Here is a 288,358-nt window from a genome sequence, read left to right as displayed (position 1 = left end):
CAGATGAAATATCTCTGCTACAACTTGAAGGCATGGAGCACACACGTTTTTACTCATCAACAAATTTAAAAAAAAGAACATTATTAATGTATGTGCCTGTGTCCCCTTCTCAGATGCCAGCCCCTTTCCATCCCCCTCAGAAGTAACTGTCATCTTGAATTTTGTATTTCATATTTCCTTGTTTTTCTTTAGATTTTACCACATATTGTATCTTTAAATGACATAGTATTCAGTTATGCATTTTTTGAACTTCATATAAATGGATGCATGAACTTTGTGACATTCCTTTTTTGCTCAACAAGATTTATTCATTTTTCTGCACAGCTGGAGTTCAATCATTTTTCACTGTTTTATAGATTTCCACTGAAAGGAACAAATTACCCATAATACTGCTGAATGGACATTTGGATTTTCTCCAGTCTGGGATATTGCAGATGATGCTACTGTACACATCCTTGTGAATGTCTCCAGATAGACATGGGCAAAAATTTCTCTAAAAAAATGTACCTAAGATGGAATGTCTGAGAGATAAGTAGGAATGATGAGCATAGAAGTTGGTAATTATATAAACCTAAAAAAACTTAATTATATAAAACAATATAATTATGTCTTATGGGTTAGGAAAAAAACAAGGATAAATAGGCCAAAACCATAACAATTGTCTGGCAAGGATTAATTGAAAGTAAAATATTCTAAGGTCCTTGTAATTCTTGAGATGGTAGTAAATATATTGTTTAATTTTTTTACTTTGACAAGTTAACCATGCATGATGCTTTTCCAGGATAACCAGTAAAAGAAGAGAAATTAAATGAACATGAAAAATATGAGGGAAAAAATACTCAAATCAAAAAGGCAAGAAGAAAGAAAAGGTAAGACACATAGAAAACACAAAATAAGGTTGTAAAAACAAATAGTTATAATAAATACAGATAGATTTGATCTATTTAAAGACAAATATTGAGGAGTCAGCTCTACCCACCACCAGTCCCTCCCATCAGGAAACTTACACAAGGTTCTTAGATAGCATCATCCACCAGAGGGCAGACAGCAGAAGCAAGAAGAAATACAATCCTGCAGCCTGTGGAACAAAAACCACATTCACAGAAAGATAGACAAGATGAAAAGGCAGAGGGCTATGTACCAGATGAAGGAACAAGATACAACCCCAGAAAAACAATTAAATGAAGTGGAGATAGGCAACTTTCCAGAAAAAGAATTCAGAATAATGACAGTGAAGATGATCCAGGACCTCGGAGAAAGAATGGAGGCAAAGATTGAGAAGATGCAAGAAATGTTTAACAAAGACCTAGAAGAATTAAATAACAAACAAACAGAGATGAACAATACAATAACTGAAATGGAAACTACACTAGAAGGAATCAATAGTAGAATAACTGAGGCAGAAGAATGGATAAGTGACCTGGAAGACAGAATGGTGGAATTCACTGCTGTGGAACGGAATAAAAAAAAAGAATGAAAAGAAATGAAGACAGCCTAAGATATCTCTGGGACAACATTAAATGCAACAACATTCACATTATAGGGGTCCCAGAAGGAGAACAGAGAGAGAAACAACCAGAGAAAATATTTGAAGAGATTTTAGTCGAAAACTTCCCTAACGTGGGAAAGGAAATAGCCACTCAAGTCCAGGAAGCACAGCAAGTCCCATACAGGATAAACCCAAGGAGAAACACACCGAGACACATAGTAATCAAATTGGCAAAAATCAAAGACAAAGAAAAATTATTGAAAGCAGCAAGGGAAAAATGACAAATAACATACAAGTGAACTCCCATAAGGTTAACAGCTGATTTCTCAGCAGAAACTCTACAAGCCAGAAGGGAGTGGCATGATATACTTAAAGTGATGAAAGGGAAGGACCTACAACAAAGATTACTCTACCCGGCAAGGATCTCATTCAGATTAGCTGGAGAAATCAAAAGCTTTACAGACAAGCAAAAGCTAAGAGAATTCAGCACCACCAAACCAGCTCTACAACAAATGCTAAAGGAACTTCTCTAAGTGGGAAACACAAGAGAAGAAAAGGACCTACAAAAACAAACCCAAAACAATTAAGAAAATGGTCATAGGAACATACATATCGATAATTACCTTAAAAGTGAATGGATTAAATGCTCTAACCAAAAGACACAGGCTTGCTGAATGGAAACAAAAACAAGACCCATATATATGCTGTCTACAAGAGACCCACTTCAGACCTAGGGATGCATACAGACTGAAAATGAGGGGATGGAAAAAGATAATCCACGCAAATGGAAATCAATACAAAGCCTGAGTAGCAATACTCATATCAGATAAAATAGACTTTAAAATAAAGAAGGTTACAAGAGAAAAGGAAGGACACTACATAATGATCAATCCAAGAAGAAGATACAACAATTATAAATATATAGGCACCCAACATAGGAGCACCTCAATACATAAGGCAACTGCTAACAGCTATAAAAGAGGAAATCGACAGTAACACAATAATAGTGGGGGACTTTAACACCTCACTTACACCAATGGACAGATCATCCAAAGTGAAAATAAATAAGGAAACAGAAGCTTTAAATGACAAAATCGACCAGATAGATTTGATTGATATTTATAGGACATTCCATCCAAAAACAGCAGATTACACTTTCTTCTCAAGTGTGCACAGAACTTTCTCCAGGATAGATCACATGTTGGGTCACAAATCAAGCCTCAGTAAATTTAAGAAAATTGAAATCATATCAAGCATCTTTTCTGACCACTACACTATGAGATTAGAAATGAATTACAGGAAAAAAACGTAAAAAACACAAACACATGGAGGCTAAACAGTACGTTACTAAATAACCAAGAGATCACTGAAGAAATCAAAGAGGAAATCAAAAAATACCTAGAGACAAATGACAATGAAAACACAACGATCCAATACTTATGGGGTGCAGCAAAAGCAGTTCTAAGAGGGAAGTTTATAGCTATACAAGCCTACCTCAAGAAACAAGAAAAATCTCAAATAAACAATCTAACCATACACTTAAAGGAACTAGAGAAAGAAGAACAAACAAAACCCAAAGTTAGCAGAAGGAAAGAAATCATAAACATCAAAGCAGAAATAAATGAAATAGAAACAAAGAAAACAATAGCAAAGATCAATAAAGCTAAAAGCTGGTTCTTTGAGAAGATAAACAAACTTGATAAACCATTAGCCAGACTCATCAAGAAAAAGAGGGAGAGGACGCAAATCAATAAAATTGGAAATGAAAAAGGAGAAGTTACAACAGACACGACAGAAATACAAAGCATCCTAAGAGACTACTACAAGCAACTCTATGCCAAAAAAATGGACAACCTAGAAGAAATGGACAAATTCTTAGAAAGGTATAACCTTCTAAGACTGAACCAGGCATAAATAGAAAATATGAACAGACCAATCACAAGTAATGAAATTGAAACTGTGATTAAAAATCTTCCAACAAACAAAAGTTCAGGACCAGATGGCTTCACAGGTGAATTCCATCAAACATTTAGAGAAGAGCTAACACCCATCCTTCTCAAACTCTTCCAAAAAATTGCAGAGGAAGGAACACTCCCAAACTCATTCTATGAGGCCACCATCACCCTGATACCAAAACCAGACAAACATACTACAAAAAAAGAAAATTACAGACCAGTATCACTGATGAATATAGATGCAAAAATCCTCAAAAAAATACTAGCAAACAGAATCCAACAACACATTAAAAAGATCATACACCATGATGAAGTGGGATTTATCCCAGGGATGCAAGGATTCTTCAGTATATGCAAATCAATCAATGTGATACAACATATTAACAAATTGAAGAATAAAAACCATATGATCATCACAATAGATGCAGAAAAAGCTTTTGACAAAATTCAACACCCATTTATGATAAAAACTCTCCAGAAAGTGGGCACAGAAAGAAACTACCTCAACATAATAAAGGCCATATATGACAAACCCACAGCAAACATCATTCTCAATGGTGAAAAACTGAAAGCATTTCCTCTAAGATCAGGAACAAGATAAGGAGATCCATTCTCACCACTATTATTCAACATAGTATTGGAAGTCCTAGCCACGGCAATCAGAGAAGAAAAAGAAATAAAAGGAATACAGATTGGAAAAGAAGAAGTAAAACTGTCACTGTTTGCAGATGACATGATGCTATATATAGAGAATCCTAAAAATGCCACCAGAAAACTACTAGAGCTAATCAGTGAATTTGGTAAAGTTGCAGGATACAAAATTAATGCACAGAAAACTCTTCCATTCCTATGCACTAATGATGAAAAATCTGAAAGGGAAATTAAGGAAACACTCCCATTTACCATTGCAACAAAAAGAATAAAATACCTAGGAAGAAACCTACCTAGGGAGACAAAAGACCTGTATGCAGAAAACTATAAGACACTGATGAAAGAAATTAAAGGCAATACAAACAGATACAGAGATATACCATGTTCTTGAATTGGAAGAATCAATATTGTGTAAATGACTCTACTACCCAAAGCAATCTACAGATTCAATGCAATCCCTATCAAATTACCAATGGCAGTTTTTACTGAACTAGAACAAAATACCTTAAAATTTGTATGGAGACACAAAAGACCCCAAATAGCCAAAGCAGTCTTGAGGGAAAAAAATGAAGTTGGAGGAATCAGACTCCCTGACTTCAGACTATACTACAAAGCTACAGTAATCAAGACAGTATGGTACTGGCACAAAAACAGAAATATAGATCAATGGAACAGGATAGAAAGCCCAGAGATAAACCCACGCACCTATGGTCAACTAATCTATGACAAAGGAGGCAAGGATACACGATGGAGAAAAGACAGTCTCTTCAATAAGTGGTGCTGGAAAAACTGGACAGCTACGTGTAAAAGAATGAAAGTAGAACACTCCCTAACACCATACAGAAAAATAAACTCAAAATGGAAACGAGACCTAAATGTAAGACTGGACACTATAAAACTCTTAGAAGAAAACACAGGAAGAACACTCTTTGACATAAATCACAGCAAGATCTTTTTTGACCCACCTCCTAGAGTAATGGAAATAAAAACAAAAATAAACAAATGGGACCTAATGAAACTTAAAAGCTTTTGCACAGCAAAGGAAACCATAAACAAGACGAAAAGACAGCCCTCAGAATGGGAGAAAATATTTGCAAATGAATGGATGGACAAACGATTAATCTCCAAAGTATATAAACAGCTCATGCAGTTCAATATTAAAGAAACAAACAACCCAATCCAAAAATAGGCAGAAGACCTAAATAGACATTTCTCTGAAGAAGACATACAGATGGCCGAGAAGCACATGAAAAGCTGCTCAACATCACTAATATTAGAGAAATGCAAATCAAAACTACAATGAGGTATCACCTCACACCAGTTAGAATGGGTATCATCAGAAAATCTAAAAGCAACAAATGCTGGAGAGGGTGTGGAGAATAGGGAACCCTCTTGCACTGTTGGTGGGAATGTAAACTGATACAGCCACTATGGAGAATAGTATGGAGGTTCCTTAAAAAACTAAAAATAGAATTACCATATAATCCAGCAATCCCACTACTGGGCATATAGCCAGAGAAGGCCATAATTCCAAAAGACACATGCACCCCAATGTTCATTGCAGCACTATTTACAATAGCCAGGTCATGGAAGCCACCTAAATGCCCATTGACAGATGAATGGCTAAAGAAGTTGTGGTACATATATAGAATGGAATATTACTCAGCCATAAAAAGGAACAAAATTGAGTTATTTATTGAGATGTGGATGGATCTAGAGACTGTCATACAGAGTGAAGTAAGTCAGAAAGAGAAAAACAAATATCGTATATTATCGCATGTATGTGGAACCTAGAAAAATGGTACAGATGAACCGGTTTGCAGGGCAGAATTTGAGACACAGATGTAGAGAAGAAACGTATGGACACCAAGGGGGGAAAGCCGCAGTGGGGATGGGGATGGTGGTCTGCTGAATTGGGCAATTGGGATTGACATGTATACACTGAAATGTATAAAATGGATGACTACTAAGAACCTGGTGTATAAAAAAGTAAATAAAATATAATTTTTTTTTAAAAAAGACAAATATTGTCAGACTGATTTTTTTAAAAAAAAGAAAACAGTCATCTCTGACCAGGAGGTACCTCCAACAGTAGAACAGATCTCCACACAACTCCCTCTGGACCTGAGGTATGACCCCACCACATGGGATATCTACCCTCAGGCTGTGGGTTCAAGGCTTCCAGGACAGAATTTGTGTTAATGCTATACTAATTTCTTGAAATAAATTGCAAGCCTTCCATGTTTGTCCCTGGACTGGAATTGTTTCAGTACCATTGTCCTTTCTTTTTCTTTAAATGTTAGTTCCAACTCAGCTCTCAATTTTAGATACAATTTATAAAGTTTTCTCATGGGATGTAGTAAAGAAAAAACATGTCCAAAAGAACTAATACAGATGTTTAAATGGAAGTTGGAGATAAGCTGATGTGCTATTGAACTCAATATGAGTTGTGAGAGAAAGGCAGGATCAGGTACCCATCAAAGAAGTCTTTCAGCCAGAGCACCTGAAAGGATGACTTGTCACCATCTGAGATGAAGGTGGCTGCAGGAGCACAGGAAAATCCCCTCTTGGACACAGTAAAGCATCCAGGCCACCTGATATAAAGATTTTCAGCTCATGAAGTACATTTATATACAAATATTTAGTGAATAATTTCAGAATAATGAAGAAGTTAGCATTATGAAAATCCAAAAGATCATCCCTCTTGAAGAAGACTTAGTTTGATTAACTATACCAAAGAACCATGGTGATTTGCAAAATTTCATACATACAGATAGTCAACAGTTTGGCCCTGGAGAATTTGAGGAGAACCTGGCCCAAGGATGCAGTGTTGGATAACCCCCCGGGGCACCATTTAACTCTGCTACAATATGAACAGTACCCCCTGGGAATTGTGCCATCCAGTGGCCATAGCTTGACCCATCTAATTCTACTAGGAAGAGCTGTGGAGAGAGAAAGGATAAGGAACCTATAATGCCTACAGGAGGCACATATAATGAAAAGCTTCCTTGGTGAAAAGTGAACTGTCATGGACTGAAACTTGCCATGGAATGAAGTCTGGGGTCAGCTTAATAGCTAACCTGATCATCAATGTAGACAAGTTGCTTTCGTATTTCTGGAAAACCACCAATCTTAGCTATATGGGCAAAACTTTGACTCCCATGGAGCTAAACAATGAAGACTTTTTGGGGGTCATTTTGAGGACTCTCTGAGTGCAGGGGAGAACTGTGGCTGTGCTTTGCAGACCCTGTAAATCTCAGTTCTTAGGTTGACGGGTCTTGTAAGATCCTGAGGCTTTGTTGACCATGCTGTACACAGCAGCATGATGTGACTGGGCTCAGCTCGTGCCATATCCACACTGATCGAATTATTGTCATTAGTATCATTAACATGCATGCCGTCTCCTTGTTGGTCTCTGGATCTGTTTTGAGTTTTTAAAGGAGCAGAACTACTGGTGAGGCCTCAAACTGATGACCATGTCCATTTTTCTTTTTAAAACAAAAGGCAACCATGCTTGCGACCAAAATGAAGGGGGGAAAAGACATATTAAAATGATGTGGTTCCGGGCAAAATGAATTTGAGTTTTTATGTGCAGTTTGGGTTAATGATATTCTTTATCTCACTTGTTGCAATCTCTTGTTTTAGTATTGTGATAAAGCTGATTATAATGACATGTCTAAACAATGAAGACTTAAACAAAAGAAACAGACAAGAAGATGTCATGTGGGATGCTGTTCAAAAGACGACCTATTTTAACCATTGCAAACCATCTTCTTTTCACAGTAGGGTCTTCATTCACCAACTGCTATTAAAGAAATTTCCATGAAAGTCTTTGAAGAAAAAGAAACAAAATCCAAAAGACACCAAGAATTCCAATTGGCTATGGGTGGAGAAAAGAAGGACTATATCACAGCTGAGGAAGAAAAAAAGGCCTCCACAGAATGGAGAAGGTGAAAACATTACACTGTAAGTGCCTAAAGATAGTCAAGAGACCTTGGCCATTTGGTTACAGATTAGAAAAATAGGCATCAGTGCCTCAAATGAAGGCTCAGAACATGTAGAAAAAGCCATGAAGTCTTATACTTGTGGGTAATTGAATATTTAATAGGTTACTTTAATATGTAATAGGCAAAGATTTAATCAAAGTACCCATTCCAAAAGAATAACTGAGTATTCTGAATGAGCACCTGGAAGGGAAAAAGTATTACAGTACTGATAGAATAATAACTGCTAATGAAATATCCATACCTTTGAAGACAAAATTGTTGACATACTGAGTAGAGTATCATTGTTTCACAAGCAGTGACTACTGGTTAATTAGGATATTTTATCACAAGGAATTCAGATTCAAATGAATGCAGAAATGTAAAAACTGCAGATTACCCTGTAGTTCTCGATGAATAACAGATGTTACATTTTCTGTATCAATTTGAATTTAGTAATGTATGTATTTAGAGTAATTTTTAATTTCAAACATCATTTTTTTCCAAGAAACTAAAGCTATAAGAAAAACTGCAACAGTGTATATGCTGTCTGTAAAATCATATACATTTTGCCTTCCATGACCACTGTTCAGAAGAGTTAGGCTGAGGTTATAGGACTGTTCTAAAAATGCTGTGACAGAGTGACTGAAATATCACATAGATAGAGCCTGAACAATCAGGTAACTAGTCAATCATGAAATCTTTCTATTCTAACCTTACTTGAAAAATTATATGAAGCAGTTGGAAGAGTAGATCGGATGTTACAAATGGGACTTCTGGAATATATGGAGAAAAACATACCTCTCTTCTGAGACTCTTCCTCTCCATGGTGAACAGTATTCAGACTGGCCATTTGCTGTGTGTGCTGGAGCATCCCATTGCTCACTAATCTCGGATACAACTTTAAAAGTGCACTCATACCAACAGGATGTGAATATTGAGATAACCTGTAATCAAACATGGGATTTTATAGAGTCTGCAATAGCAACAAAGGTATATGGGGTAAAAATAGGCCTTTTTCCTAGCCCCTGGTTCCACCCATTTAAGAAAAGTTCTACTTGTCCTTCTTAACTCACTCTCTGTAAAACTTGGTGTTTCATTCCTCACAGATGAGGGAAATCACCAGGAAGTCTCTGTTTATTAAATATATGTAACAATAGGGGAGAGCTTCAAGATGGCGGAAGAGTAAGATGCGGAGATCACCTTCCTCCCCACAAATACATCAGAAATACAACTACATGTGGAACAACTCCTACAGAACACCTACTGAACGCTGGCAGAAAACCTCAGACCTCCCAAAAGGCAAAAATCTCCCCACGTACCTGGATAGGGCAAAAGAAAAAATAAAAACAGAGACAAAAGAATAGGGACGGGACCTGCACCTCTGGGAGGGAGCTGTGAAGGAGGAAAGGTTTCCACACACTAGAAGCCCCTTCGTGGGCGGAGACTGTGGGGGGCAGAGCGGGGGAGCTTCGGAGCCACGGAGGAGAACACAGCAACAGGGGTGCAGAGGGCAAAGCGGAGAGATTCCCGCACAGAGGATCGGTGCCGACCGGCACTCACCAGCCCGAGAGGCTTTCCTGCTCACCTGCCGTGACGGGAGGGGGCTGGGAGCTGAGGATCGGGCTTCGGAGGTCGGAGCGCAGGGAGAGGACTGGGGTTGGCGGTGTGAACACAGCCTGAAAGAGTTAGTGCACCACGGCTAGCCGGGAGGGAGTCTGAGGAAAAGTCTGGAGCTGCCGAAGAGGCAAGAGACTTTTTCTTCCCTCTTTGTTTCCTGGTGCGCGAGGAGAGGGGATTAAGAGCACTGCTTAAAGGAGCTCCAGAGACGGGCACGAGCCGCGGCTAAAAGCGCGGACCCCAGAGACGGGCGTGGGACGCTAAGGCTGCTGCCGCCGCCACCAAGAAACCTGTGTGTGTAAGCACAGGTCACTATCCACACCTCCCATCCCGGAAGCCTGTGCAGCCCGCCACAGCCAGGGACCCGTGAGCCAGGGACAACTTCCCCGGGAGAACGCACGGCGCGCCTCAGGCTGGTGCAACGTCACGCAGGCCTCTGCCGCTGCAGGATCGCCACGCACTCTGTGCCCCTCCCTCCCCCCAGCCTGAGTGAGCCAGAGCCCCTGAATCAGCTGCTCCTTTAACCCTGTCCTTTCTGAGCGAAAAACAGACACCCTCAGGCGACCTACATTCAGAGGCAGGTCCAAATCCAAAGCTGAACCCCGGGAGCTGTGTGAACAAAGAAGAGAAAGGGAAAGCTCTCCCAGCAGCCTCAGGAGCAGCGGATTAAATCTCCACAACCAACTTGATGTGCCCTGCATCTGTGGAATACCTGAATAGACAACAAATCATCCCAAATTGAGGAGGTGGACTTTGGGAGCAATGATATATATATATATATTTTCCCCCCTTTTTCTCTTTTTGTGAGTGTGTATGTGTATACTTCTCTGTGTGATTTTGTCTCTATAGCTTTGCTTTTCCCATTTGTCCTAGGGTTCTGCCTGTCCGTTCTTTGATTCTTTTTGTTTTTATTACTTAAAAATTTTTTTCTTAATAATTATTTTTTATTTTACTAACTTTATTTTATTTTATCTTCTTCTTTTTTTCTTTCTTTTTTCCCCCCTTTTATTCTGAGCTGTGTGGAGGACAGGCTCTTGGTGCTCCAGCCAGGCGTCAGGGCTGTGCCACTAAGGTGGGAGAGCCAAGTTCAGGACACTGGTCCACAAGAGAACTCCCAGCTCCATGTAATGTCAAACGGTGAAAAATCTACCAGAGATCTCCTTCTCAATGCCAAGACCCAGCTCCAATCAACGACCAGCAAGCTACAGTGCTGGACACCCTATGCCACACATCTAGCAAGACAGGAACAAAACCCCATCCATTAGCACAAAGGCTGTCTAAAATCATAATAAGGCCACAGACACCCCAAAACACACCACCAGACGTGGACCTGCACAACAGAAAAACAAGATCCAGCCTCATCCACCAGAACACAGGCACTAGTCCCCTCCACCAGGAAGCCTACAGAACACACTGAACCAACCTTAGCCACTGGGGACAGACACCAAAAACAATGAGAACTACAACCTGCAGCCTTCAAAAAGGAGACCCCAGACACAGTAATTTAAGCAAAATGAGAAGCCAGAGAAAGACACAGCAGATGAAGGAGCAAGGCAAAAACCCACCAGAGCTAACAAATGAAGAGGAAATAGGCAGTCTACCTGAAAAAGAATTCAGAATAATGATAGTAAAGATGATCCAAAATCTTGGAAATAGAGAAAATACAAGAAACGTTTAACAAGGACCTAGAAGAACTAAAGAGCAAACAAACAGTGATGAGCAACACAATAAATGAAATTAAAAATTCTCTAGAAGGAATCAATAGCAGAATAACTGAGACAGAAGAACGGATAAGTGACCTGGAAGATAAAATAGTGGAAATAACTACTGCAGAGCAGAATAAAGAAAAAAGAATGAAAAGAATTGAGGACAGTCTCAGAGACCTCTGGGACAACATTAAATGCAGCAACATTCGAATTATAGGGGTAACAGAAGAAGAAGAGATAAAGAAAGGGACTGAGAAAATATTTGAAGAGATTATAGTTGAAAACTTCCCTAATATGGGAAAGGAAATAGTTAATCAAGTCCAGGAAGCACAGAGAATCCCATATAGGATATATCCAAGGAGAAGCATGCCAAGACACATATTAATCAAACTATCAAAAATTAAATAAATTAAATACAAAGAAAACATATTAAAAGCAGCAAGGGAAAAACAACAAATAACACAAAAGGGAATCCCCATAAGGTTAACAGCTGATCTTTCAGCAGAAACTCTGTAAGCCAGAAGGGAGTGCCAGGACATATTTAAAGTGTTGAAGGAGAAAAACCTACAAACAAGATTCCTCTACCCAGCAAGGATCTCATTCAGATTTGATGGAGAAATTAAAACCTTTACAGACAAGCAAAAGCTAAGAGAATTCAGCACCACCAAACCAGCTTTACAACAAATGCTAAAGGAACTTCCCTAGGCAGGAAACACAAGAGAAGGAAAAGACTATAAGAATAAACCCAAAACAATTAAGAAAATGGAAATAGGAAAATACATATTGATAATTGCCTTAAATGTAAATGTAATGGTAATGTAAATGGTTTAAATGCTCCAACTAAAAGACATAGATTGGCTGAATGGATACCAAAACAAGACCCATATATATGCTGTCTACAAGAGACCCACTTCAGACCTAGGGACACATACAGACTGAAAGTGAGGGGATGGAAAAAGATATTCCATGCAAATGGAAATCAAAAGAAAGCTGGAGTAGCAATTCTCATATCAGATAAAATAGACTTTAAAACAAAGACTATTCCAAGAGACAAAGAACACTGCATAATGATCAAGGGATCAATCCAAGAAGAAGATATAACAATTGTAAATATTTATGCACCCAACATAGGAGCACCTCAATATATAAGGCAAACACTAACAGCCATAAGAGGGGAAATTGACAGTAACACAATCATAGTAGGGGACTTTAACACCCCACTTTCACCAATGGACAGATCATCCCAAAGGAAAATAAATAAGGAAACACAAGCTTTAAATAACACATTAAACAAGATGGACTTTATTGATATTTATAGGATATTCCATCCAAAAACAACAGAATACACTTTCTTCTCAAGTGCTCATGGAACATTCTGCAGGATAGATCATATCTTGGGTCACAAATCAAGCCTTGGTAAATTTAAGAAAATTGAAATCATATCAAGTATCTTTTCTGACCACAACGCTATGAGACTAGATATCAATTATAGGAAAAAATGTGTAAGAAATACAAACACATGGAGGCTAAACAACACACTACTTAATAACCAAAATATCACTGAAGAAATCAAAGAGGAAATCAAAAAATACCATGAAACAGATGACAATGAAAACATGACGACCCAAAATCTATGGGATGCAGCAAAAGCAGTTCTAAGACGGAAGTATATAGCAATACAATCCTACCTTAAGAAACAAGAAACATCTCAAATAAACAACCTAACCTGACACCTAAAGCAATTAGAGAAACAAGAACAAAAAAACCCCAAAGTTAGCAGAAGGAAAGAAATCATAAAGATCAGATCAGAAATAAATGAAAAAGAAATGAAGGAAATGATAGCAAAGATCAATAAAACTAAAAGCTGGTTCTTTGAGAAGATAAACAAAATTGATAAACCATTAACCAGACTTGTCAAGAAAAAAAGGGAGAAGACTCAAATCAATAGAATTAGAAATAAAAAAGGAGAAATAACAACTGACACTGCAGAAATACAAAGGATCATGAGAGATTACTACAAGCAACTCTATGCCAATAAAATGGACAACCTGGAAGAAATGGACAAATTCTTAGAAATGCACAACTTCCGAGACTGAAGCAGGAAGAAATAGAACATATAAACAGACCAATCACAAGCAGTGAAATTGAAACTGTGATTAGAACTCTTCCAACAAACAAAAGCCCAGGACCAGATGGCTTCACAGGCGAATTCTATCAAACATTTAGAGAAGAACTAACACCTATCCTTCTCAAACTCTTCCAAAATATAACAGAGGGAGGAACACTCCCAAACTCATTTTACGAGGCCACCATCACTCTGATACCAAAAGCAGATAAAGATGTCAGAAAGAAAGAAAACTACAGGCCAATATCACTGGTGAACATAGATGCAAAAATCCTCAACAAAATACTAGCAAACAGAATCCAAAAACACATTAAAAGGATCATACACTATGATCAAGTGGGGTTTATTCCAGGAATGCAAGGATTCTTCAATATACGCAAGTCAATCAACTTGATACACCATATTAACAAATTGAAGGAGAAAATCCATATGATCATCTCAATAGATGCAGAGAAAGCTTTCAACAAAATTCAACACGCATTTGTGATAAAAACCCTCTGGAAAGTAGGCATAGAGGGAACTTTCCTCAACATATTAAAGGTCATATATGACAAACCCACAGGCAAATTCGTCCTCAATGGTGAAAAACTGAAGCCATTTCCACTAAGATCAGGAACAAGACAAAGTTGCCCACTCTCACCACCATTATTCAACATAGTTTTGGAACTTTTAGCCACAGCAATCAGAGAAGAAAAAGAAATAAAAGGAATACAAATTGGAAAAGAAGAAGAAAAGCTGTCATTGTTTGCAGATGACATGATACTATGCATAGAGAACCCTAAAGATGCTACCAGAAAACTACTAGAGCTAATCAATGAATTTGGTAAAGTAGAAGGATACAAAAGTAATGCACAGAAATCTCTTGTATTCCTATACACTAATGATGAAACATTTGAAAGTGAAATTAAGAAAACACTCCCATTTACCATTGCAACAAAAAAGCATAAAATATCTAGGAATAAACCTACCTAAGGAGATAAAAGACCTGTATGCAGAAAATTATAAGACACTGATGAAAGAAATTAAAGATGATACAAATAGATGGAGAGATATACCATGTTCTTGGATTGGAAGAATCAACATTGTGAAAATGACTCTACTACCCAAAGCAATCTACAGATTCAATGCAATCCCTATCAAACTACCACTGGCATTTTTCACAGAACTAGATCAAACAATTTCACATTTTTTATGGAAACACAAAAGACCCCGAATAGCCAAAGCAATCTTGAGAAAGCAAAATGGAGCTGGAGGAATCAGGCTCCCTGACTTCAGACTATACTACAAAGGTACAGTAATTAAGACAGTGTGATACTGGCACAGAAACAGAAATATAGATCAATGGAACAAGATAGAAAGCCCAGAGATAAACTCACACACATATGGTCACCTTATCTTTGATGAAGGAGGCAAGAATATACAGTGGAGAAAAGACAGCCCCTTCAAAAAGTGGTGCTGGGAAAACTGGACAGCTACATGTAAAAGAAAGAAATTAGAACACTCCCTAACACCATACACAAAAATAACCTGAAAATGGATTAAAGACCTAAATGTAAGGCCAGACACCATCAAACTCTTAGAGGAAAACATAGGCAGAACACTCTATGACATAAATCACATCAAGATCCTTTTGGACCCACCTCCTAGAGAAATGGAAATAAAAACAAATTAAACAAATGGGACCTAATGAAACTTAAAAGCTTTTGCACAGCAAAGGAAACCATACACAAGATGAAAAGACAGCCCTCAGAATGGGAGAAAATATTTGCAAATGAAGCAATTGACAAAGGATTAATCTCCAAAATTTACAAGCAGCTCATGCAGCTCAACATTAAAAAAACAAACAACCCAATCCAAAAATGGGCAGAAGACCTAAATAGACAATTCTCCAAAGAGGATATACAGATTGCCAGAGACACATGAAAGAATGCTCAACATCATTAATCATTAGAGAAATGCAAATCAAAACTACAATGAGATATTATCTCTCACTGGTCAGAATGGCCATCATCAAAAAATCTACAAACAATAAATGCTGGAGAGGGTGTGGAGAAAAGGGAACACTCTTGCACTGCTGGTGGGAATGTGTATTGGTACAACCACTATGGAGAACAGTATGGAGGTTCCTTAAAAAACTAAAAATAGTACTACCATATAACCCAGCAATCCCACTACTGGACATATACCCTGAGAAAACCATAATTCAAAAAGAGTCATGTACCAAAATGTTCATTGCAGCTCTATTTACAATAGCCAGGACATGGAAGCAACCTAATTGTCCATCAACAGATGAATGGATAAAGAAGATGTGGCACATATATACAATTGAATATTACTCAGCCATAAAAAGAAATGAAATTGAGTTACTTGTAGTGAGGTGGATGGACCTAGAGTCTGTCATACAGAGTGAAGTAAGTCAGAAAGAGAAAAACAAATACGTATGCTAACACATATATATGGAATCTAAGAAAGAAAAAAAAAGGTCATGAAGAACCTAGGGGTAAGACGGGAATAAGGACGCAGACTTACTAGAGAATGGACTTGAGGATATGGGGAGGAGGAAGTGTAAGCTGTGACAAAGTGAGAGTGGCATGGATATATATACACGACCAAATGTAAAATAGATAACTAGTGGGAAGCAGCTGCATAGAACAGGGAGATCAGCTCGGTGGTTTGTGACCACCTACAGGGGTGGGATGGGGAAGGTGGGAGGGAGGGAGATGCAAGAGGGAAGAGATATGGGAACATATGTATATGTATAACTGATTCACTTTGTTGTAAAGCAGAAACTAACACACCATTGTAAAGCAATTATACTCCAATAAAGATGGTTTAAATAATAAATAAATAAATAAATAACCTTGAATTCCACAAAAAAACCCAATAAATGACCTGTAAATTTCTAACAGATTCCTATGAAGTCCAGTGCAGTTCCCAAGGCATCTGGAAAAGTGTCTGTTCTGATGTGTCCCTGATATTCAAGTCTTGAATAATGTGCAAAGTGGCTCTTTGAGATCACATTATGTCATCCATCCATTGAATTCCATCACTGACCAAATATGAACACAATAGTGACATGTTCCTTCAACCTGTAACTTAAAATGTGGGTCCAGAGCTGATCTGGAGAATGTGGGAAGTCTCTACTACTTCCTAAGGAACATCTGGAGTATATGAATCTACAGCTGCCTTTGCCTATCTCAGTGTTTCCTGGATGACTGTTATCCACCTTTCTTCTTTAGCATACTCCCTATGGATGAATGTGGTATCTTTCACTGAAGGTGATCTAACTCTGTAAGTTATTCTAAAATATGTGTGCCCAAGATCAAATGCTGGACAAAGGCTTTCGTTTATTCCAATGGGGCCTTAGAAAAACAATCTGTCTCTTATCTAGGTCCTATCTAGTCTTATCTGGGTATAGTCTTATTAATGAGAAATGGTCAATATTCCTCTTTATGGCACTTACCCTAGTGTATTACAAAATTCCATATCGTTGATTAAAAAAAAAAAGTGACGTCTCACTCTTCTATTCTTTTTTTTTTTTTTTTTTTGCAGTTCGTGGGCCTCTCACTGTTGTGGTCTCTCCTGTTGCGGAGCACAGGCTCCGGACGCGCAAGCTCAGTGGCTATGGCTCACGGGCCCAGCCGCTCCGTGGCATGTGGGATCTTCCCGGACCGGGACATGAACCCCTGTCCCCTGCATCGGCAGGTGGACTCCCAACCACTGCACCACCAGGGAAGCCCTCACTCTTCTATTCTTAATTGGAAAAGAAAATATTTCCAAGAGATGATCTAGACTCATTATGTGGATGTTCTGCTGGCCCTATGGAGATATCCAAACTACCTCATAAAACATCTTACTTTCATGTGAGCACTGATGATACTTCTTTGATGAACAGTTGGTAAAATGCTGCTTTTGGCCTTAGTTCAGTGTGATATTATATATGATAAAAGTGTGAGGCTCCTCTTTTATACTCTTAATAGTATAAATGTGCCCAGAAATGCTTGTATATAACCTTTAAAGTATCAGAGTGAGCCTTGAAGAACATCCAATGATGTTCCATCAAAGAACAGTAGTCCTGATACCTCTTTTATCCCTTCTTCTGTTGGTATTGGAGTATTCATCCCTTCACTAATGATGTAGAGATGTGTGACATTTCTCCTTTCCTGTGACTCAAAGGGGCATACCTTATATTCACCATGAGACTATGAATTGGACTCCACCTTTTTATAGACAGATAGCTTTTGAACCTACACAACAAATTGCTCTGCTCTTGGTGTCATTCTAGAAAGATCTTTATTTTAACCTATTTTATTCACTTCTCCAAAAATACAAATAATCTGCCTCTAAGGATAAAATTAACTCTTGGGTGGATTCTCACTTTTTCTCCACATCTAAGAAGCATTTTGAGACCTTACCTTTATATTCTGGTAAACACCTCCTGTTCCTGGAAATCATGTTAGAACTTGAACAAGTACGTGTCTGTGGTCTCAGGTCTGATGGACTTTGTTTGTGAGTCCCTGCACATAATTCTAGACTGAGAGAATCACAAGTCTCTTGGAAATTTTCATTTAGACAAAAGATATTATGCACTTCTAAATTTTAGATAAATTTTACTATGGTGACTGAAAGAAACAAATGTATTGCTATAATATAAGGAAACAGATAGATTAAAAGTTAAAGAAAAAAATAAAGAAAAACCATATATCTTACAAATACCCTACTAAAGGAGTAATAAGATTTTTTCAATGAAATATAAAATAAACATGAAATTAAGGGAATACGCAAAACCAAAAATTAGTTCTTTGAACATGCTAATAAAATTTATAAACTTCTGGCAAACTTGATTGATATAAAAAATAAAAGCTCAAAAATACTAGAAATGAAGCATAGGACATAATTTGAATTTGGTAGAATTTAAAAGATAGTAAGGATATATTCTGAAATTTTTATGCCAATAAGTATTTGAAATATGAATTATAAAACCCTTCAAAAATAGTGTACCAAGGGCCTCCCTGGTGGCGCAAGTGGTTGAGAGTCCGCCTGCCGATGCAGGGGATGCGGGTTCGTGCCCCGGTCTGGGAGGATCCCATATGCCGCGGAGCGGCTGGGCCCGTGAGCCATGGCCGCTGAGCCTGCGCGTCCGGAGCCTGCGCGTCCGGAGCCTGTGCTCCGCAACGGGGGAGGCCACAGCAGTGAGAGGCCCGCATACCACACACACAAAAAAAAAAATAGTGTACCAAAATTGACTCTAAAAAAAAGGTGAATAGTCCAATAATCCTTAAATAAAGTGAATTGGTGCTTTAAAAAAAAAATCTTCCCACTAAGATCTTACTGATTAGCTTTATTGATTAGTCAAAATATTCTTACCTTAAAAATTATTCCAGAAAGAAATTTATATAACTTCCATTGAATATAGCATGACCTTGATTTCAAAACTTTATATGGATAAAACAATAAAGAAATTTGGTGACAGAGACACTACAGAAAGTCTATTTGCATTCAAAGAACACATATAAAGATTTTATAATACACTCATTCCACCCAACTTATACATTACTGTTGACAGATATTTTAATTTAACTTTAGTTTCTTAATCCACAAAAAAATCTTACTATTGCTTTATAAAATGTTCACTAAAATGTACCCACACATTTGCCACTTTCTTTACTGTTCATCCTTCATCCCTCAGACCTTCCTTCTAGAATCACATTTATTGTGCTTAAAACACAGTCTTTAGAATTTCCTTTAGTGAGGGCTGTTTGATGACAAATTCTCATAGATATTGCTTATCTCCTTCTATTCTTAAAAAATATTTCCAGGTAGCTATTTTCTCTCAGTGCACAGTAGGAAGAATAATGCTCCCTCCCCCAAGGAGACCCACACCCTAATGCCTAGAACCTGTGACTATTTTACATCACACAGCAAAAGGGAGTTTGCAGATGCAATTAAGCTTATTCATCCTAGAAAAGGGAGGGGGGGTGGTAGCCTGAGATATCCAGGTGAGTCCAATCTAACCACATGAGCCTTTAAAAGCAGAGAACTTACTGGGCTGAAGTCAGAGGTATGCAGCAGAAGAGAAAAAGGAGATGTGGAAGAGAAGATGGAGAGATTCCAAGAACGAGGAGGATTTGAGACTCTGCTGCTGACTCTGAGATACAGGGACCCATCCACAAGGACCAGAGGGAGCCTCTAGGATCTAAGGGGCCAGCAAGGAAATAGGAGCTTCAATCCTACAGGTAAGGAACTAGCTTATATCAGCAACCTCAATGAGCTTGGAAATGGATTCTTCCCAGGGCTTCCCAATAAGAGGCCAGCTTGCTGACAGCATGATTTCAGCCTTATAAAACTCAGAGCAGAGAGACTGGAGGAGTCAACCTGGACTAGGGACCACAGAACCGTGAGATGATACATTGTGTTATTTTAAACTGCTAAATTAGTGGTCATTTGTTATGACAGCAATAGAAAACTAATACTCAGTATGTTGACAATCTCATTTCACCTATGGCTTTCATTTTTGCTGTTGAAAAACCAGCTGTTGTTCTAATTATCATTTCTTTTAAAGTATCTTTTTCTCTGACTACCTGTAAGATCTTTGATGTTCTGTGATTTCATTTTTATATATCTGCATGTGTATTCCTTTTTATTTGTCCTACTGGGAAATCATTATGATATCTTTTATCTGTGTTGGGAAATTGTGAGCCCTGACATCTTCAAATGCTTTCTTCCTCTTCTGGAATTCCAGTTTGGTATATATTGAAACTATTGACTCTATATTCAATTTTTTTTAGCTTCTCTTACATGTTGTCCATCAAAGACTCTCAGATGTACACTTTTTTCAGATATATCTTTCAGTTTATCGGTTCACTCTTCAGCAGCTTCTAATCTGCTTTTTTTCTTCCAGTTTTATTGAGATGTAATTGACATAAAGCACTATATATGTTTAAGGTGTATAGCACAATGATTGGATTTACATACATCATGAAGTGATTAGTGAAAATCCATCATCTCATATAGAACAAAAATTAAAGAAATAGAAGAAATTATTTTTTTCTTATGAGAACTCAGGATTTACTCGCTTAACAACTGTTATATAACACACAGCAGTGTTAATGATATTTATCATGTTGTACATTACATCCCAGTACTTATTTATCTTATAACTGGAAGTGTGTACCTTTCAACTGCCTTCATCCACTCCCCCCCCCCACCTCTGGTAACAAATCTGATCTTTTTCTATGAGTTTGTTTTTGAAGTATAATTGTCCTACAACACTTAGTTCCTGTTACACAACATAGTGATTGGTATTTCTATACATTTCAAAATGATCACCTTTTTAAAACCATCTATTGAATTCTTATTTCAATTATTTTATTTTTTATTCTTAGAAGTTTTATTTTTTCTGTTTTAAACCCATTTCATCATTTATAATAGTCTTGCTCTTTTCAAATATTGTGAATCCTCTATTTCTCTAAAAATTAAATATTCTCATTTATATAGTGTATTTGATGATTCGAATATCTACATTCAATATAGGTCTATTTCTTCTATTGTTTTCTTCTGGCCCTTTCTTACAGTGCTTAATTTCCTCTTGTTTTTTTGGGTTTGTGGCTTTTTTTTTTTTTTTTTACTGCGTTTATATATCTTGGAACCGTATCTGTAGAAATGCTTCAAGGCCTTTGAAATAGTTTCATCCAGAGAAAACTTTATTTTCATCTGATTAAAGGACAACTTTAATTAAAATCCTTGGCTTGGATTTTTTTTGACTCACCCAAATAATGTAAATTCAGGTTGCAAATTCATGTGAGAACCATCTTGTGGAATAAACTTCCCTCTGTATTGGTGCCAAGAATCAAGACAGGCAGTTTCCTTTCAGTCTCCTGGGTCAGACGTTTGGGCTTATTTATAGCTCACACTTATACTGAGGATGCAATCCTTTAAAGCCCCAACTTTTTGTTGGCAGGCTTCTCTTTAGATTCTGCACTTCAAGCAGGCTCTGGACTTGGTTTTAACTCAGCAATACCACACAAGGCTCTGAAAGCCATAGCTCCTTTTCATCTGGTTTAGCAAATACCCTCCTGGTAAAATACCCTGCCCCTGGGTTTCTACTTTCACTTGGTTCATAGCTTCTTATTCCCTTGCCAGCTTATTAGAACCTTTAATAAGGTGTTGTCTATAATGTATTTATTGTTTTCAGTTGTTTTCAGTGAGACCCATCAGGGTACCCTGTATCTGGCACATTGCTAGAGATGGAAGTTCCAGGTGCTCTTACTCTTCAAGTTAAATTCTCCAAGGGGAGGGCAAGCTACCACCTGCCTCTTTCCTCTCTCTCTTTGGTACCTTCTGAGACACTAGGACCCAGCAAGATGGGAACCCCATCCTACACTCCAATAATTAGGATAGGATTACTTGTCTGATTCACGCTGCTGTCCCCGCCACTGAAACCCAGTTCCACTGTTCCCACTATGTCTGATGCTCATGCCATCTGGAGTTCTGAATCTTCCTCACCAACCCCAAATCAGTCCAGCCTGATTCCCATACCTGGCACAGAAGTGGGTTACACCTGAGTGCACTTGATCTTTAATTGCCTGTTTCTTTTCTGGGAGGGCTGCCCTTTTCCTGCTAACGTTCCCATCTCTCACAATATTCCTTAGAGCAAACACTGCAGAGCCCTAACCTTGCTAGAACCAAGTGCTGACAACAGCAGGTTCCAGAATGTGGCATGCAGTAAGAAAGGAAGAATCACAAACTTTGGAACCAAAAATATCAAAGTTTACAGTTTACCTGTGGGTGAATTACCACTTAAATTCTCTAAGCCTCCTTTTTCTCATTTGTAAATAATTTTTGTCAGATTATTGAAAGTACCAGAGATGAGGTATAAAGTATCAAATGCAAAACAGGTATTTAATTAGGTACCAAATGGCAGAAGAATACAAAGCTGATGGGGTTTCTGTGGTTGAGACTGTGTTACCCTGTACTGCAAAAACTGAATTTGGGGAATTACAGAAAGAACAAGAAGTCTGCTGTTAGGTATCACTCTGATGTAGGAAAGTAGAATCAACTATCTGAGGCCAAAATGGAATGTGTACTAGTGTGGAGGTATAGAAAGACAACCAAAGAAACTAAAACCAAAACTGAGAATGTAGAAGATAAGAACTTAGATCAGAGGCAGGAAACAATGCCCTAGGAGCAAATGGTAAATCCTTGATATTTCTTACACTACTCTTCCCCCCCTCACCACTGGCAGGCATTACTAATTAATAATGATGAAAATAATAATAATAATAGCTATATATGTTACTGTTCTAAGCTCTTTACCAAATTCATTCATTTGTTCCTAAGAACAATTCCATGATGCAGGTATAGTTAGTATTTTACAGCTAAAGACACTAAAGCATGAAGAAGAAACTTGTCCAAGATTAAGCAAGCAACAGAGCAGCCAGAATGCAAGCCCTTAGCCACTTTGATATGTCGCCTCTCCAAGAGTATACCGTCGTGCTCTTATCAGAATTCCCACTGATATAGCCATGCAGGAAGCCACTATCAATTATCTGAGTTGTCTCCTAAACAGAAAAAAAAAAAAAACCTGAGAACTGACTTTCATCCAACAATAGAAAAAAATGAGTGAAATTTGCCTAAAAATCTAATTTGAACTCATCATACAACTCTTTCTTATATTGAGAGAGTATGGGGTAGAAGAGAGAAAAATTTAATTATTTATGTCACGATCAATAATTCCTTTTCAAGAGAAAATAAAGTAATTTCATGATTATCTACAGAAGCAGCTTTCAACATTTTTACCACAATGGAATTCTTTTCATTCGTTTGTAAAGATAATCCCACTTTTAAATAAAAATTCCCCTATCAAAGTGCAGTTATTAAGAAATAAGTGACTTTCTTGTCTTTATTAAGCAATAACAAAATCTAATGACTATTAGAGCTTTCAATCAGCATGTATACAGCAAGCCCCAAGTAAAGGAACCTGGTGTCTTAGTACTCTGAACTGCCTCTCCTCAGTTCATGATCTCCATTTACATCTTTACTGACTCACCAAGGGGTCCATAGAACCCAGTCAGATTGGATTTTGATTCTGGAGAGATATTCGGGAGGTGATCTAGAGCCCAGAGAACCAGAACCTGACAGGATTTCCTTTCCTGTTACACAAGGACAGAGCAATTGCTGAGTTGGGCCCAGAAAACAAGGACTTCATAGTGTATGGTTACCACATGGCCCCTTCATCTCTCTTTGGATTTTGACAAGCAAATTGGCATTTTTGTTGCTGAGACTGTCACAGAATAGTGATTGTTAATTATACCCTAGACGTCCTGCCTCATTCTGCCATGGATGTATTATGCTAAATGTGGGCAGTGAGCAAAAGATCTTAAATTTGATTTCAAGTTGCATATCTCAGCCTGCTGCCAGACCCGCCCAGGGCAGAAAACATCGAAAGCAAACTGTTGAGAGTTCTGCTCCAGAATTCCTAGTTCCTAGGCTGGGAAGTATTCAAAGGTTCAGCAAATGTCAGTATGAATTCTTTTTTTTTTTAATTTTTATTTTTTGGATTTTATTCTTTTATACAGCAGGTTCTTATTAGTTATCCATTTTATACACATCAGTGTATACATGTCAATCCCAATCTCCCAATTCATCCCCCCCCACCAGTTTACCCCCTTGGTGTCCCTATGTTTGTTCTCCACATCTGTGTCTCTATTTCTGCCCTGCAAACCAGTTCATCTGTACCTCTTTTCTAGGTTCCACATACATGTGTTAATATACGATATTTATTTTTCTCTTTCTGACTTACTTCACTCATATGACAGTCTCTAGATCCATCCATGTCTCTACAAATGACCCAATTTCATTCATTCCATTGTATATATGTACCACATCTTCTTTATCCATTCATCTGTTGATGGGCATTTAAGCTGTTTCCATGACCTGGCTATTGTAAATAGTGCTGCAATGAACATTGGGGTGCATGTGTCTTTTTGAATTATGGTTTTCTCTGGGTATATGACCAGGAGTGGGATTGCTGGGTCATATGGTAGTTCTATTGTTAGTTTTTTAAGGAACCTCCATACTGTTCTCCATAGTGGCTGTATCAATTTACATTCCCACCAACAGTACAAGAGGGTTCCCTTTGTTCCACACCCTCTCCAGCATTTGTTGTTTGGAGATTTTCTGATGATGCCCATTCTAACTGGTGTGGGGTGATACCTCATTATAGTTTTGATTTGCGTTTCTCTGATAATTAGTGATGTTGAGCAGCTTTTCATGTGCTTCTTGGCCATCTGTACATCTTCTTTAGAGAAATGTCTATTTAGGTCTTCTACCCATTTTTTGATTGAGTTGTTTGTTTTTTTAATATTGAGCTGCAGGAGCTGTTTATACATTTTGGAGATTAATCCTTTGTCCTTTGATCCATTTACAAATATTTTCTCCCATTCTGAGGGTTGTCTTTTCGTCTTGTTTGTAGTTTCCTTTGCTTTGCAAAAGCTTTTAAGTTTCATTAGGTTCCATTTGTCTATTTTTGTCATTATTTCCATTACTCTAGGAGGTGGATCAAAAAAGATCTTGCTGTGATTTATGTCAAAGAGTGTTCTGCCTATGTTTTCCTCTAAGAGTTTTATAGTGTCCAATCTTACATTTATGTCTCTAATCCATTTTGAGTTTTTTTTGTATATGGTGTTAGGGGGTGTTCTAATTTCATTCTTTTACATGTAGCTGTCCAGTTTTCCCAGCAGCACTTATTGAAGAGACTGTCTTTTCTCCATTGTATATTCTTGCCTCCTTTGTTATAGATTAATTGACCATAGGTGCGTGGGTTTATCTCTGGGTTTTCTATCCTGTTCCATTGATCTATGCTTTTGTTTTTGTGCCAGTACCATACTGTCTTGATTACTGTAGCTTTGTAGTATAGTCTGAAGGCAGGGAGTCTGATTCCTCCAGCTCCGTTTTTTTCCCTCAAGACTGCTTTGGCTATTCTGGGTCTTTTTTGTCTCCATGTAAATTTTAAGATTTTTTGTTCCAGTCCAGTAAAAAATGCCACTGGTAATTTGATAGAGATTGCATTGAATCTATAGATTGCTTTGTGTAGTATAGTCATTTTCACAATATTGTTTCTTCCAATCCAAGAACATGGTATATCTTTCCATCTGTTTGTGTCATCTTTGATTTCTTTCATCATTGTCTTATAGTTTTCTGAGTACAGGTCTTTTACCTACTTAGGTAAGTTTATTCCTAGGTATTTTATTCTTTTTGTTGCAATGGTGAATGGGACTGTTTCTTAATTTCTCTTTCTGATCTTTCATTCTTAGTGTATAGCGATGCAAGAGATTTCTGCACATTAATTTTGTATCCTGCTACTTTACCAAATTCATTGATTAGCTCTAGTAGTTTTCTGGTAGCATTTTTAGGATTCTCTATGTATAGTATCATGTCATCTGTGAACAGTGACAGTTTTACCTCTTCTTTTCCAATTTGTATTCCTTTTATTTCTTTTTCTTCTCTGATTAGCATGGCTAGGGCTTCCAAAACTATGCTGAATAATAGTGGCAAGAGTGGACATCCTTGTATTGTTCCTGATCTTAGAGGAAATGCTTTCAGTTTTTCACCATTGAGAATGATGTTTGCTGTGGTTTTGTCGTATATGGCCTTTATTATGTTGAGGTAGGTTCCCTCTATGCCCTCTTTCTGGAGAGCTTTTTATCATAAATCGGTGTTGGATTTTGTCAAAAGCTTTTTCTGCATCTACTGAGATGATCATATGGTTTTTATTCTTCAATTTGTTAATATTGTGTATCACATTGATTGATTTGCATATATTGAAGAATCCTTGCATCCTTGGGATAAATCCCACTTGGGATAAATCCCACTTGATCATGGTGTATGATCCTTTTAATGTGTGTTGGATTCTGTTTGCTAGTATTTTGTTGAGGATTTTTGCATCTATATTCATCAATGATATTGGTCTGTAATTTTCTTTTTTTGTAGTATCTTTGTCTGGTTTTGGTATCAGGGTGATGGTGGCCTCATAGAATGAGTTTGGGAAGTATGAATTCTTAAGTCTGTCCAGGTTGAGTATTAACACATCAAATTACATCAGCCACTTCTCTGGTGAGCTGTCTCTAGACAGGATATTGTATGAGAATTAGCTTCAGAGATATTTTCCATAAGGATCTACTCCTTTAATTGGAAAAATTCTGGCCTTATATCTCAACTCCAAAGCAGGATGAATGATGCATTCTCAATTATAAAGAAGCTTCAAGAGATGAACAGGTAAATAAAGTGGCTATTTCTAAAAATAAATAGTCTGTACCAGCTCTCTGCTTTCCTCTGCACAGCCCATCTGGATGGATCCTCAACATCTTCAGTCTCTTACCCAGCCACCTCGCCTTTTATTGCCAAAGATTGGGCAGGGCTTTGGGTTTATCAGAGCTTCAAAATTAGCAACTAGACAACATGCCATGCTTGTCCTAGGTGTGCTGATACACTCCTCTTAGTATCTTACTGATTCATTTTGGGCTACTCTACATATTAAGAAAAGTACAGAGAATAATATACAAGCACCCATATGTTCACTATCCAGATTTAGCAACTAGTAACATTTTACCATATATTCTACAAATCTTTTATTTTATTATTAATGAAATAAACATCTCATATATTAAGTCTTCAATCTCATTTCCTTCCCTCCCTCCCCAGAGATAAGCATTATCCTGAGGTTCATGTGTATCCTTCCCACCTGTATTAGTTTCCCAGGGAAGCCATAATAAAGTACCACAAATTGTAGCTTAAACAACAGAAATTTATTGTCTCACAGTTCTGGAGGCTACACATTAGAGATCAAAGTGCGAACAGGGCCTTGCTCCCTCTGAAAGCACTAGGGAAGGATCTATTCCAGGCCTCTCTCCTAACTTCTGGTAGTTCGTTGCCTTGTGGCAGCATAACTCCATCCTTATATTGTTATTTTCCCTGTGTGCATGTCTCTGTGTCCAAATTTCCCCTTTGATAAGGATATCAGTCATATTGGTTTATGGGCCTGCATGACTCCACTGTGACCTCATCTTAGCTATTTATATCCGCAATTACTATTTCCAAATATCATTCTGAGAACCTGGGTGCAGGGGGTGGAGGGGTTGTTAGGACTTCAACATATGAATTTGGGGAGGACAAAATTCAATCCATAACACCACCCATGTATTAATACTTTTACTATATATGATTTTTCCACCCACATACATAGTATTTTGTGTAGATAAACTTTTTAAAATTTTTACTTTATATTGGAGTATAGTTGATTTACAATATTGTGTTAGCTTCAGGTGTACAGCAAAGTGATTCAGTTATACATATACATATATCCTTTTTCAGATTCTTTTCCCATTTAGGTTATTACAGAATATTGAGTAGAGTTCCCTGTGTTATACAGTAGGTCCTTGTTGATTATCTATTTTATATATAGTAGTGTGTATATATTAATTACAAACTCCTAAATTATCCCTCCCCCTCACCTTTCCCCTTTGGTAACCATAAGTTTATTTTCTAAGTCTGTGACTCTCTTTCTCTTTTATAAATAAGTTCATTTGTACCATTTGTTTGATTCCACATATAAGTGATATCGTGTGATATTTTTCTTTCTCTGATTTACTTCACATAGTATGATAATCTCTAGGTCCATCCATGTTGCTGCAAATGACGTTTTTCATTCTTTTTATGGCTGAGTAATATTCCATTATATATATGTACCACATCTTCTTTATCAGTTCATCTGTCAATGAACATTTAGGTGCTTCCATGCCTTGACTATTGTAAATAGTGCTGCTATGAATATTAGGGTACATGTATCTTTTCAAATTATGGCTTTGTCCAAATATATGCCCAGGAATGGGATTGCTATATCATAAGGTAGCTCTTTTTTTAGCTTTTTAAGGAACCTCCGTACTGTTCTCCATAAAGTGGCTAAACAAATTACATTTCCACCAACAGTGTAATAAGGTTCCCTTTTCTCCACACCCTCTCCAACATTTATTGTTTGTAGACATTTTGATGATGGCCATTCTGACCAGTGTGAGGAAATATCTCATTGTAGCTTTGATTTGCACTTCTATAATAGTTAGCAGTATTGAGCATCTTTTCATGTGCTTCTTGGCCAGCTGTATGTCTTCTTTAGAAAAATGTCTATTTAGATCTTCTGCCCATTTTTGATTGGGTTGTTTGTTTTTCTGATATCGAACTGCATGAGCTGTTTGTATATTTTGGAGATTAATCCCATGTTGGTCACTTCATTTGCAAATATTTTCTCCCATTCTGTGGGCTATCTTTTCATTTTGTGTATGGTTTCCTTTGCTGTGCAAAAGCTTTTAGGTTTAATTAGGTCCCATTTTTTAATTTTTGTTTTTATTTTCCTTACTCTAGGAGGTGGATCCAAAAAGATATTGCTGTGATTTATGTCAAAGAGTGTTCTGCCTATGTTTTCCTCTAAAAGTTTTATAGTATCCAGTCTTACATTTAGGTCTTTAATCCACTTTGAATTTATTTTTGGGTATGGTAATACAGAATGTTCTAATTTCATTCTTTTATATGTGGCTATCCGGTTTCCCAGCACAACTTATTGAAGAGACTGTCTTTTCTCCATTGAATATTCTTGTCTCCTTTGTTTAATTAATTAATCTACAACAATTAATTAATTGCCCATAGGTGTGTGGGTTTATTTCTGGGCTTTCTATTCTGTTCCATTGATCTATATATCTGTTTTTGTGTCAGTGCCATATTGTTTTGATTACTGTAGGTTTATAGTATAGTCTGATGTCAGGGATCCTGATTCCTCCAGCTCTGTTTTTCTTTCTCAAAATTGCTTTGCCTATTTGGGATCTTCTGTGTTTCAATATAAATTAAAATTTTTTTTGTTCTCCTTCTGTGAAAAATGCCATTGGTAATTTGGTAGGGATTCCATTGAATCTGTAGATTGCTTTGGGTAGTATAGTCATTTTGACAATATTGATTCTTCCAATCCAAGAACATGGTATATCTTTCCACCTGTTTGTGTCATCTTCAATTTCTTTCATGAGCATCTTAGAGTTTTCGGAGTACAAGTCTTTTGCCTCTTTAGGTAGGTTTATTCCTAAGAAATTTATTCTTTTTTTTTTTTTTTTTTTTTTTTTTTGCTGTACGCGGGCCTCTCACTGCTGTGGCCTCTCCCGTTGCGGAGCACAGGCTCCGGACACACAGGCTCCGCGGCCATGGCTCGCGGGCCCAGCCGCTCCGCGGCATGTGGGATCTTCTGGAATCGGGGCACGAACCCGCGTCCCCTGCATCGGCAGGCGGACTCCCAACCACTGCGCCACCAGGGAAGCCCGAAATTTATTCTTTTTGATGCAATGGTAAATGAATCTTTTGTTGTTAGTGTATAAAAATGAAACAGATTTCTGTGTATTAATTCTGTATGCTGCAACTTTATCAAATAATTGATGAGCTTTAGTAGTTTTCTGGTAGCATCTTTAGGATTTTTTATGTATAGTATCATGTCATCTGCAAACAGTGACAGTGTTACTCTTTTTCCAATTTGGATTCCTTTTGTTTCTTTTTTTTTCCTCTGAGTGACATGGCTAGACTTCCAAAACTATGTTGAATAAAAGTGGCAAGAGTGGACATCCTTGTCTTGTTCCTGATCTTAGAGGAAATGCTTTCAGCTTTTCACTGTTGAGTATGATGTTAGCTATGGGTTTGTCATGTATGGCCTTTATTATGTTGAGGTAGGTTCCCTCTATGCCCACTTTCTGGAGAGTTTGTACCATAAAAGGTCATTGAATTTTGTCAAAAGGTTTTTCTGCATCTTTTGAGATTAATCATATGGTTTTTATTCTTCAATTTGTTAATGTGGTGTATCATACTGATTGATTTGAAAATATTGACAAATTCTTGCATCCCTGGGATAAATTCCACTTGATCATGGTATATGAACTTCTTAATGTATTGCTAGATTCAGTTTGCTAGTATTTTGTTGAGGATTTTTGCGTCTATGTTCAGCAGTGATATTGGCTTGTTATATTTTTTGTGAGTGTGGTGTCTTTGTCTGGTTTTGGTAACAGGGGTGATGGTGGCCTTATAGAATGAGTTTGGGAGTGCTCCTTCCTCTGCAATTTTTTGGAATAATTTCAGAAGGATAGGTGTTAACTCTTCTCAATGTTTGATAGAATTTGCCTGTGATGCCATCTGGTCCTGGACTTTTGTCTGTTGAGAGAATTTTAATCAAGTTTCAATTTCAGTACTTGTGATTGGTCTGTTCATATTTTCTATTTCTTCCTGGTTCAGTCTTGGAAGATTGAACCTTTCTAAGAATTTGTCCATTTCTTCTAGGTTGTCCATTTTATTGACATATAATTGCTTGTAGTAATGTCTTATGATCCTTTGTATTTCTGTGATGTCAGTTGTAAATTCTTTTTCATTTCTAATTTTATTGATTTGAGTCCTCTCCCTCTTTTTCTTGATGAGCCTGGCTAAAGGTTTATCAGTTTTGATTATCTTTTCAAACAACCAGTTTCACTGATTTTTGCTATTATTTCTATCTCTATTTCATTTATTCCTGCTCTGAGCTTTATGATTTCTTTCCTTCTACTAACTTTGGGTTTTGTTTGTTCTTCTTTCTCTAGTTACTTTAGGTGTAATGCTAGGTTGTTTATTTGAGATTTTTCTTGTTTCCTGAGGTACGATTGTATTGCTATAAAATTCCCTCTTAGAACTGCTTTTACTGCATCCCATAGATTTTGAATCATTGTGTTTTCATATTCATGTCTCTAGGTATTTTTTGATTTCCTCTTAGGTTTCTTCAGTGATCCATTAGTGTGCTTTTTGTTTTGTTTTGTAGCATATTATTAATCCTCTACATGGTTGTGTTTTTTGCAGTTTTTTTTCTTGTAGTTGATTTCTAATCTCATAGCACTGTGGTCAGAAAAGATGCTTGATACAATTTCAATTTTCTTAAATTTACTGAGGCTTTCTTTGTGGCTCAGCATGTGATCTATCTTGGAGAATGTTCCATGTGCACTTGAGAAGAATGTGTGTTCTGCTACTTTTAAATGGAATGTTCTATAAATATCAATTAAGTCCCTCTGATCTAATGTGTCATTTAAGGTCTGTGTTTCATTATTGATTTTCTGTCTGCATGATCTATCCATTGATGTAAGTGTGGTGTTAAAGTCCCCCGCTATTATTGTGTTACTGTCAATTTCTCATTTTATGGCTGTTAGCATTGGCCTCATACAATGAGGTGTGCCTATGTTGGGTGCATATATATTTACAATTGCTATATCTCCTTCATGGATTGATCCCTTGATCATTATGTAGTGTCCTTCTTTGTTGCTTGTAACAATCTTTATTTTAAAGTCTATTTTGTCTGATATGTGTACTGCTACTCCAGCTTTCTTTTGATTTCCATTTGTATGGAATACCTTTTCCATCTTTTCAGTTTCAGTCTGTATGTGTCCCAAGATCTGAAGTGGGTCTCTGGTGGACAGCATATATAGGGGTGTTGTTTTTCCATCCATTCAGCCAGTGAATGTCTTTCAGTTGGAACATTTAATCCATTTACATTTAAGATAATTATCGATATGTATGTTCTTAATGCCATTTTGTTAACTGTTTTGGATTTGTTTTTGTAGGTCTTTTTTTCCCCTTCCTCCTTTGTTCTTTTCTCTTGTGATTTGATGACTAATTTTAGTGGTGTGTTTGGATTCCTTTTCTTTTTTGTGTGTGTATGTATTACAGAGTTTTGGTTTGCAGTTATCATGAGGTTTTGATATAGCAGTCTGTATATATGCAAGATTCTTTTAAGTTGCTGGTCTTTTAATTTCAAATGCATTCCAATATCCTGAATTTGTATTCTCCTCACAATTGCTGCTTTTGATATCATATTTTTGTGTTGATAATTTGCTATTTTACTGTATGTTTGCCTTTACTGGTAAGATTTCTCATTCATAACTTTCTTATTTCTAGTTGTGGTCTTTTCTTTTCCACCTACAGAAGTTCCTTTAGCATTTGTTGTAAAGCTGATTTGGTGGCACTGAATTGCCTTAGCTTTTGATTGTCTGTAAAGCTTTTGATTTCTCCATCAAACATGAATTAGAGGCTTGCTGGGTAGAGCATTATTTGTTGTAGATTTTCCCCTTTCATCACTTTAAATATATCATGACATTTCCTTCTGACCTGAAGAGTTTCTGCTGAAAAATCAGCTGATAACCTTATGGGGATTCCCTTATGTTATTTGTTGTTTTCCCTTGTTGCTTTTAATATTTTCCCTTTGTCTTTAATTTTTGTCAGTTTGATTACTATGTGCCTCGGCACATTCCTCCTTGGGTTACTCCTGCCTCGGACTCTTTGTGCTTCCTGGACGTGGGTGACTATTTCCTTTTCCATATTAGGGAAGTTTTCAGCTATTATATCTTCAAATATTTTCTCAGGTCCTTTCTCTCTCTCTCTCTCTCTCTCTCTCTCTCTCTCTCTCTCTCTCTCTTCTCCTTCTGGGACCCCTATAATGTGAATGTTGGTGTGCTTAATGTTGTCCCAGAGATCCTTTATACTGTCATCATTTTTTTTCATTCCTTCTTCTTTATTCTGTTCTGCAGCAGTGATTTCCATCATTTTGTCTTCCAGCTCACTTATCTATTCTTCTGCCTCATTTTTTCTGCTATTGATTCCTTGTAGTGTATTTTTCATTTCAGTTATTGTATTGTTCATCTGTTTGTTTGTTCTTTATATCTTCTAGCTCTTTATTAAACATTTCTTGTACCTTCTCGGTCGGTGTCTCCATTCTTTTTCCAAAATCTTGGATCATCTTTACTATCATTACATTTAATTATTTTTTTGGTAGATTGCCTATCTCCACTTCACTTAGTTGTTCTTATGGGGTTTTATCTTGTTCCTTCATCTAGAACATATTCCTTTGTCATCTCATTTTGTCTAACTTTCTGTGATTGTGGTTTCCATTCCATAGGCTGCAGGGTTGTAGTTTCTCTTGCTTCTCATGTCTTCCCCCTGGTAAATGAGGCTGGTCTAAGAGGCTTGTGCAGGCTTCCTGATGGGAGGGACTTCTGCCAGCCCACTGGTGAGTGGAGCTGAGTCTTGTCCCTCTGGTGGGCAGGGCCATGTCAAGTGTTGTATTTAGAGATGGCTGTGGGCTCAGGAAAATTTGGGGCAGCCTGTCTGCTGATGGGTGGTGCTGTGTTCCCACCCTGTTGGTTGGCCTGAGGCATCCCAGCACTGGAGCCTACAGGCTGTTGGCTGGGGCCAGGTCTTGTGACAAAATGGTGGCCTCCAGGAGAGCTCACACCAGTGAGTGAGACCTTGTGTGCACCCTCCAAGAGTTCCTTTTCTGTTTCCCTCAGTCTTGTGGAGTTCGTATGATCAAGTTCCACTGACTTTCAAAGCCAAATGTTTTGGGGTCTCCTCCTCCCAATGCCAGACCTCCAGGCTGGCGAACTTGATGTGGGGCTCAGAATTCTCACTCCTGTGGGAGAACCTCTGGAATATAATTATATTCCAGTTTGTGGGTAGCCCACCAGTCAGGTATGGGATTTGATTTTATCACAAATGTGCCCTTCTTACCATCATGTTGTGACTTCTTCTTTGTCTTTGGATGTAGAATATCTTTTTTGGTATGTTCTGGTCTTTTTTGTTGATCTTTGTTCAGCAGTTAGTTGTGATTTTGGTGTTTTCATGAGAGGAGTTAAGCTCAAGTCCTTCTACTCTGCCGTCTTGTTTCCTAGTCTGTATAAACTTTTATATAAATGTTATTGAACTGTATGTGTGTTTCATAACTCTTTAGTCTAGTCCAAAATATGGATTGTTGTTTTGAAATGTATCAGCATGACAAATTTCCAGTACTTCATTTATAGTACTTCACTGTACAAATGTACCACTATCCTCTCTATACAAAAATTTAAAATATCTACAAGGTTCAAGATGTCATATGATCAGTAAATAATAACACGTACATGAGTCTTGGGCTTGGATTACATGAACTCTCTGATTCCAGTCTTTGAAAAGATTATGTGGATTTTTAATTGTATTTTGTGATCCTGCAATTTTATGATTTCAGGGCTTAGCTAGTTCCATTGTTAAGGAAGTTTCAGGCAGTAAGATGAGAGCCACTTAACTGTTAGGGAATATCACTAAACAACAAAGATGAGAGGAAAGATATTTTAATTGATGAATAAGTATTAAAAGTTCAAGTTTGGTTTGAGAGAACTCTAGGGAGTTCCCATCCCACTCCATGGGATGTGCCTGTAGAAGGAAGGAAAAGGTTGGAGATGAGGTATATGCCCTGCTCCCTGACTCTCCTGGACTTGTCTTTGGGGCAGGAAGTTGATCCCACTGTCCTTTGATCAGAAGTCACAGTGAGCAGCCAAACCTACAAAAGCAAGTTAAATAGTAACTTGAAAATTACAGAAAGGTTCCCAGATATTCTTGCAGTTGAACAGCCTGGAACCCCATCTGCTCTGTGATCTCCCCTGTCCAGGGTTTGAGCCATGGCTCACATGAGATTCAGCAAAGTGAAGGAAGTCTTGATCTTAAAGGCAGAATATACAGTACAGCTGAGGTGGGCTCACATGGTCAGCTGCAGGGAGGAGAAAGCCCACCAGCACATGCAATTACTCCACAAGGCCATTGAACACAGGTGCCAAGAGATAGACAAGGAGATGGACACCTTGGGCAAGTTCTTAGAGAAAGTGAAAACGTCTACTGGTCATTTGACTCAGAGCTGCCAGCATGAATGGAGTGATAGGAGCCTTCTTGAGGAGCAATCTCAGAGAAAGAGACATTATTGCCTTTGCCAAGGGCCACTTTCTTCCTGTTTGATGGTGTGACATCTGGCATCCATGAGCACCTTCTACTTTTGTGGTCCTCCATGTTTATTACTCTCTGAAGAACCTTATGGGAAAGCTCCAAATACCAGGCCCTTGAGGAAAATGCTGGAAAACCAGATGGGATTTGTTTTCTGGGGCTGGAAAATGAGATCGGATGTGAATTTTAAGGAAAGACCTCCACTTTCCTTGCCTGCTACATGGGCCTTTGAAATGTCTTGTTCAAAATTTGGAAATTCTCTGCATGGACATCCACAGGGAAAGTGCCAACTTGGTATGAGGCAGTGAATTTCCTCAGATGGTCATATCGTGCATTTCTCAAGACAAACCATCTAAACAGAACTTCCCAAATGAACTTTTAACTTGAGAGGCACTGTAGAAGTATAGGTAAGCTTATTATTAAATTTTAACATGTTTGAGATGTGAAGAATAAATTTTTCAAAGACCTCAAAAATTAGCATGCCCCTCTCCCCACCTTGCACTTCAAGGTACGCATGGGTCGAAGTGAAAGCATAGCACAACTGGAGCAGTGGCAGAAGTGGCCTGAAAAACAAAGCTGAAAAATACTCTGAAAGCTTCTCTTTCTCCTTCCTGGCCTTCCCTGAGGGCAGAAATCCAAGGAGCCTCACTCACATGCAGTGTCACTCCCATATCCTGGCTGTCATCCATAGTCACCATGGCCTGCACCAAAGTGAGAAATGTCTTGGTATGAAAGGCTGATATGCCTGAAGTGAGACCAATTTAGTCTCAGGGTGGAGGAGAGAGACCATGGACTTTAAAGAAAATGCCATGTAAATGATGTAAGTAAAATGACAAGGATCTCATTTTTATGTGTTGCCAAAATGTGAAAAATATGCAAATAGCCTGTTACGGGTTTCTATTTGGACTCCACGGTTTCCTTGGAGGGGCTCAAGTCTGAGACTCACAAACACACATATATAAGTATTCTCTAATTTTTGCTTTTATCAGTCATGGATAGCCCCAAACGATATAAAGAATCACAAATAAAAATCACAGGGAAGGAGACAGAAGATTGTGGACATAAATAGAATCTCTACAAAGGGACCATCAGAGATCTCTAACAAAAAAGGAATTTTAAAACAATTGTTCCCAAAAGCTGTCATGGCTTTAAAATTGGAACTGATAACATACAGCATCTACTTTGATTTGTCTTTGATGCTTTACTCTGAATCTAGGCTAAGGAGAAGCTATTTTAGAGATTTTCCTGGTATTGATCAGAAACTGCACAGGATTTCTACTTTGGTTATTTGTTATATTTCATTGTCTCATTCCCATTCACTTTCTTTCTGAAATAATCTTCATATCTATTACTGTAATTTTAACAAATGAATAACTAAAGTTTATCAGTGCTTAAAAATTATTTAAATAAAAATGCAAACTAACAATAAGGTACTACTGTAAAGCACAAAGAACTATATTCAATATCATGTGATATGCCATAATGGAAAAGAATATAAAAAATAATATATATAATGTATAACTGAGTCCCTTTGCTGTACAGCAGAAATTAAATACAACATTGTAAATCAACTATACTTCAACAAATTTTTTTTTTTTTTTTTTTTTTTTTTTTTTTTTTTTGTGGTACGCGGGCCTCTCACTGTTGTGGCCTCTCCCATTGCGGAGCACAGGCTCTGGATGTGCAGGCTCAGTGGCCATGACTCACAGGCCCAGCTGCTCCGCGGCATGTGGGATACTCCTGGACCGGGGCACGAACCTGCGTCCCCTGCATCGGCAGGCGGACTCTCAACCACTGCGCCACCTGGGAAGCCCTTCAACAAATTTTTTTTTAATTGCAAACTATTTTTCAAATAAAGAGAAAGCTCAGAATTTGACAAAGTGCTATACTCCTGTTTTTAAGATCGACCGTGGTGTTTGGGTTTATGTGTAAAACATTTGTGCGCCAAAGTAGAATGATGATGGGTTTAGTGTCAGACAGACTTTGCTCAAATCCTGTCTACCAGTTATGTGATATTAGGCACAACATAGAGTCTCTCTGAATCTCTGTTTACTTATTTGTAAGAAGGCACTAATAATAACTACTTAGCACAGTCATTTAAAAAATTTAGTAAAGTCGTGGACGTTACAGTGCCTGGCACAGAGCAGGTGCTCAAAAAATGGCAGCTGTGGTGATAGTAGTTGTAATTTTCTGGGACCCAAGTCCCAGCTCTTCCATTAATTTGCTGTGTAATTTTAGGCTAGCCTCTCTACTCCTAAGTATGGGATGTAGAGATGGGACTAGATAGTCCCTACATCCTTTTCAGGATAAAGTCTCTGTTTCTAACAAGCTATGGGTCTAATATTTGAGGCATTGTTAGAAGGGTCAGGGAACCTGCATAGATGCAAATGTGGGATTTGGTTAACTTTAACTGTAGCCACATTTACTGTGCACTTGTCATTAGGCACTAGTCTAAGCCTTTTCCATGTATGAACACATTTAATTCTCACAACTCCATGATTAAAGCACTGTCATTACCCTGTCTTACAGATGAGAAAACAGAAGCACAGAGAGGATATGTATCTTGCCCAAGGTCTCACAGATAGTAAGGAGCAGAGCCAGGATTCAAACTGAGGTGGGCTACAGAGCTCATATTTGTTTTAACCAGTATGCTTTACAGGCTTTCTAAGGAAATTGGTTTACTGACAACTAACCCACCACCCTCCAGTCTAAATTCACAGGTAATACCAACATTTATTCCTTTTTATTTTTCTTTCATGGGCCCAGAGAAGACCTTCATAATGTTTGGTAGAGGATGATGGTTCTACATAGATCCAGGGCCATGTATACCTTCTTGTAAGTATCTGGTGCTAACGTCCTGCTATCTTCTAATTAGCCTCTGAAGTCAGAGAAATGTGGTTTCATTCACCACATTAGTAATAACTATTTGAATTTAGCAACATATTTAACCTCATCAAGTCTCAGTTTCCCCATCTGTAATGGAGGGTATATATGGGAATCTTATATTTTTATTTATTTTTTATTGAAGTATAGTTGATTCACAGTGTTGTGTTAGTTTCAGGTGTACAGCAAAGTGATTCAGTTACAGATATACATATATATTCTTTTTCATATTATTTTCCCTTATAGGTTATTACAAGATATTTTTTTATTAGTTTCTGCTTTATAACAAAGTGAATCAGTCATACATATACATCTGTTCCCACATCCCTTCCCTCATGCATCTCCCTCCCTCCCACCCTCCCCATCCCACGCCTCCAGGCGGTCACAAAGCACCGAGCTGATCTCCCTGTGCTCTGCGGCTGCTTCCCACTATCTATCTACCTTACGTTTGGTAGTGTATATATGTCCATGCCTCTCTTTCACTTTGTCACAGCTTACCCTTCCCCCTCCCCATATCCTCAAGTCCATTCTCAAGTAGGTCTGTGTCTTTATTCCCGTTTTACCCCTAGGTTCTTCATGACATTTTTTTAAATTCCATCTATATGTGTTAGCATATGGTATTTGTCTTTCTCTTTCTGACTTACTTCACTCTGTATGACAGACTCTAGGTCCATCCACCTCATTACAAATAGCTCAGTTTCGTTTCTTTTTATGGCTAAGTAATATTCCATTGTATATATGTGCCACATCTTCTTTATCCATTCATCCGATGATGGACACTTAGGTTGTTTCCAGCTCCGGGCTATTGTGAATAGAGCTGCAATGAACATTTTGGTACATGTCTCTTTTTGAATTATGGTTTTCTCAGGGTATATGCCTAGTAGTGGGATTGCTGGATCATATGGTAGTTCTATTTGTAGTTTTTTAAGGAACCTCCATACTGTTCTCCATAGTGGCTGTACCAATTCACATTCCCACCAGCAGTGCAAGAGGGTTCCCTTTTCTCCACACCCTCTCCAGCATTTATTGTTTCTAGATTTCTTGATGATGGCCATTCTGACTGGTGTGAGATGATATCTCATTGTAGTTTTGATTTGCATTTCTCTAATGATTAATGATGTTGAGCATTCTTTCATGTGTTTGTTGGCAGTCTGTATATCTTCTTTGGAGAAATGCCTATTTAAGTCTTCTGCCCATTTTTGGATTGGGTTGTTTGTTTTTTTGCTATTGAGCTGCATGAGCTGTTTATAAATTTTGGAGATTAATCCTTTGTCAGTTGCTTCATTTGCAAATATTTTCTCCCATTCTGAGGGTTGTCTTTTGGTCTTCTTTATGGTTTTCTTTGCTGTGCAAAAGCTTTGAAGTTTCATTAAGTCCCATTTGTTTATCTTTGTTTTTATTTCCATTTCTCTAGGAGGTGGGTCCAAAAGGATCTTGCTGTGATTTATGTCATAGAGTGTTCTGCCTATGTTTTCCTCTAAGAGTTTGATAGTTTCTGGCCTTACATTTAGGTCTTTAATCCATTTTGAGCTTATTTTTGTGTATGGTGTTAGGGAATGATCTAATCTCATACTTTTACATGTCCCTGTCCAGTTTTCCCAGCACCACTTATTGAAGAGGCTGTCCTTTCTCCACTGTACATTCCTGCCTCCTTTATCAAAGATAAGTTGACCATATGTGCGTGGGTTTAACTCTGGGCTTTCTATCCTGTTCCATTGATCTATCTTTCTGTTTTTGTGCCAGTACCACACTGTCTTGATTACTGTAGCTTTGTAGTATAGTCTGAATTCAGGTAGCCTGATTCCTCCAGCTCCGTTTTTCGTTCTCAAGATTGCTTTGGCTATTCGGGGTCTTTTGTTTTTCCAAAAAAATTTTGAAATTTTTTGTTCTAGTTCTGTGAAAAATGCCACTGGTAGTTTGATAGGGATTGCATTGAATCTGTAGATTGCTATGGGTAGTAGAGTCATTTTCACAATATTGATTCTTCCAATCCAGGAACATGGTATATCTCTCCATCTATTTGTATCATCTTTAATTTCTTTCATCAGTGTCTTATAATTTTCTGCATACAGGTCTTTGGTCTCCTTAGGTAGGTTTATTCCTAGGTATTTTATTCTTTTTGTTGCAATGGTAAATGGGAGTGTTTTCTTGATTTCATTTTCAGATTTTTCATCATTAGTGTACAGGAATGCCAGAGATTTCTGTGCATTAATTTTGTATCCTGCTACTTTACCAAATTCATTGATTAGCTCTAGTAGTTTTCTGGTAGCATCTTTAGGATTCTGTATGTATAGTATCATGTCATCTGCAAACAGTGACAGCTTTACTTCTTCTTTTCCAATTTGGATTCCTTTTATTTCCTTTTCTTCTCTGATTGCTGTGGCTAAAACTTCCAAAACTAAGTTGAATAAGAGTGGTGAGAGTGGGCAGCCTTGTCTTGTTCCTGATCTTAGTGGAAATGGTTTCAGTTTTTCACCATTGAGGACAATGTTGGCTGTGGGTTTGTCATATATGGCCTTTATTATGTTGAGGAAAGTTCCCTCTATGCCTACTTTCTGCAGGGTTTTTATCATAAATGGGTGTTGAATTTTGTCGAAAGCTTTCTCTGCATCTATTGAGATGATCATATGGATTTTCTCCTTCAATTTGTTAATATGGTGTATCACATTGATTGATTTGCGTATATTGAAGAATCCTTGCATTCCTGGAATAAACCCCACTTGATCATGGTGTATGATCCTTTTAATGTGCTGTTGGATTCTGTTTGCTAGTATTTTGTTGAGGATTTTTGCATCTATGTTCATCAGTGATATTGGCCTGTAGTTTTCTTTCTTTGTGACATCCTTGCCTGGCTTTGGTATCAGGGTGATGGTGGCCTCATAGAATGAGTTTGGGAGTGTTCCTTCTTCTGAAATTGTTTGGAAGAGTTTGAGAAGGATGGGTGTTAGCTCCTCTCTAAATGTTTGATAGAATTCGCCTGTGAAGCCATCTGGTCCTGGGCTTTTGTTTGTTGGAAGATTTTTACTCACAGTTTCAATTTCAGTGCTTGTGATTGGTCTATTCATATTTTCTATTTCTTCCCGATTCAGTCTTGGCAGGTTGTGCATTTCTAAGAATTTGTCCATTTCTTCCGGGTTGTCCATTTTATTGGCATAGAGTTGCTTATAGTAATCTCTCATGATCTTTTGTATTTCTGCAGTGTCAGTTGTTACTTCTCCTTTTTCATTTCTAATTCTATTGATTTGAGTCTTCTCCCTTTTTTTCTTGATGAGTCTGGCTAATGGTTTGTCTATTTTGTTTATCTTCTCAAAGAACCAGCTTTTAGTTTTATTGATCTTTGCTATCGTTTCCTTCATTTCTTTTTCATTTATTTCTGATCTGATCTTTATGATTTCTTTCCTTCTGGGGGTTTTTTGTTCTTCTTTCTCTAATTGCTTTAGGTGCAGGGTCAGTTTGTTTGCTCGAGATGTTTCCTGTTTCTTAAGGTGGGATTGTATTGCTATAAACTTCCCCCTAGAACTGCTTTTGCGGCATCCCATAGGTTTTGGGTCATCGTGTCTCCATTGTCATTTGTTTCTAGGTATTTTTTAATTTCCTCTTTGACTTCTTCAGTGATCACTTCGTTATTAAGTAGTGTATTGTTTAGCCTCCATGTGTTTGTATTTTTTACAGATCTTTTCCTGTAATTGATGTCTAGTCTCATAGCATTGTGGTCGGAAAAGATACTTGATACAATTTCAATTTTCTTAAATTTACCAAGGCTTGATTTGTGACCCAAGATATGAACTATCCTGGAGAATGTTCCATGAGCACTTGAGAAAAATGTGTATTCTGTTGTTTTTGGATGGAATGTCCTAAAAATATCAAGTAAGTCCATCTTGTTTAATGTATCATTTAAAGCTTGTGTTTCCTTATTTATTTTCATTTGGATGATCTGTCCATTGGTGAAAATGGGGTGTTAAAGTCCCCTACTATGATTGTGTTACTGTCGATTTCCCCTTTTATGGCTGTTAGTATTTGCCTTATGTATTGAGGTGCTCCTATGTTGGGTGCATAAATATTTACAATTGTTATATCTTCTTCTTGGATCGATCCCTTTATCATTATGTAGTGTCCTTCTTTGTCTCTTCTAATAGTCTTTATTTTAAAGTCTATTTTGTCTGATATAAGAATTGCTACTCCAGCTTTCTTTTGATTTCCATTTGCATGGAATATCTTTTTCCATCCCCTTACTTTCAATCTGTATGTGTCTCTAGGTCTGAAGTGGGTCTCTTGTAGACAGCATATATATGGGTCTTGTTTTGGTATCCATTCAGCCACTCTGTGTCTTTTGGTGGGAGCATTTAGTCCATTTACATTTAAGGTAATTATTGATATGTATGTTCCTATTCCCATTTCCTTAATTGCTTTGGGTTCGTTATTATAGGTATATTCCTTCTGTTGTGTTTCTTGCCTAGAGAAGTTCCTTTAGCATTTGTTGTAAAGCTGGTTTGGTAGTGCTGAACTCTCTCAGCTTTCGCTTGTCTGTAAAGGTTTTAATTTCTCAATCAAATCTGAATGACATCCTTGCTGGGTAGAGTAATCTTGGTTGCAGGTTTCTCTCCTTCATCACTTTAATTATGTCCTGCCACTCCCTTCTGGCTTGTAGAGTTTCTGCTGAGAGATCAGCTGTTAACCTGATGGGGATTCCCTTGTGTGTTATTTGTTGTTTTTCCCTTGCTGCTTTTAATATGATTTCTTTGTGTTTAATTTTTGACAGTTTGATTAATATGTGTCTTGGTGTATTTCTCCTTGGATTTATTCTGCATGGGACTCTCTGTGCCTCCTGGACTTGATTAACTATTTCCTTTCCCATATTAGGGAAGTTTTCAACTATAATCTCTTCAAATATTTTCTCAGTCCCTTTCTTTTTCTCTTCTTCTTCTGGAACCCCTATAATTCGAATGTTGGTGTGTTTAATGTTGTCCCAGAGGTCTCTGAGACTGTCCTCTGTTCTTTTCATTCTTTTTTCTTTATTTTGCTCTGCATCAGTTATTTCCACTATTTTATCTTCCACCTCACTTATCCGTTCTTCTGCCTCAGTTATTCTGCTATTGATCCCATCTAGAGTATTTTTCATTTCATTTATTGTGTTTTTAATCGATGCTTGATTCATCTTTAGTTCTTCTAGGTCCTTGTTAACTGTTTCTTGCATTTTGTCTATTCTATTTCCAAGATTTTGGATCTTGGAAATAGAATCTTGGATCATCTTTACTATCATTATTCTGAATTCTTTTTCAGGTAGACTGCCTATTACCTCTTCATTTGTTAGGTCTGGTAGGTTTTTATCTTGCTCCTTCACCTGCTGTGTGTTTTTCTGTCTTCTCATTTTGCTTATGTTACTGTGTTTGGGGTCTCCTTTTTGCAGGCTGCAGATTCGTAGTTCCTGTTGTTTTTGGTGTCTGTCCCCAGTGGCTAAGGTTGTTTCAGTAGGTTGTGTAGTCTTCCTGGTGGGGGGGACTAGAGCCTGTGTTCTGGTGGTTGAAGCTCGATCTTGTCTTTCTGGTGGACAGGTCCACGTCTGGTGGTGTGTTTTGGGGTGCCTGTGGCCTTATTATGTTTTTAGGCAGCCTCTCTGTTAATGGGTGGGGTTGTGTTCCTGCCTTGCTAGTTGCTTGGCATAGGGTGACCAGCACTGTAGTTTGCTGGTCGTTGACTGAAGCTGGGTGCTGGTGTTGAGATGGAGATCTCTGGGAGATTTTCGCTGCTTGATATTATGTGGAGTTGGGAGGTGTCTTGTGGACCCGTGTCCTGAAGTTGGCTCTCCCACTTCAGAGGCACAGCACTGACTCCTGGCTGCAGCACCAAGAGCCTTTCATCTACCCAGCTCAGAATATAAGGGAGAAAAAGTAGAAAGAAAGAATTAGTAGAAGAAAGAAAGAGAGAAAGAAAGAAAGGAAGAAGGAAAGAAAGGAAGGAAGAAAGAAAGAAAGGAGGGAGGGAGGGAGGAATGATGGAAAGAAAGAAAGAAAGGAGGGAGAGAGGGAGGAATGAAAGAAAAAGGAATAGTGAATGGAAGAAGGGAGGGAGGGAGGAAGGAAAGAAAGAAAGACAGGAGGGAGGGAGGGAGGAAAGAAAAAGAAAGTGAAAGGAAGAGGGGTGGGAGGGAGGGAGGAAGGAAAGAAAAAGAAAGAGTGAAAGGAAGAAGGGAGGGAGGGAGGGAAGAAGGAAAGAGAGAGAGAAAGAAGGAAAGGAGGGGCGGAGGGAGGGAGGGAGGAAGGGAAGGTAGGAAAAAAAGAAAGAGCATGTAAAGTAAAATAGAATAAAGTATGCAATATAGTAGCGTTATTAAAATTAAAAAGTAATTATTGAAAAAAAGGACAGCTAGAACCCTGGGACATATGGTGGAAGCAAAGCTATACAGAGAGAATCTTACACAGAAGAATACACATACACATTCACAAAAAGAGAGCAGGGGGAAAAATAAAAAATCTTGCTCTCCAAGTCCACCTCCTCAATTTGGGATACTTCGTTGTAAAAAGAGGAAAAGGGCGAGAAGTCTGAAATCTTGCTAAGTCCACCTCCTTAATTTGGGATAATTCGTTGTAAAAAGAGGTAAAGGGCGAGAAGTCTGAAATCTTGCTAAGTCCACCTCCTTAATTTGGGATAATTTGTTGTAAAAAGAGGAAAAGCGGGGAAAGTCTTAAATCTTGTCCTCAAAGTCCACTTCCTCAATTTGGGATGATTCGCTGTCCATTCATGCACTCCACAGACGCAGGGCACATCAAGTGGACCGTGGAGCTTTAATCCGCTGCCTCCGAGGCTGCACAGAGAGATTTCCCTGTCTCTTCTCTGCTCTCACAGCTCCCGGGTCTCAGCCTTGGACCTGGCCCTGCCTCTGCGCGTAGGTCGCCGGAGGGCGTGCGTTCTTTGCTCAGACAGGACGGGTTTAAAGGAGCCACTGATGCGGGGGCTCTGGCTCACTCAGGCAGAGGGGAGGGAGGGGCGCGCAGTGTGGGGCGGGCCTGCGGCGGCAGAGGCCGGCATGACGTTGCACCAGACCGAGGCGCTCCGTGCGCTTTCCCGGGAAAGCCGTCCCCGGGTTCCGGGAGTGGCGGGGTGCACAGGCCCCCCGGAAGGCGGGGCGGACAGTGACCCGCGCTCGCACACAGGCCCCGCGGCGGCGGCAGCAGCAGCAGCCCCAGCGTCCCTCGCCCATCTCCGGGGTCCACACCTTTATCCGCGGCTCACGCCCGTCTGCGCCGCTTCCCAGAGCAGCCCTCTTAATGCCCTCTCCTCGCGCACCAGGAAACAAAAGGGAAGAAAAAGCCTCTTGCCTCTTTGGCAGCTCCAGACCCTTTCCCCGGACTCCCTCCGGGCTAGCCGTGGTGCACTAACCCCTTCAGGCTCTCTTCCTGCCGCCAGCCCCAGTACTCTCCCTGCGCTCCGACTGAGAGCCGATACCCGAGCCTCAGCTCCCAGCCCCGCCCGCCCCGGCGGCCGAGCAGACAAGCCTCTCGGGTTGGTGTGTGCCTGAGGGCACCGATCCTCTGTGCCGGAATCTCTCTGCTTTGCCCTCCACACCCCTGTTGCTGTGCTCTCCTCCGCTACTCTGAAGCTTTCCCCCTCCGCCACCTGCAGTCTCCGCCCGCGAAGGGGCTTGTAGTGTGTGGAAACCTTTCCTCCTTCACGGCTCCCTCCCACTGGTGCAGGTCCCATCCCTATCCTTTTGTCTCTGTTTATTCTTTTTTCTTTTGCCCTATCCAGGTATGTGGGGAGTTTCTTGCCTTTTGGGGGGTCTGAGGTCTTCTGTCAGCGTTCAGTAGGTGTTCTGTAGGAGTTGTTCCACGTGTAGATGAATTTCTGATGTATCTGTGGGGAGGAAGGTGATCTCCACGTCTTACTCTTCCGCCATCTTCCCAGGGTCCTCCTATTACGAGATATTGAGTATAGTTCCCTGTGCTATACAGTAGATCCTATTTTATACACAGTACTCTGTATATGTTAGTCTCAACCTCCTAATTTATCCCTCCCCCCTTTCCCCTTTGGTAACCATAAATTTGTTTTCTATGTCTGTGAGTCTCTTTCTGTTTTGTGAATGAGTTCACTTGTATCATATTTTTGATTCCACATACAAACAATATCACATGATATTTGTCTTTCTCTGTCTGACTTACTTCACGTAGTATGATAATTCCTAGGTCCATCCATGTTGCTGCACATGGCAATATTTCCATCTTTTTTATGGCTGAGTAATATTCCTTTGTGTATATATACCACATCTTCCTTATCCATTCATTTGTTGTTGGACATTTAGGTTGTTCCATGTCTTGCCTATTGTGAATAGTTCTGCTATGAACATAGGGGTACATGTATCTTTTCAAATTATAGTTTTGTCCAGATATATGCCCAGGAGTGGGATTGCTGGATCATAAGGTAACTCTATTTTTAAATTTTTAGGGAAACTCCATACAGCTCTCCAAAGTCACTGCACCAATTTAAATTCCCACCAACAGCGTAGCAGGGTTCCCTTTTCTCCACACCCTCTCCAGCATTTCTTATTTGTAGACTTTTTTTTGATGGCCATTCTGACTGGTGTGAGGTGATAACTCATTATAGTTTTGATTTGCATTTCTCTAATAATTAGCAATGTTGAGCATTTTTATGTGCCTATTAGCCATCTGTATGCATTCTTTGGATAAATGTCTATTTACGTATTCTGTCCATTTTTTGATTAGGTTGTTTGTTTTTTTGTTATTGAGCTGTATGAGTTGTTTGAGTATTTTGGAAATTAAGCCCTTGTTGGTCACATCATTTGCAAGTACTTTCTTCCAGTCCGTGGGTTGTCTTTTCATTTTGTTTATGGTTTCCTTTGCTGTGCAAAAGCTTGTAAGTTTGATTAGGTCCCATTTGTTTGTTTTTCTTTTATTTCTATTCCCTTGGGAGACTGACCTAAGAAAGCATTGGTACAGATGGAAATTGGTTCAAGATGGCAGAGTAGAAGGACGTGTGTTCACTCTCTCTTGTGAGAGCACCAGAATCACAACTAAATGCTGAACAATCATTGACAGGAAGACACTGGAACTCACCAAAAAAGATACCACACATCCAAAGACAAAGGAGAAGTCACAATGAGATGGTAAGAGGGGCAAAATCACAACAAAATCAAATCCCATAACCACTGGATGGGTGACTCACAAACTGGAGAACAGTTATACCACAGAAGTCCACACAATGGAGTGAAGGTTCTGAATCCCTTGTCAGGTTTCCAAACCTAGGGGTCTGGCAATGGGAGGAGGAGTTCCCAGAGAATCAGACTTTGAAGGCCAGTGGGATTTGATTGCAGGATTTTGATAGGACTGGAGGAAACAGAGACTCCACACTTGGAGGGCACACACAAACTAGTGTGCACATCAGGACCCAGGGGGAAGGAGCAGTGACCCCATAGGAGACTGAACCAGACCTACATGCTAGTGTTAGAGGGTCTACTGCAGAGTCAGGGGTGGTGGTGACTGTGGCTCACCATGGGGACAAGGACAGTGGCAGCAGAAGTTCTGGGAAATACTCCTTGGCATGAGCCCTCCCAGAGTCCACCATTAGCCCCACAAAAGAGCCTGTAGCCACCAGTGCTGGATTGCCTCAGGCCAAACAACCAACAGGGAGGGAACTCAGCCCCACCCATCAGCAGACAAGTGTATTAAAGTTTTACTGAGTTCTGCCCACCAGAGAAACACCCAGCTCTACACACCACCAGTCCCTTCCATAAGAAAGCTTGCAACAAACCTCTTAGATAACCTCATCCATCAGAGGGCAGACAGCAGGAGCAAGAAGAATTACAATCCTGCAGCCTGTAGAATGAAAAGCACATTCACAGACAGACAAAATGAAAAGGCAGACGGTTATGTACCACATAAAGGAACAAGATAAAACCCCAGGTAAAGAATTAAATGAAGTGGAGATAGGCAACCTTCCAGAAAAATCATTCAGACAAATGACAGTAGAGATGATCCAGGACCTTGGAAAAAGAATGGAGACAAAGATCGAGAAGATGCAAGAAATGTTTAACAAAGATTAGAAGAATTAAAGAACAAACAGAGGTGAACAATACAATAACTGAAATGAAAACTACACTAGAAGGAATCAATAGCAGAATAACTGAGGCAGAAGAACAGATAAATGACCTGGAAGACAGAATGGTAGAAATCACTGCTGCAGGACAGACTAAAGAAAAAAGAATGAAAAGAAATGAAGACAGCCTAAGAGATCTCTAGGACAACATTAAACTACCAACATTCACATTGTAGGGGTCCCCGGAGGAGAAGAGAGAGAAAAGGACCTGAGAAAATATTTGAAGAGATTATAGTCGAAAATTTCCCTAACACAGGAAACGAAATAGCTACCCAAGTCCAGGAAGCACAGAGAGTCCCAGGCAGGATAAACCCAAGGAGAAACATGCCGAGACACACAGTAATTGAACTGACAAAAATTAAAGACAAAGAAAAATTATTAAAAGCAGCAAGGGAAAAATGACAAATAATATACAAGGGAACTCCCATAAGGTTAACAGCTTATTTCTCAGCAGAAACTCTACAAGCCAGAAGGGAGTGGCACGATATAGTTAAAGTGATGAAAGGGAAGAACCTACAGCCAAGATTACTCTACCTGGCAAGGATCTCATGCAGATTTGATGGAGAAATCAAAAGCTTTACAGACAAGCAAAAGCAAAGAGAATTCAGCACCACCAATCCAGCTCTACAACAAGTGCTAAAGGAACTTCTCCAGGTGGGAAAAACAAGAGAAGAAAAGGACCTACAAAAACAAAAACAAAATAATTAAGAAAATGGTAATAGGAACATACATGTCAATAATCATCTTAAATGTGAATGGGTTAAATGCTCCAACCAAAAGACACAGGCTCGCTGGATGGATACAAAAACAAGACCCATATATATGCTGTCTACAAGAGACCCACTTCAGACCTAGGGACACATACAGACTGAAAGTGAGGGGATGGAAAAAGGTATTCCATGCAAATGGGAATCAAAAGAAAGCTGGACTAGCAATACTCATATCAGATAAAATAGACTTTACAATAAAGAATGTTACAAGAGACAAGCAAGAACACTACATAATGATCAAGGGATCAATCCAAGAAGATATAACAATTATAAATATATATGCACCCAACATAGGATCACCTCAATGCATAAAGCAAATGCTAACAGCTATAAAAGAGGAAATTGACAGGACACAATAATAGTGGGGGACTTTAACACCTCACTTACACCAATGGACAGATCATCAGACAGAAAATTAATAAGGAAACACAAGCTTTAAATGACACAATAGACCAGATACACTTAATTGATATTTATAGGACATTCCATCAAAAAAAAGCACATTACACTTTCTTCAAGTGCACATGGAACACTTTCCAGGATAGGTCACATCTTGGGTCACAAATTACAAGTAATGAAATGGAAACTGTGATTAAAAATCTTCCAACAAACAAAAGTCCAGGACCAGATGGCTTCATGGGTGATTTCTATCAAATATTGACAAAAGAGCTAACACCCATCCTTCTCAAACTCTTCCAAAAAATTGCAGAGGAAGGAACACTCCCAAACTCATTCTACAAGGCCACCATCACCCTGATACCAAAACCAAAGATACTACAAAAAAAGAAAATTACAGACCAATATCACTGATGAATATAGATGCAAAAATCCTCAGCAAAATACTAGCAAACAGAATCCAACAACACATTAAAAGGATCATACACCATAATCAAGTGTGATTTATCCCAGGGATGCAAGGATTCTTCACTATATGCAAGTCAATCAATGTGATACACCATATTAACAAATTGAAGAATAAAAACCATATGATCATCTCAATAGATGCAGAAAAAAACTTCTGACAAAATTCAACACCCATTTATGATAACTCTTCAGAAAGTGGGCATAGAAGGGACCTACCTCAAAGTAGTAAAGGCCATATATGACAAACCCACAGTAAACATCATTCTCAATGGTGAAAAACTGAAAGCATTTCTGCTAAGATCAGGAACAAGATGAGGTCAACTCTCACCACTATTATTCAGCATAGTTTTGGAAGTCCTAGCCATGACAATCAGAGAAGAAAAAGAAATACAAATTGGAAAGGAAGTAAAACTGTCACTGTTTGCAGATGACATGCTACTATACATAGAGAATCCTAAAAATGTCACCAGAAAACTACTAGAGCTAATCAATGAATTTGGTAAAGTTGCAGGATACAAAATTAATGCGCAGAAATCTCTTCCATTCCTATACACTAATGATGAAAAATCTGAAAGAGAAATTAAGGAAACACTCCCATTTACCATTGCAACAAAAAGAATAAAATACCTAGGAAGAAACCTACCTAGGGAGACAAAAGAGCTGTATACAGAAAACTATAAGACACCCATGAAAGAAATCAAAGATGATACCAACAGATGGAGAGATATACCATGTTCTTGGATTTGAAGAATCAATATTGTGAAAATGACTATACTACCCAAAGCAATCTACAGATTCAATGCAATCCCTACCAAATTACCAGTGGCATTTTTTACGTAACTAGAACAAAAAGTTTTAAAATTTGTATAGAGACAGAAAAGACCCCAAATAGCCAAAGCAGTCTTGAGATGGAAAAACAGAGCTTGAGGAATCAGACTCCCTGACTTCAGACTATACTACAAAGCTACAGTGATCAAGACAATATGGTACTGGCACAAAAACAGAAATATAGATCAGTGGAACAGGATAGAAAGCCCAGAGATAAACCTACACACCTATGGTCAGCTAATCTATGACAAAAGAGGCAAGGATATACAATGGAGAAAAGACAGTCTCTTCAATAAGTGGTGCTGGGAAAACTGGACAGGCACATGTAAAAGAATAAAATTAGAACACCCCCTAACACCATACAGAAAAATAAATTCAAAATGGATTAGAGACCTAAATGTAAGACTGGACACTGTAAAACTCTTAGAGGAAATATAGGAAGAACACTCTTTAATATAAATCACAGCAAGATCTTTTTTGACCTACCTCTTAGAGTAATGAAAATAAAAACAAAAATAAACAAATGGGACCTAATGAAACTTAAAAGCTTTTGCACAGCAAAGGAAACTATAAACAAGATGAAAAGAGAGCCCTCAGAATGGGAGAAAATATTTGCAAATGAATCAATAGACAAAGGATTAATCTCCAAAGTATATAAACAATACTAAAAAAACAAACAACCCAATAAAAAATGGGCAGAAGATCTAAATAGACATTTCTTCAAAGAAGACATACGGATGGCCAATAGGCACGTGAAAAGCTGCTCAACATCACTCATTATTAGAGAAATGCAAATCAAAACTACAATGAGGTATCACCTCACACTGGTTAGAATGGACATCATCAGAAAATCTACAAACAGCAAATGCCAAAGAGGGTGTGCAGAAAAGGGAACCCTCTTGGGGCTGGGAATGTAAATTGATACAACCACTATCGAGAACAGTATGGAGGTTCCTTAAAAAACTAACAATAGAACTACCATATGACCCAGCAATACCACTACTGGGCATATACCCAGAGAAAACCATAATTCAAAAAGACACATGCACCCCAGTGTTCACTGCAGCACTATTTACAATAGCCAGGTCATGGAAGCAACCTAAGTGCCAATGAACAGATGAATGGATAAAGAAGATGTGGTACATATATACAATGGAATGAATGAAATTGGGTCATTTGTAGAGATGTGGATGGATCTAGAGACTGTCATGCAGAGTGAAGTAAGTCAGAAAGAGAAAATCATATATCCTATATTAATACATATATGTGGAATCTAGAAAAATGGTATAGATGAACCAGTGTGCAAGGCAGAAATAGAGACAGATGTAGAGAACAAACGTATGGACACCAAGGGGGGAAAGCGGGGTGGGGGGGTATGAATTAGGAGGTTTGGATTGACATATATACACTAATATGTATAAAGTAGATAACTAATAAGAACCTGCTGTATAAAAGAATACAATTCAAAAAAAAATAAAATAATAGAAAAAGAAAGCATTGGTACAATTTATGTCAGAGAATATTTTGCCCATGTCCCCTTCTAGGAGTTTTGTGGTGTCATGTCTTATATTGTATTTAAGCCATTTTGAGTTTATTTTTGTGTGTGGTCTGAGGGTGTATTCTAACTTCATTGATTTTCATGCAGCAGTCCAACTTGCCCAGCACTACTTGCTGAAGTGACTGTCTCTTTCCTCCATTGTATATTCTTGCCCCCTTTGTCAAAGATTAACTGATTGCAGGTGTGTGGGTTTATTTCTGGGCTCTCTTTTCTGCTCCATTGACCTGTATGCCTGTTTTCGTGCCAGTACAACACTCTTTTGATTACCATGGCTTTGTAGTATTGTCTGAAGTCTGGGAGGGTTATGCCTCCAGCTTTATTCTTTTTCCCTTGGATTGCTTTGGCAATTCTGGGTCATTTATGGTTCCATATAAATTTTAGGATTTTTTGTTCTAGTTCTGTAAAAAAATGTCATGGGTAATTTGATAGGGATGATATTACATCTGTAGATTGCTTTAGGTAGTATGGCCATTTTAACAATATTAATTTTTCCAATCTATAGAGCATGGGATATCTTTCCATTTCTTTGAATTATTCTCAGTTTCTTTTATCAGTGTTTTATAGTTCTCAGCATATAAGTCTTTCTCCTCCTTGGTCAGGTTTATTCCTAAGTATTTTATTTTATTTTTTGATATGATTTTAAAAGGGATTGTTTTTTATTTTCCTTTTTGATATTTTATTGTTAGTGTAAAGAAATGCAAATGTTTTCTGTATGTCAATCTTGTGTCCTGCTACCTTGCTAAATTCATTTATCAATTCTAATAGGTTTTATGTGGCATCTTTAGGGTTTGCTATATATAGTATCATGTCATCTGCATATAATGACAATTTTACCTCTTCCTTTCCAATTTAGATACCTTTTATTTCTTTTTCTTGTCTGATTGCTGTGACTAGGACTTCCAATACTATGTTAAACAGAAGTGGTGAGAGTGAGCATCCTTGTCTTGTTCCTAATTTTAGTGGGAAGTTTTTCAGCTTTTCACTGTTGAGTGTTATGTTGACTGTAGGTTTGTCATAAATAGCCTTTATTATGTTGAGATATGTTCCCTCTATACCCACTTTGGTAAGAGTTTTTATCATGAAAGGATGTTGAATTTTATCAAATGCTTTCTTCTACAGCTATTGAGATGATCATGTGGTTTTTTTGTTTGTTTTTTTGTTTGTTTTTTTAATAAATTTATTTATTTTTGGCTGTGTTGGGTCTTCATTTCTGTGTGAGGGCTTTGTGGCCGACGGGAGCCACTCTTCATCACGGTGCATGGGCCACTCACTGTCATGGCCTCTCATTGCGGAGCACAGGCTCCAGACGTGCAGGCTCAGTAGTTGTGGCTCACGGGCCTAGTTGCTCCATGGCATGTGGGATCTTCCCAGACCAGGGCTCGAACCCGTGTCCCCTACATTGGCAGGCAGATTCTCAACCACTGTGCCACCAGGGAAGCCCAATCATGTGTTTTTTGTTTTTTCTTTTGTTGATGTGGTGTATCACATTGATTTATTTTGCATATGTTCAACCATCCTTGTGACCCTGGGATGAATCTAACTTCATCATGGTGTATGATCTTTTTTTATGTGCTGTTGATTCAGTTTGCTGATAGTTTGTTGAGAAACTTTGCATCTATATTCATCAAAGATATTGTCCTGTAATTTTCTTTTTTGATAGTGTCTTTATCTGGTTTTGATATCAGAGTGATGGCTTCATAGAACGTCTTTGGTAGTGTTCCCTCTTCTTCAGTCTTTTGGAAGAGTCTGAGAAGGATTGGTGTAAGTTCTTTGTATATCTGGTAGAATTCCCCAGTGAAACCATCTGGTCCTGGACTTTTGTTTGCAGGGATTTTTTTTTTAATTACAGTTTCTATTTCACTTCTAGTGATTGGTCTGTTTAAATTATCTATTTCTTCTTGATTCAATTTCAGTGGACTGTATGCTTCTAGAATGTTGTCCATTTCTTCTAGGTTGTCAAATTTGTTGGCATATACTTGTTCATAGTATTCTCTTGTGGTTTTTTTGTATATCTGTAGTATCAGTTGATATTTCTCCTTTTTCATTTCTTATTTTATTTGGGTTTTCTCTCTTTTCTTCTTAGTGAGACTGGCCAGAGGTTTGTCCATTTTGTTTACCTTTTCAAAGAACCAGCTCTTGGTTTTATTGATTTTTTTCTATTTTTAATCTTTACTTATTTCCTCTCTGATCTTTATTATTTCCTCCCTTCTGCTGACTTTAAGTTTTGTTTGTTCTTCTTTTTATACTTCTTTTAGGTGGTAGGCTGGGTTGTTTATTTGAGATTTTTCCTTGATTTTTGAGGAAGGCCTGTATCACTATGAACTCCCATTAAGAGCTGCTTTTGCTGCATCCCATAGATTTTGTATGGTTGTTTTAATTGTCATTTGTCTCAAGGTATTTTTAAATTTCCTCTTTGATTTCATCATTGACTCATTGCTTTTTTAGTAGGATGTGGTTTAGTCTCCATGTAATCCTTTTTTCTTGTTTCTTTTCCTGAGGTTGATTTCTAGTTTCATGCCTTTGTGGTCAGAAAAGATGCTTGAAATAATTTCTATACTCTTAAATTTGTTGAGGTCTGTTTTGTGCCCTAGTTTGTGGTCCTAGAGCATGTTCCATGTGCACTTGAAAGGAATGTATATTCTGGTTTTCTGGACACTATGTCCTGAACATATCAGTTAAGTCTTACTGTTCTATTATATCACTTAGGATCTCTGTTGACTTATTTTCTGTCTCTAAAATTGTTCCATTGATATGAGTGGTCTGTTAAAGTCTCCTACTATTATTGTATTCCCATCAATTTCTCCCTTTATGTCTGTTAATATTTCTTTTATGTATTTAAGTGCTCCTATATTAGGTGTATATATGTTAGCAAGTGTAATATCCTCTTCTTGTATTGATCCTTTTATCATTATGTACTGTCCTTCTTTATCTTTCTTTATGGTCTTTGTTTTAAAATCTATTTTATCTGAATGTTGCTACCCCCACTTTCTTGTCATTTCTGTTTGCATGAAGTGTTTTCCATCCCCTCACTTTTGATCCATATGTGTCCTTTGCCCTCAAATGGGTCTCTTATAGGTAGTATATCGTAGGCTCTTGGTTTTTGTTTTTGTTTTTGTTTTATCAAATCTACCACTCTGCCTTTTGATTGGCACATTAAGTCCATTGAGATTTCAGACAGCTATTGATATATATTTATTGCCACTTTAAACCTTGTTTTCCAGTTGATTTTGTATTTCTTATTTGTTCCTTTTTTTTTCTTTTTGGTTTTTCTTTTGTGGTTGATGGTTTTCTTTTTTATTATGCTTGTGTTTTCTTCTTTTTGTTTTCTTGTGAGTCTATTATATGTTTTTGATTTGTGGTTATCCTGTTTTTCAAGTATGCTAACCCATCACCATACCTACTTTGTTTGTTTTTTTTTTCCTTATCTTACTGCATTAGCTAGAATGTCCAGTATGATGTTGAAAAGGAGTGATGAGAGACAATATCTTTGCCTTGTACCTGATCTTTTGTGAAATCTTTGAGTTTCTTAGCTTCATAGACAATGTTAGCTGTAGTTTTTTGTAGATAATCTTGATCAAGTTGAGGAAATTTCCCTTTATTCCTAGTTTATTGAAAGTTTTTTTTTAAATCATGAAAGGATATTGTATTTTATCAAGTGCTTTTTCTGCATATATTGATATGATCATGTAATTCTTTTAGCCTCTTATGTAATGGATTTCAAAACTTTCTTGAATTGCATAAAATCATATCACAATAGTAATAAATCTTTCAGAAATATTCATAGATTTTTGTGATACTTTCAAACAACGATATTGGTAAACCAGCTCTGTGGAAAAAAAAACACCACAAAGCCTCTGATTTGTAGCATCTTCCAATTTATGTGGCATAAATACTCTCAATATTTCCAGTTACAAGGTACCAAATGAGCTCACTGAACGTGGAGTTGGGAGGAATTCCTTACAGCTGTCCCTTGTGAGCTGGTATAAGCCAACTCCAGCACACCACTACTTTCAAGTATAATTTTGAAGAGGTATTTTTCAGTAAAACCTCATCTGAGGATACTGTTTACCATGAGGTTAAAGAAGAGCAAGCCAAGGGAAACTGAGTTCCTGGGACTTTGGAAACCTTTTGATTTCTCACTAAATTACTCAGAAATTAACCCATTTATGCAGCTATGAAAACAATATACTTTCTATGCAGTTTTAATAGTTGAGAAAGTTTTTGTGGCATGAAAACTTGGGAAGCAAGAAGCTAGCCTAAGATATAATTTAATCAGAAAATTCAAGACACATTTCATGTAATTTCATTTATTAAAGAATAAAACTAGAACTTCCAGTATATTCTGTCCAACTATGAAATGCATTTAAAATTTTTAGAAAGAGCAATTCCAACTTTAAAAAAAAGAAAAACTGCTGGACAGTTAAAATACTCTTGTTATCAGATTTTGTTTAAAAAAAATGAAGCAAGGTTATATAGTGAGAGTAGAGAAAGCAAAAGGAAGTGAAATCACCCATGACAATCTGTCATATTAGCGATTATGCATTTCAACATCTGCAACTGAAGTCACAGAAGTCAAAAAATAAAAACAAAAAGACTCCCAAGGACCACAGACTACCTGATGATGTTGCTATAATGTTTAGCCCTCTGTTAATTTCACATAAAAAATAAATTAAGTATAAATAAGGAGGTGAGGGGGCTGGTGTGTGGTCAGGTGCGTTAACAGGTATGTACTCAGAGGGGGCTTGAGAATGAGGCCAAATGCCTTTTGTCGCCCATACTTGCTACACAAAACTCTCCTCCATGTTGCTGCAGAGTAAGAAAGAGTCCACAAGCCGGGGCTGGACCAGCTGCTGGAAGTCAGAGTCCTGGAGGCCTTCAGGACAGACCCCAGCCAATCTACGCAGAGCAGCCTGAGGAGAAAACAGAAGAGATCAGACTGGGCCTTCAACTTCCCTGAGAGATGCATTTCAGTAAGTGGCTCATTTACCAGCCAACTTGAGCTGATCATCACCTTGACACCTTAGTGATATGGTCCTTTTTGTCACTTGGTCACCATAGCAACCTTATTACATAGTCACCTGATTTCAGTGGTACCTCGATCACTAAAGGGGATGTCATCTGAAAATTTTCATGATCTTAATAGTCTTGCCATCTTGGTTTTTCAGTCATCTTAGGAAATTGATTGTTTTGAAGATCTGTCATTTTAAGGATTTGGTCAATTTAGTGACACATTTAAGTTCAAGATTTATCTTAGAGACTGGAACTGCCAGAAGCATCAGTGGAATTATATTCTCACTTCCAGGTCTCTATAGAAACCTTAGAACAGCAAGGGCTATTCATTTATCCATAAATTCAGCAAGGTTCTGAGCAAAGCATTTTGGGATGGGAAGGAGGAGAGAGAGAGAGAGAGAAGAAGGAGGGTCATAAAGTTGAAGGAAATAGAATTTCTGCCACCAAGATGGGGATGAACAGGAAAGAGAAGTGCAGGCAGAATGAAACTACTGCCCAGGTCCCCATACACTGAGTGTTGCACTCTTCCCTGAGTACGCCATCTTGTTTTACATCCATGTGCCCTTGCTCAGATCTTTCCCATGATATGAAACCCCACCCCAACTGTTTTTTAGGTGTTTATTCCCACACCAGACTCTAAGCTCCTCAAGGATAGAGACTGTTTTATTTTTCTCTGTATCTACAAAGGTATGCTGAAAAAAAAAACTGAACAAACGTTGACTTCTACTGCTAGAGTAACCTGAAACTATAAACATGAGCTGTGTACCTACCTAGACCTCTTTGCCAGTTAGCTGAGGCCATGCATACTAAGTGACCAGTGAATATTAATTCCTTCCATCTTTCTCAAGCCTGAACAGAGCAAGGAGCAAGGTGGGAGCTTAAGGATGCCCTTCCCTTGGGAAACAAAGAGAGAGGGGACTATCTTGGGTGGCAGAAGAAGCAAAGAAGGAGGAATGCCCACTCTTACTGAGTGTCTACATAGTATCTCATTTAATCCCCACAGGATACAGCAAGGTAAGTATCATGATATCCAATTTAGAAATAAGGAGACAGACTCAGCAAAAGTGGCCTTCCCAAGATCACACAGCAGCCCAACTCCAGGGCCCTCATACCTATACACACAGAGACAGGATGCTGCAAGCCTAGAACACTAGGTTATAATGAGTTCAAGGCAAACATATAGCTCATTACCTAGACATGAGAAGTAATCTATTGCTGAGAAATCACCAAGTTGGTGAAAAGAGAGGTTGGCTTAAGTTGTCTGTCGGACTAACAGAAACTGCCATGTCCAAGCTGGTTCAAGGAGAAGGGATATGCATCTCTGTTCACATGAGCAGAGTCTTAGACACTGGTGGCAGGAAGGAGACTCCAGGAGACTGTCTCTAACTAGTGTGTCTTGCCTCTCCTGGGGTATGATTTCCCCAAGGGCTAAAAGGCTGAACTCCACTGCACTTCCTGATTCCTCTGGGCTCCAACTGGGAGAAATAACCTTACTGCCTTTGAGTTGTTACAGTAAAAATGGAACCAGGGATCTTCCACAGATATGAGAATATAAAACCATCGATGTATTTTATATCATCAAGCATAAAAATAAAGCAAAAGAGAGGGAAGAAAAAAAGAGAGACAAAGAAATAGATAGAAAATAAACCCATGAAAAGAGAAAATGTAAAAGAAGAAAATAATAGAGAGACAGAAAAAAAGAGACAGCATCAGAAAAACAGAATCAGAAGGAACTATTAAAAGAGAGAGGGCTTCCCTGGTGGTGCAGTGGTTAAGAATCCGCCTGCCAATGCAGGGGACATGGGTTCGAGCCCTGGTCCGGGAAGATCCCACATGCCATGGAGCAACTAAGCCCATGAGCCACAACTACTGAACCTGAGCTGTAGAGCCCTCAAGCCACAACTACTGAGCCTGTGAGCCACAACTATTGAAGCCCATGTGCCTAGAGCCCATGCTCTGCAACAAGAGAAGCCACCGCACTGAGAAGCCCATTCACCAAAACGAAAAGTAGCCCCCTCTCGCTGCAACTAGAGAAAGCCCATGCACAACAAAGAAGACCCAATGCAGCCAAAAATTAATTAATTAATTAATTTTAAAAAAAAGAGAGAGAGAGATGAACTTGGGAAAGAAAAGAGACCAAGCATAACAGGGAGATCAAGAGAGAAAGAGATGGTATCAGAGAAAAAGAGAGCACACCCTGAGGGTGGGAGGATAATAGGAGAGAGATAGGAGGAGGTGAAGAGGTAACAGAGATGGGGGAGAGGACTAAGGGGATAAAAAGAATGGGGGAGGGGAAAGAAGGAGAGAGAAACATCGCTAAGGGAGGAGGCAACCTCTAGACAGAGAGAAAAGCAAAAGCAAAACACAAGAGAGAACTAGAAACAGACCCAAAAAACTACGAAGGCAAATAGATACCCTCCTCTCCCCAGGGTCCTCAGAAAGTGTGCAGGGTTCATCATGAACCCAAATGATCTCAGAGCACCCCCTCCTCAGCACCCAGGAGCTCAAAGGATCCTTCACCCTTCTGAAGCCTTTTACTTGGCCTCCGCTTTCCTCAGAAGGTTAACAACCTTCCCAGCATCTCATTCCCAGACAGTCTGAAAACATGCAAGAATTAAACAAGCCCCGTAGCCCACTGACAGCCGCTTCATTAAGGAAAGATCAATTCTGTTTGCAAGAGGCAATCCATGCTGTCACTTTTCCAGATGTGGGAGATGATAAATGAAATGTCCTCCCTTCACCTGAATAGAGTCTTTGAAACCGGGAAGAAGGCTTGGGGAGGGGCAGGAGAGTTAGCCTCCAACTCCATCCGCCAGGCCAGGCTCCAAGCAGCCCCCATCTCACCAGCCAGGGGGCTGCACTCAAGTATGGAGCCCCTTCTGGGAGACAAATCACAAACACCCACCAACACTGGAGGCTGGGGGATGAGCAGACAAGTCCATCAGTCCCTCAGCCAGGCAAGGAACAGTCACCAAACCCAAGGTCCCATGGAGATACAAGAGCTGGAATAGGGACCCAGCCATAAGAAGGTTCCAGGGTAGAGGGGGAGAAATACAGATCCCCTCCCATGAGCCAAGGTAGCATGACTAGGGCCACAAGACATAAGGGGAGAAAGCATGGCTGGAAACAAGATGGTCAGGGCAAAAATTCAAGACATTCAGCATCAGGCAGGCCTGTGTGTGAATTCCAAAAGCCTCCCCTTATAAGACCTAAAACACAGGATAACACAACATGCTTCCTGCTGGGGAAAACAAAATCCGAGCAGGCAGGTCCAAGCAGCAGAGAACTCCCAGGAAGCCTCAAGGAGGAGGATTTTGATATGAGCCTGGCAGAGCTATAGAGAGGACATCTGCTTGGGACAAGGGCCAAAGCACAGTGTCAGGGTGGTTCAGGGCATTCTGACCCGAGCTGGACAGGGCCTGGAAGCAGTGGACGGCCTTCAGACCCCAGGTGGGTCAGAGCCAGGCTGTGAAGGGTTAAGCATGTGGACAGTAGGCCATAGGGAACCAGGGAAGGGGTGCTCATGGAAAGCTCATGATTGTAAACTGTCATGAGGAAAATGAGGCCAGCAGCCACATGAAGGATGGATTCAGAAGGAAGGGGCTCTATTCAGCATCCAACGACCTGTCTACAAGGAGAAATGTAATCCCTTTACCACCAAAAAGTCCTTCAAGTGATTGAAAATAGAGGCCAAGCCCTTCTGTGTGCTCTCCTTCAAACTAAGGATAAAAATGGAAAAGGACAAGCCCACGTGTCTGAAAGGAGCTTTATAGTTTCTCAACATTTTCTCAGGCCTATTCAGTGTCAGGCAGTTGCTGGCTGCCCAAGTTGTGAAGATAAGGTAGTTGGGGCCAATGATTATGTGTTTGCCAGGTATTAACTGTCTCCATTTACTCACTAGACCAGACAAAATTAAGGTCTGTGAACTTGCATGGAAAAAATTACATCTTTACATTCACTGCCCTCTAACCGAAACAGCCTTTCCTTCAGCTGTGTGTGAATGCAGCAACAGATCAAGATGTCTCAGCGATGCCTGTTACTTGTTCACCGATAGAAATCACAGACACTTTTGTAACTGAGCAGGACCCTATGAGGCCTTCCTGGAACAGCATCCCCCGCCATATCCTCTACCTGTCTCTTGTCTGTAGAAAAACTTTAGTCTCCTAGGCTTCCCCGAGTTCCAAAGAGTACATTTAATCAGAGAAGTGAGAAAATGCAGAAAGAAAGGAAAACAGTCAAGCAAGACAAACTAATAAGAGTTTAACCATTAAACAAAGTCAAGGACCTTTAGTTCCTCCTCAGGGGATATAGATAAAATTCTGAGCCATGTCTTTTGAACTCTTTTACAGGTACTGAAACCTCCACCAGGTGGAAGAAGTTAACTGTATGCTGCCCACACAGACCCCAGACCTGTTGGGACCAGAAGGTTGATGATGCTGACTCCTGATTTACCTCATCACCAACCAATCAGAAGGATGTCCATGAGCTGGTCACACACCCCACAACCCCCCTCCCTTACCCTGTCTTTAAAGAACTTTCCCTGAAAGCCTTCGGAGAGTTTGGGCCTTTTAAGCCCTATCTACCTGGACTCCTCAATTGGCAACCTGCAGTACCCACTGCACTTTCCTTCACCACAACCCAGTGTCAGTCGATTGGCTTTACTGTGCATGGGTGAGCAGACCCAAGTTTGGTTCAGTAAATTACAGTTTTTGGAGGTACCTTCAATATTATTTATGCTCATTGCTAGTGAAGACTTGAGGCTAGCTTTTATTTAAGGAGCTAATTTAAAAGTATATATATATATTAACATATCACCTGCTTTGATAGTCTAATAATTATTTTAATATGATTGTTTTCCTTTTAATTCTATATATTTTACTTTATGCATTTAAAACCTAATACTGAGAAGGGGTCCATAAGCTTCTCCAGGTCACCCAAGGCACAAAAAGGGTGAAGGTTGTTCTGCATGTACCAGAATAAAAGACTCATCAGAGCTGAAATTTTTGTCTTTTTTCCCCCACATCTGTATCCCCAAAGCCCAGAAGAGCGCATGGCTCCTAGAATCACTTAGCAAATATTTATTGAATAAAATTTACAGCACTTAGTGACTTACCCAATGTCACACAGCTCATTAATGGTAAAACCAAGACAGGTGTGTCTGACTGTAATGCCTGCTGCTCCTACCACCATACAATGCCTGTCAGGAGCTCCCAGAAATGGGATGAGCTCAGTTAAAAAAAAAAAAAAAGGATGGGGTGAGAAGGGGCTTTATTGTGAAACATCTTGAAAGACCTCTAGATCCATCCCTTCTCCTGCACAGTCTTTGAGGACAAATCAAAGATCTGGCACCCCCTTCTGGAAGTTAAAGGGCTTTTACAATGGGCTTCCCTGCTCCTGAATGCTTCCAGCTGCTCTGCTGTAGGATTTAATACAGCCCAGCAGGGAGGATATAGAGACAAGTCATGTGTTCCCCGTCTGATGCTGTTGGTACTTTCATGGTGGACCCAAGCATCAAGAAGTTGGGTGGAGACCTCCCAGGATGTGCTAGCTTGGTTGCGGGTGAAGATCCTGGGGACTGGCCGAATAATCCTCTGTCCTGTCCTGTCCCGTCCTACTCCACAAAGGAGGAGGGAGCTACAAAGCTGGAAGAGAACCAATAGAGGGGCTGTATCTGAGAGGAAAGGAGGCTTTCTAACAGTGTCCGCTTTGGAACCGGCAGAAGACATCTTACCCTAGCTACCACATGCTGCAAGCACCATAGCATCACCACCACCACCCAGCATCCTGCCAGCTGGGCCCCTCTGGTCTAGACCTGCTGTTAGATCCCCCAGGACCTCAAAGGTACTAAATGTGTGGTAATGGGGGTTCTCCAGGCTTCTGCCTTTCACATATATGACCTCATATAATTTTCTTCACAATCTTATGAATTAAGTGAAACAAGTATTACTCCTTTAAAGAGAAAAATGGAAATCCAGAATAAGTTGTCTGGCTTACCCAAGCCTGTCGTGGCATAGCCTGTTCCCCTGGTCCCTGGTCTGCAACCCCAAAGCCCAGGAAGAAAGCTGGGGGAAGACTGGAAACTCACCAGGCAGGCCACCAGCACGGCATCACTGTTGTTCCTCTTGGAGGGTGAGCGACAGAGTTCAATGAGGCGGGACATACCTGCGTGAGACACGGGGAGACCCTCACACCCAGGTCGGGGAGGGCCTGGTCAGGCCTGACCCAGAGGTGCTCCCATCTCTCACACACAGTCCTCTGCACGGGGTCCTGTGGAGGGAGGTGGCTGCCAATCGGCAGGGAAGAGGGCTAAACCTCCCCGAGGAGCTTGTCGGGGAGACTTTCTGCTCCCTCAGGTGTGAATGGACCCTGGTCAGGGCCAGGATGAGCTGGAGCATCAAAACCAAAGCCCTAAGTGCCCGAACATTGGCCAGGATGGAGTTCACCCACAGTGTGGAGGAATGAGCCATAGAAGATACTGCAGGTCTTCCTGAGAAAGAACTTCCCATGCAGGTTCTTCTGATTCTACCAGCTATAGTTAACATTTACATCTGTATCAGTGGAACTTCCTAGTACCTCTCCACCCCCAACTGCCCATTTGAGTCAGAAAATGTATTGTGGCTAAAATTATAGAAGACTACGGATTGAGTACACTAATATTTCGTAAGCCTTTACAGAGGAAAGTGAAATAAATGACTTAGCTTTTCAACGCAAATTGACTTTTTCAAACTCTAACAATGGAAAAAAAAACTCATTATAAGAGAGTAATGAAAGGTATGCAGACAGATTCTGTATGTATGTATTTATCCTCCATAGAGTCATTTTGGAGCCAGAACTCTCTGCCACCTCTTGCTGTCCTTCAAGTGCCTGGATGGTCGGCAACACTGCCATCTCCTGCCTCTACTTGGGTGCCCTGTCCTAGCCCTCCAGCCGAATAACTACTGGAGCCACAGCTGAAGAGTTACCTCCTTGTTACATTATTTGAAGCACCTGGATAAGTGTGGGCTACTTCCTCTGTGTGCTAACTGTGCCACTGACATCCTTTGAGCATCGCTCTGTGATACTCGGGTGTAAATTTTTCTTTCCATATCTGCCACCTCCATCAGGCTATAGGCCGCTGTGGTTAGGACGCGGTTATAATCAGTGTTATATGCCCAGCGCTCAGAACAGAGCCTACCATAGAGTGAGTGCTTTGGAAACATTTGTTGGGTAAATAAGTGACTGACTGACTGACTGAATGAGTGATTTAATGAAAGAGTTAATGGTGGATAAATGAAGTAATGAATGAGTTAATGAATGAATGAACAAAAGGATGAACTCATGAGTGAATGAATGTGTGGATAAGTAAACAAATGAGTAAGCAAATAACTGAGTAAATGAATGAATGAGAAAATGAATGAGTGAATGGGGTCCTTGTTAACAGGAAGCCTACAAGTGAGTCACTCTTCTGGCCAACTTAAACCTCTCTAGACTCCTCCTCTCTCTTGCTTCAGCCCCAGGGGAAAGGAGGCTAAGTTGGGGCTTCACCCTGGGCCCCCATGCCAGCATCTCCCAGCACAGTTGGCCCTGCTCTGAGTCCTCTGTCACCACCGCCACCATGAAATCAGGACCGCCCCCAGCCCCGGCGCCCCTCTCCGCCCCTGACACAGCCAGCACCACTTACAACTCAGCCGCACGGCCTCCCGTGCCACATCTGGGTCTCGGCTGAGACGGGCCAGGGTCACTGCAGCCTTCTGCTGGACTCGCTCGCAGGCTGCCACCTCGGCGGGGGTCCCAGACCTTGGCTTCTCAGACAGCAGGCCCATGATAAGCTGCACCCCTGGGTGGAAAGCGATGAACAGTTGGTAGCTGCCCAAGCAGGGAGACTTCCTCTAGGGGCCAGCTGCATAGAGCTGCAGGCTCAAGCAAAGGCTGTCGGGATGACTCGGGGCTCTCAACCACAGGAGGAACTTGGACAAGTCCTCCTCTTCTTCTCCTTCTACCCTGGGGGTGTCTCTGATTCCACATACCAAGTCACTACGCCCCTGGAAGGGACATCTGGAGGATATCCTTTTAATTTCCTTTAAATGCTATTACTGAGCTTTTACTACATCCCTGATGCTGTGCTAAATACACAGTAAATGCACGAACCCTAAAACCTCCCAATAGCCTCATAAACTAAGTACTATATAATAATTTACTTTGAGGCACAGAGGGAGGTGAAGTATCTTGCCCAGGGTCACACAGTAAGTAGCTGTACAGCTGGTATCAGAACTCAGATAATCTGGTTACCCTCCATCACCTCTTCACCCCTGACGCTGGTTGCATCTGAGACAGGTCCAGAGGTAATGGGTCCCCCTGGTGGGAGGTGACCCAAACCTAGACTGGATAATCACTAGATCAAATGTTTTAGAGGGGTATCATGTACTGGAAGAGAGTTGAGTAGTTGGACCGAGACATTTAGGCTTGAATTTGGTCAGCTGAGAACCTCTTCACCCTTCCCTGAAGCCAGATCTGTCCTCTGACTGGCCTACAAAACCACACCCACATCCACTCCCACGTCATGCCTTTGCCCATCTAATTCTTTCTGCAGGAGATGTCCTTTTGCCTCTCACTCTCCATCTAAATCATTCCCATCCTGCAGGTTGTAGTAAAAGTCCATCTTCTGTGGGAGGTATTCCTCAGCTGCCCCCGCCCACACCCTTCTTTCCTGCACAAAGTGCCACTTGCCAGCTTAGAAATTCAACCAAATATGGCCCACAGGTGTATTTTTGCTTTTTTTCTTGCCTTACACAGTGTCTAATTTTTTAAGAAGTTTTTGCTAATATGCAAATTGGGAGATTCCATAAAAATCCAGATTTCTGACATCTGAAAAATTACTTCCTGCTCTGAGAACACTGGGCCCACATTTCTGCATAACAACAATTTGCTGAAAGCTTATTATAAGCTTACTCTTTTAAATGAGATTGATCCAGTCCATGTTGAGCCCACGTCATCCATTTATATCACCTGTGTGGGTCCTGCAGGCATCTAAGTTTGCAACCTGTAACTTAGACCATAGAATCCGAAGGGTCCTTAGAGTTCTTCTAGCCCAAGCCCTGCCTCTCTCCCCCATTTTACAGATGAGTACCTGAGGTGTGGAGAGAGGAAGTGACTTCTCAAGTTCACATAGGAGTCACTTCCAGGCCAGTACCTCAGTCATGTGCCTCTCCAAATCTTACTTGAACCAGATGCAATTTCTAAGCCTCCTAGATCCCAGTTCAGGGGGCAGTGAGTAACTTAGTTGTGGACCCTGAGGTTATTCAGTCCTGAGGAGGGGCCATTTCTCTCTCTGGTGAGCTGTGTAAGTGCCCCATTTCTCCCTCCTACAGCCTCAGGGAATGCTGCAGGCCCTGCCTTTCTTAGCCCCTATTGGCTCTGCCACCACAAACTCTGATCCTGGGGCAAGGGGCTTCTCTCCAAACCCCCTCCCTGGCCACTGAATGGAACACGGTCTTCTGGCTTCTTATGCCCACAGTGTCCCTAAGACAAAGTCATAGCTATTAATGTCCTGAGTATATATGGCATGGCCTATGGGGACATAAACAGGGAGCACCAAAATGACAACTTCAGGAAGTGCCACAAGATTAAGAAATTTTACTAATTCCTCCAGGTCAAGGTTCCTATAAAGAAGCCATTTTCCAAATCCCAGCTTCGTACCTAGAGTCTGACGAAACATAGTTTCTCATATACGACCAGGTGAGCACCATGGGGGCAAGGATTTTTTTCCACTTCCTGAATGGGTATATCCAAAGTATTCAGAATAGTGCTTAGCTCAAATATTTGGGAATGAATATCAAATGAATGAATGTGAATGTATTCATGTTAGAAGCCTTATAAATGTATAAAAAACAAAGTTCCCTTTATTTATTTATTTATTTATTTTCAGTGAAAACTGCTGGTGTTTTTATTTTGCATTTTACTTCATTTTACAGTTGACCCTTGAACAGCACAGTGTTAGGGCACTGACCCTCAAAGTTCCCTTTAAATGTATACCTTATAAGTCTTATCTAGAAAAAGATAAGATGCAATGAAATTGGGGCTGCCTACAAAATCCAGAATGTGTTTCCTAAGTTCTGGCCAGGCTCAGTGTCACAAAAGTTGCCTGAGAGTTGTGGGCAGTTACAGCTTAGAGACCAGGTCCCAAAGCCATGTTCCCTCCTCAACGTTCTCTCCAGCTCAGCCCCAGCCCCTGAGGGAGAAACAAAACTAGCTGAAAGGGCAATACTGATGCCACTGGATTGACAAATAACAGCTTGGACTGCCCTGGCCTGCCTCCCAGTGTAAGGGTGACCAGTGGTCCGAGTTTCTGACCTTCCAGTATGGCCCATTCATCCAGCTCCCCACCACCAACACTCACACACAGTTTAGGGCAGGACAGAGACAAAATCACCAGGCTTCAGGACAAAGCATGTCAGAGTCTCGAGCATGCTTGTGGGAGGACTTCCTTTCAAAGCACAATGAGGCTTGCCCTGTCCAGACCAAGGAGTCCTACTGTCTTCCAGTGATCCCTGGCTGAATCACCCCCACTGCTGGTCCCTCAAATCCTGACCCACTTTGGTAAATAGCTTCTCATCAAACTCTCTTCATTTAAACCCTATGAGACGGCCACTGTTTCCTGAAAGAGCAGATACACATAGCACAGAGCTCATTCTGTGCCTGACACTCTTCTAACATGCTTTATATTAATCCCTGCATCATCCCTGTGAGTAACAATATTACTATTGTTCCCATTTTGCAGATGGAAGAATGGAGGTCACAAAACTAGTACATAACAGAGCCAGGATTCAAGCCGAGGCAATCGTTTCCAGTTTTCACAGTCTCAACCACTATGCCCTCCTTCCTCTGCTGCATTACTTTACTGCAGATGTCACGCTTTTGTCATGTTATCACTTTTGTCCATTTGGGGTCTCCTTCTAGACTGTGTGAGATGCTCTAGAACAAAGGGAAAGACTTAACTTATCTCTGTGTTCTCACTGTCCAGCACAACGCCAAGAACCTAGTAGGTCTCAATAACTTTACTGAATGAGCCAGTCAATAGCACTTGGTAAACCATAAAATCCTCCACAGATGCCAGATACTCCAATCCCAAATCCACTGGCCTATGGAGACCCACTCCCACTGACCACTTGAACTACAGGCTCTGGGTGTTGAAGGAACAGGCCACAAAAGACACCCCTTCAGCCTCTCAGCCTCAGCCAGCTCAACAAAGTTTCTCATTATTAGCTCAATCACATAAAATTAACACAAAATGATGCCTTTCGATTAGTAATAGAGCAATGGGGGATGGGGGATGTGTACGTGTGTTAAAACAGCGGGGCAACCAGGGAGAAGGGGCTTAACAGGCGCAGAGGCAGCTGCCTAGGCTCCCAGCACACTCCTCCTCATTAGCATCTCTTGGTTTCCAACTGGTTGCTAATTGCTCTCCTATTTCTCAGTCACAGGAAGCCCTCACCACTTTGTTCCCAGCTGCAAGGCAGCCAGCTGACCTGCCCTCCAGTGGAGACCTCTTAGATCGGCTTCCGGGCCACCTCACCCGAACCTTGGTGACACTCTCCGCATGAGGTAGGAGTCGGGGAGCAAGAGGAAAAAGATGCTCTCAGGTGAGGCATCAAGGGATGCAGCTGCCCTGACCTGATCCCCCACCCTTCGGCTTTCCACTGTGGCCAAACCCAATATGATGAGAATGATTTAAAGTTGGAGTGCATCCTTTGTAGGAATAGATTTTTACTTCTGGATCATAATGAAATCTGTCTTCCCTTCACCACCCTAACTGAAATAGCCAACTGCCACCCTCCTACCTTGGGTTTACCTTATCTTCTTCCCTGCTTTACTTTCTGCATCTGATGTTCTCTTCTTTTGTTCCATGTCTGACTCCCACTAGATTGAAGGCCCGTGGAAGCAAGAAAACACTTACATGTTGGCCCACTTGCCCACATAAGCACACATTCATGTGCTCCTGCAAGTGTGGAGACCCACATGCACAAATACATAGGCCTTCACACAAACACAAAGGCACAAGGTCCCACAGAGCCACATAACCTGTACAGCATGCACACCACTGAAAAGACGTACCGTTCTCCTGAATGATGTCAGAGGCACACTGCTCTAGGACAGACATGTTTGCCAAGATGGTCACAATCTGGAAAAGAGGATTGAGAAGCTAAGAAAATGGGAACACCTGTGCTGACAGGTGAGCCAGGAGCTACAAAGCTTCCCCTTAGCCCGTGACTCCTTATGGTCCACCTGGCCCATCCTTCCGTGGTACTTTCTTCCATCCTCATGGGCTTCTGCCACTTAGATGTGTTTCCCCAGTGACTGATGCCCATTCTTCAGCATGTGGCTCTGGGATGGCCCCCAGGGTCCACAGGACACTGCAGGTGAGAACAGGGTCACCTGAGTGAAGATGGAGCCTCTATCATCTTTCTGCAGGGTCCCTTGGCCCCAGGCCCTGAAATGCATACAGAACTGGCAGATTTCTGGCTAACCCCTGCCCTGGATTGGGTTCCCTCCAATCCCAGCTTCTTGCCCTGATACTGAACCCCACCTACTTTCAACCCGAAATGAATGGAGACTAAGGTTAAGATAGAGATCATGACTAGGAAACTGAAGGCAGCATTACACCGTAAGCTTCAGGTATTGTATGGAATCTGATGAGAGTTCATGCTCAGCTACACTTTATAAGCCTGTGGGCTGCAAGCCTTGTTTGTCAGGCATGGCTGAAGGGCTCTGCCTGTAGGAAAGGGATGCTGACTTCAGGTAAACCACAGACCCTTGGTTACAACCTCGTGGGCTGAGCAGCCAACAGCCCACCCCCACCCCGCCCCTGGCACAGTCAAGTTTGCACAAAGAACTCACAGCACAAAACTGGATTAAGGATGGGCCAGCAAGGGACCTCCTACAGACCCCAAACTGTAGAGGGTGCCAACCACCACTGGAATATGTTGGAAACGTGGCACCTGTTAACTCAGATGCCACCCATGGCACTGCTCCTGACATTAAATTTAGCAAAATGAAAATCCACCCACTTCCATGGAAGTGGACAACACTCTCAAGTGGTAATTAAAATCAATAATAAAATAAAATAACACTTTTTCCTTGGTGCAGGCCTATCTCTCTTGAAAGATTTCTTCAAGGCCTGTCACATGGTATAACTGGAGGCTGTGCCAGTTAACAGTCTCCTGACACAGTTCAGGCAGCTTAGTTCTGAAACTGAATAATGCGTAGTAATGTGACGGATGTTGACCAACAAAGCCTATTACCTAGATTTTAATTGGTTCAACATTGGCATATTACTCTGGATAATAAATGCATGTAACAAATTTCTATAAGAAGGGGAAAGTTTGCCACATTTATAGAATATCTATCTCCTCCGTTCCCCACTAAACACATGCTAGAAAGGGATACACCTCCTTAGGCTGCTGTGGCATCCATATGTATCAGCCCTTCCGGCTCGGACCTGGTAAGGGGCCTGGGTGGGTAAGTATGATGGGCTGGGTGGCCAGGCGAGGGACAGGACTTACACCAAAAGCTTCATCCTGAAGGCCACTCTGCACCACCAGATATTTTATGAGGGGAGTGACAAACTCCTATTTGCATTTTAGAAAGGTAATAGGACTGAAGGAGGGTTAGTCCTTGGAAGCTCTTTTTTCCTACCCTTTTAGGATTGTGAGTGTTTGTGGACTGAGTGAAAGGAGTTAGAAGAAAAATACAGGTAGAAGATGCAGTCAAAAAATAGAAGCTTCCCAAGGGATTTCCCTGGTGGCCCACTGGTTAAGAATCCACCTGCCAACGCAGGCGACACAGGCGACACGTGTTCGAGCCCTGGTCCAGGAAGATCCCACGTGCCACGGAGCAACTAAGCCCATGAGCCACAACTACTGAGCCCGTGTGCCACAGCTATTGAAGCCTGCACGCCTATAGAGCCCGTGCTCCGCAACGAGAGGCTACCGCATTGAGAAGCCCAAGCATCGCAACGAAGAGTAGCCCCTGCTTGACACAACTAGAGAAAGCCTGCACACAGCAGCAAAGACCCAACGCAGCCAAAAATAAATAAATAAATAAATTTATTTATTTTTAAAAAAGAAAAAGCATCAAATATTCAATGGCATTTTGTTTAAAAAATAGAAGGTTCCCAATAGGCATAAAGTGTGCAGTCTTATGAGGAAGGAGACACAAGGCCAAGCCTGTACCAAACTGCAGTTCACTTGGCCTTCTCTGGGCTGTGAGCAGTAGCAGGGGACACAGGCTCTGTTCTCACCACTAAGGGACAGCTCCACTCCAACCATCACCAGCCTGGCCACTGAATAAAGATGGTTGCTTGACATACAGAACCAAAAGAGAAGGAAGTAAGGGAGGGAGGGAGGGAGGGAGGAAGGAAAGAAGGAAAAGAAAGGCGACATAAAAAAGGAAAAGGAGGGCTTCCCTGGTGGCGCAGTGGTTGAGAGTCCACCTGCCGATGCAGGGGACACGGGTTTGTGCCCTGGTCCGGGAAGATCCCACATGCCGCGGAGCGGCTGGGCCCGTGAGCCATGGCCGCTGAGCCTGTACGTCCGGAGCCTGTGCTCCGCAATGGGAGAGACCACAACAGTGAGAGGCCTGCGTACCGCAAAAAAAGGAAAAAAAAAAAAAAAAAAAAAGAGGAAAAGGAAACCTTTGTCTGCAGCATCAGGTTCATTACACTGCAATTATTAGCTGTGTCACAGGCACAGGTAGGTCTTTGTGTCAGACTAATTTAGATCCTGTTAATGAAAATTACTTCCTCTTTACAGAACCTGTACCCCATGTGGTTTTCTGAGGTGCAGATGAAGTATTCAATTAAGCACAATTTGAATAAATGCCAATTATGCCCTGCTTTGAGTTCCCCCTTTGAAACATCCTTGTATGTGCCCTGGTATAGACAGGAAGGCAGATCAACAATGTTTCTCTTCACAGTCAAGCCCAGGGATGGGATTTTAGGGACAACTGGTTTACCTTGTTGGCTACAAGATAGCAGTGCTGTCAGTGGAGAGAGTACAGGAGCCAGACAAACAGTTTTCCCCTGGCTCGGGCTAAGTCATTCCTGTCTGATGGTTTTTAATTAAGTCCTATTCCTCCTGAGTGAGAGGCTACTGATCCCTCCGTAGTTATTTGGGGAATCATAGGGTATCAGCCTCAAGAGAGGTTCTAGGTAAGAGGCAGTGTAGCATAGTGGCTAAGTGCATGGACCAACCTATTCCAAATCTTGGCTCTGTCATTATTTTCCATCTGACCTTGACCATGTTACTTAACCTTTCTGTGCCTTGGTTAATGAGGTATATTCATTTTCTATTGCTGCTAAAATAAATTACCACAAACTTAGTGGCTTAAAACAATACAATTTTATCTTGCAATTCTGGGGGTCAGAAGTCCTAATTGGGTCTTATGGAGCTAAAATCAAGGTGTTGACGGAGCTGCATTCCTTCTGGTGGGTTTAGGGGAGAAGCTATGTCCTTACCTTTCCCAATTTCTAGAAGCTACTCACACTGCTTGGCTCCTGGCACCCCATTGCTCTGACCTCTGCTTCCTCAGTCACATCTTATTCTCTTTGACTCTGACCCTTCTGCCTTCTTCTTATAAGAATCCCTGTGGTTACACTGGGCCCACATGGATAATCCAGGATAATGTTCCTATACCAAGACCCTTAATCATATCTGAAAATATCTCTTTCACCATGTAAGGTAGCCTACTCACAGGTTTGGGGAGGGGGCATTATTTGGCCTACTACCAAAGATAAAAATAAGATAATAAGACTGTGATAGGTATTAAGGGACAATGTTTTGTCAAGCACCCAGATCATTTGTTAAATAAAATGAATACTATTTGGCCCCAGGGAACAGAGTCTGAAAGGACCCAGGCCTTGAAAGATTGTGTCAAGTACCATCCAGTACAATACCCAGTGTTGCCAAGATGTCAGGCTGATGTGAGATCCCTCCCAAAGGGAGGCAAGGTACCAGAACAGGAGAAGCCTTTCCCAGTAGAGAACCCAACAAACTTTGTGCTCATTACTTTCTGTGACATTTTAAAATCGTTTTTCCTCTGGCCTCCCAAAGACCTTAGGAACATTGAGGCAAATAGCAAATTGAGGGCTTCCCTGGTGGCTCAGTGGTTGAGAGTCCGCCTGCCGATGCAGGGGACCTGGGTTCATGCCCCGGTCCGGGAGGATCCCCCATGCCGCGGAGCGGCTGGGTCCGTGAGCCATGGCCGCTGGGCCCGCGCATCCAGAGCCTGTGCTCTGCAACGGGAGAGGCTGCAACAGTGAGAGGCCCACATACCGCAAAAAAAAAAAAAAAAAAAAAAAGGAATAGCAAATTGAACCAGAGTAACAGGGGCAATCCCATGTCACTGACTCAAGAAGAAATGCCCCCATGTGGTAAGAGGGAGGATGGCAAAGCCTTTGACAATAGCAGACATGTGGAGGAAAAGGTTTACTCTGTGCTTGTTCCGGGAACACCTGTCCACAAACCAATCTCAGGCTCATCTCACATCCTTAACAATGGCTCAGCAGTCAGCCCTGATCACACCTGGACTCTACCTCTGTGCCTTTCCTTTGCTCTGTCATGAACTAACACTGAGGAGCATACCACTTAAAAGACAAGTGAGGAATACCCAGGATACCCAAAGAGAGACAGGTGCTCTGATCTGATAGAGCTTATAATGCAGAAAATCTGACATACATTTAATGAAAAGTTATGATTGCTTTTATGCTGTGCAGTAATTAGGACAAAAAGGCCAAGAGTTCATAGAACTGAAATTAGAATTACTCTTTAACTACTGATGGAATATTGAGATTTCTACTGTCACTGTGTTAACTCTCTAAAGCTCTGGCAACCATGCCAACCTCAGCCCTGAGACCAGCCAGCAGAGGAAGTCCCACTGCTTCTCTGTCCTGCCCTCTTCCCTCCACACCACTTCCTCCATCAAAGAGCAGAAAGAATCAAGACAAGAACAGTGGTCTGAAGGATGAAGGGCTCGGAGAGAGGGAGGGTGTGGTCTATTTGAACACATTTTCTCCCTCAAGGCCAGCGAGGCAAGGGGGTCCAGGAGAAGGCCCAGCCCGCTCCCTCCCTCTGATAGGTGTGATCAGGGCCCCAGGAGATGGGAGGGCTGGACAAGCATGGAAACCAGGAGGGCACCTGCCTAGGCCCCGAGACAGACACTGCTCCCACCCTCTGGTCCCTGGTCTTCTCACAGACAGGCCTGGCTTTCCCTCCTCACTACCAAAGGCGCGGGACTGGAGGGCTGAGCTCTGGGTTTAGGAGAGAGAGCCACAAAGGCCATAAAAATGCCTTAGATGTAGGTCCCAAACTGTTGGTAAACTAAACCAAAACACTCTCCCTGGGGATTGCATCGAGTTTGAGGTGTCAGTCTCACAGTATTAGAGAGCATGGAAACACCAGACCATGCTCTCTTGGCTTAGTTTTCCCTTGGGTTTATAGGGAGAGGTTCCTGGAGCAAATCAGGACTGGGTGCTGTGATCCTGGGTTCTTCCAAGCCTCTCTGGATCGGTAGATATGCATATATAGTCATATGCAAACAAACTCCACTGCTGTAAGTGGCTTATAGTCTCTCTCTCTCTCTCTCTCTCTCTCACACACACACACACACGCACACACACACGCATGCACACATACACAGTACAACTTGCAGAAACTGACACACAGATTGAAACAATACACACCACGCATTGACTCATGCCACATTACACTCACCACCACATTAACCACATTTCCTGACCCTACCTTCCTGCCCCAATCAGATTCCTGACAGTCTCTGTCTGGACCCATCCCAATCTCTGGTTCTATCAGAGACCCCTGGCCTGCTCATTACTGAGTATCTCTTTGGTTCTAACTACTTTATGAGCATTATGCCATCTAATCATCATAATGACACAAGGAGGGAGAAAATATTAGTATCCCTATTTCACAGATGAGGGAATTGTGGCTCAGAGAGCTTAAGCAATTTGTCTAAGGTCACACAGCTAGGAAATGGAGTCAGGATTTAAACTTAGGTCTGCCTGAACCCAAAGCCTGTACTGTTTCTACCATGGCATATATGTATGTGATAGGGCTGTATAAACTATAGAGGGCTTTTGCAATGTAAGTCAAAATTGCAATCCCTGGTAACTGACATTTCTGATAAATGGACTCCTGATAATGGTATTCACAGAGAGGGCTCAGAAATGCTACAAAATCTGGACATTCTAAAATGCCAAGCAGACAATGTGTCTTCATGGGAAGTGAATATACCAGCACCGTTCACCTCTGTGAAAGCAATTAATTTCTAAAGGCCATAAAGTCATGTTCAGTGAAAGTCTCTGCTGTGGCTTAGACAGGATAACCGCATCCCTTTCACCCTAGGTTGTCACAGCTCGACAGACAGGGCAGAGGTGAGCCAGTCCTTTCCCCCCACCCTATTATCACGCCTGTAGCTGGATGTCCTGGGCAGCATGACCCCTAGAAAATACCTCCTGGGGATGAAAACACAGGCCACAGAGGGCTTGTTAGGCAGGAAGTGCCTCTGGATGCCTGACCACATCCAGCTCCCCTAGATTAGCAGAGGGGCGTGGAAGAGCTGCTTAATTTGTTGGACAAATTAATTAGACTCAGTTTGCTGGGTTGATGGAGGGGTTCTCACTGAGATGTTCAAAGGGAGGCGGACAAATATAGATCCAAGACCCAGTGGCTCTGCACAGCACTGGCGTCACTGGCAGACGCATTACCGGAAGCCTCACGGGCATTTAATCTCCTAAGTGTTTCAGGAGGCGGTAAGCACTTCAGAGTCTAATTCATCTTCTTTGTCTTCATTACTGGGAGCCCTCTGATCACCTTAATCCTCCCTCTGCCAAAGGAAAGAGCCATTTGTTTCTTTAATGGGTCTTCTCTCACTAGCTAAGTGGTTGCTCTGAGTCAGGGCTGAAGGTGAGGCCATCCTGAGGACAGAGAAGAAGAGCCTGGCTCAGCCTGGGGCGGTGGGAAGTGGGGGTGGGGTGGCGGGGGAGATGGGGGGATGATGGAGACAGGGCGGTGGGAGAGTGTGGCAGGAAAACGCCTGACTCCAGATTCAGAAGGAACTGCCATCTGCCTAGAGCTTGACTACATTCTCCATCTCCCCCCACCCTGAGCCCCTCCTTCCTAGGAATCAGTGAGGTTCCAAGAGGGGGCCAGTCACTCCTCAGGATGAAAAAGGGTCTGTACACATAGAGGCACGGGATGTCTAAGCTGGAAGAGACCATCCCACTTTACAGATAAGGACACTCCCCTCTGAAGGTTCCCCATTCAGGGCTGAGTACCACACATTCAAAGGCCAATAATAATAACAGACAGTGGCTTCCATTTATTTCCTAGTTTCTGTGTGCCAGGAACTGTACCAAAAGTTTGTATTAGTTTATTCAATTCTTATTTTATCTCTGTGAAGTATGTATTATTCAACCCCATTCACAGATGAGAAAAGTGAGGCTTGGAGTGAATTACCCAGAGTTACATGATTATGTAGCAGAGAAGCTTTAACCGCATGTCATCTGATCCCCTAACCCCTGTTCTTACTGCCTCACTACTGGATTTTGTATGAAATGACTAGAGTTGGCTACAGGAGAGGTACTTGAAAGGAAAGGGACCTAAAATCGTGGCAGGTAGGTGAGAGACCCAGCAACTGGAGGCGTCTAGCTGAAAAAGAGAAGAGGAGGAACAAGGCCGATCATGCAGAGTGAGCCCTCCAGTCCCACGCCCCACAGCCAAGGACAGTGACTGCAAAGGGCCAGCCCCCCTCAGGAGCCAAGCAGCCAACAGCCAGCCCAGTGAGTCACCACTCCTGATCTGTTCTGTACTGCCATACCTTGTCCTTATGGGGCTTGTCCAACTAAGAAGTGAGAGATTGAACAGGAAAGGAAGTCTGGAACTCCATCATGCAAGGCTTGGAAGCCCAAACTGAAGGTTTTGGATAATTCACTATCTGTGCTATTCCTTGCAACACCAAGTTTGAAAAATAATGATAGTCATCACTTACAGAGGACTTAGTAGGGACAAAGCATTCTATCAGGTCCTTTACATGTATTATCTCACTTGCCCTCACAAAGACCCTGCAAGGTAGATGATAAAACCAACACCCAGGAGGCTGTGACTTCCCAAAGTCACCCAATTAATAAATGGCCCCAGACAAGATTGACATTCAGTCTCTCTGACTCCATAGCTCCACTACCTCCTCTTCATTTTCAGAGATGGCAGCAGATACGAGTCAAAGACCAAGGTCTATGTCAGGCCAGGATTCAGCGCTGGCTAGCTGAATGTCAACCATATGATTTGGGGGATACTCTCTTGAGCCTCAATACTCTTTTTTTTTTTTTTGCAGTACGCGGGCCTCTCACTGTTGTGGCCTCTCCTGTTGCGAAGCACAGGCTCCGGATGCGCAGGCTCAGTGGCCATGGCTCACGGGCCCAGCCGCTCCGCGGCATGTGGGATCTTCCTGAGCCGGGCCACGAACCCGTGTCTCCTGCATCGGCAGGCAGACTCTCAACCACTACGCCACCAGGGAAGCCCACCTCAATACTCTTATCTGTAAAATGCAGCAGATATTATCAGCCTCACAATATTAGTAGAATCTTCATATGCAAATGCTTATATACTAGAAATTCTCTCTGAATGGGAGTTTCTATGGTTGGCTGCCTTTCCACAGGTGATTCTAAAGACAAGGAAGAACTGATGAAGTGCCATCCTACTTCTTCCCTTTCACATCCTAAACAAGCATTTATAGAACTTCGCCAAGGGTGCCAGCTCTGGGCTAGAGACCTGAAGAAATCCTGGGGAAGTATAGAACACAGACCACGACCTCAGGGGGATAAACATGAAATAACTGAAAAGGAATAAATATCATTGGAAAAGTCAACACTGCATTGTGAGGTGTGGCCTCCAAGAAAAGGATGATCCCGGGGAGCTGGGGCCATCTGGGAAGGCTTTCCCGGAGTTGCTGGGGTAGGAGCTGGCACGTGAAGCTGTGGCAGCTTTGACTGGATGATGAGGCTGGAAGAAAGAGGTGGGGCTGGGGAGCTGGGTTGCAGACAGGGATGAGCTGAGCTGGAGTCTGGAGGATCATCTAACACAGTGTTCAGGCACCTGGTTGAATTTACGGAGAACTAAAACCCACCAATCCACTGCCCCCACCTCTGGAAGAGAAATGGGAGGCTGAGTACAGCAGAGGTGGGACAGGATGGAATTCCATAACCTCAGAACTCAAAGGCCATTGAAAACCCCCTCATTCAATGTTTTCAAACACATTTAGTAGTAAAATCCTTTTTCCCCAAACAAGACTTTACATGGAGCTCAAATATACAGAAAAAAACAAACAAACTGTGACTGATATAGGGGTTGAGGCCCAGAAGCAAGGCTCTGCTCCAAGACCCTGTTTCACAGAGGCAGAGAAAGGAAGAAACTCACTGCAGGTATAATGTCAGACAGGCAGGTGCCCACACGGCTGGATACAGACCTTTGGAGGAGGTCCAGGGATCTTCCCATGGCACCTCTCTGCCTCTTAGGATGGACAGGTCTGGATGGAGATGGAGGAAGTCTCTCTAGTGGTTGGGATGGGAGAGGAGGCTGGGAATGGGCTTGTGGAGACGCTCCAAGGGCAACAAGGCATGTTGAAAACATATTCCTTTACCTTCCCCCAGATTGCTACTAACAGGACCGACAGTGAGCTGCAGCCATGCTGCCCCCCCAGAACCTAAGCCCTGGCCTCCTGCCCTCTGACTTCACGCTTACAGGTTCTGGGCCTGGTCCCCACTGAGCTGCTCACCTGGTCCCGGGTGTAAGGCGTGTCTACTCTCTGCTTGTCGCTGCAGGCCTCCAGGAGGACGCGGATGGCCTTCAGTTGCAGGAGCATCTCACAGGCCATCGTGTCAAAGAAGGTGATGTTGGCAAGGGCCGCAGAGGCCAGCAGGAAGACTTCCCCAGACGAGGCCTCTTGGCACAGCTCTGGATGGTGAAGAGGAAGAAAACAGCTTCACTGCCGAGCGCTTTTGTATCAGTTACCTCATTTGGTTTCCACAATAGCTCTGGGAGAAAATGTGGGCAGGTGTTATAATTCCCATTTTACAGATGAAGAAAGTAGTTACTGGAGAGGGAAAGGTATCTTCCTACATAAGTAGCAGGGCTGGCATTTGAAACCTTATGTGTGCATCCTAATCACTCCATCCAACAGGTATTTACTGAGTGAACACTATGTACCCGGCACCCTGGTGTTTTGGGATGGGCTGGCGAACAAAACAGGTCAGGTCTTTGCTCCTGTTAAGCTTACATCCTACTAGTAAGCAAGACAAAATGCATTTTTAAAAAGCTAATATAAATAACTGCTAACTAATAAATGTGACGGAGGAAATAAACAAGTGCTAAGACGGAGAATAACTAGAGGCCCATTGGGTGCATAAGGAAGGTCTCCCTAAGCAAGTGACTTTACTGCTGAGACCTGAGGGGAAAAGAATGAAGCAGTCATGAGAATACTGTGGGGAAGAGCATGTTCCAAGCCAAAGGAACAGAATGTACAAAGGCCCTGAGGCAGGAAAGAGCTCCTAGTCCATGTGTGTGTCTCCAGTAGCGTACACTAGACCTGCTGAATTTGCCTTGAAGAAGGGGCTGAAGTTAAAACATAAAAACACTACCTCTCGGGGCTTCCCTGGTGGCGCAGTGGTTGAGAGTCCGCCTGCCGATGCAGGGGACACGGGTTTGTGCCCCGGTCCGGGAAGGTCCCACATGCCGCGGAGCGGCTGGGCCCGTGAGCCATGGTCGTTGAGCCTGCGCGCCTGGAGCCTGTGCTCCACAACAGCAGAGGCCACAACAGTGAGAGACCCACATACCACAAAACAAAACAAAACAAACAAGCAAACAAAAAAACACTACCTCTCCAGCTGCCATCAGCAAAGTTTCAGGATTTCCTTTTGGTCCCAGAATAAGGGTCACCTGGCTGCAGGAAAGTCCTACACCAAGCCCCTGAATGTCAGGCTCTTTCTCTCTGATCCTAGTGGCCGTTACCCAATCCTAACCATATACCCCCACTTACCATCTGTAATTGTACTGAGGGTCTTTAAGGAGGAGAGGACCATCCCCAAACCCTGCATCCCTTCCCCACCTAACACATTCCCCCATGGGCTCCACATGACCTAGAATGGACTCCTGCCTTGGAGAAGGCATAAAAGGATCCATGGTGCTGCCCACCCAACCCAATGGACCTGACTTCTGACCCTCAGCTCCAACTTGACCGCTAATCAAGGTGCTTCCTGGGTCCAGGCCCCTCCTAATGACAGCACCTCTATGAAAATACAGGGAGAGAAGTCATACTTCAAGAAAACAGCCACAAGAGAGAAAGAAAGCTTTAGGGGCAGAGTTGAACTGTGTTCTATCCTGATCTCTAGTTCTTGCTTCCAAAGAGTCTACTTCTAGGTTCTGGCATTAAACCTGACACCTCTTGGCACCTTCCAGGGCATGCAGTTTCTGGTCCCTGCCTTTAAAGGGACAGAAAATAGCATTCGTTGAACCGCTGCAGTGTATCTTACACAGTGCCATTAATTTCTGAGCACCCTTAGCGCAGAAAGTGGTCGCCTTCATTTAGATGTAGAAGCTGAGACTCAAGAGAAGCTGGTAGTAGCAGAAGCAGCTACCTCCGATTGAGTGTTAATTCTGTGCCAGGCACTGCTGTACATTCTTTACCTCACTAACTCATTCCATCCTCACAACAACCCAATTTTTTATCACAATTTTATAGATGTAGGAACAGAAGATTCAAATGTTAAATGATTTTCCCAAAACTGTGGACCTGAGGAACGATGGTAATTTGGGAGGGAGGGGGCTGGAATCCAACTGCTTGACCCCAAAGTCCCCACTCTTTCTACATTCCAGGCTGCCTCTTGTCTTTAGGCCTCTTTGCCTCATTCCCAGTGATGCTCCTGCAGATCTAGTTTCATTTCTATCAGGAGGGCAGTGCCTGCTTCTGGCAATGCTGCTCCCCAGCCCAGGTATGACTATTAAAATACTTAGCATCTTGATCTAGCCCTGGGCTGGGGCAGCACATTAGCCAAGGAATTAAGAACTCTGATTTCCCCTTTCCAATGACTGCTTTATCCTCTGATTTGGGGGGAACCATGAGGGTCAGCCCTTCCACGCCATCTCCCTACGTCCAGGGTTTGGGGTAAGACCATACAACTCACAGCCCACTTTGTTGCAAGATTTCTTCTAGGTCCGAACACCCACCCTCATTCTTATGAGTCACCGTTGCTGCCAACACAGCAATTATTAACACAACCATCTAAGTGCCTTTTAATTTTAATGCACATTTATTTGAACTACAGGCTGAATCACCTGGGATGTGTTAGGAAGATTAAATTGAGGATTCCAGTGACTCATTTATAAATGTTTCCAGGGAATGGCAAGAAATTGGAGGACTATTTCCCACCAAAGAACAGAGCTCTGGCTACCTGCCCAGAAGATAAATCCCATCTGCTCAGAGCAGACTCCACCATGCATCTTCATCAGGGTGAAATAAATAGGGAGACTCCTCTTCTCTGGGGAGAAATCCAGCCCGGGCAAAGTAGAAATGGACATATGGCAATAATGAAAGGTTATTTGGAATATATATGTTTTGATTTAGTATTTGCTATCATTTATAAACTGGGAGGTTTTCCATAAAACTTAGGACTTCTGTCTTTTTTTTTAATTGGCCTTTCCTACATGGCAACAATGAACTGGAATTTATCAGTGATTGCCCCTCTTTAGTCACTGCACGTGCTTTTAAATTCAATACAGGACTCAAATCTCCTTATTTTCTTCTTCCATCTGGCCTCTTCACCTCATTTATGTTTCCTGCCTGGCTCTGGCACATGACTGAGTACAACACCACTGGCGTAAGTGAATCCTAACACTGTTATGTGGCCTTGAGAAAGTTCCTCAACCCTTCTGGGCCTAGGTTTCTTCTCTTATAGGGTGGGCATTAAACTTGATGGCCTCTTGCATTCCTTCCAGCCAAGACTTTGAACAATTGGCTCCTGTGTTTTCTCAAATTTGAATCAATGTAGATGTTGACAAGTTGATTTCTCCCAGCCTGGCCTGTGGATGCCACGACCACAGTAACTAGAATCAGCCATTAAATCAACTTAACTGATGCTTTCTGCGTGCAAAGTGCTTGCAGATCTGAAAATTCTAGAGCTAGAAGGAACCTTGAGAGAAACAGGTCCTGACCCCTTGTTTCATATAGTAGGAAAATTGTAAAGTGAGCTCTGCAATGTGACATGGCAAAATCTCGCACAGCCTGCACGGGGCTGCCAGTCAAGGGCTTTTTGTTGGATGGATTTATCAAAGACAAAAATCCAAGTCCAGGTGTTCTGACTCCAAGTCCACTGTTCTGTGCCGCTCCTAAATTTGTGCTATTCCAGAAATTCCCAACCCTGCTTTGGTAACTCCAAGCACCAACCCTAAATTTTCTGATGAGATCAATTTTCATTCAGTTTCAATGAGATAAAGCTAGAGAGACAGTGACAGAGAAAGGGATGGAAGTAGAAACCAAGAGCACTACCAGAACTTATCAAAGAAAGGATGTGGTTTGCAAAACAAGTTTCCTGAGGATTGTCATCCAGGTGAGTCCTCCTAGCTCCTGCAGGTTTGCAGGAAGATTACATTCTAGATATAGGGCTCTGATTCTCCTGCCAGGAGCACACACATCTGAATAGGGGACCCTAAAAGAGTCAAAGTTCTCAGGGCCCCAGGAAGTGAGGCCAGTGGTGGGACTGCAAGCAGCAAGTGGTGGGGAACAGCTGCCATCTGAGAAGCCACTTGCCCCCAGTCATTGCTGCCACTTTCTCTGGGTACCGGGTACCATAGACTGAGATTTCAGGAACAAAGCCCATCAGAATCTCTCTGGATAAGGATCTGAACCTCAACATTTGAGGCCCCACTCTTCCCTGGGGCTTGTCCTGTTCTCCTATTTCAAAGGCCAATTAATCCCAACCTGAACTCAATCCAAGGAGCTTCTTGGAGGGCTGCAAACATTTTAATAGAAGACTTGACAACAGAGCTCTTTAAGGCCTGACTCTGATACTTCAACGGTGGGATTTCAGCTAGTGTGATCTTTGTGCAGGAGATATGTAGGTGCAGTGAGTGGGGGTGGACAGGGAGACCTTCCTGTCCTTCCTAAAGACAATTGTGACAAGGCCCTCCTCACCCAACAGTCCCCTCCAGCCCCGGATGACTCACTAACGAGAGCTGTCACGATCTCCTCCATGCTCTCCAGGAAGCTGCTGAGGTGCTGGGTGAAGGGCAGGTGTGGGGAGGTGACTTGGGCGACCACAGCCGCAGCCTCAGCCCGCGTGGCTTCTGAGTGGCTGTCGTCCGTCAGGATGTCGGCCAAGCACAGAACGCCATCCACCTGCAGATGGAGAGAGGGCACAGCCCTGTGCATCCTGGGAGAGCACACGCTCAAGATAATAATGAGACAGAATCCCAGTCCAGCCTGGACCCCAGTGACTCTGGGGGGTTATCCTTTGGCTCCAAAGAGATCATTGACTTCCCATGGCATCTTAGATAGCAGACATCAGCAGGCGTCCAGGGGCTAGGCCAGGGCATCCACCACGGCGAATTGTAGTAGAAAGAACAATCTCTTAGAAATCTCACATCCCTGAGTTCACATCCTAGCTCCCTCTCGCTTGGTAACTCAGCCTCTCTGAGACTGTTTCCTCATCCACCCACAAGGTGTGAGGAGTTCAAGAGATGAAGCAGGTGAGGCTGGATCCAGAAGCGATGCTTAACTATGTTGGCCCCTCCTCCCCTCCTTGGGTCAGCAGCAGGCTGAGCTCAGCATCTTTCCTCTCGCATCTTGTCCTCCACCACCTTCCCCCTCAGAGAGAGGGCTGCTCCCCTGGAGGCCTTGTTCTCTCTGCCCCACCAGAGAGAAACAGACCTGGGAAGAGTGGAACCTGAATGCCAGATAAAGGCTGCAGCTTCCAGTTCTGCCCCAGTCGGACTTGCTCTTGGCATAGTAACTTCTGCTTACTGAGCGCTTGATATAAGCCAGCTACACTGTGCATGTGTTACTACACCATTAATCCTCATAACAGTCTTCTGAGGACAATGCTGTTATATACAGCATATGTGTTATTATACCATTCATCCTTTTAATAACCTTCTGAGGTCAGTGTTATTATTATCTTCAGTTTACAGATGAAGAAACTGAGACAGAAAGGTTCATTGACTTACCCAAGATTGCAGACTTTAAAAGCAGTTGGTCTGGGATTTGAGCCACAATGATCTAGCCTCAAAGCCCATGGTTTTGAAGAGGCATCACACTGCCTTCTAAGACGTGACACCTGAGCTCAGACCCCAGCCTCCAGCAAAGGTGAGCAGGTGAGATTTGTTTAGAGAAAAGGCAGTAACGCCAAGGTTAGCTCAGCAGTGCTCCTGCAGCCCTTCGACACCCCAGGACACCCGCCTGCCTGGGGACCCTGCCACCAGGGGCCAAGGAGACCTTCCCTTGTGAGGGGTCAGAGGGGGGAGGGGCGAGGCAGGGAAAGAGCCAGGGTGAGGTGAGGTGAGGTGAGGAGGAGCCTGCGCTGCTGCCCTCCACCTGCCGAGGGCCCGGGCTCCTGTCCCTGCTCCTGTCCCTACTCCCTTACTTCCTGCCACTCAGCTTCAGCTGCTCTCCAGAGGCTGCATTTTGTTTGACTAATTACCCCCACCATGTTCTGGGTCTCCCTTAAATGCTCTTGGGAGCCTTAGGTCCATTAATTGTGAAAGCACTTGGCAATCTCAGACTCAAAAGAGACAAATGTGGAAACAGAAGCCCGGGGAACTGTCCGCAATAAAACTCACCTGGATGTGCTTAATAAAAGAGCAAACAGGAGCCAGCAGCCCCTGCAGGACTGGGCTCGTGCCAGGTGTTTGACTAACAGGCCCCACCTGGGCCCAGGGAAGGACATGGGGGCTGCTCTGGGCCTAGAAACAGGGAGCACCCCTCTTGCTGCCAACCTAAGATGCCTCTTAGGCTTGTCTGGTTTGTCCCCTTCCTCCTTCCAGCACCATCCAAGGCAGTAGCTAGGGAGCAACAGGGTCTCTAGTGGGGGAATGTCTCAGCCAATCCTATTCCCTAATCTCATCTTGGATGCAGACGGAGTTGCATGTCAGACCCAGTTGGGAACGCTGGTCAGACCCAAACCTAATCCCCAGCGTCTGCTGGGAGATGGGTCAATCTGAACACACCAGAGAGGCCAAGAGGTTGATGGTCCTGGAGGGTCTGTGCCCCCAGGCCCTGCACTCTAGGCATGCTTCCCAGCCCAGACTGCCACTCAGCAAACTCACTGAGCACCATCTTCCTGAGCACATGCTGAGTGCCAGGCTTTGCTCTGGAGCAGTGGGGCAGGGACAAGTGACCCGTCCTCAAATGACTATTGCACTATGTGACTTCTGGTGAGGATGCTCCATGGGAGGCCTCCTGGAAGCCACTCTGACTTAATGCCCACACCCCAGCTCGGGGAGCGTGGCCCTCCTTGGAGCTCATGTCCAGACACATCTACTGTCATAACAGAATTTATCACACTGGATGGCCAAGTTTCTCCAAGTGGCATCTGTGGATGACACCAAACTCACTAAGAATTTCTTCAAAACACATTCCTGGGCCGCACCCAGACCTATTCAACCAGGCTCTCTGGCGAGGCCTGGAATCTGCTTTTTAACAAGGTCTGAAGCCGACTTTATACACCAGCAATTTGGAGAAGCACCCTGGGATGTGATTCTCCACTCCCTTTTCTGTCTGGCTGTCTCTGACATCTTCCTGGAAGCTCTGCAAGCCTGGGGACCACAGCCTGTGTACCCGTGACTTCTCTAGGGCTTGCACATAGTAGGCTTTCAATAAAGGGGAAAAAATGCAAGAGAGAAAATGGGACCTAGGTGTGTCCTAAGTGAGGACACACTTTAGACAAGCGAAGGTAAAGAAATGGCATTGCAGATGGAGCGGGTATCGTAAGCGAAGCCCACTATAGGAAGGGGCAGCTTGGGAGAACAGCCGGCTTGGGAACATGGATTCCACAGATTTCCTGACCCCAGGAAAGTGACCCTGGATTGTCATGTGGGCTAACTGCCCAGGCCTCTGGCTCTGATGCCACTGACTGGCCACTTGGCCTCCTGCTAGCAAGCTGCCACCAGTCCAGATGGATCTCCGTACCCATCACCGTCTCAGCAACTCCAGCCCAGTCCAGCTTATCAAGCAGAAAGCCCTGAGGGGCCCTCCCTGTGCCTGAACCAATTCCTGTAGTGTCAGAATGTACACAGGCTCTGGAGTCACACCTACCTGGGTCTGAATCCTGCAGCCATATCTTACTAGCCAGACAATTTTTGGTACCTACTTTGAGCCTTTATATATAATGGGAATAAAAATACCAACCCCAGAGGATGCCGAAATCTGGAATTGTTAACTAAGAGAATGCATGTACAGTGCCTGCCACATGGTGGTGCCATTACTCCACCTTATCCCCACCTGGCGGTTGCAGTCACCTCTCCTAGACTTGGGGCCCTGAATCCTAGCTCGCCTCACTTTGCCTGCCCCAGCTGAGGTCTCCCAACTGGGCTTCTCTCCAGGGCTCCTTTCTGCAGGCTCCTCTGGGCCTGAGACTCCATGGAGAACCTCAGCCCTGTAGGTTGGGGCCCACAAGTTTACCCACTTGCTTGGACAACTTTGGGTCATGCAGCCCAGAACTAGAACTTCTAAAAGGTCAGTGACTCCTCTTTTAATACCTGACCAGGAACAATAAGATTACTAATTACAATTCCTGAGAAGGGAACAGAGAGAAAAAGTACCACCCATGCAACTCTAATGTTCAACAAACAGTAACTGAGCACCTTATCGTGAGAGATGCTAAACTAAGCAGACTAGTACAGAGATGAATACAGAGATGAATCAGGAATAAACTAAGAGATGATAGAGAAAGACAGACACATAGAGAAACCAAAGGTGGGGGGTGGAGGGAGAGATCATATGCTTAAAAGGATTGGGGAACTTGACTGGTACAAAACCCAGCCTGTCCATTCCTCTCTTATTTGGCCTGTCTGAATCACCTTCCCCTGCTGAGAACTCTCTCTATCTAGGCCTCTTTCTTTCCTGGGCCTCCACAATACCCATTTTTGGGCTCACCTCCTCCTAGCTAACTGCTTCTTCTTTTTTTTTGCGGTACACAGGCCTCTCACTGTTGTGTCCTCTCCCATTGCGGAGCACGGGCTCCAGACGCGCAGGCTCAGCAGCCATGGCTCACGGGCCCAGCCGCTCTGCGGCATGTGGGATCTTCCCGGACCGGGGCACGAACCCGTGTCCCCTGCATCAGCAGGCGGACTCTCAACCACTGAGCCACCAGGGAAGCCCCGCTAACTGCTTCTTAGCCACAGGTTTTGCCATCAGCCCACTTTGTACCACCTCAGTCAATAGCACCCAAACCCAAATGGCCTCAATGACTCACTGTGATGACCCCCTAGCCCTTCAGCCCTGACCTCCTTTCCCAAGATCCACATCTACATTTCCAGCCTGCTACTGGGTCTCTTGATGTTCAATTCTAAAACTAATTTTCCGGGATATTTCACAGGCATCTCAAACCCAGTTCACTTGCAGCTAAACTGCTCATCTTCCCTGCCTTCCCTCCTCGCTCCCTCTCAGTCCCAGGTGAGAAGTCACCTCCTCTGTGAACATGCACCTTCCTCCCCCAGACAGAGGGTCTCTGTTCTCCCAGCTGCCACACCACTCTGGTGTGCCCACAACTAGAGCACTTATCGTGCTGGATCATCCTCCCCAGCTTATATGCCCATCCCTGCACTAGATCTGAGCTGCTCAGAGCAGCTCCTGTACTGAATCTTCTCTGGTCTCTAGTACCCAGCTGAGGCCTGACACACAGTGGTTAACCTATGAAGTGTGGGCTGAATGATGAGGAAACAGAGGCACAGGGTGGGGAAGAGACTGTCCAGGCTACGAAACAAGGTAACGCCAGGGCCGGGACTCCCATTCTCATCTCCCCACTCCTGGCCCTGTGGCCCCTCTGTGGGGCCTTTGGTGGGGCAACGTAGGGAGAAGCTGGTGAGAGGGCCAGGGTCAGTGAGGGCTGCTCAACTCAGCTCCAGGGAGGGCCTGGGAGCAGCCCAGCCTGAGCCAGCTTCCTCCAACCCTGATCCCATTTCTGGAAAGTCTCCATCCCCAAACGCCCACTTCCCATCCTCAGTCATAAACTTAATGATGCCAAGAGAACAATCCAATCAAAGCACTTTCACATCCCTAAAGAAATTGCTGCTGGAAGCACTTAGAGGTAATTAGCTTTTACCTAGCGTGGAATGGACCTGGGCAGGGGACAAGATTTCCTCACGGGAGGGTGCTCATGGGTTGGTGAGGATGGTCTGGCCTGGTCACTACCTGGGCCGTAGGATTGGTGCAACAGTAATCTGCTACAGAGGGAATGGGTGGACTCGGAGAGTCTCCCTGGGCAGTGGGAGAAGGAGCGTGGAAACCACGCAGTTGAGGAATCCAAGTGTACTGTAAACATCACATCCAACTTATGAGCAATGTCCTCCTACTGGTTTTTGGAAAAGCATCAGTGGTGGCTTTAATGTGAATATCAAAGGGACACTGGCTAGTATACAAAGGCCCATCATATATCACTGGTGCTGGTCTGCTTCTTCCTAATTCCTTTTTGCATGTTTACTTTTTAGGGAAAGACAGAGGAGTTGATTGTTGTAACAGATAAACAGATTCATGCAAATGCAGTGATAACTCAGCCTCAGTGGGGGAGCATGAGCTAAAGACCCCCCACATTTCCTCCTTCACCTTTCTGTCCACTTGGACACCAAAAGCCTGCAGAACAAATAAAAGACAAGTGGGAACCACAAAGCAGTTGGAATCCTGCTCATGGATGGATCTGTCTGCCCAGAGTATAGCCAAAGGGAAAATTCAGTCACAGTCAGAGAGGGAAACAGGGTCATGCCCGAGGAAGCAAAGACAAGTGTGGGCCAAGGGACAGGGCAAAACATTCAGTGGAATAAAGGAAACCACAGGTCAGAAGCAGGATCTGATGAGGGCAGGGTTCAGGACAAATTCTGTGAACAATGTGAGGGGTTAAAGGCTCACTTTATAAAATGACATATTTGTTCTAAGGAGTGGTGGTAGAGCTGGGAGCCCAGCAGAAGGCCACAGAAAGTGAAACAGGCCTTCAGGAGGATAACACTATCTCCCTCCCAAATGAACACATCCAGACCCCACTCAACTTCTTTTGCTTTTTCAAACAAGAATCTTTGATTAAAAGCCAAATGTCAAAACAGACACAAACAAATATGAATATGTAATAGGGAATGGAACAGTGGATGAAAAGATTATATAACCAGCTTGGCAGCAAAGTCAGTGAGGTGAGTTATTGAGGTGGAAAGAAATCAAGAATTAAATCACTTAAGAATATAAATGGAAAATAATTTCCCTGTCAAGCAAGTGATTTTCCTTAAAGCAGATTGTCGAAAAGATGCTCTGGAGGCACTGGGTAGTGGAAGGAGTGGAGTTTGTGAGAAGGTATCAAAAGGTCACTAAGAAAAAGTTCATTTCCCTTTGGGTGAGGGTTATTAGGCATGTGCTGATGTGAAAGTACCAAGTTTTCAGCAAAGCACTACTGGCACAGCTGGGATCTGAACTGTGCCAATGGGCTTCTAGATCAGTGGTTATTTGCCTGGTTCTCAGATGATTAGAATCACATGGGGAAGTTTTAAAATACGAATGCCTGGGCTTCACCACCAGAAATTCTGATGTAATTGGTCTTGGGTGGAGTCTTGGCATCAGTATTTTTAAAGACTCCTCAAGTGACTCTAATGGAGATCCTGGGTTAAGCACCTCTCTTCTAGAGGTAGCTGTGGTACAGTGGAAGTTGCACAAGCCTAGGAGTAAGAAAAACCTGGGTTCGTAACTCAACTGTGCTACCTGCTGACTTGTTGAAATGAGCAAGTTACTTACTCATCTTCTCTAAGCCTCAGTATTCTGATCCTTAAAATGATAATATCCACTTAATGTAACAGTGAATGAAATATCAAAAGCATTCTCCCTGAAATCAGTAACAAGACAGAGATAGCCATTATGGGCACTCCTATTTAACATTTTACAGTGGCCCTGGCCAATGCAACAAGACAACAGAAAGAAATAAAATGGTATGATTGCAAAAGAGAAAGTGAAACTGTCATAATTTATAGATCACATGATTGTGTACATGTGTACGTAATCCAAACCTGTATAAAATCCAAAAGAGTCTACACATCATTAAAATTAATAAGTGAATTTAGCAAGATCATTAGACACAATATTCAAAATTGTATTTTCTATGTATTAACAACAATTAGAAAATAAACAATTTTAAATAACACTTACATTAGCATAAAAACATACCTAGAAATAAGTCTTAAAAAAGATATGCAAGATGTCAACACTAAAAACTTAAAACATCACTGAAATTAAATACAGTCTATATAAGTAGACAGGTATGCTGCATTTATTGACTGGAATACCCTATACTGTTTAAGAAGTCAATTATCCCAAAATTTATTTACAAATTTAAAGAAATGCCAATCAAAATCTCAATATCTTAAATTATATATAGAAATGTAAAGAACTTAGAATTACCAGGATAATCTTAAACAAGAACAAAATTGGAGGATCTATACAACCAAATATTAAAATTTGTTATAGACTACAGGGACTCAGCCAGTGCCATATTGGTACAAGGATGGAAAGAAAGATTAACTGAACAGAAAAATAGGCCAGGAACAGATTCATACCTGCATCATAACTTTACCTACAACAAAGGCACCACTTTAATTCAGTGGTGAAAAGATGGTCTTTTTGATAAATGGTGCTGGTTCAATTGGATATCATACAGAAAAACACTGAATCTTGAACACCAAAAAAATTTAATTTGAAATAGACCATTGACCTAAATGTGAAAAGTAAAATAATAAAGCTCCTAGAAGAAAAGACAGGAGACTCTCTTCATGATTTGGGGGAACACAAACCTTTCTTAAATGGAGACAAGAAGCACTAGCTACAAAAGAAAAGATCAATAAATTGGACTTTATCAAAGTTAATTTCTATCCATCAGAAGACACCATTACGAGAATGAAAAAGCAAACCACGGACTGAGAACATGTACTCTCAATACATGTATCTGACAAAGGGTTTGTATGTAGAATATGTATTTTTGAAGCTTATAAATTGATAAGAAAAACAACGCATTTTTTTAATGGGCAAAAGTGTCAAACAGACATTTCACAGAAGATAACTGAATGGTCAATAAGGACATAGAAAAATTGCTCAAAATTATTACTTGTCAGGGAGATGAAAATTAAAACCATCATGAGAGATCACTACATGTCCAAGCAGGCCACAAGCAGGGCACTGCATGTCCAGCTATCACAAGGCTTCAAACTAATTATCTGTACTTTTTTTTTTTTTGGCCATGCCCAGCGCGGTACATGGGACCCCCTGCACCCCTGCAGTGGAAGCACAGAGTCTTAAACACTGGACTGCCAGGGAGGTCCCAAACTAATCATTTGTACTTTTAAAGTAGCCCAAGGGAGAATGAAACACTTCTTTGGAAAGTGTGTGTTCATTATCTGTGTGGGTCCTTTCATTGCCCCTCTTTCTCTTGTCCTATGTCTCTTCCTCTTTCTCATCATTCTTTGCTCTCCTCGTCTCTGTCTCTGTGTGTGTGACCAAAGGGCCCACCACCTGCTGTCAAGGGATGGCGGATGCTGGTTCCTGCTGCCTCTGTGCTTTGAGGCTGGCCTACTCTGTGCTGTTGGTGCCAGGCTGTTCCCAGGAAATGGGCCCTCCCTCATTAAATTCTGCCCCGAAACCTGCACATTCTATCTTCCCTCAATCTCCTCACTGTCTCCCCTCCCTGCTATAGCAACTTCCTTTCCCCTGCTGGCCTCCGAGCTGGCACTGGCCCTACTCCAGAAGCCAAGGGGAAGCCAGTGCTGATGGTGCAGGCCCCACCTCTGCACCCTATCCAGTATCCTTCCCTGTGGCACAGCCTCCCTTCTCCCCAACACAAGCGGCATGGCCGGTCTGCAGTTGTTACTCTTGTCCACCAGGTGGCGCTGTTGCACAGTGCATGGGGACCAGAGGCCCGGCTGAGCTGAGCCTTCTCCCGCTGCTGCATTTAGGACTGAGGCTGCCCTCTCCAAACTCAGGTTAGGAGTGCAGCACAGCCCTGGAGCCAGCAGGGCCTTCCTTCAGTCTGGACGATACTGGCCCCTAATCTCTAAGTGAATCTCACGGGGAGAGGAGGGGGGAGCGGGGCAGAGTGCCTAATTCTGTTCTCTCCTCTTCACATCCTGGCCTCCCTCAAGTCCCCCCACCCATACCCTCAAGGCAGATGGAAGGGGTTGGGAGACTTGGCAGGTGGGGAAGGGAATGAGCCATACCCCCTCTAGAAAGCCCCTTTGCAGGGCTGAGGAAGGTGATAGTGTCAGTCCCCACTTCGGTCTGCCTGTCCACAGTCACAGCACAGACAGCTGACCTGGCACCCTCGGGTTCTCTGCACAGTCCGCCATCCAGGGCAGTTGAAGGCCCACACCTGGGGGCGTGAGAGCTGGCGGAAGCTGATAAGGGTAGGTGGGCTGAGCCCCCAAAGAAGGGTGAGGAGACATCTGGATCTCATTCAGAGGCATTTCCTCTCTCCCTCTCTCTAGGAGCTACTACAAGGTAAAGAAGGGGCTTCAAGTCAAATTAAGCAGAGTTCTTGCCTGGCATCGATAGGTCCTCTCTCCCCACCCAGCCTCACTTACTTATTTATCTTCATGGAGTCAGTTCTAAAGTAGCTGCCTCGCTCTGGAGTCTGCACACGATGGTCCTTGTCGGCTAAGGGAGTGGGGGGCATAGCAAACTGAACCTATAAGCAAAAATGGGGTTCTCAGCCCCAGGCTCTGCCTCTGCCAGTGTCTCTATGCCTTCCAGCCTCAACTTCCCCTTCTGTAAAATGGGCATGACCATTTCCCCCTGCCTTCCTTGCAAAATGATCGTTTGAACCAAATGAGCAAAAGGAACTGGTTTACATTTTTTTGCAGATTTGACTTATTTCTGACCATCTGCAGCCCTACAAGGAGCAAGCGGTGGAGAGAAAGTCCTGTAAAACAGCAGCTAGAAGGACAGAGCCTCCCCACCATCCCCAGAACCTGCTCCCTCCTGCCCAGGGTCTCTGGGTCCAGGCCTCCCTGTCTGCAGCCTGGCCCTTCAGTTGTCAGGGCATCTCAATCCCAAGAAGCTGCCCCAGGAAACGGGGATGAGATGAGAGAGCTGCCTAGAGACAGGCAGCAATTTCTCCACCCCTCGCCACTGATGTTTTTCTCCTCAGACTTGAAGTTGAGCCCTCCTGCCCTCCCCGCTGCTCATCATTAATTTCTCCATCGATTTTCATTAAACTCTCCTCTTGGCTCCAACACAGGATGAACTCCTTATTTGAAAAAATGAAATAAGAGGGAGGGGGTGGGAATTAAAAAAATCTCTTTTGAAAGCAAGATTGTCTCTGGTCTCAAGGCTGGAAGAGGCAATTACTAGAACCATCTTGGAGGTTGTCTGAGGCTGTCTGAGCATTGGGTTTGGAATGTCCCCCACCCCTTACAGCCCTAGATTCTAGGCTCCTGCCCAGCCCCAGCCCCTCCCTGGACCTCAGTCCCCAGTCCAGCTCTAGTCCCCTGCGCCCCCATCCTGGCCCCTGGCTCTGTCCAACCTTGACTGCTGCACCAACAGTGCCCTGAGAGTCCCATTACCCACTCAAAACAACCTGGAACTCTGCCAGGGCCATGGCAAAATCCCAGGACTCAGGCTTTCCGGGAGCATTGCAGGATTTTCCCCAGACCAACCCGAAAAGGTGAAGACAAACAGGCCAGGAAAGAGGGAAGGGAAACAGACACAGGCAATTTCTTCCTCCAAGGAGGCCCCACCTGCATTGCTGCATCACATCATCATGGCAGCCCCACGAAGGAGGTGTCATCCCTCTTTATAAAGAGGAAACCGAGGTTCAGAGTGGACTCGCTTTCTAGCCCCCTCTCAGCCTCCCCCAAAACCAGCAGTTCTCCCCCTTGGGAATGCCAGTCCACCTTCCCAGCTCTACTCTGCCCCAAGGCTGTCCTGACCAGTCCAGGTGGGCTAGGTCACCTGGCCACCGGACGGAGTTGGGTCCATCTGCTCTCACTGGGCTGTGTGGCTCTGAAGCCCTCACTCCCTCTTTGGCCCTCATATTCTTCATCCCATCTTCTCCAAAGTGGGTCTCAGAGAACACTGCCTCCTCTTCTGGGCTCCCCCAACTCACTGAGCACAGAGTTCCTAAAAGACTTAGAGCCCCACTGGCCTACCAGCCAGCTGTGGAGTCTCTCTGCTGAGGCCACTTTCCCCTGGCCTGCCTGGGAGCTCACCTTAGTCCTTGGGGCCCAGCCCCACTGCTTCCTTGCTGCTGCCTTCACCAGCACCCCGGGCACAGGTGGTACCACCAGCCTGCGGCTTCTGATGGCCATGGGGCTACCACTTGGCCAGCCCAGGTGGGAGACAGGGAACACAGCTGCTTGTCTCTCCTCCCAGAGCCCAGCACAGGGGCTGGGGAATGAGGGGTGACTGTCTGCTGAGGACACAGGATAGACTTCCTGAAACTCGCTGCCCCGGCAGGAGCACAATGGTGAGAGGCTGTGGGCAGGATGAACCAGACCTCTGAAGAGAAAGCGTGGAGCCTTGAAAGACCCTTCAGGCACCTCTGCACAGGCCTTTGCTATGTCTTGACATCTTGCCACTCCAGACCTGCTCGGGGAATATCCACGTCTGCCCTCTTCCCGGACCAATACCCAAAGCCTGGTTCCCTGGGAGCCATTGCCCTGCAGTCCCCACCTCAAAAGGGCCAGTTCTTCCCAGGTTCACAGAGTATAAAGAACATGGGCTTTAGAAACCAGCCAGACGTGGGTTTGAATCCAAACTACACATTCATGAGCTGAGGGAACACAATCTCTGAGTCTCAGTTTCCTCGCCTGTAAAATGGAAACGTTGTAGGGACTCGTGCTCCAGCCCCACTGACTTCTCCACACTGTGCACTGGGCAGCATCTATGGCCACGCTATCCCCTCCTGCTGGCGTGCCAGAGCTCTCTTCTCCACCAAACCATCATCTTCTTCAGGCCACTCATGTTCAAAACCCCGGCAACTGGCATCACACCCGCCAAAATCAAAATAGCTACCATTTATTCAGTGCCTAGTGGGTGCCAGGCACCAGGTTACTGCAATCTATTTATCTCTGACAGCCCTGGGAGGTAGATTTCATCATGCACATTTGATTGATGAAGAAACCACACCTCTGAGAAGTTAAGTAACTTGCCCAGGGAAATGTGTCCAAGTTCGTAGGTGGAAAAGCCTGAATTCCCATCCAGAAGAGCCTGACTCTCAAAGGCCACAGTTTTCCCGGAGCTGGGCTGCTTCACAACAAATGTGTGATGACGGAATGAATTAGTAGCGTGATGAGATGGTGAAGGACTGAGTGAGCAGGCAAGGAAGCGAGTGAGTTGAAAGTAAGTGAACAACTGGATGACAGAGAAAGAAGAAACAGGTGACTGGGTGAATCTATGGCCACTCGAATGCTCCAAGCCCAGCAGAGCTCGGGCATCATGCAGCAGGGCCAAGGATGGATGGGGTGTCTGGTGACCTGACTAGACTCACACTCCGCAGGGGTCTCTGTGTGATTTAATGAACCACTTTAAGGTTGGAGGGAACCGGTGGTGGGTAGCCGCATGACAGAAATGGATTTTAACCAAATCCGGCACATTTCTTGCTGCCAATTAATTACGGGAGCCTCAGGGAGGAGGCTAGGCCAGTAAATCAGGGGGAGGCTGGGACTTTGACATTATCTAAAGAGGGCACAAACTGTGCCGGGTGAGTGGGCAGCAGGCGAAAGCCCCAGGGCACCTGCTCCCCAGCTCGCCTCTGCCTTGCCTGTCATGCTGCGGCTTCTGCAAATCAGCCTGTCCCCGGATATCGTCACCTTCCATCCTAAACGTGGACAACGGCTGACCTCACCAGAGCATCTAAGGCCAGCGCTCAGCAGCCGGATCACAGAGCCCACGTGGGCAGGACCTGGGGGAGGGACAGGTGATCCAGGCCCCCGTGGGTGTCTCTAGAACATCTCACAGCTTTGGAAGCAGCATGATGTGGAGGAAAAGAGCATGGACCTTAGCCTCATGTATTGGAGTTGAGTCCTGGGTTGGCATAGTGGTTCACAGCCCAGGCTGACTCTGGCTCAGCAGAGCTGGGATTAAATGATCGCCAGGCCATCTATTAGCTGTGTGCTCTTGAGCAAGTTGCTTCACTTCTCTGAGTCTCCCTTCCTTCTACAAACAACATGGATGATAACAGCACCAATGGATTAACGATTAAGTGACACCATGAAAGGTGGGGTTTAACAAAGTGCTTGTCCAAAGCAAGTATTCGATAAATGTTATTATCCTTTTAGTCATTGTCATGATGCCCTTATTACCTGATAGAATAGGGGTCGATAAACATTTTCTGTAGAGGACCAGATCGTAAATGTTTTTGACTTTGTGGGCCTCATGGTCTCTTGTAATTATCTAATTATGCTGTTGTAGAGAAAAAGCAGACATAGAGAACACCTAAACAAAGGAGGCTGGCAGTGATCCATTAAAACTTTATGGATCAAAACTTTGAATTTCACATAATTTTCATGTGACACAAAATGTTCTGATATTTTTACAGCCATTTAAAAATGAAAAAAATTTTTCTTAACTCATGGGCTGTACGTGCCAAAAACAAGATAGCAGGATGAGTTCAGCCCACAGGCTGTAACTTGCCACCCCCTGAGCTAAAACATAAGCTCTAAGAGGACCAGGGGTTTTATCTGTTTTGTTCACTGCTATACTTCCAGCACATAAAACAATGCCTGGCAAAGAGTAGACAGTCGCTAAATGTTTGCTGAATGAATGAATTACGAGCTGTGTGATTCTGTGCAGACGTCACTTCACATCTCTGGGCCTCGGTTTCTTCGTTTGTATAATGGGGATGCTTGTACACTTAAGGCAGATATCAAATGGAATCAGGCTGCCTGTGAAGACACTTGGCAAGCTGTGTGACTGCAGAGCTGTAGTAGCTGTTTCCGACCACATGGGGGCTCCCTTCTGAAAAGACTCCCTCCTGCTCACTGCCGGGCACAGAGTTATTTCAGAAGTATCTGTGTATGGAAAGTAATCTGACCTGGAGGAGGGGAAAGCCCAGAGACGGTGACCTTCTCCTGTGCGAGTTGGGGGTGGGAGAATTAGGAATTTGGCCAGAAACAGCAAGGTGGTCCGGGTTTAGCTGCAGGGATTTTTTTTGGCAGTCTGAGAGTATCCATTAAACCAGTGAGTCAGTGAGGTCGACTGGGCATTAGACAAGCAGACGGGGTCCAAATCCTGGCTCCAAAACTTACTCTGTGATTTTAGGTGAGTCACTTACACTGGCTGAGACTCAATTCCTCGTCTTCAAGGTGGAGATATGAATAGTGCTCACCTCACGAGGTTCTGGTGGGTTAATGAAGGGAATGCGTGTAAGGGGCTAGCTCAGCACGGGGCGCTTAGTAAGCCCTCAGGTGCTGAGTGTCCCCCATCCTCTTGCTCGGTGAGTAGGGGCTGGCTCCCAGCCCAGTGGCCCATCTGGCCTGGGAAAGACGCACTGGCGCCCTCTGGCTTTGGAGCCCCGCGGGAGAAATTGCCTCCACAGCCTTCCCAGCTACACAGGTTTTCACTCTGAGCAAAAAAAAGTCCTGCTGTTTTTCTTCCCTGGATTGAGGTTTTCCTGCTGCTCTGCAAACTCTAAAGCCAAGAAATGTACTGCTTTTGGAGAACTGGTGATTCTAGTCCCTTCTACCTTTTTCTCCCCTTCTTCCTGCCAGCCAGCATGAAAGGAGATGAGAAACAAAGAAGATGTGGCACATATATACAATGGAATATTATTCAGCCATAAAAAGAAACAAAATTGAGTTATTTGTAGTGAGGTGGATGGACTTAGAGTCTGTCATACAGAGTGAAGTAAGTCAGAAAGAGAAAGACAAATACCGTATGCTAACACATATATATGGAATCTAAGGGAAAAAAATGTCATGAAGAACCTAAGGGTAAGATGGGAATAAAGACACAGACCTACTAGAGAATGGACTTGAGGATATGGGGAGGGGGAAGGGTAAGCTGTGACAAAGTGAGAGAGTGCCATGGACATATATACACTACCAAACGTAAAATAGATAGCTAGTGGGAAGCAGCCACATAGCACAGGGAGATCAGCTCGGTGCTTTGTGACCACCTAGAGGGGTGGGATAGGGAGTGTGGGAGGGAGGGAGACGCAAGAGGGAAGAGATATGGGAACATATGTATATGTATAACTGATTCACTTTGTTATAAAGCAGAAATTAACACACCATTGTAAAGCAATTATACTCTAATAAAGATGTAAAAAAAAAGCCAAAAAAAAAGTGTATGGCCATTTCCCACTGTCTAAGGAAGAAGATTTTATGGGAGAAGAGAGGATTATTCAGCACATGAAGCTGGAAATGCTCAATGCATTTACTTCATGGAGTCTGTCTGTCTCGTCACTGCCTCTCTCCTCCATTTTACCACCTAAGCAAACACACACATACAAAGGCTTCTGACCCCATGGGAAGGGGGAACTCTGTCTAGAGGGCTGGCACTAGCTCCTTCACCACTTTGCTGTGTGACCTCAGACAAATTACTTCCCCAATCTGAGCCATAGCCTCACCTGTAAACTGAGCAGATTTCCCATGCACCGTGCTCCATCCTCAGCTAAAAGCACCTCAGAGCCTGTGATCCCGTGACTCTGTCCCATAACCTGAGCAGATTTAGAAAGAGTCAGAGTAGAATGGAAAATGACCATCTGTCTAGGAGTCCAGACCAAAGTAAAGAAACTGAAGGTAGGGTGGAGGTTTTCTGGGCAGCCAGGACCAGACTGTGGGACGCGGATGCAGAGGAAGGGGAGCAGTTTGCTGTCCCATCCCCATTTAGACCAGTCATGAGAACAGACTCAAGGTTCCTACCCCTCACCCTGCAGGCACCACAATTGTCACCAGGTCATTCCAGGCCTTTCTATCTCTCTTCCATAAAAAAAATTCAGCATCTTTCCTTGAAATGTGGTTGAGAAATCCCCAAGTGTCAGCACTAGCCTCCCAGCCCTCCTGCTAACATCCCTGAGGACCCAGCTGCAGGCTCAGACCCACTCAGGCAGAAGTGTTGAAGCAGCCCTACAACCTGGGGTAATTGGGAGGTGGTAGCTGGAATCGGTCACGTTGCCCTAGGTTGGCCTGGAGCTAGGCACCTGGGACTGTCAAGTCACCACCTTCCCTCCAATACTGGCCACCCCCAGTGGTGGTGACCCATCATGTGCTTGGACTCCAGTTTCCCTTTCCCTTACCCAAGCCCTCTTTGGGTGGAGCCCACTTGCTTGCCCAAGCACACATGCCCACCCTGCTCATGCCTATCCTGTCCCTGGAGGAGCTGGATCCTCTTCCTTCTGCTGGGGTCCTGCCACGAGAGAAGGACCAACCGCCCTTAACCTTGACACCCCTCCCCACCTGACTTGCCTGCCTCCTGCTGTGTTCCCCCCCACCTCCCACCCTGCCCCGCCAACCAGGCTCTGCTGGCCACTCCACCCAGGAAGTGCTGAGTGTCCCTCTGGACCCTGCCTTTCCTGCTGAGCTCCTCAGTCTTGGCCCCCTTCATGTCTTCATCAACCACAGTCAAGATCCCAGCAGCCCCACATGAATGATGCCTGGGAACAGGAGGGACTCAGGGGACTTGCTCTTGCCAGACATCCACCAGGAGGTCGCTCTCCCCATTCCCCCACCTGCTCAGGGACCTCAGGCCCCGCCCAGCCAGCCAGCTGCACCCTTACCTTCTCCAGCTGGTGGACACCCTCCTCCACGCAGCAGATGGAGGCCAGCGTGCGGAGCGCCTGGGGGTACAAGCACCGGAAACTGTCCTGCCGGCAGACCTTGAAGAGCGCCACGACCCCACCCTCCTGCGAAGAAAAAGAAAATGTCACATGAACTCACTGTGTGACCTCTCCAGGGGCTGACTCAAGAATTACTGATACCCCTCACTCAGCAGGTATGTTTTGGGGATACCCCTCAGCAGCCGCCATGGAATAAGCCTGGAGTTGTCAGAAACAGGTTCTAGAAACAAGTCTGAGGCAGATGGAGGGAACTGAAACCTAGATGCCTCGTGCTGGTTCTCACTACGCCAGTGACGACCTGTTACTTCTCAGATGTTCCCACCACCATGGCAGGCACACAAAAAGGAGCTTTATTTACCTCAATACTATAATTTATTTCCATATGGGGGATGGGAAAAACTGAAGTCCAGATGGGTGAAATAATCACCCCAAATCCACACTGGTCTTATTTTCACTCCTTCACTCCAATTTGTAAAAGGAAAAAAGAAAAAACCTTTAGGATTGATCAGCCAAGCTCTTGAACGTGAACCTGTACTTTTCCTTTTTGAGACCTTATAGTGACCTCCCAGGAGAAGTCTGAGAGGATTTCTGAGAAGAGTCTGGGAGTGAGGCGCTCATCCTAACTGGACATATTTATTCTGTAGAAAAATCACTGAAGCCGCCTTGGCTCCCGGAGCAAAGTGAGAGAGACCAACAGATCACAAAGGCGACTCACCACACGTCCAGCAAACTGGTGGCAACCCCACCGTGGACATCCACGTCCAAAGCAGGGGAGGCTGGCTATCCCACATCTGGTTTTGCCCTGTTTCCTCCCTCTCCCCTTCCCTGAGGGCTGGAGGGGTGCCTAGGGGTGGCAACAGGAAAGAATGCATGAGCAAGTGGTCTGAACTTGGTCCTGAGGGGCACTTGCCTTTAACCACACCACTCCTGTCTCTAACTATGCCCGCTGCCCTCAGTTCCCCAAACTGAGAAAGATGTTACAGGAAGAAGGAGGTGGGTTCAGCAAAATTACCATCCCCAGTCAGATTTTTCAGAACTCTCTCAACAAAAAATGTACTATGCACAAAACAGACACCGTTCTGTGTCCCCAGGGACGCAGCGGTGAATGACTGAAAGGATCATGAATGAGCAACCAGAAGAAGCAGCAATGACCACTACGGCCCAGCACAGCCTCACTGAAATGTCACCCCAGATGTCCCCTTCCCCGCACCCCACAGTGATAAGCCCCGGGCCCTTTGCTCATCACTGCAGGGACCAAGATGAAAGTATCCAATTCTGGGGGAGTTCAGAATTTCTGACATTTTATAATATTCCTCCTTCCTTTTAGGGTAGTTTATTTGGTGGGAAAGGGTCATATCTTAGGACTGGTAAATTTGTTCAGGCAACACAAAAATATTAATGGTTTATTATATGCCAGACCCTCTGCTGGGCACTGCCTCAGTCCCCGTCCATGCTGAGCTCCTTGTCTGGCAGACAACGTTAAAAGCAGGAAGAAATCTGGGTAGCTGTGCATTGAAATGGGGAGGGGTTGCAGGGTTAAAAGAGCACCGAGTAGGAACTCCTGACATAATCTGAAGGAGGACGGTTACAGAAGGGTCAAAGGGTCACTTAAAATGATGTGATTTTAAATGCACATCATTACTCTGATAAAAAATATGCTCTGGTATGGGGACAAGACACTTACCCCTCTGAATTCTTGCTCCACAGTCCTTTATCCCTGCCTGCCTACTTTCCCACGGTTCCTGGGACATCTGATAAGGGTTGCACATAAAGACCTTACCCAGAGAGTCACTGACATAAGCTCAAATTACTCTTTAAAGTAAGAAGAAAGAACAGGAGTCCTAAAGTCTCCCTGGTCAGGCTTGTTGGCTATTAAAGACCTCCCACCAGATGTATATATATATACATGTTTATATGTGTGTGTATTTAATCATATATAGTACAAATCTTATTTATATATGTACAATGATAGATAGATAGATAGATAGATATTTACGTCTGGCGCAGACAATGAAGAAATGATGCCAAAGAATGGGAGGCAGAGAGCCAGGATCAGTGTGGCAGCCTTCCTCTGGCTCAGGAGACGCCAAGTCTAGCATAACTATATTTAAGCCTCTGCATCCATTTGCACTGTATTCTCATTACATCCTTTCCCAAGCCTGTGAAAAATGGTCTTAGCATTTTTAGCTACTAGGAGAAGAAGGGGGGAATCCTGAACCCAGACTGAGGGGATTCTGGTTCAAATCCTGGCTCTGCTGCTGGCAATCTTTGGTTAACAGTGGGGTCGTGACAGCTACCTGACTCAGCTGTTGAAGGAGCAGTGAGTTAATGTTGTGAATGGGCCGAGCACCCAGTGAGGGTGGACCTGGACAGCCAGGTTGGGATCAGGTCACAGGAGGCATCCTGGTTAGAAGGGTGTCTCATACCCTCATGAAAGGTGTCCCAAGGGCTGGAATATGTGGGAGAGAGAGGAGATAGAAAGTGAGATGGAATGTGAAGCCCCCATCGAGGACCGAAAAGGAGCACTCAGCTTAGAGTGGGACCAGGAGCTGCCTCAGTTTGTGGAATCGCACTGTTGGCTGGAGCTTGTTTAATTTTATAGAAAGCTCTGGGCTCGGAGCCCAGCTGTATAATGGTATGCATTATTCAGACAGGCTCAGGGTAAGCTGTCATAAAGCTGGAGGAGGCCACTTGCGGGGTGTGTAGGCTAGTGGTGGGAGGAGGATAATAGAGGAGCTGGAGTGGAGAGGAGGGGGTAATTTCAACAACGCACAGGGGAGTTCTCAGTGCCCTGCACTCAGGAAGGGATGGGATTATTTGCCACCACCGTCATAGGGAGGATTGGGTTTATTTCTTGGCCATCAGAGGAACCCAAGGGGATGAGAGGATAGACCTCAGACAGGTTGCCCAAATCATCTCATGGGGGTAGCTCAGATGGATGAAGGACCCAAGGACAGACCACACTGGGCTCCATGGAGGTGAATGAGGAAGGCCACTGGGGCAAGCTGCCCCACACCTGTCACCATATTGGGCATATTTCTTGAGCATCGGAGGTGAGGATGCTGTGCAGGGCATACCAGGAACTCCCAGCCCCTTTGTCACTGTCAGGACTGGAAACCCAAACATTGATTTTGCTGGAGGACCTAGTCTCTCCATCTTCCAGGCTGGGAAGATGGGAGTCATCATGGAATCATCTCTCTACATCATCAACCCTCCGTCTACTCTCCCCCAAGGACTGGAGACAGAAGAAGGTTGAGATTAAAATTCTGGAGTCAGCAGATCTAGTTAAAATCCCATCTGCATTTAATGTGCATGAACTTCTCTCTGAGCCTCTGTTCCCGTATCTTAAAAATGGGAATTATAATTATAACACATCATTAGATTATCAGGAGGATCAGATGAGATGACGAAAGGAAAGCTTAGGGCAGTGTTTGACATATAGAAAGGATGCAGTAGATAATAAAGGTTGTGGAGAGGGGAGGAGGGCAAGGGAGGATGAGGATGAGAAGGAGAAGGCAGACAGGAGGAAGAGGAGGGAGCCGGGCTGCTGAGAGGCAGTTCAGGACAGCAAACAAGAGCATAGCCTTTGCTGTCAAACAGCCAGGTTCAAATTCACCTTGGCCATTTACTAGTGGAGATTTTTTTTTTTTTTTTTTTTTTTTAGCGTTATGTGGGCCTCTCACTGTTGTGACCTCTCCCGTCACGGAGCACAGGCTCCGGACGCGCAGGCTCAGCGGCCATGGCTTACAGGCCCAGCCGCTCCGCGGCATGTGGGATTTTCCCAGACCAGGGCTCGAACCCGTGTCCCCTGCATCGGCAGGTGGACTCTCAACCACTGCGCCACCAGGGAAGCCCCTGGTGGAGATTTTTAAAGCTCCCTAGTGATGCTAATATGCCTACAGGGTTGAGAACTTCTGAGTCACACTTTGGCCCAAGAAGCTGAAGGGCCAAGGATTGAACCAGAAGTCACCACTGTGGGCTTTAGGATCATGAACTCTGAATTAAAGAGACTTGGGTTCTAATTCTGACTCCATTCTTTATCAGTTGTGTGACCTTGAGTAAGCCTCTCAAACCACTTCCTCAACTATAGATGGGAAAAACATGATAACTACTTGTTTGGATGATTTTATAATTTAAAAGAAATAACGTTTGCAAGGCATTAAGCACAGTGGAAAGCACCCTCAAACGTTAGCTATTGCTGTTGCATACAATTTACTTCTCCCTTGACCAGAGTTGACAAGCATTTACCCTCCTCTTCCAGATTTCCTTAAAGGCTTAGATCAGTGATGCTGAGAGTGGCCATGCCTCAGAATCCCCTGTAGAGCTTATTAAAATGTGGATTCCCAGGTCTTATCCCAGGACCTCGGTAAATCTTGGAGGGCGACAAACCATTTATGTTGTGTTTTCCAAAAACTCCCTGAGGGATTGTGATGCAGGGTTAGGACTGGGAACCACAGAGCTGGAGCATCTTCTTGTGACTGACATCTTAAGTCTATTGAAGGATATAACTTTGATTCCAGTTAGATCATTATTCTATCCCCAATGGTAATGTCATTTCTCAAGTTTAAAAAAATGGGGGGGGGCAAAAATAAAACAGAAGGCCTTAGCAAGCTCCCTAGGGAGCTACCAATTGCCTATATTTTTTCTAAGTGTTTGGATCCAACACTTAGAATGAGTGCAGGGGCAAATGGACCATGAAGCTAATGAATTACAACTCCCATGTAATTAATGAAAACCACTGCCCTCAATTTTGTCTTTCCTTCATGTCGTAGTGCAGTGACAGCAGGCATTTTTAAGATCCAGCCAAGAACCTAAGTTGGAAGATATGTTTGGTTTGGGTTTGGTGGGATATGTGAAGATGAGGGAGGAGGGTTGATATTTATAACAGACACCACGTGAAGAAAGATGATAGAGGCTCCAGGGGCACTATCTTCTTGTCTCAAGTGGGAAATGAAATCAGAGGAGTTAGCCACTATTAAAGATGGCGACACCAAGGCCCAGAGAGGGGAGGTAACTCTTCCAAGGTCACATAACAAGCAAATGCTAGAGCCAGGACAGGCCTCCTAAGCCAGCTGTCCCCGCCAAACTAGCTTCCTCACACTCTCCCCAGGCCCATCACCCTGGCCCCCATCCATGAAGCTCACCTTGGCTATGATGCGGCACAAGGGAGCCCCCTCCTGGGTCAGGCTGAACAGGTTCCCTGTGGTGGATTCTGTGGTGTAGATATTGTCCGAGGCATCGATTTTTCTCACCAGTGCCTAAGAAAAGAGAGCAAAGTCTGATGGTTAATCACTCATCTACCTTCTGCTCACCTTCCTTAATGGAAGAGCGTCCTGAAATCTGTAATCCTGCCCCATCTCCACTACCCCATGATGGGGGTGATGAGGTTCTAACTTAGGGAAAGACATGAGTCAGGATGAGGTCTGAGCTACATTTCAGAAATATGGGATAATTTCATACCCCTGGGGCATGGACAACCAATGCACCCCACTGTAGTCAGTCAGAAAATCAGCTCTCATCTCTGATGGGATCAGCAAGCACATTTTTGCTATTCTACTGGCTCCTGATGAGAACAGAAATCATCGGTGATATAAACAAACCATCAAGTTGAAAACCAATGAGCTGTTACAGATATGACCAAAGAATTTGCTCATTTTGGATGACCGTTATCTAATGGCAAAGTCCAGCTGGGTGATGGGTTCAAGAGATGAGTCAAGAGAAACATTCTACTCTGCAGTATCTTCCTGCTCAGAGGACATTTGCCTTAGGTGGACAGCCAGGCCAACACAGCAACCTGGAATCCTGTCAAAGAGTGGGTAGCTCAGTGAGGAATGCCACTAATTACAGCTGAAGGATCTAAGGCTGGTGGTAAGAGGGCCAGGAATGACCAAGCACAGGACCCTGGGAGGCTCAGGAAGAAGAGCAAATGGAAAATTCATCGACAAATGGGATATGAAGATTATTCCTAGAAGAGTTTAGCTTATTTCTGGGAAAAAGCTTTTCATGTAACTTGAAACCACTTCATAATCAGCCATTTGTTTTGAAGGTTGTGATTCATCAATTATAGATGACTCCTACCTGCTAATTAATGTTCATTGCTTGAGTTTCTCCTGGGAGGTGTGGAGATGGAGACTGGGGAGACTTGCCTTTGGGGGCCTCGTGCAAGAAAGTAGGACCTCTGGGAAGCCACTTGTGCAATTTCAGTTGTCGTGTTTATTTTAAAATATTAAAATGGATTTGTTTCAAATTCATACTGGTGTTATGGAAAAGACACAAGGAAACTAGGAGATCTGAGTTCCAGAGCTGGCCTGCCTTTTTTTAACACACTATATTGATGAGGAAGTATGTGTATGGTTAATAAAAGTATGGACTCCAGAGTCAAACTGCCTGGGTTCAAATTCTGGCTCTGCCACTTCTAAGCTCCCTAGAGCAAGTAACTCAGCCCTTCTGCACCTTAGTTTCCTCATCTGTAAGACGGCAGAAATAACAGTGTCTATCTCTTATGGTTGTTGTACTCATCTTTTAAAGTTGCTAATATATATAAAGAACTTCTAAAGGTATCTGGCACACGGAAGCAAAGTAAAATTCTTAGCAGTTTTTATCTTGAGATCTTGGGCAATTGAGATAAACTCCCTAGGCCTCAGTTTCCCCATTTGTACAATGATTTAAATTAAAGGGGTTTGAGGCTCAAGGTAAATAGCTCTTCCATTTTTCTTCTTTATTCAAACTCAGAATTCTTCACACATAGCAATATGCCAATCTTCTACATATAGCAGTCTAAGATTTGTGTAATTAATCAAACTACATTAAATACAAAAATTATTTCTTAAGATTGGATAGATGCCCCTTGTAAGATATTTAACAAAAGGTAAAATTAATAACCAAGATTTGTCACTGCAAATCTGTATAATGAATGTACTTCTTAGAATCATTCCCTATCTTTGCTGTAAGCAGTTATATAAGTGATATCAGTGCTAACATGAAAATGCAGATTTCATATACTGGAGTCCTGTACCTAAATGATAATTACCTAATGTTCCTGATTAGTGTTTGCACTTGAAGCAAATTAGCATTATGTTAAACTATTCAAACTCACTGTCTTTTGTAATCATTTGCTGCTATTAGACCATTTACGTCTGAGGATAATTTCTTGTTAACGTCTATACTCACATATACCATAATTACACTTCAGATTTGTCTCAGTGAGTCAGCTCTGTGACAATGAAAAGTTGTAAGCATCCTTTTCACAAGGATAAATTTGGAAAGATAAGAGATCAAAGGCTCCACGGAAATCATCAAGGCTCTAAGTACCACAATGCGTCAGAGCTGGAAGGCGTCAGAGCTAGAAGGGCTCTCAAAAGTTTTGTTCAAGATTTCCTTCCGAGTTGAGAAAACTGAGACACAGAAATCTGCCCAAGGTTACACATATGGTACGTGGTGGAGTTAGACCTTAACCCCTGTGAATGTGACTCCCTATTTACCAAAGTCAGTGAATCCATATCCCTCAGTGCCGGCAGGACCTCCCAGGGACTATTGGAGATGGAAGTCTCAAAACAAGGAGGAAATCCAGCCTCATGAGCAGCTCTCACTAAACTGAAGCACAGTTCTCCACCCGGGCTTCCATTAGCATCTACAATGTTCTGCCCTGTGGCAGCCAGAGCTTCTGCTGCAGGGGGCAGAGCTGACTGAAAGCCCCACCTAGATCTACCACCAGGTTCCTACCGAGGCCATACTTCCCCTGAGCTACTCCCAGCTGTGACTTAGCACAGCAGGGGCACTGCTGTGAGTCAATGACTGCAGGCAGGGGACTCCTCTCACAGGTGACTTTGGCTTGAAAATTCCATCTCTTCCTACTCAAGTCCTCCTCCCCTTTTTCTTTCTCAGTTGTCAGCCCTGCAACATGGTTTTTCCACTGCCTTCTCCTGCTTCCTTCCCTTTATCCTTCATAGATGTTTCTTATCAAATCCTATCTTGGTATTAGTTTCAAATGAACACAGTCTCTAAAATCAAGTTTTTTCAGGTAATCGAGGAGGAATTGGTGAATTTTCAAAAATATGCTTCACCCTCTATCATGAGAAGAGTGGTGAAAGAATGGAAACAAAATAAAGGAAGATAGACCGATTAAACTGAATGACAGAATTTTTTTATGACAGACCAGGCAGATACAAAACAAAAAATAAAGGATCTTGAAGAAGAGGAGAAAGGGATTTAAAAAAAAAGGGGGGGTGGTTAAGGAGATGCACACAATCTAACTACTCTAAATAAAGAATTTGAAAAGGGGGATATATTTTTGTTTCTCCATCAGAAAGAATGACTGCAGCCCAGTGAAATTTATCAGCAGGGGTAAACTCTGAAACATCAGCCTGGAATAAGTTCCTCAGAAGGAGGCAGGAAAATACTGTGAAGCCTCTTTCTAGAGCTTCAGATAGAGACTCCATAGTTATATATAGTTAGGGCAGCCGAGCCATGCAAAGGGATTACATATACATGGGTTGATTAAAGATGCCCACAGGGCTTCCCTGGTTGCACAGTGGTTGAGAGTCCGCCTGCCGATGCAGGGGACACGGGTTCGTGCCCCGGTCCGGGAAGATCCCACATGCCACGGAGCGGCTGGGCCCGTGAGCCATGGCCGCTGAGCCTGCGCGTCTGGAGCCTGTGCTCCACAACGGGAGAGGCCACAACAGTGAGAGGCCCACGTACCACAAAAAAAAAAAAAAAAAAAAAAAAAAGATGACCACAGATTCTTCGCTACTCCTCCCATAGAGAGGTGGGTTCTAATTCCCCAGCACTCGGTAGAAGTAACGTTTCAGGACTTCCAAGGCTAGGTCATAAGAAGCTGCCACACAGGCTTCTTGGAACATTCTTTTCAGAGTCCTAAGCTACCAGATAAGAAGTTTGATACCTCTGAAACTGTCATGCTGGAGATGCCGTGTGCCATGTGTAGGACCCCTGATCAACTACTCTCAACTGAGACCAGCTTTCCAGCCATCCCCCCCAAAGCACCGTACATGTGATGAAGCTTTCTAAGACTCTCTAAACCATCTGCCAGCTGAATACCTCCAAGTGACCTCTGCTGATGCCACAGGGAGCAGAAGAATTACTCAGCCAAGCCCTACTGAAATTCTCTGCCCTTAACATTGTGAGATATAATATTAAAAATTGTTGTTAGGGTTGTTTGTTGGGTTAATAGAGTTCTAGATACAGGACAAAATTACAGAGATCAGCATGAAATATTCAAAGGATTACTAGATAAATTTCAAGCGAAAATGTTTTAACATAAGGATATAGCATCGCCTGTGTCCCAAGAGAACATTTTGGAGAAATTCTTGAATTAGGACTTGGAGAAAGGCTCAGAAAGACTAGACATAATAAAGAGGAGACAGACAAAATAATAACTGAATCCAGGCTTGGATTAGCTACTGGTCTGATGGGAAAATATCTCCTGGGTGGGAATATCCAATTTAGAGAGGCAAAAATGGATAAGATCACTTAGAACTAAAGGTTTAAGGCAGATCCAGACCTTAACTGATTTTATTTCTCCCAATAAGGGAAATCCTAAAATCTAAAAGGTTACTTTTGGAAAACAAAAGAATGTATCAGAAAGGAAAGAGGAGTCAAAGAGTGAATGCTGCTCAGATGAGTAAATAGTGCTCATTCTGTGAGTTTGATAAGGAAAGAGACCCACATGAGAAGCAGGGCAAAAGGTGAGAAATTCAGCTGAGTCTCCCTGAAGGGAGTGGGGGATTAACAGGGAGAGAGAAAACTGCAGACGTAATTCATTACTGGAGAAAAAAAAAAAAAAAAGATGTAGCAGAAAAATGTTATTCAAGACAAATATTCAAAAGGTATGGGAAGACAGTGTTCTGAGAAGCACGTGGCAGAGGGATGGGTTCTCGGCAGATGCATAAGGCAACAGACTTCAGGGGCATAACAAGAAAACCCTTCCTAGGAGACAGGGTCTTAAGGCCTAAGCAATCCTCAGCGAGAGGCAGAGACAACAGCCATATTATAGAACTAGAGTGCCTGTGTATACTATGTCAATTTTGTTTTCTCATTTAACCCTAAAAGATTTTTTTTTAAATATATGACCCCTTGCACATTTTTAATTTGACAGGTAAAATTTTGCATCATAAGTTTAAAGAACAAAGTTGGAAAGGATGTAATTTCCAGCAGACTATAAATATTGACTAAAATAAAATGATTACATCACTCTTTTAGATGTATCCCATGAAATCTAAATACCAAAACAACTTGATACCATCATCATCCATTTAAAATTACATGAACAATCTCTTTAACATTTGAACATTTTGCATTCTTTTCTTTTCATCTTTAAACTTACATTCCCATTCCCATTCTCCCTCAGAATTTTATCTTAATGTAATGTATTTAAGTTTCAAAGTATTTTACTGATCACACTTAATCATGCTTATCATTGAAATTTGAAATTTTCTTTTAATTCCTGTGACTATAAGGCTCTAAGTGTTTAAAAATAATCTCTCCGGCCACAACAGTGAGAGGCCCGCGTACCACAAAAAAAATAAAAATAAAAATAAAAATAAAATAAAAATAAAAATAATCTCTCCTTGCTTGAATTAGTATTACAATTATCATCAGTACAATTGGTCAATACAGCATAGATGATAAATTTTGATAAATAATTATAAATCATAAAAATTAAAATTTTATCATAAATATATCTCCTAATGAGATGAATGAGGCTTTGTAAACTTTTTAGGTTTTCTAATTCATTTATCCATGATTGAATATTGGCTTAATGCTATATTTTTAGATGTAAATCTTGAAAAATCTTGTTCGCATAAACCCCGTAAAAAGAGGAATGGGAAGAGTATGTATAGCCAAGTTGCTCACCCTTTGAGCACATTCTGAGCTATGTAATCACATAGTGATCTATCATCAAACACTATTTTTAATGATCTGTCAGCTGATAACACCTATAAATTGGTAGAAGCAAAGAACTGGAAACCATTTGACTTGCAAAACATTTGTCACCCAATCATTAGAGTCATTCATTCACTTATCTCAATTTCTGGGAAGAATTCCAGAAGTACTTTACCAAGACATATTAAGTAACTCTTAATTATACCCACTACTCTTTCACTTAGAGCACCTTGGATTATCCAAATTATTCAGAAAGGATTAAGAAAATCAAAATATTATTAATTTCATTAACAATACAATTTTTAAAAAATATTTTTATGTGTTTCAAATAAAAAACTTGAAGCTACAGCTTTTGCTTATTTAATTTATGGAAAATACTCACCCTATAACCTAATTGGCAAAAACTATTCTTTAAGCCAAGCCAATCAGCCAAGTCAACTTAGCTTTTACTCAATATAGAGCTGACTTCATTTTTAATTAAAAAAATTTTAATATGTATTCCAAGAAATGCTAAAAAATGCTGACAAATAATTTTGGAAATCATTCTGTAAGGAGAAATGCTAAAAACTGTCAATATTAAAATAATATAGACTTAAAGTTTGATTTACTTGTGTATATTCTAAAGCCAAAATAAAACAATTTATTAAACTTTTCATAATGCAAAGTAATATATAGCTAACATTAAAGTAATTATAAATCTGGAAATATAATAAAAGCCACTGCATTCCTTCAGTAAATAGATGTGTATATGTATTGAACTTTGGTGTTTATTTCAGGAAATAATTAAATAAGGTCTGAGAATAAAACTATCTGAAATTATTTGACTGTTTTTTGTAGCTCTTTTTTTTTAAGGTATATTTTTTTGATGTGGACCATTTTTAAAAATTAATTAATTAATTAATTAATTTATGTTTGGCTGCACTGGGTCTTCGTTGCTGTGCACAGGCTTTCTCTAGCTGCGGCGAGTGGGGGCTACTCTTCACTGCGGTGCACGGGCTTCTCATTGCGGTGGCTTCTCTTACTTGGAACACAGGCTCTAGGCATGCAGGCTTCAGTAGTTGTGGCGTGCAGGCTCAGTAGTTGTGGCGCATGGGCTTAGTTGCTCCACGGCATGTGGGATCTTCCCGGACCAGTGATCGAACCCATGTCCCCTACATTGGCAGGTGGATTCTTAACCACTGCGCCACCAGGGAAGTCTTTTGCAGCTCTTATGATCGAACTTCTCTACGTGTTTAAAGGAGAAAAGTATTTATACTTAAATCTAATTAGTCCAGCTGCCAGCAATTAATTATATCTTTTGCTAACAGAAAGTAGAAATTAGTGTAAATATTTCATAAAATGTTTTGACAAAATAGTCTTTAACTGCTGCCTTAAATAATGTGCATCAAATCTGAAAAGAAAAATCATGCAAAACTTGTATCTGTGAATTTTACCCAGTATATCTTGAAAAATGTGGTCTTTCTCAAAAATATTCCAGTTACATTTAAAAGAATCATTATCATTAACCTTTAGACATCACTTAGCGTTGAGCATAAGATACAGCTGAAAGGAATTGCTTGCATTTCAAAAGTGCCCCCCAAAAGCCATTTTGAGTGTTTGATTTGTCCTACCTGTGCTCTCTTTGCTTTGTCTAAGGAGAATGTCCCTCAAGAGGTATGCACGATTTGAGAATAAATGGAAATAGAAGGGATAAGATAAATTGGAAACTTTCACAACCAACCCTCCAAAACACACACACACACACACACACACACACACACACACACACACACACACTACCATTCTACCACATTTCTAGATTCAGAAAATCTGCACACTGGACAAAATACACAATTTCTAATGCTTTTCTCAACAGAAATATTAAAAACATGGAAATACATGGAGGCCTAAAGGTTTATGGTTCATGAATGTAGGCTTCTTTTTTGTTTTATCTCCCCATTTGCACTCCAAGATTTTTGCAAAAAAGGGCAATGCACTATAAGATTTGGGATGGGTGAGGAATATGCCTTTCTTTTGGAAGATAATAGAAGGGCTAGTAAAAACTGTGTATTGGGGCTTCCCTGGTGGTGCAGTGGTTGAGAGTCCGCTTGCCGATGCAGGGGACATGGGTTCGTGCCCCAGTCTGGGAAGATCCCACATGCCGCGGAGCGGCTAGGCCCGTGTGCCATGGCCGCTGAGCCTGCGCGTCCGGAGCCTGTGCTCCACAATGGGAGAGGCCACAACAGTGAGAGGCCCGCATACCGCAAAAAAAAAAAAACAAAAAAAAAACTGTGTATTATTAGGAGGATTGTTTCTAGGAAAGAAAACAAATGAAAACTGAAGATCTGGAAATTGATTTCCTTAAAAGTATACGTGCTTGCATTTCTCCTAGGAAATCTTTGGGAACCCAGAGATTACAATGCATCTGAAGCAGTAGACCACTGGCCCAAGTCACTTCAAGCAGCCGAAATCAGTGTAGCCTGGGGTGGCAGAAACGCAAAGTTTGGAGGGGAGCTTGAAATTAAGAAATGTTGAAAATGCTGGAGGGCAAAGAATGCAAATCAAACAAGTTTTTGTGAAGGAATTACAAATGCCTGGCTTTGCAGGAAGAAGAAACGTATCACATGCCCTTCTATGAAAAAGGAGACATTTTTCTCCCATATATGGTAACCATCGTACCACAATTAACCTGTGGTGGATGCTTTCCCCCCGTGAATGTATGTTCACAAATCCTTGTGGACTGTGGACAACTGAAATAAACTGGCATCCTGTTGCAGATGCAACCAAGACAGTATCTGTCACCCACTCTCTTTCTCTCAACTGCAGATGAGTGTCTGTTAAGGTCCTCAGCAACCCTAAAGACAGAGTCTTAGGAAGACATGTTGACTGGAATTCCTGCCCTAAGGATTGAAGATTGGCCTGTTTTAACTTTCTGTGAGTGTAGCAGTAGTGCTGTGATAATATTGTGTATCCAAGGTACTAACTCTTTGGACCCTTTCAAGTATCGTGGGGAAAGACCAGTACAAATTGAAAAGCCCTGAAGAAATCCCTCCCAGTGCTGGAGAGACAGCCTGGGCTGTAGCTGCCCAAAGAAACATGACTCCACACACACACACACACACACACACTGGGATGAGACCCTCCTGGCTAAGATGAGCAGAATAAGAAAATTAAAGAGAATTCTATTAACCTAAGAATCGGGGGCTTTGAATTATTCCTAAGAGTAGAGGGATTCAGATTTGGGTTTTGTTTTGTTTTTTTTTTTCTTTCACTTTATTTTCTCCCAGGGAACTTTAAAATGAGATAGAAGACCATTTTAAAATTTTGAACATCTTTATATTTCTCATCCTGGCAAGTACGTTTGGATTATCTTTATCTTACTGTTTAATCACACATTGCAGCCTCTGATTACCTATATTGGACAACATAGCTGAGCAAAATCTGAGAATGAGAAAAAGAACAGGAAAGCAAATTTTGAGCTTTAGTTACAAAACCTCCTTAGAGTCAATTTAATGAATGTAATATTTTAAGTCACGTCCAAGGCTTCTGGGAGCAAAGTCTAAATTGCCCACTGGGATCCCAGAAGTATCCACAAAGGAGTAGAGTTTGTTATTTGGGGGTGTGGCTTCCTGAAGGTGTGGAAAGTCTGCCTCACAGGCAGCTGACCTCCTCCTCCAAAGGGCCCAGCCAGACTCCTGTCTGACCACAGCCAGATAGATGGGGCCAATAAGATAATAGGGCAAGAACTGTGAACACTAAAGGGTAATACTTGGTCCCCACTCCTCCTGTTCCACTAGGGAGAGATTTCAGCCACACCACCTCTGCTGGCCTCAGCGCCCACCCCTCCATGTCACCTTGCCGAGAGGGTAAGAATGAGTTAGTGAGTTTGGAAGAAGGAACCAAGTATGTTTAGCTTAGCGCCTGCCTCTTTCCTCTTAGGACGTGTCCCTCTGGTCTGACCTCTGTCACAGGATAGGTGCTTGTGCCTCAGGTGAGGCCTGAGATTGACCAGCTCTGTCTGGGACAGGAAGGGGAAGTTTAGGGGTGAGAGGAAGTTTTAACAAGTTCACTTCAGCCACACAGCCAGAGATACAGTCCCTAACCAGTTTTGTTAGAATAAAGGTGATATTATAAACGAAAATAAATATTGATTGATGGAATGAAAGGATGAATGCATATACAGTCTATCCACATGAAGCAGAATCGAGGATTCAGAGGTACAGGTGAGAGTTGATTTATTCAATAGAGAGTCCCCTAGAAGTCGTCTTCAAGTAAATCATCTTTTCTAAGTCAAGTTTTTTCCTCTTACCTCCCACATGGCTAATCCTTCAATCCGAGAAAGTTTAATCCTTAATGTTCATTAATTTCCCATTGGTGGCTCCTAACAGTTAAGCCTTAAATTTCCAAGCCCACCAAGTAGTTAAATTATCTCAATAAACAATTAGTAATTAGGTGATTAGGAAGCTCTTTTTAGCAAAGCTTGTTGTCAGCTTCTCTTAAGGTAGCTCAGGTCTGTAGTGAATAAAGCCACTGACACAGTCAGAAGAGTGCCAGTTTCTCCTGTGTTGTCTTATTTAATGCTAACAACAACCCAAAGTAGAGGTGAGGAAACTGAGGAAATTAAGTAACTTGCCCAAGTTTGTAGATACCGTAAGTAGCACGTTCATGGTTTGAACCCTGATATGCCTCCAAATGCCATGCTCAATCCACTACCCCACAAGGCTCACATTCATAGAATTACACACTATCAAGATTGGAAGAAACCTTGCAAGTCACTCAGTCCAACCTCCATCTACTGCCGATATCCTCCCAGGCATGACTTTCCCACCTCAGTGGTGGGGAGTTCCTAAGGCAGCCCCTTCTACTGCGGGGCAGCCCTATTGCTTTGCCCACCCCTTTTTCCATGGAATGTCCTATAGATTCACTTCACTGGCCCAAGGTCCTTCTTCCCTTTGGAGGTAGCAGAGTTTCCATTATTAGATTAAACATCCCTGCTCCTCCAGCTATTCCCCACATACCTTAATCTTCGGCCCTTCCCCATCCTCCTAGGAAGCTCCTCTGAGCACAATCATCGTCTCAATAACACATCTGGGGTCTGGAGCTGGACATAACATTCCAGGATGGAGCAGACCAGTGCAGAGTAGTGCTATATTATCACGGCCCTTCTTGTAAGCACCATTCCACCATGTGTTGTGTTTTTGTGGTGGGCGTGGAGGGGGGATGGAAAGAGTACTGTTCCTCTGCTCAAGAGCCTACATGGCTCCCTAGTGCAAAAAAGGCATTTCCCAAATTGCATTTCCTGAAACACCAGCATCCCAGAATAAATGAATGGGTGTTTTAAGAATAAAAAAGATCTGTGACTAGGTAAGTTTGGAACACACTGCTTAACATTCATTCATTAATAACTCTTTATTGGATGCCTGCTGTATGCCAGGTACTGTTCTAGTCACTAGATATATATTCATGGACAAAAGAAAGCAAAATCCCTGTTTATGGAAACTATAGGTCAGACAAGAAATACTATGAATGTGTGAGGACCTTTTAGAAGACTTGCAACACACAATAACACATCATAAGAGAAATGCTGATGCAAAAAAATAAGCTTAATTTCATTTATGTCAAGATACCCCAAGTGTAGGATCCTTGTATAATTACTAATATCCTAGAGAACAGGATTTGAGTTACCTGTTTAGGAAACACATGCTCACAACACTGAACAGATTACCCTGCCTTCAGCCAGTGTATCTCTTTATGTCACCACTGTTTTGTATGGAAACTTTCTAATGTAAAAGGATGCTAAAGGTCAGCCAAGAAATATTAAGAGCACAGCAAGCTCAGCCCAAAGGAGGGCTTAGAGGACACCACTGGGCATGTGGGAGGGAAGCAGCGTTGTCAAGAAACTAACAAATATGCAGAGGAATGGAGGACAGACACTGCTTCCCCCACCAGGGGAGGGAGACCAGCGGGGGACTCAATTCTAGGAGAAAATCAGCTGATCCAACAGCTCCCAAGCTGAGCATCAGTGAGGCAGGTGGCCAGACTGGAAATGGGGCAGGATTTAGCCAGGGAAGTAGAAGCACCGGGTCAGGAATTCCACCCCAAACAAGGTCAGGATGAGGAAAAAGCAGAATGGACCCAGTGCCCCAGGCAATCAGATACATAGTCCACAAAACCCAAGCAGGCTCCTGACAGCCCAAGGAGCTTTTCCCAGGAATCTGTGACCTGGAGCATCAAAAAGACAAGCTACCCTTTGCTCCTGGTAGAAAGAGCTAAGGACTACTTCCAAACCCAGCTGGCTTCCATTTACAATCCAACAGAACTCTTTTAAGCCCTTTTAAGTGAACCTGGTAATGCCAGGCAAGAGGGCACCAAAATGGCATAAAAAGCATCAGCGGGCACCTGCGCTCCTGCTCAAAAATTCCTCCAGGCTCCTCTCTTCCCCACCACTAACTTCAATACCCTCGCACATCACTCCTTCAATTTCTTCACCCACTTCGGCCCCATGTTCCACTGGGTCCCTCTGGGACTTGATGGTTCCATTTGGGACACTGGCCTTAGCTTGAACCACCACCTGCCGGTACGCGTGACTGTCAACATTTGCTCATTGTGCCAGCTCCAGGGCCACAGCCCTGGCCTTTCCCTTCCCTTGTCCCAGACTCTCGGGGCAGGGAGAGTGAACTCCGCAGACCCTTCTGGGTTGAGAGGGTGAGGCTGCACGGGGCCAGCTGCCCTGACCAGCAAGTGAGCCAGGTCAGAAGGGCTTGTGCTGTGTACAAGACGAGCCAGACACATAGGGAAGAGAGAAAGGAAACTCTGGGATAGGTAGAAAGGCCAAGTTTGGAGAGAGGCCGATATGGGAAGGGATTTGTTATTTGTGGAAAGCTCTTATTTGGTGGTGGGAAAAGAATGGCAAATATGTAACACAATATTTCTGTAACTATAAATAACATGCAAATACCTTTCCTAATGAAAACCATATGGAATCAGCTTTTCTGGGAGGCTTTTAAAAATAGGAAAAGGCAAGAGAAGGAAATAATATGTATTTAACCCATACTATGTGCTAAGCACTTTTCATACGTTGTTTGCTTAGTCCTCTCACTTCTCTTCTGGGGAAGGTCTTCACTTTATATATGGGGAAAATGAGGCTATGGATTAAGGAATTTGACCAAGGTCCCGTGATAAACCACAATTTGAAAGTAGATCTGTCAGGTTCAAAAGCCCTCGTCCTTTCTGAAATCAAGTACCACCTTCCCTAGAGGCAGGGGCTGGACTAGCTGACCTTTCTAGATTCTTCTCTATTGCCAGGATATCCAGAATTGACTTGTTCCCAGCAGGTGCCCTAAGTCTTTCAGGAATATAAGGATCTATTGTGTGCACTGTGAACAATAACTCAACAGAGAAGATTTAAGGTGGGGGTAGCAACACTGAAAGTGCAATTGGGAGACGCTGGGCTCTGCCACTGCCTTGCTGTGTGACTTTAGGTCAGTATCTGCCCTATCTGGGCTCTAGTTTTCACATCTTGAAAATGCAGAATTGGGCTAGATGGTCAGGAAGGCTCCACTCAGCTCTGACAGTCCTGTCTCCCAGGTGTTGGGGTTCACTTTGGTGGTCTGAGGAGGATGTCCCCCAAGGAAGTCCACTTTAGAGCTTCCCCGAGCCAGGCCCAGTCCCTCTGCCCACCTCCGCTGCCCAGCCCACACTGACCTGCACCTCCCGGGTCAGGGCCAGCTCCAGCAGCTGGCCAAAGTGCTGGCCCAGCGTGCTCAGACTCTCACTCACACAGGCCTTCATCGACTTCAGGATGTGCTCATTCTCAACCTGGAGGCACCTGGAGAAAGAAACCCTGGGTGGGCCACTGTAAGGGGCAGGCCCTCAGCCCAGAGCCATTTTAGGGGACAGATCCGGGCCTGCGACAGGCCTGGTGGTGATGCAAGTGGCCTGGGAAGATGACATCAGCTCCTGGGGAGTCAGAGATGGAATATTCCAAGGCTGGCTCGTCCCCTGGCTTCCTAGTGTTCAAAGAAGTGCTGGCCTGAAATAGGAGCTAACAGTCCATGTTGCCAGGAAGAAAGGCCATCAGAAAGCAGCCAAATCCATACCTCTGGGCTTCTCCCTGGGAGGATCTGCCATCATTGCGGCCAGGGTCTAGGGATGGTGGATGGGAGTCGTAGAGGAGGGTTGCTGGTGTGCCAGGTATGCCTTGCTCACTCTAAAGGTATATGGCAATGCCTGTGACCCTTTAAGAAATAGCTGCCTAAAGCGTGCAGACAGGAGCCTCGAGGATTTTCTCCTCACACAGGAAGATCAAGATCAAATCCACCCCTATGACCTGAGAATGTTTCACAATGGAAGGCCAAAGACCCCATGGCAGTCCTAGGAATGTCAAGTTCCAGGTTTTTCTCCTAGGGCCTGGGGGCTGGAAGGGGTGAGGGAGAGTGTCAACACACACCCAGGTGTGCATACAGACAAGGTTGAGTGTGTGTACGTTTCTGAGTATAGACGTATGTGTGTTTATGTCTGTGAGATATGGAGAAGAGGGTGTGAGTATATTTCTGTGATTGTGTGAATGTATGCTTATATATCTGTGCATGTCTGTGAAATCCTTGTCAATGTGTATGTGAGTATAAAGGTGTGTCTGCTTTCACCTTGCCTTGACTTTGGAGATCAAGGGGCTTCCTAAAGCTGGGGGAAAATTTTTCCTTGTTACCAACCCTCAAGAATCCTCTTTCTTCCTATGCTCAGGCCTCTCCTCTGCCTTTTACATTCTCCCAGGCCTGAAAATGGAGCAGAAAATCCCAAGGGAGTCTTTTAAGGTTGTTGATAAAACTCAGCAAAAGAAAACTCCCAGACCACCACCAGGCCTCCCCACTCCCACTGTCCCTGTGGGAGAAGATGCCAGCCCCTTCCCCTGCCCGAGGACTGGCTGGCAGACCCTGTCTAGATTCACCCAGAGGCCAGATTTACCTCTCTGTGACCGCTGACAGCTCTGAGCACTTCTCCATTAGCAGCTTTTCAATCTGTAGAAAAATAGATCAATTTTATTCAATTCAGTAAGCACTGGTCGAGGACCAACTGCTGAGCTGGGCCCTCTGGGGCATAAAGATGAAGAATCAAATCAGCCTGATCAAATGTGCCTGATTTGGAAAACAGGCACATAAACTATAACACAGTGTGATATGGATGGCAAAAGAGATCATCATCAGTTGCTTTGGGAGCTCAGAAAAAGAAAGCTGAGCAGCTAGTTATGCTGGGGGATCTGGGAAGCTTCAGAGAGGAAGGGGCATTTGAGCTGGGTTTTAAAGAATGAATAGAAGTTTACTGTCTGCAGAGTGGAGCAAGGAAAAGGGTAGAGCACGGAGGTGCAAAGGGATGCCAGAAGAAAGAGAAATAAAGGGGGATTTTCAGTAGTTTGCTTTGGACTTGGAGGAGATTCAAAACCATGGGCTTTGGAATTACAAAGCCTTAGGTTGAATCCAGCTTATACCATTCACTGCATAACTTTGGGCAAGTTACTTAGGTTTTCTGAGTTTCTGTTTCTTCATCTATAAAGTGAGGACAACAACACTAGCTAATATTTTTAATTAATTTAATTTAATTAGGACTCAGTCCTCAACAAATCTATGAAATAAATGTTATCATTATACTCATTAGGATGATGGAACTGAGGCACAGAGAAGTTAAGTAGCTTGGCAAGGTCACACAGCAGACAGAGCTGACTCTTGAGCAGGCAGGCATTAAAGAGGGTGTATTTAACCATTGCACGGTGTCTCTCAGTGGTTATGTTGGCCTCAGAGGTTGTTCAAGGTAAATGAGATGTATGTAAAAACAACTAGCACAATTCCTAGAACAGAGCAGATACTCAGTAAAGGTCCTTACTGTCTTCCCTGCTTCATTGGATGTGGAGAGAGAGGTCCCTGAGGCAAGAAGAGTTAGGACTCTACACAATTCAGACCCACTCTTCTAAAAGGCAACCCCATTCCGAGTGCCCACCCATGCCCATGCCAGACAACCCACCTGGCCCATCTCCTGCGAGGAGCTCCTGCTGACAGCGCTGTACTCGCTGACCATGGAACGGGCGTGGCAGGTCAGTCTTACGCTCATGCTATGGACGCGTGCCCAGCGGTCCTGGGCCAGCTTCTGCCCGATCCTACGCAGCTCAGTGCTGATGACCCAACCCCGCTTGAGCAGCAGCTGCAGGGGGTCTCCAGGGCCAGAACCGCCTGCCAGGATGAGGTCACCCTGTGCATCCTCCTCCAGGCTGATGGGCTTTGCCTGCAGGACACACATGCACTCACACTCCGTCATGAGCTTCAGGTCCTCCATCCAGCGCTGGACCGAATCCACCTGCATCAGGTGCAGCCTGCAGCCGGGGAACAGTGCCATGAAGGCTATTAACACTCCACAATTTCCAAAGGTTTCAATTCTAAGCCATCTGGTGTTTACTAAACGCCTCCTATATGCTCATCACTGTTTCTTGCATTCACTTACCTTAATCCTGTTATTTCTCATTATGTCCATCTTACAGATAGTAAGATCTTTTGAGGGCAGATGACCAGACAAATCAGGCAATGAAGTCTGACAGAGTAGCAGATTATCTTTACAATAAGAGGAAAATAGAAATAGCCTAAATATCAAATATTAGCTATGTCAAGTAAGCTATGGTGCAGCTACATGGTTATATAATGTGCACTTACTTAAAATAATGCTTTCCAAAAGTTTATAGCAAAGAAAAATGTGTGGGCCTCCCTGGTGGCGCAGTGGTTGAGAGTCCGCCTGCCGATGCAGGGGATACGGGTTCGTGCCCCGGTCTGGGAGGATCCCATATGCCGCGGAGCGGCTGGGCCCGTGAGCCATGGCCGCTGAGCCTGCGCATCCGGAGCCTGTGCTCCGCAACGGGAGAGGCCACAACAGTGAGAGGCCCGCACACCGCAAAAAAAAAAAAAAAAAAAAAAAAAAAGAAAAATGTGTGCACTAATAAAATAAACAGAGTATGCAAAGCAGTATGCAGAAATGTAAACACAATTATTATAACTATGTTTAAAAGCTATCTCTAGAAAAAATATTTAAAAGAAATATTAAAATGCTAGTGGTTCTTTATGGGTGGTGAAACGAAAAGATTTTTCATTTGTTTTCAACTTTTCTCTAATTTCCAAATTTACTTTCATAAGCATATATACTAATTTTGTAATGGAACAAAATTAACTCTATTTAGTACAACAGCATGAGAATATCGATTAGATCTTAAGATCATTGTCAAATAAAATTCACTCTAAAATTCACTTAGTCAAATAATAGTAATATCAGATCATTAACAAAGCTTTGAATGTTGCTTGAATTAATTATATTTAATATCACATAAGTGCCAGACACTGTGGGAAAAGTGGAGATCAACATGCCATGCCTCCCCTCTCATGGAGCTTTTGATCTGCCTAAAGAATCAAGACATAGTAATGAGAAGTTAAAAAACAGTAGATTTCAACATTATTTGAAGGTTATGAAAGAAAACACACACACTTAACCTTTAAGGCTGGGCTCAAGTCCCTTTGCCTTGACTTGTAACAGTGTTCTAACTAGCCTTTCTGTTGCTAATCTTACCTGCCTCCAGCCATTCTCCACCTGCCACTAGTCATTCACTCATTCCACAAAGAAGTATTCAGTGCCTACTACGTACCAAGTACTGTTCTAAGCCGGGCTATAAGAGCAAGCAGTAGATAAAAATAATTTCCCTTGTAAAGGTTACATTCAAGTGAGAGGACAGTCAACTTCCAAAGTAATTTCCAAAATAAATAAGCAATGCATACAATACGCTGGAGGTGGTCAGTGCTATGAAGGAAAAGAACAGGAAAAAAGGATAGAGAGTTGTGGGGGTGAAAGGGGGAGTAGGCATTGCAATGTAAAATAAGTGGATCAGAGAAGGCTCACTGAGGAAGGGACCTTTGAGCCAAGACGTGAAGGACATGAGGGAGTGAGCCATGTAGATATCTAGGGGGAAATTGTTTCAGAGAGAGAGAACAGAAAGTGCAAAGGCCCTGAGGCACAAGTGTCCTTGAGATGTGTGAGAAAGACAAGAGTTAACCTGGCAGAGGGGGATGGAGGACTTGAGGTGAAAGCAGTGGAGGGTGGAGGTGAGCAGACCCTATGGAGCTGTGTGGGACAAGGTGAGGATTTGGCTTTTTATTCTGAGTCAATACAACCAGCACCCAGAAGGCATTGATGAGGCCAGGTAAGTAGGGACAAGGTAACAAGTAGGACTGAAATGATAGCGGAATGCTCCAATTATCATGGTTAAAATCAGGCCTTCATATTTACTGTTATTTAAGGAGGAGTAGGACTTTCTGAACAAGGCAGCTGTTTGTCTATAAGGCTTTTAAATGTAATTTTTAACCACAAAGCTTATACTGTTTATGCAAATTGTACATGTGGTTTTTTATAGCTTTTTAAATTGTTAAAAATAAAAGCTTACCAATAACCTTTCTTTCTCCCTCTCCCTTCATGAAAAATAGCTATTATATTTTGTAAAGAATTTGAATAGATGATAGATAGATGGATAGATAGATAGATAGATAGATAGATAGATGAAAAATCACTTTGTGGATATATCACAATTTATTAAACCATTTTCCCATTGCTGGGAACTCACTTTGTTTCCAGTTCTTGGCCACTATAAACACACTTACACATATGCCCTTACATAACCAGTATCTTCATTCTATGCCATAGACCCCCAGGAGTAGGAGTGAAGTTCTATAGATGTTGCCATATTGGCTCCCCAAGGCAGCAATGCATCCCATTACCCCAACAATGCAGGAGAACTTTCTATATATATATCTTGTTACTCCCCTGCGTGAGTCCTCAGTGTCCCCCCCACTGACCGCTCCCCCACAGTCTCCCCCATGGGCTTGCACAAACAATTCCTCTCAGATCAGAATCTCCTTTCCTTATTCTCTACCTGGCAAGCTCCTATCAACCCTGCAATACCCGGCTCCTGTGTTACTTTCTCTGAAGAGCCTCAGTCAGAGCTTATCAGCTGCCCCCCAGGACCCCCACCTCTCTGTGCATCCTCCATTGGAGCACTAATAACATTCTATTGCAATTTGTATGTTTGTCTGAACTCTCCAAGTCCTGTGAGGGACATCCCCCGTGTCTGGTTTATTACCAGTGCCTGACATATACCAGCTACACATCTGAATGAGTGACAGGCATTTACTGCCATACCTCTGCAGAAGACTCCACATGCCTCCACCATTCCACCTCCCCAGGGAGTACCCCAAGAACAATGTCAACTAAAAAGAATGCACAACCTAAAAATTGAAAATTATGTTTTATTTGGCGGACAAAACTGAGGACTTCCAGTCTGGGAGGCAGCCTCTCAGAACAGCTCTGAGAGACTGCTCCAGAAAGGTAAAGGAGGAACCAGGATATAGAGGAGTTTTTGCAACAAAGACCAAATAGTCAGAACATCACAACGTTACTGTTAAATAAAAAAAACCAGACATCTCAAGTTAATGAATTTAGCACTTTACTGTGTGTGGGAAGATGCAAGAGTCTGGGCTCACTGACATCATTCCTTTGATCTGCACCTCAGCTATCTAGGGCCAGTATCCTGTGCTTTCCCACCCTGCGTCCCCTCAGGGTGGCTGCAGAGGCTGAGGGCTTGACTGCGGGCAGCCCATTTGTCTCCATCCTGAGTTCCCTCGGGGCTCACCTTTGCGGGCAGCTGTAGTGGCTTGATGGCTGCAACATCCTTTGTTTACTGATATGGCAGGCAACATTTTTCATTCATGACAACATCATTGGAAAGGTGATATAGAGGATGGAAAAGTCTATGACCCCCATGTTCTAGAGATACAGAACTGGGAGGCAAACTGACCTAGGGGCTTTTTTTTTTTTTTTTTTTTTTTTTTTTGCGGTACGCGGGCCTCTCGCTGTTGTGGCCTCTCCTGTTGTGGAGCACAGGCTCCGGACGCGCAGGCTTAGCGGCCATGGCTCACAGGCCCAGCCGCTCCACGGCATGTGGGATCTTCCCGGACCAGGGCTCGAACCCGTGTCCCCTGCATCGGCAGGCGGACTCTCAACCACTGCGCCACCAGGGAAGCCCTCTAGGGGCTTTTAGGGGGCAACAAATGAACTAGTCACTCACTCACTGACTCATTCTCTCCATAAACACTTTGCAGTAGACATCTGTTGTTTTTGTCTTCCCAGCATTCTCCCTCCTTCTGCCATCAGTAGCAAAGATGAGTTATATTAGCTGCCTCTTGGGGCAACCTAGGCTTCAGCGTTTCTCTCCTCTTTGGGGAAGGACCCTCTTCCCAAACACAGAGTGGTCCCCCAGGGGAAATATCTGTGCTGTGTGAAGACACCCTTGGCCATAGCTGGTGGTTAATCCATGGGTGGGCTCCTGAACCAAGCTGTATGAATCCAATTCCCTCTCCTCAAACTGTGAAACTTAGAACCAAGAGTTACACAGACTGGAGTTGTTGGACGCAGGTCACGTTCGTGACGGCAAATTCAGTTGTTCCACCAGGAACTCCAGCATCATTTGGGGATTGGGAAATAAGGCCAAGAGTTAAATTCTATTGCTTGCAACCAAAGGAAACTTTTCTAAAGCACAAGTTCACAAATAACTAAGCAGAGTTGAGTCGGTGCCATCCCTTAGAGAAAAGGTTTTCTGGGAATTCAAAGAAGGGAGCTACTCCTTTCAGTTGGAGATCAGGGGACAGTTCACGTAGAAAGTGGCATTAGAGCTGGGTAGGGTTCGGACACACGAAGACCGTGGGAGAATCCTCCAGGGTGTGGCAGACAACAGGACAATGAGTAGGTTAGTTGGGCTAGAGTTATATATTCTGGAAAAGAGGGAGCTGTGAAGGGCAAATCTGGAGAAGGGGGAAAGCCCTGATCTTGAAAAACTTTGAAGCCAGAGTAGGGGTTGGGCATTTATGCTGAAAGCCACAAGAAGCTATCCAAGGGCGGCAGGCAGGGCAACAGGGGTAGAGACCAGTGGAGTTGAAAGACTCCTACCTAAATCACAGCAGCTGGAGCCAGCACCCAGCACAAAGGGAACCCATGGTGCTGGGGTGGGATCTTAGCATGTCTTCCTGTGGAAGAGCTCTGGGGTCCTCACGGGGGAGTTGCTCACACCCCCTTACTTCTGGCCTGGGTGGGAAAGGGCCATGGAAGAACCAGGTAGAGAGAAAAAGGGAGTCAGAGCCACCACATACCTCTGGTGTAAGCCCATCCCAGGAGGTCTGATTAGATCCCAAACCCATATTTTCATCACCTGCCTTCACCCCCAACTCACATACAGGCATTACTCAGTTCTTGACCTTTAAGATCTTTAAAAATTAGAAAGAAAGTGGGATTTTAGAAGCCGTGTTGATTAAAATCCTAGCTGATTTATCACTCTGCTGGTAAGAGAAATGGAATGACGAAACTATTGATTTCCCCAGTGTTTGTGCATTTGTGCCCATGCGTGTCCATGTTTGCGGATATGAACTCATTCGGGTGTCTGTCTATATTGTCTGTGCGCCAGTGTCTGGGTGTCTGGGTGAGAGTTTGTGTATCTCTACCTGCGTAAATACTCAGATGAGTTTGTGTGTTTACTGGTCTTGTGCCAGAGAAACTTGATGATTAAAAATGGATGGGGTGGGGTGGGGCTTGAGCGTGGGCTGCGCTTAATCACTCAATTCCAAAGAAAAGAGTATATTAATTGGAGAAAAGAAGTAGCTTTGCAGTGGAGAAACCTGGCAAATACCACCTTAACCAAGAGATCAAAGTGAATCTCACTGCTGATAAGCCACGTTGATAGCATGTACCCCTGATACAACGTGATGAAGACACTTCACCGCTGCAGCGTTTTCCCTGAAACCCATAACTCAGTCTCATCATACGAAAAACACTGGGGACCCAAACCAAGGGACGTTGTACAAAAGACCTGACCAGTACTCATCAAAATGGCCAGGGTCATCAAAAACAAGGGGAGACCAAGAACCCGTCACAGACCAGAGGAGACTAAGGAGACGTGACGATGATGACATGTAACAGGATGTCCTGGATAGAATCCTGAAACAAAAGAGGACGTTCGTGGAAAAACTAGTGAAATCCAAATAAAGTCTGGAAATTAATAGTAAAGCAGTAATAGTAAAGTTAATAGTAAAGCACCAATGCTGCTTCCTTAGTTGTGGCAAATGTACCAAGCTGCTGTTAGACACTAATCAGAGGAACTGGGTATGGGGTATATAGAAACACCGTGCACTATCTTTGCAACTTTCTGTAAATCAAAAACTACTTAAAAATTTTTTTAAAGTTTCTTTTAAAAAGATGAGGATCGGCAGGGAGGTGGAGTCCAGAAGACAAGCCTGAGGGTTTTCTACCCCAACTTGCCAGAAAGAATCTCACATCACTTGCTTCTTCCCCAACCAGAAGCATGGGCTGAGACGGTCTGTCTCTCTGACTTTGTGTCGTGAGCCCGCAGAAAGAAGCCTTAGAGCAGCGGTCCCCAAGCTTCTGGGCACCAGGGACTGGTTTTGTGGAAGACAATTGCTCTAGGGACTGGTGGCGGGGGTCGGCGTGTGGGGTCTGGTTCGGGCGGTAATGCGAGCGATGGGGAGTGGCAGAGGAAGTTTCACTCGCTCGCCGCTCACCTCCTGCTCTGCGGCCCGGTTCCTAACAGGCCGCGGACCAGTACCGGTCCACAGCCCGGGGCTTGGGGACCTCTGCCTTAGAGCATCAAAGCTCCAGTGGACAGGAGGGAGAAACCTGACTAAGGAGCCTGAAGTGGAAGAACAGAGGGTCCACAGTTGGGCTAGGGGATGGAAGTTGTCCTCTCGGGGGAAGAAACAGTGCACGCCTAGCTGGCTTTGCCTTCGGTCGACCCCATCAGCCGCCCTAGAGCCCAGCAAGGGCTGAATCCCAGGCCAGCCTCTTGGACTTGTGCCTTCTATGCTTAGCTACCTCAGGGAGGCCTCCCTCTGGCGTTCAGGCCCTCAGACTGGCTCAGGAAGATGCCACTTCCTCCTTAATTGCCTGAACAGGCCTTGAACCAGAGCTTCCTCAGGACAGAACCGCTTATCAGGTAAAGGCCTTGAGCGTAAGAGGAGCTTCCGCAGGCCCAGGCCAACAAGGCTTGCACGTCTGCACGCAGGGATAGAAAGAGCTGGCTCTGCTGTTCGTCATCTGTGTAATTGAAGGCAGGCTGCCACTGCTGCTGCCTTTTTTTTTCCTTTTTCTGATATTTTTATTGAAATAACATGTATATAAAAGTGAACAAATCATAATATCAAGCTGCAGTTCCATGAATTTTCATAAGGTCAACACACCCTAGTATCCAGGAACCAGATAAAGAAATAGAATATTAGCAGCATCCCAGAAGTCTCCCTTGCAACCCCTTCTGGACACTCGCCAACCAGAATAACCAGTATCCTGACTCTCACAACATACATTAGTCTTTTGAGTAAGTTTCTTAACCTCTCTGAGCTTCAATTTCTTCACCTGTGAAACAGAGATAATGATAGAACCTTCCACAGTGAGTTGATGGAAGGATTAAATTAAATGGTGAACCTAAAGGGCCTAGGGCAGTGCATAGCACAAAGGAGATGCTCAAAAATGTTCATTCTCTTTGCTGTCTTTCCCCATATGCAACACTTTAGCACCTCTAATAATTATAATAGAGGCTAGAATTTAGTGAGCACATTCCATGTGCTGAGCACTATGCTAAGTGCTTTACATGAATTATTTGATCTACTCCTCAGGACAACTATCTGAGTTGGGTCTTATTATCGTTCCCATTTTACAGATGAGGAAACTGAGATGCAGAGAAGTAAAATCACCCAGGTAAAAAGCAGTAGCACTGAGATTGAAACCCTAGTCTCTCTGGGTCCAGAGTCTACTCTTAACTGCTATGCTTTACTGCTTCCTATTCTGCCTGCCCCTCAAAAAAGATGAAGAAGAGCAGAGAGCAAGATAAGATGCCTTAACACAGGGAGATATGCAGGGCCATTTTCCCAAGAAAGAACTTCAGGGGCTGCTTATCAGCAACAGGAAGATGAAGGAAAGCTATGAGCCCTGGCTCTGCCTAAAGCTCTGGGTAGCGGGAGGACCAGGATCACGGGCCCCAGAGATGTAATTGCTGCTTTCAGGCCAAACCCACTCCCAGCCGTGCAGTTCCAGGAGCTGCTTTCCAGGGTGACAGCCTCAGAGATGAGGACAGACAAGGGGCGCCTGTGGGGAAAGCAGAATCTGGTTTTCTTTTAAGAATGAGCTTAAAATAACTTCTATTTCCAGAGATTGTTTAAACAGATACCTCCTCTTTCTCCCCCAGCAGCAACCAAATATACAGAGAAGAATAAATGAGCAGAGTAGTAAAGCCCATGGACGCCTGCCTCCTCCTAACCCCACTCAGTGGCTCATCCCACTTAGGTCCAAGGCCAGCTCTGACAGGGAAGGGAGGACGTCGGAGGCTCTGGTCCACCAGCAGGTGGAGGGCAAAATGGGCTGATGCTCAAGGCATGTATATACCTATGAAGACTGACTTTGTGCAGCTTGCTTTGCACCCAAGCTGCCCTAGTTACAACTAATCCATTGGGATAATAATATAATTGTGTTAAGCTAAAAAACAAATAACTAGGGCTTCCCTGGTGGTGCAGTGGTTGAGAGTCCGCCTGCTGATGCAGGGGACACGGGTTCGTGCCCCGGTCCGGGAAGATCCCACATGCCATGAAGCGGCTGGGCCCGTGAGCCATGGCTGCTGAGCCTGCGCATCTGGAGCCTGTGCACTGCAACGGGAGAGGCCACAAAAGTGAGAGGCCTGCGTACCGCAAAACAAAACAAAACAAAAACAAAAACAAATAAGTAATAGAGAATTGATGAAAAGCAGCTCTGAAGTCACAGGGAAAGGTAAAATAGACAAAATCCACCAGTAATAACAACTAATATTTATTGGACCCCAGAACTGTACGATTATCATGTAGTATTTTATTCTCACAGTAACCTGATTAAGTGAACACTCTTATTGTCCCCACTTTACGGATGAGAATACAGAGGTGCAGAAGACTTACATGACTTAAGAGAGCCAGAACTCCATGTAGGCAGCCTGATTTCATAGACTATGTGCATATTGGCTGTACTAAATGGTTTCTCCACCTGTCTCTCTCGTCCACCAGACTTTGAGATCTCCTCAAGGGCAGGCACTGTCTGATTTATCTCAGCATCACCAGCACTCAGCACAGGGCCTGACATATAGCAGGTGTCATTATATACTTAATTGAATCAAGTAAACCAGAGACCACCTGGGAAACGGATTGTGAGCCTTGTCATGCCAGATGAAAATATTTCCAGAACTTGCAGAGTGTCATGCAAGATAAGCATGAGTGCCCTGACCTGGCACATGGATTGGAATCCCTGAACTCACCCCTTCCTCTCTTCTGGGGCTATACTTCAGAAGATGTGGACTCTGTCTTTGGCTTGGGTGTCAGAAAAAGCATAGGTCAGCTCATTGCGATAATTTTTTCCCTGTGGTTAAAATTTGAGGTTGGGTAAGTAACTAGATACCACAAAAGACATGATAATAAACTTTTTTTGTCTTAAATAGAAATACTTAAAGCAGGTGTCAGCAGAATCAGAGAGACCTTTGTAAAAGGCATTGTTCAAACATTCCTATATTCCACCAAGCAATGCTCTGGTTGCATAGAGCTTGGACCCTTAGCAACCAGTATCCCAGTTCTCAGAAATTTCAGGCAAATGGTTTTTCAGTGAGGTGTGGAGATATATAGCTAAGCCTTGGAGAAGTGGCTGAAGGGAGGTCTGAGCTCCCATAGGAAGTGCCTGTCCCCACATGATGTCTGTAACATAAAATATTCTCAACCAGTTTGATAAGGTTTAAAACAATACCTGGTCAATTCAATGAAACACTACAGATGCTGATCATGTGCCAGGCTTTGTGCTGGTGACCCTTGCCCTTAGGAAGCTCACACTGTCTAAGAGATAAACAGACATAAACAAATCTAGCCCAACCTCATTCTCATCCTAACATGATGTACCATAGTGTCAAGTATTTCCAGGAGTTCCTAGAGTTCATCTCATATATATATTCCCCCCCAAAAAAAGACTGGTTCAGTCAACCACAAGGCAGCATTGGATAATTCTGTCATCTTTTCTTCCTTTAGCAGCCTTACACTAGGTATAATTCTAGTTGCCAGGTCCTGCCAGGTCCACCCAGCATGGCTGCCTTTCCTTCTGGGTAATATCATGCTGTCTGATCTCTACTAGACACCTCTGACTGTCATAGTCACTGCTTCTTCTCTTACTGCTGTATCTTCTAGGTACCACTGTGCTGGCATCAGAACCAGGCATGACACTGGGTCTTCTGGGCATCATGTGGCTTCTGTTGGGTACCAGTGCTCCCCTCAAAGCATGAACTCTGGAGCTACATTGCCTGGATTAAATCCTAGTCTGCCACGTGCTAACTACAACTTTGGGAAAGCCTCTTTGTATTTCAGTTTCCTCTTCCTCAGTGGCAAAAGGGAATGATAATAGTACCTAACTCCTAGGCTTTTTGTGATTATTAAATGAAGTGAATATATGAATATATATATTCACACACATACATATGTATACAAACGTATGTAAATATTTGCGTAGAATAATGCCTGACAGACAATATTGTATGTGTTAGTTATTTCTGGAGTGATTTTGATTAAAGCAGCTGGTAACATCAGAACTTAGTTACTTAAACATGAGAGAAATAAGGAAGAATTCTGGAAAGATGACAGTATTGTCAGCATAGTCTATCAATCACTCCTATTCCCCATATAAAAACTGACAGAGCGACTAGATAACAAGGCCAAAACCCCATGGATAATATTTACAGCAAAGCTAGATGACAAAGCATTCCTACAAACCTCAAAATACAAGCGGGGGGTAGGGGGGTGGGGGGGGTAGGCAAACCACCTGCAGCCACAAGACTGCTCAGTATCATCTGTATGAGAGGAAGAAGAAGGAAACAATAAAGTGGCATCTGGAGAACATGGGAAAGGAGAGCCCCAGTGTAGCCACTGGGTATTTACTGGAAAGCACAGTGTGACGATTTGAGAATAATAACTGAAATTAGAAGGGGTTTGCCTCTCCAATGAGGTGAGTGCAAGGCACGTACTCTGAACTCTCAAAACGGACCCAACAGGAATCTCTTCTACAACAAAGCACCACATTAAGAAGAAACTTTGGGGAGTAAAATCGAAATTGAGAAGGACAGAGATAATAGAGACAGAAGGAGGAGAGAGTTCAGACCAATGTGAGGGGCAGAACAGAGCTAGGAACCTTAGAAAGCAGATCACTTTATTTTTGAACCCTCCACAAAAACAAAAGAAGATGGAGCTCTGTGAAGTTAGAACAGATTTCCTGAACCCTACTTCCCTCTAAAAGTTTATGAAAATTAATTTCACATACAAATGAGCAAAAAAAATTTATTGAAGCATCTCATGCATAGTTATTTTAGAAAGAGACTAAAGAGCAGAACAATATTGCTACGATGAGAAAATGCCAAGAGAATGTACTCAAAAACAGAAGGAAACTATAAATTACTGTTTCAATATTTCAATAACCATTACCAAATGAGCTTAAATTTTTAAGAAAAATGATATATATCGAGTATACTACCTATATGAAAACAAGCATACAGGGCGTATTCTAGTAAGATTATTGGACTTTTAAAAAGAAAAAAAGAAAATCCTTTGCATATCTAGAAATAAGTGCACGTTACTTATAAGGGACAGGAAATTATGCTATGATAACTTTCTTAGAGCAATCTTTTATACCGGAAAAAAGTAGAGTAACATATTTAAAATATTCGATATGAAAAGCAACCAAGGGTGTTATATTCAGCCAAATGACGTTCAAGAATAAGATGAGAAGGAGTCCTGATTTCTGTGGCAGCAGTGGTGTTGGAAGACAATCACTCAAGAATAATTAAGATAAAATCGATAGGACTTGAATACCAATTCAGATGGATGATGAACAACAGGGACTAGTCAAAGATGTGACCCAAAATTTTGACTCAAGCAGATGAATGGACAGGAGAAACCAGTTCAGAAGACAGGAAGGTGGGTTCAGCTTGAGACTTGTTGAGTCTGATGGGCCCACTGTCTCTTCTTTTGAAGAAGGCCCATCCCTCTCGCTGGACTGCCCTCCCATCGAACTTCATTCCCCAAACTTCCAGGCCCTCCCAGACTGCACGCAGAGTGTGTGACCCACATACCCTCACACATTCCACCCTGAATATTCATTCAGTCAATATTTCCTTAGCGCCTACTTTGTGCCGGGAACTGTTCCAGCTGCTTGGGATACAGAGTGAACAAAGCCAACAAACATCCCTGCCCCAGGAAAGGTACATTACAGCAGGGAAAACAGACAATAGTAATAAACGTAATAGATTTAACAGTGCCTAGTATGTTAAAACCAGATAATTTCCATTCAAAAGAAGAGTTAGAATAAGTGGGGACAAGACTGTTCATGTGAGAGGCAGGGAGGGAAGAGCCACTTCAAATAATGGGTCAGGGTAGGACTCATTGAGAAGGTAAGCTGTGAGGGAATGCTTCAGAGAAAACCAACCATGCTTATGTACGGGTACTGAGCTTTCGGGGCAGAGGGAAAAGATGGTGCAAAGGCCTTCTGTGGGAGTAAGTCTGGGTGCTGGAGAAACAGTACAGAGGTAAGTGCGGCCAGAATGGAGTGGAGCAAGGGAAAGATAGTAGGAGTGAGAAGGGACTCAGGCTAGATCCTAGAGGGCCCTGAAAGCCACTGCAGGCCCTCTGAGGTTTCACTCTGATTAAACAGCAGGATTCTTCCCAAGACATCCGAGGAACCTTGTTATCAGCTGGGTCCACCTGGCCCCTACGCCATTCTACAACCCAACCTGGAAGGCTCTCTCACTAAGGGCTTTATAAAAACCACACATAGATGAATTTAGAATGACTTAACCTCTGCTATGCAGTGAACTATAAACTGTTTATTGAACAGTTAATGTAAGCATAATTATTTATGCAACAAGCTATAAATAATTTACAGTATGGTTAGGAGATTAACTTCCCACCTCTCTTCACTAAGGCACTGGTGAACTGGTGAAACCCAGCCAGCTGAGACCAAAGGAAATGTTGCTTCTCTGATCATGTTCAAATCTTCCAGTGTTTTCATCGCCCTGCTTCTGAGCCATGCTGAGCTGCATTACAGGCCTTTTTACGCGTTGAGGCTTTTGTGAAAGGGGCAGACAATTCTCCATCTCTGTCCCTAACCACTCCTAGCTCACATTGTAAGGGTAGAGCCTTCCCCAGCATATGGTGTTGGACAGCTCACAGCAGCCTTGCTCCTAACTTGTGGCTGACCTATGCATGCAATGCCAGAACCAGGAAGGAAGTAATCTCTCCTTCGATGAATCTGCACGATGTTTCCTGCATCACTTATTGTGCTGGGGATGGCCTCTGTCTCTCCGTGTTCCCTGCAGTGACCCTCTGCTCCAAGCTGCAGCACTGGAAAGAGTTTTCAGATCGCTACCCAGAAATCCCATTTTCATTATTCATCCTATGCCTTTTGACATATGTGTTCCATAACATTTTTGGTTAATTGAACTGTCCAGTATAACACGGTAAGAGAATTGATCCTACTTTTCAGATATTCCCAGGAGTGCTGGCCCACTAATACACCTCGAAGCTAATACCTGGGAGTAATTTGTGAAGGGGATATGGATAATGGCATTATAGTCACTTTGTCCTGTCCATTTCTCCAGGTTTTGGCTTCCAGCAATCTATAGAAGGACTTGAAGGTAGGGAAGAGATTTGGAGACTCTAACAAATCAATATTTCAAAAATCTAGCATAGTTCCAAGCATGCTATAAAGGAAATATTTTTTGAGTACCTTCTGCATGCCAGGCACATATCAAGTGCTTGCCCGTACAGTATCTGTCTTGCAGTTACAGAATGCTATTTATTACCCCCCGTCTTACAGGAAAAAGTGAGGCTCAGAAAGCTTCCTGCAGCTCATCAATGACTGGGTCTAGATCTCAATCCAGGTCTGCCCGCCTCCAGAACCTGTGCCTTCGCTACCTCCCCAGACTGTCCAGCACCCATGAGTGTGCTGTCATTTCTCTTTCAGAAGGACAGGGAACATGAATTTGGCTTCAGGTGACTGTTTCCAGTCCAGGGAGCCAATTTCATGTGCACATTTCACAGCTGCCTCCTCTCTGATGACTCAGGAGCAACCCGTCTTGTTAACTTTATCAAACCCTGGCATTTTGAAGGCACTATTAGTACTCCCTGACCTTCCATTAACTCAGGAAAAACTTACTTTTGAAACTCTAAAAAGGATACGTGTGTGTACGCGCATTGTCAGTATACATATGAGAGCCGGCATGCTGCTACTCACAGTAAGAACACCTGATGAGGATCCATCACTCTGGTCTCATCCCACTTTCACCTCTAATAGCTGTGTGCCCTTGCATGTGACGCTTGCCCTCTCTGAGCCTCAGTTCCCTGACCTGCTCTCCCCCTCATTCCCAAACCATTGTCTCAGCCTCACCGAGTTCTTTCAAGTGCCTCTGCTGAGACTTCCAGCCTCCTGGCCTTTGCACATGCTAATCCCTCTCTCCCAATCTCCTCTTCACCTTGCTGATGCCTACGTATCCCTGGAACCTTGGACTAAATGTCTCTCCTGAAGTAGGTGTCTCTGACTCCTAGATGAGCTTACGTCTCATGTGTCCCATGTGTCTGGAGCACCCTGTCTTTCCCCCATCACGACACAGGTCTCAATTATTTAACTACTTGTTTACCTGCTAGACCATAAGCAGGGCAGGGCTTCTCTCTACCAGGCCTACCCTGCATCCTTCCCCTCGCACTGGGCCCGATACAGTGAAAATGCTCAGTGTCTATTTATGGAACTGAATTAAGTTTTAAAATCTATCAAATGGGAATAACAATGACCTGTACCGCCATGCCGTCTCATCGGGTTATTGTGATAAGCTCCATAATCATTACTGCTAACATTTATTGAGGCTGAGCCCTGTGCCAACTGTCAAGGAGATGGCTTCATGCAGTTCTCACAATGACCCTGAGAGCAAGGCACTATCATCATCTTATCTTTACAAATGAGGAAACTGAAGCTTAGAGAGGCTTACATGAACTCTCTGATATCACCCAGCTTGTAAGTGGCAAAGTTTGGCTCGGAACCCAGCCCATCAGACTCTAGACCCCACGTCCTTAAATGCCACTCTAAACTGCATTATGAAAGGCCGTGCTCTGTCCAGATGGCATGTTTAGTACTGTCAGGTAAAGATATAAATGCAGGGCTTCCCTGATGGCGCAGTGATTGAGAGTCCACCTGCCGATGCAGGGGACACGGGTTCGTGCCCCGGTCCGGGAAGATCCCACGTGCCGCAGAGCGGCTGGGCCCGTGAGCCATGGCCACTGAGCCTGTGTGTCCGGAGCCTGTGCTCCGCAACGGGAGAGGCCACAACAGTGAGAGGCCCGCGTACCGCAAAAAAAAAAAAGATATAAATGCATTCTCACGTGCTTGAGCTAAGTCGTTGCTTGTCCTCAAGTTTCACGGCTGTAACACAGGACCTGATGTGTAGACTAAAGAGGGTTTAGCTTTGTCTTTCCTCTTTACTTTAAGGAGAGTATTTTCATTTGCCAAAGTGGAACATTTAGGAGAATTCACATATCCTACATGTCAGTTGCCATCCTGGTACCTCTGCGAGATTCTGGAAAAGGCAGGTGAGAGTCCAGAAGTCACCACTAGAGGGTTTCCAAGAGCGGGTCTACACCGTTGCCATAAACTCCATCAGACTCCAGCCCCCAGCACTTGGACCCCCTTCCTCTACCACACTCTCGCTCCATCCCCACCCTCTGACCAAGAGTCCTCTATCCTCAGTTGTGGGCGGACTCCAGGCATCCTTAGGATTTGGCTTCAGAAGAGCCCCAGATGCAGAGGCAAGAAGCAGCTGCCTGTCCCACCAGGTCCTGCAGCCAGTACATGCATCCTGATGGCCTGGTGTTTTCTGTGTGCATTCTCAGCGCCAGCCTGTTCTAGAAGCTGAGGACAAACCGGAACAGGAGAAAATCCCAGTGCTCACACAGCTCAGGCAAGACCCCGAACAGGCAAGAAAGCACCAAGAATCCAATCTGGTCACAGTTATAACAGTAGCTGATGGGTTGAGTTCCAGCAATGATCCAGGCAGTGTTCTAAGCCCTCTCAATATATTACTCCTGAATCCTCCCCACAGCCCTGGGAGAGAAGACTGTTATTGCCCCCATTTACAGACAAGGAGACTTCTGTTGGGAGAGGTCACATGGTGGGTAAGTGGTGGAGCCATCACTCAGACCCATGCTCTAGAGCCCAGAGCCTCTCCTCGTATCAACTAAACACCACACTGCCAGCAAGAAGCTGTGAGCAGGAGAGTCTGGGATCACAGGAGACAGAGGGCCTGACTTCGCCTGGGAATATGTACACAAAGGAAATGACATTTGCCCTGGTTCTTAGAGGAGAGGAGGTGGCCAGGGTGACAAGGACAGAAGGACTTCCACATAAATGCAAAACTGCCTAGAGACATAAAAATAGTAATACGACCAGAAGTTTCACTGGAATCAAGCATCAGGGGCCTATGAGGGGTGGCCAGGAAGGGGCCTAAGGAGAGAGACAGGGACCAGTTGATCAAAGACCCTGAATACCATGATTAGGGATTTGGATTTAATCCTGAAGGCAATTTAGAGACACTCAAAACATTTTAGAGCAGGGCAGTGATACAACTGTGCAGAGACTCAGTAGAACATGGACTGGAGTGAGTTAAATACCATACAGGAGGGCGACCTGTCGGGAAATGATGGTTATACAGCAGAGAGAGGACAGAAGCCTGAACTAAGGCAGTGACCTGGGAAAGGAGGAAGTGGATGGTCTGGGAGGGAGATGAGAAGATACGAGGGTGAAGGAGGGAAGGGAGTAAGGCTGCCGCCTCGGCCTCTGGTCTGTGTGACTGGAGCTGCCCTGTCTGAGAGAGGAAACCCATCCAGGAAGGAGTTAGTTTTAATTTTGCTTGGTTTCGTGGTGATGCACGATGACAAGCGGGATACACGAGGCCACGGCCGAAGTGGGGTCTAGGCCCTACAGAGGGGTCCCTCAAAGAGGCCCCGCACCTTCCCAGAGAGGAGAGCAGGCCTGGTGAAGCCGGCACGGCCCTGCCACAAGCCGGTCTACTCCCAGCTGCCGTCACTGTGCCGCCACATAATGAGATGTTCTTCTCAATTTTGGAGCCCAGGGACTGTGGCTCCTTACGGTTTGGACTGCGTTAGTGCTGAGCATCCCATAATTGCAGAGCTCATCAGATTCTCTGTCATTAGCTCTCTGGTTCTCAGGGCTCCACCTTTCCTACTGCGTTTGCTGGTTGATCCCAACATAAAAAATCTGGTTAAACAGGGCAGCTCTTGCTGTGCAGCAGGCTCTGCCTGCTGTCCCTGCACCTCGCAACTCCCAGTGGTTCAACCATCCTCAGCCATGAACTTGGAGCTGCCATCTCACTATACATGAAACCTTTCCATTGCAAGTACAGATGATCTGATTTCTCATATAAAGGATGGAATTGAAAACTGAGGTCAAAGCAGATGGACTGGCAATGAGTCATACACCCTTCATGGTGGAAACCACCACAGTCAAGAGCCTGTAGGGTCTCCAGCCAAGGAGCTGGAGGGGCCAGGGGCCAGGACCAGGGTTGGATTTCCTCTGTTTCCACAATGAGCTGGAATCTGAGCCTGATGCTGGGAAGATGCCCCCTTGCCTGTGGGGCAGGGAGGGCATCCCAAACAGTGAATGGGGCTCACAGGAGCCCTGTCCAGTATCCGGAAGAGCCCCTGAGAGAAGTAGATGTCTACTCCCCAAGTCACCCTGCTTCTTGCTCCCTGATGGTGGCTTTCCTGGACATCTGGAAGGAGGCGACTAAGCCCCCAGATCTGGGTTTTCTGGAGCCTGGCAGATTCCAAACACAAAACCAGATGTAACCACAATCATCTTCATATACCAGGATACTGGTCGGTTAATTATTTTAAGCTGGAATTATCCAGGGTGGAGTTGGGGTGTGGGAAGGGAGGAGCATAGTCTTATACTAAGGCATTACAGTATGAAAAAAATGGGCTCCCTAAAATATGTCTAAAATCAGAAGGAATTAACTACCTACACAGCAAGCAGGGAGAATTACAAACAATAGAGCACCTCTGGGCACCAAGAACTCTCTCCTTCAACCCTCACAGTGGTTTGATGGTTGGCGATTACCAACCCATTTTACAGATGTAGAAACTGAGGCTTAGAGGCATTACTTAACTTGTCTAAGACCTCATTGCTAATAGTCATAATAAAGTTAAAATCGATTGAGTGCTTATTACTTTCTGGACACTATGCTAAATGCTAGAACCAATCTTAATGCTTACTTAATCCTCAAAACAATCCCATGAGGGTCACATAACTGAGATTTGGGAGGTGAAGTGACCTGGCCAAGGTCTCGTGGTAGATAAGTGGAAACAAGAATCTATGCAGTCTGAGACCAGAAGCTTGGTCTTACCTAAATGCTATGTTCTTTAATGGTCTTCAGCAATTTAGCTGATATTCACACCCTCAAATCCACAGCTGGGGCTCTTTCTCCTATGCTGGACTTCCCTTATGTGATTATCAGTGCCTTTTTAAAGATGGTGATCATTTAAAGACTACAGTATGTCTAGTCATTTTTCAAACTCCTGCCTTATTTCTTTTGGGGAGAGAACAGGGTGTGTGTTATTTAAATTCAGGACAGAACTACTGGCCCACTGGCCCCATCATCACAGAACTCTGACGAGTTTGCAGCAGAAGTACTGCCAGAGCGGGAAGCCAGGGAGACCGTGCAGAGTGGGGAGTGACCCTCTCAGGACTCTGGTTGCGAAGGGTCTCCCCACCCCTTCACTGTCCCTGCCTCGGCTCTTGCCACTTAGATTTCCCTCCTCACTCTTCAAAGCCCATCACTGGGGGAAGGTGACTGTGTCTGACCCTTCAGATGCCAAAGGGAACAATTCTTCCCAGTTCAGCAGACACATGTCCTGGTCCCCAGTTGCTGATACCAGTCCCTCATTGCCAGATAATCCTGCTGGCCTGGCATCCAGAGTTCCCCAAAACATTGGGGGTCATTAGCTTATGGAAATCTCTGCCTATATTCTTGCTGGTTCATTTTAACTTCTTTTCACTCAGAATGAAACTTTAATTATTCCTTCAAAATCTGAAATTTGGATTTCTCTGCTTTACTCTATTCCACCTGCTGTGTGAAGTGAAGAGTTTTCTGTAAGAATACATTTCTATGCCAAGAACACTCGGTAATGGCCTCCAAACTTTACTGAGTACACCAGTGGGCCAAGGTATTGGGCTAGGTGTTGGGATTATAAAGGAGAGTTGGTAAGAATATGATCTCCAAGAGGGCAGGACCTTCTATTACAGTGAGACATAATCTCTCCACCTAGCACAGCACCTGGCACATCATAGGCACTCAATAAACTTTACTGAATGAATAAATGAATGATTGTAAATAAACAATTATGGTTCAGTACGCTCCCTATGGCGTTTTGAAGTAAGGAGAAAGAATTCTGAGAGCACAGAAAAGATGTTCATCTCAAACTAGGGTATCTGAGAAAGCTTCCCACGCCAGCGCTGGAAGGATGCCTTCCAGCTCACCAGGAGAAGAAGCAAAGTTGGAAGGTGGTAGGATTTCAGACAGAAGAAACATCATGTGCAAAGCAGTGGAGGCAAGGAACCACATGTTGGGAAGATGGCAAGCTGCTAAGAGTAGTCAGAGGGGTGGGATGAATTCAGTCAAAAATAAGAACTTCAAATCAAGAAGCATGTTGGAGTGCTAGGTTTCGTGGATTTATCTGTATTATAACCTAGCAAAGCAGGGCTCACTATCCCCTCCCCTGGAGAAGGGCACTTCTCCAGGCTGTACCACAGGGCTTCCATAAAACCTGAACAGGGCACACGCTCAAATGCTGGAAGGGGCTCCCAAACTAAAATGTCTTACAATTTCCATCCCAGCTACAAGGCCAACACTAAACCTTTTCATGAGTTTCGTTGGAAGGAATAAGACCCTGTTTGTTTTGGTCCATGAGATTCTTTCATAGCCCTGAGGCACTAAAGTGGGATACTTTTGTCCAGAAAAGGGAAGACTATCCAAAACTCACTCACAGACTTCTAGAAGTTCTAGAGCTAAAAGGGTCCCTGGGGAAACGTTTGCCTACCTCCTCATTCTCAGATTAAGAAACTGAAGCTCAGAAAGGGAAAAGGATTGTCTGAGAACACACAGCAGGTTAGCATAGAGCCAGGGCCGGGAGGGAAGGAAGGAAGAGAGCATGGAAGGAAGGCCAGCCTCTGGTCCCTGGTTGCTGCTCCCACTACAGTGTGCTCTCCTATAAGACATTTAATGATGAAATTGCAGAGACATTTTTTCCAATGAATTAAAACCAAAGATTAAAAATATTTCTGAATCGCTATTCTTTTTTTTTTTTTTTTTTTTTTTGCAATACACGGGCCTCTCACTGTTGTGGCCTCTCCCATTGCAGAGCACAGGCTCCGGACGCACAGACTCAGTGGCCATGGCTCACGGGCCCAGCCGCGGCATGTGGGATCTTCCTGGACCAGGGCACGAACCCGTGTCCCCTGCATCGGCAGGCAGACTCTCAACCACTGCGCCACCAGGGAAGCCCTAAATTGCTCTTCTTTAGAAGAAAAAAAAGTCTCTCCAACTGTCTAACTCCTTCAACCAGTTAAATCTTTGACTTCCATTCAGAAGCAGTATTTAAATTAATCAAGGTAAAACTCTAGCTTATCCTTTCCCTCCAAGTGGCACTTTTCCACCATAAAGAATGAGAATAGCTTGCTGGAGACAGACAGGGGAGTGTCTTGAAGAAAGGAACAAAATCCAAGCTATGGAATTAAATTTCTCACAGTCACCTGAAACTCCTCAGCTGTTAGTCATTTTTCAGATATTTATTAAACATTTATTCATTCAACAACCAGTTTTTGAGTTCCTTCTGTGTGCATTTTAACCAAAGGAGCACAAATATGAATCAGAAATGACTTTGGCCCTCAGGACATTTATTACTGAGTAGGAAGGATGACATTTACATAACTCATTATAGTACTACTCAAGGCCTGGCCCCCAGTAAGTTCTTAGCCTGAAGTAAATTTCATTCAAATGATTGAGTGAATGAATGAAATTGATATCTATTACAGATCATTGCTAACGAGAGGATTCCACTGGGGCTAGGACACAGAGCTGCCAGAATTTACTGGAGGCTAGGAGGGAGAATAAACTTAAGAAACAGAGCCCAGGAAAGGCAGGACTCCCCAAAGGGCGGGAGGGGGCCTGAAGAGTATTATGGCAGCTCCATTTCCCTCTCTGGGCCTCAATTTCCCTAATCTTATAATGCAGGGAGCTCTGAGGAAACTTCCAGCAACAACACTGAATACCTCTATGATCCCAGTTCCCGGCACCATAAGAGAATTTAAATCCAACCTCTCCTCTTAAAAATATCTATTGAATCATTGTCCCTCTGCCTTTACAAGGTCACGCCCTGTGTTTCTGTGGATTTTTCTTGGGAGATGGGAGAAGGAAGGGAATATGATTCTAGCTTTGATTAGCCTTCCTTTCAATTTAAACAACAGAAAAATATCCAATTATCCCATTGACAATTACAGTCTGCACATTTCACCACAGGCGCAGAAAGCAGCCCAGCATCAGAAAACCAGCCACAGACCAAGGGTGTACACATGCAAGCCATTATCTACTTGGAGACAGGCTGGGCTGCAACGGCCCCACTGGCTCAGGGTAGCTGGGCGGGTCCTCGCCAGCAGGCCAGGGGCAACCCAGGAGGCCGCCTGCCACTAGCTGCAGCTGCATCCAGCCCTGGCTCATTTCAGATTCCAGGCTGAACAGAAACATTGTGAGAAAGCGATTCCCTCACAGTGAGACACCCCAAATAAAAGCCCCAGGTTGTATACTTGCTACAAAATCAGGCCTGATCAAGTCAAGAGATAAATTAGTGAGTTCCACAAGGGAAGGGACCACACCGTATTTGGTCACAATCATGGCCTTAAGCACACAAGCCCCATACAAAGCACATGATCTGCACTCAATACATATTTTGAGAAATTATGTGGAAGGCTAGTAAATAAAGGACTACCTGAACGAGTGAATGATTTGCTTGTGCAATGCCCTCAAGAACATCGTGGGAAAGACAGCCAGGATAGAATGCTGGCCGGCAGTCATGTTCTAGCCCCATCTGGGAACATGTATCTCTGCTCTGATCCTTGTCAGCGTGTCCTGGACAAGTAGGTGACTTAACCTCCTCAAGCCTCATTTCCTCATGGGATGGATGTTGTATGTGCCCCTCAGATTCCCCCTCAAGGAAGGACTTGTTGTCCCCAGCTGGCAGACCCCCCAGCTACTGCCCCAGAGGCACCTCACCTGAGGTCATGCCTGCCTACACACTCCAATGACAGATCAAGGTGGGATATGAAGGTTCTGGACACTCTGGCCAATGAACCACTCTGATCCCAAAGGTCCCTGTGAGGTCAGCTGAGTCGTCATCAAGCAGGCATCATGGCTCCCCAGCTCCCCCTGACCAGGCCTGCTTCTTTCCTCTCCCTTCCACAGGTGTTGATCCCAAAGGCACTCCCTAATAACCATCTTGAAATCTCAACTCCATCTCAATGGCTGCTTCCCAGAGGACTTAAACTATGGCTCCCGCATTAGCAAAATAGAGATAATAATAAGTATACACAAGGGCTATCATGAGGACTGAGTTGCTATGTGTAAAAGCATCCAGCTTTTAGCAAATGCTGGATGAGAGTGAGCCAACTTTGTTATGGGGGTTAGTGAAGCCCAGTCCTTTCATCAGTATTCCCACCCTCACTGGCAGGAAACCAGAGAGAAAATGTCAGTGTCCCAGCTTGATCTGTGGGTAAGAGAAGTAGTGGAAGAAAGGAGAGAAGGAAAGAAGGAAGGAAGGGAGGGAGGGAGGGAGGGAGAGGGAGGACATGTCTGGATGTGGCCCTGTGTGCATCCCTCAGACTGGCCTCCAACCCACCCTGTAGGAACCTCTCCATAGAGAGAGTCAAATCAAAGGACTGGGCCATCAGGATTCCTGCAGAAGATGAGGGCTACGCTGCGATGGGGGAAAGCACAACCCTGGGAGCAGGCAGACAGGTGGCAACACCCAGACCACCATGGCTGGGTCCCAGTACCACTACCACCCAGCCCAGAGCCAATGGAGGGAATCAATGTACCAGACACAAAGATGGGGGCCCAGAGACGCAAGAAGAAAGCAAAGATCAGCTAGAGACACAGCAGCCACAGTCCCCTGTGGCTGATCCCCTGTCCCCTTCAATCCCACCAATAAGTCCATGAACCTCCAGGGAAGTATTTGAACCTGAGCTTGAGAGGGTTTCCACTGCTGAGGGAGGGAGGGAGGGAGGAGAGGTGTGTTAGTATTACAGGGATGGCCTGGTGATGTGTGGGTTGGCACCCTGAGGCCTAGAGAGACCTTCCTTCCTGGACCCCAGCACTTACACGACCTTTTAAAGCACTTAACGACTGACATCCTGTTACAGACAATAAAGCTGGTGCTCAGACAGGTTAGGCAGCAGCCAAAGTCACACAGCTGATAGGAAGTGGAGCTGGGATGTGAGCCCAAGTCTGATTCCAAGGTCTATATGCTTTCAACCACTTAGAGTTCCCACATTAAAGTTTCCAAGAGTAGGGTTTTGTTCTTTGGCTTGTCTGTTTTATTATTTTTAAATACGAAAACCTCCCAGGAGATTCAGACACAGTCAGTGTTGAGAGAACTATCACACACCCTCCTATCCCCCACACAAATTCAGCTCAGGATCCCAACCCCTGGCCTCAGACTCGGTTGCTCCCTGCCCTCTGTTCTCTTCCAGAAGCCTGCACCTAGAAAAGCCCTATTTGATGCTATTTACCCGTAAGGATCTCAAATACCAAAGGCCTAACCCACATGATTCACCCAGGCTGTGAGATGATCCCACACAACTTGACCGTATTTATTTATTTTGTACATTGAGGTGAACAATGACACTCCAGAGTGAAATTCAGCCTCAGTGGAACACAACAAAAAGAAGTCAATTATCCAGCATTAATTATTTATCTGGGGACAATAACTACGGTGCTATTCCCCACGAGAGAGGCCTCTACAGCTTGGAACAAGAGGGAAGAATAGGTGGCTGCTATTGTCTGCCCATAATGTGGCATCAGATTGGACAAGTGAATCCCTCTGACATCCTGTAAATACACATGAGCCTCTGCTGTGAATGTAGCTCATGCACATGCCTCTAGAACACAGACGATTAATAGGGTTGTAGAGGATTAATAGGATTCTATTCCCCCAATATCCTGGGGAGGTGTGCCCTGGCAATGCCAGGCTATGACTATATTAAAGGAAATACCACCTTCTCTCTGCAGCCTGCCCTGCTCTAACAGAATTGTAAGGTTGAAGACATTCTAAACAAACATTTTTGCAGGTTGCAGTGTTTGTGGAACCATATTAGTCTGGTGTTTTCCTCCCGAGGTATTTACTGTACAATATCAGTTAGAAAACCTGTCCTGACTCTAAAAGAATAATGATCTGATTCCTAAATCATTTTTATGTAATTTAACTTTCTTTTATCTTTAAAAATTCTGAGGAGCTTGGAAGAGAGAGAGCAGTGGTTCCCAGGGGCTGAAAGAGTGCCAGGATGTGATCTACCTTGGCTCCATATTCTCTGGTCTGGGGACTTACTCTTTATTTAAAGAAGTTAACGTTGATTGAGCAGTTTCTATGTTTCAGGTAGGTGATTTTTATATCTTTATACATCTTTATAAAGTCTCATCACAACCCGATGATGTAAGTATAAATATCTCCATTTCGTAGATCAATAAACTGAAGCCCGAGGTCACAGCTAATAAGTAGCAGAACCAAGAATCAAGTTTGGGTGGAGTGGGTCCCAACTCCTAACCACTGTCCTAAACAGCCCTGTGATGACAGCTTCCCCACCCCCAGCACAGCCTCTGGTCTGACCATCCCAACACCCATGAGTTCTGTGGAGGTGTCCCAAAGCCCTTTTGCCACAGCTGCTGCTGCCCATCTGGATACACAATCTCCAACCTACTACCTGGGCAGGACTGGTGATGGGAAGACTAAGATTCCTCTTCATCTAGACAGTTCCACTCTTTTCTGATTATAAAATAATACTCAAAAATCAAACAAACAATATAGAAATGCATGATGTAAATAAGTTGAAACCCCCTGCCATTCAGGTGAGGGGTTAGTAGAGATTAGATGGTAGTGGCACCATAATATATTTAAAGCAAAACACTACAGAACAAAACAACGATTTAACGGCCTTGCAAGGGCTACTTGGATTCTGCTGCCTCGAAACATCCCCATCAAAATGTCTGAGCAAGAAATGAAGGGCTAAGTTTGAGCCTTGAGCACTCAAACTGAAAAGTTCCTCCATAGATCAAACCTGCATTAGAGTGACCAACCACCCCAGTTGGCCCAGGACCGAGGAGTTTCCAGGCACACAGGAATCTCAGTGCCAAAATCAGGACAGTCCCCGGCAAACCGGGACAGCTGGTCATCATAGATTTGCTGCCCTGGTGCCTCCACCTTTGCTTCTGCCTCAGGCCTCCAGGACCAGTCATGTCAGATCTACACCTGCTTCCCCATCCCTTTCACCTGTGTGAAGGCAGCTCTAGAGCCTTAGGTCTTTCCTTCTCAGCAGATCATCCGGGCCTCACCTGCTGCTCAGTGTATTCCTCCCACCCCCACCCCCACTGCCTCTCAGGGCAACAAGTGTTTCCCAAGGATCAGCTCCGTGCCCACTCCTCTCCCTGCTGCTCTGAGAGAAAGCCACCTAATGGTAGGCTGACCTCTTCCAAGGGGCTCAGAGAGGCCACTTCCCCCAGTGGCTCCAGCCTCCTGGCCCTGGCAGGATCCAGAGCTGCCTCTGGGGTCCCCTATCTTAGCAGCACACTTCACTTGACTCTTTGCTTCATTGTCTGCCTGGATCTTAAACTAGCTCCTTGGGGCAGGATATGGCTGACTCCTCTGTGCCCCAGGGCTCAGTTCCATTTCTATTTGCTTTGTGACTGTGGCATCCCCGATACCTTGTCCTAAGCCTCTCCCAGCACAGTGCACAGAGAGAGGGGGCCACCTGCAAACCTCAGGATCCTGGGGCTGGGCCTCAGCCAGAGTCCAGATGGGGCAGGCCTGGCCCTGAGACACAGCAGTGGGACTTACCGCTGACCCGGCAGGGGGATGGAGTCCAGGTGACGGCCTCCAGGCAGCGCCATCATGTTGACGCCAATCTGCAGCAAAGCCTGCCCACAGCGGTCGGGGCCCTGGAAAGAGAAGGCAGGATGGGGTCAACAAGGGTCCCCAGAGTGAGGAGGCTCAATCATTTTCTCTCCCAAATCCTGGCCACAAGGAGTCATCTCAGGTGTGGAGGGAAGGCCCCCTGGCCCTCCTCTGCTGTTTGAACCAGTTTATATTCCACTATCCTCACACAAGCAATGCAGGACTCAGGTCTGATCTTGAATCTAAGCCCCTAGCCCACTATGAACCCCTAGAATCTTTTCTTAGGTCTCATGGCCCAGCATGTACCTAACCCATTTTGCTTTGCACCAAATATTGGGACACATAGACTAGCAAATATTGCATAGGACATACTTATACTTAAAAAGTTTAGAGTTTATCTGAAATTCATATTTTACTGGGCATCCTGTATTATTAGCTAAATCTGGCAACTCTCTATGCTAACTCCCTAACTATCAGTATATACTGTCATAGTACTAGGTTCTTCACTTTGCTTATGCCTGGGAAATGCGACCCTGTAATGGGCATGGTGGTTGCTTCCCCAAATCCATTCCACTTTAGATGATGTAATTTCACGCAAACTGCCAGGAATTGGTTTAGGAATAAGCATGTGACTGAATTAAAGCCACTGAGCCATGACAGAATCGCTTCTAGGAAAAGTTAACTTTGTCCTTAACTGCTAGCCAGCCACAAGATGAGATAGTATCTCTCCCATTGGACCTGAACAAGGAAGCACGTCGCTCCATTGCTGCTAGAGACCATCTTGCAATCAAGAGGGGACCCAGCTGGAGAAGAAAGAAGGCACACAGAGGAACGAAACCTGCATTCTTGATCACTGAGCCACTGAATCAACCAGTGCTGAGTCTGGCCCACCTCTGGGCTTCCTAGTATGTAAAATAATAAAGTTCTGGGCTTCCCTGGTGGCGCAGTGGTTGGGAGTCCACCTGCCGATGCAGGGGACACGGGTTCATGCCCTGGTCCGGGAAGATCCCACATGCCGCGGAGCAGCCGGGCCCGTGAGCCATGGCCGCTGAGCCTGCACGTCCGGAGCCTGTGCTCTGCAACGGGAGAGGCCACAACAGTGAGAGGCCCGTGTACAGCAAAAAAAAAAAAAAAAAAAAAATGTTTTAAATAAATAAATAAATAAAGTTCTTGTCTAAGTGAGGATTTTGGTTTAGTATACCCAAAAGCAGCCTAACTGATAAAGGTGATCCAGGTTCCGGGGCCTCCAATCCCAGCACTGAGCACCCACTTGGCTTGCCTGTGCCTCAAAGGTTAGACCAAGACAACAGTGTTCTTCTTCCTCCATAAAATCAGCGGCCCACCTGTTTGTCTCCTGCCTCGCCATCCCATCTCCATTCTTCCCTCTCTGCCACCTCTTTCTCCAAGCCAATGAAGAAGCCTTCCTTGAGGAAAATGGAGATTCTGTCACCTTTGCCTGGGTAAAGCAATAGTCAAGAGATGGTTGTCTGTCACTTGTCCTATCCTGAGCTTGAGGACAGCAGATTTCAAGACATTCAGAGAAAACACAAGTATGAACTTGTGGGAGGATACAGCTGAGGAGGGCAGCAATTTAAGCCCAGAAAACTTAAACTCTTACACTATGATTAAAAGTGACCCTTATGAGAAAAGAACGGAGGAGGACTTTAATTAATAGTGATGTGGCTGGACATAAAGTACCCCTTGTGATGCTTGGAATAAAAGACAAAAAATGTGAATCTGAAAAGTATAGGGAGGAAGAAGCCCAGAATAAACTAAGGCTTTAGATCATTCCAGAGACTCACTGTCACTGCCTGTTCCCTGCTCTGCTGACCCCACTAGACTGTGAGACCCTGGAGGGCAGGGACCACTTGGTTCCAAGGGCTGGGCACTTAGCAAACACTAGACATGTCTATAGAAATAATGAGTGGAATGAATTTTTAATACATTTATGTTGAGCCCTAATTCTTCATCTGCAACTGAGAATAATAGTATCTGTTTTACAGGGCTATTATAACAATGACATAAGATCAGGAATGCAGAAGTGTCAGGCCAGATTGAGAGCTAAATGAATACTTATTATTATGTCCTGAGAGTCTGCGCTGTGTTCAGCCCTGTGGTCAGCTTTGCCAGGGGAGATGCAGAAAATTAGATACAGCATATAAAGCACCGAGCACAATAACAGTGCTCCACGAGGCCTCTTTATCATCAGGAGTATCATGATTTTTATTACTTTCATTATTTTCATTATTGAGAAGGTATATTTTTGGAACCCAGTGAGTCAGCAGCCTGAAGAGAATGGCACAAAAGAAAAAAGCTAGCAACAACAAGATGAGGTATTTGTTCTGTTTTCAATGTGTTTGACGAAAGAACCAAAAAGGGAAATACCAGCATCTCAGAGTGAATGCTTTGACGTGATCAGAGCTCAGTGAGCAAGCAGGTCTTATTTTAGCTCCATCTTCATCATGGAGAGAAGAAAGGGAGCAGAACAAAAATGTTGAAGAGGGAATAAGCTTAAGGCAAGTGACAGTAAGGAAAGTTTAAGGACACAGGAAGTTCCAAGGCCCTTTAAAGTGTGAACAAGTTAGGATTCTGTGAGCACACCCTAGAATATTGGAGGACCTCCTGGATCTGATCAAGTCGTATCTGAGGGACCCTGAGAAAGGGTCCCTGAATGCAGGAGAATATTCCGATTTTCCAAGAGGTAGGTTCCAGAAACACATCTTGGTGACCACGAAATTCTAGAACAGATTCCTAATCACTGGCCTGTGAGCCCGTCAGGGAGAAGCCAGCTAGAACCCAGATGGAACAAATCATGCTCAAACAATTTCTTCCTTTTCATTAGCAACCGCTGGGCTCTCAGCTGAGGGGGATGCAATAAACCTAATATATCTTGATTTTGTTAAAAACATCCGCTGAGATGTCCTCATTCCTCCATTTCATCCACAGCTTCCCATCAGTTAGGCCAGTGGAGGCTGCCTGCTAACAAAACCTTGGTTCATGTGATTGCATGTGTTCCCAGAGGCTGGAGAGCCCTCTTGGGGACATCTGGGCTGCACGTGTATCACTGCCCTATGCACAGACTGTATTATTTATGCCTCTTTCCCTCAATGGGACAAACTCCTGGATTGTCTGAAACCCCATCTTGCTCAGTGTGGGACTGTGCACCTACATGGCTGAAGCTGGGATTGTGAATCAGATTAGCTCTCAGAGGAGCCACAGCTCATATTTACTGGGTATAGGGAACAGGTAAGAGAGAAAATCTGGAAGGTGAGATAGGGACTATCAAGAGTTAATCTGGGGCTTCCCTGGTGGCGCAGTGGTTGGGAGTCCGCCTGCCGATGCAGGGGACATGGGTTCGTGCCCCGGTCTGGGAGAATCCCACATGCCGTGGAGCGGCTGGCCCCGTGAGCTATGGCCGCTGAGCCTGCGCGTCCGGAGCCTGCGCTCCGCAACGGGAGAGGCCACAACAGTGAGAGGCCCATTACAGCAAAAAAAAAAAAAAAAAAAAAAAAAAATTGCTAATATTTTTTGAGTGTGTACTATGTGCCAGGCACTGTTCTAAATGCTTCATATAGCATTAACTCATTTAATACTATCATCATCCCCTTGTTGCAGATGAGACCTCTGAAATTCAGTGGAACTACGTGCACTGCCCCAGATCACACAGCTAGTAGGTGACAGAGGACTGGTATCTAGGTTTTATGATCAGAGGGGAGATGAGGTGCTGGAGCAGGTGAAGATGATAAGAGCAACAAAAGTGACACAGGTCCAGCATTTGCTAACTGGAAGCCTGACTCCATTCCATGGTGGCAACACCCAGCCCCTACCCTTCACACACAGCTGAGCCCTCTTTCCTCTCACCAGCGCCTCCCACTGCTCCCACCTCCAAAACCATGAGTTCTCCAGCTTCTTTAAGTGTCGGACCTCAGTGACACAGCCAGAGGACAGAACAGTGCTCAAAAAATGAAGCATCCAAACACTGCACCCAAATGGTGGGAGGAAGAGGGGCACAGACAGCGGGGGCATCTCTCCTGTTGCTCATTGGTTGGTTCCTCTGGTGAGTCGTAAGGACAGAGTTATGGGTCCTAAAGGGATCAGGGGATGGGAAGCCACAGTCCCAGCTAAAGCCTAAAGTGTCACCAGCTTTCGAAGTGAGAGAGAGGCATGGACATATATACACTACACAATGGAAAATAGATAGCTAGTGGGAAGCAGCCACATAGCACAGGGAGTTCAGCTGGGTGCTTTGTGACCACCTAGAGGGGTGGGATGGGGAGGGTGGGAGGGAGATGCAAGAGGGAGGAGATATGGGGATATATGTATATGTAGAACTGATTTACTTTATTATAAAGCAGAAACTAACACACCATTGTAAAGCAATTATACTCCAATAAAGACGTTAAACATAAATAAATAAATAAAGTGTCACCAGCTTTGTAGAGAGACCTGATTCAAGCGTGCTGGGTGGCTGCCCCCTCCCACTGCCCTAAGCCAGACTCATCCTATTGAGCAGAGAGAGTAGAACCCCTCCAAAGCTGCTCAGCATGTCAGGAAACCAAGAATGAATTCAAGGTAACCTCTCTGCCCCATGCCATCTGTCCTCACTGGTATTGCAGAATGAACTTGAATTTTGGAGTCTGGTAGATCTGGATTCAAATCCTGATTCTGTGCCTGATAAGTACATGACCTTGGGAAAAGCATCAACCCTCATGAATGTGGTTTCTCTGATTATACCTGCCTCCTAGGAGCCTCATGAGCATTAAATGAGATCACTCATAAAACTCCCTTATAGATTAATATAATATAATATAATATAATATAATATAATTCAATGTAATATATCATGCACTTGGCACGTGCTAGCCTCAAAGTGGGAGTATACTTCCTCATGGAAGGAAGAGCTGAGAAATATATCTCAGGCAGAGATGCTACCTTGCCCATGAGAGAGGTGAAAAGGACATCTGCAGGAGTGAGCAGGAAAGAGGAAACTCCATCACCTCCACCCCCAACCCAAGGGCCTTCCTAATTCATTGGAAATCCTACCCCGGAGTTGGCAGCCTGGGTTCTGCAGGGCTCTTGGCTGTGTCTCCCCACCAGGAGTGGCTCATTTTCAAGAAGGACTTGAAGCCTTAAGTGTCTCTGATTTAATTCAATGCCTGCTGGGACAACTGCTCATTTCTGCTCCTGCATCCCATTAGAGGCAGCCCTTGCTCACCTCTGTTTGGCTAAGGAGCCAGCTTGGGCTCTGGAGGAAATGAAGGCTATTTACAGTAAATTATTCAATTAGAACCAGGAGCAAGGGCGGCTTCTGCTGTTGTCTAATGGGCCAAGCCGAGTACAGCTCAAGGCAGGGCTGGGATTGTTTAATCTGCAGACTCCATTAGGGCTGTCAACGGGAACAGAACAGCAAATATTGTGGAAAGCAGTTAAGCTCCAGCAGCAGCAATAGAGAGAGGAATGGGAGCTGGGGAAGGTGGGTGGGGGGAAGGGTAGGAGGGGCACTGACCCAGGGATTCAGTCAAGTCCCTCATCATACAATACCCTACCCCCTCATTATTTCTCCTCCATGGAATTTATCACAATTATAATTAAACAATTCACTGTGAACTTAGTGCTTAATGTCTTTCTCTCTTGAGGATCATCCCAGGGGTGGGCACTAGGTCTGACCTGCTCTCTGCTGTATCTCCTCCCCACTCCCACCACCCCACCCGCTTCCTGACACAGTGCCTGGTACATAACAATCAGATCAATTAACACTTGTTGATTGACTAGGTGAGTTCTTATTGAAGGAACTTCAGCTTCCGCACTGGTAAACCGGAGACAAAGATACCTATTTCCACCACACTGTTGAGAGAATTCAGTGAGGCAAAGGTCAGAGGGCCTTTTGCAACCATAACACACTGTGTGGAAAGGGCTCTGCTTCCTAACATCCATGGGACAAAGCACCTGCCTCTCCTGAGTTTTTGCAGTCCTCTCTGTCTGGTGGTACCCCTGGGCAGCCTCCCTCCCTACTCATCAGGTTCTCCAGACAGGCAGGTGTACCAACAGACAGTCCCAAAGCTGCACAAAAACTACAACAACAGGTAACCAAGGGGATGCTAAGGGAGGTCCATTGGGCCTCCAAGCAGTAGTAGGTGAGAATGGAAGGTGGTGGGAGGGGTCATGGAAGGTTTCTCAGGACATGCTCCCAAAGCTGAGAGAAGAATGTGGGAATAAGGGAAGGAGAAGGGGTGGGTAGGAAGTATGTGCGGGCAGAGGGAAGGGCGTGTGAAAGGCACAGAATCCTGAACATGGTAAGGTTAGGGAACTGCAAGTGTTTCTAGAAGGCTGGAGCCCTCTGGGCTCGTGGTAGAGTTCAGAGAAAGCTATCCCAGTGGCATGGAAATACAGAAAAAGTAGTGGTCACTTTCAGCTGGGGAATAGGCCAGACTTCTTAGAGGAGGTGTCTTAAATGCAGGGTGGGATTTTGCCAGGTGAAGATGGGACAAGGACATTCAGTGTCAGGAGAGCAGTGTGAGCCATAGCCAGGAGACCAGAAAATGGAGCAGGTATTAGAGACTCTCCTGGGGGCTGGAGGGAAGGTGTCTCTATAGTCCTATATACTAAAGGAACTGATTCTTTAGATTCTATCCTGTGGTTGATGGGAGCCACTGAAGGTGTTTGAGCAGGAGAGTGAAATAATCAGAGTGGAATTTCAGCTCCCATGGTGAACAGTGGAGTGGATGGGCCTCAGGGAATGAGACCAGCAGCCGGAGTTCATTTACAAATACAATCTCTACAAATACAATCTCCCGGGGGACCCCGAAAGCCCTAGGGCTGGAGTGGTGGGAACATGGGGGTGGAAATGAGGGATGCAATGAGCTTTGTGAAGTAACCACAATGGGCCTCCCTCCTCACTCCCTCTCCGGGCCTCTGTGTGACCTGTCTCCCATGGGTTGCAATAGTCATCAGAGATACTTCAGTACTGATAGCTGCGGCGGCCAGCCTCCTGCAGTGATCAGATACTTTAAAAACGCTTATTCCCAGGGGAGATGCAAGAAACCAAGCAAGCTGCCACCCAGCCCTGCTGAATGGACTGAGCCTCATGAAATATAGAGAGCGCTGGCTCCCCGGAGGAGGCCCCAAGGGCCCCTCACAGCTGTCAGACGAAGGAGCCCAGCAAGTAGGCAGAACAGACCTCAGGGCTCACAGAGCCAGCCTTGTCCCCTCAGGCCCTGAAAAGCCTGGATGGACAGCCCAGAAGGACTGTGCATCAGGTAGAGGGGGCTCACCCAGACCTCAGCTCTGCTCCTCAATTCTGGGGCCAGAATAGTTTCAGTAAAGCACAGACAAGATCCCAAGCCTCCACCTGATTAACTGGATACATCTACTTTCCAGCCCCTACCTGGAAAGTAATAGGAATCCCATATGCACAAATATGTCCATGAACTTGACAGGGGTAAGACCATAGCCGCCAGCCAAAATCCAGGCAGCCTTCCTGGAGGAGCTCACATCATAATCTTAGAGTATTAGAACTAATAGGAAGCATTAGCGATTAACCCCTTGTAATAATAATAATGATGATAATAATAATAATACAAAAATGAGGAGGAGTAGAGGGAGAAACACTTATTAGGTGCTGTGTGTCAAGCACTGTTCTAAATGCTTTACAGTTAATCCTCAAAATAACTCTATGAAGTAAGTTACTATTATTGTCTCCAGTTTTCTGATGAGGAAACTGAAGCACAGAGAGGTCAGCATGAACAGATAGAGAGACATTCAGAGAGGGGAAGAAATCTGCTTGAGGTCACACAGTAAGCTGAGCTACACCTGGGACCTGCACCCAGGTCTCCTCACTCCCATAAACTCCTCCCATGGGAAATCCAAAGAAGGCTGTTCCTGTTAAGGGTCTGAAGAGACCCATCCAGGTTCAGAGCAATTTACCCTAGGAAATCAGTGGCGTCACAGTTCCCCATCTGTAAAACTGGGATAATTACACCTGCTCTCTCTCCTTTGCTATGATTACCAAGCAAAGGGGAATGGACAGTGGACAGGGAAGTTCCAGGGATTCCTGGTCTGATTCAGCTCAGCCTTGGAATGGGACAGGCAGGTTGACTCAGAGGTGCCCATGAGTCCCCAAAGGTTGGAGGAAAAAGGGCCCCGTCAAGCTTTCCTGGCTGAGGCCCATGTGTCCCAGTCCCTGATTAACATGACCACCCATCCCCCAAATGGTTCCAATTTGTCAAAGCCAACCCCCAGCAGCCTCCCCTGAAGTAGTGTGAGAGACAATCCTGTAGGGAGGTCCAGGCCCCTGGATCCAGGAAAGCCATGGATGCCTCCATCCTGTGACTCAGGGTGGGCCCTTCCCAGCTCCAGGGCTCTGACACCCCACATGCCCATGAGAGGAGCACCAAGCCCTGAGCCACACAAGGAAACAACAGTTACTGGCATCTGTGAGCTGGCCCTGAGCTGCTGATTTTCTAAGGGTCATAAGTGAGAAAATGGTGCCCCAGACCTCCAAGACCTTAGGTGGTATGCAGCCCCTGAGGGAGGCTTGGCTGGGCCTTTGGGCCACCACCATCCAGAGCTCTGCTGGTTAAGAATGCAGACTGCCAAGGTTCAAATCCCAACTCCATCAGTTATTAGCTGTGTGACCTTGGGTAGTAGGTTTCCTTATCTGTAAAGTGGGGTTCCTGTATCATAAGGTTGAAATGGAAGTGATGGTTCCTTCCTCATGTCACTGCTGTGCAGATCAGTAAGATCACATATATGAAGTACTGGCACCCAGGGGTGCTTGATATAAAGATTGGTTCCATTTCTCTTCTGGGGAAAACAGTACCTGTAGAGAGCAGCCAAACGGAGGCCATTCTACCACCTCCTGAACTATGTCCAGCTAGTCAACTGCTTCTTACTCATTAACTTTTTAACTATCCCTTCTTTCTACCTTTTCCTGATGTAAATGTCAGCCAACTACTCGAATGTTCTTTAGCTTCAATTCGCAAAAGCAAGAGTCCTCTCTCACTGGGCCCAGGGCCCAGGATGCTAAAATTAACAATCAGTATACTTTAAGCTAATGACTTACTGGTCGTGGCTGCCACGAATAGACATAACTCTCAGATAAAGGCCATTAGAGAAAATTGAATAGCTCCAATGTGGTGAAAATTTGGATACATCCTGTTTCATAAATCACGCTCAGAGGTCACACTGGGCAAGCTATTTCCCTCTCTGAGTCATGATGAGGACCCAGCTTGAGGGGTGTCTATATACCCTTGGGAGAGAGGACAGAAGAGAGAAAACGGTACACTCTTTTGCAATTTCACTAATGTCATTTTCTCTTACTTCTAAAGCCATGAGCAGACCATGGTGCTACATCAACAACCATGATAGTCTGACCTTCTCTGATTTTATTTCCTTCTCAAATCCTCCAAACTGGAGATTACTCAATAACATCTGGAAAGTAGCATGATGAGGTTATGGAAATCCAAAAGCTCGGGATTAGGATCCCAATCCCGGTTTTGTCTCTTACTAGGGCTCTCTGACCTTCAACCTCTTCATCTGGAAAATGGGAATTGAATCTATTTTCAGGGTTGTTGAGAATCACATAAAATCATGTACCCTGCATGATGCTTATAAGAGCAAGTGAAATAACAATACCATAACTACTTTGAGCCAGGGAGACAAGTTAAAGTTGTCACACAGGAAGTCTCATGGTATCTATCTTTGTGCCTAAGGAAAGATCCATTTCCTACCCAGACCTCGGGCCCAGAGAGCTGCTTCACACTAAAGGGGATTAAAAAGCAGGATATATTACATATATTGAGAAGAAGAAAAGCCTCCCATGGAGGAAATTTGATAAAGACCTCATACATAGAGACCATGCTTTGAATAAGCACAAACAACGACACTAAGACATTTTCTATAATCAGTAACATTGGCCATGAAGAAACAATTAACATCCCAGTTCACACCCTATGTGACCCAAGTAGTGTGGGGCATTTGAAGGAGAGTCCAGACTGAACCAGAACTTTGGCTCAGCCGCAATGGCAAAGGGTTCTCAGCAGCTCACTAACGAAAAAGTACAAAAGACAGGGAACCAGAACCCATTCTAGGGCCATTGTAAATAGAATAACCCAGAGTGAGAGCACAACACAGTCATTCTCAACAAATCCTACTGTCATTATCATAACGTCCTCAGATAAAAGAATCCTTTTGCACAGCAAAGGAAACCATAAACAAGACCAAAAGACAACCCTCAGAATGGGAGAAAATATTTGCAAATGAAGCAACTGACAAAGGATTAATCTCCAAAATTTATAAACAGCTCATGCAGCTCAATAGCAAAAAAACAAACAACCCAATCCAAAAATGGGCAGAAGACTTAAATAGGTATTTCTCCAAAGAAGATATACAGACTGCCAACAAACACATGAAAGAATGCTCAACATCATTAATCATTAGAGAAATGCAAATCAAAACTACAATGAGATATCATCTCACACCAGCCAGAATGGCCATCATCAAGAAATCTAGAAACAATAAATGCTGGAGAGGGTGTGGAGAAAAGGGAACACTCTTGCACTGCTGGTGGGAATGTGAATTGGTACAACCACTATGGAGAACAGTATGGAGGATCCTTAAAAAACTAAAAATAGAACTACCATATGACCCAGCAATCCCACTACTAGGCATATACCCTGAGAAAACCATAATTCAAAAAGAGACATGTACCAAAATGTTCATTGCAGCTCTATTCACAATAGCCCGGAGCTGGAAACAACCTAAGTGTCCATCATCGGATGAATGGATAAAGAAGATGTGGCACATATATACAATGGAATATTACTCAGCCATAAAAAGAAATGAAACTGAGCTACTTGTAATGAGGTGGATAGACCTAGAGTCTGTCATACAGAGTGAAGTGAGTCAGAAAGAGAAAGACAAATACCGTATGCTAACACATATATACGGAATTTAAAAAAAAATGTCATGAAGAACCTAGGGGTAAAACGGGAATAAAGACACAGACCTACTTGAGAATGGACTTGAGGATATGGGGAGGGGGAAGGGTAAGCTGTGACAAAGCGAAAGAGAGGCATGGACATATATACACTACCAAACGTAAGGTAGATAGATAGTGGGAAGCAGCCACAGAGCACAGGGACATCAGCTCGGTGCTTTGTGACCGCCTGGAGGGGTGGGATGGGGAGGGTGGGAGGGAGGGAGATGCATGAGGGAAGGGATGTGGGAACAGATGTATATGTATGACTGATTCGCTTTGTTATAAAGCAGAAACGAATAAAAAAAATAAAATAAAATAAAAATAAATAAAAACAAAAACCATAAAAAAAAAAAGAATCCTCTATGCGAGGGTGCAGTGTGAGGTACTTGGACCACATGTTCCAAATATGATTATCTGAGTTAATTAATTGGGGCACGGAGTGGGTCAAACATGAAAAACAGCCCATTCATAGAATGCTGTCTTATTGAGGCTCAATTATGTTTAGGAAGCCATATATCACAGTAACACCTGAACAGTACTTTACACAGTGTCTAGCACAGAGTAGGAGCTCAATAAATGTTAGTCATTCCCCAAGAGAGTGTTTCATTGTTCTCCAAAAACATCTTACTCTTCCGTAATTCTACGCATTGGTCATGCCACTCCAGCACATCCAGACTGAAATCTCCTCAACTCTCTTTTTATATCTCTAAGTAATATCAATGTTTCAGAACTCAGCTTTAATCCTACTTCATCTGGGAGGCCTCCAACCACCCTAACCTATAGTAATTTCTTCCTCCAACAAGTTACTAGGAATAAATCAAACTCTGATGTCTTAAATTTTTTTAAATTATATTGTAATGAAATGTATGCTTTCTTCCTGTTCCTCTCTCTTCACCTTCTGTCTCCTGAGTGATGCCAGAGCATCTGGAAAGGTCAATATGGCAAAGCCAAAAGATGGAAGAAGATGAGTCCTGAATCACAGTTTGAAGCAGAGTCACCCAACCCATATCAGTCCGTGTAGTAAGCAAGAAATAAACATAGTGTGCTAAGTCACTAATATCTGGGGGGTCATTTGTTGCACCAATTAATCTTAATTAACCTAATTGTGAAAATTAAAGTAAATATGATATATAAGTCACTCCTAAGTGTGTTAGGCACAGAGGTCTCTCAATAAATATGTTTCTCCCCTTCCTCCTCAGTCTTAGAGAAGATGGTAGAATATTGTGTTTGTCTACTGACAATTATCCTTCTGGACACAGACTCTAATTCATGCACAAAACAGCCAGAGTCCAAAAGTTGATGAGGTAATGGTAGAATGGAATAAATACCTACAAACATTTAAAGTCCTATCAATTGAGACTAATGTTCCATTTCTCAATCACTGTAGTCTTTGCTCATATGTATCCATTCATAATAATAGCCAAAATTTAGTATTGTCAGGTGGTTCTAAGATGCATTTTTTTCATATTTTAACATATGAAATTGGGATGTAATTTCAGTCAATGGCATCTTTGCATTGTGTCATAGTTTAATTGAAAGCATGTTTTCTTTTTTATGAAGTTACAGGGCATCTTACTGTCTGTGGCATCTTAAATTTAATGAAATATGGTATTGGGCACTTAACTGTATGTCAAGTACACTTCTAGATTCTTTTTATAAGTTAGTTTATTTCTCAAAAAAGTTTCAAAATAATTAGTACTACTATTATCCCCATTTTGAAGACATGGAAATGAAGATCCAGAGATTCAATAATTTGCTACGGTACATAGCTAGTAAGTTGAGTGAGGGTAATGACTGTACCCTCTCTTTAAGGAAATCCATACTATGCCACTATGTTTTAGCATCTGATTTTTACTTGATAATTGATTTCTCTTCTTATAGAGAAAGTTCACACAGGAATTTTATGTACAGCAATATGGTACAACATAGATCCTAAAATACTTCTTCATAAGAAGAATTTTAAAGGATTGATAAAGATGTTTTAATGTTTTGAAAATGTATCACTCAGCTGGCAAAAATGTAGGAAATCTGGAGAAACCAAAAGGAAGGCAAAAGCAGGAACCAAGAATAACAAGCAAGAGCTGAAGGCAGTTTTTGCCCTGAGAATATCTGCTGAATTCTGTATTCCCTAAGCTTCTGTTCCATGTAGGTATGGGGTAGAGCAGACAAGGGACAAAGCCTAGGGGCTAGGGAAACAATAAAATAGTGGTCTAGAAGGTCAGAAACCCAATGCAAAGGTGAATGAGAAATACATCTCCTATTCAGAAGGTGCAAGAAAAGTTGTCTTTCCCAACTTTGATGCTGGGTTAAAGGGAAGTAAAGTCTCTCCTGAGAATTAATGACCACAATATGACCTTCAGAAAGGTTTGTAACCTGAATTCACATTATCTATGAAGGGAAAAAACTCGATTAGAGAATTTAGCTTCAAGAAATAAAAGACAGTCTTGGAGACATTTTCAAGGAACAGAGCCTATAAAATATGATCAAGCAGATTTCAGAAAGAACCAGATAGAACTTATATAAATTTAAAATATAATAATTAAAATGAAAAACTTACTGGACAGATTAATCACAGCTAAAGATTGGATTGGTGTATTAAAAGACAAAACAAATGAAATAATCTGAAATGCAGCCCAGAGAGAGAAAGAGACAAAAAATATGAGAGAACTAAAGCTAAGGAATAGAAAGTAAAATAGCCTCACAAGTATTTACTCAGATTTCTAAAAGGAGATAAGAGAGAGAATAGGGGGAAAAGTGATATCCAAAAAATAGTGGCTGAAACATTTCTCAAAATTTTTGAAAGACAAAACAACTTCCAAATCCAGAAATCCCAATGAATCCAAGCAGGAAAAATGCAAAAGATATACATACCCTAGATAACTCATAAGACTAAAGGGCACAAAAGACAGAGAAGTTTTAAAAGCATCCAAAGGTAAAAAGAGAGACAGAGACAGACAGACAGACAGAGACAGAGAGAAATTAGATTTACAGGTGACCATTAAATAACAATGATGAAAGTCAGGAGAGAGTGGAAAAATATCTGATTACAGAAAATAATTATCCTAAAATTCTATCCCCAAAGAAACTCTCTTTCAAGAATAAGAAGGAAATAAGTACATTTTCAAACAAGTAAAAATCCCACACCAAAGGAAATTCTAAAGGAATTATTTCAGGCAGAAAGAATGTAATGTCAGAAGGAAGGTTTGAAATATAAGAATGAATGATGAGCAAACTTATGTTTACTATGTGAGTAAATACAAACAAACCTTGACTGTAAGAAACAATAAGAATACCTCATTTGTGGGATAAGGAAAGAAAGAGAAATCTCAAATATGTATATGTAAATTCAGAAGGGGATGACTAAAGTAAGTTAAAGTGTTCTAATTTTCTTTTATTCGGGAGGAGGAAAATAGAAATGTAAATTAACTTTAGCCTTATTAGGTTATTATTTATGCTATAATATTTAAGGTAACCAACCAAAAGAATACACATAGAGGTAGAGATAGATATTACCCTTCAAATATGTAGATGGGGGGAAAAACAAGTAATAAAAAAATTCCAAAATAGGAAAGAAGTGTGGGGTGGGGGTGTATCAGTGAATAATAGCAATGACAGTAAGGAGAGAGAAACTAAACTAGCCACTTGTAAGCAAAGATTATAAAGCATGTATTACAGACAGAGAGAGAGAAAGAGAAAAAAAGAGAAAGAGAGGGAGGGAGAGAGAGAGAGAGAGAGAGAGCAGGAAAGAGAGAAAGTGTGCTATGTGCTGGCTACAAGAAATAGCCCTAAAACAAAACACCCAAAACAGCTTGAAGTTAAAGACAACAAATGATACACCATAGAAATATTTACCTAAAGAATTCTGGTGCTAATGTATTCATATGATACAAAACAAAGTTTAAGATAATAAGCATTATAGAGGTAAAGAGATGCACTACATAAAAATTAAAAGTTCAGCCCATCAAGAAGATATAATAATGACGTACATAATAACAATAATACAGATATACAAAGTAAAAACTGATAAAATTTCAAGGAGAAATGAATGAGTTCAGAATCACAGATGGAGATTCCAACACAATTCTGTCATTGACTGACAGTTCAAGCCAAAAAAAATCAGTAAAGATACAGAAGATTTGAATGTCACAATTAAGTTAGAGTTAATGTTTATGAATAGAACACTGCATTCAACTTATCAGGAATACACATTTTTTTCAAGGATTCATGAGTCATGATTTTTTTTTAATGACTAGTGACTGGATCGTAAAGCAAGTTTCAGCAATTTTCAAATGACTGGTATCCTACAGATTGTAATCTCTGCCCCAATATGAAGACCTCCATATGTTTGGATATTTTAAACACACAAATCATAGGTCAAAGGAGAAATTATAACAGAAATTAGAAAATAAACATGAATGCTTATGAAAACATGCATACAAAAATCATATAGTATAGGGGCTTCCCTTGTGGCGCAGTGGTTAAGAATCCGCCTGCCAATGCAGGGGACACAGGTTCAACCCCTGGTCCGGGAAGATCCCACATGCTGCGGAGCAACTAAGCCAGTGCACCACAACTACTGAGCCTGCACTCTAGAGCACGCAAGCCACAACTACTGAGCCCACATGCCACAACTACTGAAGCCCATGCGCCTACAGCTCATGCTTCACAACAACAGAAGCCACCACAATGAGCAGCCCGTGCACAGCAACAAAGAGTAGCCCCTGCTCAACCACAACGAGAGAAAGCCCATGTGCAGCAACAAAGGCCCAATGCAGCCAAAAATAAATAAAAATAAATAAAATTTTTTAAAGTACTAAAAAATTTTAAAAACCAAATCATATAGTATACCGATAAGTAAAATTAAGAGCAAAAATTTCATGCTTAAATTAGAAAATATGAAAATTGGAAGAATTCTAACTTCTAACAACATGAGAGATTTTAAAAAGAAGAGAATAATTTCAACGTAGCAAGAGAAAAATAGTTAAGATAGAAGCAAACATTAAACAAAACACAACAAAAACATAAAACAAAACATAAACACAAATGAAATGACCAATAGAGTTAGTTTTCGAAAATAAATAAAATAGATGAACTACTGGTAAGATCAGAAAAAGATCAGAAAAAGAAAGGAAACACAAATAATCAATATTAACAATAAAAGCGAGTCTATTACTACAAATGCAGCAGAAATAAAAGAATATGATGGATAATATTATATGAACAAGAATATTCTGCAATCTCACTGAAATCATTAATAAACTAGATAAATTCCTATAAAAATACAATTTACCAAAAATGACTCAAGAAGAAATAGATCTATAACTACTGAATAAATTAATCAATAGTTAAAACTCTTCCCTTAAGGAAAACTCCAGGCACAGAGAAGTTCACAGATGAGTTTCTATCATTCAAAGGAAATATAACTCTTCCTTTGTCAAGATCTTCCAGAGAATAAGAATAAAACAAAACATACTCATTTTATAAGACTGACATAATTTTGAAACTGAAACTAAAGAATACAAGATAGGAAATCTTTAGGACAAACTCATGTATCGACATAGACAAAAATATAATAAATAAAATATTAGTAAACAGAATCCAGCTATATATATAAAAAGAATAATAAATCATGGCCAAGTTGGGTTTAGCCTAAAAATACACGGCTGCTTTAACATTAGAAAATAGATTAATGAAACTCACTACATTAATAGGTAAAAGAAGAAAAACCCTATGATTATCTCAATAGATGAAGAAGAGTAATTTTATAAAATTCAACAGCCGTTCATAACAAAACCTTTAGAAAGCGAGGAGTAAAAGAGACCTTCCTTAAACTAATTAAAGGGCATCTACTGAGAAAAAAATATACAGGAACAACATATTTAATGTTGAAAGCATTTCCTGTGAGGTCAGAAGCAAAATTAAAATGCCACCTCCCACCAACTTCTATTCATTATTGTATGAAAATTTTAGCTAGTGTAGAAAAAAAGAAAATGTATAAGAATGGAAAGAAACAAAACTGTCATTATTCACAGTTGATATGATTTTCCACAGGGCTTCCACAACAGCACACAGCCAAGGGGGTGAGTGGAGGCTGAAGTTGGCCTCTGCTGTGACCACTCAGCCACACACCCTACACAGGACTGGGTCCACCAGACACAGACCTGCAGTTCACATGGCAAACCAAGTCTCCATGGGTCTATGTCTTCCCAGACATGGTATCTTTCCCAAATTCTTATAAAAATGTACCATGAACTAGCAAGTTACCCTCATTACCAATGTGGAAAGACCAAAAGTACCTACAAAGAAATTATTTTAATTCATGAAAAGGCTTAGAAAGGTGGCTAAAAATATATATACAAAAGTCAAGTATAATGTAAGGCCAGAAACTATCAAACTCTTAGAGGAAAACATAGGCAGAACACTCTATGACATAAATCACAGCAAGATCCTTTTGACCCACCTCCCAGAGAAATGGAAATAAAAACAAAAATAAACAAATGGGACCTAATGAAACTTCAAAGCTTTTGCACAGCAAAGAAAGCCATAAACAAGACCAAAAGACAACCCTCAGAATGGGAAAAAATATTTGCAAATGAAGCAATTGACAAAGGATTAATCTCCAAAATTTACAAGCAGCTCATGCAGCTCAATAACAAAAAACCCAAACAACCCAATCCAAAAATGGGCCAAATACCTAAATAGACATTTCTCCAAAGAAGATATACAGATTGCCAACAAACACATGAAAGAATGCTCAACATCATTAATCATTAGAGAAAGGCAAATCAAAACTACAATGAGATATCATCTCACACCAGTCAGAATGGACATCATCAAAAAATCTAGAAACAATAAATGCTGGAGAGGGTGTGGAGAAAAGGGAACACTCTTGCACTGCTGGTGGGAATGTGAATTGGTACAGCCACTATGGAGAACAGTATGGAGGTTCCTTAAAAAACTAAAAATAGAACTACCATATGACCCAGCAATCCCACTACTGGGCATATACCCTGAGAAAACCATAATTCAAAAAGAGTCATGTACCATAATGTTCATTGCAGCTCTATTTACAATAACCAGGAGATGGAAACAACCTAAGTGTCCATCATCGGATGAATGGATAAAGAAGATGTGGCACATATATACAATGGAATATTACTCAGCCATAAAAGGAAATGAAATTGAGTTATTTGTAGTGAGGTGGATGGACCTAGAGTCTGTCATACAGAGTGAAGTAAGTCAGAAAGAGAAAAACAAATATGTATGCTAACACATATATATGGAATCTAAAGAAAAAAAAGGTCATGAAGAACCAAGGGTAAGACAGGAATAAAGACACAGACCTACTAGAGAATGGACTTGAGGATATGGGGAGGGGGAAGGGTAAGCTGTGACAAAGTGAGAGAGTGCCATGGACATATATACACTACCAAACGTAAAATAGATAGCTAGTGGGAAGCAGCTGCATAGCACAGGGAGATCAGCTCGGTGCTTTGTGACCACCTGGTTGGGTGGGATAGGGAGGGTGGGAGGGAGGGAGATGCAAGAGGGAGGAGATATGGGAACATATGTATATGTATAACTGATTCGCTTTGTTATACAGCAGCAACTAACACAACAATGTAAAGCAATTATACTCCAATAAAGATATTTTTTTTAAAAAAGTCAAGTATAGTCCTAGACACCAGCACAAAAATAAAATGAAACGTAGAAGAGAGGGCATTAACAAAAGCAACAAAGATATATAAGGTATACAAAAATTAATCTTAAAATGTGCAAGTCCCTTATTGAGAAAATGATAAAATATTATTAAAAGATATTAAAGAAGGCCAAAATAAATGAAGAGGTATTTCATGTATATAGACAGGAAAATGTCAGTTTGCCATAAATTGACCTATAGATTCCATGCAATCCCAATCAAGTCCCCACAAGATTCTTTCCTAGCACTTGATGAGTAAACCCAAGATTACTCCTGAAAAAATAAATTGGGAGGATTTTCCTGCCAGATAGTAAGATTTATTTTCAAACAGTAAGTACAATGTGATATTGACCCTGGAATAAACTTAGAGAATTGAATAGCAAGCCCCAAAATAGACGAAAGCAAGTGTGGAAACTTGATTAATGAGAGAGGAGGAGGAAACAGGAGAGACAGAGTGAAAGCACGTACGTACATCCCAAACCATAAGCAGAAAGTGAATTGGGAGGGGTTGGGGGTGATTCCCACTGTTGCTCCTGCCTGGTAATATGAGGGGAGAGCTCCTTCTTGCCCACACTTATTGCCCCTGAGCCTCCCTCTTGCCCCAGAGCAAAGACTGAGCTAGTTTGGGCAAAAGAGAAACAGCTAAGAGGGTTGCTCTCAGAACCCCCTTCTGCAGACAGAAAAGCCCAGCCCTTCTCCAGGACAAGCATATGAGAAAGCTTCTGAAAATGAGAAATGGAAGGTTAATTAAGAAGACCTGGGGCTTCCCTGGTGGCGCAGGGGTTGACAGTCCGCTTGCTGATGCAGGGGACACGGGTTCATGCCCCGGTCCGGGAAGATCCCACATGCCGCAGAGCGGCTGGGCCCGTGAGCCATGGCCGCTGGGCCTGCGCGTCCGGAGCCTGTGCTCCGCAACGGGAGAGGCCACAACAGTGAGAGGCCCGCGTACCGCAAAAAAAAAAAAAAAAATGGAAGACCTGGTATGTGATCCTTTTAATGTGCTGTTAAATTCAGTTTGAATAATCAAGTGGGATTTATCCTGAGATGTAAGGAGGGTTCAACATACACATATCAATAAATATAATATACCACATTAATAGAAAAAAGGATAAAAACCATATGTTCCTCTCAATAGATGCAGAAGAAGGATTTGACAAAATCTGACACCCTCTCATGAGAAAAGCTCTCCACAAATTGAGTATAGAAGGTACATACATCAACATAATAAAGGCCAGATATGACAAACTCACAGTTAACATCATATTCAATGGTGAAACTTTGAAAGCTTTTCTTCTAAGATTAAGAACAAGACAAGGGTGCCCACTGTCACCACTCCTATTCAACATGGTACTAAAAGTCCTAGCCAGAACAATTAAGCAAGAAAAAAATAAAAGACATTCAAATCAGAAAGGAGAAGTGAAACTGTCTCTGTTTGCAGATGACATAATCTTACATATAGAAAACCCTGAAGACTCCACCAAAAAGCTGTTAGAACTAATAAATGAATTCAGTAATTTTTTTTCCTTTCAGGATACAAAATCAACATGCAAAAATCAGTTGCATTTTTATACACTAACTACACACTATTTGAAAAATAAAGAAAACTATCCTATTTACAATAGCATCAAAAAGAATAAATTACTTAGGAATAAATTTAGCCAAAGAAGTGAAATATCTGTACACTGACAACTATAAGACATGGATGAAAGAAACTAAAGAAGACACAAATAACTGGAAGGATAGCCCATGTTCATGGAGGAGAAGAATTAATATTGTTAAAATGTTCATACTACCAAAAGCTGTCTACAGACTCAATGTAATCCCCATCAAAAATCTAATGGCATTTTTAACAGAAATTAAAAAAAAAAATCCTAACATTCATATAACACTACAAAAGACCCCAAATAGCCAAAGCAATATTGAGAAAGGAGAACAAAGCTGGAAGCATCACACTTTCAGATTTCCAACTATACTACAAAGCTATAGCATCAAAACCATATGGGACTAGCATAAAAACAGACACATAGATCAATGAAAAAGCATCAAGAACCCAGAAATAAACCCCTGCATATATGGTCAACTAATATTTGACAAGGAAGCCAAGAATACTCAAAGGGGAAAAGAGAGTTTCTTCAATAAATGGTACTGGGAAAACTGGATATTCATATGCAAGAGAATGAAATTGGACCCCTACCTTTTACCACTCACAAAAATTAAATCAAAGTAAATTAAAAATTTAAATGTCAGTCCTAAAACTCTAAACCTCCTAGGATAAAAGTCCCTTGATGCTGGTCTTGGCAATGACTTTTTGGATCTGACACCAAAAGCATAAGCAACAGAAGTAAAAATGAATAAGTGGGACTATATCAAACAAAAAATTTCTGAACAGCAAAAGAAACAATCAACAAAGTGAAAGGCAACCTATAGGAAACTGGGAAAAATATTTGCAAACCATTTAACTGCTAAGGGGTTAATATCCAAAATATATAAGAAGCTCATACAACTCAATAACAAAACAAAACAAAAAACAAAAAACTAATTAGAAAGATGGTCAGAGGGCTTGAATAGACATTTTTCGAAAGAAGACATACAAATGACCAACAAGTATATGAAAGGTATTTAATGCCAATCATCAGGAAATGCAAATCAAAATCACAATGAGATATCACCTCATACCTGTTAGAATGGTTATTATCAAAAAGACAAGATACAAGCGCTGGTGAGGATGTGGAGAAAAGGGAACCACTGTGCATTATTAGTGGAAATGTAAATTGGTGCAGCCACTATGGAAAACAGTATGAAGGTTTCTCAAAAAAATTCAAAATAGAACTACCATGTGATCCAGCAATTCCGCTTCTAGGTATGTCTGAAGGAGATGAGATCACTATCTCCAAGAGATATCTGCACCCCTATACTCCTTGCAGCGTTATTCGCCATAGCTAAGACATGGAAACAACCTAAGTGTCCTTCAATGAATGAATGGATAAAGAAAGAAAGAAAAAGAAAAGAAAAAAAATATATATATATATACCCACATATATATCACAACGGGATATTATTCAGCCATAAAAAAGAAGGAAATCCTGTCACTTGTGACAACATAGATAGCCCCTGAGAGCATTATGCAAAGTGTCATATAGAGAAAGACAAATACTGTATAACCTCATTTATATGTAGAATCTAAAAAAGCTGAACTATAGAAACAGAAAGTAGATTGGTGGTTGCCCTGGGCTGAGGGTTAGGGCATATGGGGAGATATTGATTGAAGGGTACAAATTTTCAGTTATAAGATGAATAAGTTCTGGAGAGTTAATGTATGCATGGTGACTATAGTTTACAATACTGTATTGTATATTTGAAAGTTGCTAAGAGAGTATTGAATAGATCTTCAAAGTTTTCACCACATGAATAAAAAGGTAAACATGTGTGGTGATAGATGCATAACTAACCCTATGGTGGTAATCACTTCACAATAAATATGTATATCAACTGATCACAGTATACACCTTAAACTTATACAATGCTATATGTCAATTACAGCTCAATAAAGCTGGGAGAAAAAGGAAAAAAAAGAAAGACCTGGGCTTTGCCGGATACCCACCACCCTGCTAAAATAGTCTACGGCACACAAGAACACAGGATCATCAGTGAGAAAGCTGCTGCAGGGGGCCTGCTTTTTGCCCTGACCTGCCTTTGCATAAGCAGGCAGAGCGGCCAGCACAGCCCCTCACTACTGTGCCTGGGTTGGGTGGGCTGCCCCAGGCTAAGAACACTTCAGCCTACGTGGTACAGATATGCGGGGGCAGATGCTGTCATCCTGATACTTGTGCCACCCGATGAACACTACAACCCCCATCCCATGCAGTCTTTAGAACTCCCTTTCCAAACCCAGAGGGTAGCACAAAAGAACATAAGCCAACAGCCAAGAAACCTGAAGCCTCATCTTAGCTCTGCCTGCAGCTAACTTTGTGAACTTCATCAAACTACTTAACCTCTCTGGGCCTCTTTTTTCAAATGCAAACTGGAAATAATATATCTTTGATTACCTGGCACAGTTGTTATAAAGGCTGAAATACAACTAGAAGATTACACTGCTTTGTATCCCTATACAAGTTCATAAAAATAAGAGGGATTTTGTTAGTCAATATGGAAATAAGAGCCTCTTAAAAGAACCAAAGGTGGAATTTCAGGCAAAGTAAAAGAGACCTGGGTGAGGATAGAAATCTCAAAGTTAGGGTCTTAACCAAAATTCCTGTATTATGTAAGCAAGAAACCTGGAATATTATAGGACAGGTCCTCAGGAACCCTCTTTTCCAACCCTGTGGTTCATGAAAAGGAAACTGAGTTTCAGAGAGGGCAAAAGACTTGCCCAAGTCACAGAGTAAATTTGTAGCTGAACCCAGACTAGAATCCAAGCTCCTTCTTCCCTTCTTCTCAGGTTCTGTTCAAAACCTGGCCTAGTCCACGATGCTACCTTCGAGAGGGTGATGACCCCACACCTGAAGAAAATCCCACTGCCTCCCCCCGGACATTCACTGAGGGATGCCAAACTCAGGACGCTTATTTCCCTGGGTCTACAGGTTCAGTGTGCTGATGCGTTTAACTCACTCTGCTCTGGAAATCCCTCTGCCAGCGCCATAGTGCAAGACAAACAGATTGTGTTGACCAAGAGCTTAAGAACCAATTACTCACCCAGCACAGATGCAGGGGTCTGGGCTGGCAGGAGCTATAGCTTGAATCCCTCTGACTTTTCAGGAAACTGTCTCCAGCTCAGCCCCTCCCCACCCCCTCCCCAACTAGGATCCTGAATGTGAGGATGGAAGCACATCGAAGGACAATTCCATCTGAAATCCTGCTGTTAAGTCATAGACTTCTGCATGCTGTGGGGAAAGAACAGGACCTCTTCTTAAAACTGTGGCCTTCAGCTCCTTGGGACAACAGGGTTGGGCTGAAAACCTGGGCTGAAAAAAAGTGGGTTTGGTGAAATCCCTGGGGGCCCAGCCACAGGCCAGACCAAGACTGCACTTTCACCCCATACATGCATCCCAGGTGCCCAGCTAGCGGCTGTGAAAACCCCCGTGGGCTGCTCTCTCAAGCTGGGCAGGGCCTCTCTCTCTTGCAGTGGCCTCAGGCCCAGGACACCCAGCCCCTCACCACACCTGTCACCTCTCCCTCTTGGCAGGCACCCTTGTGACAGCAGCCTGTACACTCTCTCACATCCATGGTCCCTTTGCCGAGGGCTGTGAGTATAACTGAGGTAGAGATGGTCTCAGGCCAGGCCACATGTGTGCGTGAAGGAGATCCAGAGCCAGGCTCTCCCCTACTCACAGGCAGCTCCTGTCCCACATCTGAGACCAGGCTAATATCAGCCTTGGTCCAGGTCAAGAGAGCATCTGCTCTGTTATCAGGCTGCAGCTAGATGATAGAGAAGTCGATGAATAAAACAATTGCCTTTTTCTTAGAATTTCTTCTTCCACTGAAAGATATATATATATAAATGTGTAATTAAATAAGACATAGTAATTCCTCCAAGATGAGTTCAAATAAGATGCTTGACCTATCTCTGCCACACGTGCTCTATATGGCCTTGGACAATTTATGCCCCTTTTCTGGGCTTCCAATTTCCCATCTGTGAGAGGAGAGGGCTGGATTAGATAAGCTCTCCTCTGAAACTAATGTTCCTACAATCCAAGAACCCCCTCCCCAGAAGTTTCTAAAATAGTCATTTGTGGCCAGAGATGAGACCCAAACTCTTTGCTCCAGCTTGCTCTGCCCTAGAACCCAGGCTGCTCTGGGTTCTTTGCTCAAAGACAGCTTTGAGTTACAGGAGACATCTGGGGTTTGTCCCAGTGATGACCACTCACATTACCTGCTGCTTCTGTCGGCCATTATAGTCCCTACATCACTGTATCCCTGCCCACTGTGCATCTGGGGCCAGCCAGCGTTCCCCCCAACCTCAGGGTCCTTGGTGGTCATAAGGCCAAGCAGGCTCACCCAAGGCAATTGTCTTCTTGCTGGCTGCCCAGTCCCCAGCCTATCCTAATATTAGTTTCAGCCGCTTAAAACACAGCTCTCATTGTGACATCTTGCTGAAAATCTATTATGTCTCCCCAGTGTCCCCCAACTCAGGTCTGAACTCCTTAGCCTGGCACTCATGACTCTCCAAACCCTGTGTCCAGCCTACCCTGCCTCTTTGGGCCTTACCAAACTGTACTCCTCGACATGTCCCTTATGTTCAAGCTTCAAGGCAAGTTCCCTGCTATTCTTCAGGACTGACTTGCTGTCCCCATACATCAAGATTCAGCTTAAATGTGGCCTCCCCCTAGAAGCTTACTCTGACCCTCCAGACCACAGGGCACCCAGAATCCTGAAGTGCTGACTGCTCCTCCCCCCAGTATTCACAGAGCTTGCCCTTTCACTGCTTCCTGGCCTCTGTTTAAATATCTGCATATCAGAGAGAACCTCTTGGCCTGGTATAAATGTACAAGTCCCCTCCTACCCTTGGAACCCCCTTACCATTCTTTATATTTCTCCACAGCACTCAGCACCACTTTGCATATATCAACCTGTTTACTATCTTCCCACATCAGAAAGCAATTCTACTCGGTCATGTGTTTTGCTCACTGCTGTATCTTCAGTGCCTAGAACAATGCCTGGCACAGAGTAGGTGCTAAGTAGATCGTCGTTGAATGAATGAGTGAGAGAGGGAATGAGTGAATGAGTCTGTAACTTAGATCCTGGGCATCTTCGGGCACTTTTCCAAAATGCTCTTATCTGATGTGGCTGCCATTGTCCTATGTCTGCTCAGCCCCAACCCTGTCTGATGTCACGGCAGATGGACAGCGCACATTCTGTGGGGCTCTTTGTAAATGACAAACCTCAGAGAACTGAAAGAGCAGTTTCTGGAGGGGCGGGGCCAGGATTAGTCTACTGCCTGGTTTCTAAATGCCACATTTTAAATCCCACTGTCCTGCCCTCCCCCCAGCCTCTCTGCAAATTCCACAGGGTTAAAAGGGCAATCCTGGTAGAAAATGAAGAGGAAAACAAAAGTGTCCTCTTCTCCATGGTGGGGCTCATGGGGAGCTGTATCTCTCTTTCCCTTTTAAGCCTGAGCCCCAAGTATCTCTGCAGAGCCCAGCTACCACCTTCTACCTATCTGATCAAGGAGCTTAATTCCTAAGCTCTCATCACCATTGAAAGAGGGGAAGGGACACTAGAAAAGCAGGAGGTGAAATAAGAGGAGCAGTTGTTGTGGTGGCATCTCCTTCTCTTCCTGATAACACCCTGCAAGCACACATGGCCTTCGACCAGTAAAGTGACACCTCCCCACCCTGATGTCTCCTCATCTGGGCTCCTGGGCTGTGAGGACCATATGAAAGAGGGATGAAGGAGAGGGCAGGGAGGGTGACTCATCAGCCCTGAGTCCTGCTACAGATCCAACATAAACTCGTGTTTGTGGATGGATACATGTGGTTGGGCAGGTAAGTGACTGAGTGAAGGTGAAATAGATATTGAACGAGTGAGTGAGGAATGCAGGAGTGAGTGGGCTGGAGTGACTACTGGCATCTTTGTAAGGAGAGCTCACTGGGCTTAGTAAGACCCTCTCTGAATTCTCTTTTAGGCCTATATCTAGTGCAGTCTCAGGGGTGGGGAGGAGGTTGGCAATTCCTGACCCATGTGAATCATGTAAGTAACTCTCAAGTTCCAAGGAGCCTTCATAAATGTTTGTTAAATCCTTCGTAGCCGCCAAGGAGCCAGGTCAAACCACCTGGAGGCCCCTCAGATCTCCTGTATCCTCTACAAACCAGAAAGGGGGGTACAGCTCAGGGATGCCATGTGATTTAGCTATCTTCTCCAGGAGCTCCTTAGAATTGCCCAGGAATTAGCTGTCACCTATCACCAGTCCCCTCAAAGCTCTTGAATGACAGTCTAATTTGTTTGCCCAGAAGATGGTGAGATGTTTGGGGGGCCAGACGTGGTTGAGATGTACCTCAAGTGTAACATGTCCTAAAGTGAATTATCTTTCTCTCCAAATCTACTTCTCCCATAGAATTTTTATTCTACTGAATGGTACCACCAGCTGGTTGCTCAGCTGATAAAACTTCATTCATTCATTCATTCATTCATCCATCCAACAAATATTTGTGACATGTGTCAGTAACATGCTAAATACTAGGATAAAGTAATGAGCAAAACTCATCATCAAATAGGAAAAGTAAACATTAATTATCATGAAAAATTGTAAATAAATGTAAAATCACAACTATGATAAAGCCTTGAAGGTGGTACATGGTGTTGTAAAGCCCTATAATATGGGATTTGACCTAATCATGGAAGTGACAGCTGAGCTGAGAGCTGAGATATAAGTAAGAATTCAGTAGGTGAAGACATGAAGGAAGAGAAGAGAGTTCTAAGCAGAAGAACAGCAAATGCTAAGGCCTGTGGCCTTGCCAACTGACAAGCCCAAGGGACTGAGAAAAGGCCAGGAGAGAGGGTAAAGAAAGAAGCTCGGCGAGAGGGCGTAGGAGTGGAGGCAGGGGTCAGACAAATTAGACTTTGTAGGCTTATTAAAGAGGTTGATCTTTAGCTTAAGATCAATAGGAAGCAACTGAAGTATTTTTAAGGAGGGAAATGACATGAGTTGTGTGGGTTTTTTTTAATTTTTTTTAATTAATTTATTTTAGGCTGCGTTGGGTCTTTGTTGCTGCGCTCAGGCTTTCTCTAGCTGCGGCAAGCGGGGGCTACTCTTTGTTGAGGTGTGCAGGTTTCTCATTGCGGTGGCTTCTCTTGTTGCAGAGCCCAGGCTTTAGGTGAGCAGGCTTCAGTAGTTGTGGCACACAGGCTCAGTAGTTGTGGCTCGCGGGCTCTAGAGCACAGGCTCAGTAGTTGTGGCACACGGGATTAGCTGCTCCGCTGCATGTGGGATCTTCCCAGACCGGGGCTCAAACCCGTGTCCCCTGCACTGGCAGGTGGATTCTTAACCACTACACCACCAGGGAAGCCCATGAGTTGTGTTTTAAAATACATTTGGCTGCTATGTGACAACAAATTGGAGGGAGTATAAGTAGACCAGTTAGGAAGTTCTCACAGGCGTCCGGTAAGATGAAAATGGTGCCTTGAACTAGAGTGATACTGGTGGAGACAGAGAGAAGTGATGGACTGGGGAGAGATTTTCAAGAGAACACCAACAGACTTGGTGGTGAATTGTATATGAGCTTTGAGAGAGAAAGGTGTTGAAGATGATTGCCAGCTCTCTCTGACTTGTGCAGCTGTATAGATGAAGGAGCCATTCAATGAGATCTGAAATACCTGGAGAGGACCACATATGAATAGGACACTGCCGAGCAAGAATGCAGAAATTTCGTTTTGGACACACTCATCTTGACAGGCCTTGGAGATGTCTATCTCCCTCCTTCGTCTCCCTCACCTTCTGCATTCAACCAGCTACCTGATTCTACTTCCTCTCTTGCCTGTCTTATTTCAGGTCCTTGTAATTATTTCCTACATAATTGAAAGAATCTCCAGGCTCTGTCTCCTTCCAATCCATCCATTCCACACTGTAGGTCTTTCTAAATACCACCTCCTCGAACAATCCCTCCCTCACCACACATCTAAGCCACCCTATCCTCTCACTCTCTGTCTCAATCACTTGAGTTTTTCTTTCTAAAAACCTATAATAATTTGTTTTATTTTTTTATTATAGAAATAAATATGGACATATAAGTATATACCCTAGCTCTGTTTGCTAAGAGGGAATAAATGCAATGACACACCAGTAACAGGGAGCACATGTAGCCCCAGGTCTTGGTTTCTAATACCATTTTCCACTAAAAGGATCCAGGGGTCCTTGGAGAAATGACTAATTCCAAGGCTGGGGCAAGAAAAGAACAAAATGAGCCTGGAACATCTTGCTAGAGCAATAGTAACCAAATGCTCAGAGAATCATGGGGAAAAGTCAAAAGAAACAAGAGCCAGTCTGAGAACCTCCCACTGATCAAATCTTGTACATTCTGAACATCAAAATAAAATATACAAATTGATTAGACCCACTGAATAAATTACTTAAGAATTTATGAGTTCATAGTAATGAAGGAAAGGAAGAAGGGAGGGAGGGAGGAAGGGAGGAGAGAGATAAAGAGAAAGAAAGAAAGGGAGAAGGGAAAGATCTTTCCTACAGAAAAATGCCAACTAATAAATATAGAAGAAATGATGGATTCAAAAGTATCAATGGGGCTTCCGTGGTGGCGCAGTGGTTGAGAGTCCACCTGCCGATACAGGGGACACGTGTTCGTGCCCCGGTCCGGGAAGATCCCACATGCCATGAAGCGGCTGGGCCCGTGAGCCATGGCTGCTGAGCCTGCGCGTCCGGAGCCTGTGCTCCGCAACGGGAGAGGCCACAACAGTGAGAGGCCCGCGTACCGCAAAAAAAAAAAAAAAAAAGGTATCAATGATGATAAAATTAGTGATTAAACGTTTGATGAGGAACAGGATGTTTACAAAACCTCGAAGTATCTCTCCACAAATTACTTATTGATTACTAAGGGAAAAACAGTAATTTCACAGGAGAAACTGGTGAACATCACCTCAAGCAAGTGACGAAAGCTTCCATCACCAGCACTGGGACAGTCCACGCAGCCTGTGCTCGCTGGTATGCTAACCTCACTTCGTGGTACTCCTGCCCAACATGCACAGATTGAATCCAGTCATGTAGAACCATCAGATAAACCCAAATGTAGGGATATTCAACATAATAACTGGCCTATACCATTCAAAACACAAAGGTCAAGAAAGATAAAGCAGAGGAATTGCTCTGGATTAAAGAAGACTGAGGAGACATGATAACAAAATGCCATCTGTGGCTTGGACCCTGAACAGGGCGAGGGAGACAGGAGAGCTATAGAGACATTATTGGGACAGAATTGTATTGTAGTAAGAGTATATCTTTTTTTCTAAGGAAATACACACTTAAGTATTTACAGGCAAAGAGGCACCATGTCTTCGATGTACTCTTAAATTGATCAGAAATATGAATATTTTATATGTATTCATATACATGTATGTATTCATATATACATATACATGATAAAACCATAAATATATAATTATAATAAATGAATAAAGTATAAATTATACAGATAATTGAAATATACATAAATAATAAAAAATAATGTATTTTTTATATTGTTGGAGAGAGAAGGAATTAAAAAAAATGAAGTAAATGCAGTGTCTTGTAATCAATGAAGGGATACAGATAAAGAAGGATTTCTTTTATCAGTCTTGCAAATTTTCATTAATTTGATATGATATCAAAATTAAAGGTGACATTAAATTGTTTGTGTTTATGTTTGCTGAATGAATAAGTGAGCCCATATCCAACCATGACCCTCCCCTGCTTAAAACACCTCAGGGGCTGCCCACAACTGTCATGATAAAAATCAAAACACCTCAGCACAGCCATCAGGTCCTGACACCCATCGACAGCCCTTTGTAAAGTCTCCCATCTCTCTCTCATCACTACTGACTAGTACCCTCACTGCCTCAAGTCCCCCAAGCTTATCACACGAGGCAACATTTCTGTGCCTTAGCATGTGCTGGTCTCTCAGCCTAGAAAACCCTCCTCTTATCCTCCCGGAATCTTCCTGTTATCTTTCCAGATCCAGACCAGGAATTTTCACCTCTGGTAAGGCCTCCCTGATTGCCCCAGTTGGGGGTGACACTTCCTCTTCTGATACACTAATACCTGCCATGATCATGTCCCACAGACAGGCTTGTCACTATTTGTTCACAATCCTGTCTTGCCTTGAGGACTGGGATATTCCCGACACCTGTATGCCCTGTGCTCTGCACGGGCCCTGGCACATGACAGGATCTCAGTTAATACTGCAGCATGGGTACATGAATAATAGTGACTAAATTTTCTGCATCCTCCGAGAGAGCTCCCTGACTTCAGTCTCTTTCACTATCCTCAAAAAATACAGAAGAATAAGGGAAATAAGTTCTTCTAATTTTATGCATGAGGAAAGTGAGGCCCAGAGAGGGTAAGAGAAAACAATGTACCCAGAGGCTGAGCTAGAGCTGGAATCCAGATCTCTTGCCATCAGCCCAGTGTTCTTTCCCAGAAGGTAGGTGGGACAAGAAGGAAGAATATGTCATTTACAGCTGACCTGTTCTATGCTGGACACTACACTTCAATAAACTTTCCAGTTCTAGCATCACCAATGCATCATAAGGAACCCCTTTTTACAGACATGGAAACAGGCTCTGAGTCAGACCTGTCTGATGGCAAAGCCCGTGCTCTTTTCTCTGCACATTGCCAGTATATGCAGCCCACCTCTGACCCTCTATCAGAGGCAACAATATGGCCTGAGTCAATCATTCTGTCCCTCGACCATGTCTTTTAAACCAGCACCACACACAGACCCACAAGGCAGCCCACACCCCCAGACGACAGGCTGCATTTCACATGGTTTCCAAACCCAGGATATTTGGTTTGTAAGACAAAACCTCCATTTCTCCAGCAGAAAGTGAACACTATACACAATTACCCAGCCAAATTTCTGATGCTTAGACACTGCCTCAGGCCGAACAGGGTCTGGTCTGCCCAGAGACATCCTCAGAGGATCCAGGACTCCCCCAGAGCTTGGCACTGAGGGCACCATGTAGCAGGAAGAGGGGGGACTGGGCTGGCTGGATCACAGTGTCTGGGTGTAGGCTCGGTCCCCAGAGATTGCTCCAGGGAAGAAGTGAAGTCACAGAAGCACACCCCAAGGGAGTGGTTGGCAGGGAGGGGGCGGGGTTGGCAGGGCTATCCCTGTCCGGCCTGGGAGGCCTTCCCCACCCCACCCCTGCTTCCCACAGAGCAGCAGTCTCCATCTGAGGCTGGAAAGGCCAGTGATGCTGATGATATTCAGGTCCTAGAGCCAGAGAAGGCAAGCCCTCAGCTCTTCCCCAGCTGGCCCAAAGGCCTGGACTTCCCTGCTTTCAGGGCCTTTGAACTGGGGAGTGGTCAGTGGACCACAGACCACAGTCTTCACCACAGACTCCAGAGTCAGACAGACCTGGGATGAAATTGTTGCTGGCTCTGACCTTGGGCTAATCATTTAACCTTGCTGTGCTTCAGTTTCCCTATCTTTAAAATAGCAGCGCCTGTCTCCCAGCGTTGTTCCAGAGGTTTCCTGAAACAAAAGATGCAAAGAGCCTAACAAGGGGGTTGGCCCTTAGTAGACACTAAAAAATGTGAGTAAGCGTGAGTAAGCCTTCCCCCACAGAAGTTCTGACTGCCTCACCCAGTGCTCTCTTGCTGGATTTTAAACCTGTTTTCACTTGGTTGAGCTTAAAGTCCAGGGAACACCCAGAATCCTCAGCAGAGATGCAATCAAGTCTTAGTCTTACCTTTTTGAGGTGGCATTTACCTGGGAAGGTACAAACCCGTCACCCGCACCAACCCACCAGCACACCACCCAGTGCCAGGCATCTCCTGGGGCCTCAGGCCAACGATTCCTCCTCCCCTTTGTAACCAAGTGCTTCTGGGAGGATTAATCTTGAACATGGGAAACAGCTGCCAGCATCAGGTGACTTAATGCATACTGAGAAGCAAGATCTCAACACAATGCCTGAAAGCCCACCACGAGAGTCCTTGTAAGTAATCTTTAGGGCTAAGCATTGCCCCTCACTTCTCCCCTTTCCAAGTACTAATAGCCTTGGGCAGGCTGAAAGAATCAGTCTTAGAGTAAATTAGTTAGGGGTCTCACCAACTTTGCAGTGTGGCTAGAGCCCTGTCCTGCATTCAGATGACCCTGGTGACACACATCTCTTGCAGATAAGAGGTGACAAATGACTTTCTGACCACATGGCAGACTTGAGAGCCCCTCATGGGGAAAAGGAAAAACTGAGCACTAGCCTATGGCCTCACAGGTCCAGGGGAGGGAGCAGAAGGGCCCTGCGTGTGTGCCCATGCTCCTCACCCCGAGCTCCGGCTCCAAAGGGGCCATCCCTGATCACAGACCACGTGGTCCACATGGTGCTCTGAGGGAGGCAGAGCTTAGGTCCAAGAGACACAGACCTCTCAGCAGAGCCCTGAGCCTAGGCGGGGTCACATGAGAAAGGGGTGGCCGTAGGGCCAGGGCCAGGCATAGGGCAGGGGTCAAACTCCTTTTGGCACCCAGACACTCATGCCTTTGAGACAGGGAGAAGCTGGCAGTTGAAGCAGCCAGAGGAGGGGACATTTATCAATGGCCCAATTCATTCACAACAATCCCCATTGTCTGAGCCAGCACAGAGATGGGCATTTTCTCCCAGAGCTGCTGGGAAGAAAAGCCCCAAGACATGGTCACAAATCAGAGCCCCAAAATACAGAAGCCAAAATTGAGACATATGGTTTGAAAACCAGATGAAATATTTGAAATTGGAGATGTCCCCCCAAAATCCATGCAACATGGTTCTCATCCTCAGAGACCAATAGAATGCTTAATTGCTGATTGTTCATTAATTTATCCTGGTCTCTTTCTATGAAGGATGTAGGAGTTTACAGCTAAAGATGGGTATAATATAAAGTTATTAAAGCAGAAATTAAAAGTCAAAGCCATGGTTCCAATGAACACATTTACTAGGATGAAGCAATATGATGAACTAAGAGCTTCCTGGCAGCCAGAGTAAGAAGGTAAACACACAGGTGATGTCATGAGCTCAGCAGACACACAGACCTGTAGAAATCCCTTGAGCACTCTAAGCTTCAATTTCCTTGTCAGAGGAAAAAAAATGGGACTATTAACCTAATAAGGTTGCTGTGAAAAGTAAATGAAATAAAGCATGTATTATAGATTCAATAAATAGTGGTTGTTATTATTACCATTTGGGGGGTTGTCTGATTTCTCTTCTTTAAATTGGAACTGTGTTACCTTAAAGGGTTGCCTTGATGCTCTATGAGTCCTAATTGTTGCTTTGAAATTCTGATTGTAGGTATATGTCTTTGATGAACTAAAACTGGGGAACCAGCCTGGGATTCACAGTGGGTACCTCATTTTCCAGAGCCTTTTCCTGAGTCTTAAGATGGCTGGGGGCCCCCACACATAAGAAGGCTAGGGAAGGCACAGAGACTTCCTTCCCCACCACCTTCACTCTGTAAAAGGCTGCCCAGCTGACCACAGCCTGCCCTTATTTAACCATCCCCCTCAAGGGTCAAGTGGAGGACCAGGCCCGGGAAAGGTAGGTTCCAGCACCCCCTCAGGAAATGCATGAAGTCCATCTGCTCCCCTGCATACTGGAGGAGTTGGTGGGGTGAGAACTCAGGCACTCCTTAGACCAAACCATAAACCCTTAGAAAGAGAAAGTCAATGTCATCTTTCTAACTTCCCAACTGAGGAAGCACATTTAGTGCGGGCACCTCATTGAGACCTGTCCACAGGAGAATGGTCAGGATGGGAGCGGTCTAGAAGCCATAACAGCAGCAACTGCAGCAGCAGCAGCCAGCTAATATTTGGGGGCACCTAGTCTTCCGGGCACTGTTTCGTGTGTCCCCAGTCCCCAAGGGGAGGAGGTCAGGGAGAACAAGATTCTGTCAAGAAAAGAGATAACCACTGGAATGGAGCAAAGCAAAGGCTCTCCCTTTCAGCCTCAACTGCAGATGGGAGACTCAAAACAGGGTTGACTAAAACCAAAAAAGAGAAGAAATCAGCCCAGCTCAACTCACTTCTCCTGCCTGTCAGATGACTGTCTGGGCCCAGCCCACAGAAGGCTCACTGCTTTTCTGCTGCAGGGGGAATCCAGAGAATAAACTAGAGTGTGGAGCAAATTACAGGTGCTGAGCTCTGCCTCTGATCCCAGACTGGCCCTGCTTGCCTTGCCAGACGGTCCTTTTCACTCCTAAAAAGGTAAGACTACTCAAAGAACAGCCTCAGTTCCAGATCAAATGGGACACTCTGAAGGCATTGTATCAACATCTGCCCTGAGCCCCCAGCCAAAGCCCCTGGCTTAAGAGATTTCCTACTAAAGCCAGTTTCTTAGACTTGTCCAAGGTGCCACATGTAGGCTAAAGGGGACCGAAAAGGGGGCCTAAAAGGCTGAGAGTGGGTCAAGCCAGGGATGCATGTTTGTGCATATGCGTTTTGCACACGGAGATACCTGTTGGATATGTGTCACTGTCCTCAGATGTACATACTGAAAACAGGTGAGTATTTACACAGCCCTCCTGAGATACAACGTGTGCAAGACTGGTGTGAGTGGCGGGAAGGTGTGCACACATGAGCAGCTGTGAGTGTGTGGGTGCCCTGTGAGTGTTTGTGGGTGGGCATGGCTGAGTGGTCCTCCCACCTCCTCCTGGAATGACAGTGGGGCTGTCTCCCCAACCCTGGCCAGTCAGCCAGGCTGGCTCGGACCCCCATTCAGTCCAGTGTTGGTGCTGAACTCCTGCCCCGCTCAGAGTCCTGAGAAACCAAAGCCGAGTGACCCACAGAGAAGACACCCCAGCTGGGGACAAGTCGGGTCACCCTAGAAAGTCTGAGTTCAGATAACACTCCTTATCCCCAGCTTCTGTCTTCATCTGCTCACTCACACGCATGCAGCCATCGGCACACGACCCCCTCAGCCCCATGGAGCCTGCCTACCACACTCACCAATGCGTACCCAGAGTACAGACACGGGGCAGCAAGGGCCACACAGACACACGTGCCACCTATGGGTGCACTCCAGGCCCACCTACACAGAAGTTCCCACACACTCACACCCTGGGACATATGCTAGAAAGTTCCCTATGCTCACATACCAGCCCAGACACAAGTCCTCCCACTGGCGCTCGCTCCCACTCACAAGCACTCACACTGATACACTTACACCTACTATCCAAATAGTCACAAGCATGCTCTGTCCCGGACCGGGCTGGGCACCGAATCCAGCCTGGGGAGCGCCGCCTACTTACTCAGAGCGAGTGAGAGCGCGTGTGCGCGGCTGCATGCAGCGGCCAGGCAGGCGGCGGCAGGCACAGCTGGGGCTGCAGAGGCTGCGAGCAAGTGACCTGCTCGGTGGCCCAGCCCGAGGGCCGCCGGCTGCCCGCGCCCCACCCCGCTCTGCCCCCGCCCGCCGCTCCCGCCCGCCGCCGCAGGACCTCCGGCAACAGTCCGCTCGCTGCCAAACCTCTGCCCCGCGTCAGCCACCGCTGCCTGCAGTCTCAGCCGGGCTGCGAGGCTCTTTTGGTGCCCCTGGCAGTGCAAACTTTGTGCTCTCGGCTGTGGGGAGCCCTGGAATGGGGACGCGGTCAGGTCTAATTAGAGACCTGGCTCACACGGGGCCGGGCGGGAGTCACGGCGGGTAAGCACCCCGGACCGTCGGAGCCGTCCCGACCCTGGTGCCCACATGTGCCCCACATGCCAACATCTGGAGAGGAAAGGGAGTGTGTTGGAACTGAAACAAAACAAGGAGGGGTTTGGGTGCGGTTCACACGCTCTGCGGAGGAAGCGCTGAACTTTGAGCAGCCCCCAAACGCCCGGAAGGCCACTTGGTTTATTGACCCTCAGGTGCTTCCCTTTGGAACCTAAGTCGCTCACATAAGATCGCTGACCTGCCAGAAAGGACAGAAGATGGTTGCAGAGACTCGTTTTAACTTGGGGCACATCAAACTTCCACTCTGCACTTAGTGTCAGATGGCCAAGTCTAGAGAAGAAGGCTGATTCCTACCCCAAAGCTCAGGAACGTCGCATTCCATCCAACCCCCTCCACCCTGCCATGAATCATTCCCCACCAGGGGCCTGGAGTTCCTCTACCCACTCTGGGGGGCGGGCCACCAAGGAAGAGCGGACCCTAGCCTCCCTTGGGCACTGTTTCCAATTTTGAACCTGCTCATTGGCAGGAAGTTCTCCTTGGCATCTAACCTAAATCCCTCATGTGCAACTACTGTATGTCAATATGCTCACACTTTGTGTTCAGGGACAGGAAAACCAGCTCTGTCTCCAAGACACAATGACCACTCCAAGGTCCCATCTCAGCCTCTCTTCCTTGACACTAATACCCATGTTCACCTTTTCAGGCCCTGGCTAAAAATGATGATTGCTCCCTGGCCCTGGACACATTGCAGCTCCCGACATTAACTCAACTGCCTTAGCTCTCTGGGGACCCCAGACTCTGTAGATGCCCAAGTCATCCTCCTCAGACAAGCCAGCTTTGACTGCAGCCTCCATCCGTTGGAGACACCCTGATGCTACTCCCCAGACCCTTGAGAGGGGCTTCAGTTCCTATCTCAGCAAAGGCTGTCTCAGGGCCTGGGGACAGAGCTTGAAGGCCCAGCCATTCACCTGGCTAAGCATTAACACTGAAGCCACAGCCTTCCTCAAATGGGCAGTTTCCTGAATCTTTGAGTCCATTTCTGGTAGATCAGGTAGTGTAAAAAAAAAAAAAGAGCCTGGGCTTTAGCCTCAAAGAAACCTAACCTTGCACACTGCCTCTACTACATTCTAGCTATGCGTCCTTGGACAAGTCACTTAAACTCTCTGAGGCTCAGTTTTCCCATATTTACAATGGGGATCATAATAATCTCTGCCTAGCTCATACGTTGTTGAAAGTATGAGATGAGCTCAGGAATGTAAAAGTACCTGAATAGCTAAGATATTTTTTAGTATGCTAGAAATGGAATGAGGCTTAGATCATGAACAGGATAAGTATTAGCAAAAAGCCTCAGCAATATTTCATTCCCAGGTACAAACTCTGGGTCCGAGTTTCAGGTAAAGAGAGGAACAGACTTGGTTTTTTAGATGTTCCCTTTAGGACACTTGGTATGTATGTCCCCCACCTGCATTCCCAAACACACACACACACATACACACACACACACACACATCCACGTTCCCAGATACATACAGCACAGCCCAGCCTCCTGGGCTCATGTCGGCCCCACAGGCCCCAGCCTCTTATACCCTCGCTGGCCGTCTCTCCATTCCCAGGGGGCCTCCTCATGGCTCCAGTCTTGGCTGCAGCAACTCCAAGCCTCCTTACAGGGGCCCTGGCAGGCAACTCCTCTCTCCTTGCCCATCCTTCTGGGCCATGGCCCCTGCAGGCCTGAGACTCCAGGCAAAGGTGGCAGAGGCCTTCTCCAAGGCAGCTCAGAACTGAGGCTGCGGGGGGAGCTCAGAATTGGAGCATCAACCCCCTCAGCCTCCTCCCTTCTGCCTGCCTGGCTTCCCAGGGCTGTCCTGCTTAATTCTTAATGGAAATTCCATCCCCAGCGCCGGCCCTGGCTGCCTCAGGGAGTCCAGGCTTGGGCCAACAGCAAACTCCACCCAGAGACAGGAGGCCTGCTTGGCCATATAAACACAGATACACACATATTCACATACATACATACACACTCAGCAGACAGACATGCCCAGAGTCATTCACAAACTCAGAGAGTCTCACCCAGACACATACCCAGAAGGATAATAAGTATTATAATCACTAGCACTTATTGCATGGTGCTAAGTTTTTTGTAGTTATCAACTTCCCTAATCCTCACGATTATACTGGGTTCATGGACGACTTAGCTATTATCCCTAATTTACACATGAGGAAACTGAGGCACAGGGAGTAATAACTTGCATTAGTAATAATAGCCTAACACGTGAGCACCAGAAACCATGCTCAGGGCCTTATGTGCATTGTTTCATTTTGCCACCATAGTAACATTTTGTAGAAGTTATTTTTATTCCCATTATACAGACAAGGAGAATGGAGGCCAGATGGTTTAAATCATATGCCTGTGGCCTCACAGCTTGTGAGATGAAGGGAGACTCTATATAGATATGTGTGGGAGCCCTCACGAGTGAAAAGGGAGACATACAGGTAAACAGATACACGCAGACTCTCAGGGGCACAACCACAAATAGGTCCTTCTACCAAAGGAGAAGCCACAGAAATGGTTCAGAGCTGCATCAGGCAAAGGTCCCCTCTAGCCTGATGCCATGTTCTTCTTCCCTCCCAAAAGGCCCATCCCAGCTCCACCAACTTCAGGAGTCACTTCAGGAAGGACAAGTTAGACTTAAATGGAGGGCAGATTTCAGGTTTACAGTTCAGTCAGCCAGCCTGAACTACAGTCAATCCACAGCCTCAGCTCCAAATCTAGTTTGCCCAGCACACCCCACATGGTCACTGGAAGAAGTCTCAGGTGCTCTCTTCTGAAGGGATCATGAATGAACCTCATGCAGGTAGCGCCTCAAAGACTCTGGCACTGTCAGGGGCTGGCCAAGGAGGGCTCCTGGCCCCCAGCCCAGATGAGGCTGCACAGGACCCAGAGGACAAGGCATGGCACCAGAGCCCAGGCCTCGGGCAGAACAGAGCAGGGTCTGCCCGAGAGAGCTGGTGCCAGCTCCAGTCTTGCAGAGAAGTGGCAAGACTTTGGTGGGAGGAGGGTGGGCACAAGAGGGGCAGGGCTATGATATAGGACAAGTCGCAAAGTCCAGAGCCCTGGGAATTGGGAGAACAGGACTGCAAAAGAAGAGAACAGAAGAATTTAGCAGTCCAGGAACTTGTCCACTGCTGGAAATTTCCATGCTAAGTTAGACATCTCCAAGCAGGGGCTGTGCTGGCAGTGGTGCTCATTCCCAGCAGCCCCAGTAGAGTGCAGTGTGATCTCCATTGTCTCTCGTCATTTCCTACTCTGTTCCCCTCCCAGAATTCCTCGACTGCTCTTGCTCACAAGCCCACCCATTCCATGGTCTGAGAACAGCTCAGCATGGCAGCCTTGTGGGGCATCTACTTTGGAAAGGGGTTTTTCCAGAGAGGCGTGCACAATTTAACCTGGAATCATGCAGCCAGGCAATGGCTCTAAGAGGAGGAGACATTCAGAGCCCAAGAATCTGCATTTCTAAAAGGTTCCCAGCTGATGTGGATGGTACTGGTCTGGGGGCGTCAGCTCTGAGAACCACTGCTTTATAGAATAAAAGAAAGTCAGAGGTCATTCCAGCTCAAAACTAAGGTGCAGCCTAACTTTAGAGGGCAAATGGTTTCTTCTGAAAGGACCCAAAGAAAGAATGTCCATTCCTGTCAGTAGGCTGTACTTTCCTTTCCCCAGCTGCCATCTCCGCAGCTTCTGCTCTGGCCCTGCCCTCTGTTGGTCAGTCTCCCTTGGACTTTGTGATGGCCCTCTCTGCCTCAGTCCATCTCAAGTAAGACACAGCATCCTCCACTCTGTCCTCCACCTACTCAGAGAAGGTTATCAAGATGAGGAACCTGAACAAAAATAGCTGATGACCAGACAGGCTCTCATTTCCGAGGACTGAGATATCAGATCAGAAGGTCCTGATGATCGCAGCTGAAATGCCAGCCCACCCAGAGATATGAGCGATGGGCAAGGATCCCAGTACCCATGGCTGTGACCTTAAGTCCTGCAGTCCCCTCCTGCAGCCTTGAGACATGCCCATGGAGATGCTGTCCTGCCTCCAGGGGTGATGGTGGGATAGGCCACTCAAGAAGGACTGGGAGAGGGGAATCTAGCCATAGGCTGGTGTGGACACCCCATTGACTCACTCGGGCCATCTATCTCTCTCCAGGCCTTCCTCTACAATGCTCTCAAAAGGGGAAATTTCCCTCAACTCCCAGAACCAGTGTGAAAACCTGTAATGTAACTAGGATGAAGGATGTGAGGACCAGAAAGGCCCTCAGTGATCTCTGGGAGCAGGGGTTCTGAAATTTTATTACCCACCAGAATCCCTGGGTGGGGGAGGGGAGTGAAATGCAGGTTCCCAGGACTCCCTCAGAGGTTCTGATTCAGTGGGTTGGTGGTGAGCTGAAGCCTGGGTACCTCTCTCTTCCCAATCCATGTTCAGTGACTTCATGCTGGTAACTTGAAACTGGCCATAATGGAAGTATTTATTTACACCACAGAAATTGGGCAAATACTACAAATCAGGGCATTTTGTTTTGTTTCACTTTGGTTTGCTTTGGAAAGCCTGTTGTGGACAACTTCCCAGCCCACTGTGGGGCATGTGCGTCTCTATTTTCAAGCATCCCAAGCAATTATGATGCAGGGCTTTTTGAGAAAAAATTGATCTAGTAATTAGGTTCTAACTCAAACCCTTCATTTGACAGGGAACCTAAGGCCCAGTGAGGGAAAGAATCTTGGTCGAGGTCACCGTAGTAGGCCCCTTGTGGGATCACGGCTGCTCAGTTCAGGACAGCGGGGGCTGGCAGGCAGCCCTGCATTTTGCTTGACCCTCTCCTGCAGCCTCTCCATCACACACCAGCTGTGGCTCATTGGCTAAGAGAGGCACGCAGGAAGGTCTCGCCCCTTGTGAGCCAATCAGATTGACTTTCATAGCATTTAGAATTTTAATAAGTTGGACTAGAGGTTATTAGTGGCCAGATCACCTGACTGGAGTGCCCTGGCCAGCAGTGCCCTCAGCACATGAACTCCAGCTGCTGATGGCCCCAGGACTACCCTGCCCATCCCAAGCCTTCACTGTTCAACTCTTCATTAAATTCAGAGAAGAGTTGCATTTCCTCCCAACAAATTCCCTTACTTAAAGTCACAAGCTATCTCCCATTACTTACAAGCAAAACCATCTTGAGAAACATAGCCACAGAGTAAGTTAGTGAAAATAAGAGCCCGAGATTCCTGCCCCTTTGTCTTTTCCCTATTTCCCACCCTCAGACAGGATGCAAAAGGAAGGTGTGCAAATATGCAATTCTCCAGGGTGGTGGTTTTCCAAGAGTGGTCCTAGACCAGCAGCATCAGCAATTCCTGGCATCGTATAGGAAAGGCAAAGTCTCAGACCTCCTCCAACAGCTACTGAATCAGAAGCTCTGGGGCTAGGGTCCAGCAAGCTGTGGTTTAACAAGCCTTCCAGGTGATTAGTATACCCGTTACACTCTGAGGACCACCATCCTAGCAGGAGGGGCTGTAGCTTCTTTCTCCCTAACAATGAATCGAAGGCTGTTGAGCCAAGGGAGGAAAAGTGATCAGGGTGCCAACTGTGTGGCCAGCTACACTCCTTCCTGGCTAGCATCCTTGTCCCCACACTCCTGGGCAGTCTCAGGCATCCGAGCTGTGGCCCTGCATCCCAAGCTAAGACAGAGGCCCTCTTTCCAAAGTCTAAGGGGTAACCTCTTTCCAAAAACAGCAGGACAGCTTCAGCAGAGACACGGCAGAAAAATGCTACTTCCGTCGCTGTTTTGGTGCCTAATTAAGGGAGTGACTTAGTGACATTCCTTGGCCCTTTGGATCTCAGGGGATTGTTCTGGACAGCCTGGGGACAGCTTCAGGTGTCCTTCTGGAAGGAAGCCTGCTAAGGGCCTGGCTCTAGAAACCACTTTGGCTTCTCCAGCATGAATCTACTGTTTCCTCTGCTTCTTGTGCTCCCTGGGTTCAGGGAGAAAGATGAGCTTCGAGGGTAACTGAAGAAGTGAGGTCTTGGGAAAAGGAGCAAAATAATGATAATAATAAACTACTATGGGCTTCCCTGGTGGCGCAGTGGTTAAGAATCCGCCTGCCAATGTAGGGGACATGGGTTTGAGCCCTGGTCCGGGAAGATCTCACATGCTGCGGAGCTACTAAGCCCGTGCGCGACAACTACTGAAGCCTGCGCATCTAGAGCCCGTGCTCCACAACAAGAGAAGCCACCATAATGAGAAGCCCGCGCACCACAACCAAGAGTAGCCCCCGCTCACCACAACTAGAGAAAGCCCACACGCAGCAACGAAGACCCAATGCAGCCATAAATAAATTTAAGAAAAAAGCTACTATTATTACATAAGAAGTCAGTCACTGACTTCTTCCCGTATACAGAACTGCTGTACTAAGCACTTTCTATGATCTACCTTGTTTGTGTCTCACCATGATCCAGCGATGTAGTTATTACCATCCCCTCTTTAGAGGTGAGGAACCGAGGGCAAGAGAGGTTAAGTAGCTCTCCTGAGATCACACAGCCAGTGAGTGGAAGATCAAAGATTCAGACCCAGGTCTGTCTGAGTGTAGGTCCACGAGTTTCCCAGGGTGCAGTGCAAGAACACAAGTGCAGAGGTGCACCTGCTGCTGAGAGGGAAGGCCAGGTGACTTGTGGCAAATAAAGGGGCAGAAACGGGGGTAGGGGCTTGAGGAGTCAAAGAAGGAACAGCCCGGCTCCCCTGGGAAGTAGAGGGAGCAGATTAGGAATGACAATCGTAGCCAGACTAGAGTTGAAAAACACACATTTTACAAGGAGTCCGTGAGAGCAATCACACAAGCCAGACTTAGTGACTCCAGATCGGAGTCTGGGGACACGGGCTGACCCCACGTCTAGTAAGTGTTCCAAGGCAGGAATTGCAGGGAGCTTACCATCTGTCGTGAGAGGGGAAACAGCTGAGAAATCACCTCACACCGCGGGGTGCTGCCCTGAAGGACTTCCCTTCCAGCCCCGGTAGAACCTGGCCCAGATTCCTGAACACAATAGGGCCTGTGGACAGAGGCGGCCCGGGCGAGCACTGGGAGTCATTGCGGAAGCTGTGAGCCTGGTAAAGAAAGACCTTTCCCCACCTGGAGAACGGGAGGCTCTGGAGCTGGCTGTGGGTTGAAATCAAGGCATGTCATTAAACGGTACCACCTCTTCCCAGCTGATCAAAATAAAGACCTGAGGCAATTTTTATTCCTCTTACCTCACCAGCCCCCTGCTCCCCAACATCCAGCCAGTCGGTCTGTCCTGTCTGCTCTGCCTCCACGGTGAAACCCTGACCATCTAAAACCCCTTAACCACAAAGTTGCCAGAGTCATCCTTTAGCAATGTGAGTGAGATCACATCCTCCTCCAACCTAAAACTCTTCAACAGCTTTTTTTTTTCTTTAATTTATTTTTGGCTGCACTGGGTCTTCATTGCTGCGCACGGGCTTTCTCTAGTTGCGGTGAGCAGGGGCTACTCTTCGTTGCTGTGCGCAGCCTTCTCATTGTGGTGGCTTCTCTTGTTGCGGAGCACAGGCTCTAGGCACACAGGCTTCAGTAGTCGTGGCTCTCAGGCTCTAGAGTGCAGGCTCAGTAGTTGTGGTGCACGGGCTTAGTTGCTCCATGGCGTGTGGGATCTTCCCAGACCAGGGCTCCAACCCGTGTCCCCTGCATTGGCAGGCGGATTCTTATTTTTTCTTTTTAACATCTTTATTGGAGTATGATTGCTTTACAATGGTGTTAGTTTCTGCTTTATAACAAAGTGAATCAGCTATACATATACATATATCCCCATATCTCTTCCTTCTTGCATCTCCCTCCCTCCCTCCCACCCTTCCTATCCCACCCTTCTAGGTGATCACAAAGCACTGAGCTGATCTCCCTGTGCTACGCAGCTGCTTCCCACTAGCTATCGGTTTTACATTTGGTAGTGCATATATGTACCTGGCAGGAGGATTCTTAACAACTGTGCCACCAGGGAAGCCCAACAGCTTCTTATTATTGCACTTAGAATACAAGTTCTAGACCCTTTCTCTGGCTCACAAAATTCCACCTGATTCTTCTCTCCACCAGGGTCTCAGGTCACATCATCTTCCTAAGAGAGCTCTTCCCTGACCACCCAAATTAAAAGAGCCCTCCCCTGTCATTCCCCTGTTAATACCACTTATCACTCTCTGAAATTTCCTTGTTTATTTATTTGTTTGACTATTATCTGTCTCCCCAGTGCCCCACTCCACAAGAACGGAGGACCTACGTTCCAGTGCAGTGCCTGGCACATAGTAGATATTCAGCAAACTTCTGTGGAATGGTCTGAGCACGGTGGTGGAAGTAGCTGTCACATGTGGCAGAGCACAGACGTGGCCAAGACCATCCAGGAACCAGATGCCAAGAAGATAAAGGGAGCCAGACAGAAAACCCAGCCACTGAAAGGAAAAGGACTTGGGTTTCCAAGAATCTTCCCTATGAAGGGTGTTTGCACCCCTGGTTCGTGAGGCCCAACAGCTTCCCTGTCCTGGAGGTTTCACAAGACACCCCCCTATACTCTAACAACATTTTTCTTATTTGTCTTAAACTGGCTTGAGGTTTTTTTTCTTCTGCTTACAATTCTAAAAGTCCTAATGTATCCCCCCCTCCCCATGTCTCCTTGGTGAAGGCAGCACCGAGAGAAGCCCAGCTGTTAGTGGGAAGAGCACAGCACGGGGGATAAGAATCAGAGGCTTCTCTCTTACCTCTGTGACCCTAAGGAAGTGTCTTTCCTTTTCTGAGTCACAGAGCGTCACCTGAGACCTAGTGCAAGAGTCCTCTCAGGTGTATCTGACAAGGACTCTGAGCCCATAAAGTAAAGAAAGGAGCCATCTTCCAGGCAGAATGCATATTCTGTATATTTTTCTTTCCCAGTCAGGTCCCAGCAGGAAAAGAAGTCCACTTAGGTGGGACTTGGAGAACTGAAAGGCTATTTATGGTCAGGGATAAGAGAATAACAACTGGTCTGAGGCACCCAGGTACTGACAACAGTGGGAAGATGCTACCACTTCTAAGTCTAGGGGCAAGGGGGGAAATGGCTTACGGGTGTTCTGGTAGAAGCATGGAAGAGGTCGTCTCAGAACCATGGCACCAAAGTGGGAAAGAACTTCTCTAACCTCTCTCTGCTCCTCCATTTGACCTCCAGCCAGTACCTCCACTGGCAAAACCCAACCAGATAACCCAGGGGATGCGATCTGAGGACCAGTTCCTCTGGACACAGAGCAGAGCAGAGAAGGATGGAGAAGCTGTGGGGGAGGGTGTACAGTACAAATGGATAGTAACTGGAACCCAGAGAAAAGCCAAGACCTACAAACTCTTTCAATCCCCACAGCCTCCCACACATTTAAATCTCTATAAAAGTGCTACAACTCTCAAGAAAGTCAGTGAATTGTTATAATGGTCTTGTTGGGCTCAGATTTACAGCCCTTGCCTAAGGGCCTGCCAAAGACAAAGGCAAGAGCTTTAGCTTTGCCCCTGAGCACATGCAACAGCTGCCATGAGAGCTTCCTGAAAAGTTTCACCAGGAGATAAAAATTCTGACAATCTGAATAACTGAAAAGCCTTAAGGCCAACTCCCAGATACATTATTGAGGATGGATGGGTAATTGCCCAGAAAGGATTCTTCTAATAGAAACCACGCCCAGCCAGGACTGTAGGAAAGAAAAAAATGATCTATTTTAAATTCCTTGCAATTAATACCCACCTATGGTTTAAAAGATCTGGTCTCAGACACACCCATTCCTGGAGGGAAATCCTCCAAAACCCATACGTGCCTAAACCATATTAGGAAAGCTGGGAGAGTGGGGAGCAGAGGTTTTAATCCAGAAGACTAAGACCCTTCTAAGAGTGAGAATATTCCCAAAGAAAGAATGTGCTACTTCAGAAGATAGTGACCTCACCAATGCTGAAGGAAGTTTAGTCCAGTAAAAAATGAATAAAGGCCAGTCCTGTGCACATCGCTCAGAATATAAATGATCAAGGCAATCTGTGACCTTGGGATGCTCACAGTCTAATAAAGAGATATAAATAGACCATCTCGGTGCTTTGTGACTGCCTGGAGAGGTGGGATGGGGAGGGTGGGAGGGAGGGAGATGCATGAGGGAAGGGATGTGGGAACAGATGTATATGTATGACTGATTCACTTTGTTATAAAGCAGAAACTAATTTAAAAAAGTGAAAAAAAAATAGACCATCTCATGCTAGGAGATAATTAATAAGAGAGGTGTGTTAAAATGTCCCACCAGAATTGTGGATTTAGGCTTTATATTACTTTGAGGCTGTTATTAGGTGCATATACATTTAGAATTATTACATCCTGTTGGAAAGTTTTTAATTTTGCTATTATAAGGTGGCCTTCATTATCTCAATGATGTTTTTTGCCTTAAAGTGAGTTTTGTTCAAAATTAATATAGCTACACTACCATTATTTTGGCTACTGTTTGCATGGAAAATTGTTCATTCTTTTACTTTGGCCCTTTCTGTATTCTTATGTTTTAGATGCCTCTTGTAAAGAGACTGTAGTTAGACTGGTCTTTTAATTCAGTCCATGTAAATAGAGGTAAAGGAGTTATGTGTTATGCAGATGGTTATCTGTGAGAAGAGCTTTCCAAAGAAAGGAAACAGTCAAAGCAAAGGCTCTAAGGCAAGAGTGTGCCTGGTGTTTTGGAGCAAAAGTAAGGAGACTAGTGATGGAGCGGTGCAAAGAAGGGAGGGGAAGTAAGAGGAGATGAGGGTGGGGATAGTAGAGAAGAGTTGGAGCAACGCCCTGAGTAGTGAAAAGGGGATGGGGCCCAGTGCATACGTGGAAGAAATGGCTCTAGCTTGGAGCATGGAAAGTTCACCTATGGAGTCTAGCGGGAGACGAGGACCTGGGAGCAGAGACCAGTGGTGTACAGGTGTTCTGGTGGAGTCTGGGGAGGCTCTCTTCTGATCCATGTCATTTAATCAGGAAAGTAAGAAGCACAGTCAGGGACTGAGAATAAGGACGGTGGAGGAAGTGTCAAGGTTTTGAGGAGAAGGTGTGAATAATGATCTAGAAGTAAATGGGAGAGTGAATGGACTAAGGACATACAATTTCCTGGCAGCAATAAAGGCTTAATTAAAGCTCATGGATTTAAATTGAGGCAATCAATCAATATAGTTGTGTGATTTTTCTCCAGGCGTTAAAGGTCTTTGATCCAGACGCCAAGTTGCTGAAGCCTCCTGTACCACATTCTGCTGAATGGCCATCTGGTCTCTCCTTGAACACTTGCAGTGACAGGGAGCCCATCACTTCCCGAGAAGCCCCTGCTATCATTAGACAGCTCCCACTGTCAGAAAGTGTCTCCTCCCATTAAGCTGGCATTTCTCTTCCCATTTGTTCCTCCTATGTGTGAACCTCTGGGTCTGTTTCTGTTTTCTGTTGTTTATGTTGCTCTGTGTCCCCCTGTGTCTGGTCATCCAGAAATTTGATAACATAGCCAGCTGGTAAAGCTGGGAGAAACAAGAACTCTTACGCATGGCTGGGGGGGATGAAAAATGGTAGATTACTTATACTTAGCAAAATTACATACGCATTTACTCTCTGACTCTACAATCCCACTGCCAGAAAGAATAAAAAATGGTATCCCATTAGATTAAAATTAGATTAACGTGATCCTAGATTGTGCTCATGCACATTCCCCTTAAGGAAATAAATATGAATATTTTACGAAATTTAGCTCCAAAGTTGATTGTTACAGCATTTTTACAAGAATTAAAATCTGGAAATAATTTACATGCATATAAGGGATTGATTAAATAAATTCTGGCACATTTATTCAATGGAATGTGAAATGGACATGAAAAATGATACAGTAGAAGAACATGGAGTGGCATGGAAAGATGGACCCTGAAAAAGGCAGGTTTCGAAGAAGTTTGGTGGGATACAATTTTATAAATATGCACATAAGATATAAAAAAAAATAACACACACCAACCTACTAACGGTGGATTTCTCTGGATGATGAGATATCTAAGAAACATACTATTCCCCCACCTTTTGTTGTTGTTTTGTCTTTCCTGTAGTTGCTAAATTTTCCATATTGAGTATTTTAATTTTATAATTAAGAAAAAGTTATTTAATTTTTAATTAAAAAACAAACCCTACCAGCCTTTCATCATTGAGTCCAAGACCCAGCCCTCCATAAAAACCTCCCTTATTTTGTCTTCACTCATCCCCCACAGGAGCAGTCCTGTGTCAAAATGCAGAGATCTCTGTTCATTCCCTTAATGCCCCTCCCACACCCGCCACCCCTCCATCTCTGCCCCAGCCTTTGTTCTTTGAGGAAAGTCAAGAAGGCAACACAATGGGTCTCACTATGGCTGCTCTTTTCACAAGGTCCCTCAGACAAGAGGAAGCTTCCAGCCTCCCTCGTTGCTAAGGACAACCATCTGCCCCTGGAATCCTTAGTACCTTTGGTAGGACGTTGCCTCACACCTGCGAGGGAGGCATCATTATTCCAAATATAGGGGCCAGAAAACCAAGGTTATGAGAGCAGGGAGAGGTGAATCTGGGAGACCAGCTTGGGACCAGACTGGGAAGAGGGGATCCTGGCAGAGTTAGCTTAAGCGCCTGCTTGGTGTGCCCTCTGGTGGAGAAGGGACTGCTTTGCACCCAGAGGGAGGGACTGGTGGGAGACTGGGTATTTTAAGATGCTGCCAGCCCCTCCACTTTTATTTTTGACATCCTCACCCCACATCATGTTAAGAAGCACCTGCATCTCACATTAAACACTATTTCTATACAACTACATACGAGTTGAGTGGGAGTGGACCAATGGACATGTAGATACTTAAATAAACATACAAATAAACAATTTTGTAAGACACACACTACCTGATTACCATGCTTACTTTAACACCACAGTGTGTCTAAGTATATCAAGACAATGTGGTATTCAAGGGGGAAAGGGGGAGAGGGATAAATTGGGAGATTGGGATTAACATATATGCACGAATATATATAAAATAGATAACTAATAAGAACCTACTGTATAGCACAGGGAACCCTACTCAATACTCTGTAACGACCTATCTGGGAATAGAATCTAAGAAAGAGTGGATATATGTATATGTATAACCGATTCACTTTGCTGTACAGCAGAAGCTAACACAATATTGTAAATCAACTATACTCCAATAAAAATTAATTTTAAAAAAAGACAGTGCGGTATTGGCAAAAGAATAACTACATTGATCAATGAGACAGAATTGGGAGTCCAGAAATCACATGCACACATGTGATCAATTGATTTTCAACTACGGTGCAAAGGCAATTAATTGGTTAAATAATAGTCTTTTCAACAACTGGAACAATTGCACATCTATAGGCAAAGAAATTATTCTTGACCTATACCTCTCACCTTATACAGAAATTAACTCAAAATGGATCCTAGACCTAAATGTAAAACATAAAACTAAAAATCTTTTAGGAAAAAGTATAGGACAAAGCCACTGTGACCTTGGGATCCGGGGTTGGGCAAAGAGCTCTTAGACAAGACACGACACCAAAGCACAACCCATTTAAAAAATGGTAAATTAGACTTCAGCAAAATTTTAAACTTTTGCTAAGAAAATGAAAATGCAATCCACATATTGGGGAAAACATTATCAGATATTACATATCTGATAATAATTTTGCATCCACAATATGTAAAAAACTCTCAAAATTCAACAATAATAAAACAAGCAATCCACTACAAAATGAGGAAAAGATTTGGACAAACACTTCAACAAAAGGGAAAAACGATAGAAAATAAGCACAGGAAAAGATGCTCAATGTCACTAGTCATTCAGGAAATTTAAATTAAAACCACAATTATATATTACTATATACACATTAGTGGAGTTACTAGAACACTCATACATGCCTGGTGGAAATGCAAAATGGTACAGCCACTTCAGGAAATATTTTGGCAGTTTCTTATAAAGTTAAATATATACTAGCCATAATGAATATGGTAGATATTAATCCAGCTATATTAATAATCACTTTGATGTCAAGTCTAAAAGTACCAGTTAAAAAACATGGATTGTCAGAGTGGAACAGGAACAAAACCCAACTATACATTGTCTATAAGCAACCCACTTTAAATATAAAGATGCATATAAATTAAAAGTAAACAAATGGTTGTAATGTATAGCATGGCAACTATAATTAATAGTACTGTATTGCATATTTGAAAGTTGTTAACATAGTAGATCTTTACATTTCTCATTACAAGAAAAAAATTCTGTGACTATGTATGGTGACAGATGTTAACTAGAAGTAAGTAATCATTTTCTAATATATACAAATATCAAATCATTATGTTGTACACCTGAAAGTAATAATTTTGTATATCAGTTATACCACAATTTAAAAAGTAAATGCTAACACTAATCAAAATAAAGCAGGGCTAGATATATTAATTTCAGACAGAGCAGACATCAAAGATAGGAAAATTATCAGAGATAAAGAAGAGCTAAATAAATGGAGAGATGTTCCATATTCGTGACTCAATATTAATACGCCAGTTCTTCCCAAATTTATCTACAGATTAAGTGCAATCCCAATCAAAATCCTAGCAAGATATTTTATGGATGTTGACAAACTGATTCTAAAGTTCATATGGAGAGGCAAAAGACTCAAAACAGCCACGAATCTTGAAGGAGAAGAAATTGGAGGACTGATGCTACTCAGTTTCAAGTAGTAGGAGAAGAAATTGGAGGACTGACGCTACTCAATTTCAAGACTTACTATAAATCTACAGTAATCAAGATAGTGAGGAATTGTTGAAAGAACAGACAAATAGATCAATGGAACAGAATAGAGAGCCCAGAAATATACCCTCACAAAAAGTCAACTGATCTTTGACAAAAGGCAGTACAATGGAGTAAAGATAGTTTCTTCAACAAATGGTGCTGGAACAACTGGACATCCACGTGCTAAAAAATTATTCTAGACACAGACCTTTCACAAAAATTAGCTCAAAATGGATCATAGGCCACAATGTAACATGCAAAACTATAAAACTCCTAGAAGATTATATAGGAGAAAACCTACATGACCTTGGGTAAGGTGATGTTGTTTTAGGTACAACACCAAAGACATGATCCATGAAAGAAGTAATTGATTAAGTTGGACTTCATTAAATTGAAACCTTTGCCCTGCAAAAAACAGTGTCAAGAGAATTAGAAGACAAGCCACAGACTGGGAGATGATATTTGGAAAAGGCACATCTGATAAAGGCCTATTCTCCAAAATATATAGAGAACTCTTAAAACTTTGAAAATGGGCCAAAGACCCTAACAGAAACCTCACCAAAGAAGATATACAGATGACAAATAAGCATATGAAAAGATGATCCAAGTCATATGTTATCAGGAAAATGTAAATTAAAACAGCAGTGAGACACCACTACACACCTATTAGAATGGACAAAATCCAGAACACTGACAATGTCAAATACTGGCGAGAATGTGAAGGAACAGAACACTCATCATTGCTGATGGGAATGCAAATGCTACCAGCCACTTTGGAAGGCTGTCTAGTAGTTTCTTACAAAACTAAACATACACTTAGCATATGATCCAGCAGTCACGGTCCTTGGTATTTACCCAAACTAGTTGAAAACATATATCCACATAAAAACCTGCACACAGATATTTATAGAAGCTTGATTTATAATTGCCAAAACTTGGAAGCAAACAACATGTCCTTCAGTAGATGAATGGGTAAACTGTGGTACATTCAGACAATGGAATACTAGTCAGTGCTAAAAAGATATGCGCTACCAAGCCATGAAAAGACATGGTGGAAACGTAAGTGCATGTTACGAAGGGAAAGAAGCCAATCTCAAAAGGCCGTATGTTGTATGATTCCAACTATGTGACACTCTGGGAAAGGCAAAACCAGTGTTTGCCAGGGGAGTCATGGGGAGTATTGAACAGGCAGAGCACAAAAGATTTTTAGAGCAGTGAAATACTCTACATGCTATTATAATGGTGGATATATATCATTATACTTTTGTCCAAATCCATAGAATGTACGACACCAAGAGTGAACTCTAAGGTATACTATGGACTTTGGGTGATTATCATGTGCCAGTGTAGGTTCATCCTTGGTAAAAAAAAAAAAAAATATATATATATATATATATATAATATATATACATATATATTTTTTTCTGGTGAGTGATGTTGATAATGCGGGAAGCTGTGCATGTGTGAGGGCAGAGGGTATAGGAAAATCTCTGTCCCTTCCTCTCAATTTTTTGCACACCTAAAACTGCCTTAAAAATGTTTTTATTTAAAAATATAACATAATATATAATTTAGAACTATGTAAAATATGCATATAAAAGGAAGACAATAAAAACAAATTACAGTGGGTGAATTAAGCTTATTGAAATCTTCTTTCATATATTGATTTTTCAAAGTTTCTGAAATTAGTTTTTCTTACTTAAGCAATACAATTATGTTTATCATACTGAATGCAGTAACAAGCAAAATACACAATACCACGTGTAAACTATTTGGTAGTAATTATCAAGAATGTAAATGTATATGGACAAAGATTAGAAGGCAATTGTAAAAATAAAAGACTTCTTAAGGAAAAAAATATAGACACTTGCCAAATGACTCACCAATCCCACTCCAAGGTATTTACCCAAAAGAAATGGAATGTATTGTATTAGTTTCCTAGGGATGCCATAACAAATTACCACAAATTCAGTGGGTTCAAACAACAGAAATTTATTCTCTCATTCCAAAATCTAGGTGACAGAGAGCTGCAATCCCTCCAGAGACCCTGGGGGAGAATTTACTCCATGCCTCTTCTAGCTTCTGAGAGCTGCTGGCTGATTTGGCTTCCTCGGTTTATGACTCTCCCTACCTCTGTCTTCACATCATCTTCTCTTCTGTGTATCTTTTTCTTTGTGTATCTCTTATAAGAACACATCATTGGATTTAAGACCGACTTGGATAATCCAGGATGAGCTCATTTTAAGATCCTAATTTAATTACATCAGCAAAGATCCTTTTTCTAGATAAGGTGACATTCACAGTTTCCAGGGATGAAGACATGGGCATATCTTCTTGGGGGCCCCAATTTGGCCCACTACACTTATCTTCACACAAAAGTTTATAACAGCTCTATTCATAAATGCCAAAAACTGGAAGCAATCCAGGTGTCCTTCAATGGATAAATGGATTAACAAACTGTAGTACATCCCTGCAATGTAATACTGCCCAACAATAAAAAGAAACAAACTATATACATGCAACAATATGGATAAATCTCAAGTGCATTAGGTTAAATAAAAGAAAATTCAGACAAAGTTACATATTGATTCCATGTATATGACATTCTGGAAAAGGCAGAAGAATTTGATTAGATGTTTTCCAAAGAAGACATACAAATGGCCAACAGGTACATGAAAAGGTGTTCAACATCACTAATCATCAGGGAAATGTAAATCAAAACCACGATGACATATCACCTCACACCTGTTAGAATGGCTATTATGAAAAAGACAAGAAATAACAAACGTCAGCAAGGATGTGGAAAAAAGGCAACACTTGTACACTGTTGGTGGGAATGTAAATTGGTGCAGCCACTATGGAAAATAGTGTGGAGTTTCCTCCAAAAAATAAAAATCAAACTACTATATGATCTAGCAATTCCATTCCTGGGTATTTATCTGAAGGAAACGAAATCGTTGTCTTGGAAAGATATCCACAGCCTCATGTTCATAGCAACACGTGGAAACAACCTAAGTGTGCACTGATGGATGATTAGATAAAGAAAATGTGATATATGGGTAGATATAGATATGGATATATAGACATTGGTGTATATAGTTTTATATATAATGGAATGTTATTCACCATTAAAAAATGGAAATTCTTCCATTTGTTACAATATGGATGGACCTTGAGGGCATTATGCTAAGTGAAATAAGTCAGACAGAGAAAGACAAATACTGTATGATATCACTTATGTATGAAAAAAAAAAAACGAACTCATAGAAACAGAGAACAGATTTGTGGTTGCCAGAGGTGAGGGTAGGGAGCTGCAAATGGGTGAAGGCAGTCAAGAAGTACAAACTTCCAGTTATAAGATAAAGAAGTCCTGGGGATGTAATGCACAGCATGGTGACTATAGTTAACACTACTCTATTATCTACCTGAAAGTTGCCAAGAGAGTAAATCTTAAAGTTCTCATCGCAAGAAAAAACATTGTAACTGTGTGTAGTGATGAATGAACTTACTGTGGTGATCATTTCACAATATACGTATATATCAAATCATTACATTGGACACCTAAAACTCATACAATGTCATATGTTAATTATATATCAATTTTAAAAGATAAATATTTTAAAAACTATAGGGAGAGAACATAACAGTTGTTATCTGGGTTTAAAGACTGAGGGGGTAACTGACTGCAAAGGAGAAATGGGGGACTTCTGAGGAGTGATGAAACTGTTTTGTGCCTTTACTGTGATGGTGATTACATGACTCAAATGTACTGTCAAAACCCATTGAACTGTATGCCAAAAAAATGCCTTTTCTCTATAAAAATGTAAAAATATATGCTTATAAAGAGATACTGGGGACACCAGAAATACAGCTACACGTGCAACAACTCCTACAGAACACCTACTGAACGCTGGCAGAAGACCCCAGACCTCCCAAAAGGCAAGAAACTCCCCACATACCTGGGTAGGGCAAAGCAGAGAGATTCCCGCACAGAGGAGCGGTGCCGAGCGGCACTCACCAGCCCGAGAGGCTTGTCTGCTCCCCCGCCAGGGCGGGCGGCGCTGGAGCTGAGGCTCGGGCTTCGGTCAGAGCGCAGGGAGAGGACTGGGGCTGGCGGCGAGAACTCAGCCTGAAGGGGGCTAATGTGCCACAGCTAGCCGGGAGGGAGTCCGGGAAAACTCTGGAGCTGCCGAAGAGGCAGGAGACTTTTTCTTCCCTCTTGGTTTCCTGGTGCGCGAGGAGAGGGGATTAAGAGCGCCGCGTAAAGGAGCTCCAGAGACGGGCGCGAGTCGCGGCTGAAAGCGCGGAGCCCAGAGACGGGCGTGGGACGCTGGGGCTGCTGCTGCCGCCGCCAAGAAGCCTGTGTGCGAGCGCAGGTCACTGTCCACACCGCCCTTCCGGGAGCCTGTGCAGCCTGCCACTGCCGGGGTCCCGGGATCCAGGGGCGGCTTCCCTGGGAGAACGCGCGGCGCGCCTCGGGCTGGTGCAACGTCACGCCGACCTCTGCCGCTGCAGGCTCGCCCCGCACTCCGTGCCCCTCCCTCCCGCCTGGCCTGAGTGAGCCAGAGTCCCCGAAGAGGCTGCTCCTTTAACCCTGTCCTGTCTGAGCGAAGAACAGACGCCCTCCGGCGACCTACACGCAGAGGCGGGGCCAAATCCAAAGCTGAGACCCAGGAGCTGTGAGAACAAAGAAGAGAAAGGGAAACCTCTCCCAGCAGCCTCAGAAGCAGCAGATTAAAGCTCCACAATCAACTTGATGTACCCTGCATCTGTGGAATACATGAATAGACAACAAATCATCCCAAATTGAGTAGCCAGGAGTCAGTGCTGTGCCTCTGAGGTGGGAGAGCGAACTTCAGGACACTGGTCCACAAGAGACCTCCCAGCTCCACATAATATCAAACGGCGAAAATCTTCCAGAGATCTCCATCTCAACACCAGCACCCAGCTTCACTCAACGACCAGCAAGCTACAGTGCTGGACACCCTATGCCAAACAACTAGCAAGACAGGAACACAACACCACCCATTAGCAGAGAGGCTGCCTCAAATCATAAAAAGTCCGCAAACACCCCAAAACACACCACCAGACGTGGACCTGCCCACCAGAAAGACAAGATCCAGCCTCATCCACCAGAACACAGGCAGTAGTCCCCTCCACCAAGAAGCCTACACAACCCACTAAACCAACCTTAGCCACTGGGGACAGACACCAAAAACAACGGGAACTACGAACCTGCAGCCTGCAAAGAGGAGACCCCAAACACAGTAACATAAGCAAAATGAGAAGACAGAAAAACACACAGCAGGAGAAGGAGCAAGATAAAAACCCACCAGACCTAACAAATGAAGAGGTAATAGGCAGTCTATCTGAAAAAGAATTCAGAATAATGATGGTAAAGATGATCCAAAATCTTGGAAATAGAATAGACAAAATGCAAGAAACAGTTAACAAGGACCTAGAAGAACTAAAGACGAATCAAGCATCGATTAAAAACACAATAAATGAAATAAAAAATACTCTAGATGGGATCAATAGCAGAATAACTGAGGCAGAAGAACGGATAAGTGAGGTGGAAGATAAAATAGTGGAAATAACTGCTGCACAGCAAAATAAAGAAAAAAGAATGAAAAGAACAGAGGACAGTCTCAGAGACCTCTGGGACAACATTAAACGCACCAACATTCGAATTATAGGGGTTCCAGAAGAAGAAGAGAAAAAGAAAGGGACTGAGAAAATATTTGAAGAGATTATAGTTGAAAACTTCCCTAATATGGGAAAGGAAATAGTTAATCAAGTCCAGGAGGCACAGAGAGTCCCATACAGAATAAATCCAAGGAGAAATACACCAAGACACATATTAATCAAACTGTCAAAAATTAAACACAAAGAAATCATATTAAAAGCAGCAAGGCAAAAACAACAAATAACACACAAGGGAATCCCCATCAGGATAACAGCTGATCTCTCAGCAGAAACTCTACAAGCCAGAAGGGAGTGGCAGGACATACTTAAAGTGATGAAGGAGAAAAACCTGCAACCAAGATTACTCTACCCAGCAAGGATCTCATTCAGATTTGATGGAGAAATTAAAACCTTTACAGACAAGCAAAAGCTGAGAGAGTTCAGCACCACCAAACCAGCTTTACAACAAATGCTAAAGGAACTTCTCTAGGCAAGAAACACAACAGAAGGAAAAGAACTACAATAACGAACCCAAAACAATTAAGAAAATGGGAATAGGAACATACATATCAATAATTACCTTAAATGTAAATGGACTAAATGCTCCCACCAAAAGACACAGACTGGCTGAATGGATACAAAAACAAGACCCATATATATGCTGTCTACAAGAGACCCACTTCAGACCTAGAGATACATACAGACTGAAAGTAAGGGGATGGAAAAAGATATTCCATGCAAATGGAAACCAAAAGAAAGCTGGAGTAGCAATTCTCATATCAGACAAAATAGACTTTAAAATAAAGACTACTAGAAGAGACAAAGAAGGACACTACATAATGATCAAGGGATCAATCCAAGAAGAAGATATAACAATTGTAAATATTTATGCACCAAACATAGGAGCACCTCAATACATAAGGGAAATATTAACAGCCATAAAAGGAGAAATCGACAGTAACACAATCATAGTAGGGGACTTTAACACCCCACTTTCACCAATGGACAGGTCATCCAAAATGAAAATAAATAAGGAAACACAAGCTTTAAATGATACATTAAACAAGATGGACTTAATTGATATTTATAGGACATTCCATCCAAAAACAACAGAATACACATTTTTCTCAAGTGCTCATGGAACATTCTCCAGGATAGATCATATCTTGGGTCACAAATCAAGCCTTGGTAAATTTAAGAAAATTGAAATTGTATCAAGTATCTTTTCCGACCACAATGCTATGAGACTAGATATCAATTACAGGAAAAGAGCTGTAAAACATACAAACACATGGAGGCTAAACAATACTCTACTTAATAACGAAGTGATCACTGAAGAAATCAAAGAGGAAATTAAAAAATACCTAGAAACAAATGACAATGGAGACACGACGACCCAAAACCTATGGGATGCAGCAAAAGCAGTTCTAAGAGGGAAGTTTATGGCAATACAATCCCACCTTAAGAAACAGGAAATATCTCGAATAAACAACCTAACCTTGCACCTAAAGCAATTAGAGAAAGAAGAACAAAAACATCCCAAAGTTAGCAGAAGGAAAGAAATCATAAAAATCAGATCAGAAATAAATGAAAAAGAAATGAAGGAAACGATAGCAAAGATCAATAAAACTAAAAGCTGGTTCTTTGAGAAGATAAACAAAATTGATAAACCATTAGCCAGACTCATCAAGAAAAAAAGGGAGAAGACTCAAATCAATAGAATTAGAAATGAAAAAGGAGAAGTAACAACTGACACTGCAGAAATACAAAAGATCATGAGAGATTACTATAAGCAGCTCTATGCCAATAAAATGGACAACCTGGAAGAAATGGACAAATTCTTAGAAATGCACAACCTGCCAAGACTGAATCAGGAAGAAATAGAAAATATGAACAGACCAATCACAAGCACTGAAATTGAAACTGTGATTAAAAATCTTCCAACCAACAAAAGCCCAGGACCAGATGGCTTCACAGGCGAATTCTATCAAGCATTTAGAGAAGAGCTAACACCTATCCTTCTCAAACTCTTCCAAAATATAGCAGAGGGAGGAACACTCCCAAACTCATTCTACGAGGCCACCATCACCTTGATACCAAAACCAGACAAGGATGTCACAAAGAAAGAAAACTACAGGCCAATATCACTGATGAACATAGATGCAAAAATCCTCAACAAAATACTAGCAAACAGAATCCAACAGCACATTAAAAGGATCATACACCATGATCAAGTGGGGTTTATTCCAGGAATGCAAGGATTCTTCAATATACGCAAATCAATCAATGTGATACACCATATTAACAAGTTGAAGGAGAAAAACCATATGATCATCTCAATAGATGCAGAGAAAGCTTTTGACAAAATTCAACACCCATTTATGATAAAAACCCTGCAGAAAGTAGGCATAGAGGGAACTTTCCTCAACATAATAAAGGCCATATATGACAAACCCACAGCCAGCATCGTCCTCAATGGTGAAAAACTGAAACCATTTCCACTAAGATCAGGAACAAGACAAGGTTGCCCACTCTCACCACTCTTATTCAACATAGTTTTGGAAGTTTTAGCCACAGCAATCAGAGAAGAAAAGGAAATAAAAGGAATCCAAATGGGAAAAGAAGAAGTAAAGCTGTCACTGTTTGCAGATGACATGATACTATACATAGAGAATCCTAAAGATGCTACCAGAAAACTACTGGAGCTAATCAATGAATTTGGTAAAGTTGCAGGATACAAAATTAATGCACAGAAATCTCTGGCATTCCTATATACTAATGATGAAAAATCTGAAAGTGAAATCAAGGAAACACTCCCATTTACCATTGCAACAAAAAGAATAAAATATCTAGGAATAAACCTACCTAAGGAGACAAAAGACCTGTATGCAGAAAATTATAAGACACTGATGAAAGAAATTAAAGATGATACAAATAGATGGAGAGATGTACCATGTTCTTGGATTGGAAGAATCAACATTGTGAAAATGACTCTACTACCCAAAGCAATCTACAGATTCAATGCAATACCTATCAAACTACCAATGGCATTTTTCACAGAACTAGAACAAAAAATTTCACAATTTGTATGGAAACACAAAAGACCCCGAATAGCCAAAGCAATCTTGAGAACGAAAAATGGAGCTGGAGGAATCAGGCTCCCTGACTTCAGACTGTACTACAAAGCTACAGTAATCAAGACAGTATGGTACTGGCACAAAAACAGAAAGATAGATCAATGGAACAGGATAGAAAGCCCAGAGATAAACCCACGGACATATGGTCACCTTATCTTTGATAAAGGAGGCAGGAATGTACAGTGGAGAAAGGACAGTCTCTTCAATAAGTGGTGCTGGGAAAACTGGACAGGGACATGTAAAAGTATGAGATTAGATCACTCCCTAACACCATACACAAAAATTAGCTCAAAATGGATTAAAGACCTAAATGTAAGGCCAGACACTATCAAACTCCTAGAGGAAAACATAGGCAGAACACTCTATGACATAAATCACAGCAAGATCCTTTTTGACCCACCTCCTAGAGAAATGGAAATAAAGACAAAAATAAACACATGGGACCTAATGAAACTTCAAAGCTTTTGCACAGCAAAGGAAACCATAAACAAGACCAAAAGACAACCCTCAGAATGGGAGAAAATATTTGCAAATGAAGCAACTGACAAAGGATTAATCTCCAAAATTTATAAGCAGCTCATGCAGCTCAATAGCAAAAAAACAAACAACCCAATCCAAAAATGGGCAGAAGACCTAAATAGACATTTCTCCACAGAAGATATACAGACAGCCAACAAACACATGAAAGGATGCTCAACATCTTTACTCATTAGAGAAATGCAAATCAAAACTACAATGAGATATCATCTCACACCAGTCAGAATGGCCATCATCAAGAAATCTAGAAACAATAAATGCTGGAGAGGGTGTGGAAAAAAGGGAACACTCTTGCACTGCTGGTGGGAATGTGAATTGGTACAGCCACTATGGAGAACGGTATGGAGGTTCCTTAAAAAACTACAAATAGAACTACCATATGACCCAGCAATCCCACTACTGGGCATATACCCTGAGAAAACCATAATTCAAAAAGAGACATGTACCAAAATGTTCATAGCAGCCCTATTTACAATAGCCCGGAGATGGAAACAACCTAAGTGTCCACTGACAGATGAATGGATAAAGAAGATGTGGCACATATATACAATGGAATATTACTCAGCCATAAAAAGAAATGAAATTGAGCTATTTGTAATGAGGTGGATGGACCTAGAGTCTGTCATACAGAGTGAAGTAAGTCAGAAAGAGAAAGACAAATACTGTATGCTGACACATATATATGGAATTTAAGAAAAAATGTCATCAAGAACATAGGGGTAAGACAGGAATAAAGACACAGACCTACTAGAGCATGGACTTGAGGATATGGGGAGGGGGAAGGGTAAGCTGTGACAAAGTGAAAGAGCGGCATGGACATATATACACTACCAAATGTAAGGTAGATAGCTAGTGGGAAGCAGCCGCATAGCACAGGGAGATCAGCTCGGTTCTTTGTGACCGCCTGGAGGGGTGGGATAGGGAGGGTGGGAGGGAGACGCAAAAGGGAGGGGATATGGGAACATATGTATATGTATAACTGATTAAATTTGTAAAATAAAAAAAAATAAAAATAAAAAAAAAAAAAAAAAAAAAAAGAGATACTGGGGCTGGAACTCTGCAAACCACATTTTTCTGTCAGGTGGATCCCTGCCAATTGGAGGTCCTCAAAGGAAACACGAAGGCATGAAGAAGAAACTTGCTCCTTCTTGTTTTGATTTCTGTCTCTGTCAGCATCACCCCCAGTTTCTTTACTCTGCCAGGGAAGTTGGTTCCTGTTTGCAATTTGGTGTGCTTCTCTACACTCCTACAACAGTCTCGTCGCACCCCTTCGATGCGTGCTGCTGTTGCTTCAATGGATGCTGGTGCTTCAATGCCAGCATCAGATGACATCCCTTCTCAATGGTCTGAGAATTCTTTAAGTTCCTAGATTCTAATTCCCCCACCACTTCCCCTCATTTTCCCAGCCCTGTGGATGGTAGCTGCTTCCTTTGGCTTTTATCTCTGCACTATTTCTTGTTTTCTTTTGCCTTTTCAGTACTCTATTGCCTACTTCGTCAATGTCTTAGAGTATACTTTCTGTTAAAATCACTGATGTGGTTTCTGTTCCATGGACTAGAAATTGACTGAAAGAAAGCCCCGGTATTTCCTGTGCCCTACAAAGTCCTACATGATCTGTCTTCCTCATTACATCTCTGAACTCATCTTCCACTTTTCTTTCCCCTTTCCCACTCTCACTCACAAGAAATACAGTTGATAAAGGAGCATGTTAAACCTCACCACAAGGGTGTAGTCATCAAAATTCAGAATATGGGAAACTCCATTAGACAAATAACTTAGTCTCTCCAACAAATAAATTGCAGGAGGGAAAAAAAAGATAGAGGTGAAACCTCTAGATGGGAAGTGCCTTAAAACACATCAACCAGCAGCAAAGTGAAGACCTAATTTAAGCCCTGAGTTGTATTTATATATTTATATACATAATATAATTTATATAAGATTAATGTATATGATATCATATATCTAATATATAAGGTAATTGAGGGATTTGAACTATTTAATTGTTAAATGGAATTTTGGTTATATTTAAAAGTCCTTCCCATTTGGAGATACAAGGGGAAATATTTATGGATATACTGGGTGGTAGGGGAGGTCTGGGGGGAGTAGGTGGCTCATAGATGTAACAACACTGGCCGCAAATTGATCCTTGCTGAAGCCAAATGTCTTAGTCCATTCAGGCTACTGTAACAAAATACTGCCAACTGGGTGGCTTGTAAACAACAAATAATTAGTTCTTACAGTACTGGAGGCTGGGAAGTCCAAGACCAGGGTACCTGCAGATTCAATATCTGGTGGGGTACCACTTCCTCATTCACAGCAAATTTCTCACTGTAAATTTATATGCAGAAGGAGCAAGGGAGTTCTCTCAGGCCTCCTTTATAAGGGCACTAATCCCATTCATGAGGGGACTAACCTTGTGACCTAATCACTTCCTCAAGGCCCCACCTCCTCACTTTGGGAGTTCGGTTTCAACATACAAATTTGGGGAGGGACACAAACATGCAGCCTATAGCACCAAGTAATGGGTAGAAGGGATTCATTTTATTATATAAAGACTAGGTTGTTTGTATGTTTAAAATTTTCCATTTGTCTTAAAAAATCTGAGGGTCTACCATGTGAGGCAGCTAGGTCAAAGAATGGCTCACAGGTCTCTGGAAAACATCAGGAGCCATTGTTGAAAAGCATACACTGCAGTGGTTTCAACTGTAAGCTCTGGAAATCAGCACCTGTGTTTGCCACTGTCTATTTGTGTGACCTTGGACTTCACTTCTCCATGCCTCTGTTTCCCCACTTTTAAAGTGGAAATGATAATGGGGTCTAGCCCTGAGGAGTTGTCCTGAAGAGTAACTGAATGAATAGGTATAAAGCACTACCTTAGAACATCATCTGGCCCACAGTCATCCCTCAAAATATGTCTATTATTATTATTATTGTTGTTATCAAATAGGAAGACAATTTGAAATGAACCAACAGGGTCTTGAAACAAGTGTATCCAAAATATGTTTTTAATCTTAATGAAGTTCACAAATGGCACAATATTGACATTTCTTTAAACAAATTATACAATCATGTTCTTAGACAATAAAGCATAGCATCACCATTACCACGTGTCCCCAGAGGCCATAGAGGCAGTGATTTAATGTCCCCCTAAGATTTGGAAAAGCTGCCATGGTCAACAGGACAGCTTTCAAAGAACCAATTTGCTACCAGATAAGCTAATGAGAGATGCCATCACATTTACTGCACAAAGAATCAAATATAAAAAAGATGCACAAGAAATATGGAATTAGCTTATTTTGCATTCAGTTTCATTCCTCTCAAGTGACAAAGGTGCTTTTTTTTTGATATCTATTAGGATGCAAACATGTATATCTTCCTTGGGGCCTCCTCCCCAAGTTGTTGTCAACAGAAGTTAATAGGAGTGGTGAGTTCAGCTTCATGGTAACCTGAGATGAAAAAGAAATAAAATAAAAAAGAAGAAGAGGAGGAGGAAGAGGAAAAGAAGAAGAAAGAGAATTAGGAGAATCAGAAGGACAAGAAGAAAATAATCACAATTATCACTGAAAGAACACAAATTTATAGAAGTGCTTCTTCAACTGAACACTATTTATAAATTATGGATATGAGATGTGAGCAAGCTTTGAAGGCAAATGATAAGCAAACAATTCAATGGTCACTATTAATATTAGCAGTAGTATTATGATTATAGCCCTCTGGTCTGAATCTGTGAATACTGATCAAGAGTTGAGGGCTTTCTGAAACTGGGTTCATTAATGACAAGCGGCCCAGGCTAAGATTTGCAAGGCCCTACCTTTCTAAATACAGCAAGTTTTTTTTTTTCCTCTCTTCTCAGAAAGATGACACTGCATCTCTGCAGCCTGTCCTAGTGCTCTGATTTCAAGCTTGAGTTGTAGAAGGAACTCACTAACTCAAAAAGAATAATGTAATTGGAGAGAAGGGATCTGCAGCCAGGTCCAGTGGGTTTCAAAATGTGGGTCCTAACCTCCAAATCCCTTCCCCTCCCATCTGACTGTACAAGGCAATCACCTTCTTCCCAGAGTCATTGCACTGCTCAGGCCTGAAGGTCCCTGCGGCGCCGGCCAAAGGCTTCAGACCCCACATTGGTGGGCACGAAGTTGCTCTTCACCACACCCCCAGACCTGCTCAGCAAGCCTGCCAGCCGATGGGTCACACAGGTGGCAGTGTTGCAGGACCTCTTCTGGGCAGTGATGCTGCTTTGCAGGATGGAGAAAAAGAGAAGGCCCGTCAGTGAGAGGCTGGGGCAGGAGCCTACCCCATAAGGCCTTCATAAAGAGAATTGTAGCTCTTTGACACACCCCTTAAGAATAAGTGTTTCTCCTAAATGCAATTATCAAAGCTGTTAGGTGAAATGGTCTGGCGGCCTTTGCTAGAAGCCCTGCCCAAAGATTTTCACAAACAAATCCAGTTCTAAGCCATGTGGCAAGTGCTAAAACCCTATACTTATCACCCCTTACATACGCCCACCCCAACATGTAAGGAGCATATAGAGGCCATACCCTAGTCACGAGCACCAACAAAACCACTTTCCATAGAAAAATGAAAATTCCCTGAAGTCTTACCTGGAAGAGGCTCAGAGCACAGGGTTTGCAGCATCCTCCCCCAGAAGTGCTTACTTGCTCCTCAGCACACCTGTTCTCATTGCTGGAGCTGGTTCACAGGGACCCTCACCAAGCCCTGCATCCTACTACCCTAAGGCTAAGGCTACTTTCAAGCATAGGCCCTGGGCACTCTCAGGCCTGGGACAGGGACCAGAATAATGACCACCAAAGTGCAAATCCTTTTAGAAAATAGGTTTATTCATCAATGATGAGGCATGAGGGATGAAGCAGGAATTGGACGGCTCTGCCATGACATTCTCTAGTATCTCAGAAGCTTCCCTCACTCTCTTATCTCTAACCTTGTCTGTGAGTTCTGCTCTCTTTCTTTCCATCCTGAGGTCCCCAGCATTCTCTGTCATAAGCAAAGCTACCAATACCAGCTTGAAGAGCAATCCAGGTAAAATCTGCATGCATTAACTTCATCCATGGGAGCAAGAAAGGAAATCAGGAAGGAGTGAGTGGAAGGAGTTCACTTGGCACCTTGGGGCACCCCAAACTGGGAGGAGCGGTCGCTCTCCAAGCTGCTGGCTATGTCACTTTTCTTGCCAGGTGTTTCAGGCCCGAAGCCCATGCCAGAGAATCTATGAAAGTTGTTCAGGTCCTTCCAGTACGCACTCAGCACACAGGTACTCAGATTACTGCACCGCTTAGCTCTGGAGCCATCCAGGCTGCAGGGAAAAGACATGCCAGACAAAACCATGCACCAGGGCTGCCCCTGAGGGCAGTCATGCAGAAGGTTAGACCCAGGAGGGGGCGCCTGGAGCAGAGAGATGGGGGGGCAGGCAGGGGGGTGGCTCACGCATCCTCCATTAGGAGAACTCAGAGGTTCGCTGAGCCAGGGCAGTGCGGGGAAGGGCTGTGGTGGGGAAGGGGTGACCTTTTCTGGCATTCCACATGCTGCTCAGTCCTTCATGCTCTGCACAGAGGTTCTCAGGGTGAATGCAGATGCAACACGTGACTCTGCTGGTGTGAGCTCCAAGCTCAGGGTGCACAGGGAGGTGCGACTGGGGAGGGGTGTCTGGCCCCATGAGAACATGCACATCTCCACAGATTCTACACATCTAAAGGCCCCGGACCTACCTCAGACACTGCTCTACCTGACCCCACCCTCTGCAAGGCCTTTGGCTTCACCTTGCAAATGTGCAATGAAGGTGCCTTGCAGGTGTGAAAGAACAACATACACAGGTTACATTTCTAAGACATCCTGAGCTATAACAGCCCATCCCCTGGCTTCACACCTACCAGTCCTAACTCATCCAGTGCTGGGTGTTCTCCTCAGTCGGGCAAGACCAATTCCCAGAGTAAGTGATTTCACACCTCCCCATTTCATTTCCTAACAGCTTTCAGGAATGGATCTTTTTAATGTGTCTAACCACAGTCCCTCCAGCTGCATGTGGACCTCTGTCTTCCACGTAGGCTGAGAACGGCTGAGTCCCAGGTCCTGGCGAACAGGGACAATCTGCTGAACTCTTGGCCCGATGCGGTCTTTCCTACCTCTCTGGGATATGTCCTCCTGAATATGCCAGGGCGGGGTGGTGAGCCTTACCTGGAGCCCTCCGTCTCCTGCTCCAGCTCATTGGTCTTGCTCTGCACATAGGCCTTCACCAGCGCAGCCAGCAGGAGGCGCCCTTCCTTCTCACTGAGTGCCCCGGGATCTGGGAGGGTCTCCAAAGCAGACCTGGAGAGAGGAAGCAAACCCAACACAGACTCTAAGCCCCTGCCTGCCTCCTTCCCAGGATAAGCAGCCAGGCTTCCTTGTCTCCTTGGCTTTCCCTGAGGATGTGGCTCTCCTCCCAGCCCACAGGGCTCAAGGCCAGTGTACACCTGAGGGTGTTGATTCACTGGGAGCCTCCCACTGCTGTGACTTCAGAGGCACAGAACTGCCTGATCCCAGGGGCAGTGGAAGGGGACCGCTCTCGTGGCTTCAGGCTGTCTCACCTGAGTGGTGTCGCCTGGAGACTGCCGGCCTGGCACAGGACCAAGATGCTGAAAGCCAGGAAGGGGGAGGACTTCCCGAAGCCCATGATGCCTCTCTGTAAAGGGAGAATGACGTTACCACTGCACCAAGACCAAGCACCGCCTGGAGCCCACAGACCTAAGTTCCAGTTCGGCCTCTGCCACAACTGCCTTGAGAATTCGGGCAGGTTACCCTGCCTCCCCACGGCTCGGTTCGGTTCATTTGCCAGATGGGCTGCTTTGAATCTCAAAATATACATTACACTGAATCGCATGGCACGGCAGAAACAGGTGTCCTGGGGTGAGGGCAGGGGACTCTGGTTTTGTCCCATGGAAAGCCAGGAAGAAGCCATGCACATGCACATAAATCCACACCTTCTGCCCTATGCAGAAACCAAGCGAGAACCCACCCTTGCTGTAGACTGTGCCTGTCTTCATAGGGACTGAGAAATCTAGGACTACCTTCACCTCCTCTGGACTTTGCCACCAATAGCTGGGAAAGGAAGGCAGTAAGGGTAAACTGGAAAGGAGCCCTAATCTCTCAGCCTGTGGGTTTGGGTTGGGGATAATTTAACGTGCCGGTTACTGGCGTCTCTCGGCTCTGCCCGAACAGCCAGCCTCTGCTGAAGTGCAGTTTAGCAGCAGGTGCTGGGTGCCAGCTCAATGTTCTGGCCGGCTGACTGCACCGCCCTAAGTCCGCGCCAATGCCCCAGGGACGCTCGCAGGCTGGAGGCGCCTCAGAGGAAGTTTCAGGGCTCAGCTGTCCCGAGAACCAAACGCGATCCCTCCTCGGGACACAGACTGCTCAGGGCACTCCCAGACCAAACTCAGGAAGAATCCTGCACGCAAAGGACTGGCACAAATGCAGGGGCCGCAGACCCAGGAAGGTTAGGAAGCTAGGGCTGGGCTCACGGAGCTTCCAGCGCCCAGGCAAAGCCCTGGGGATGCTTACGGTTCCACTGGAGCTAGTTAGAAGAAAATGAGCTGATAGCCCTAGTCTCCTGCCTTCTTCCAAGGGGACAGACGGCTAGCAGCACCTGGCTATAGGTGGGCCGGGATGGCCGTGAGAAGCAAAGAGAGGCAGGCAGGCAGATGGGGCAAATTAGATGAACTATGCAGAGGCTGGTAATTAAGAGTGAGCAGAGTGGGAAGTTCTCACCTGGCGACTCGAGTTTCAGGAGAGCGCGAGCTGCGGGTCCACCCGGATGGACAAAACGCCTGCTGTGGGCGTCTTCCCCGCGGAGCTCTCTGCTCTTATGCCAGCGATGGGGGGCGGGGAGGTCCCCACGAGCCCGCGCGGCCAATCCAAAGTGGCCAGGAGCGACCCAGCTCCGATTGCGTCATTGCTCGCGCTCCGCACACCAGTCCACTAGGGAGGGGAACCATCCACTCTGGCTGTCACTCGCAATGAGGTCATTGCTTGGGCAGCGGGAGGGCTCGGAGAGAGCGGAGAGCCTTCGACGTCCAGAAAGTGGGAGCAAATTGTGTAGAGTTTGGTGTCACCGACAGTGAGGGGCCAGAGTTTCTCTCACTTTCTTTGTGCCTGAACTCCGGCCTTGCACTCCCTCCAGCCACGCCAGTAGGGACTCCGGCCCGGTCCCTTAGATTCTGAAGGGATCTCAGATGAAATAGACCACGGTGGAAGAAGGGGATGGTGGGGGGAAAGGGTCCTTGAAAAATTGATCCCTCTGGACCACCTGGGGTGATCGGGGATATCCTCCGCTCCCTCCTCTCCTTCAACCGCGCCCTGGCGCCCCGGGCCCCGCAAAGTTGGTTTGCTGCCAGTCTGGCAACCTAGCCTCTTTCTTCTCGCTTCTCTGGGACGGGTAGGACTGAAAGAGAGGACTGGCACTGTCTGCGCAGAGGGCTAGGCATTCCTCTCGTGCTCCCGAATTCTCGACTGCAGGTTCTGCATCCCCCACTCTAACGGGGGATCCTGCGCTGCGGCGCTGGAGTTGGTTTACACAGCTGTCCGGAGCATCTGCCTTCTGTTTTCCAAGCTGCTGGGCCAGGACGCCTGTGTCCGGGTTTCTACCTGTCTCGCTCTACACCCCAGCCCCACTTCCCTGAAGCCCTTGATTGAAGAGCTGTCCGGGGTCAGCGCCTACCAACGGGGCAAGCTTTGGCCTTTCACACACGCGCCACTCGCAGCCACAGGCCGGCGGGTGCGCGCGCTCACGCCTCCCGCAGGGTGCACGTCCAGCGCTCACCTACCTGGACCCCGGCCACACGCTCTCCTTTCGCACTCACACACAGACACTCCGCAGATCGCCAGCACTCGCTGCAGCAGACGCGCGCCCTCACCAGCTGTTCGCAAAGGAGGGAGCTCGCATCAACCCATACCGACCTCGCCCAGATCCGAAAGCAGCCCCCGAGTTTCTGCTTTCGGAAACAGGCAAGTTTTATATGCACAGGGGTACACACTGTCCCCCAAGCACGGACATAGACACAAGCACAGGCACGCGCACGGACTCTGCCTTTCCCTTTTTCCTTACGGAAAGCCGGGTCTGGAGTCCGCGCGGCGGGCGCCCGCGACACCAGGGCGCTGGGAGAAGATCCCAGCTCTGGCCGAAGGGGCGTAGAGTCTGGTGGGTAGAGGCAGTGCGGAAGAAGTGAAGGAGCGCAACCACCTTCAGGCCCTCAGGCTAGCCCTGCAGAACGTGGTAGCTGCGACCCCAAGGGCTCCCGCCGGGCCCTCCTGAGCTCGCGAAGCCTCTCCGGAAGCCTCGCCCAGGGGTGCGGGGCAGGGAGCGAAGCCAGGGGCTGGCGGAATGTCCGCAGCTGGTGACGACCGTTTCTGCAGGTCAGAAGGGAGCTCAGGGGACGTCTGTCTAGGCCCTCCGGGTCTTACTTTCTGTGGCAGAACCCCTCTTGCGGGCCGAAGACGGGTCGCCCTCCAGCACCTGGGCAACGAACTCCAGGTAACAGCCCCAAAGAACCCGGGCCGCCAAACCGGGCGACTCTTGACGGGCCTACTACCCCGGCGGGCAGAAGGCACAAAGGCTGCTTGACCCGGAGTCTCCCCTACCCCCGGGAACGCTGCGCCGCGCCGAGAAGGTGGCTGCGGTCTCTGGCGGCAGGAAGCAGGGCAGGAGGACTCCCAGGACCCCTGTAATCCCACACCAGGAAGCGCTGCTCGCGAAGCGGTTCCGCTGTAATAGTGGGACTGTCTCTCTGCGCCCCAGTGGTAGGGCTCGCTTCCGGATGCAACCGGTGACACCGAAGCGGCCTTTACTTGGGGGCCCTTCTCCCAGAGCCCTGCAAATGTGAGGGGACACTTCTGCGTCCCTTTCCCGGATTCTGGCCAGGGAAAGGGGCTGCCAGGTGGAAACGCGCCGCTGGGAGCTGACTAACGCCTCCGCCCTCTTCGCCGCCTCTTCCCGGACCACTGCCACCGTCTCTGAGGTCTGGCAGAGAGTAGAGCCCGTCCCAGCAGCTCCGGGCAGCACCGCTCCTCAGAGAGGGCCAGCGCAGGGGGAGGGGTAGGAGAGAAGGTCCGGAAGGCCCCAGAGCTTTGGCCCCAGGCTCCCTAGCCTCCTCCAAGTTCTCTGTGGCGAGCTGAGCGGGGAAGCCCGCAGAGAGCGCAGGAGGAATCGCGTTTTGGCTTTGGCCTCCCAAGAGGCCCCAAATATGAATTGAGGGGGAACTTTGAACTCTTGGGGCTAAGGACTGAAAAGCTGACAGCCTCTCCAGAGACTCTGTCTGTGTCACTAGGACTTTTCTGAAGTGTTAGGACAGACAGCCTTGCTGCCACCTCTAGCGGGGCACAATCCCCGGCGGCGCCTTCCACTCCAAAGGCACGCGATGCGTAGCCCACAATCCGAGCAGAGCTCCTGCCTGGGGTAAAGTCGGTGAAAGTTTCTATAGAAGCTGCAGAGACTCGGATCCTTGCGCTCTGACAAGAAAGAGGAGTGCGAACCCGTACCAGGAAGCCCATCTTCACACAAATTGTCCTGGTACTGCGCTTTCAATGTCTTCTTGGATACCCCGATGGGACCGGCTATTATAGCACTGAGCACCCAGAATTATTTGACCTAATCTTCCTCCACTAGTGTCTTTGCACAGTGTTTGGAGCATAGTAGTTGCACAGCAAATGTTCGGTGACGGGGGAGTGAGCGAGGGGGTGATGAATGAACAGCTCCAAGGGTTCATTCCCGTAAGAGTCAGCAGTAAATTCGCAGCCAAGGTGAATTGCACCCAGTTTAGATCCATTAGATGGAAAAGCAGATTGTTGATCCAAAGACACACCTCTTTTTATTTCATAAAAGGAATCAGTGTCATGGTGAAAACTTTCTGGAATCTAACGTGAGAGGAAGGGCTTCTCTTCCAAACTCCAGCTTGAAAAGCAAAATAAGGCATTTTCCCTCAACCCATCCTTTATTATATTTGTGAGATAATGGAAGAAAAAGTCAATAAAATGCGTTGCTTTCTAAATCGAGAAAATTACATTTTGATTTTCCTGGAACTGTTCTGAGCTTCAAGGCATCCCCAGTCAAACTAACTAGTATGAGAATTTACAGCAAATAGTTTCCCAGGAATATCTTTTGGCTTTTAAGTTGTCTCAAATGTTTCGATGCTTGGTTTAACTATTTTATGTAATTACCTTTAAATTTTGAAAATGATAGTCATTAAATTGTAGAGAGAAACAGATTCCATGTACTGTAGCTTCTGAAGTTTATTTTTATTTGCTTTAACTTACTCTCTGCTTTCTTTACAAATTTCTTTGGAGAAATATTCCTTAGGGGAAAGTTTTATTCACTCAACAAATATTTATTGAGGACCTACTATGTGCCAGGCATTGTTCTAGGCACTAGCAACCCTCCTGATGCTTATATTACAGTGGTGTATTTAACAAGAGTCCTTGTACATCACCCTCCACCCAATAAAACACATACCTATCCTCGCATCCTTTCAATATAGTAATATCATCTATTTGTTTGTCAAATAGATATTCAGTGTTTATATTATGAAGACCATGTACAGACTAGCTGAGCCACATATTGTACTTTGATTACATTTCTTTGTATGTTTTGTTTTTAGTTAGTAATTCCCTCTCTTTTCATTTGTTTAATTTTCTTTCTGCCCATCACCTGTTTATTCCTTTTCCTAGGTCCTACTTTTCCCTCATTCTTGGTTTACTACCTCACTTTGGTGGAGCAAACTCATCATTATACAATAGATTTGTCCTGAAATAGAATTCTAAGTTGGAAATTATTTGCGTTCAGAATTGTGAAAGTATTCTCTATTTGTCTTCTATTTCCAATGTGACTATTGAGAAATCCATTTCTATTTTTTTATAAGATCTCTACCTCTGTCTCTCTCTCTCTCCCTCTCCTTCCCTCTCTCTTCCTCTCCTTCCCTCCCTCTCCCTCTCCCTCTCCTTCCCTCTCTCTTCCTCTCCTTCCCTCCCTCTCCCTCTCCCTCTCCCTCTCTCTGTTCCAGTCTTCTAAAATACCACGATGTTTTGCCTTGGTGTGGACTATTTTTATTTATTGTTCTAAGTACTGGGAGAACACCTGCAATAAGAAAATTCGTGCTCTTCAATTCAAGGAAATTTTCTTGCTTTATTTCTTTGATAATTCTCTCTCTCTCTCTCTCTCTCTCTCAGTTCAACTTTCTGGAACTTTTTTTTTTTCAAATTTACACTGTTTTAAAATTCTTTTGATCATATTTTTTACTTCCAATAGCTTTTTAAAAATTCTGTGTTACTTTTTACATCCTCCTGTTTTTATTTAATGGGTGCAACATTGTCTTCTAGCTCTCTGAAGCTGTTAAACATAGGTTGTTTGTTGTGTTCTTCTCACTTTAGAGACTACCCTCACATTTCTACTTCTCCCTAGCTGCTGATTTATATTTCGAGGGAAGTAATAACATGCTAATTGGAAGATGAGGATGGCAGAGTTGTCCATCAATGGACCTGAATATAGAATGATTAGATGAGAAGCAACCTTGTCATTTTATTGGGGGAGGGGGGCTAAACTATGAAATGAATAACTGTAAGTCTTTTCCCTTGGCTTTTCATTTGTCCTAAGAGGACTCCTGCAAGGGTCAGTGGGATGGGGGTTGAGGGGTGGAGTATAAGCCAATAAGTAATAAAGGAGGCTGGGAGTTTTACCATTCATTATGGTAATCCTGCAGTCTTTTCTGACACCTAGTCATCTAACTACATAGGATATAGAAGGAAATCTTGGGTCTAATTACTCCTTTTAAAGGCTTGAAAACACTACAATTTTCAGCCCATCTTATAACACCATCAACAGAAGCAACCAGTTCCTCAGAGCCCTGAGCTTGTCTGGGGTCCTTGCTTCTTGATGGCTTTCCCTGCCCTACTAGAGTTTGCACTAGAAATGTATGTCTCTACACTGCTTTCTCTTCTGTTAAACCAGTTAAGAAGACTGGCTGAAGGGTAGGAGATACAGACAGTCATTGCAGAACCCTCAGATTAGATTCAATCCACTGGACGCTTGACTCAACTGAGTCCCACTCCCCATCACAGGCCACCAGCCAGGAGGCTTCTTCCTCCAAACCCCAGAGAAATAGAGATGCCAACATCTAACCCACAGAAGTCCCTTCTTAGAGAATATTTTTAGAGTTGTCTGTGCCTTCCAGAGAATGAGCAAAGCATTGTGGCCCAGACCCAAGCTGGTCACTCTGAGAGATGGACAGTGAATGACGTCAAGGAATTACTCAGGTTGGGTTCCTCTGAGATGATTAAAATTCTTTCTTGGCTCAGACCCACAGGACCCAAATTGACTCTCTCCTCCCTGTCTGAGAGCATTGTTCCACACTGCAAAGAAAGTAGAAATACAGGTCCTTAAAACTTTCTTGTAAAGCTAATTAGAGTAAAATCTCCTGCATTCAACACTCGCAGAATAATGAGAGTTTTAGCTAAAGTAAATTCCCAGGTAACTGAAACATACTCTAAATGGAAAACACACATTTTAAAAAGCCATTTTGGATGGAAACCCTTTTAAAATGCATGACATTCTCCTCTTAACCTTCTCTGGATGACTCACAGCTGTCATCAAGAGAACATCAGTCACAGTGTTGCATCCTATGTAAGGGCCTGAATTAGTTGGACTGTTTACCTCCACACCTGCTGACCCCAACTTCTGTGCTTTTGAGCTCTTGGTCCATTGTTTTCAGTTAGCATATTAGTTATTCATATTCAGTTGACTATGAGATCCTCTTAGTCAGAATCTCAGGATCACATTTTTGGGTTGTGATGGTTTCTTCTGGTCATCGTTAATGTATCTGCCTCTAGCCCCAGGCCCAGTCTACCTAAATTTTCACCTGCTAATTCAACATCATCAGGAAAACGATAGACTCACATTCAGTAGAACTGGCTGGAGCAAATCAGAAGGAGGAGGGTTAAGAGAAGGATCTGAGTGTCTCTCTTATGAGTAATGGTAAAGAGCTCTAATGCATTTTCCTGGCCCTTTTTCTGGCCCTCAACTATGTCTTCTATAGAGGGTGTTTCTGGATAAGTGAGTGTTTCTATAATGTTAAGGAAGTTTGAGACAGATCATAAGTTTAAAAGAGGGTCTTGTATAACAGTGCTGTCCAATAGAACTTTTGGCAACAATGGGAATATTCCAAATCTGTGCTGTCCAAGACAATAGCCACAAGCCACATGTGGCTCTTGAGCACACAAAATATAACCAGTGCAACCAAAGAGCTGAATTTTAATTTAATTTATTTTAATTAATTTAAATGTAAATAGCCACATTTAGCCAGTGGCTACAGTATTGGATGACAATCTATAGTACAGAGTAGTGGATAAATGCATAGATTCTGGAGCCAGACTGCCTGTTGTTCAAATTCTGGCTCTCACACTTATTAGCTGTTTCACCATAGACAAATAGTTCAAATTTTTTGCACCTCAGGATCCTCCTTTGTAAAATGAGTATAATCATATTGCTTGTTTAATGGGGCTTTGTGAGGATTAAACAGGTAATAAACATAAAGTGCTTAGAACCATGTATGGCAACTAGTAAGTGCTATATACATGTTAACCATTGTCTTACATTGGGTTTCTTCAGAGGCAGAACCCAAGACAAGAATTTGGGTACAAACCATTTATTTGGGAGTTGTACCAGTAAGGGAACAGGGAAATGAGACAGGGAAGGGAAGATAACCATTATAGAGTATGATAATAAGCAGGTTACTACTGCTGCAGGTAATTGAGGCTTTATCCTGCTGGAGATCCTCTGGAACACTTCAGAGAGAAAGCCTCAGAATTATTCCACCCCCAAAAATGATAAGTTATTTATCCACCAACTCCAGTCCATCACCAGTTTAGGGGTGCTCCCACAGGTGCTAACTCCCCAGCACATCTTGGCCAGTCCCGCATGGCCAGGCTTCTGTGGCCTGAGAAAAGTCCCAGATAGAGAGTCATAGGTGCTTGCAGTAGAAAGCTATAGGTACAAATGGGAATAGTAAAGACTGATGAGGCGCTAAGACCGTCTGCTATAGCCCATTTTATTATTATAGAGTCTGCCACTGCTTAATGACCCTCCCTAGAAATAGGCAAGAGTAAGTTTCCCATCCATACTGTGTTGTGATAGATTAGCAAACAGGCTGTGATATGCTGATGTCACTTTGTCAATTATTCCCACCCATCTGACTCATAAGGTCTTTGCTCAGAGTATTTAGAAAGCCTTTCATGGTGCCTGAGTCTTAGGGTCCATTAACTTCAGTGCCTATTTCATCAGTAAGCAAACACCAGAAAAATCAGTACCCTCTAGTCTCTTGCAGCAATAACTCAAACACACACAGAAGCCCTTCCGCTCAGAAGAAAACATAGAGAACACGCTGCCAAAGACTCATTAATGCTGGATGAGCTTGGGGCAGTGCGGGGAGGGGAGATTCCAATCCTGATTTATTAGTTTTCATGACTTGGTTTGTTATTTCTTGTTGAACAGGCCCTATTTTCTCATACCTAGCATCTTAGAAATTTCCTTGGCCAAGAAATTACTGGGGCATATCTTCTGTTTATCATTGAAGATAATTATATCAGGCTTTTTTCGTGTATGGGTGTTCTCAGCTATCTTGATAGGTTAAAATTAAATTTTCATACTCACTCCTGAAAGGCTGGAGGACTATGGGAGATGGCAGAATGTCTCTTAGCAATAATGCTAATTGTTAACATTTGACACTGTATTCATCAGGGTGCTTAGTTGCATATAACAGAATTCTCCAAGCTAATTTAAACAGGACAGTACTTGTTACAAGGTATTGAGTAGCTTACAGAATTTTTTAAAGGGCCAGAGAATCAGGTCCAGATGCCACACACCCAAGAATAATATATCCAGGAGAAACTAATCATCCCGCGGAAATGTAGTGGGAAGTCCATTGCTGCTCACCTATATCAGTTTTGACTCCAGGGAATTCCATGGTTGCTCCAGAATATCCAGTTTCCTCTCATACAGCCAACATCTTAAAGTGTTCACTTTTGCCCTCCAAGTCTTTATGAATGCCTCTGATTGCCAGTGCCTAAACTTTGTGTGGAGTTCTAGCTCCAAGAGGACCTGAGAAGAAATGTTTTTTAATTTTCTAACCTCTGTAAAAAGGCTTGCAAGAAGGGGTTCGATGGGAACTGAGTAAATCACATATACCTTCATTTGGATGTCTAATAAGCCTCTCTATCTAACCATGTCCAAAAAGAATTTTGGGGGTTTTTTTCTGTCCAAATCTGTTCTTCCCTCACTTTTACCCATCATAGTAAACGGCAGCACAAATAACTCAGTGGATTCAGCTCAAAATGTAGGTATCATTCTTAATTCCTCCTTTTCCTTCATCTATATCTAATCCAGCGATTAGATATATTAACTATTACTCTACTCCTATTTACTCTCCCACCCTAAAAACATCCCCAATCCATCCATTTATCTGTCTCCACCAATATCTTAGTCCATTCAGGCAGCTGTAACAAAATAATAACAGACTAGGTAGCTTATAAACAACAGAAATTTATTTCTCACAGTTCTGGAGGCTGAAATCTGAGATCACAGTGCCAACATGGTCAGGGGATGACCCTCTTCCAGGCTGCAGACTTCTCATTGTACCCTCACATGGAAGAAGGGGGCAAGGGAACTCTATGAGGTCTCTTTAATGGGCACATTGATTTCATTCATGAAGGCTCTGCCCTCATGAGCTAATCACCTTCCCAAGTCCCCAACTCCTAATACTATCTCATTGAGCATTAGAATTTCAACATATGAATTGAGGGGTGGGGAGAGATACAAACATTCAGACCATGGCAACAAGGGACCATAGTCCAAGCCACCGTCATCTCTTGCCTGAACAATTCCAGCAGTCTCCTAACTAGTCTCCTGGATTTGACTGTTGCCTCTGTAATTCCTTCTCCACATAACTCTCAGAGTGATCTTTTAAAAGCATAGATCATACTGGGCCACTCCTCTTCCTACAACTCTCCAGTATAGTTAGGATAAAAAATTTAAATGCTTTTCCATAGCTTTAAGACAGACATGGTCTAGCTCCTATCCATCTTGCCAGCACCCTCTGGTACCAGTCTCCCCTCACCTGTATACCCACACTGGACTTTTTGGAAGTCTTAGAACTAACACACCAAGACCTTTCCACTCAGAACTTTTGCACTTGCTGGTTTCTCTGTCTAGAAAAGTCTTCCTTATCTGTCAATCCTCCCCTTCTATGACACCACACAATACACACACACACACACACACACGTGCACGCGCACACACACACACATCACCATCACTACTACCACCACTTTTGATGGCTGGCTCCTTATCACTCTTCAGTTTTCAACTTAAAATCATATGTCACCTACTTAAAAAAGACCTTCCACAACCAACCTATCTAAAGAAGTCCCTCCAGTCTCTTTATGACATCAACCTGTATAACTTCCTTTACAGAACTTACCACTCTGTGAAATTATCTCTGTAATCTACTTATTTGTATATTATTGTCTTCTTTCACTAGAAAGTAAGGTTTTTGAGAGCAGTCTCCTTGAATATCTTGTTCACCACTGTATCTCCAGTACCTGGAACAGTGCCCAGCACAAAGGCTGGATGTGATAAACATCTGAAGAATCATGGAAGTATGTGAATGCTTACTCTGCAACACTTTGCTAAGTGTTAAGAGCTAAGAGCTCTACTTAGATCATTTTACATAATCCTTATGTATTAATCTGGCTTATCCAGAGAAATAGAATCAATAGGAAATTACATACATAACATATTTACTATAAGAAATTGACTCACGTGATTAGGGAGTCTGAGAAGTCCAAGGTCTACAGTCGGGAAGCTGGAGACCCAGGAGAACAGATAATAGAGTTCCAGTCTGAGTCCGAGTCTGAAGGCAGAAGACTAATGTCCCAGCTCACAGACAGCCAGACAGAAAGAAAGAATTCTTTCTTATTCAGCCTTTTATTCTTTCCGGGCTTCAATGGATCGGGTGAAGCCCACTCACACTGGGGAGGGCAAAATATTTTACTCAGTCTATGAATTCAAATGTTGATCTCATCCTCACAGACACACCCATAAATAATATACAACAAATATCTGGAAACCCTGTAGCCCAGTCAAGTTGATACATAAAATTAACCATCACACCTAATAACAACCCTATGAAGTAGATACTGTTATCCTTGCTACCCATTTGAAAAAAACAAGGATGGAAAAATTAAGTACTAGCCCAATGTCACATCTAGTAAGCTTAAGGGCAGGATTTAAGCATAGACAGTCTGACTCCAGAGCCCACATTTTAAATATTTATGTTTATTTGCCTCTCTCATAGCAATTATAGATATTTAAGGAAGGAGGAAGAACTTGACAAATGGTCTCCTGAGATCACCCATGTCAAACAGGCCTGGAGAGTAGAGTGAACTGTAGGCAGCCCAAACATCTCCCCCAGGTGCCCAGCCATAATTGTTATAGAAGGCTCTTGGGGGACCGTATTAACTCCCTTATAGACCATCACATTCCTTTGATCATTTCTTTTCATCCCTTCAGTATATCTGAAGACCATAACAGCACCCTACAACTTTTCAGAGAGGGTGCCTCCAGTCCCAAGACCAGAGCCCAGTCTCTCCTTAGTTGACTACTTCTCCACAGTGAGTAAATTGCATAGGTCAGAGGTGATGTCTGTCTTCCAGAATTGAATGAATGACTGAACTATCAGGTGCATGAATCAGAGTTGACCAAAACTCTTGACCTAAGGGCAGCAAATGTGATATTCCAACTGAAACCAGGTACCAATCCTGAGAAGGCAGAGATGACATACTGTACAAATTTCTGTTTAGAAATAGACAGTGCTTAGAACAGTGCCTGGCACCTAGTAGCCACTCAGCATATATTTGTAAATGAATAATAGTGGTATAACTACTCTTTTTTTTGTTAGTTTGTTCTGTTTATTCATTATCACCACTGTCTTGTTAGATCGTTGATGTTTTTGGACATCCAAGTTTGTGATCTGGAGTTAGGGAAAATTGCATTGTTTTATATAATAGAGGGATAAATAAATTAAAGTTCCCTTAGGGCAGTCTGGAAGCAATGAGTGAAAGGAGAAAGAGGAAAGAGCTGAAGCCCCAGAATTCACAGGGGGTGAAGAGCAAGGGAGAAACTCTTCTTGGTAGTTAAGGGATAAGGTGAGGGACAAAAGAATTGAAGACAACAAAAATGCCTAATATGAAAATTTAGCTTACTTACCTATCAAGCTGTGATGTGACATTCTTTTACCCCCATATCTTTAATAAAATTGATTATAATCTTTTCTGTTTTGTTGGTCTGGATTTTTTTGAGGAAATCAAGGAAGGTATTGAGTTTTTATCTCAGAGTTCATATGAGGCAGAATCAAAGAGAGCACACACAGAAGCTGGAACCGAGAGATAATAAGGCATGAAATAAGGGTTTAAGCTGACTATCTTGTAAGGGGTTGTAAGGGGTTGGTAGACCTCAGCTCAGATCTGGGCTACACCAGCATTAGGACAGCCACTCAGTGAACGGATTTCTCTAGATTATTGCCTTCCATCAGTAGCTATGGGAGTCTTCCTCTACCCTTCTGCCTCATGAGATCCCATTGGAAGTTGTTCACTGAAAAATCTTAATGCCATTGCATCAACCTCTTTGAACTCACTGTGCCTGGCCCCAGCTCACCTGTGACTCACCAGTAGCTCATAGCAAAAGAAATCCAGTAGAGGGCAAAGCTCTCACCTTCCCTTCCTTATTAAGAGCTTCTGTGTTCTCATGTGTCATTTGGTAATTGAGATTGTCAATTAGTCACCTCATCTCTGGTTCTCATTTTCCTTTCTTCCAACTAAACTCAACCGTCAGCCCACACAATGGAAGTCAACAAAATGAGGTAACAGCGTTCTACGTGAGTCACTGTGGGTGACTCTGAGAGCACTGTGGGGCAAGTAGCCAGAGTCCAGACAAGCATTTCAGCCATCCAAGAACTGGCACGTGGCCCAAGAAACACTCTCACCTGATGACGGACTGGTGGGATGAGTCTTGGAGGAAATAGTTCCCAACAGCAGGAGAAAGAGTCTCTTGGCTCATGCACAGCAATGCTCTTCTCGATTAAAAATGTTGTCATCATTCACACTGCAATGTAAAATCCTTTTTACATCGTGCTCACATTTCTACAAGTTTCTATCTACCCTGCATATTAAAGACAGGACCCTTCCATGAAAAGGTGGCATATCTAAGTTACTGTTCCACCCAAACAGCTCTATATAATGGACAGAAAATGGCTTGCTGTCCCTCAAAGGGTAAATGCAAGGAGGGAGATTTCCATGAGCTATTTCTCTTTGCTGAGCACTCAGAGGAAAATTATAAGTGGTTGGAAGAAGGCTTTGTTCTCTAAAAGACTTTTAGTTATTCCTGAGAAATCCCTCTGCTTATTCCCAGAGAGAGGTCATCTCTTATATGCTGTGAGGCAGACAGGGATCAGCAGCCAAGGAGAGGTGCTCAGAGAGATTTCCAACTAATGCAGCCAGAGGAAAACTGCCAAAGAAGCAGGGCTCCTTAGGATAAAGAAATTGAAGGATATTTGGGGGATAAAAATAAATCCTTTTTGAAAATGAAGGGATGCTATATATACAAATTGCCCTGTACATCAAATTCTGAACAATGGTGTCACCAGGGCTGGCTGTGCAGACCAATGACACAAAGATCTTCTCAGATATGCTTGCTGGCCCTTTCCTCCAAAGGTATCTATCCTGTTTCCATCTCATTCTCATAGGATTTTCCTTAGGGGGCTCATAAAGATTTCACTTTAGTCATAATCCTGGTGGACCTGGGTTGGACCTTTGGGATAGAAGACCTCTGTATAGGGATTGAAGTAATACAACATTTAGTTTGTATTCAGAGACTGGCAGAAGAAAACTAGGTTGTCCAGCCTGGTAGTGTCTAAGAGGGCAGATTTTTAATTCCAGAAGCAATCAGCACTGAGTGTCAGATCTCATTGGTGAAACACAGTGATCAGGACTTCACAAGGGGAGGGATCACTCAAGAGTCTGAGTCATACTTCAAGTCATAGGGTCTGGATCTCACCCCAACACCCAACCAGAAAATTGGGGGAACTGGAAGCCAAAATCCCCCCCTCCCACTCTGAAGGTGCTGAAATGAGGTCGAGAGCTAGGCAGCTGATTTGTGGGGACCAACACATTTCAGGACTAAGTGTTGCGTCATAAGAGAAGTAGGGAGAGCACTAATTGGTACTAGATGAAACAGGGGTTCCTAGTTATAACTATTAGCAAAAAAAAAATTATGGTCTGCAGGGAGAGGATCTAAAAGGACCCTAATTGGAGTTGAGCAGCTGGCAAGTGGTCTGAGGAGCATGACAATTCCAGGCCCTCTAAGACGGTAGGACAGCCACTATTAAGATAAATTGTTTCTGACTTACTTCACTCTGTATGACAGGATCTAGGTCCATCACGTCTCTACAAATGACCCAATTTCAATCCTTTTTATGGCTGAGTAATATTCCATTTTATATATGTACCACATCTTCTTTATCCATTCCTTTGTTGATGGACAGTAGAAACTAACACAACATTGGAAAGCAACCATACTTCAATAAAAATTAATTTTAAAAAAAGATAAATTCTGCCATGGTGAGACTATCCTACTATGGAAGATTCGCAATTAAAATAGACAGCCAGGGACTTCCCTGGGGGTCCAATGCTTAAGAATCTGTGCTCCCAATGCAGGGGACATGGGTTCAATTCCTGGTCAGGGAACTAAGATCCCACATGCTGCATGGTGGGGCCAAAAAAATAGGCAGCTGGCAAATACAAGACAGGGGTTTGGCAATGGTTTTGTTGCAATTCTTTTTTTTTTTTTTTTTTTTTGCGGTACACGGGCCTCTCACTGTTGTGGTCTCTCCCGCTGTGGAGCATAGGCTCCGGACGCGCAGGCTCAGAGGCCATGGCTCACGGGCCCAGCTGCTCCACAGCATGTGGGATCTTCCCGGACTGGGGCACGAACCCGTGTCCCCTGCATCGGCAGGTGGACTCTCAACCACTGCGCCACCAGGGAAGACCTTGTTGCAATTCTTAAAGAACTCTAGAACAAAACCCAAGAGACCCAAAAGACTAGAGTTCGTGGTTGAATTTTAGATAGTTAAACAGGCAGTCAGGAGTTTTTGTTAAGTTTTGTATGTCTTGTCCACCCTTTCCTGTTCCATCCCCAACCTCACCCATTCTGTCTACCAATAATGCACTTTAGTCCCTGCACTTGCCACAGTTATATGTGTGTATTCACTTCAGAATGGGTAGTTCAACAGCAAAGCCAGAAGACGGCCTCGCTCAGCTATTTCCCTGGGCAGGCAGTTCCTTTTGAGGTAGGGGCACTTATTATACCAATAACAATAGTAATAATAATATTGACAGTAACAATAGAAGATAACATTATTTCATGATTTCATACATCTAGGCTAAGTGCTAGCATTTGTTATCTATTGTATTAATCTTCACAGCATGTGTTATCTATTTTATAAATCTTCACAACAACCCTATGAGATATGGTCCATTACCAGTTCCATTTTACAATTGAAAAAATTGAGACTCAGAAAGATTAATCAATTTCCCCAAGTTTCAATGGCTAGTAATTGGGATGTGACATATAAAGAAAACTGGCTCATTCAACACTCACTCCAATTCTTCTCTGGTATAACATGCATCACAGAGGCTGGAAAATTAGAAACAGCACTACCCAGGCACCCTCAGAACTGGACTCCAGGTGCAGCCTAGGGTCTCACGAGCAACATCTGGAGGCAGAAATGACTAGGGGGAGCCTCTCTGTGGTTTCTTCGTGTGTTTCTTCTGGAGCAGCTGTGTGGGAATTCAGTTTCTGGTCCCCAACGTCACAGGTGCAGCAGCAGTAGAGGCAGCGGCATCCCCTGGAATAGACTTGTGGTGTGCTTGAGTGTTTCCCCAAGTTGTGTTCTTAGCTGGGCAGTAACCAGGCCTGTGGTTCCTTGGCCTCCCCAGTGTCTTCAACCTACCTAATCTCCCATAACAAACACATTTCTGCTTAGAGTGAATTTTGTTGTCTACAACCAAAAACCCTGAAAACTCACTGTGAGAGCAAGGATTCAAACCCCGGCCTGCCTGACTTGGAGCCCAGCACTTAACGTGGATTTTTTTGGGGAGACAGGGACAATCTTAAATAAAGGGGATTCTTTCAGGCGACACTTAAGCCAACGTTGTTTAATCACTTGAGTCTCTGAGGATGCTAAAATGTTCCACATCTAACTAACCTCTTTACATTCTTCCCTCACATATCACATACAGGTCCTCCTGCACAGAAGTGTACCAATATGCCCCCCCACACCTGTTATTTAACCCCAAGGCACCCTATAGTTCCCTAAGCCCAGCATTCAGGACTGTAACAGCTTATTAAATCGTCCCAAATGCCTATTAAAGTGTGGGGTCTGGGAGGCCAGGGTCCAGACCCGTCTTAACTCCCCTCTGTATTCCCAGCACCTGTCAAGACCCCTGGCACAAAGTGAGCACTCAGTGAATATGTGTTGAATTCTCAAGCCTTGCCCCAAATAAATAAATATATAAATATGTGAGGTAATGGGTGTGTGAATTAACCAGATGAAGGAAATCCTTTCACAATGTATATGTATATCGAATCACCATGATATACCCTTTAAATATCTCACAATTTTGTCAGTTATAACTCAATAAAGCTGAAAAATATATAAATAAGTAAATAAGTGTTAAAAAGATGAATTGTGGAAACAATTCCCTCAGTGGTAGCACATAGCAAAGGGCATTTCTCAGGCATTTGAAGGGAAGTATACCCAAAGTCCCATCTCCTGTATTGCAGAAGTTTGTTGCTGATAAACTCTGCATCAGGACTGGAACTTGAGGCAACTGCAGGCAGACAGGCTGAGAGTCCTCAGTAACAAGTGGGTTATCAATAGTGCCAAGAAGTACACAGTTTAGGAAGATCAGTCTGGGTGATAGAGCATGGGATGGAGATTCTTAGTTGGTAAAAAAAAAAAAAAAAAAAGGTTAGAAAGGATCTACAATTCTTACAATTCTGGTTAAGGGCTTCTTAAATTCCCTGATGAGAAGGTATTGGTGGTCACCCTCGATACACACTGTAGGAGTGTCTAAATAGTCTGTACAATAAGACAATATTGGAAATATACACAGTATATGTTACCTATAATATAAACTACATATACCATATATTATAAAGCATATATTGGTGCTGTTTAAACTATCTCAGTGATTGATGGTTTTTATTTATTATATTGAGATATGAATTCTTGAAGGATATAACTTACTGGCATGGGGTGAATTTCACATAATGATAGTTCAAGCACCTGAAATATTGATTGAGAAAACTAATTTACCAATGCTGATAAGAAATCTTAGTATCTTAACTGGTTGTAATATAGGATTCCCTGGTTGGAAAAAAGAAAGAACAAGCAAAAAGCCTTCTCTCATTTCCAAATACCAATCAATGTATCTCTAGACTTCCTTGGATTTCCTCTTACCTTCTACCACCCACCCATCCCCTTTCTTCCCCACAAACTAAACATAAAATGTACCACTAAACATATAATCTAAGCTAATGGGTATTTCTTCTTGTTTTAAGTTCAGAATTAAACAGCTTTGAAGGCATAAGAATTCAAATGTCTTGTCCTAGCTAAGAAAAATAGTTTAAATGCCTGTGTGTTCAAAGAGAAAAAAAAATAGTAAAGTTGTTCAAGAAAGGATAAAAATCATTTCTAGTAGGTTGAGATTTAAGTTATAGAAATGAATCAGGTACTTAAATTAAATGTCAGAAATTGGGGTTTTTTTCATATTCTTGCTAATATGTACACTTTGTGAGAAGCTAATTACATAGATGAGTGTGGTAATTTGTCTTTTGGGTCCAACAGACACTGGAGATGGCTTTGTAAGAACTGTAGGACTTCTAAAGCCAAATCGCCCAGAGCCTTTTCTGTGGCAGGCACTTTGCCAGGTGCCCTAGGGAAAGCAAGAAGTATAAATTTTTTACAGGAACTCATGCTGGAAATGTATTCTTGATTACTCCTGTGGAATTTTCCAGGCAGAGAAAGGTCCATTAAGGTATCGGTCTGGGGAAAATCACTATTTTCTGAACACACCCATACCAGACCCAGTTCATGCAATATCTCCAATTCTTATGGCCACACCTACTTTTCATTACTTGTGCCCCAACCAAGCAGCCTTAACACAATTCCCATGGTCACAGAGCAGGTCAATGAAGCTAACCCTTTCCCCCACCACACACACCGATCAAGTGGCCCCAGACATAGGGCTGATAGAGAAGGAGGGACCTGCAGAAGCTCTGCTTCTCCCAACAGCTACCTGGTGCAGGAGGTAGTAATGCCACCCGGGATGGGCTTAAACTCATGGGAGAAGATGGGAGGAAGCAAACAAATTGATCTCCGTCTCCCCTTTCCTCCTCCACCCCCTTCAAGTCCCCACATGGACTGTTTCAAAGGTGCAGCAAGAGCTTACTTGGCCCCTCTGTGAGGCCAAGCAATCCATCGGATTTGTTATCCATGAGGTAGTGGCCAACTCAGTTGCACATCCCTGTGTGTTTGTCTTCCCTCCTTCTCTTGCCTCACTTCTTGTTTTCCTTCACTTCTACTATCCTGGGATTAAACTCTCCTCTAAAATGTTAGGATGTTAAGTTTTTGCCACAGATCTTGTTTTCTAGGAAACCTTGCTAAGACAGTCCCAGCAGTGACCCTGGGAAAGCAAACCTCATAGTGGGATTTAGAGTTGGATTATTCACTGATCCAAAGGCAACAGGAACTCTACTGTGGTGGTAAACAGAGTGGTGAGGACCCTTGGCAGGTAGGCCATCAAAATTACTGAGGCTGTCTTCCACCTGTGATTAACTAAGATGCAGAACAGCAGGAAATTGGATATTGAGATGATCAAGTGTCTACTTCAATTTACTGGTTTAATCTTATAGGTTTAGCCTGTTTTAGGGTCCAGAGAACACTCCATACACCCTACAGGGGGGTAGTTATTTGTCCTTATCACAATTGATACATACTATGGATATGAGTTTGCTCTCCCTGCTCAGCACCACTTCTCATGGACTTAAGAATGCCTGATCTATTGATATTGTGTCCCACACAATATTGGCTGGGACAAAGATAGCCATGTTACCTCAAAGAAAGTGCAACAATTGGCTTTCCACATGCCCATCCCCAGAAGTATCATTTACAAAATGGTGGAATGACCTGATGAAGACTCAGATAAGGCACCATCAAAGGGACATTCTGCCATGTTGGGTGCTGTCCTCCAGAATGCAACGTATGTATTAAACCAACAATTTAAACATTGTGCTGTGTCCTCATGAGCTAGAAAATGCAGCTAAGCAGTAGAAATAAGATTGGACCTCTTGCCATTACTCCCAATGACCTACTTGTAAAATTTTTGCTTCATGTTTCTGTTGTGGATCTCATGAAATGCTAAAGAATAAAAACTAGATATTTGAACTGTCAGAAGGACAACTGGTTAAATGGCAAAATCTGAAGATTACTGATTGATTGACATCAAGCTGGAGAGAAATTTGTGGTGACATGCCATAAAGGTGTCATGAGCATTTGAATCTATGACTTTGGTATATCTATTGAACAACTTATTCAACAGAAATACTTAAGCATTCAGAGGACTCTAGTTCTCAAAGGGATGGACATTTATCACCAGATGACAGATGATGTTGGAACCAGAATGAACTTTAGCTTGACATTTTGGAGACAGTATGGTGAACAACCTGAGATTCAGCACTTCAGTCAACATGCTTATATTTAAGGATATTTGGGGCACCCCAATTTTTGGCTGTTTGGGATATGCATTCTTAAATTCTGTCTTTATGTGCTTTAAACACTTCACCATTTTATTATTTGAGGAACTATTATTTTTGTAGAGTTATTTTATGTCAATAATACATAGAGGGGACATCACTGACATCTTTACTTAGAGAAAATTTATGGACGTTATACCTATAAATTCCTAGGATATCTGAAAGATGGTCTCTGGCAAGAGTTATAAGGGTAAAAAACATAAATCTAGTAACAGCAAAGAACAGGGAAGTTGTTTAAAATAAAAGGAGAGTTTGAAAAGTGTTACTAGCAAACATTCACTAATGAAATATTCATAAAGTCAGCTGTTCTAAGGACAAAGGTCTGTTTAAAGTTAGAGGATTATATTAATTCTTGCCATTCAGTGGAACTTGTACCATGAAGAATTATAGAAACTAAACCTACAATAAGATTCTGTTAAAAGAAAGGGAAATTTTTAAAAGACCCAGCAAAAAAAATGAATCAAGAATGTCTGTATTAAATGAGTTAGTAGCCAAAAAACTACCAGGATGTCTAATCTGCAATATTAATGAATGAATGAAATACTTTCTGCTTAAGCTGCCTCAAAGTTTTCAGCCAGAATCTTCTCCCAGAACACAGTTTTAAGTTCAAATATTAACTGGGCTTGGAGAGACAGGTCCTGTTAGGCTCAGTGTTGTAACTGTATTGTGTATAACCTTCCACTCAGAGGAGGAATACATAACTATTCAAACTTTTTTAGAAGCTTTCTTAAAGCTTCTAAAAACTTTCACTGGTTCTTGGTATAAAATGTGTCCCATTAAAACTGGGCTTTTGTGCAGTCTCTTTGGAGAGGTGAGATGCAGCTGATGAAGAAATTAACCGGAGATCCTGAGAATATAATTCTATTTTGTGCTCTGTAGCATTCTGGCAGAGTTACTGTGTCTGCTGCCAAGTATTCTATTCATGGGGCAGAGCTGTTCTGCGAGCTTGGCAGGGGGAGATAGCTCTGTGTATATGAAGATGACACAATAGCTGGCTGGTGGCAACTGACATGCCCATTCAGACTTGCCAAGTGAGAAGGTATAGGAGATATGGATACACTGGCTGGAAATTCAAGCAAGGTTTCACTGTGGTCAGTATACCTGTATACTGTATAGTGTACAGATGTACAGGTGTAGTCTCTATATACATGCTCTAATTCTAAGCTTTGAAGTTTAGAAACTCAAATTTTTTTCAGTTTACTCAGAATTGACCAGGCTTGGGGAACTGATCCTGAACCCCCATGAATTAAATTCATCAAAGGCTGATGTATGTAATTTACAATGAAAGATATGCCTTCCTCTTTCCAAGGACCAGAATTTTATGTCACTCTCTGGAGCTCACTCTTCCTCATTAAGACACCTGAGGAACTAAATTAGTTATCAGAATCTTTCTTAGTCAGCAGAAAAAACTGAGGTGCAAAAATTTGATACCCAACAGGGATATTTCATCTCATCACTGGCAAAGCCTGGTAAGATCCTTCTCTACAAAAAAGGTTACTCTGTTGGTCAGGATCCTCTGCCAGATACAGTCTTTGCGCCCCTTGGGTAATGCCAAACTGATACTGACAAATTCGTATCTTCCCATTTTCCTTTTTACAGACTTCATGTGGAATAATCCTACAAAACACAACTTCAAACAGACTGCAAAATTTATGTTTATTCATGCAAATATTTATTTATTGCAAATATTATGTTTTCTTCCCCAAAAAACCTGGGTAGTACTGTTAGTCAAAATCACAATACTTGGTGATAAGTAAGTGGTGGTTGTCTAATAGGGTAAATTCTAAAAGAATCCTCCAGGTGCAAGGTAGAACAGGTTTTTAAGTTACTTATGTGGGTTGGGGAGAGGGCAAAGATGACTTAATGAGGTAGTCAATTACTTTTGCTGTGAAGCGTCAAATTCAAGAGGTCATGTGTCTTTTGGACTTGTGGCCATATTTTCCCACACATTTTGACACTCAAAATGCTGTTAATACTGAATGTTTGTATCCTCCCAAAATTCACATGTTGAAGCTGTAACCCCCAGTGTGTTGGTATTGGAGGTGGGGCCTTTGGGAGGGAATTAGGTTTAGGTGAGTTCATGAGGATGGGGCCCCCATGATAGGATTAGTATCCTTATAAGAAGAGAGAACAGTGCTTTCTCTCTCCACACACTAAGAGGCCATGTGAGCACACAGAAAGATGGTGGCTGCCTAAAAGCCAAGAGAAAAGGCATCAGAATGAAATCTATGTTGCCAGCACCTTGATCTTGGACTTCCCATCCCCCAGGATGTGAGAAGTAAATTTTTATTGTTTAAGCCACCCAGTCTATGTTATTTTGTTATGGCAGCCCAAACAGACTAAGACAAATGCCATCTGCAATAAGATCACACACATTGTTATACCCACATTTCCTGAGCAGTTTTTGCAGAATTTTTTGCTGGCCCTTCTGGAACAAGCAGATCAATTCTTAACCACTATTCCTTGGCATGGTGAGCTGGGGGAGGGTAATGCTTAAATCCACCAATAAGTAACTGCAAATCTCTTTAATGGCATCTTGGAAATCTTCCAAGCAGAAGCATAAATGCTCTGGGTTCATTTATAGGTCATAATTTGTAATTTGTCTCCAGGGTTTTTAAAAAGAAGTATGTATTTATATGCAGATTGATGGTTCAGCATCTTTAACCCTGACTAAATAGGTTTGGGACAATGTATAGGCTACTAAAATTCCTGTGGTGGACATATGTCCTGAAAGCCTCTTCAAGCTCACTACTCTTAGGGGCTTCACAGAGTAAATCATTGGCTCTATGGAAATTTCATCAAAAAGATCAGGTCACAGGTAGATCTGTGGGCACCTGTGTTATAGCTGAAATATGAGATATTGTTTCTATGATCCCATGACAGGTGTTTGTTTCCTAAAACATGCCAGGCATTTTGCAGGACTCTTCACCTCCTTTAGTGTCGAAAGCAAGCCTTTGCAGTAGGTAGTATTATATCTATTTTATAGCTTGAAATATCCAAGCTGAAAGACAGTAATTGACTTTCCAAAGATATATATCTAGTACAGACTAAAGCCAAGATAGGAACTCTTAATCTTTACATTCCATTTTCATTCCCTTTTCACCAAATCCAGCTGCTTTGTAAATCAACCAAAGGTTTAAAACATTATAGAAGTAGCCAACTGATTATGTACTAAAAAGTATCCACTAAATCTAAGAGTTACCCCAGCACTACTAATTAACAGAAAAGCTTCCCAAAAGATAAGCTTCTTCCTCACCTACTTACCTGTATCTGCTTGAAAAGACCCCTATAAAAAAGGGTGGAGGACATTTTGGTAGGGAAATGGGTCTATTTCTGTGCCCAAGAAAACCCAACACATAGTGTTAGAAAGAGCTGCTTGATCTTTTTCTAAAACCTGAATTTGTAATTGATCCTAGAAAGAGACTGCAATAGGTCTCTATGTCTCTCCCAGAAGACCACTCTTTCCATTTTAAAAAATCCCTACTGTTTGCTCAGTTATTCCAAGTCTACAGCATGGAATAGCATCTGGTACAGTGCATGCTGTTAACGTTCTTTTCAGAGATCAAATTGTGGTTGCTGGCTTTCTGCGTGCACCTCAATGGTTCAGATCTCCAAGGTTCCCTTCATTTCATGCTTATGTCAACAGCAGGAGCACATGATGTTTGTTTGGGGCCCTTTTTCAAATGTCTGGAAATTTCTTGGCCTGTGGACAGTTTGTGGGGAAACTGTTATCCTCAAAGAAAAAGAGTACTACTTTCCCAGTGGCTCCAGGCAAACTCCCAGGCACAGCTCTCATTGTACTGGCTTAAGTCACCTATCTTGGAGCAATCACTGTTTTAAGAGGGACAGGCACTCCTATTGGTCAGGACTAAGTTCACGCCTCCTCCATAACTGAGATGTGGGGTCAGTTTAAAAGACTAATATTTTTAAACTTTTTATTGCTGTGTAACATTCATATCTAAAAATTCATGAATCTGACGTTAAACTAGATCTGAATACACACCATTTCTTTGCTCCTCTTCTCTTCAGCCTCCATACTCCCTCCTTCCTTCCCTTCCTCCCCAACTTGCCCCTCTGCATCATGAGAAATCAGCTTCCACCTTCCCAAACAGCAGTGTGTATAGAGTATAAAAGAAACTTCATAGGATCAGCAAACATTAAAAATAAAGCTTTTCAACACAAATCAATTCCCTTGCAAGCCCTGCTATACAATGTCTGAACTTGAATTCTCACTTTGATTTCCATTTAGGATTTCACACATGTAACTTATGCTTCACAGACTCTTTACCTACTAATGGACAACCTCTTCTGCTTCAACAATGTCTGCCCTGAGCATGGTACAGCTGGGACTCTGGGGTGGAGTGTTTCTCATGAATGCTCACAAATAAGGCATTGGTAACAACAGGGCATCCACCATCACTCCCCTATGTCACCCACCTGGTGATGTATAATACTGCTGCCAATGCCCACAAACGAGCCTCATCCAACGGGAACCTTCACCTTCTATCTGACCAGCAGCTCTTTGGGGAACCACCTCTGCTCCATTTTCAGTCCACATGTAGTTTGGAGAACTGACCTCAAATCTTGGTTGTGGAGGAGGCATACAACTCAGGCCTAACTAATAGGAGTCCCCATCCCTCTTCAAACAGTGATTGCTTCAGAGATGGACATGTGACTTAAGCCAGTACAATGAGAGCCATGCCTGGGAGTTTGCCTGGAGCCACTGGGAAAGTAGTGCTCTTTTTCTTTGGGATCATTAGCTAAAAGGAAAATGTATACCTAGGGCTGCTGGCATACATTTTTGCCACCACACTGGGAAAAAATCTGCTGAGAAATGAGCTAAAATAGAGAGAAGCAGAATCAAGTAGAGAAATGGAGTCAATCCAATGACATTGCTTCAATCCTCAATCCAGCCATACCTGAAGGCAGGAATGCCTTCAATTCCCTGTGAGTCAATAAATCTTTTCCTTTAAACTACCCTGTCACTTATAAACAAAAAGACTCCTCACTAATGCACTTAAATGGTTGTACCACTTTTGGCTTGTAAAGTCTGAAATCTAATACAAAACATGAACCTTCCTAATTAATACCTACAACTCTATTAGAAATGAAATTTATTATTTTTTGAGACCAAAATAACTTCCTGAAGTATCTCTCTCATCCTCAAACTTCCCTCTATTTGAGAATCTGCCCTAGATCAAAAATGATTTCTCCTTTCCGGACCTGACTACACTTTGATTTGTTAAATTTCTTTGAGATGGAAATCTCAGGCCACTACAAAAAAAAAAAAAAAAAAAAAAAAAAAAAAAAAAAAACAGGCAGAGGGTTTCACGTGCCTTTTTATTCCATATTAAATATAGTGTTCAATAATCCTTTGTATCACCTTCTTAGCATTCAGCACACTGCCTGGAGGCAGAAAATGTCAATTATTCAGGAAGCCTAACCCCCAAGCTGGTTTGCTCATTTATGCTGGAGACAAGTAACATTGGGTGGAGTGTCTGAAGTCTACAGCTGAGCCTCTACAGGAAATTTCTGAGTCATTTCTACAGCACTGTAAAAGTGGTGCTCTGACCTTTTATTACATTCCCTGAGATTGAAAACAGAAGATAAATTCTACCCATAAGCTCTCCTAAATTTAATCCCATCAAAACTTGTTTGGTTGAAATTCTCATTAGGGGAATCCAATTTGACCTTACACAAAGGGACTCACTTCCCCTAAATATATTAAGGCAACCATTCTCAATCCTCCTCAGAATTACCTAGGGCATGTTGTTGTTGTTTTCAATACTTTCAAAAATGAATTTGTCCAATTGATAACTCTTTTTTGGGGGAGGAGTGGATTCTTTTGGTTCTTTGTTCATTTGGATTTTTTCTTTTTCTTTTTTAATAATTTTAGACTTACAAGAAGTTGCAAAAACAGTAGAGAACTCCCTTGTACTCTTCACCAGCTTCCCCCAGTGATCAAACCAGGACATTAATATAGGTGTAATACTATTAACTAAACTACAGACCTTATTCAATTTCACCAGTTGTTACATGTACTCATTTCACTCAGGGTATTTTCTAAAAAACACAGACATCTGCTACCACCTTATATTTTGATTCAATTAGTCTGAGGTGGAGCTTGGGCATGAATATTTTATAAAAATTTTCCCAGGTAACTCTGCAGCCAGGGTTGGGAACCACTGTGTTAGACAGAGATACACATTCAATAAGGTAAGCTAGCAAAATTCCTTAACAAAAGAATGGAATTAGGATATGTTATTTTCTCTCAGAGCAATCAGACAGATATTTTACTGTGACATTTGTCCTATGATTTTAGGCCCTCCATAATCTAAGAATAATGATAATAAATTAACAGTCTACCTCCCTTGAGAAGAAAAAAGTCATTATGTGGCAGTGCAATATGATATTCAAACCCCCAAGGTAAAAATTGCTCAGAGATGCCCATGTGACATCATTATGTGATTATATTGCCAAGGCCAGAAAGAATTGGACCAGAAGTCAACAGTAAACTGGATTTTCTTCTGAGGATCTGAAGTAGTGCAAAAAGTGACTATTTAAAAAAAAAAAAAAAAAGGAAGCTTAGGAGCTATGGTGTAGTCATTTTAGCCATATGGACTGGACACCAGGAGCAAGCACATGGAGAGAAGTTGCCTGGGTTTCAATCTGTTTTCCAGTTCCTGGTCCAGGCCTTCCTGGGGCCCAACTGCACTTTTGCCCTTGGTTTCCTTTTGTCAGTCTATATCCTTTTAAGAAAATCATTTTTGTTTAAGCCTGATCAATTTAGTTTCTAATGCTTCAGTCAAAGAATACTGACTAATATACAGGATTTCCCAAATGCTGAATTAATCACCATTTCTCAACAACACTGTTCACTTCACTCTTCTGCACCTTTTGCCCAAGCTCTTTCTTTGGGCCTGGAAGTCAGCTTTTCAAGGGGGAGGGGCCATGTTCATTCACCTCTGATTTTCTAGAGCCTAGGGTAGTGTCAGAAATAAAGCAGGTGCCCACATGCTGTGGTAAACTGAATAATGGCTTCCCAAAGACATCCCCAGAACCTGTGAATATGTTACCTTACATGGCAAAAGGGACTTTGCAGACGTGATTAAATTAAGGATCTTGAGGTGGGCCAATTATCCTGGGTTATCTGGGTGAGCCCAATGTAATCACAAGGGTCCTTATAAGAAGGAGGCAAGATATTGAGAGAAAAAGAGATGTGACCACAGAACCAGATGTTGGAGTGATGTGCTCTGAAGACAGAGGGAGAGGCACAAGCCAAGGAATGCAGTTTACCTGCAGAAAGAAGTCAGAAAAGGCAAGAAAACAGATTCTTCCCTAAAGCCTCCGGAAGAAACGCAGCCCTTCCAACACCTTGATTTTAGACTTCTTACCACCAAAATTGTGAAAGAATAAATTTGTGTTGTTCTAAACCATTACTTTTGTGGTCATCTGTTATAGCAAAAATAGGGAACTAGTATGCTTACTATTCACTGACTGGTTGATTGAATGGTTGAATGAATGAATGCATATTCAATGCTTTCTATAGACAATTTTCCTGCTTTTATCACTGATATAAACTGAGCTACCTATTGGCTTCCTGCTTGAGCCTCAGTGGCTGAAGTCTGATAGAGTTCAACTGACCCTTCTACACCTGCAAAGAGCCAATGGGATCCCACTTTGGGGTAGGAAATTGGGCCACCTGCCACTTCCACCTTTGAAAGAGCTCTTTAGCTGCATCCAGACCATCATCAGGTGGTCTTTGGCAGCCTGAAAAATAAATATCAGCTCTTTCTTTTAAGACATAGGATAAACTGAGCTTAAACTGTGGTTATCTCTGAGAGGTGGGATTTTAGGTGGGATTTTTACTTTCACATTATGCTTCTCTGTGTTTTTATAATTTTTTACACTAAATGCATATTTTTGTAATGAGAAAAACAAGTAACATAATTTTAATTCCGGGAAAGAATCCTCTCTTACCTAAGCTTTCAAAATACTATTCCACATTCAATGACAGTCTTGTTTCTGGAAAACAAGTCGACAATTTACAAGAACCATCTTCTTTCCAAAGGAAATGTATATTAAGATAAGAATGGAGTGTTATATGGGATTAGGCTAAATGTTTGTCTCCTCTGATTGCAGTCAGCATCCACTGTCATATGACGGCTCTGCACCGTTGTGAGATGGGCAGACAGGTACTGACCAAGTGATGCGGGACCCTGGCCTTACCAAGGATGCCTGCAGCATTATTTTTGTATTTGTTTATTTAAGGAGTCAGCAGACATTTTTCTGCAAAGGGCAGATAGTAAATATTTTAGGCTTTGCAGGCTGTATAGTCTCTGTCATAGCTACTCAACTCTGTCATTATAGTGTGAAGGTAGCCATTCCCAACATGTAACAGTGTGGCTGTGTTCCAATAAAATGTTATTTATAGACACAGCAATTTGCATTACACCTAATTTTCATGTGTCACAAAATAGCATTCACCTTTTGCCAATCTCTAGTTTATGCCATTTTACAGAGTTCAGAGAGTAGATTTTTATTCTCAATTAACTATGTAACATGGAGTTTTCCTTATAAAAAAATATAGCTCCATTGTTTTTAGAAACACATATGAAAGCCAGTGCTTAGGTTGTTATTGTACATATATCAATACTGTGATTATGCCCAAATATTTAAAATCTTTACGTGATTGAAAGTCACTGATTGCCACTTCCAATTTCTGGTTCAGCATAAAAGGAGCTTGGAAGTTGCCACTCCATCCTAACAAGTAAAAATCTGAACAGACTGAAAAATCAACAACTTTTCTAAGATCCATAAGGTAGTTGAGGACAAGGGCAAACTGCTGCCTCCAAGTTGGAGAGACAGACAGGCAGGCAGGGAGTCATGGCTTACCGAAACAGAGACTAAGAAGTGGAAACCTCTTTGGGAACCAGTGCTGGGGCAGGAAAACCTAAACTACAACTGACCAATTGCCGGAGGCTCCACGTAGACAACTTTAAAAAATCCAGGGGGACTCAGGCATGGAGGAGGAGGCAGAGAACTCAGTTTTGTGAGATTTACCTCCAGGAGTTTGACCAGGCTCTCACAGTAAATATAGGAGAAAAATATTCCCTTGTGCTTTCAGCAGGGGAAGGAGAAAAGGAAATGTTTTTTTTCTTTTTTTGCTAGTAATTTTTTTAACATTTTATTGGGGTATAATTGCTTTACAATGGCATGCTAGAGTCTGCTTTATAACAAAGTGAATCAGCTATACATATACATATATCCCCATATCCTCTCCCTCTTGTGTCTCCCTCCCACCCTCCCTATTCCACCCCTCTAGGTGGTCACAAAGCACCGAGCTGATCTCCCTGTGCTATGCGGCTGCTTCCCACTAGCTATCTATTTTACATTTGGTAGTGTATATATGTCCATGCCACTCTCTCACTTCATTCCAGCTTGCCCTTCCCCCTCCCCATGTCCTCAAGTCCATTCTCTACGTCTGCATCTTTATTCCTGTCCTGCTCCTAGGTTCTTCAGAACTTTTTTTTTCTTTAGATTCCATATATATGTGTTAGCATACGGTATTTGTTTTTCTCTTTCTGACTTACTTCACTCTGTATGACAGACTCTAGGTCCATCCACCTCACTACAAATAACTCAAATTCGTTTCTCTTTATGGCTGAGTAATATTCCATTGTATATATGGGCCACATCTTCTTTATCCATTCATCTGTCGATGGACACTTAGGTTGCTTCCATGTCCTGGCTATTGTAATGGAATCATTTTTAAATACAATAGCTCATTCTGTTTTTCTTAACAAGGCCACCCTCAGGAGAAACTGGTTAACCAGAGCCTAGTCTGCTGAGGTATTATCATGACCTAAATGTCCTGGGAGAAGGGGAATATCCAACCACAGTCAACTCTAGCCCTCAACTCTAGCCATTCTCTACCATCTGAGAGGGGAGAAAAAAACTGAGAAGCACTTGTGAAGTTCACAACCCAGAGGCATAGGCTCACTAAAAGACTGAGACCTAATTATAGGACTATGGAATGCTTCCCCTAGCCCCACACCTCATCACCACATTACTAAAGGCCTATTTATAGCAGTTCCTTTTCCCTGTTACAACATGTTCAGCTATCAAGAAAAAATTAAAAGGCATTCTAAAAGACAAAAACCACAATATGACTATACAGAGCAAGCATCAGAAGCAGACATGGCAGGGATGTTAGAATTTAAACAACTATGGTTAATATGCTAAGGGCTCTAAATGGATAAAGTAGATAGCATGCAAACATAGATGAGAAATTTAAGTAGAGAGATGAAAATCCTAAGAAAGAACCAAAAAGAAATGCTAGAGATCAATAACACTGTAATAAAATGAAGAATGCCTTTAATGAACTTAGCAAGCTGGATATGGCTGAGAAAAGAATCTTAGAACTTGAGGATATGTCAACAGAAACCTCCAAAACAGAAAGGCAAAGAAAATAAAGACTTGAAAAAACAAAAGTGAATATCCAAGGACTATGGGACAGCTACAAAAGGTGTAATGTATGTGTAATAAAAATACTAGAAGAAGAGAAAGGAACAAAAGATATATTTGAAACAATATTGACTGATAATTTCTCCAAATTAATGTCAGACACCAAACCACAGATCCATGAAACTAATAGAACATCAAGCAGGATAAATGCAAAAAACAAAAACCAAACAAAGAAACAAAAAAAAACCCTATACATAGACATATAATTTTCAAACTACAGAAAATCAAAGATAAAGAAAGAAGCCAGAGTTTAAAAAGCACCTTACCTATAGAGGAACAAAGATAAAAATTACATCTGACTTTTCCTCAGAACCCATGCAAGCAAGAAGAGAGGGAAACAAAATATTTAGTGTTAAGAAAAGAAAAAAAATCCTATCAACCTAGAATTCTGTACCCTTTGAAATTATTCTCCAAAAGTGAAGGAGACATAAAATCTTTCTAAGACAAATTAAAATTGAGGAAATTTGTTGCCAATAGACCTGCCTTATAAGAAATGTTAAAAGAAGCTCTTTAGAGTGAAGGAAAATAATACAGATAAGCAACTCAGATCTACATAAAGGAAAAAAGCATCAAGGAATGAATAAGTGAAGATAAAGTAAAAGTTACTGATTGCCAAAAAAGATTTTCTTAATTATTAAAATATCATATTTTACCTAATAAGGTCCTGTATAGAGAGCTTATAAATATCTATTAGAAATAATATTTGCTACAAATCAATTTTCACTGCAAAGTAAAGGAGCTGTTACAGTGGAGGATTACTGGACTGAATGTCAATATTATGACATAGTATGAGTGTGTTTCGTGTTTGGCAATTGCAATCATTGTTGCTTTTGTTGTGGTCATCCATTTACAATGCTTGGTGTCAGTTTATTTATGTCTTGTAAAAAAAAGGAAGAATATTTGCTATTTATGATGTGTTTGATGTGACATAAGTGAATCCAAATGTTCAGCTTGCCATTTAGCTATGCAACTATTGTCCACATATGAATGAACGTGAAATGGTAAAACAAGAATGCCCCCACGTGGCAGCAGTCATGGGAGATCGAATAGCAACAAAGAATCGACTCTTCCCACGAAAGCATGCAGAACTGAATCCCTGTGTTGTCACAAGGGCAGAATGCTGATCACCCAGATACAAAAGACAGAGTGCTCAAGTTAGAGAAGGGCAGGAAGCAACAGGACCTGGCAAGTGGAGAGATAGGTCATTCCTAGGGCAACTAGAAATTATACCTTGCAAAGTATATTGAAGGTAACAATACTCGTTAGAAGTATAGTTGATAAATACCAGACTCTAAGTGAACTTTGAGCAGGTTCATAAGCAGATTAAGAATGGATGCCCTGATACAAGGAAGGAAAAACCCAGGGAAATAATAACCATAGTTTTACATGTTCTGAGAGTCCAAAATGCATGGACTCTGGAGCCAGACTACCTGGAATTAAACCTCAACTCTGCTACCTGCTAACTGTGTAACTTAAACTTTCATGCCATCATAAGGTAATAGTATCTGCCTTTTGTGAGTGATAAAATGAATTTATACATATATAAATAGAAAACAATAGTATATAGTACCTGGCATAAAGTGAAGGTTATATAAATGTTAGCTACTGCTATCATTACTTAAAATTTTTTCTTTTGAATACTTATTTCATGCCAGGCTCACTGCCAAGATAGTGAGAGATATGAACTCATTTCATTCTCACAACGATCCTATGAGTTACACAAGTATCTCCCATTTACTGATGACAAAATTAAGCCACAGAGAGGTTAAATAATTGCCCAAGAGCACAGAGCTAGTGAGTCTTAGAGCCAGATTTGAGTCCAGGTAATCAAACTATAGACCCAACCCTTCTCACTGCCTCCCAGTGAGAAAATATCATTCAAGATAAGCATGACCTGAAAAGGAAAATTTCATGTCAAGCTTTCTATCTTAACACCAGACTTCCCCCTTGGCATCTCTACAGACATCTAATAGAACTTGCAGACTTAACAGGTTCAAAGCAAGCGCCCATAGTTTCCCCAAAACCTGCTCCTCCCATGGTCTTCCCTCTTAGTTAATGACAACTCCATCCTTCCAGTTACTCAGCCAGAAAACCTTGGAGTCAGCCTGGAATTCTCTCTCTCACATACCGTATATCCAATCCATCAACAGTGTTCTGGTTGACTCTGCCTCCTAGATATGTCCTGAATCTGCCATGTCCCTCCCCCTCCATTGCTACCACTCGCTCTCACCACCTCCTGCCATGATTACTGCAATAACCTCTAACTTCTCTCCCTGAATCCGCCCTCACACCCTCTGCAGGGCCCCCCAACAGCCCATTTTCAACGCTGCAGCTGGACTATCCTCTTTCCCTGCCTCATCCTCTCTTAGTAGCACTTATCACCTTCCATTCTCTAGATTTTACTTATTTATTTTGTTATTGTCTGCCTCCTCTACTAGAATAAAAGTTTCATGAGGGTAGGAATTTTGTCCGTTCTGTGCATTGTCAAAATGTAGAGGATATCACATCACTCCTCTGCTCAAAACCCTCCAAATGTTCCCTTTGCACTCAAAGTGTCAAAGTTCTTACCAGCCACATTGGCCATCTCCACAAGCTCCCACCTCCACCCTGTGCACATCGTGGCCATTCCACCTGGCACTCTTCCCCCAGGCAGCCTCAGGCCTTGCTCTTTCTTTTCCTTCAGTCCTTCACCATTTCAGTGACATCTTGTCTCACCAGACAATGCAAAATTCAACCCCATACCACTCACAATACTTCTTAGCTTTTTTCTCTCTTCACTTTTTTTCTCAGGAGCATTTATCACCACCTATATTTTATATTTTACACACTTTGATGTTTTATTTGTTTATATTGTTTATGGTCTGACTTCCCTACTAGGATATAAGTCTTTATGGAGGCCAGGATTTTAGTCTTTTTTGTGTACTCTGTAGCTACAGTGTCCAAGAGAGTTCCCAGCACATAATAAATATGGAGTAATAAATGTCCAGAATGAATGAATGGGAGAAGAATTACTTAGTGATCAATCAAAGGCTAAAGAAATGAAAATAACCTGAAACTAACACAACATTGTTGATCAACTATGTTTCAATAAAAAATTTTTAAAAAATGAAAATGAATATTGGAATCTCATTTTATAGTAGCCATTGTTATAGATTAATGTTAGAGCTAAATCAAGATATCAATCAGCTTTTTTAAAAGATTGAAGAAAGTGGTTTAGACCAGAGGGCAAACTGGACTTTCTTCATGAATTGTAGATGAAGGATTAACCTGACTCAACTGTCCAGGCACAGATGAAGAAACCAAAACCCAGAGAGCAGAAGTCCTTCCCCAGACAGAGCTCAGCACCCTTTCCACATGCTGACTCTGTATCAGCAAGGAGCCCAAGAGAGGGAGAGAGACAAACCTGCTTTTTATTGCAATGATTCTGCCCCATTAATGTAGTCTGACTACTATTATATTCCCCTAGATTACATTCATCAGACAATTCACTCCCCCTATTGTGGGAAGGAGTAAGTAAAAAGGAGGAGAGAGAGGGCAAGGCTCCATCCTTCCTGAGAAGATGCACGGGTAATAATAAATTAAATTTAAAATAATAATAATAAAAATAAATCATACTGAAGTCATTCATATAATTAAAATCACTCCAGTTTCCCATTCCATAATGTGGGCTCAGATATTTTCAGTTTAGCCTGTTTTATTATTCTATAATCCTGAGTTAAAGAATGCTTCCAGACATTATTATAAATAGATTTATGGACGGGCTGGACCCAAACAATTGCAGTCAAGATTCTGGTCCTTAAAATAAGTAATAATAAGAAGAAGACTATCATGTACATTAGTTAAGCATTTACTATATACCTGGCACCATTCTAAGATCGTCATAAATTGAATCATTTAAACCTTACTTGGACTTAGAAGGTTAAGGAACTTATTCAAAGATGCACAGCTAGTAAGAAATGCAACATGAACTGAAGCCAATTCTATCTCATGCCAAAGTCTATATCAGATCATAAGACCTTAAAAACATCCCCAATGTGGCAGGCGCCTTAATGTTTATAAAGTTTTATCTCCCACATCTGGAACACATATGTCTTAACATAGGCATTGGAGTATTTACTATTTCCTGCCCATCAGGGTCAAATAACATGATGTCACCAATATATCAAACCAATGTGATCTTCTGCAGAATGTCCAGATGATCAAACTCTCTTCAGACTCCTGTATTGTGACAGAGGGCGTTCACAGACCATAGAGTAAATTCATAAATGTGAACTGTTTGTTCATCCCAAATGAATGAAAACTGCTTCTGATACTCCTTACTTATGGACATTGAAAACACTGCATTTGCTAAATCAATAACTACCTAACAAGTATCAGAACTGCATTTCCTTGTAGTTTTGATTTGTATTACTCTAATAATTAGTGATGTTGAGCATTTTTCATGTGCTTTTTGGCCACCTGTATGTCTTCTTTGGAGAAATGTCTATTTAGATCTTCTGTCCATCAAAAAAATCTACAAACAATAAATGCTGGAGAGGGTGTGGAGAAAAGGCAACCCAACCCTCCTACCCTGTTGGTGGGAATGTAAATTAGTGCAGCCACTATGGAGAACAGTATGGATGTTCCTTAAAAAGCTAAAAATAGAGTTACCATATGATCCATCAATCCCACTCCTGGGCATATATCCAGAGAAAACCTTAATTCAAAAAGATACATGCACCCAATGTTCATTGGAGCACTATTTACAATAGCCAGGACATGGAAGCAACCTAAACGTCCATTAACAGAGGAATGGATGAAGATGATGTGGTACATATATACAATGGATATTACTCAACCATAAAAATGAATGAAATAATGCCATTTGCAGCAACATGGATGGACCTAGAGATTGTCATACTGAGTGAAGTAAGTCAGACAGAGAAAGACATATATCATGTGATATCACTTATATGTGGAATCTAAAAAAAAGGATACAACTGAACCCATCTACAAAACAAAAATAGAGATCCGGGGGAAGATGGCAGAAGAGTAAGATGCGGAGATCACCTTCCTCCCCACAGATACATCATAAACTCATCTACACGTGGAACAACTCCTACAGAACACCTACTGAACGCTGGCAGAAGACCTCAGACCTCCCAAAAGGCAAGAAACTCCCCACGTACCTGGGTAGGGCAAACGAAAAAAAGAATAAACAGAGACAAAAGGATAGGGCTGGGACCTGCACCAGTGGGAGGGAGCCGTGAAGGAGGAATGGTTTCCACACACTAGGAAGCCCCTTCGCGGGTGGAGACTGCGGGTGGCGGAGGGGGAAAGCTTCAGAGTACCGGAGGAGAGCGCAGCAACAGGGGTGTGGAGGGCAAAGCGGAGAGAGTCCCGCACAGAGGATTGGTGCCGACAGGCACTCACCAGCCCAAGAGGCTTCTCTGCTCGGCCGCCGGTGTGGGCGGGGGTTGGGAGCTGAGGCTCAGGTATCGGGTTTCAGTCGGAGCACAGGGAGAGGACTGGGGCTGGTGGCGGGAAGAGAGCCTGAAGGGGTTAGTGCACCACGGTTAGCCCGGAGGGAGTCCGGGAAAAAGACTGGAGCTGCCGAAGAGGCAAGAGACTTTTTCTTCCCTCTTTGTTTCCTGGTGCGCGAGGAGAGGGGATTAAGAGTGCCGTTTAAAGGAGCTCCAGAGATGGGCACAAGCCACGGCTAAAGGCGCGGACCCCGGAGACGGGCGTGGGATGCTGGGGCTGCTGCTGCCGCCACCAAGAGGCCTGTGTGCGAGTGCAGGTCACTGTCCATGCCCCCTTTCCGGGGAGCCTGTGCAGCCTGCCACTGCCGGGGTCCCAGGATCCAGGGACAGCATCCCCGGGAAAGCGCACGGAGCGCCTCGGGCTGGTGCAACGTCAAGTCAGCCTCTGCCGCCGCAGGCTCGACCCGCACTCCGTGCCCCTCCGTCCCCTCGGCCTCAGTGAGCCAGAGCCCCCGAATCAGCGGCTCCTTTAAACCCGTCCTGTCTGAGCGAAGAACAGACGCCCTCCGGCGACCTACACGGAGAGGCGTGGCCGAGTCCAAAGCTGAGACCCGGGAGCTGTGAGAACAAAGAAGAGACAGGGAAATCTCTCCGTGCAGCCTCGGAAGCAGCGGATTGAAGCTCCACAATCAACTTGATGTACCCTGCATCTGTGGAATACATGAGTAGACAGCGAATCATCCCAAATTGAGGAGGTGGACTTTGAGAGCAAGATTTAAGACTTTTCCCCCTTTTCCTCTTTTTACAACGAATTATCCCAAATTGAGGAGGTGGACTTTGAGAGCAAGATTTACGATTTTTCCTCCTTGTTCTCTTTTTGGGAATGTGTATGTGTATGATTCCGTGTGAGATTTTCTCTGTATAGCTTTGCTTCCACCATTTGTCCCAGGGTTCTATCTGTCCGTTTTTTTTTAATAATTACTTTTTTATTTTAATAATGCTACTATATTTTATCATACTTTATTCTATTTTACTTTAGCTTCTCTCTTTCTTTTTTTCCTACCTTCCCTTCCTTCCTCCCTCCCTCCCTCCCCCATTCTTTCTTTCTTTCTTTCTTTCCTCCCTCCCTCCCTCACTCCCTCCTGTCTTTCTTTCTTTCTTTCCTTCCTCCCTCCCTCCCTCCTGTCTTTCTTTCTTTCTTTCCTTCCTCCCTCCCTCCCTCTTTCTTTCTTTCTATCTTCCTTCCTTTCTTTCCTTCTTTCTTTCTTTCTTTCTCTTTCTTTCTTCTACCAATTCTTTCTAATTTTTCTCCCTTTTATTCTGAGCCAGGTAGATGAAAGGCTCTTGGTGCTGCAGCCAAGAGTCAGTGCTGTGCCTCTGAAGTGGGAGAGCCAACTTCAGGACAAGGGTCCACAAGAGACCTCCCAGCTCCACATAATATCAAGCAGCGAAAATCTCCCAGAGATCTCCATCTCAACACCAGCACCCAGCTTCAGTCAACGACCAGCAAGCTACAGTGCTGGTCACCCTATGCCAAGCAACTAGCAAGGCAGGAACACAACCCCACCCATTAGCAGAGAGGCTACCTAAAAACATAATAAGGCCATAGGCACCCCAAAACACACCACCAGACGTGGACCTGTCCACCAGAAAGACAAGATCGAGCCTCAACCACCAGAACACAGGCATTAGTCCCCCCCACCAGGAAGACTACACAACCTACTGAAACAACCTTAGCCACTGGGGTCAGACACCAAAAACAACGGGAACTACGAATCTGCAGCCTGCAAAAAGGAGACCCCAAACACAGTAACATAAGCAAAATGAGAAGACAGAAAAACACACAGCAGGTGAAGGAGCAAGATAAAAACCTACCAGACCTAACAAATGAAGAGGTAATAGGCAGTCTACCTGAAAAAGAATTCAGAATAATGATAGTAAAGCTGATCCAAGATTCTATTTCCAAGATCCATAATCTTGGAAATAGAATAGACAAAATGCAAGAAACAGTTAACAAGGACCTAGAAGAACTAAAGATGAATCAAGCATCGATTAAAAACACAATAAATGAAATGAAAAATACTCTAGATGGGATCAATAGCAGAATAACTGAGGCAGAAGAACGGATAAGTGAGGTGGAAGATAAAATAGTGGAAATAACTGATGCAGAACAAAATAAAGAAAAAAGAATGAAAAGAACAGAGGACAGTCTCAGAGACTTCCGGGACAACATTAAACGCACTAACATGCGAATTATAGGGGTTCCAGAAGAAGAAGAGAAAAAGAAAGGGACTGAGAAAATATTTGAAGAGATTATAGTTGAAAACTTCCCTAATATGGGAAAGGAAATAGTTAATCAAGTCCAGGAGGCACAGAGAGTCCCATGCAGAATAAATCCAAGGAGAAATACACCAAGACACATATTAATCAAACTGTCAAAAATTAAACACAAAGAAATGATATTAAAAGCAGCAAGGGAAAAACAACAAATAACACACAAGGGAATCCCCATCAGGTTAACAGCTGATCTCTCAGCAGAAACTCTACAAGCCAGAAGGGAGAGGCAGGACATAATTAAAGTGATGAAGGAGAGAAACCTGCAACCAAGATTACTTTACCCAGCAAGGATCTCATTCAGATTTGATGGAGAAATTAAAACGTTTACAGACAAGCAAAAGCTGAGAGAGTTCAGCACCACCAAACCAGCTTTACAACAAATGCTAAAGGAACTTCTCTAGGCAAGAAACACAACAGAAGGAAAAGACCTACAATAACGAACCCAAAGCAATTAAGGAAATGGGAATAGGAACATACATATCAATAATTACCTTAAATGTAAATGGACTAAATGCTCCCACCAAAAGACACAGACTGGCTGAATGGATACCAAAACAAGACCCATATATATGCTGTCTACAAGAGACCCACTTCAGACCTAGAGACACATACAGATTGAAAGTAAGGGGATGGAAAAAGATATTCCATGCAAATGGAAATCAAAAGAAAGCTGGAGTAGCAATTCTTATATCAGACAAAATAGACTTTAAAATAAAGACTATTAGAAGAGACAAAGAAGGACACTACATAACGATAAAGGGATCGATCCAAGAAAAAGATGTAACAATTGTAAATATTTATGCACCCAACATAGGAGCACCTCAATACATAAGGCAAATACTAACAGCCATAAAAGGGGAAATCGACAGTAACACAATCATAGTAGGGGACTTTAACACCCCACTTTCACCAATGGACAGATCATCCAAAATGAAAATAAATAAGGAAACACAAGCTTTAAATGATACATTAAACAAGATGGACTTGGTTGATATTTATAGGACATTCCATCCAAAAACAACAGAATACACATTTTTCTCAAGTGCTCATGGAACATTCTCCAGGATAGATCATATCTTGGGTCACAAATCAAGCCTTGGTAAATTTAAGAAAATTGAAATTGTATCAAGTATCTTTTCCGACCACAATGCTATGAGACTAGACATCAATTACAGGAAAAGATCTGTAAAAAATACAAACACATGGAGGCTAAACAATACACTACTCAATAACGAAGTGATCACTGAAGAAATCAAAGAGGAAATTAAAAAATACCTAGAAACAAATGACAATGGAGACACGACGACCCAAAACCTATGGGACGCAGCAAAAGCAGTTCTAAGGGGGAAGTTTATAGCAATACAATCCCACCTTAAGAAACAGGAAATATTTCGAGTAAACAACCTGACCCTGCACCTAAAGCAATTAGAGAAAGAAGAACAAAAAACCCCCAAAGCTAGCAGAAGGAAAGAAATCATAAAGATCAGATCAGAAATAAATGAAAAAGAAATGAAGGAAACAATAGCAAAGATCAACCAAACTAAAAGCTGGTTCTTTGAGAAGATAAACAAAATTGACAAACCATTAGCCAGACTCATCAGGAAAAGAAGGGAGAAGACTCAAATCAATAGAATTAGAAATGAAAAAGGAGAAGTAACAACTGACACGGCAGAAATACAAAAGATCATGAGAGATTACTATAAGCAACTCTATGCCAATAAAATGGACAACCTGGAAGAAATGGACAAATTCTTAGAAATGCACAACCTGCCAAGACTGACTCAGGAAGAAATAGAAAATATGAATAGACCAATCACAAGCACTGAAATTGAAACTGTGATTAAAAATCTTCCATCAGGGCCTCCCTGGTGGCGCAAGTGGTTGAGAGTCCGCCTGCCGATGCAGGGGATACGGGTTCGTGCCCCGGTCTGGGAGGATCCCATATGCTGCAGAGCGGCTGGGCCCGTGAGCCATGGCCGCTGAGCCTGCACGTCCGGAGCCTGCACGTCCGGAGCCTGTGCTCCGCAAAGGGGGAGGCCACAACAGTGAGAGGCCCGCATACCGCAAAAAAAAAAAAAAAAAAAAAAATCTTCCATCAAACAAAAGCCCAGGACCAGATGGCTTCACAGGTGAATTCTATCAAACATTTAGAGAAGAGCTAACACCCATCCTTCTCAAACTCTTCCAAACAATATCAGAGGAAGGAACACTCCCAAACTCATTCTACGAGGCCACCATCACCTTGATACCAAAACCAGGCAAGGATGTCACAAAGAAAGAAAACTACAGGCCAATATCACTGATGAACATAGATGCAAAAATCCTCAACAAAATACTAGCAAACAGAATCCAACAGCACATTAAAAGGATCATACACCATGATCAAGTGGGGTTTATTCCAGGAATGCAAGGATTCTTCAATATATGCAAATCAATCAATGTGATACACCATATTAACAAGTTGAAGGAGAAAAACCATATGATCATCTCAATAGATGCAGAGAAAGCTTTCGACAAAATTCAACACCCATTTATGATAAAAACCCTGCAGAAAGTAGGCATAGAGGGAACTTTCCTCAACATAATAAAGGCCATATATGACAAACCCACAGCCAACATTGTCCTCAATGGTGAAAAACTGAAACCATTTCCACTAAGATCAGGAACAAGAGAAGGCTGCCCACTCTCACCACTCTTATTCAACATAGTTTTGGAAGTTTTAGCCACAGCAATCAGAGAAGAAAAGGAAATAAAAGGAATCCAAATCGGAAAAGAAGAAGTAAAGCTGTCACTGTTTGCAGATGACATGATACTATACATAGAGAATCCTAAAGAGGCTACCGAAAAACTGCTAGAGCTAATCAATGAATTTGGTAAAGTAGCAGGTTACAAAATTAATGTACAGAAATCTCTGGCATTCCTGTACACTAATGATGAAAAATCTGAAAGTGAGATTAAGAAAACACTCCCATTTACCACTGCAACAAAAAGAATAAAATATCTAGGAATAAACCTACCTAAGGAGACCAAAGACCTGTATGCAGAAAATTATAAGACACTGATGAAAGAAATTAAAGATGATACAAATAGATGGAGAGATATACCATGCTCCTGGATTGGAAGAATCAATATTGTGAAAATGACTCTACTACCCAAAGCAATCTACAGATTCAATGCAATCCCTATCAAACTACCACTGGCATTTTTCACAGAACTAGAACAAAAAATTTCAAAATTTGTTTGGAAAAACAAAAGACCCCGAATAGCCAAAGCAATCTTGAGAACGAAAAACGGAGCTGGAGGAATCAGGCTCCCTGACTTCAGACTATACTACAAAGCTACAGTAATTAAGACAGTGTGGTACTGGCATAAAAACAGAAAGATAGATCAGTGGATCAGGATAGAAAGCCCAGAGATAAACCCACGCACATATGGCCAACTTATCTTTGATAAAGGAGGCAGGAATGTACCGTGGAGAAAGGACAGCCTCTTCAATAAGTGGTGCTGGGAAAACTGGACAGGGACATGTAAAAGTATGAGATTAGATCATTCCCTAACACCATACACAAAAATAAGCTCAAAATGGATTAAAGACTTAAATGTAAGGCCAGAAACTATCAAACTCTTAGAGGAAAACATAGGTAGAACACTCTATGACATAAATCACAGCAAGATCCTTTTGGACCCACCTCCTAGAGAAATGGAAATAAAAACAAAGATAAACAAATGGGACCTAATGAAACTTCAAAGATTTTGCACAGCAAAGGAAACCATAAACAAGACCAAAAGACAACCCTCAGAATGGGAGAAAATATTTGCAAATGAAGCAACTGACAAAGGATTAATCTCCAAAATTTATAAACAGCTCATGCAGCTCAATAGCAAAAAAACAAACAACCCAATCCAAAAATGGGCAGAAGACTTAAATAGGCAGTTCTCCAAAGAAGATATACAGACTGCCAACAAACACATGAAAGAATGCTCAACATCATTAATCATTAGAGAAATGCAAATCAAAACTACAATGAGATATCATCTCACACCAGTCAGAATGGCCATCATCAAGAAATCTAGAAACAATAAATGCTGGAGAGGGTGTGGAGAAAAGGGAACACTCTTGCACTGCTGGTGGGAATGTGAATTGGTACAGCCACTATGGAGAACAGTATGGAGGTTCCTTAAAAAACTAAAAATAGAACTACCATATGACCCAGCAATCCCACTACTAGGCATATACCCTGAGAAAACCATAATTCAAAAAGAGACATGTACCAAAATGTTCATTGCAGCACTATTCACAATAGCCCGGAGCTGGAAACAACCTAAGTGTCCATCATCGGATGAATGGATAAAGAAGATGTGGCACATATATACAATGGAATATTACTCAGCCATAAAAAGAAACGAAACTGAACTATTTGTAATGAGGTGGATAGACCTAGAGTCTGTCATACAGAGTGAAGTAAGTCAGAAAGAGAAAGACAAATACCGTATGCTAACACATATATACGGAATTTTAAAAAAAAATGTCATGAAGAACCTAGGGGTAAAACGGGAATAAAGATACAGACCTACTTGAGAATGGACTTGAGGATATGGGGAGGGGGAAAGGTAAGCTGTGACAAAGCGAAAGAGAGGCATGGACATATATACACTACCAAACGTAAGGTCGATAGATAGTGGGAAGCAGCCGCAGAGCACAGGGAGATCAGCTCGGTTCTCTGTGACCGCCTGGAGGGGTGGGATGGGGAGGGTGGGAGGGAGGGAGATGCATGAGGGAAGGGATGTGGGAACAGATGTATATGTATGACTGATTCACTCTGTTATAAAGCAGAAACTAATAAAAAAAAGAAAACACATGATTGCAGAAGAGCAGATATTAAAAAAAATAAAGATGTGGCACATATATACAATGGAATATTACTCCGCCATAAAAAGAAACGAAACTGAGCTATTTGTAATGAGGTGGATAGACCTAGAGTCTGTCATACAGAGTGAAGTAAGTCAGAACGAGAAAGACATATACCGTATGCTAACACATATATATGGAATTTAAGAAAAAAAATGTCATGAAGAACCCAGGGGTAAAACAGGAATAAAGACACAGACCTACTTGAGAATGGACTTGAGGATATGGGGAGGGGGAATGGTAAGCTGTGCAAAGCAAGAGAGAGGCATGGACATATATACACTACCAAACGTAAGGTAGATAGAAAGTGGGAAGCAGCCGCATAGCACAGGGGGATCAGCTCGGTGCTTTGTGACCGCCTGGAGGGGTGGGATAGGGAGGGTGAGAGGGAGGGAGACACAAGAGGGAAGGGATGGGGGAACAGATGTATATGTATGACTGTTTCACTTTATTATAAAGCAGAAACTAATAAAAAAAAGAAGGTGTGGTATATATATATATACAATGGAATACTACTCAGCCATAAAAAACATGAAATCTTGCCATTTGTGCCAGCATGGATGGACCTTGAGGGTATTATGCTAAATGAAATAAGTCAAATGGAGAAAGACAAACTCCATATGATTTAACTCAAAAGTGGAATATAAAAAACAAACAAAAACCAAAATAAATGAACAAAACAAACATCTAGATACAGAGAACAGAGTAGTGGGTACCAGAGGGGAAGGGGGTTGTGGTGGGCAAAGTGGGTAAAGAGGATCAACTGGTATGGTGATGGATGGAAATGAAATTTTTGGTGGTAAGCACACGGTAAGGTATACAGAAGTAGAAATTTAATGTTGTACACATGACCATGTATAATGTTTTTATCCCATGTTACCTCAATAATCTTATGACCACTATATAGCACCAAGATAGCCAGCACCATTCACTAGTTTTAACTACCTCTTTTTAGGACACAACTTGGCTAATGGGTCACTGTGGGTCTTGCCCTTATATATTAGCACTGTGTAAAGGAAGTGGCAAAGAATGGAGCTTGATCTTTTCTTTTGCCACTGCTGATTCTATATGTCCTAGGATTCCAGGGTCTCCTAAGATTATTAAGCAATCACAGATTCCTGAGGACAGGTTATAGGAGCTTTTGAAATCTTCCTCTTTGTGGGCTGTTCTTGTACTACTACCATGGAAACAGACATCTCATTATTTTTGAACTCGTGAGTTTCACTATAAATTAACTGCCATAAAAAAGAAGAAATTCTTTTTTCTGTGAACATAGCAAAATAATGTGACTTTCAGTCAAATTAAATTTTATTCACAACCAAAGGTCATGATAAAATTCTTAAAATTTTCAAATTTTCCTGGATCACACAGCTTGCAGAGTATCATTTATATCCTAATGACTAATATATATCAAAATAGTATGTGAAGCCCAGATACCACATCCCCCTTGCAAAAAAAAAAAAAAAGCCAACAGAATCTTGGATTTGCCATCTGTTATTCTGATGAAAGCACACAGTAAATAAAGCTGAATATTGTAAATAGCTCTAAGCAGTGATTCCCAATCTTTCCAAATATTTTTTGTTCTGTTTTTTTCCCCCAGCTTTTAAAACAGTCCCTGCGGCCTGAAAGGTCATCAATATATACTGAATGGATGAATGCATAAATGAATGAACATTTCAATGGATACTTAAATGATAGCAGTGGCAGTATTACTGATTTCATCTTAAACAATTAATGAAACATATATGGATTACTGAACCATCTGAAATAATTCCTTGGATCCCTTGTGGTCTGCAGTCCAAAGAGTGGAAACCACTGGTATCAAGGGTGTCCTTATTCTCATATAATATCAGGACTGGAAAGTTATGTAAATGTATCTAAATATCTATGCTCACTCAGATCTAGCCATTTTCAAACAACTCAAATAAATCATGTATTTCCACAATTTCTTTCCACTGGGCCCAGAAAGAATTTTCTGAGGATGGAATGTTTCAAGTGGTAGTTAAATTCTCAATGGGACTCTAGTTGCTCTGAGGACACAGACATCTCTCTTCATTGCTAAAACACTGGTTCCTAGTATAGTGGTCAGCACATAGTAGGTATACAATGACTATCTGTTGAATAACTGTTGAATTCCTGGATGTGTCAAGAACATGCCAGATACCTACTAGGCAGGTATCCTAGAGCTATTTAGGCATTGAAAGCATGTTAAACTTCGGATAATTTTTAAGGGCCTTTGAAATAGTATAAAACAAACCTAACAGACATATATCAGGCTATCACTGTCCCAGTGGAGCCTCCTCTTCTCTAAGTTAAATTTCCAGTTCAGGGGCTTCCCTGGTGGCTCAGTGGTTGAGAGTCCACCTGCCAATGCAGGGGACGTGGGTTCGTGCCCCGGTCCGGGAGGATCCCACATGCCGCAGAGCGGCTGGGCCTGTGAGTCATGGCCGCTGAGCCTGCGCATCTGGAGCCTGTGCTCCACAATGGGAGAGGCCACAGCAGTGAGAGGCCCATGTACTGCAAAAAAAAAAAAAAAATTCCAGTTCCTTCAACCTTCTTTTATATGATGTGACTTGGAATCTCTTCACCCTCCAGAATCAATATAATGTTACAGTTCAGAATAAAATGTGAATATCATTTATCTTCCCCTAAATACTTATAGTCCTAAATATTGTAGACTAAGATCACATTAGTTCCTTTGAAACAGCATTTAGTCTCAACTTTGGTTGCAAGTGATGGAAAGCCAAGTGAAGTGAGCTTGAGCAAAAAGAAATTTATTGCAAAGATAAGGAATTTTGAAGGAAGTTTGTATAGAGGACAATAACTGGGATTAAATATCTATTTAACCACACTGAGAGGTCAAATAGTCCCAAGGGACAACTAAAACAAAGACTAGCTCCTTATAGGACTGAATCCTTCCAAAACTCTTGTGCCAGGAAATACAGGGACTGTCAGGTGCTATATCTCATATTTCAATAACAGAAACCACTGTCTCTTCTCATAGTACCAGGTGACAAATCCTAGAAACAGACGTTGGCTGGTCAGTCTTTGTCAGGTGCCACCAGGGCCAATTGATTGTGGGTAATTCATTTCAACACGACCAACATAGGTCTAACCCTATGTATTACTGCTGATCTCAGAGAATAGAGGGGACATTCAGACAGTCACCCTAGCTGATATCTACTACACAGTCACATTGCCAGCATATCTTAAAATCAAGAGTAATTAAAACTACTAAACATTTTTCACAAATGCATCTATGGAGCCAAGTCACTCTCAACCTTTCTACATAGGCTCGGGTAGTTTTTGGAGACCAAACTACAAAGTGTTACATTTATTTGTCTTATGTTTGATTTATTAGAGATAATTTGTCTCTCAAGGCTCTATTCACGTTCATTTTGTCCGAGGCCTGATCAAGAAATGCCAGTTCTCAAAGTGTTGCTTGAGAGGGAATATATTATCAATACATAAATATGGAGAGAAAAGGCATTTCGTAAAAGATTCAATATGTAAAATATATAATTATATGATTGAAGACCTTCAAGATGGTGGAGGAGTAAGACATGGAGATCACCTTCCTCCCCACAATTACATCAAAAATACATCTACATGTGGAACAACTCCTACAGAACACCTACTGGACGCTGGCAGAAGACCTCAGACCTCCCAAAAGGCAAGAAACTCGCCACGTACCTGAGTAGGGCAAAAGAAAAAAGAGAAAACAGACACAAAAGAATAGGGTTGGGGCCTGTGCCTCTGGGAAGGAGCTGTGAAGGAGGAAAAGTTTCTACACACTAGGAAGGCCCTTCACTGGCAGAGACGGAGGGGTGGGAAGCTTCGGAGCCACAGAGGAGAGTGCAGCAACAGGGGTGCAGAGGGCAGAGCAGAGAGATTCCTGCACAGAGGATCGGTGCCGACCAGCACTCACCAGCCCAAGAGGCTTGTCTGCTCACCCTCTGGGGCGGGCGGGGGCTGGGAGCTGAGGCTCGGGCTTCGGAGGTCAGACCCCAGGGAGAGGACTGGGGTTGGCTGCATGAAGACAGCCTGAAGGGAGTTAGTGCACCACAGCTAACTGGGAGGGAGTCTGGGGAAATGTCTGGAACTGCCTTAGAGGCAAGAGAGCATTGTTTTGGGGTGCATGAGGAGAGGGGCTTCCTGCTCTGTGTGCCCACAGATGGCAGAGCACCACCTAAGCAATCTCAAGAGATGGGCGCAAGCCGCAACTATCATCTTGGACTCCAGAGACGGGCACGAACTGCTATCACTGCCTCTGCTGCCACCAAGAATCCTGTGTGCAAGCACAGGTCACTACTCACACCCCCCCTGGGAGCCTGAGCAGCACGCCACTGCCAGGGTCCCATGAACCAGGGCCAACTTCCCCGGGGGAACACACGGCGTGCCTGAGGCTGTTGCAATATCACGCCAGCCTCTGTCACTGCAGGCTCGCCCCGCATTTCAATTATGAGTACTGTACCCCTCCCTCTCCCCAGTCTGAGTGAGCAAGAGAGCCCTAATCAGCCGCTGCTTTAATCCCTCATGCCTGGGCAGGGAACAGATGCCTGAGGGCAGCCTACACACAGAGGGAGGGCCAGAACCAAAGCTGAACCCCAGGAGCTGTGCAAACAAAGAAGAGAAAGGGAAATATCTCCTTGCAACCTCAGGAGCAGTAGATGAAACACCCACAATCAGCTTGATAAACCCTGAATCTGTGGAATAACTGAATAGACAATGAATATTCCCAAAACTGAGGTGGTGGACTTTGGGAGCAAATGTAGACTTGGGGTTTGCTTTCTGCATTTGATTTGCTTTAGATTTTATGTCTATCTTAGTTTAGTTTTTAGTGCTTGTTTTCATTGGTGGGTTTATTTATTGGTTTTGTTGTTCTCTTCCTTTTTTTTTTCTTCTCTTTTTGTGAGTGTGTGTGTGCATGTTTCTTTGTGTGATTTTTGTCTGTTCAGTTTTGTTCTTACCATTTATCTTGGGGTTCTGTCCGTTTTTTGTTTCTGTTTTTTTGCTTCTTTTTATGAGTGTGTGTGTGTATGTTTCTTTGTGTGATTTTGTCTGTTTAGTTTTGCTTTTATCATTTGTTTTTCGGTTCTGTCTGTTCAGTTTTTGTTTGTTTCTTTGTTTTTTCTTCTTTCTCTTCCATGCCGTGTGGCTGGCAGGGTCTTGGTGCTCCGTCTGAGTGTTGGGCCTGAGCCTCAGAGGTGGGAGAGCTGAGTCCAGGACATTGCACTACAGAGATCTCCCAGTCCCACATAATATTCATCGTCTACAGCTCTCCCAGAGATCTCCATCTCAATACTAAGACCCATCTCCACCCAACGGCCAGCAAGCTCCAGTGCTGGACACCCCATACCAAACAATTAGTAAGACAGGAACACAACCCCACACATTAGCAGAGAGACTGCATAAAGTCATACTAAGCTCACAGACACCCCAAAACACACCACCTGACGTGACCCTGCCCACCAGAGGGACAAGATACAGCCACACTCACCAGAACACAGGTACAAGTCCCCCCCACCAGAAAGCCTGAACAAGACACTGAATCAACCTCAACCACTGGGGTCAGACACCAGAAATAAGGGGAATTAAGAATCTGCAGCCTGAGAAAAGGAGACCCCAAACACAGTAAGTTAAACAAAATGAGAAGGCAGAGAAATATGCAGCAGATGAAGGAGTAAGGTAAAAACCCATCAGACCAAAAAACTGAAGAGGAAATAGGCAGTCTACTTGAAAAAGAATCCAGAGTAATGATGGTGAAGATGATCCAAAATTGGGGAAATAGAATGAAGGAAATTCAAGAAACGTTTAACAAAGACCTAGGAGAACTCAAGCGCAAACAAACAGTGATGAAAAATAAATGAAATTAAAAACACTCTAGAAGGAATCAATAGCAGAATAACAGAGGCAGAAGAACAGATAAGTGTCCTGGAAGATAGAATAGTGGAAATAACTGCTGCAGAGCAGAATAAAGAGAAAAGAATGAAAAGAATTGAGGACAGTCTCAGAGACCTTTGGGACAACATTAAAATCAACAACATTTGAATTATAGGGATCCCAGAAGAAGAGAAAAAGAAAGGGTTTCAGAAAATATTTGAAGAGATTATAGTCAAAAATTTCCCTAACATGGGAAAGGAAATAATAAATCAAGTCCAGGAAGTGCAGAGAGTCCCATACAGGATAAATCCAAGAAAAAACACGCCAAGACACATATAAATCAAACTATCAAAAATTAAATTCAAAGAAAAAATACTAAAAGCAGCAAGGGAAAAGCAACAAATAACATACAAGGGAATCCCCATAAGTTTAACAGCTGATCTTTCAGCAGAAACTCTGCAAGCCAGAAGGGAGTGACAGGACATATTTAAAGTGATGAAAGGGAAAAACCCACAACCAAGATTACTCTACCCAGCAAGGATCTCATTCAGATTCAGAGGAGAAATTAAAACCTTTACAGACCAGGAAAAGTTAAGAGAATTCAGCACCACCAAACAAGCTTTACAAGAAATGCTAAAGGAACTTCTCTAAGGACAAAACACAAGAGAAAGAAAAGACCTACAAAAACAAACACAAAACAATTAAGAAAATGGTCATAGGATCACACATATCGATAACTACCTTAAATGTAAATGGATTAAATGTTCCAACCAAAAGACATAGACTGATGAATGGATACAAAAACAAGACCCATATATATGCTGTCTACAAGAGACCAACTTCAGACCTAGGGACACATACAGACTGAAAGTGAGGGGATGGAAAAAGATATTCCATGCAAATGGAAATCAAAAGAAAGCTGGAGTAGCAATACTCATATCAGACTAAATAGACTTTAAAATAAAGATTACAAAAAGAGACAAAGAAGGACACTACATAATGATCAAGGGATCAATCCAAAAGAAGATATAAAATTGTAAATATTTATGCACCCAACATAGGAGCACCTCAATACATAAGACAAATGCTAACAGCCATAAAAGGGGAACTCAACAATAACACTATAATAGTAGGGGACTTTAACACCCACTTTCACCAATGGACAGATCATCCAAAAGGAAAATCAATAAGGAAACACAAGCTTTAAATGAGACGTTAAACCAGATGGACTTAATTGATATTTATAGGACATTCCATCCAAAAAAACCAGAATACACTTTCTTCTCAAGTGTGCATGGAACATTCTCCAGGATAGATCATATCCTGGGTCACAAATCAAGCCTTGAAATTTAAGAAAATTGAAATAATATCAAGTATCTTTTCTGACCACAACACTATGAGACTAGATATCAATAAGAGGAAAAAAAACTGTAAAAAATACAAACACATGAACGTTAAACAATATGCTACTAAATAACCAAGAGATCACTGAAGAGATCAAAGAGGAAATAAAAAAACACCTAGAAACAAATGACAATAAAACACGATGACCCAAAACCTTTGAGATGCAGCAAAAGCAGTTCTAAGAAGGAAGTTTACAGCAATACAATCCTACCTCAAGAAACAAGAAAAATGTCAAATAGCAGCCTAACCTTACACATAAAGCAATTAGAGAAAGAACAACAACAAAAACAAAAACCCAAAGTTAGCAGAAGGAAAGAAACCATGAGGATCAGATCAGAAATAAATGTAAAAAAAATGAAGGAAACAATATCAAAGAACAATAAAACTAAAAGCTGGCTCTTTGAGAAGATAAACAAAATTGATAAACCATTAGCCAGACTCATCAAGAAAAAAAGGGAAAAGACTCAAATCAACAGGATTAGAAGTGAAGAAGGAGAAGTAACAACTGACACTGCAGAAATACAAAGGATCATGAGAGACTAGTACAAGAAACTATATGACAATAAAATGGACAACCTGGAAGAAATGGACAAATTCCTAGAAAAGTACAACCTTCCAAGACTGAACCAGGAAGAAACAGAAAATATGAACAGACCAATCACAAGCACTGAAATTGTAACTGTGATTAAAAATCTTCAAGCTATCCCCTCTGGTAATCATAAGTCTGTTATCTATGTCTGTGAGTCTATTTCTGTTTTGTAAATAAGTTCATGTGTATCATTTTTTAAGATTCCACTTATAAATGATGTTATATGATAAAAAAAAAAACTTGCAACAAACAAAAGCCCAGGACCAGATGGCTTCACAGGTGAATTGTAGCAAACATTTAGAAAAGACCTAACACCTATCCTTCTCAAACTCTTCCAAAATATAGCAGAGGGAGGAACACTCCAAAACTCATTCTATGAGGCCACCATCACCCTGATACCAAAACCAGACAAAGATGTCACCAAAAAAGAAAACTATAGACCAATATCACTGATGAACATAGATGCAAAAATCCTCAACAAAGTACAAGCAAACAGAATCCAAGAGCACATTAAAAGGATCATACACCATGATTAAGTGGGATTTATTCCAGGAATGCAAGGATTCTTCAATATACGCAAACAAATCAACGTGATACACCATATTAACAAATTGAAGGAGAAAAACCATATGATCATCTCAATAGATGCAGAAAACGCTTTCAACAAAATTCAACACCCATTTATGATAAAAACCCTGCAGAAAGTAGGCACAGAGGGAACCTACCTCAACATAATTAAGGTCATATATGACAAACCCATAGCCAACATCATCCTCAATGGTGAAAAACTGAAAGCATTTTCTCTAAGATCAGGAACAAGGTTGCCCACTCTCACTGTTATTATTCAACACAGTTTTGGAAGTTTTAGCCATAGCAATCAGAGAAGAAAAAGAAATAAAATGAACCCAAATTGGAAAAGAAGATGTAAAATTATCACTGCTTGCAGATGACATGATACTATACATAGAGAATCCTAAAGACGTTACTAGAAAACTACTAGAGTTAATCAATTAATTTGGTAAAGTTGCAGGATACAAAATTAATGCACAGAAATCTCTTGCATTCCTATACACTAACGACGAAAAATCTGAAAGAGAAATTAAGGAAATACTCCCATTTACCACTGCGACAGAAAGAATAAAATACCTAGGAATAAACCTACCTAAGGAGACAAAAGACCTGTATGCAAAAAACTATAAGAAACTGATGAAAGAAATCAAATGCAATACAAAGAGATGGAGAGATATATCATGTTCTTGGACTGGAAGAATCAACATTGTGGAGATGACTATACTATTCAAAGCAATCTACAGATTCAATGCAATCCCTATCAAACTACCAAGGGCATTTTTCACAGAACTAGAACAAAAAATTTTACAATGTGTATGGAAACAAAAAAGACCCCAAAATAGCCAAAGCAATCTTGAGAAAGAAAAATGGAGCTGGAGGAATCAGGCTCCCTGACTTCAGACTATACTATAAAGCTATCGTAATCAAGACAGTGTGGTACCAGCAGAAAAACAGAAATATAGATCAATGGAACAAGACAGAAATCCCAGAGATAAACCTACGCACATATGGTTGCCTTATCTTTGACCAAGGAGACAAGAATATACAATGGAGAAAAGACAGCCTCTTCAATAAGTGGTGCTTGGAAAACCGGACAGCTACATGTAAAAAATGAAATTAGAACACTCCCTAACACCATACACAAAAATAAACTCAAAATGGATTAAAGACCTAAATTTAAGCCCAGACACTATAAAAGTCTTAGAGGAAAACATAGGTAGAACACTCTATGACATAAATCACAGCAAGATCTTTTTTGACCCACCTCCTAGAGAAATGGAAATAAAAACAAAAATAAACAAATGGGACCTAATGAAACTTAAAAGCTTTTACACAGCAAAGGAAACCATAAACAAGATGAAAAGACAACCCTCAGAATGGGAGAAAACATTTGCAAATGAAGCAACTGACACAGGATTAATCTCCAAAATATACAAGCAGCTCATACAGTTCAATATCAAAAAAACAGACAACTGAATCCAAAAATGGTTGGAAGACCTAAATAGACATTTCTACAAAGAAGATATACAGATTACCAACAAACACATGAAAGGATGCTCAACATCACTAATCATTAGGGAAATGCAAATCAAAACCAAAATGAGGTATCACCTCACACAGGTCAAAATGGCCATCATCAAAAAATCTACAAACTATAACTGGAGAGGGTGTGGAGAAAAGGGAACACTCTTGCACTGCTGGTGGGAATGTACATTGATACAGCCACTATGGAGAACAGTATGGAGGTTCCTTAAAAAACTAAAAATAGAACTACCATAAGACCCAGCAATACCACTACTGGGCACATACGCTGAGAAAACCATAATTCAAAAAGAGTCATGTACCACAATATTCATTGCAGCACTATTTACAATAGCCAGGACACGGAAGCATCCTAGGTGTTCATCGACAGATGAATGGATAAAGAATATGTGGCACATATATACAACGGAATAATACTCGGCCATAAACAGAAACAAAATTGAGTTATTTGTAGTGAGGTGGATGGACCTAGAGCCTGTCATGCAGAGTGAAGTAAGTCAGAAAGAGAAAAACAAATACCGTATGCTAACACATATACATGGAATCTAAAAAAAAAAAAAAAAAGGTTCTGATGAACCTGGGACAGGACAGGAATAAAGATGCAGATATAGAGGATGGACTTGAGGACACAGGGAGGGGGAAGGTTAAGCTGGGACAAAGTGAGAGAGAAGCTTTGACATATATACACTACCAAATGTAAAATAGATAGCTAGCGGGAAGAAGCTGCATAGCACAGGGAGATCAGCTCTGTGCTTTGTGACCACCTAGAGGGGTGGGAGGGAGGCGCCAAGAGGGAGGGGATATGGGGATATATGTATATATAGCTGATTCACTTTGTTATACAGCAGAAACTAACACAACACTGTAAAGCAATTATACTCCAATAAAGATGTCAAAGAAATATATTTATATAATTTTATGATTGTACAGTATTGGGTATATTTTACATGCTGTGTTGTATGGTACAAATAGAATAAACTGATGCAGTAGATAGAGGTGATTTAACTTAATAAGTATGAAAAATATATCTCAGTCAGCAACACACTTGAAAGCAAAGCATGAGAAAAAGAGACCACACTTTTAATATTTTTCTGTTATGAGAGAGTACAGATTTGATGTGTTTTGAAAGAAATGTGTGAAAAGGACAGTGACTGGGATTTTTAAAAGAATGGTTATAGTGATAGATAAATGAGGATTTTGTTTGATGAGAATTTCTGGGGCACTATGTCTACCTGTTATTTCTTCTACTGGCATGGTCATCAGCAGCATGAATAAGACAAATAATTGTGAATCCTCATTGGTTTTCTTGTGGCACTACTCAGCTTTTGTGCAGGGGAAATGCCATGGATTGTATATGACAAAACATGCTTTCCAAATAGCTTTAGTGAATAACTTGGATTCTCAGAAATAATAAAAGCCTGAAGTCTCATTAACTCATACCACTCCTTGCTGTCATTGAGTAAGACAGAGCCTAACTGGAAAGGGGCAGAATGGAGAAAACGCAGAAGCTAAAAATATAACATTACTTCAAGATGGAATTCTTTTTAAAATTGTTCAATATTATTTTGCTGTGGGTAGAATTTTTATTCTAGGAATAAAAATAGTACATCTGTTTACACTAAAAACAATATTTAACATGACACTTTTGCTTATTTAAAGTTAAAATGTTTGTGATTTTCTGTAACTGACTACTTCTTGAGAGGTATTTTAAAAAGACAAAAAATTAGACAACAAAGAAATCACTTATTCCTGGTAAAAAGCACAATGCCATGTATTTTAGTGGTTAGGAATTTTAGTTGACTGTGATAACAGATTTAAGGTATGTCAGCTGTCCAGTGATGGGAATGATCTATACCTGTGCTATCCAGTACAATAGCTATTAGCCACATGTGGCTATTGAGCACTTCAAAGGTGGCTGGTGAAACGGAGACATAGAATTTTTAATTTTATTTAATTTATAGGAAATTAAACTTAAAAGCCGCAAATGGAGACGGTAGTTATAGTAGGTTGACAAGGAGGGTATTTTTGCTTAAATTTCCACTAGAGGGCACTACCCACTTCAGCAGAAGAGGGAACAATGTACATTTCCATCAGGTGGTGGAAAAGAAGATGAACAGGTACGTATTTCTACTTGTCTAGAGATATTTTAGCCTCCTTATAGATTGGTGCTTGCAGCAACCAGCCAGCTGGTCTACCCCTTCACTTACGATTCTCTCCAGCCTCATTTTATATACTACTAATGTGATTAGCAGTGCTTTTCCTTTTTTCCAGCTTTATTAAGGTAAAATTGATAAATAAAATTATAATGAATTTAAAGTGTATAAGATGATTTGATATATGTATAAATCATTGTAAAATGATTATCACAATCAAGTTAATTAACATATTTATCACTTCACATAGTTACTTTTTATGAGAATGGTTAAGATCTACTCTTTTAGCAAATTTCAAGCATACAATAGAGTATTATTAACTATAGTCACCATGCTGTACATTAGAGCCTTAGAATTTATTCATCTTAGAACTGGAATTTTGTACCATTTCACCAACATCAACACATTTCACCCACTCCTCCAGCCCCTGGAAACCATAATTCTATTCTAAATATGTTTCCATGAGTTTGACTTTTTTTTTTTAAGGTTCCACATAAAAGTGATACCATTAGCCAGTATTTGTTTGGCTAATTTCACTTAGCATAATGACTTTCAGGTTTACTGGTGTTGTCAAAAATTCCAGGATTTCCTTCTTAATATCCCATTGTATATATATTCACATCTTCTTTATCCATTCATCCGTGGATAGACACTTCGGTTGTTTCCATGTCTTCGCTACTATGAATAATGCTGCAATGAACATGGGAGTGCAAATATCTCTTTAAGATAGTGATTTCACTTCCTTTGGATACCAAAAAGTGGGATTGCTGGATCATATGGTATTTCTACTTTGAAATTTTGGGGGAACCTCCATACTGTTTTCTATAATGACTGTACCAATTTACATTCCCTCCAACAGTTTACCAGGGTTCCCTTTTCTCCACATCCTCACCAGGATTTATCTCATCTTTCTGATAATAGATGTCCTAAAAAGCATGAGTTGATATCTCATTCTGGTTTTGATTTGAATTTCCCTGATGATTAGTAATGTTGAGTATTTTTTCACACACCTGTTAAGCATTTGTATGTCTTTTTGGGAAAATGTCTATTCAGGTTCTTTGCCCATTTTTTAATCAGAATATTTTGGGGTTTTTTGCTATTGAGTTGTAAGAGTTCCTTCTATAGTTTCGATATTAACCCCTTCTTGAATGTATGCTTTGCAAATGTTTTCTCCTATCCATAATTGAGCTTTTCATTTTGTTGATTGCTTCCTTTGCTATACAGAAACTTTTTGGTTTGATGTAGTCTCACTTGTTTATTTTTGTTTTTGTTGCTTGTGCTTTTGGTGTCAGATCCAAAAAATTATTGCCAAGACCAATGTCAGGGAGTTTTCCCCTATGTATCCTTGTAGGAGTTTTATGATTTTGGGTCTGAAATTTAATCCATTTTGAGTTAATTTTTGTGTGTGGTGTAAGATAAGGATCTAGAATCATTCTTTTGCATGTGGATATCCTGTTTTCCCAACATCATTTACTGAACAGATTATCTTTTCCTCATTCTATATTCTTGGCACCTTTGTCAAAAATTAGTTGGCAATGTATGTGTGGGTTTATTTATGGACTTTCTATTCTGTTTCATTGATCTATATGTCTATGTTTATGCCAATACCATACTGTTTTGATTACTATAGCTTTGCAATATACTTTGAAACCAGCAAGTATAATGCTTCCATCTTCGCTCATCTTGTTCAAGATTGCATTAGTTAAACACAGTCTTTTTTGGTTCCACTTGAATTTTATATATTTTTTTCTATTTCTGTGAAAAATGTCACTGGAATTTTGATAAATATTGCATTGAATCTGTAGAGCATCATGGACATTTTAGCAATATTAATTTTTCTGATCCATGAACAAAGGATATCTTTCATTTTACTTGTGACTTTTTCAAATTCTTTCATCAATATTTTACTGTTTTCAATGTACAGATCTTTCACCTCCTTTGTTAAATGTATTCCTAAGTATTCTTTTTGATGCCACTTCAAATAGGATATTTTTTTGATTTCCAATAGTTTATTTTTAGTGTATAGAAACACAATTGATTTTTTTGTTTTTTTTAATTTTTGAACTTTATTTTTTTATACAGCAGTTTCTTATTAGTCATCAATTTTATACACATCAGTGTATACATGTCAATCCCAATCGGCCACTTCAGCACACCACCATCCCCACCCCCCCATAACTTCCCCCCCTTGGTGTCCATAAGTTTGTTCTCCACATCTCTCAACTCCTGCCCTGCAAAACGGTTCATCTGTACCATTTTTCTAGGTTCCACATACATGCGTTAATATACGATATTTCTTTTTCTCTTTCTGACTTACTTCACTCTGTATGACAGTCTCTGGATCCATCTACGTCTCAACAAATGACTCAATTTTGTTCCTTTTTATGGTGGAGTAATATTCAATTGTATATATGTACCACAACTTCTTTATCCATTTGTCTGTCGATGGACATTTAGGTTGCTTCCATGACTTAGCTATTGTAAATAGTGCTGCAATGAACATTGGGGTGCATGTGACTTTTTGAATTATGGTTTTCTCTGGGTATATGCCCAGGAGTGGGATTGCTGGGTCATATGGTAGTTCTATTTTTAGATTTTAAGGAACCTCCATACTGTTCTCCATAGTGGCTGTATCAATTTACATTCCCACCAACAGTGCAATAGGGTTCCCTTTTCTCCACAACCTCTCCAGCATTTGTTGTTTGTAGATTTTCTGATGATGACCATTCTAACGTGTGTGAGTTGATACCTCATTGTAGTTTTGATTTGCATTTCTCTAATACTTAGGGATGTTGAGCAGCTTTTCATGTGCTTCTTGGCCATCTGTATGTCTTCTTTGGAGAAATGTCTATTTAGGACTTCTGCTCATTTTTGGATTGGGTTGTTTGTTTCTTTTTTTTTTTTTTTTGCGGTATGCGGGCCTCTCACTGTTGTGGCCTCTCCCGTTGCGGAGCACAGGCTCCGGACGCGCAGGCCCAGCGGCCATGGCTCACAGGTCCAGCCGCTCCGCGGCATATGGGATCCTCCCAGACCGGGGCACGAACCCGTATCCCCTGCATCGGCAGGCGGACTCTCAACCACTGCGCCACCAGGGAGGCCCGAAGTGGGTCTCTTGTAGACAGAATATATATGGGTCTTATTTTTGTATCCATTCAGCAAGCCTGTGTCTTTTGTTTGGAGCATTTAATCCATTCACGCTTAAGGTAATTATCTAACTGTATGTTCCTATGACCATTTTCTTAATTGTTTTGGGTTTGTTTTTGTAAACAAAGAGACCCTTTTCTTCTCTTGCGTTTCCCACTTAGAGAAGTTCCTTTAGCATTTGTTGTAGAGCTGGTTTGGCGGTGCTGAATTCTTAGCTTTTGCTTGTCTGTAAAGCTTTTGATTTCTCCATCGAATCTGAATGAGATCCTTGCCAGGTAGAGTAATCTTGGTTGTAGGTTCTTCCCTTTCATCACTTTAAGTATATCATGCCACTCCCTTCTGGCCTTTAGAGTTTCTGCTGAGAAATCAGCTGTTAACCTTATTGGAGTGCCCTTGTACGTTATTTGTTTCTCCCTTGCTGCTTTCAATCATTTTTCTTTGTCTTTAATTTTTGCCAATTTGATTACTATGTGTCTTGGCGTGTTTCTCCTTGGGTTTATCCTGTATGGGACTCACTGTGCTTCCTGGACTTGGGTGGCTATTTCCTTTCCCATGTTAGGGAAGTTTTCGACTATAATCTCTTCAGATATTTTCTCGGGTCATTTCTCTCTCTCTTCTCCTTCTGGGACCCCTATAATGTGAATGTTGTTGCATTTAATGTTGTCCCAGGGGTCTCTTAGGCTGTCTTCATTTCTTTTCATTCTTTTTTCTTTATTCTGTTCCACAGCAGTGAATTCCACCATTCTGTGTTCCAGGTCACTTATCCGTTCTTCTGCCTCAGTTTTTCTGCTATTGATTCCTTCTAGTGCAGTTCTCATTTTAGTTATTGTATTGTTCATCTCTGTTTGTTTGTTCTTTAATTCTTCTAGGTCTTTGTTAAACATTTCTTGCATCTTCTTGATCTTTGCCTCCACTCTTTTTCCGAGGTCCTGGATCATCTTCACTATCATTATTCTGAATTCTTTTTCTGGAAGGTTGCCTATCTCCACTTCATTTAATTGTTTTGTTTTATCTTGTTCCTTCGTCTGGTACATAGCCCTCTGCCTTTTCATCTTGTCTATCTTTCTGTGAATGTGGTTTTTGTTCCACAGGCTGCAGGATTGTAGTTCTTGCTTCTGCTGTCTGCCCTCTCCAAAATTGATTTTTATATATTAATTTTGTATTCTGCAACTTTACCAAATTTGTTGATAAGCTTTAACAGTTTTTTGGTCAATTCTTTAGGGTTTTTATATATAACGTCATGTCATCTGAAAAAGAAGACAGTTTTACTTCTACCTTTGCAATTTTGATGCCTTCTTTTTCCTTTTTCTTCCCTGTTTGCTCTGGCTAGGACTTCCAGTACTCTATTGAATAGGAGTGACAAAAGTACATTTTGAAAGTGTTCAGCTTTCACCAATGAATATGATGTTAACTGTGGGCTTGTCATGTTGGCCTTTATTATGTTGAGGTACACACCTGCTCTACTTAGTTTGTTGAAAGTTCTAAGCATGAAAAGATGTTGCATTTTGTCAAATATTTTTTCCATATCTATTAAGATGATCATATGATTTTTATCTTTCATTTTGTTAATGTTGTGCATTACTTTTACTGATTTGCAAATTTTGAGCCATCCTTGCATCCAGGGATAAATTCTACTTGATCATGGTGTATGATCCTTTTAATGTGCTGTTGAGTATGGTTTGCTAGTATTTTGTTGAAGATTTTGCATCCATGTTTAACAGGGATATTGGCCTACAATTTTCTTTTCTTGTAGTGTACTTCTCTGGCCTTGGTTTTAGGGTAATGCTAGCCTCATAAAATAAGTTTAGAAGTGTTCCCTCTTCTTTAATGTTTTTTGGAAGAATTTGAGACTGATATTAATTCTTCTTTAGATATTTTGTAGAAATATCAGTGAAGCCATCTGGTCCTGGACTTTTCTTTACATGAAGGTTTTTGATTACTGATTCACTGTCCTTACTCATTACTGGTTTGTTCAAATTTTTCACTTCTTCATGATTCATTCTCAGTAAGTTGTATGTTTATACGAATTTGTCCACTTCTTCCAGGTGATCAATTTGTTGGCATATTACTGTTCATAGTAGCCTCTTGTAATAATTTTTTACTTAAAAACTTTAAGAATTTATTAGATTTATACTTAAAGTGATTATTGATAGGTAAGGGCTTACTATTCCCATTTTGTTAATTATCTTCTGGCTGTTTTGTTGATCCTTTGGGCTTTTTTTCCTGTCTTCCTTTATGATATAATTTTCTACTTTGATTCCTTTCTGTTTACCTTTTGTGTATCTACTGTAAGTTTCTGAATTATATAATAGTTTCCAAGATATAAACAAATATAATAGTGTATTTTAAGCTGATAACAACTTAATTTGATCTCATACAAAAGCTATACACTTTTATTCCCCTTCCACATTTTTTATTTTTGATGTCACAATTTATACCTTTTTCTATTGCATATCAATTAACAAATTATTGTAGCTATATTTATTTTTAATACTTTTGTCTTTTAACCTTTATCCTACAGTTACAAGTAATTTACATACCACCATTAGAGTATTAAAGTATTCTGAATTTAACCATATATTTACCTTTACTGGTGGGTTTTATACTTCATATGTTTTCACGTTACAAAGTAGTGTCCTTTCATTTTAGCTGGAAGAATTCCATTTAGCATTGCTTGTAAGGCCAGTCTAGTGCTGATGAATTTCTACAGTTTTGTTTGTCTGGGAATATCTTTATTTCTCCTTCAATTCTAAACGACAACTTTGGCAGGTAAAGTATTCTTAGTTGGCAGGTTTTTTCTTTCAGCACTTTAAATATATCATCCCACTCCCTTCTGGCCTACAATGTTTCTGCTGAGAAATCTACTGATAGTCTTTTGGGTGTTCCCTTATATTTAACACATCACTCTTCTCTTGCTACTTTCTTAACTTTTGGCAATTTGATTATAATGTGTCTCAGGGTGGCTGGGGAAGTGCCCACAAGCTCTTTCAGGCTCCAGTGAGGACCCCAGTCAGCTCTCGCATGCAGGTTGATTAGAAGCCCAACTTTCAGGCAGCACTTGGGAAAGTATGCAGTCTAATCCCTTCCAGGGAAAAACTGAGAGCTTTGCATTTTTGCCTGCTCCCTCTGATGAACCTAGTTCGGATAGCCTTGGGAAGTGCTCACACACCAATGTAAAAACCACCTCTTTGTTAAATGTAGTCCCGAGAAACTGGCAAATGCTAAGCCTCACTGGCTCTCAGATATAAAAGTCGGGGCAGTAGATGTGTAGTCCAAAACCTTCACTCTTTAGACAGAAACAGGGATTTGGTGGTCCCCCCCGCCACAATTGTAAAGTGCTGTGCCAGGTACTTGATGAACTTACAGGTTCCTGGGCCCTATCCATCAAAGATTCATCCTCTGGTTGGTCTAGAAATCTGCATTATTTTTCAGATGCACCTCCTTCAGGTTATTATACCTCAGGTTATTCTGAAGCAGGACAACACTTGGAAAAACCTTTTCTCCTTTCCAATCCCATTACCACTACTTAAAATGGAGTCCTTATAATTTTTTGCCTGATTTATATCCAAGTCTCTAAAGTTAGATGCTTCACCCCTTTCTAATCTATTTCCTGTCCCTGATCACACATAGTGGGAGGTGTTCACTGTGTAGCCTAAAACATTCCATTGCTCCCCATCACACTGGATAAAGTCCAAACTCTTAACCATGGCATTAAGGTCCTCTACCACCTAACCCCTGTTTTCTTTCACCCAAAGACCTTTTCACTGCCCCCTCCCACTTCTTTTATCACCTTTTCCCCACTTCTCACTGCTACCTTAGCCTGTATTGTGCTTCTTATCCTTCAAGGGTGGCCTTTCTGGGATGAAAGCCCCTCTCCTCCATCATCTCACTCCTCCTGTACTTACCTTTTTCAGAGAATCTACTACAGTGTACTATGATGGTTTCCTAGTAAATCAAGTCTTTCCACAAGAATGGCACTTTGAGTCAAAGACCCTGTCTTAAGAGAAATGTTTCTTCTCACAGCAGGCTGCCCACAGAGCCCAGGCTGGGTTTCCTAGGGTATATGGAGACCAGCCAGTAGCTATGTCAGCCTGACCCAAGATAGGGACTGCCATTCCTGCCTGGAAATGACAAGAGGTGGAGGTGGGCTCAGTGGTAGTTCTCTAAGCCTGGAGTCCAGCTCTAGAATCCAGCTCTGAGTCTGACTTAAACTTCAATTTGAAGCATGGGTCTTGGTGAGTCGTGCTGTGCCCTGGGCATAGGGCCTTTGAAGCCTCTATCCCTGAAGGCCCACTCCTAGAATTTAGACACCAAACTCATGGTCTTCCCTGGGCGTGACCTTCTTAGGAAGGAGCTTGTAGAACAGAAACTAAGCACACAGTTTTCAATGCAGGCAGGATTGTGTTTGGGGACACACATACCTAAGGTGGGATTTGATTCCCACCTCAGAAATGTACTAGCTGCCTCATCTCAGACAAATTACTTAACATCCCATAGACTCTATTTCCTTATCTGCTATATGGAGATAAACTTTTAAAAATAAAGTCCACATAGATTTGTTCATAGGGCTAAATTACATAATGATTGAAATGGGTTTAACACACAGTGCCAGACATATAGAAAGTGCTCAGTATACAGAGGAGAGGGAAAATTGCTTGGTTTCCTGTTCTGTTCCTGTCCCTAACTTTAGCACCTAGATAAGTCCCTTTTGTCTGTGATTCCTTACCTGTACCCTATTCCCCCTACCCAGGGATACAAGGTGTTGCCTGCACACCCCTCTCACTGGAGTTTTAGCTGGCTTCACACCATCTTTTGTAGGCAGGTTTCAACTTGGTTTCTTCACTTGAAAAATGAGAAGGACCAGAATTAACATTCTGAGAGCTTATTTCATGCTAAGACCTTTGCATTTATTATTTTACTTAACAGAACTACCCTGTGAATTTGGTATAATTATGTCTGGTTTTCAGACTAGAAAATTTAAACTAAGTGAGATTATTACAAGTCCACTGTAGCTTAGTACAGTAAATTTAAACAATTTTGCTCACTACCCTCTTTTAGGTGATATCTAAACTGTTTCTCATAAGTTTGAAGAGTTCTAAAATACGTACTACCCAGTATATTGCAAATATCGACATTTTAAGCTATTATATTGTTCTTTTAAATATAACCATTGGACTCTAAATGCCATAGCAATGTATAATGACATCATCCATTTAAAAAATAAAAGAACAGGCTCTTCTTTAACTTTCAGAAAATTTACATTGTTCTTCTTCCCTTGAATTTTATCACAATGCATTATATTTTATGACCTAGAGTCTTTTATTTGTCCCATTATATTCTTCTCTGAAAAAAGAGATGAATATATTTTTTATTTCCTGTATCTATAATTCTCCAAGTATAAAATTTTCTTCTGAAATAAATTATCATTATAAATATTAATAGAATCGATTAAACACTAAAAATTTGTTATATATTTTGTTAAATAATTATTAAACATATAAAGTAAATTTTTACTAGAAATGCATCTCTTAACAAGATGGTTAGGATTTTTTTTAAATCAGTTCCAGTATCTAGGGACAAACCTACTTATTACTAAAATGAAAAAAATGCTCAGATGCAATTCTATTCCTATTTTTAGAGTTATTTAATAGATGTAAGAACTATGATACCTCATTCATATAAAAAGTGAGAATGGGAGTGGAAGAAATTTTGTCATAGTAATATCTTTGAACTACTTCTGAGTTAAATGCCAGAAAGCACCTAATGATATAAGCTTCAAAAATAATTTTTAGTGATCTATAAGAAAATATCTTGATTAGATCCTTTGTCAATTTTGTTGAATACAAATAATTGGAAACCACTTGACTTGCCAAAGATTTTTTAATCCAATCTTCAGAAATTTACTTTCTCAATCCAAGCACCAAAAATTCCAAATAGTCCTTTTGTCATACCACAAGTTTTTACACTCCAAGAAAATGAACCATAGTAAATAAAAGATAATTCTTTGCTTCTAAAATGTTCTATTTTTCCTCAGATATGCTGGGCTCTTTTATATGAGTCAATTTCAGTAGATGGTATTTTGAAACTCTTTATCCAGATTTGGAGTCAACTAATCACTTTTCTGTCTGATTGAATCTTGTATTTATTTTTCAAATTCTTTTCAGTTGGCTCTAGATATATCTCTAAAGATACTTTAATGTCTTTTCCTCAAGCATGTAAATTCCTCTCATTCTTTATCTCACCACAACTTTTAAGTTGTGGTAATGATAGTGAGTACAAAATAAAAAGTAGTTCTATAGCTACATATAAATGTGCGTATGCTTGTGTGTGTGTGAAAAAAATGAAGTCAGCAATTTGCAGAATTTGTGTGGAGTTTGCTTTTACACTCTTTAGTTAAGTGGCACTGAGGTGATCATTTAGTGCTTGGTAAGAGCTTTAATAAAAAGGGTCAAAGTAGTCATGAAAATCAATATCTTTCTAATGACATCTAGACATTTATGATGCCCCAAGCAAGCTATATCATCTGTGTGGTTTGTAAAGCAGTTACTTTTTCTTTAAGATTATTTGAAAGTTTTACTGTAATTATTTTTTATTCACTAGGTAATGAAATATTTACAAGGTTGAAACTCCTAATGCTTTAAACAAACAAACAAAAAACCTTGATGGCACTAATAGACCTTTAAGGGGAGGGGAGAAATTACTTCAAAGCTGTAAGGAGCTTTCTTTTTCAAATTGTGGTCAAAATCACACATTTTAATAAATGCTATAAGGAGAAAGACCAGAGTTCTGGGAGAAAAATAACAGTGGAGTCCTAATTCAGATTGGGGAATAAGAGAAGGCCTCTCTAAAAACCCAGGGATAAATAGGCTTCAGAAAATGATGGAAAGAAATATCTAAACCTCAAACGGGGGAAAAAAAATTCTCAGATAGAGTGAGAGAAATACCAAGGAGAAGTCACTCAAAGAAAACAAACAATCCAGAAAATAAGCAAGAACTGTCAAAGAACGCAGTCTGAAAAATAACATAGCATGAGATACAGAAACAAATTACCTACAAGCGCTGAGCTTTATAGAACTGCTTAGTAAACATGAATTCAGTAAAATGAGAGCTTAAAGACTAAATGGAAAATGAAGTATCAGAACAGAAAGAAAAACAGAAAATTTAAAGCTAAAGAAATAAAAGGAGATCCAAACAACATTATCTATAAACTAGAAATTGCATGGACAGGACAGATACAGCTAAAACTCAGATGAAGGAAGAAGAAAAACTAAATATAATAATGATGAATGAATAGAAAGAAAAACAGAGAATAAAACAAATGATGTTAAAAAAATAGAATTCAAAGAAAGACTATCTCATATTAAGATATTTAGATGTCCCTTAAATGGTGAACCCAACAAAGAGAAAATATATATATATATATATATACATATATATTCCTTACAATAAAAAAATCTGCAAATCAAAATCTGTAGATTAAAACAGTATACCACATACTCCTCCACAAAATTGTACAGGGCATCAATGACAGACCCTGATTATTATTGAACTTTAAGGATAAAAACAGAAGTCTTCAGATTCGTGAGCAAAAAATAAAAATAAAGGGGCCTCCCTGGTGGCGCAAGTGGTTGAGAGTCCGCCTGCCGATGCAGGGGATACGGGTTCGTGCCCCGGTCTGGGAGGATCCCATATGCCGCGGAGCGGCTGGGCCCATGAGCCATGGCCGCTGAGCCTGCGCGTCCGGAGCCTGCGCGTCCGGAGCCTGTGCTCCGCAACGGGGGAGGCCACAACAGTGAGAGGCCCGCATACCGCAAAAAAAAAAAATAAAAAAAATAAAATAAAATAAAATAAAATAAAATAAAAATAAAATAATTTAAAAGTGAGCTGGAGGGACTTCCTTAGTGGCACAGATGATAAGATTCTGCACTCCCAATTCAGGGGTCCTGGGTTTGAACCCTGGCCAGGGAACTAGCTCTTACATGCATGTTGCAACTAAGAGTTCACAATGCCACAATTAAGGAGCCCATGAGCCACAACTAAGGAACCCACTTGCTGCAACTAAGACCTGGTGCAACCAAATAAATAAATTAATTTTTTAAAAGTGATCTGGATATCAGACTGACTTCTCACAGTAACATTCAATGGCAGAAGACAATGGAGAAATATCTATAAATTAAAAGTGGAAAATGGATGTGACTCACAAAATTAAACCCACGTAAGTTGTCTTTTAAGTAAAAAGGTTAAGAGATATTTTCAAACATGAAACTCTCTGGACACATAGCACCCATGAGCCCCTCAACAAAAAGCACTTCAGACTGATAAAATGAGCTAAGAAAAAGCTGATTCAAAATTAAGAACCCAAAGAGGTAAAATGACAAGTGATAACCACCATATGAACATAGAACTAAAACGAAGCCACTAGGAAAAAATTATTTCAGAAGACAACAAAAATACCATGGTTTGTGCTTACAACCATGAGGGAATAAATGGTTTGGGACTTACTCTTCAATCATAAACAATTAAAAACCTGGCCAAATGTATATAAAATAAATGATTGTGGACATTGGACAACAACCAGTGAAGGGTTATGATCCCTGAAAAAGAAATAAATGATATGTGTCATGCAATAGCTACAGCTTTCAGAAAGTAGACAAATTCTGGCCCATGAGTGCAGGAAAGGGGAACTCAAAGTCTGAATAGTCTTCTCTGAGTTGAGGAGACAGATATTAGAGTTTAGGGTGGTTAAGGCAATTAGAACTTGCAGAGTAGAATATTACAGAGAAGGGGGTAGTAGAATATTCAGAAGAAGTCTCAGATATCTGAATATGGATATCTGTCAGCCTTTGACTTAATACTAATCTGTCCATGCACAACATAAAATTCAACAAGACTGCATGAAGGACGATGTGTGGAGAAAAAACAATTACCACAGAGTGAAAGCCAAAAGCCCATAGTTTATACAGGGCCAGGACTATTCAAGTTCTTTCCCACCAGAGCAGAAAGACTTTGTTAAATACACATGGCATTTACTTGTGACCCTAGAAGAGTCACATTTGCGGCTAAACTGGTACTATAGGAATATCTACTCTAGTCACATACTTAAAAAGCTTTAAAATAAGCCTAGAAAATATCAAACTAAGTCATGAGTAATTTAATTGCTTACTAGAAAAAAAATCCACACCTTTAAAGAAACACAGCAAATCCAGCACTTAACAATGAAATATTTACAATGTCCAGCATCCAACTAAAATGGCTAGACGTGCAAAGACAGAGAAAATGTGACCAAGGAAAAAATTAATTTTATAGAAACAGATGCATAAATGATAAAATTGATGTAATTAGTAACAGTAATGATAAAATAACTTTTATAAATATGTTCAATATGCTTGCGAACTTAAATAAAAATGTGAACATAATGAGGGGAGAAATGAAAGAATTAAAAAAACAAAAACAAATGGGAACTGCTAAGGAAGAAAAATAAAATACATGAAGTGAAAATTACACTGAATTAAATAAACCATAAATTAGACATAAAAGATAAAGAAGGCAGTGAACTAGGAGACAAAGCAATAGAAAATATCCAAAATGAAGCACTCAGGGGAAAAAGATTAAATAGGAGAGTCTAAGTAATCTGTGAAGCAGTATCAAGCAGTCTAGCACACATGTAATTGGGGTCTTAGAAAGAGATGAAAAGGAGAAGAGAAAAAAATTCTTGAAGGGATAATAGTAAAGCTTTAAAATACACAAAACTAAACCATGATAATATTGAAAGAAAAATAAATCTAAAATTATAGCTGTAGATTCCATAACTCTTCTCTCAGTAATTAATATAAAAAGTATAGAAATCAATAGGAATATAGAAGAATTGAATGACACTATCAAAGAACTTGAACTAGTGGGCATTTCTAGAAAACTACCCATCAGTAACAGACTATATGTCCTTTTTAAGTACTCATGGAGCATTTATCAATATAGAACAGATGCTAGGCCATTAGCTAAGTCTCAATACATTTTAAAAGATTGAAATCAAAAGGGAATTAAATTAGAAATTACTAACTAAAAAATATCTCAAAATACCCAAATATTGGGGGATTAAATTTTATAATTCATATGAACCCATAGCTCAAAGAATAAATCATAGGGAAAAAAAAAATATTCTGAACTAAGTCATAATTAAAATGCAGCGTATAAAAGTTAGAGGATTCATGTAAAGTACTCAGAGAGGTAAACAATTTGTTTCCATATTCAAATAATTAATAACTGGGAATTGAAATTTACAATAACATCAACAAATGTAAAACACTTACAAACTTTTAGTGAAAACTACAAAACACTCCTGAGAAGGTCTAAAGAAGTCCCAAATAGATGGGGAGATGTATCGAGTTCATGGATTGGAATAGACAATATCACTAAGATTTTAATTGTTCCCAAGTTGATCTATAAATTCAGTGCTGTGCCAATCAAACTACCAATAGAATTTTTTTTTCAAAATTGACAATTTAAATGGAACTGTAAAGGAGCTAGAGTAGCCAAAACCATTTTGAAGAAGATTCAGTTGGGAAGACTTACACTACCTGATTTCAAGACTTAATATAAAGCTACAGTAATTATAACAGTGTGGTGATGTAGTGAAGATAATCATATAGAACAAAACAACCAAATAGATAATCCAGAAATAGACACACATATGTGGTCAACTGATCTTTGACAAAAGTTCTGGGCAATTCAATGGGAAAGTGATAATCTTTTCAACAAATGGTGCTGGAACAACTGGCCAACCATATGGTAAAAAAAGAAATCTTGATCTCAAAGATATTTAAATATTAACTTCAAGTAGACCATAGATCTAAACATAAAAACTAAAGCAATAAAATTTAAAGAAAACATAGGAGAAAATCTTGCAAGCTTGGAGTAGTTGAAGATTTTTTTAGATAAGGTACAAAAAACATGAAAACATTGGACTTTATAAAAACTAAAATCTACTTTTTGAAAGGCAGCGTTAAAAAAACCATAGGCTGGCAGAAAATATTCATGATACATATATCTGACAAAGGACTAGTATCCAACATATATAGAAATATAAAGAACTCTTACAATTCAATGTTAGAAGACAAAATCTCAATTAAAAAACTGGGCAAAAGATTTGAAAAAACATTTTACAAAAGAAGCTATGCAAATGGCCAATAAGCACATCAGAAGTAGCTAATGTCATTAGTCATAAGGAAAATGCAAATTAAAACCACAATCAGATACAAATACAAAATCAGGAGAATGGCTAAAATTTTAAAAAGTGAACAATGCCAAGTGTTTGTGAGGGTGCGGAGAAAGTAAAATCCTTGTACATAGTTAGTGGGAATGTAAAATGTTATAATAATGAAATAATGGAAAATGGTTTAGCACCTTCTTATAAAACTAAACATATACTTCCCATATGACCTAGCAACTACACTCTAAGTATTTATCCAAGAAAAATTAAAACATATTTTTACACCAAAAAATATATATACAAGAATGTTTACAGGAGTTTTTTTTTAATGACAGACAAAAATGTTAAATGACTATCAGTAAGTGAATGGATAAACACAATATGGCATATTCATATAATGAACTACACTCAGCAATAAAAAGAAACAAACTACTGATATACATAACATGGATAAGTTCCCAAAAGAAGCCAGATAAAGTAGTAGATACTGTATGGTTCCATTTATTGGAGACTCTAGAAAACTAATCTAATCTATGACAGATAGCAAATCACTGGTTGTAGGGTGTAGGAAAGAGGGATTGGCTGGGAAAGGGAAGAAAGAACTTTGGGGGTGATGGAAATGTTTTATATCTTGAATATGTTGGTGACGATATGGGTGTATACATTTGTCAAAACTCATCAAACTATAATTTTAAAATGAGTGCATTTGATTATATGTGAGTTAGACCTTAATAAAATTGAGGGGAAAATGGCAAAGGGATATATAACATCTTATTCTCAAGAAAATTTCTCCTAAAATAATGTGGCACATTTTATGCAAGGCTTTGCTTTAAATATGCATATTTCAAACTTTCTGTTAATTAAATTTTGTTTTCCTACTGGAAAGGAACACGCAGTAAAAAACAAAAATGGAAAATATAGTTTCATACTTTTAGGACAGTGAAAATACTCTGTATGATATAGTGGTAAATATTTGTCATTGTATTTTTGTCCAAACCCACAGAATGTATTAGCACCAAGAGTAAACCCTAAGGTAAACTATGGACTTTGGGTGATTATGATATATCAATGTAGGTTCATCCTTGGTTAAAAAAAAAAGTACCTTTCTGGTGAGTGATGTTAACAATGGGGGAGGCTAGTGTGTGTGCGGGCAGATGGCTTATGAGAAATCTTTGTACCTTCCTCTCAACTTTTTTGTAAACCTAAAACTGCTCTAAAAATTAAATGTTCTAAAAAAATTAATAGAACTCTTTATCTAAGAAAAGGTACATTTTATATTTTACTCTTCGTAAATTATAACTCAGTAAAAGAAATTAATGGGGAAAAAAGTATAGCTTCGATTCATAATAATTTATGATCACTTTGTTAAATAAATATTTATCTGCAATTCAGCAATTTCTTCAGCTTATTTTTTATATTCAATTCAAGTATGATAAATATAATACATTTAAAAGGCATGTACAGTATGATTCTAGTTTATAAAACTGTTTTTATGTATCTACTTACCTACCACCTACGTATCCATAGTTTTGTCTGATTATGGGTATAAAGTTGTGTTTGGAATTATTCTTACCAAATGCTAAACCTTGTTATTTCTGGCCATTTTGAGTAAATTGTTGCTTGCTTTGTATTCTATGTTACTTAAATTTTTTTCTTAATATACAAACAGCTCATACAGCTCAACATCAAAAAAACTAAAAACCCAATCAAAAAATGGGGAGAAGACCTAAACAGACATTTCTCCAAAAGAAGGCATACAGATGGCCAAGAGGCACATGAAAAGATGCTCAACATCACTAATTATTAGAGAAATGCAAATCAAAACTACGATGAGGTATCATTTCACACTGGTCGGAATGGCCATTATCAAAAATTCTACAAATAATAAATGCTGGAGACGGTGTGGAGAAAAGGAAACCCTCCAATACTGTTGTTGGGAATGTAAATTGGCACAGCCACTATGGAAAACACTATGGAGGTTCTTTAAAAAAGTAAAAATAGAGTTACCATATGAGCCAGCAATCTCACTCCTGGGCATATATCCGGAAAAGACAAAAACTCTAACTTGAAAAGATACATGCACCCCAGTGTTCATAGAAGCACAATTTACAATAGCCAAGACATGGAAGCAAACTAAGCATCCATCGACAAATGAATGGATAAAGAAGATGTGGCATATATATATATATATATATATATATATATATATATATATATATATATATATATATATATAATGGAATATTACTCAGCCATAAAAAATAGTGAACTAATGCCACTTGCAGCAACATGGATGGACCTAGAGATTATCATACTAAGTGAAGTCAGGCAGAGAAAGACAAACGTCATAGAATAACACATATATGTGGATTCTAAAAAAATGATACAAATGAACTTATTTCCAAAATAGAAAGAGACTCACAGACATAGAAAACAAACTTATGGTTACCAAAGGGGAAAGGTGGGGAGGAGGGATAAATTAGGAATTTGGGATTAACATATACATGCTACTATATATAAAATAGATAAATAGCAAGAACCTATTGCATAACACAGGAAACTACATTCAATATCTTGTAATAACCTATAATGGAAAGAATCTAAAAAAGAATACATATATGTATATGAATATAAAAATAAAAAGAATATATATGTATGTGAATATATTATATATACATATATATAAGAATATATATATTATGTATATCTGAATCACTTTGCTGTACACTTGAAACTCATACATTGTAAATCAATTATACATCATTTTAAATAAAAGAATAACCTAAAAAAACAACAATATAGAGGTTAGCCACCTCAGGTCCTGGCTCCTAAAATGGATGAGGTTGATCTTATCTGCCCCTCCTCCCCCCACAAATCCAAGGGAATACTGGCTTAGTGTGGAAAAACTACAGGTGGGTCTTTAGGCTCTCTTTCAACAAAGATTCCCCAGGGGCCTGGATCTTACAGAACTACCCAGGCTTCATGAAAATAGTTCATCAGTACTGAATTCGCCCTGTTCTCAGTTAAGTGACAATCCTGAATTCTAGCCAGCTGCCCTACAAAGACACAGTATCCTCTGGGGAAGATGAAAATTAGGGCTTAATGTAATGATGGGCTCAGTTGCTCGGGGCCTCTTAACAATACTTCCAAAAACCCCTCCCTCCCTTTTCCAATCCTTTTAAGGAACATAAGCATGGAAAAAAAAGAAAGAAAGAAAGTTAAACTTAAAGGGAAGGTATGTTAAAACTAGAACTTGCTGTTATGTAGAATGGGAGCGTAAGCCATTTTTATTTGAATATTAAATAAAAGAATGACCCCAAGAGGCCTGGGGACTTTGGGACACTTAGGTTACATTTTAAAAAACAAAAAACAAAAACAAAAACTCTTTATTAAAAAAAAATAACCAGAACTTATGATTGACCAGAAAGGTAAAGATATATGACCATATTTAAATAATTCTACTTAATCACATCTACAATGTTTGATGGTTCCGGAGGGCAAAATGACACGCCAGGAATACCATTACACCTTCCTCCAACGTACAGATATTAGAAAAGAAAACAGATGAAGTCTCTATCATTTTCTTGATTCCTTTTTTTACTTATTTTTATAAATAATACCTCACCAGTAAGTTAATCTTCATAAGAAATGCCTCTAAATCTCTCCTGTCTGGGCTTCTCAATATTTTTCTTTAATGGACAGGAAAGTAAATACCTTATTCTCAGTCACATTAGGACATGGAAGTCCCCTTTTCACAGTACAGAGATATTGCCTGACCTCT

The 288,358-nt window shown here is 42.5% G+C and overlaps 2 protein-coding genes across 5 annotated transcripts; both read right to left on the bottom strand.

The window, feature by feature from the left end:
• Positions 1–56,792: 56,792 nt before the first annotated feature.
• Positions 56,793–191,039, bottom strand: INSC (INSC spindle orientation adaptor protein). Of its 4 annotated transcripts, none has more exons than XM_060103879.1 (14): positions 190,970–191,039; positions 147,648–147,748; positions 121,327–121,672; positions 120,277–120,329; positions 119,017–119,140; positions 105,576–105,689; positions 100,372–100,497; positions 83,648–83,819; positions 79,206–79,384; positions 69,477–69,543; positions 65,047–65,202; positions 63,472–63,548; positions 62,500–62,612; positions 56,793–57,286 (listed from the first exon to the last, which is right to left on the bottom strand). In XM_060103879.1, the coding sequence occupies exons 2-14, from the start codon at positions 147,701–147,703 to the stop codon at positions 57,046–57,048; spliced, it is 1,824 nt and encodes a 607-aa protein (XP_059959862.1). In that variant the 5' UTR covers positions 147,704–147,748; positions 190,970–191,039; the 3' UTR covers positions 56,793–57,045. The 4 variants fall into 4 exon arrangements, with proteins under 4 accessions (XP_059959862.1, XP_059959864.1, XP_059959863.1 ...); XM_060103881.1 differs by lacking the exon at positions 190,970–191,039 and adding an exon at positions 183,294–183,348; XM_060103880.1 differs by lacking the exon at positions 190,970–191,039 and adding an exon at positions 179,774–179,853.
• Positions 191,040–211,967: 20,928 nt separating this feature from the next.
• On the bottom strand, positions 211,968–214,559 carry LOC132493776 (calcitonin gene-related peptide 2). Its single transcript, XM_060104578.1, has 3 exons — positions 214,474–214,559; positions 214,082–214,213; positions 211,968–212,127 (listed from the first exon to the last, which is right to left on the bottom strand). Exons 1-3 carry the CDS (start codon positions 214,557–214,559, stop codon positions 211,968–211,970), a joined length of 378 nt encoding a protein of 125 aa, XP_059960561.1.
• Between the last annotated feature and the right edge of the window lie 73,799 nt (positions 214,560–288,358).

This window comes from Mesoplodon densirostris, chromosome 7, assembly GCF_025265405.1.
Source record: "Mesoplodon densirostris isolate mMesDen1 chromosome 7, mMesDen1 primary haplotype, whole genome shotgun sequence".
Lineage (NCBI taxonomy): Eukaryota > Metazoa > Chordata > Mammalia > Artiodactyla > Ziphiidae > Mesoplodon > Mesoplodon densirostris.
Note: the sequence above shows the minus strand (reverse complement) of the source record. Positions and strands in the feature narration are given on the sequence as shown.

What these genes read in the sequence shown, in the direction of transcription:
- INSC (XM_060103879.1), bottom strand. Translation starts at nt 147,703, where the DNA reads ATGATGGCGCTGCCTGGAGGCCGTCACCTGGACTCCATCCCCCTGCCG. An exon ending in CCCTGACCCGGGAGGTGCAG is followed by an intron (nt 105,690 to 119,016) that starts GTCAGTGTGGGC and finishes CTCTTTTCTTAG; the next exon opens with GCACTGGTGAGAAAAATCGA. An exon ending in AATGAGCTGTGTGACATTGG is followed by an intron (nt 57,287 to 62,499) that starts GTAAGTCACTAA and finishes TTTTCTCCTCAG; the next exon opens with GCTGCTCTGCGTAGATTGGC.
- LOC132493776 (XM_060104578.1), bottom strand. Translation starts at nt 214,559, where the DNA reads ATGGGCTTCGGGAAGTCCTCCCCCTTCCTGGCTTTCAGCATCTTGGTC. An exon ending in CTCCAGGCGACACCACTCAG is followed by an intron (nt 214,214 to 214,473) that starts GTGAGACAGCCT and finishes TCCTCTCTCCAG; the next exon opens with GTCTGCTTTGGAGACCCTCC. An exon ending in CAGGAGACGGAGGGCTCCAG is followed by an intron (nt 212,128 to 214,081) that starts GTAAGGCTCACC and finishes CCTGCAAAGCAG; the next exon opens with CATCACTGCCCAGAAGAGGT.